Below are 236,217 nucleotides of genomic sequence, written 5' to 3'. Positions count from 1 at the left end.
CGGCTTCTACGCCCCGCAAGATCCCTCCTCACAGCCTGCTCCATTCAGGGCCCCTCGCGCGACGGCACCCTGCGAGCCGCGTTTCCCCGCCACGCGCACACTTTTATTGTTATTTCTGTCCGGACTACAGCCCGTTTCCCGCCTTTCTGCACGGCGTGCGCTCCAGGCGGCGTGCGCGAGCGCTCCACTAAAGCGACCGGCACAACGCACAGAGGCAGCAGCAACCGCAAAGCAATGGCAGAAAGGCAGCGTTGAGATGAATATGTGGGAAGCGCCGCCTCAGAAAAGGCCCTCTGCCCCCTGCACAGCCGTGCACCTCCCACGGCAGAGGGCCAAGGGGGGCGGCGGCTAAGGAGCAGCGGAAGGGGATTTGGGGGCAAGTTTTGAAGGGGGGGACACTTAAGCGCAAGACAAACAAAACAAAATGTTTTTTTTTCACAAAATGGGGCATTAACTTACGGGACTGGTTACTACAAGATATGGTGATGGTCACTAGCATAGGAGGTTGTTAACCATATCAATTAGAACCTCCATGTTCAGCAGCAGTAATCCTGATTATGGATGTGAAAGTTGGACGACGAAGAAACAAGGCAGAAAGAGAATTGATGTATTCGAGCTGTGGTGTTGGAGAAGGCTCCTGCGCTTTCCTTGGACAGCTAAGATAACAAGCAAGTACTGGAACATATAAACCCAGATATGTCATTGGATGGAAAAATCATGAAACTGAAATTGACTTATTTTGGCCATGTTATGCGGAGGAACTCACTAGAAAAAGCAATTATGCTCAGATTTGTTGTTGTTGTTCAGTCGTTCAGTCGTGCCCGACTCTTCGTGACCCCATGGACCATAGCACGCTAGGCCTCCCTGTCCTGGTGCTCTCTCCCGGAGTGTGCTCAATTTATTTATTTATTTATTCATTTCATTTCTATACCGCCCAATAGCCGAAGCTCTCTGGGCGGTTCACAAAAACTAAAACCAAACAACACACAATAAAACAATTTAAAATATATAGAACATTAAAACCACAATATAACAATACAACCACAATAAAACCTAGCAGCAGTACAGGAGTTTAAAATACAGATTTAAAACAGCAAAGATAAAAATTTAGAAAGCTAAAATGCCTGGGAAAATAAAAAGGTCTTCACCTGGCGCCGAAAGGAGTACAATGTAGGCGCCAGGCGAACCTCACTAGGGAGCTCATTCCAGAGCCGGGGTGCCACAGCAGAAAAAGCCCTCCTCCTAGTAGCCACCCGCCTCACTTCCTTTGGCAGGGCTCACGGAGAAGGGCCACTGATGATGATCTTAAGGTCAGGGCAGGCACATATGGGAGGAGGTGATCCTTCAGGTAACCTTCAAGTTCATATTCATTGCATCGGTGATGCTATCTAGCCATCTCATCCTCTGTCGTCCCCTTCTCCTTTTGCCTTCAGTCTTTCCCAGCATCAGGGTCTTTTCCAGAGAGTTTTCTCTTCGCATTAGGTGGCCAAAATATTTGAGCTTCAGTATCTGTCCTTCCAATGAGCAGTCAGGGTTGATTTCCTTTAGGATGGACTGATTTGACCTCCTTGCAGTCCAGGGGACTCGTAAGAGTCTTCTCCAGCACCACAGTTCGAAAGCATCAATTCTTCGGCGCTCAGCCTTCCTTATAGTCCAGCTCTCACAGCCATACATTACTACTGGGAAAACCATAGCTTTGATTAGACGGACCTTTGTCGGCAAGGTGATGTCTCTGCTTCTTACTATGCTGTCTAGGTTGGCCATAGCTTTCCTCCCAAGGAGCAAGCGTCTTTTAATTTCATGGCTACAGTCACTGTCTGCGGTGATCTTGGAGCCCAAGAAAGTAAAATCTGTCACTGCTTCCCCTTCTATATGCCAGGAAGTGATGGGGCCAGATGCCATGATCTTTGTTTTTTTAATGTTGAGTTTCAAACCAGCTTTTGCACTCTCCTCTTTCACCCTCAACAAGAGGCTCTTGAGATCCTCTTCGCTTTCTGCCATTAGGGTGGTATCGTCTGCATATCGGAGGTTGTTGATAATTCTCCCAGCAATCTTAATTCCGACCTCTGATTCATCCAACCCGGCGTTTCTCATGATGTACTCTGCATATAAGTTAAATAAGCAGGGTGACAATATGCAGCCTTGTCGTACTCCTTTCCCAATTTTGAACCACTCGGTTGTTCCATGTCTGGTTCTTACTCTTGCTTCTTGACCCTCGTACAGGTTTCTCAGGAGACAGGTAAGGTGGTCTGGTACTCCCATCACTTTAAGAATTTGCCACAGTTTGTTGTGATCCACACAATCAAAGGCTTTAGTGTAGTCAATGAAGCAGAAATAGACGTTTTTCTGGAATTCTCTTGCTTTCTCCATGATCCAGCGAATGTTGGCGATTTGATCTCTAGTTCCTCTGCCTCTTCGAAACCCAGCTTGTACTTCTGGTTGTTCTCGGTTCGCATACTGCTGAAGCCTAGCTTGTAGGATTTTGAGCATCACCTTGCTGGCATGTGAAATGAGCGCAATTGTGTGGTAGTTTGAACACTCTTTGGCGTTGCCCTTCTTTGGAATTGGAATGTAAACTGACCTTTTCCAGTCTTGTGGCCACTGTTGAGTGTTCCAGATTTGTTGGCATATTGAGTGCAGCACTTTAACAGCATCATCTTTTAGGATTTTAAATAGCTCAGCTGGAATACTGTCATCTCCACTAGCTTTGTTGTTAGTAATGCTTCCTAAGGCCCACTTGACTTCACTCTCGAGGATGTCCGGCTCAAGTTCAGTGACCACTATCATGGCTATCAGGGACATTCAGATCTTTCCTGTATAGTTCTTCTGTGTCTTCTTGCCACCTCTTCTTAATCTCATCTGCTTCTGTTAGGTCCCTGCCTTCTTTGTCCTTTATCATGCCCGTCTTTGCACAAAACGTTCCCTTGAGATCTCCAATGTTCTTGAAGAGATCTCTAGTCTTTCCCATTCTGTTGTTTTCCTCGATTTCTTTGCATTGTTCATTTAAGAAGGCCTTCTTGTCTCTCCTTGCTATTCTCTGGAACTCTGCTTTCAGTTGGATATATCTTCCCCTTTCTCCCTTGCTTTTCGCTTCCATTCTTTCCTCAGCTACTTGTAAAGCCTCATCAGACAGCCACTTTGCTTTTTTGCATTTCTTTTTCTTTGGGATGGATTTTGTTGCTGCCTCCTGAACAATGTTACGGACCTCTGTCCATAGTTCCTCAGGCACTCTGTCTATCAGGTCTAATCCCTGAAATCTATTCGTCACCTCCACTGTATATTCATAAGGGATATGATTTAGGTCATACCTGAATGGTTTAGTGGTTTTCCCTACGTTCTTCAATTTAAGCTGAAATTTTGCAACAAGAAGCTCATGATCTGAGCCACAGTCAGCTCCAGGTCTTGTTTTTACTGACTGTATAGAGCTTCTCCATCTTTGGCTGCAAAGGACATGATCAATCTGATTTCGATATTGACCATCTGGTGATGTCCATGTGTAGAGTCGCCTCTTGTGCTGTTGGAAAAGAGTGTTTGCTATGTTCAGCGTGTTCTCTTGGCAAAACTCTATTAGCTTTTGTCCTGCTTCATTTTGTACACCAAGGCCATGCTTGCCTGTTATCCCGGTTATTTCTTGACTTCCTACTTTAGCATTCCAATCCCCTATGATGAAGAGGACATCTTTTTTTGGTGTTGGTTCTAGAAGGTGTTGTAGGTCTTCATAGAACCGCTCAACCTCAGCTTCTTCGGCATCAGTGGTTGGGGCATAGATCTGAATTACTGTGATGTTGAATGGTTTGCCTTGGATTCGTACTGAGATCATTCTATCATTTTTAAGATTGTACCCCAGTACTGCTTTTCCCACCCTTTTGTTGACTATGAGTGCTACTCCATTTCTTCTAAGGGATTCTTGACCACAGTAGTAGATATGATGGTCACCTGAATTAAATTCGCCCATGCCTGTCCATTTTAGTTCACTGATTCCCAAGATGTCGATGTTCAATCTTGCCATCTCATATTTGACCACCTCCAGTTTACCTTGATTCATTGATCTTACATTCCAGGTTCCTAAACAATATTGTTCTTTACAGCATCGGATTTTCTTTTCACCACCAGACACATCCACAGCTGAGTGTCCTTTCGGCTTTGGCCCAGCCGCTTCACTCTTTCTGGCGCTACTTGGAAATACCCTCTGCTCTTCCCCAGTAGTATATTGGACACCTTCCGACCTGAGGGTCTCATCTTCCGGCGTCATATCTTTTAGCCTTGTGATACGTTCCATGGGGTTTTCTTGGCAAGAATACTGGAGTGGGTTGCCATTTCCTTCTCCAGTGGACCACATTTTGTCAGAACTCTCTACCATGACCTGTCCATCTTGGGTGGCCCTGCATGGCATAGCTTACGGCTTCACTGAGTTACGCAAGCCCCTTCGCCACAACAAGGCAGTGATCCATGAAGGGGTATGCTCAGATTGGTTAACAGCAAAAGGAAACCTGGCCGTCAAAGAACAAGATGGCTAGATCCCATCAAAATTGATATCAACCAGAGCACGGAACAGCTCAAAGAAATAGTACAAGATTGGGATACGTGGAGAGAGATGATCCACAGAATCACCAAAAGTCGGACACAACTGGATAATATATCATATCAAGGGCAAACAACAGGGGATGGCCAAAACCATTATGTCCTGCAGTAGTAAAAATGTATGTGGAACAACCTAAGAACATAAGAGCAATTCTGGATCAGACCAAAGGCCCATCTAGTCCAACATTCTGTTCACAGAATGCCAATCAGCTGCCCACAGGAAGCCCACAAGCAAGATGTGAATGCAACATCACCCTCCCGCCCATGTTCCCCAGCAACTGGTATATATAGGCATACTGCCTCTGATACTGGAGGCACCATATAGCCATCAGGACTAACAGCCATTGATGGCTTTATCCTCCATGGACAACAGCTTCTGTCAAAACGAACAGGGAAGCCCATACGGTACCACGTGTGCATATGGAACTGACCATGGTTTTTATTATTCAAGGTAAATGACAAACTACATAATCTGATTCAACTTCATTAAATGTTCAGTAAAAATAAAAAAAGAAGAGACCTGCCAGCTGTATTTGATATAATTCATGAAAGTCTTTGGCTCCCCTTCATTAAGATTCTACATAGTTTAGGGTTTTTAAAAAGCATTTAATCCTTGAGTGGCCATTAGTGAAGATAATTTATCTTTCTGTTCAATAACTTTATAATTTAAGCTGCTACAAAAACATTTTTTAATAGTCTCATCTCGTGAATATTCCAGGAACAGTGCCTGTCCACATAGACTTCTGTTCTGTTGAAATGAACTGCCTGCATCAAGTCCCTGTGTACCTCTCAATGAAGATTCATTTTCTATTAAGTTGTAAAGAATAGGCTATGGCATCATTGTATTTCTATAGCCTTATAGTTTTTCCACCTAATATATATATATTTTTTCATTGGCAAACCTATAGGGAAAACCAGTTCCACTTGGCAGATTTGCATAAATATTATGTAGCTTTTCCAGCATGGCTATTCTTAGCTACAGTTCCTTATTCTAGTTTGTGTTGAGACAGCAGTAATCAAACTTCAGCTTTTTAATATTTTTCCTTCTAAAGCACCTCAAATATTTGTATAGCTGGCAGCAGTGTTTTCAATCCTACAGAGAATACAGGAACAAACAAAACAGTAACAAAAGCTTACAAAAAAGAAATCCTAAACCCATAAAATAATGACTCTGACATTGACTTAGATTGCATACTCAGGATCACTTAATATCAGTGAGTTACCCCTTAGGACATTTATTGATTAATTTATTCAAAACATAGTACCAAAGGAGTTTGTACTACACAAAGGTTAAACAGACAAGAAGCAAGAATACATTCTACCAGTCTCCAACTTACCATTTTCCAAATGTCACTTGTACATTCCAACCCCTGCCAAGATATGCTATCAGAGAATCACAAGGCTTGTTTACTTGATCACTGCAGCATCAAGTGATGACCATTGATAGAACTTTCATATCCCGTTCATTGCTTTCCAGTGGAGTCAGTTCACACATTCATGTTTTTAGACACTGTTTTTAAATGTTTTTATGGTATCAACTAAGCTGCCACGGGGGAAAAACCCTTTTGTGTTAAAGGCAGCATATAAATAACTAAATAAATAAATATTCAACCATAAGTCATCAATCATTGGGAAATCAGATGATGTACAACTATGTGCAAGCCAACCAAGAACTGGAAGGAACTAAAAGCCCATCCAATTCAACTGCTTGCTGTGGGGCAAGACCAACCAGCCTCCCACAGACCAATCTACGGATGGCATTTAGACCACTGAGTGCTACAATCATAAGGTAAGTACTCCACAGAAAAATGCTTACAAAGCAAATAGCTCATATTACGCCAATACTTTTCCAGCTGCACTGGCTGCCAGTCCATTTCCGGGCCCGATTCAAAGTGCTGGTGTTAACATTCAAAGCCCTTAACGGCTTGGGGCCAGGTTACCTGAAGGATCGCCTCCTCCCATATGTGCCTGCCCGGACCTTAAGATCATCATCAGCGGCCCTTCTCCGTGAGCCCCTGCCAAAGGAAGTGAGGCAGGTGGCTACTAGGAGGAGGGCTTTTTCTGTTGTGGCACCCCGGCTCTGGAATGAGCTCCCTAGTGAGGTTCGCCTGGCACCTACATTGTATTCCTTTCGGCGCCAGGTGAAGACCTTTTTATTTTCCCAGGCATTTTAGCTTTCTAAATTTTTATCTTTGCTGTTTTAAATCTGTATTTTAAACTCCTGTACTGCTGCTAGGTTTTATTGTGGTTGTATTGTTATATTGTGGTTTTAATGTTCTATATATTTTAAATTGTTTTATTGTGTGTTGTTTGGTTTTAGTTTTTGTGAACCGCCCAGAGAGCTTCGGCTATTGGGCGGTATAGAAATGAAATAAATAAATAAATAAATAGATTGAAATAACTCATTCTGGGTTGCAAATTCAAATGCTGCAAAAGAGTGAGTGTGGAGATAAACAGCCAAACTCCTCAACTCCAGACACAGGCCCGAATCCAATGAGCCGTGCACCTAAGCTGCATTGTGTTTTTAAATAGCAGTTCCTCATGCCATTTTGCAAGTCTTGTTTGAAACACAAAGTTTCATAAGCCATTTGGTATTAGGGTCTGTTGTTCAATAAGCCATTTGGCATTAGGGTCTGTTGGGGAGTCAGAATTCTCACTGGGCATGTGAGGACACCTAAAACAGCTCTATGGAACCCATCCATGGTGATTAGACAGGTCCAGAGCATGAGCAAGACTAAATTTCCTCCCTGTACCCAAATGTAAATGTGACTACGTATACTATTGTTCTGTCTCTGATTTGACAATTCCTCATACTAAGAGGGCCTTTTCTGTTGTGGTATCCCAGTTGCGGAATGACTGAGCTTCCAAGAGAGGCTCGTCTGACGCCTATGTTGTACTCTTTCTGGTGCTGGGTGAAGACCTTATTTTCCCTGGCATTTTAGTCTTTCAGTTTCTGTTTTAAATCTGTTACTGTATTTTAAATCCTTGCATTGCTGCCAGGTGTTATTTTTTTATTCTTATTTTATACTATAGTTTTGAACATTTAGGGTTTTAATCCTATCAAGATAGGCGGCCGCCTCCAAACTCGGAGGCGACAGCCTATCCAAAGCAAGGCAGGAGAGGCATGGGGGAGAATCGTTCCCTGTGTGCCTCTCCTGCCCTGCTGTTTTCGGCTGTCTAGCCACAGGGGGGCCGACCGGGAGAGGAGGCTGTGTGTACGACACATTGGATATGTCATACATGCAGCTCTGCTCTCCCCACCTCGGAACGCCCCCAGCCCTTTTCAGTCGCTCTGCGCTCCTCTTCCGATCATGGAGGATGGTGCTTCTCCGCGCTGCCTCAGAGGCAGCACAGACGTAGAGGGAGTTCAGTTTTCTGGGAACCAACCTTGGAGATTGGGCTCCGAGGTCAGTTCCCGGAAAAGAGCATATCCTATGGCCCTCTAGACAGTGTCTAGTGGCCATAGGCTTGCTCCCTCCAACTTTTATATTATGTTATCATGTTGTATTTTATGGTTTTAATTGTCCAAAGTTTCAGCTATTGGGTGGTATAGAAATTTAATAAATAAATAATACATCTGAGGGAAAACTACAAGATTATATGCAGGGGAGGGGGAGCAGGAACCCATTTGGGATATACGAATTCATTACCAAGATTTTTTTGCTCGTCTTAACAAAACATCGGATGATTCACCCAAGCAGGAGCCTCCAGGTTTTCTTCAAAAGTTGACACTGGACCAAATTTGGTGGCTCTTACTACAACCCTTCCTGATCTTGGTGGGCTACAGCTGAAGAATACATCAATTTTGTTAACTGTCCATAGAGTCATGTGCACATCCCATCCATTTCACTGGCACACGCTGGCAATTCCGCCCTTCTCTTGCAAAACAAAATGAAAAGGTGCTTAAGCACATTATGCACATTATTACAGAAAACATTCAGTATGAAAGGTATAGATTGGGCAACATTAACAATTTTACTCAACCTCCCTCCATCGGCTTCAGGGGCTGTGTAATTGTTTTTGCCAACCTATAAATTTTTGAGTAACAACAAAATTATTGTGATTTTTCTTACTAAATTATTCATACATTACAAAGCATGTATGTAACAAGGCCCATGAATCACAAGGCATATAATGACCATATCTTAATGTCATTTCTTCAAAGAAGAATTCAAATAGATTTATGTATTCAGGTTAACTAAGGCACATTGATTTTATAGTGTTCATAACTCTACTTGCTCCCACCCTCCAAAAAGAAACTCCATACATTATTTTCTTTAAAGTGCTACATGTTAAAAATTTGAATGTTAAAATTCAAAGCTTTTCTTTGGGGAGAAAAAACAGGGTTTTGTGTTAGCAACTGCTTTAGATCGCATTTTGCAGTTCCGTTAATAGTATCATTGAAATAATTGTTTTGTAATGAACTAGCCCAAAGCTCATAAACTGTGTTTATCATTAAAAGAAGTATTAGCTAAGTGTGTTCTACCTTGCTTTTTAAAAAAAGTTTGTGGTATCATTCCTCACTTTACTTTTTACACATGTGACAATACACATATGTACTAAAATCAAAAATACTTCTCATTTGAACTTCACTTAAATGCACATTGGCAGTCAAACATTGTTGTTGTTCAGTCGTGTCCGACTCTTCGTGACCCCATGGACCATAGCACGCCAGGCCTTCCTGTCCTGCGCTGTCTCCCGGAGCGTGCTCAAGTCCATATTCATTGCATTGGTGATGCTATCTAGCCATCTCATCCTCTGTCGTCCCCTTCTCCTTTTGCCTTCAATCTTTCCCAGCATCAGGGTCTTTTCCAGGGAGTTTTCTCTTCGCATTAGGTGGCCAAAATATTTGAGCTTCAGCTTCAGTATCTGTCCTTCCAATAAGCAGTCAGGGTTGATTTCCTTTAGGATTGACGGATTTGACCTCCTTGCAGTCCAGGGGACTTGTAAGAGTCTTCTACAGCACCACAATTTGAAAGCATTGATTCTTCGGCGCTCAGCCTTCCTTATAGTCCAGCTCTCACAGCCATACGTTGCTACTGGGAAAACTATAGCTTTGATTATATGAACCTTTGTCAGCAAGGTGATGTCTGTGCTTGTTACTATGCTGTCTAGCTTTGCCATAGCTTTCCTCCCAAGGAGCAAGCGTCTTCTAATTTCATGGCTACAGTCACCGTCTGCAGTGATCTTGCAGCCCAAGAAAATAAAATCTGTCACTGCTTCCATTTCTTTCCCTTCTATATGCCAGGAAGTGATGGGGCCAGATGCCATGATCTTAGTTTTTGTAATGCTGAGTTTCAAACCAGCTTTTGCACTCTCCACTTTCACCCTCAACAAGAGGCTCTTGAGATCCTCTTCGCTTTCTGCCATTAGGGTGGTATCGTCTGCATATCGGAGGTTGTTGATAATTCTCCCAGCAATCTTAATTCCGACCTCTGATTCATCCAACCCGGCGTTTCTCATGATGTACTCTGCATATAAGTTAAATAAGCAGGGTGACAATATGCAGCCTTGTCGTACTCCTTTCCCAATTTTGAACCACTCGGTTGTTCCATGTCTGGTTCTTACTGTGGCTTCTTGACCCTCGTACAGGTTTCTCAGGAGACAGGTAAGGTGGTCTGGTACTCCCATCTCTTTAAGAATTTGCCAGTTTGTTGTGATCCACACAATCAAAGGCTTTAGTGTAGTCAATGAAGCAGAAATAGACGTTTTTCTGGAATTCTCTTGCTTTCTCCATGATCCAGCGAATGTTGGCGATTTGATCTCTAGTTCCTCTGCCTCTTTGAAACCCAGCTTGTACTTCCGGTAGTTCTTGGTTCACATACTGCTGAAGCCTAGTTTGTAGGATTTTGAGCATAACCTTGCTGGCATGTGAAATGAGCGCAATTGTGTGGTAGTTTGAACACTCTTTGGCATTGCCCTTCTTTGGAACTGGAATGTAAACTGACCTTTTCCAGTCTTGTGGCCACTGTTGAGTGTTCCAAATTTGTTGGCATATTGAGTGCAGCACTTTAACAGCATCATCTTTTAGGACCTTAAATAGCTCAGCTGGAATACTGTCATCTCCGCTAGCTTTGTTGTTAGTAATGCTTCCAAAGGCCCACTTGACTTCACTCTCGAGGATGTCCGGCTCAAGTTCAGTGACCGCACTATCATGGCTATCAGGGACATTAAGATCTTTCCTGTATAGTTCTTCTGTGTATTCTTTCCACCTCTTCTTAATCTCATCTGCTTCTGTTAGGTCCCTGCCTTCTTTGCTCTTTATCATGCCTGTCTTTGCACAAAATGTTCCCTTGAGATCTCCAATTTTCTTGAAGAGATCTCTAGTCTTTCCCATTCTGTTGTTTTCCTCGATTTCTTTGCATTGTTCATTTAAGAAGGCCTTCTTGTCTCTCCTTGCTATTCTCTGGAAATCTGCATTCAGTTGAGCATATCTTCCCCTTTCTCCCTTGCTTTTCGCTTCCCTTCTTACCTCGGCTACTTGTAAAGCCTCATCAGACAGCCACTTGGCTTTCTTGCATTTCTTTTTCTTTGGGATGGATTTTGTTGCTGCCTCCTGAACAATGTTACGGACCTTCATCCATAGTTCCTCAGGCACTCTGTCTATCAGGTCTAATCCCTGAAATCTATTTGTCACCTCTACTGTATATTCGTAAGGGATATGATTTAGGTCGAATGGTTTAGTGGTTTTCCCTACATTCTTCAATTTAAGCCAAAATTTTGCAACAAGCAGCTCATGATCTGAGCCACAGTCAGCTCCAGGTCTTGTTTTTACTGACTGTATAGAGCTTCTCCATCTTTGGCTGCAAAGGACATAATCAATCTGATTTCGATATTGACCATCTGGTCATGTCCATGTAGAGTCGCCTCTTGTGCCGTTGGAAAAGAGTGTTTGCTATGATCAGCGTGTTCTCGTGGCAAAACTCTATTAGCCTTTGTCCTGCTTCGTTTTGTACACCAGGGCCATTCTTGCCTGTTATCCTGGTTATTTCTTGACTTCCTACTTTAGCATTCCAATCCCCTATGATGAAGAGGACATCTTTTTTTGGTGTTGGTTCTAGAAGGTGTTGTAGGTCTTCATAGAACTGATCAACCTAAGCTTGTTCGGCATCAGTGGTTGGGGCATAGACTTGATCAGTCAAACATGCATGTACTCAAATGTGTCAAGTGTTCCTGACCTGTTAAATATTCTTCAAGAGATACTTAATAGCAGTTGGACATAAATAAGTCCTGTATTATCATGATTTCATTGTGTTATAAAATATAGCACATTTACTATAACATTATAATGTACTCATGTAAATAAATAAGATACACAAAAGTAGCATAAGCATATGTCTCTGATAAATTATCCTGGCTAATTTACACTATTAGGGGCGCAATCCTAACTAGATAGGCAGCCGCTTCCGACCTTGTAGGCGACTGTCTATCCAAAGCAAGGCAGGAGAGGCACGGGGGGATTGCAGATTCCCTCTGTGCCTCTCCTGCCTTGCTATTTTTCACTAGATAGCCGTTTTCGGCTGTCTAGTGGTGGGGAGGCCGACCAGGAGAGGAGGCTGCATGTACGACACATTGCCTCCGAGGCAGCGCAGAGGAAGGAGGTGGTCAGTTTTCCAGGAACTGAGTGTGGGCTCCAAGGTCAGTTCCCAGAAATGAGCATATCCTATGGCCCTTTAGACAGTGTCTAGCGGCCATAGGATTGCTCTCTCCATTTTTGTTTGGTGATTGAGTTACATGCACATTGACTTCAACAAGTTTTTGGATGGTCTTCTGGACTGTTTATGTCAGTAAAGTTTTGCAATAGCAGTTCTGCCAGATCAATAAATGACAGATACTTAGAATGGCCAGTTTATGATGAATGAAAATAAACAAGTTTTTACTTTCTGTATATAATTTGATTTTTTTTTAATGGAGAATCTAAGATGCTATTTCACAAGGCCATTCAGAAACTATTATGTCATTGGATTTCTTTCTACTAGGTGCTATTTTTGTATGTTTGAACTAACCCTTAAACATCTACATGAATAGATTTATTAGCCTACATCTTGGTTTCATTTAGGTTCTAATTTTTTTAAAACCTTACCAAAACAAATGGGTTTCCAATTCACTGGTGTGCCAAAATGAAACTACCAAATTCAAGTGCTAGTTTGGTCCAAGTGCCAATGTATCCAAGTGCTAGTTTTGCTTTGTCAGTGCCCCTAATTTAAAACATACTGGTTAAAGCTTAGTTTTGGAATTAAAAGAAATTCCCATGAGATCCCAGAAACTGATCTTTATACAAACATAGATACTTAAGACCATTGCATATTGGCATTAGTAGGCATTAATGCAAGCAGGACATTTCCATTAACACAAATACACAAAACATTCAACAAATCCCAGCCATTTGAATTAGCAAACAATACTCCATGGAACAAGGTTTCCGTTAATAATGTTTCTTATTGTTGGGAAATCTCTAGTGGACCAAATTTGTCAAACACACAAAAGGTCTAAAAGTGAAAAATAGTAATTAAGACTCTCACTTTATTGATTGGGCTGCTTAAGTAATTTTTCATTACTAACATAAGATTTAATACATAAAAGTAGTTAAAGATTCTGCCTTGGCACTAGCCATTAGCATGTAATTGAACTAGTAAAAAAGATCAGTTTAACCTATGTTGATTACCACCTTATCTTTGAAAGGCAATTAAGGACCTCAATCATCGCAACAAGATTTGATTGTGTGGCCTTTATTGGACATTGATCTTTCAGCAAAGCGCAGTTACATTTTCCATTAATTTACAGTAACACAGTTTAACTCCGATACCTTAGACCATTGACCTGGGTAAGATGTCAGGCTAAGCACTTGTTTAGGTTAAGATGCTCCCACTAGTCATTACTGTTTAAAAGGGGACACTGAAAAATGCAGATACCTATCAAGTAAGTTTAGTCTAAGGTTTCAGTTATCGGCATTTGTTTCATCGCACTTAACAACAAAGTTCCCAGTCTTTATGTCATCCCCTAGCTCTTTTAAACATCATCCTTGTATAGAGTGAAAGAGATAATTAAAGCAAGAGGTACAAGGCCACTCCTATTGTGTTTCAAAGGAGAATAGAGCAGATCACATTTCCTGAAAGTTGAAGGGTCATTATGTCTTCCAGTCATCTTAAATATACCACACAAATACATTTCAGAAGTGTGTATAAAATGTATGTCAACTGTTAAGTATGGTCAATCAGACAGGATGGCCAAGAATTAGAGTGGGATTTGAACTCCCTTCAGATCCAAAAGCATGGCGGGGCCAGCGGGAGTTAATATTTCAAAGGAAAAAAACAAGCTTGAAGTCCTTGACTGGGAACTGCTCTGGGTCAACTGTTTAATCCGTGTTTATCAGCTAGCTAGCAAATGCTTTCACACACCACAAAGTTGCAGCAAAGTTGCTTATAACTGTGGTTACTAATTTAAGCTGATTTTATACGAGATGGAAATGACCTTTATCTTCACAGTTTCTAGTTTTTCTCATCTCCTACAAAGGAGACAGATAAGATTGTATAAGAAAGCATTGTGGGTTCTTCTTTGGGACTGAGACAGCCTATGTAGGAAACATGTATGGGATCTCTTGGTTCACTGTGTGTGACCTTAGACCGGTGCTTCTCAAACATGGGACCATCTATAAACTTACTCAACTTTTCAGGACCCACTTGTAAACGAACTTTCCCTTTTAAGCCCTATTTCCCCTCCCCTCCATCACACAGTAGAAAAATAGACGAATATTGCATCAGTAGTTTGTTTTATTTCTCATCTTTAATGTTAATGTAGGCATATACAGTCAGGGCCAGAAATATTGGAACAAGGATAACTGTTCTGGCAGTTGGCCTCTGTATACCACCACACTGAAATTGAAAGGAAACCCACCAGATGGGAGTGAGGTCAGAACTTTCAGCTGTAATGCAAGGGGTTTGGCAAAAGTGGGGCACTAACCATTCAGGAAGTACAGCCAGTGGCATACACACACACCCATCGTTGGTGGCTCATAAGTAATGGAACGAATGGCTGACAAGCAGCTGCATGGCCAGGTGTGGCCTGTTTCCTGGGTGCCCCATGACCAATCAAGCAGATAAAAGGCCTGGGGCTGGTTCTGAGTGTTACATTTGCATTTGGTAGCTGTTCACTGGAACTCCCAACATGAGGTCCAAAGAGGTGTCCATGCGAGTGAAGGAGGCCATCATTAGGCTGAGGAAACAACATAAACCCATCAGAGAGATAGCAAAAACATTGGGAGTGACCAACACAACCGTTTGGAACATCCTGAAAAAGAAGGAATTAACTGGCAAGCTCAGCAACAGCAAAAAGCCTGGAAGACCATGGAAGACAACTAAAGTGGATGACCGCAGAATTCTGCTCATGGTGAAGAGGAACCCTTTCACAACATCTAGCCAGGTCAAGAACGCTCTTGAGGAGGTAGGCATGTCATTGTCAACATCTACAGTCAAGAGATGGCTTTATGAATGTAAATACAGAGGCTTCACAACAAGGTGCAAACCACTGGTACCGCTCAAGAACAGAAAGACCAGATTAGCCTTTGCCAGCAAACACCTAAAAAAGCTTGCCCAGTTCTGGAATAAGATTCTTTGGACTGATGAAACCAAGATTAACTTGTACCAGAATGATGGGAAGAGAAAAGTATGGCGAAGGAAAGGAACAGCTCATGATCCAAAGCATACCACATCATCTGTCAAACATGGTGGAGGCAGTGTTATGGCATGGGCATGTATGGCCGCCAACGGAACTGGATCACTGGTGTTTATTGATGACCTGACCGCTGATAAAAGCAGCAGGATGAATTCTGAAGTGTATAGGGCTATACTTTCTGCTCAGATCCAGCCGAATGGTGCCAAACTGATAGGACGCCACTTCATATTGCAGATGGATAATGACCCAAAACATACAGCAAAAGCTACCCAGGAGTTTCTCAAGGCAAAGAAGTGGGATGTTCTTCAATGGCCAAGGCAGTCACCTGATCTCAACACAATAGAGCATGCTTTTCACTTACTGAAGACAAGACTGAAGGCAGAAAGACCCACAAACAAGCAGCAGCTGAAGGCAGCTGCAGTAAAGGCCTGGCAAAGCATCTTGAGGGAGGAAACTCAGCATTTGGTCATGTCCATGGGTTCCAGACTTCAGGCAGTCATTGACTGCAAAGGATTTTCATCCCGGTATTAAAGGCGATCCTTAAGTTTGAAATGATGTTGGTTTGTTCCATTACTTATGAGCCACCAGTGATGGGTGTGTGCGCATGCCACTGGCTGTACTTCCTGAATGGTTAGTGCCCCACTTCTGTCAAACCCCTTGCATTACAGCTGAAAGTCATTTTAGCATGACATATAGGCAGAGGGCTTGTCTCTAAAAGGGGCTGAGCATCTTTTACCAGCTTCAGTCTTTCCTGGATAGGGATAGCCTTGTCAACATAATTCATGCTCTGGTAACATCCAGGTTGGATTGCTGCAATGCATTATATGTGAGGCTGCCCTTGAAGACAGTTCAAAATCTGCAACTTGTGCAAAATTCAGTAACCAGAATTCTAACTAGTTCATCTTAACTGAGTCATATCACACTTATTACATTGGCTCCCTATTTGCTCCCAAGCCCAATTCAAGGTACTGGTTATCACCTTTAAAGCCCTAAATAACTTAAGGCCCAAATACCTGAAGTAGCTTATATTCCCATATTATCCTACCTATGCACTGAGCTTTTGAGAGGAGGTCCTTTTCCAAATACCATCAGTGAGAGAAATATGCTATGAATTTACAAACCAGAGGGCCTTTTCTGTGGTGGCACTCTGACTTTGGACTGCCCTCCCAAAGGAGAGACATTTGGCACCAACTTTGTTTTCAATGCCACTGGCACTACAATATTTTAAAAACTTTTAACGTATTAAAATTTTAAATGTTTTATAACGTTATTTTATTCTATTTATAAATTAATCATGTTTTTGTTGGTTAATTGTTGGAAGGGTTTTATTTTCTCTTAATTTGCAACGGTATGTTTCTTATATGGATGATATTCTGGAGGTGACAGACTCGACCTTGGGGGAGCTGGGGGTGGCGATGGCCAACAGGAAGCTCTGGCATGGGCTGGTCCATGAAGTCACGAAGAGTCGGCAGCGACTGACCGAATAAACAACATGTTTCTTATATTGAACTGCTTTTTAAAATGTTGTGTACACCTCCCTCAGATCTGTTGTGGATGAAGGACAGTTTATAAATTTATAAGATTAAATAAAATAAAGAAAAATAAAGCTGTCAACCTGGTAAAACAGAAAAGGCTCCTGGAAATGAAAATGAGACCACCTCATTGTGCAACTCAACCAAGAATACACTGAAATCTTCCAGAGAGTCATGATCTACAATTTGAGAAGCTCTGTCTTAGACTATTCATGGCTGATTACTTGCCCTAAAGTTAAAGCAATTGCCTTAAGTTAAAATATCATTTATATTCACATAGGAAAAAATGGGCAGAATGTTTGATGGAGTTCATTATAATTGATAAAAGCCAGTGCTAACTGGAGGTCTACACTTCATGTTACTAGGATGCAGGAACATCCTTTTCCAAATTACATATTCACACATCCTCTGCTACACATGTCTTTATGAGAAACAGGAATTCTAAGAATGCCACTGCAAAAAAGCAATTCTCCACGAAATGGACAAACTCTCATTTATAGAAGGTAAGCCTTGCGCTTTATGAATAGCATACATTCCCTTTAAATACATCAACAGGTCACACACACATCCTAATGAATGCAGCAAGAGATATTATTATATTTGAACTCTGCCCTCAGCCATCTTCCAAGTTCATCCTTCACCATGATCAACTCCAAAAGTGCAAGAGGTCCATTGATTTTCATGTAATAAAAGAAAATATTACATTTGCTTAATTGTTACACAGAGCATCAAGCAAGAAATCAAGTTTCTATTAATGCTGCAAGCAGTTTTGAATTGTACTGGATCAATAGAGTAGTTTGTCAAAGAGGTTCTCCAAGGAGGGTTGCCCATCACTGTATGGACAAGGAGTCATGTTGCCGTCACTTATCGAAAAACAGGTAAGCAAAATCAGCAGTCTCCATTATCAGAAATCAAATAAGCTGCAGCTAGTGGAAGGGCCACTCCAAGGAAAAGCTGTATTTATAGTGTGGTAATTAAAAAACATTTTATCAGTCTTGTGCTGAGACCAAATCTTCACAGTGGAATATTGACAAAATCAGGAGCAATGAATGAGCAGTATTTGACTTTAAACTTATGAGCTGTGCTTATTTAATTTTGCCCGTTACTGGGAAAATCAGTTCTAGCCAATCTAGCAAAATGCTAATAGTCACTTTTATTATTAATGAAGCTTAATGTAACACACGAGCTACTCCACTGTGTAAACTATTTATTTAACTTGCATTAGAAATATTCTTTGGTACCAGCTATACTGGGGTGTTTCTTTGCTTGCCAATTTATTTAGAGTTGCTTTTAAATAAAGCAAATATATTACTTCTCTACTGTATGGAACCCTTTCACAATTCAAATCTGATGTTAAGTTATTTTAAGAGATATACTTCTGCATAATTTCATTGTAGCCCTATGCTGAAAAAATAAATTACAGTATTTATTTTCAATACAGCAAATGTCACTTCCCAAGAAACATAATTTGATAAAATACTAATTTTAAAGCAAACAAATCTCTCCATACACTCTTAGATCTGCCAACCAAACTTCAGACAATATGTTGTTCATTATCAATTAAGCACTGACAGTAGATGGAAGGAGTTCCAAAGCAAACTGGAGTGCTCATTTGGGCTGGGGAATACAAACAATTGCATGCATTATCTACACATAAGCTCTAAAGTATGGGCATGAGCCAACCAATAATTACTTTTAAGTTCCATTGAGTTCCATGGGAGAGTAAAGTACATTCTTAAATCACTAAAATCAGTGAGCCTAAAAAGAGCTCAGTTTTGGCTGGATCATACCCAACCTCATACTGAACCAGACATAAGCACCGTAAACCATTTATTAGCAATGCCCATATTGAACATGAAAAAAAATGAAATAAAGAACTTCTCAGAAATAAAGAAAAATCTGACTTCTAAATTTTTCCTCAAAGCACTTGTTTAATTATATGTGATTGAAACACTGTTTTGCAAATCAGTTTTGTTTAGAAAAAATCAAAGTTAACTCATTATGGAGAATGTAGTCAATTACATAAAATGCTGGTCAACAATCTCATATACAAGAAAAAACACACACATTACGCAATCAGTAGATAAGCAGAAAAAAATCCCAACAAGATATATTTTCATTATTCACAATTAGAATCAGTTTTTGAGGACAGAGTACACTTCATATGGAAAAACAAAATGCTGCCAAAGGAAAAATAGGGACATGTTTTGAAACCTTTACATATTATATAAGAATAAACTGCAAAGAACAATCCACCCCCTATGCCTCTGTTTTGAAGTGGCACAGCCCATTAAAATTAACTTTGCCGCAATAAGCAACAACAGTATCAGTTCTTGAAAGCTATTTAGTACATGGCACCTTCATCTTCTTTATTCAGAAAGTAAATAGTGACTGGGCCACTGCGTGTATGAACCGTCTCTGTGACAGTGACAAGGAACCAGGAGCCAATTCCATATAATAAAGTTGGGATACCTATCAAGAAAAACAACAACAGGCACAGATCAAAGAGTCAAAACCTTATATGGTTTCCAGTGCAGGTCTACTTAGAAGTAGGCCTCATTGACCTGGTTTGCATGACATGGCAGGTTATCATGGGTTAAATAATCCACGATGAGCTGCAGTGTGTTCAGCTGCAGTTTTGAATATGCGACCCCCAACTGGGAGTTGTGCCGTACCACGCGAACCCAGCCACTGTGGGTCATTCGAGGGTTAAACAACCCTCACATAACCCTAGTACTAATCAAGGATTATGTGAGAGTTGTTTAACCCTCAGATAACCCATGGTGGCCAGGTTCCCATGACATGGTGCAACCCCCAATTGGGGGTTGAATATCCAAAATGGCAGCTGCATGCACCGCAGCTCATCATGGGTTAAATAACCCACAATAGCATAGCCATGTCGTGCAAACCAGCCCTGTGAGTTCAATGGGTCTTACTCCCAGGAAAGTGTGCATAGGATTGCACCCTAAGAATATTAGCCATATTAGTTTGTAGCAGCAAAAAGAAGTAACTAAATCTATAGTGAAAAGAAGCATAGAGACTTAGAGAAATGAATGAATATCCTTAAGACTGAAAGTTGTCATAGTGCATTACTCCCATAGGAAAATGTACCACAGTGACTGCTAGTTTCCGCCTCTTTTTCTTGGGGTTATTGTAAGTAGGGAGGGAGCACACATAGCTGCCATAGTATTGCACTGGAAAGGTTCCTCCTGTGCAAGCAGCGAGTCATTGCTGACTCCTAGAGGGCTGCCGCTTTCGCTGGCGTTTTCATGGCAGACTATAGCGGGGTGGTTTGCCATTGCCTTTCCCAGTCATGACTACCTTTACCCCAGCAAGCTGGGTATTCATTTTACCAACCTCAGAAGGATGGAAGGCTGAGTCGACCTGAGCTGGCTACCTGGGACCCAGCTTCCGCAGAGATCGAACTCAGGTCTTGGGGAGAGTTTCAGCTGCAATACTGCAGGTTGTCTGAAATAATTCAGATTGGATGTCTGAATTAAAAGACATTATTTTACCACACTTTAGAACCATCCTGTTCCTTGTAAACAAACATAGTTAAAGCATGTTACGGTATAATCTATGATCTGCACTAACAGGTCTTTAGATTGCTCCCCAGAGATTACTTATCCAGCAGTCCCTTGACTGACCACATATGCTTCTCCAGTTCACAAGATACAGACAAAAGCCTTGGGGAATATATTTTGCTCTCTTGAGAGCGTAGGCTGCATTGATATGAAAAAGACTCCTGGCATATTTGTAGGAATAGGAATAAATATTCCTGATTTTGGCACACATTCAGTGTGATGATACCCTAGTGTTATCCATTGCTGTGGACAATCTGCCTCTATGGATTTAGAAAGATAAATTCCAGGATATCATCAAATATCCTCACTCTATAGCACACGCAAGCACACTGGGATGGCATGGGGCTTGTCTTGTGTTTATGTTAGATGAACCAGTAGTTCAAGAGTACGGACAAATACACTTGAAAAAAGTCCATATTCCGGCCCCTTCTTAGGTTAAAATCCTTTCCCCATGAGAAACGTCATTAAAGGTATTTTAAGGTATAAGGTATTTTATAAGGTATAAGGTTCAAGGTATTTTAAACCAGAGTAACAACAACATTCTAGTACCACCTTGAACCCTTGTCGCGTGTACCATTTCGGTAATGGGCAGTATGTTGCAAGGCGACACTCACCAAAGTTTATTAATTTAAGCGTCGTAAAGAAACAGTTCTGCATGGCCAGGTCTTGGCAGGGTGCCCGGGAGCAGTGGTACTTAATGAAGGGAAAGCAGCCAGTCCGCAGGATGTGGTAGTTCGCCCCTCTCACCTCCCAGTTGAAGCTGGAGAGCCCAAACTGGTCGTTGCGCACCGAGCTATACTTGACACAGAAAGACGTCCAGGGGGGCAGCCCCCGCTGCAGGAGGTGCTGGCTCAGCACTTCGGAGGCCCTGGGCTTCGGGGCGCCCCGCGCGGGCGGGCGGGCCAGCCTGAGGAGCCCCTCGCGCAGCTTCCTCAGGAGGGCCACGCCTGCCCGGGCGGGCTGGGCAGCACCGCGGCCCGCCGGCTTCCTCACGAGCAGCTCCCCCTCCGCCACAACAGCCTTCGGGGTCTCCCGTCTCCCACAGCGTCCCTCAGCACGGGGGAGAGGGAGGGGCTCCTTCCTCGAGACCCTCCCCCTCAAGCTACTTGCTGACACACACGCACCGCGGTCAGGCCCCACTGTCGACGAGCCTTTCCCCCCGCGGCTGCCTTCTCAGTTGCTCAGGGGGAGGCCCCGCCAGCATCTGAAGGAAGGCTCCCCCCTGCTCAAAATCCCTCCTGTTAATTACTCGGGGGGGGGCTCCTCCTTCTCTTCGCTCCTCACACAACGGCCTCCCCCAACCTGAAGGACAGGAGGCAGCCCCGCCCCTCCTCCTCTTCTACGGCCCCGCCGCAGCGCCCGCCCCTCCAGCGTTCGGCGCCTGCGCAGCAACTGTCCTGCCATCGCTCTGCGACTGCGCAAGAGGCGGGCTCGCGCGCGCGCGCGCGCCCCGGCACGGCTTCTCGCGCGCGCGGCAAAGAGATCGGCCGCTAAGCTCGCGGGCGGGGGAGCGCCTGAGAGGCCCTTCGCTGAGGGGAACGGCGGGGCGGGGCCCCTTCCAGATAAATTAGGCCCTCACGGCCCGAGCGCGACGGCCGCTCCCCGAACAGGTCGTTGAATGAGGCCGTTTGGGCCAGAAATCTACCGCAACTCACAAACAAACCAACCCCCAGAGCCCCGGGTGTGGTGATTTATCCGAGGGGAACGCGTGGTTTTGAACGGTTAAGCGTCGTCTGCGAGGGGGCGGGGTGAGAAGAGCTGAACGGAAGAGCAAATTGAGGGGTGGGAGCAGTGCCCCCCCTTGGGTGATTGTGAACAACATTTCAAACTCCGCAATCTCAGACCAGTGAGCTGGAGCGCAAGACTGTGCTAATTAATCAGTTACTACACAACAACATACCCTGTTTATGTAGTAGAATGCAGTGCAAGCCACTAATTGTTAATCATCGCCAGTAACAAATTGTGACTCAACGTTACCTTTTGATAATTAATAGAGCATGGAGAGCTTTAATATAATTCTTAATTAGCTGAAACCGTATGTACATATGTATGTATGTGGGTGGGAGAGGCAAGCAAGACCAAAAGGCCTCAAAGTGGGTGCTCCGTTGAAATGCTGGCTTAGAATGAGGGGTGACTCTGTAGCCACCTGTTGGTTGCCACTGCATTTCATGGGCAGCCAGTATTAATCTTGAAGCCCAAATAACTTGCCTGGGGTGAAATTGCATTGATGGAGAAATGCGTGGAGGACGAACTAAGCATCTGATTAATAGTCAACATTTAATCTATCCTTTCTTCGTGGAGTAGATAAGCTTTTGAGTTACACATACCTCTTAAACATAATGGGAGGCTAGCTCATTCTTACTATATATAGGCCTGGAGACCCAGCTGCTCCAACTGGCTGGGAACACTACATGACATGCTGTCTTGAGTTCTGGCACACTAGAAAGGTGGAGTTCAGTGCAATTAAATAAGGGCACTTGCCTAGGAGTAAGCCCCTTTGAACAGTGTGGAACTTATTTGCAAGTACATATGCATAGGATGCCCCTTCATGGATCACTGCCTTGTCGTGGCGAAGGGGCTTGCGTAACTCAGTGAAGCCATAAGCTATGCTGTGCAGGGCCACCCAAGACGGACAGGTCATGGCAGAGGGTTCTGACAAAATGTCCACTGGAGAAGGAAATGGCAAGCCACTCCAGTATTCTTGCCAAGAAAACTCCATGGAACGTATCACAAGGCTAAAAGATATGACACCGGAAGATGAGCCCCTCAGGTCGGAAGGTGTCCAATATACTACTGGGGAAGAGCAGAGGGAAGTTCCAAGTAGCGCCAGAAAGAGTGAAGCGGCTGGGCCAAAGCCGAAAGGACACTCAGCTGTGGATGTGTCTGGTGGTGAAAAGAAAGTCCGATGCTGTAAAGAACAATATTGTTTAGGAACCTGGAATGTCAGATCAATGAATCAAGGTAAGCTAGAGGTGGTCAAACATGAGATGGCAAGACTGAACATCGACATCTTGGGAATCGGCGAACTAAAATGGACAGGCATGGGCAAATTTAATTCAGGTGACCATCATATCTACTACTGTGGGTAAGAATCCCTTAGAAGAAATGGAGTAGCACTCATAGTCAACAAAAGGGTGGGAAAAGCAGTACTGGGGTACAATCTCAAAAACGATAGAATGATCTCAGTACGAATCCAAAGCAAACCATTCAACATCACAGTAATTCAAGTCTATGCCCCAACCACTGAGGCCGAAGAAGCTGAGGGTGATCTGTTCTATGAAAACCTACAACAGCTTCTAGAACTAACACCAAAAAAGGTGTCCTTTTCATCATAGGAGATTGGAATGCTAAAGTAGGAAGTCAAGAAATAACCGAGATAACAGGCAAGCATGGCCTTGGTGTACAAAATGAAGCAGGACAAAGGCTAATAGAGTTTTGTCAAGAGAACACGCTGATCATAGCAAACACTCTTTTCCAACAGCACAAGAGGCGACTCTACACATGGACATCACCAGATGGTCAATATCGAAATCAGATTGATTATGTACTTCGCAGCCAAAGTTGGAGAATTTCTATACAGTCAGTAAAAACAAGACCTGGAGCTGACTGTGGCTCAGATCATGAGCTGCTTCTTGCAAAATTTTGGCTTAAATTGAAGAACATAGGGAAAACCACTAAACCATTCAGGTATGACCTAAATCATATCCCTTATGAATATACAGTGGAGGTGACAAATAGATTTCAGGGATTAGACCTGATAGACAGAGTGCCTGAGGAACTATGGACGGAGGTCCGTAACATTGTTCAGGAGGCAGCAACAAAATCCATCCCAAAGAAAAAGAAATGCAAGAAAGCCAAGTGGCTGTCTGAGGAGGCTTTACAAGTAGCTGAGGAAAGAAGGGAAGCGAAAAGCAAGGGAGAAAGGGGAAGATATGCTCAACTGAATGCAGATTTCCAGAGAATAGCAAGGAGGGACAAGACGGCCTTCTTAAATGAACAATGCAAAGAAATCGAAGAAAACAATAGAATGGGAAAGACTAGAGATCTCTTCAAGAAAACTGGAGATCTCAAGGGAACGTTTTGTGCAAAGACGGGCATGATAAAGGACAAAGAAGGCAGGGACCTAACAGAAGCAGATGAGATTAAGAAGAGGTGGCAAGAAGACACAGAAGAACTATACAGGAAAGGTCTTAATGTCCCTGATAGCCATGAGAGTGCGGTCACTGAACTTCAGCTGGACATCCTAGAGAGTGAAGTCAAGTGGGCCTTAGGAACCATTACTAACAACAAAGCTAGCAGAGATGACAGTATTCCAGCTGAGCTATTTAAGGTCCTAAAAGATGATGCTGTTAAAGTGCTGCACTCAATATGCCAACAAATTTGGAACACTCAACAGTGGCCACAAGACTGGAAAAGGTCAGTTTACATTCCAATTCCAAAGAAGGGCAATGTCAAAAAGTGTTCAAACTACCATACAACTGCGCTCATTTCACATGCCAGCAAGGTTATGCTCAGAATCCTACAAGCTAGGCTTCAACAGTATGTGAACTGAGAACTACCGGAAGTACAAGCTGGGTTTCGAAGAGGCAGAGGAACTAGAGATCAAATCGCCAACATTCGCTGGATCATGGAGAAAGCAAGAGAATTCCAGAAAAACGTCTCTTTCTGCTTCATTGACTACACTAAAGCCTTTGATTGTGTGGATCACAACAAACTGTGGCAAATTCTTAAAGAGATGGGAGTACCAGATCACCTTACCTGTCTCCTGAGAAACCTGTACGAGGGCCAAGAAGCAACAGTAAGAACCAGACATAGAACAGCCGATTGGTTCAAAATTGGGAAAGGAGTACGACAAGGCTGCATATTGTCGCCCTGCTTATTTAACGTATATATAGAGTACATCATGAGAAACGCTGGGTTGAATGAATCACAGCTCGGAATTAAGATTGCTGGGAGAATGATCAACAACCTCAGATACGCAGACGATACCACCCTAATGGCAGAAAGCAAAGAGGATCTCAAGAGCCTCTTGTTGAGGGTGAAAGTGGAGAGTGCAAAAGCTGGTTTGAAACTTAACATTACAAAAACTAAGATCATGGCATCTGGCCCCATCACTTCCTGGCATATAGAAGGGGAAGAAATTGAAGCAGTGACAGATTTTATTTTCTTGAGCTGCAAGATCACTGCAGACGGTGACTGTAGCCATGAAATTAAAAGATGCTTGCTCCTTGGGAGGAAAGCTATGGCAAAGCTAGACAGCATAGTAACAAGCACAGACATCACCTTGCTGACAAAGGTCCATCTAATCAAAGCTCTGGTTTTCCCAGTAGCAACGTATGGCTGTGAGAGCTGGACTATAAGGAAGGCTGAGTGCCGAAGAATTGATGCTTTCGAACTGTGGTGCTGGAGAAGACTCTTACAAGTCCCCTGGACTGCAAGGAGGTCAGATCAGTCAATCCTAAAGGAAATCAACCCAGAGTGCTCATTGGAAGGACAAATACTGAAGCTGAAGCTATTTTGGCCACCTAATGCGAAGAGAAAACTCCTTGGAAAAGACCCTGATGCTGGGAAAGATTGAAGGCAAAAGGAGAAGGGGACGGCAGAGGATGAGATGGCTAGATAGCATCACCGATGCAATGAATGTGAACTTGAGCACACTCCGGGAGAGAGCGGAGGACAGGAAGGCCTGGCGTGCTATGGTCCATGGGGTCACGAAGAATCAGACACGACTTAACAACTGAACAACAACAAAGATGTTGTTGGACTGCAACTGCCTTCAGCTCCATCTAGCCTAGCCAGTGATGAGGGCTAATGGGAGTTACAGACCAAGATATCTAGAAGACCTCAAGTTGCCCACCCCCAGTTTAGATTATAAGCATGTGTGGGCAGGGGCTGATTTATTTTTAATCTGTGCATAGTGCTTAGTACATTTTTGTTACTTTATAAACAGGAATAACAACAGGGTTTAATTAGCACAGCCGCTCAGCTCCAGAACCCTATTTTCCCCTTCAGTTACAGATCTCAACCTCAGAAGAACTTGCGAAGTGAAATATGAATACATTTGCAATGTGATTTGTTACGGATGAGCCCATCCATTGGTTCTGTTTCCATACAATCCTACTTCAGCTCTTAATGAATATCCAATTTATTCTATATGCAGCCGGGAAATCATGTTTATACAATATACACCTGGGAGTGTGCCTCAATGAACTCAATAGGACTTACTTCTGAGTAGATATACCTAGGACTGCACTGTTGCTCCCCAAAAGAAAGAAAAAAAGTGCTGCCTGCATTTCTAGGCTTGCCTCAGAGCAGGTGAGCTTCCTAGGTGCATTCCTTAGTTCACTGGAAAAAGCTTGGACGTAGTAATATACCCACATCAAAAAATTATAGGACCCCCAAAAGGAAACTTAGAGAGCAATCCTATGGCCCGCTAGACACTGTCTAGCGGGCCATAGGATATGATACGCTCATTTCTGGGAACCGACTGTGCTCTGAGGTCAGTTCCCAGAAAACCGACTGCCCCTCTCGTCTGCGCTGCCTTGGAGGCAGCGCGGAGAAGCCCTGTCCTCTGCGCTCGCAAGAGGAGCGTGGAGCAACTGAAAAGGGGTGGGGCTGGGGGGTGTTCCGGGACAGGGAGAGTGGAGCTGCTTGTACAACACATCCAATGTGTAGTACAGCAGCTTCCTCTCCCGGTCAGGCCCCCAGCCGCTGCACAGCCGAAAACGGCTGTCTAGTGAAAAACAGCAAGGCAGGAGAGGCGAGGAGGGAATGATCCCCCTGTGCCTCTCCTGCCTTGCTTTGGGTAGGCGGTCACCTCCGAGGTCGGAGGCAGCCGCCTATCTAGTTAGGATTGCACCCTTAAAAAACTAAAGTAGTTTAAAAAACACATTACATCTTGTTGGAAGAATAAATCAATATTCATTTAAGCCACATAAAAGAAATTGCATCTGTTACAATTCCTATTGAGAACATTTCTGTGAGTCTGGGACTCACTACTGACATCTGTATATCTTCAGCTGTGTTTTCAAAAATCCAAAACATAGTTGTAGGTACAATATTTACTGCAGCGCAGATGCAGCGTACTTGAACACTGACAACTTGATGAAGAATTTGAAGATGTACAGTGAGAATCACATGATGGCACATGGAATAGAGTTTAACCTATAGGAAGAAATAAATTGTAACTTAACAAGATCATCTTCAAGGTTTTTTTAAAAGTACATTCTTTCTGCATTCAATGCTATCCTGCCCTAAAGACAGGATTAGAAAGAGACTTGCTAGTAACTAATATTTTACTACAGTTTATTTCTAAAATACTTGAATTATGAGACTCTAAAACAGTTCTATTAAATATGAAAGTTTGCCTACAACCAAAGAGCTTGTGTGGAAGTAAAGTAATACGTCTCCCTCCACAGTTTGTGCTTAAGATATTTTTTTCTTCTCCTAAATTTTAAAACCTCAGGCTCAGCACAGCCCTAAAAGAAGCTTTGACCATTGTGCACCACTCATAGCTAGAAAATGAAGAAAAACATTACCAGAAGCCAGATAAACAACCCTGACCAATTAGAAGAGAGCCTCACACTGGCAGAGCTGGTAAGCTTCTAGTTTGAGCATAATATGACTGAAAGGGTATCTGAAAGTGAATGTTGTATTTCCCCCTGGCATGAAGAAAAAGGTGAAGGAAGAAGACTTAATGTTTACTAACTATTTTGTGGAAGCTTGTGCTTTGGAGGCCTGCTGGTCCTCTTCAAATTTCAACTTGTTTTGTTCTGTAACTCCCAAAATTTTTTCAATATCTTGGACTGCTCCCTATAACAAAGTCAAACAGCCAAATGGTGGAACAGTTGTTTATGCTACAAGATGTCTCTCCCATTCTCACCACTGGACTAGAGAAAGGAGCCCACACTGACTCTTTTCAGGACTGGCCCTCCAAATGTGGCAGGTGGTTTGTTTTAACTAGTAGTTAAGGTCTATGTTAACACAGAGCTAAAGCAACAGAATCAAACATTCAGGGTAAGGCTGAAGGAAGCAGGAGCTGCAAGAAGGTATTAAGGCTCAAGTACTCAGGAACCAAGATAACAATTCCACCAGAACTGTTCCACTAGTAGCAGTTTAATTGCTACTGTTTCAAATACCAATGAACTTCCTTGACTCTCTGAAGAACCATGATTTTTAAAGGCACAAGGCCCAAACAATCATTTCTCATTTTAGCATTGCTACGGAGCTTCGAGCTGGATCCTTTTGTAGCATGTGCATAGTGCTTCTCTCGGAGGTTGGAGTGCCTGAAGCCTCTAGGTGCAACATAACCTACTAGAATCTAAATCTGAATTTTAGATTGAGGTCATGTTCATCTTCCCCTAGTGAGACAGTTTGTTTCCCTTGATAACTGAAGAGGTTCTGGGTACCAGGTACTATCTATGTTGCTGTTGCTATTATTAAGGATTCTCAGTCTGGGTGTGTGAGATCCTCCTCACAGTAGATACCAGGGCCAGTGCTGAGCTTGAGTGGGCTCTCTGCATGGTATTGCTGATGGACCCCCCTGGCACTGACCCTTGGCCCCTACCCCATCAGGCTCCCACTCAGAATTGCTGCTGGTACCCAGCACCATTTGGATCTCCCAGCAGCACTGCAGCCACCAGTCACTCCCCCTCTTCCCTGGATGGGCTTACTTAGCAGCAGTGGTACTTTTGGGACAAGCATAAAAATGAGGCACCTGCTCCTACAAGCAGCTTCCAAAATGCAATGCCTAATGTTGGGGTTGGGCATTGCATTTTGGGAAATAAAATATAGCAGCCATCCAGTGCTGATTGGAGTCGAGCAGGCTGCTCCATTCCTAAAATGCCAGCACTGCTGAGTAAGCCCATCCTTGGGGGGAGGACAGTGAGTGCCAGCTCTGCAGCTGTAGTACCACCCAGAGCCCCAAGTTGTGGTGGGTGCTAGCAGCAATGCCGGGCAGGGGACTGATGGCGAGACACCCACATAGGGTAGGCATCAGCTTTATTAGACCTTGCCAAGATCCCTTGTCTGGTCTGGGAGTACTTGGAGTAAGGCTCTGTCCTGCACCATGGTTTGAGACCTACAGTACCCAAGAGAGGGGATGCGGGTGCAGCCTCTGGGTTTACGAGATGTAGCCTATAAATGGATATCAGAAAATAATCAAGCTTGTTTATTTGTTACTTCTTATTGTATGTGTTTTAATATCTCAACAGTTTCCTTTTATAAGTCAATGAGCACGCTTTAGGGAGGAGAGCATGAAGACTGTTTTGCCTCTCCAATTAGCAACTCCAGGAATGGATAAATCTGAGATGAAAACCAAATTCCCCTTGAAGCTAGCAGTATTGCTAGAGTGAGGACTTCCTTTCAAATAAACCTGTGGCTCCCAGCTCAAGCAAATCTCTGTTTTCACATCTAAAACTCTTAAATTTAACTAACAGATTCACTGGGAATCTCACAATATTGACCTGCATGCTGTAAAATATGTACTGCTAAGAACAGAACCCAGGATGGTTTAGCACTTGTTTATAATACAGCATGAGGTGTTTTCTGTCCTTGAACAGAAATTTAACTGGAATCGTTAGTTAATTAACACCTCACCTTAAAATTGGTCTCGGCATGCATATTAGGTGCTGATAATTCTTGATAGATGATGAAGAGATGCTGAGCAAAGGTCATGAGGACCCCCTGGAGATGTTCTCCAATTGTTCTGTTAATGATATCCAAACAAATGACTTTGCCAATGATTCCATTCGCATGCTTAAAAACAATCGCCCTCTCATTTGGGCTTGTCAGACGGTGGAATTTAATGAGTATTTTCAATCTCGTAAGGTGGCAATCTTCAGGGAGATATGAAAGATGAGGCTCCATTTTAACTTGTCAGTAAAAAGGATTTGTGTAATAAATAATTTTTATTAATCAAGTAGCAGAGGAGAGCAAGAGGTTTAGCCATTCCACGCAAAAGACTGCTCCCTTTTCAAAACCACGTTGGGCTTCAAATACGTGACCAGATACTACTGACAGTATGAGATACCACTGTAGTACTAATACTAGAGCATTCTGCTGGAAACTTGTCCTTTCTAAGTCCCACTGCAGCAAATGGCAATCAAACAGTTTCAATGGGGCTTGGGCAAAATAGGGCCTGCTGCTTGCTGTGTACTGAACGAGAGCACAAGAAACATTTCACAAGTGCTACCTATCTGACCTATCTATCCCTCTGTCTGTCTATCTCTGACTTGGTGCCCCTTGAACCATTTTGCACCCAAGGCCATGTGTGTCTGTGAAAGAGCTACTCTCTCAGGAGTAACAACAACTAAGAGTCTTGTGGCACCTTAAATACTAACAAATTTATTGTGGCATAAATTTTATGCCACAAGACTCTTCCTTGTTTTTGCCGCAACAAGCTAGTACAGCTACCCCTCTCAGGAGTGTTTGGGTACGGAAGACTAAACCTCAGCAGGGAGGAGGGGTGTTAAACTAGAGGGTTTTCAAAATGTTTCCAGTCTTACAGTTATCTCCTGCAAACTTACAGCATTCCAAATTTCTGTCTCTTCTGATCTTCAAACATTAGAAAAATTGTGCCTTCTTTTAGCTGTTGAGAATGGGGAAAGGTGTTAGAATTTGCATACTAACTACCTAGAAATTATAACAATAGGTTATATATAAAACTGCCTAGAAATTAATTACAAAATAAGATGCTAGACCATTTTTTGTGGGGATAATTAAAATTAAAGAAGGCCAGTTCATTTAAGACCAGGAGTGAGAAATTTTCACTTCCAGGCTGATATCAAAATTCAGCTGTCAGCAATCTAAAAAGAGATGTGCCTAGACTGAAGACTGCCTGTAAACCACGCTCACTGATCTGTAAGCCCCTACCTCTTAACCCCACATGTGTAGGAGGTGTCTGTAGTTACTCTGTGGCACAGCACCTGCTCCTACAAGCAGCATCACATGTTTCAAATCACAGACCTGAATTAAAATTAGTTTTCCAGGGTCTGAATTTTGGATAGTGACAGACGATCATATGTGATAGAATCACAGAGCTTGTAGAGAGATTCATATGAATCAGGGGCCAAAAATGTGGAGGTACTAACTTTCCTGTCGTCAGTCTAGAAAAGATTTGCATGCTGTTCCTCTTCCCAAACTGTTTTATTTGGTAGCGTTTTTAATTCTGTTTAGTTTTTACATTACATTTTATTATGTCTGTAATAATGTGAACCTTTATTTTGTGAACTACCCAGAGAACATCAGCTACTGAGAGGTTGTTGTTGCTGTTCAGTCGTTAAGTCGTGTACGACTCTTCGTGACCCCATGGACCATAGCACGCCAGGCCTTCCTGTCCTTATTGAGTGGTACAGAAACGTAAATAAAATAAAAATTTCCCCATCTTTTCCTAGTTTTATATCTCTGTTTCATTTAAATGTAAAGCACACAGCCTTCTCACCTGGACATCATATCCAATCCCATGAGCCTTGCACATCTGAAGGAAAACATTATAGTAGATGAGGGAAAGGTTGACATGCATAATCGAACTGCTCATGACAACAGAGCGGCTGACAATGGAAGCCTGGCAAAAAAGGAAAAGCAAAAAAACAAAGTTTAATTTTATGAAACACTAACAGATTCCTGCTTCAACGCAAAGCACATTTATACATTAGTGGCTAAACCCAATGCCCTATATTATTTTGCTTCCTAAAAGAAACACATCTCAACCTTTGTAATTGTTAACATCATAGTCACATGAACAAAGATAAGCAATGTTTGATAACACAATAATTCAAGAGGGCATTGCCTTACCTAAGTACTATTCACACACTACATATAAGTTTATGTCCCCCTAGCACAAATCACTCTACAGTCATGTGATCTGGCCCTCAGTGACAACAATGGGGGAATTTGAGGGCATTATGTAGTTAAACTGTAATAACTGACTGTGCGCACATGGCTTGAAACAGAAAGCATTGAGCCATTGGGGTGGCAAAGAGAAATTTGAAAATGTGTTACATATGACCTGAAAGCTCTGAACCCACAAGACAAATATAAATGACTCAATTTTTTAAAAACCTTCAATGGTTTTGAAGTAAACCAAGTTCTTCTGAGCAATTTGTATGCTGTTCGAAAATCCCAATGATATCCAACTCCACAAACTTTGAAAGTTATGCTGGTTTAGATTTCTGCTTGGAGGAGGGATCAAAGGGTAGATGTGCCCTAATATTACATTTGTATTCCACCCCTCTCCAAGAAATTCAGGGCAGCATACATGGATCTCTCCCTCCATGTTTTCCCCTCACAACAACCCTGACAGGTAGTTGAGTTTGTGACACAATGACTGATTGGTCCAAGGTCACCCAATGAACTTCATGGGTCAGTGGAGACCCTGTGGAGATTCACAGACCCTGTCTCCATGACAACGGAGCCCCCCAGGCTCCCTAAGGAAAGTGCGAAGTAGTTATTTCCCCTTGTGTGCCTTTGTAAAACAAGTCTCCCAACAAGCCCCCTTTGTAGCCCATTGCTGCGCTTGCTCAAGGTAACGGAGGGGCGAGCCCCCCCCCCCCCCCGCCCAGTGTGTGCATTTGTAAGGCAAGCCTCCCAAGGAGCGAACGAGCCAGCTTTGTAGCCCACTGCTGCACTTGATCCCAGTAACAGAGGGGCAAAAGAAACACTCCCAATGTGTGCATTTGTAAGACAAGCCTCACTGAACACAATGGGTGTTACTCCTGGGTAGACACACATATGCTTGTGCTGGGAAAGAAGGGAGGGAGAATACAGGGATGGGAAACCAGCCTACTTTCTAACCAAATCGATACTGCCCAGGATCTCTATATGGAAGCTGTGAAGTAGTTACTTTCTAAGGCAATAAACCAAACAACGAAGAATCAGAGCCTCAAGATTGTGTTTTAGAGCATTTAAAGAATGTGCTTTAAACTGTGCCATTTCAATTGAGGGGGATCTCTGCAAATTCTGATGTGGGCATTCCCAGGAGAAGCCTCACTGAGCACAATGGGAGTTACTTCTGAGTAAACACTAACTAGTATGTGCAGGGAGAGGACACACACAGGAAACACCTCTTTACCAGGGTCACGTTGAAAGGCACCCCCCTGGGCAGGGCTAGAATACCTGAGGTAAATGCGGGGGTTGGGGAACACAACACCTATACTGCTGAGAACCTGACTTGAAGAAAAGAATCGGACTTTAAGCAGTTTCAGGAAATGCAGTTTTTCCTTGATAAGCTCCGGGGTGGCTGTTGGATGGCCACAACATCATGTATCCCTAATGACCTCATCACGCAGCCAACTCGGAGTAAATGGCTGGTGGAGACATCCCTCAAGTCTCTGCTGGTCCAGGTTCAATACCACACCATATTGATCCTCATGTTGAAATTATAATAAAATATGATAAATATAATATAAATGCTAATGTGCTAATATAAATATAATAAAAAATGCTCTAGCTGGTTTAGGGGCTATAAAAGCAAGCAAGCTCCCAGACAGCGAGCAAACCGGGAGAGCAAACAGGAGTTCCGCAGGGGAGGTCCCTAACAATTTTTAAAAATTTCTTTTTCTTGTAACACATACTTCCATACCAGTGGGATTCTCTTGTTAACTTCCAGTGAATAGAGGAAAAAGCACAGGCTATCCCAGTAGAATCAGAAAGCTAGAAACATAAAGGGAATAGAGACTACGGAAGGAAAAGACTCTCCAGTGGTGGTGACCTGCAAGGTCTGTGCAATGTTTGTTTTCTTGCCTGAGATCAACGTGGCCTACCTGTGCAACAAGTGCAAGAAGATTACGCTGTTGGAAGAAAAAATAAGAGGACTGGAGCAGTGAGTGTCGACCCTCAAGGGAATAAGAGAAGATGAAGAGTTTTTAGAACGGTGGAGCTACAGCAGCAAAGTTAAGTACAGAAGCTAGAAGAGCAACAGCAAGCTGAAGCAGAAGAGGAAAATGCTGAGGCGAGGAAAATGAAGTAGAGGATACTCCTTGGAAAAGGCAAAAGTTAGGAGAAGAAAAACTAGAAGCCACTCTGCACCAGTGGAAGCAGTGGAGCTATGGAACCATTTTCAGGTTCTTGAGGATGAGACTGGAGGGCAGCCTGCAGAGGAAGAATTACAGGGGAACCTGCATGAGTGAGCAAGAGGCTGAAAGTCAGTCAAGCAGAGGCAAGAAACCAAGCCTACAACAAGAAGAGAGGAGTAGCAGCAGCAGCAGCAGCAGTGGGAGACTCCTTGCTGCGTGGGATTGAGACCCAAGTATGTCGCGAAGACCCGTGGACTCGCCAGGTATGCTGTCTCCCAGGAGGACGGATTAGAGACATGACTGAAGAGTTGCCTGCACTCATAAAGCCCACTGACAGGTATCCCTTTCTTCTCATCCATGTGGGAACAAATGATACCGCCAAGCAGAGCTACGAAGAAGTCACATCAGACTTTGAAGCTTTGGGAAGGAAACTCAAGAACTTTGGGGCCCAGATAGTTTTCTCATCCATCCTTCCAGTAGTTAGAAGAGGGATAAAAAGGGAACAAAAAATACTCTGGGTGAATGACTTGCTATGAATGTGGTGCCAACACGAGAGATTTGGATTCTGGGACCACAGTCTATACTTTCTGGAAGATGGACTGCTGGCAGGGGATGGGTTGCACCTCACAAGGGCTGGGGAGAATGTGTTTAGCCACAGCACAAAGAACTTCATCAGGAGGGATTTAAATTGACTCCTACAGGTGAGGGAGACGTAAAGCTGGGGGTAACAATGGACAAAGGCTCATGCACCGCAATGGAGAAAACAGCTCTAATAGTGCCAAATAATAGTCTTCAGAAACATGTAGGAAGAAAGCCAGACTATAAAGCACATGGTTTTTGATGTCTATATACTAATGCCCAGAGTATGGAAAACAAACAGAACGAACTTGAACTCTTAATACGGAAGGGAAATTATGACTTGATAAGCATAATTGAAAGTTGGTGGGATGACTCCCATGACTGGAGTACAGCAATTGAAAGATACAACTTGTTCAAAAAGAACAGAAGGAACAGAAAGGGAGGTGGGGTTGCACTGTATGTGAAAAAGACATATCTCTGCACAGAAATACAGGAGGATGAGCTTGGTAGCCCCATTGAGAGCACCTGGGTTAAAATAAATGGAGCAAAGAATAAAAGGAACATGGTGGTTGGAGTCTACTACCAGCCACCCAATCAAGGAGAAGACGAGGATGAAACTTTTGAGGAGTAAACTGCCAACGTTTCAAGGAAACATGATGTTGTAGTAATGGGGGACTTCAATTTCCCCAATATTTGTTGGGAGACAAATTCTGCAAAACATGGCCCCTCCAAGAAACTCCTGACTTCTGTAGCTGATAACTTCCTCCTACAGAAAGTAGAGAAAGGAACTAGAGAATCAGCTATCCTTGATTTCATCCTAACCAACAGAGGTGACTTAGTGGATAAAGTAGCAGTTACAGGAACTCTGGGGGCAAGTGACTAGGTTATGCTTGAGTTCTTGGTTCTAAAGGAAGCAAACGCCAAGTGTAGCAAAACACGTACCCTGGATTTTAGGAAAGCCAATTTTCATAAACTCAGAACAATGATAAGTAAGGTCCCATGGCAAGCGACTCTAATGAGAAAAGGAGTCCAAGGTGGGTGGGAGTTTTTAAAAAAGGAAATTCTCAAGGCACAATTATAAACAATTCCAACAAGAGAGAAAGGTGGAAGACAACAGAAGAAGCCAATGTGGCTTCACAAAAAGCTTAGAGATGACCTGAAAACAAAAAAGGACACACATAGAAAATGGAAGGAAGGCCAAGCTATAAAGGAAGGGTACTTGGCCTTGGCTACTGTTGTCCTTGTCTTCAAAAAGGGCAAAAAGGAGGAACCCAGGAACTACAGACCAGTCAGTCTGACTTCAGTCCTGGGAAAATTCTGCAGCAGATTATATAGTGATCAATCTATATGCACCTTGAAAACAATGCAATGATTACTCGAAGCCAACATGCTTCAAGAACAAATCCTGCCAGACGAATCTGATCTCATTTTTTGATCGGGTAACCTCCCTTGTGGACTGTGGGAATGCTGTGGACATAATATATCTTGACTTCAGCAAAGCTTTTGACAAAGTGCCCCACGATATCCTGATTAGCAAACAAGCTCAAAGTGGGCTAGACAAAACAACGATCAGGTAGATCCACAGTTGGCTACAGAATCGGACTCAAAGAGTGCTTATCAATGGGACCTTCTCAAACTGGGGAGAGGTAACGAGTGGGGTACCGCAGGGCTCAGTCCTGGGCTCAGTGCTCTTCAACATTTTTATTAATGACTTGGAGGAGAAGGTGCAGGGAAGGCTGATCAAATCTGTAGATGACACAAAATTGGGCGGGATAGCTAATACCTTGGAAGACAGAAACCAAATTCAAAGTGTTCTTGATAGGCTGGAGCACTGGGCAGAAAACAACAGAATGACATTTAATAGGGATAATGCCAAGTTCTGCACCTAGGAAAAAGAAACAAAATGCACAGTTACAAGATGGGGGATACGGGGCTCAACAACACTACAAGCGAGAAGGATCTTGGAATTGTTGTAGCTCACAAGCTGAATATGAGCCAACAATGTGATGTGGCTACAAAAAAGGCAAATGCTATTTTGGGCTGCATTAATAGCAGTATAGCTTCAAAATCACGTGAATTATTAGTTCCCCTCTACTCAGCAATGATTAAGCCTCATCTTGAGTACTGTGTCCAGTTCTGGGCACCACATTTTAAGAAGGCTGCAGACAAACTGGAGAGGGTTCAGAGGAGGGCAACGAAGACTGAAAACAAAGCCCTATGAAGAGAGACTGAAAGATGACTTCTCGATCCTCCCAGAATGCCGGACATGGAATAATGGGCTCCAGTTACAGGAAGCCAGATTCTGGCTGGACATCAGGAAAAACCTCCTGACTGTTGGAGCAATATGACAATGGAACCAATTACCCAGGGAGGCGGTGGGCTCTCCCACACTGGAGGCATTCAAGACGAGGCTGGACAGCCACCTGTCAGGGATGCTCTGACTTGGACTCCTGCATTGAGCAGGGGGTGGGACTCGATGGCCTTGTAGGCCCCTTCCAGCCCTACTATTCCGTGATTCTATGAACTTTCTTCATGATTTTGCTTTTGACTAGGGCTTCTTTTGATGCAACATTTGGCACTTCTTAAAGTGGTGCCCGGAGTGTATAAACATGGCATTACATAAATGGTTATTCATTTACATTTTCTGGGATATATCTTAAAAGCATGATCTTCAGAACTCGTTAAACTGTTGGTTCCTTAGCAGTGTGCTACTAGCAAGAATTTTAGCCAAAGATGTATTTTCTCACCTTTTATTTCTTAGAAAAGTGCTATAGATTGAACAGCTTCAATAAAGAGGTAAATAATAATGCGTAAGCAACACTATGTTCCATTTCCGGCAGAACCTGGTTGCAGAAGAGCCAAGGACTTCCAACCAATGTGTTTGATATTCATCAAGTAGTTTCAGAGGCTTCCACCAAACAGCTGAATTTCAATGGACAGCACACAGATCCCAAATGTGCAGTCCACATCAGAGCAATTTGGAAAGGTGAGTAGAATCTGAGTGTATGTTCTAGCCTTTCTTGATATCTTGCAGAAACCTATTTTGGTTACATTCACATGTTAATTTTTAAGAGTTTAGAGAGATCCCAGAAGTTGTTTAGTCTTACCCTCAGACCTAAGGCAAGAGGGCTGTGAGGGCGGGCCAGCCTCCCTCCCCAATCTGCCACGCTGCAGGCTGCAAGTGCTATTCACAGTGGCCCTCAGCACCCTAGTCCCGTTTGGCATGGTTCTGTAGGTTACTAGGCATGAAGACTTGTGCTCCTGCGTGCAGTATTATAGCGCTGGCAGCCGCTGTGAGCAGCAGGACCCACAGTTTGGCTGGGGTCCTGCCCTAAAGCTTATTTAGCATATGGGGTAATCTAGCCTTGGTTGAGAATAGTGAGTCAGAGGACTAAGAGTATACATTATCAAATCAGGTATCAAAGCTTTCAGTAATTTGTTTTTGGCAACAGAGGACCACAAATAAAATAAATGAATGCTTGATAAAATAATCCAAGTAGCAGTTTAACAAGCGTAAACTTGAATGTAGCGGCAATAACACAGAACTATTGTTTAAGCGCAAGCATCAGTTTGATGAGGTGCTTATTTCAGCTACAAAGCAGGCAAACACATGCATAATGAACTGCCGGATGAATTATTAATGTCTTGCTTATTTAGCCTCATCTGTCTCTAAGATAATGTATCCTAAGTATAATGAGTGATTGGTTTTGTACATAATTACAGTAGCAGCAGTATCTAGGAAATTTGCTCTTGCAAAGGAGTTTTCTAAAAATAAAAACCATCACTCGCACTCGGTCACCGCTCCATTTTATCAAAATCAAAGCAAGCAGCCTGGTGAATGTGTAATAAATTCGCGGGGACAGAAGCATTATTAACATCATAATTTCACATAAAGTGTTTTTACTTAATCATTCATTACAGATCATGCGCTGTAAAAAGATTTGTCTGCTGTTTATTTCTTTCAGTTCTTTAAAATATAACTCTGACACGCTGATGCTCTTTTTGGGGCCATTGACTGCTAAGCAAACAAGATGGGAAAGAATTAAAAGAATGTGGGGTGGTTGGGTGAGGGGGTTATAGGCCGGGAGTGACTAATTTACGTTAATCCTGACAGAATTTTAATTAAAAAGTTGCTACTTGATTACTTTTCATTTCTAAAACATGTACTACTGGGACTAATCATATCTAATTTACTCCACTCCAACTCAAAGTAGTAGTCTGACAAGAACAATAGATCAGAAGCTCATTAACCTCTAAATGACAAAGCTCTGGCACTTTTTGGAATGACACAACATCTCTATCTGCAGATGGACAGGAGCAGGTTTCTGGACCTTTCTGACCATGCATGAAAATGGGAGTTGTTTTGCAGGCAACAGCAGGTCTTTTAAGGGATCTCTGAGTTAATTTTTCTAGGGATAGCAAGTTACTGCTTCTGCCTTTGGAGTTAAGCACTGGTTAAAGCAAAGCTGTCCCCACTGTGGTAAGTGAGAAGAGCAATGGAATCTAAGGAGGTGTTCACAGTGGTCACTCCTGAACTTCAAAATGGTCTCCCACCAGAGATCAGACAAAGCCACCTGCGTACCAAGTGCCTTTCAGAAGAAAAGTAGGACATTTCAAGTGATCAGGCATTTGGTAGTCAAAGATGAGCTAGGAGAGCCCGAGTTTGAAGATTAGGCAAATCAATATTGAACTAAATATCAAGGTGACGTACAAGGTGGATATCAAACCAGGCTGGAAGACATCCTCATTTGCAAGTATTTCTGGCCACTGTTTTCTTGTAAATGTGGGACAGTGTCACTCCAGGCTTGTGACAAACAAATATTCTAAAATAACAAGTTTGGCTTCAGATTTAATAAGATTTCAAAATACCCATCATCAGTGTGACATTTTCAGGACCAGCTCAAGACATTTTGGTGCCTGAAGGGAAACACCTCAAGGGCCCCCGCTTCCACTAATAAGCATGGGGCATTGTCCACAAGACCTTCTCTTGTGTGAACCTCATGGACAGGAATGCACAAGAGCATGAACAGGAATTGCACAAGAGCACAGCTTTGGTAAAGTACTGGTAATATCCAAATGTATTTAAATTTACTTGTTTAATAAGTTCAAGTAGATGATTAATGAACATCAGAATTCAAATTGGTTGACTAACTGGCATTCACTGGTTCTGTGAAAATTCAGTCCTTTCTGGATGCTGCCTAGGTGAGTCGTTCCTAGTTTCACTTGCCTGTGCTATGTTGTTGGCGTCCTAATTCATTGCCACATTAGACATCTGCATCCTGGGGGAAGGGCAGGTAAGGTGATAGTGGCTGCTCCCAACATAGTAACACACCTTACTGCACTGGCAGAATGTCCCAAGGTGGCTCAGGATGCCAGTGCAACAACAAGTGGGGCAGCCAACACTTTCTTGCTGACATACTGGGTTGCAGGATGGGGTTATTTGTTTAATAATGTAAACAGAACATCACTTACAGCTTGGGGCTGTTCTTTCTGGGGATGGCGACCTTTTGGTTTCTTTGGAATGAGTTGCACTTCAAAGTGGCTTAACTTGCAATCCAGCGTCCCATTAGTTACGTAAAGCAAGACCTGTGTCAAAGCCAGATGATCACTATAGCGCAGATCCAGGTCTATTGCCCACACCTAATTACAGCACAGAAAGAAAAGTAAGATAAGTTTTCATGGCAATACTCATGTAAAGGAACAGGCATTTTCCCTTTGCTATTTAACTGTACAATAATAGCTCCTCTTCTAAGCTGAGGAACAGACATCTCACTGTATTGAACTTAAAATGGCCATACTTTACATGACAGCAGCAAACGCAAGTAAGTCACCAATAGTGGACCAATTGCTCTGAAACTGCACAACTGTTTGTAAACATGTCTCATATCAGTATTTTTAGAATCTGCACATAACCTAATATGTAACTTGCTTCTTCTTTGGTAAGTTTCTTAAGGATGTAATCATACTTTTAATCACTTGAAAGTCATTTGCAAACAAAGCATAAATGAACTATGTGACCATCTCACTTTAAAAATAAGCTACAGAAAGCAACAAAATTCAGGTCTCAGCAGTGAAATACACAGATGTGTGCCTATTAATAGGCAACACCAACATGTACCTTAACGTATGTCTGAAGATGCATATTGCCAGTCAACAAACACAACATGCTACAAGCCCAGAGAATGGTTCTGATGGGAGACCACTTAAGCAGACTGTGGGACCTGCGGAAGTTAGAATCGGCACCCACAGATCCATGCATCTGTGCAAAATGATGGCAGTGAAGTGAAAAATAAACTACCCAATGGCACACAACTACTGTTTTGAGATAGTTTGGGGTATATTTAAGCAGTTGAAATGCAATTCCTATACAAATGTGCCCGAAGAGGCAAAATCAATGCATTACTGTTGTTAAAATAAAATGAATACTAAACAAGCTTTCCTACTTAGGAGTACATATGCAATCAACTCCACTGGCAAGAATCTTTCAGCGTAACTGTGAAAAGCATCAGGCAATAACAGCAAAACATTTGCAGCCTTGGTAGCTAGACTGTAAAACATATTTACAGTTGCATTTTAGGAGTTCTGAAGCTAACTTCCCCAGAGACAGCTTTGGGATACGAGCCATATCTCAGTTCTACCATCAAATAGGATTATATGACACAGGTAGGTTGAAGGTAGCTCAGGATCTACTGGTGAATCTCTGGGTGATCTGCAGTAGATCAGCAAAGCTTTCTGACTCCTAATTGTTTAACAGCAGGCACAACAAAAAGACATGGAAGGAAGGAAGGCTGAGAAAGGAAAGCTTGAGGAAAACCAGGAGTTGATTTTTGTATGAAAGGACTGAAATTAAACTCCTAGGCTGAACATGTGCTGAGACAGAGGCACCATGTTCCTTCATTGTAAGTGTATGTCTGCAGCCCGCTCTTCCAGGCCACTACTGTACACCTGGCTCTGGTTGGTGGACCTCAATGTTCAGAGATGAGAGTGGGCTTTCCCTTGTGAGGCTGCAGGGGGTGGGGGGAATGGTGCGGGGCTTCCTACAGCTGTGATCTCCTATCAGTGACCACTTGGCAGCTATTGCACCAAGTCCATGAAATTAAATGTTAACAAAGGAATCCTGGCATCAGTGCCCATGAGGTCTGACATCTGGTGGGTACTGATGCTGGGCCTGATGAGGGGCAGGGGGACAAAGGAGAGGGAAGAGTCACAGAAGACCAAGATTTCACACCTGATCAGGGGGATGGATGGTGACATCAGTGGAAAAGAAGAGTGACCAGTGAAAAAGGAGAGGCCAAGACCGGTCTTCTTATCTTTCTGCCTGAGCCCTCCTCAGACTTACTGAACTTGAGACAGCAAGGAAGTATCCCAATGGAAATACCAGAGAGGAGGCTGAAGATGTGGGATTGGTGTGAAGATGCAAGTTCTGGGGTAGCGGGGTAGAGCTGGGTGACATAAGCACAGAGGCGGTACTGTAAGCCATGGGATCTACCTAGATAACATATAGAGAGAAGGCCAAGTATGGAGCCCTTAGGGATGCCGATGGAGAGAGGAATGCAGAGGAAGAGCTTCTCCCTACGGGAACATTGAAAGAGTGATTAGACAGGTAGGAAGAGAAGCTGAGGACAGAATCATGGAGACCTAGAGCATAAAGGGAATCAGGCAGGTGAGAGTGGCTGTATCAAGGAGGATACTTCCCGAGGATGGAAGCAGAGGATACACAGCAAGAGTAAGCAGTACACTCTAGGAGTCTGGAGATAAAAGGAAATTGGGAGTAGCTGAAGAGGGAGGATGGGTCCAGGGTCTTGGTTTATTTCTTTTTGAGAATAGGGGAAACAGTGGCATGTTTGAATGATGAAGAAAAAGAGACAGACAGGTTGATAATGTGGCGGAGAGGATGGATAATGGCAGGGGAAATGACAACTAGAAGTAGGGAGGGGACAGGATCAAGGGGACACATAGTGGGGTTAGACAAGGATAATAATGTAGTCAACTCATCAAATGTGACAGGAGAAAGAAGAAAGGGTTGAAGGAAGTACTGGAGGAGGAAGAGCTGGAAGAAGGATGAAAGAGAGAATCAGAGAAGTCAGAATGGATGGATTCAATGTTAGCATTCAAGAAGGAGGCAAAAACTTGAGTGGAGAGCAAGGAGAGGGGAAGGGGGAGGCCATAGCAGAGCACCAAAGGTAGGGAAGAGGTGGTTGGGATTCCTAGAATTGATACAGATCAGATTGTCCTGTCCTGCCTCAGCTAGACTGTAGGCTGTGGTTACAATGCCTCATAGCCAGATGGCACAGCATCTGATAAGGTAGTGGCATGTTTGCTGATATCTGGTTTCAGCAGGGAAAATGAAGATAGGCTTGGACAAAATGAAGTCTTGCTTAGAAAAATCCAGCCTCAGCTAGTAGAGCAAGATTAGACCAGAACTAGGCAGAACTGATGAGGACCTTGGGCAGAGGTTGGCTGAGGTTTTCTAACTTATAGCAAGGGAAGTTGTTGTTTCAGCAGGGTGCAAAGAACTTCTGAGATAAGGGCTGGCCGGCCTAATAGTGCTGTTGGCTTCACCCCTGCTCAGAAGCTGGCTAGGATCTTAAAGTGCTGTTGCCCTATTCAGTAGTCACTGGTTCTTACGAAGAGGGGGTGCCAGACTGCACAGGAGAGTCCTCTAAATCCAATGAGTCTGGTAAAGCTGTAGCATCTAGTCAGAAAGGACCCAGTAGGGAGGATGGAGACTCCTTGTCCAGGTCAGTCTCTGAACGTGAGGAGGGGTGTTGAGGCTGAACATGACACAGAGCGGTGAATTAGGCTTGTTTAGCCAGATAGATGGCAAAAGAGAAGAAACAGAATATTCAGCAGAATTAAGTGTCTGCCAGAACTGTCACTTGAGGCACAGGTGACCTCAGTGGCACGGAGCACTTTTTATCAGCTTAGGCTGGTATACCAACTACGCCCTTATCTGGACAGAGAGAGCCTAGCTACAGTTATCCGTGCTCTGATAACTTCTCGTCTGGATTACTGCAATGCGTTGTACGTGGGTCTGCCTTTGAAAACGGTCCGGAAACTTCAGCTGGTCCAAAATAGGGCAGCAAGATTGTTAACAGGGACTGGCCTGCGAACTATTACACCAGTACTTTTCCAGCTGCACTGGCTGCCAGTCCATTTCCGGGCCCGATTCAAAGTGCTGGTGTTAACATTCAAAGCCCTTAACGGCTTGGGGCCAGGTTACCTGAAGGATCGCCTCCTCCCATATGTGCCTGCCCGGACCTTAAGAACATCATCAGCGGCCCTTCTCTGTGAGCCCCTGCCAAAGGAAGTGAGGCGGGTGGCTACTAGGAGGAGGGCTTTTTCTGCTGTGGCACCCCGGCTCTGGAATGAGCTCCCTAGTGAGGTTCGCCTGGCGCCTACATTGTATTCCTTTCGGTGCCAGGTGAAGACCTTTTTATTTTCCCAGGCATTTTAGTACGTTAGCTTTTCTAAATTTTTATCTTTGCTGTTTTAAATCTGTATTTTAAACTCCTGTACTGCTGCTAGGTTTTATTGTGGTTGTATTGTTATATTGTGGTTTTAATGTTCTATATATTTTAAATTGTTTTACTGTGTGTTGTTTAGTTTTAATTTTTGTGAACTGCCCAGAGACCTTCGGCTATTGGGCAGTATATAAATAAATAAATAAATAAATAAATAAATAAGCAGAGTTGACAAAGTCAGTCAACTCTTGGTTTCCCCCAGGGGCGTTCAGCTGTGCAAGAAGATGAATGAAGATATCAAACAGAGTGAGTGAGCTGGGGCTGGAGATGAGAGCGAGTGGGACAAATTGGCAACTGGGACAAATGTGTCAAGAGTGGAGGACAAGAATGACTTGAAGGTGCAAACTGCAGAGTCCAACAAGCAGAAAGAAACCACAGAGGGGATTGGACGTCACAGAAGGAAAAGGAAGCAGAAATGGCAAGAGTGGAGGGAGCACAGCAGTTCTTGGTGAAGACAAGATCAAGAATGTGCCCAAAACACTGTGTGGGGGTCTCCTACAACTTGAGGGAGGAGGATAGGGAGAGGAAATGTAAAGCAGAGAGATGATCAGAATGAATGTGGAAATCACCAAGGAGCAAAGCGGGGGGATTATCAGAGAGGAAGGTGTGCCAAGCATCCAGGACTGAAATGAAGGTCAAGAGGGAGACAGGTGAGCAATACAGGACAGCAGTATCGTGATGCAAAGGGCAGTAGAGTCTAACATAGGGAATTCCAAAGGTAGAGAAGCAGAGGTAAAGGAAACGGCCAGCACCATCATGACCTTCAGTCAGAGAATGAGAGGGGGAGAGCAGCAACAGTAGCAGTATCAAAGGGTTGAAGCCACGTTTCAGCGAGGGTAAACAGCTGGAGGGACTGAGAAAGAAAAATGTAGTGGACTGTGACTATGTTCTGGATGAGGAAGCAGCAATTCCAGAGGAAATGGGGAAAAGGAAATGGGGAGGGCAGGCAACAAATAGGAATGAGAGAGGGCAGGTGGGCACCATGATGTGAAGAACAGGTGCCCAAGGCAGTTGCATGAGTTCAAGCAGTCCTCTTCCACTTAGGCAACCACAGGGTCTTCAGGGGGCTCTGACAGTTGTTGGATTTTAGGTGGTGGTGTCAAGGTGTGGCACATGCTACTCTGTCCTCCAACACCTTGCCACTGTTTCCCACCCCAATCTCACTCTGCCTAATGGTAGGGCCAGACCTCTGTCATGATGCAATGGAATGTTCCAAAGTATTCTTTCTAACTAGAGTGAAGATGTCAACAATAGAATGTTAGTAAACCGTCTAGCTTCTGTAAGGAAAGTGAAAGATCACTCCGATGGGGGGAAAGCATCACAAGTAGGGCTTTGTGTATTTGGCAAAGCACGAATATCAGGCAAAGAAACTGAGGGAGCCATAGTATGGGCCAGGTGGCAGCTGTCAGGACTCCCTTTGCTCCCACTGATCTTCAAACGCTGAACCAAACACAGACAAGAGGCTTCAATCTACAGCTTTTAATTTCATTACCACAAAGGGTCATACAGATGCAAATTCTCAGTGACTCTCAGTCTGCAAGGAAATGCCTTCAGGGGGTTCAAAAGGTAGCTACGAAAGTTGCCCACCATTTGAAATAAAGGCGGGCTCCCTAGTCTAACTTAAGGGGTGGGAGGAGGTCTCATGAGGCTTCTAAGCGCTGCTGTTCACACAGGGCCCATCAGATAGACCTTCTAAGTTCTGCCCTGGCCATCTCCCTCTTGGCTCTGCATCTGCACCTTGCATCTATTAATTCGGACTCGCCAAACACCGCCTCTCCCTGTTCGCTGTCTCTCACGGGGCGGGTGAAGAGGGACCTTCCTCCTGCAGCTGGACCTTTGAAACCTGAGAAGTCTGCCTAGCCATGTCTGGACTAGCCTGGGAATATACCTCCCCCATGTCTGGCGGTTCTTCTTCAGAATCGGAACTACTTTGCCACTCCCTGCGCTCAGAAGCACTCCTGACATCAGCAAGAGCAAAGGGATGACAGGCAATTTGGACTAACCATCCAACTCTTTGGCTCCTTGTTTCTGAGGATCACAAAGTACTCTTCCAGAAATCAAAGTCTTTTTTTCAGCTAGGCCTGTATGGGCAAAATGTGGATACTTGGGGGCAAATGGTAGAAGACGAATGTGAGAGAAGGTCTGCAAAGGGGGCTGGAAAAAAGGTAGCTCCATACACCTGCCTTTTCCTAACTCCTAGATAATTGAGGCCCTGGGAATGTATCTACCCCCAGAGTTCTCCCCCCTGTGAGCCATCCACACACCAGTCTGATCTGTGAACATCAGTCCTTTAAAACAAATCTTGCACAAACTGACTTGAATAAGCCACTGAATGGTAAATGGCATCATTATAAGGCTATTAAGAGGTCAGGCAGTCAAGGCCTCTTGCTAAACTGGAGCTAATTTCTGAATCATATTCACAAAATAATGCCCTTTTTATAACAGCAAATAAATCACATCAGTAACAGTTGTTAATAACGAACTGCCAAGTATCTGTTGCGCTGTTAAATATCCTATTTGTCAACTTAAATATTTCCCACTGCATGGAGGAAAATGTAAATTGGATGCTGATTGCCAGCTTCCTTTGGTACAATTCTAGGGGAAGATTTGCCAATTACAATTCTTTATTTCCTTCCCCCCCCCCCCCAAATTTGCTTTGTGAAGAGGCAAAGGCCCTTCCCTGGACTGGGCTTAGCATGGTGCAGAAGCTTAAATGAGCTTCCTAGGTCTGCTTGCTTTTGGACATAAGAAGAGCCATGCTGGATCAGACCAAAGGCTTGTCTAGGCCAGCATTCTGTTCACACAGTGGCCAACCAGCTGCCCCAATGGGAAGCCCACAAGCAGGACAGGAGCACAAGAGCGCCCCCCTGGCTGTGTTCCTTAGCAAGAGCTGCTGTTTTCTCGACAGCTGCCTGCGCCCCCTTCCTGCTTTCATGTGTTTTCTAGTCTGGATAGTGAAGAGGCCAAAAAAGTATCTGCTCACTGCCGATTCCCATGCACCTGTTTGGGCTCTAGGTCGTTCAACTGGAAATGGGGGAAACGCCCCAAGTAGAGCAAAGTAAGTTTTTTGTCCCCTCTTAGGATGCCAGATGTGTGTCCAACATGCCCCGCCCCCGACCAAAGCAGAGATTAATTCACACTGAAGCATCTCTAGTCCCCACAGTCAGCACTGTGCAGATCTGCTCTTACTTCAGAGCTACATGCATTCTCCACAACCTTAATAATGCCGATGTGATGCCTAATGCAGAGTACAGAATAATCTCAGCTTTCATTTTGTTCAAATCTGTGGGCAATCTTGGAAGCCAGAGCAGGGCTGAACAGGGCTTCCACACTCTTTGCTCCTTCTGCCCAGACCATTCCACCTTAAGGAATTCACTGAGATTGATGCTAGAGATTGATGTGACAACCACACTAAAGCCCACACGACTTTAAAAAGCTACTACCACAGAGCTGATAAGTTGTGGCTACCTTTTGGAATCAGGTTTTAGGGGCAATTTCTAAAGTTGTTTATTTTCCCTGCAGCCTAAAGTGGTTCTCTTAATTATATATGGGGAAGAATATGAAGTAGTTGCACACAAAATTTCATTGCCTTCTTATTAGTTGCAGCACGGAAACTGCACAACATTGGAAGTCTTCGGATCCTGATTTCTACAGAACTGGTTCTGCGGGTTTTGGTATTTTGGCCTTTTAGGGGAATTAACCCATCAAGCTAGATTATGGTGACCTCTTTTTCAGTGTGTGGTTTCCATTTATTTCCTGTATTAACAAGAATCCATGCTTGGCTCATAATTTTGTAAATACTATCTTACTTAATGTATAAAATTGTCTAAATTGTTTATTTTGATGTACTAATGTCTAGCTTTTGCCACAGGTTTATCAAAGGCTATGAGAAATGAGATCTAAAAATAGAATCTCTGGGTTCAGAGGCAATCTGCTTCTGATTATAATAGGGCGATTATGGTAAGAAATGGCTCTCTTACCCTGCATCACGCCGTGCTTTCCTGGTGCAACCAGCTGGCCGCTGATCTGATCCAGCAAGGGCAATTCTTAGTAAAAGCAGAATAAACGGCAAATTGAACAAATATAGCCAAATCTGTTCAGTTTGCACAGGTTGCAGAATGTAAGTTGTCAATGCAGGTATTATCCAGCTTCGCCATTGCTACTCTTACAGAGATAATAAAAACAGAACAGTTTCCCCTCCATTGTGAGAAGCGACAAAGCCAGGTGATCTACAATTCCAGCTTCTAGCTGTTGCTACTTTGTCTAAAACTAGAGGTACAGCATAACTGCTGGGGAAAACTTAACAGCAAGCCACTTTCCTGGAAAAAAAGGGAGAACCTTTCCTGTATCTTTGAGCCACAGCCTGGAGTAATAATCACAACTGCTTAGCATTACAACACATTGATGCCTAATGCCCTTGATGACTTTCATAAATCCAAACTGTTTCCACTTGTTTGACATATAGGTAGGTCTGCTTTTGTGACAGTATGTTGAGAGCTCAGGAAAGGTACGTCTTTTACATAAAGGGGGAGTTGAGAACAGGTGTAAATAGAATCCTATTAGCCTCTTGGTTAATGGAGACATTTTATTTTCCCAGGGGGAGGAAAATCCAGTGAAGGGTTTTGCTGTTGACTCCAGTGCAGCCAGGTATTGATCTTAGAATGCCTCGAGCAGAGTGCTTCTGCTAAAATCATATTTCTCTCCCATTGCTATGATCCCATAACTCTTCGCTTAAGTCTCTGCACCAGAATCCGTCATAGCTTGCATCAGCTTCAGGCTCCTAATCACTATGTTTTAAGACTCTCTCTGCCCCAATTATATTCCCACCCTCTCTTTCCTTTCTAATGCCACCCATCCATCCATCTTTCAGTTCTTCTTTCAGGCATTTCCCTATGCCTGGAGCTAATAAAGCCCTCCTGCAAAGTCTTCCCCAGGCCACCATATATACTCAGCTATTCTCTATTGTCTGGTGCCAGTTTAACTTGTCCTGTTTTGCTGCATCTTTGCATAGCCTTGGCAGGGATTGTGTTTCTTCTCTTATATATCAAGTAGGGTCAAATAGGAGTTAAATAAATGGTGGTGATATCAAGTAAACATTTGCTATCCACCTCCAAGCTTTGTCTGATTTCACTGGATCAGATCAGAGTCCAGTGGGTTGTGGCCTGTTCTGTTCTGCAGGGAAAATGCCAGGGTCTTAGGGATTGTTTGAAGAATGTGCTCTGCTGCCTCACTGTAAAGCAGAAGGAATGAGAAACTCTGAAATGTGCCTCCTCCTTCCAATCTGGAGGTAATGTGTAGACTTAAAAGCATCCACATTTTCCTTCCAACAGACACCAAGGCATGACATTTTGCCACCTCTGCCCCCAAAGCCTGGCCTGAGAGTTGTGTGTCAGCACCCTCTGCTCCACTGCAGGGGATCCAGGGTGACTGGTGCCCGTTCAGTATTGCCCTCCAAGCAACTGCTTGGCTTGCTTATGCAGGACAGTCACGGCTGGTGAGGGACAAGGCCTCCAGCTCTTCCCCACTTCTCTTGCCTTCTTGTGGGCTTTGGGTGTGATCAATGAGCATGTGACTGGCTGTCTTGAAATTTCCACATGAGTGATTTAAAGGGGGGGGTATGGGGTGGGCAGCATCTTAGCTACAGTAGATGGATCCACAGCAAAACAACAAGTCATTTGCTTTCAGCTCCTGAAGCCAACGGCCCTAGAGGCTGCCTTGCAAAATATAGATGTTGCGAGTGAATTAAGTCACAGGGTGTCATTCTTTACAGCAGCCATAAAAATGTTTCAGCTTTAAAACTTGGGAAGGGCAGAGAAGCATACATTCTTAAACAGTTACTAAATTATCGCTTTTCTTCCCTCAGTTTAATTGTTTCTCTCTGCTTCCAGTATTGACTTCTACATTATTATAAGGAGTACACCTGCTTTTTTAAAAGAAGAGGTTGGATGACACTGTAAAAATGCCAATTAGTAAAATATTAATGCAAGTCAGTTCTCAGAAGAGAGCACTCTTTATTATGGTTAAAATTCACAATGGGACTGAATATTTTAGCTGGGGATGGAAGAGAGTTATCTAGTTTCGCTGCCATCTAGTGGCAACTGCAAGGATACTTCAAACATGCAAAGCATGTTCAAGCCAAAAACACAGTACAGGTGGGGTTCACGGATTTGCTCTGAAAGGCTACATATGAAGACACATGGTTCACTAATGAGGCTATGGCCACATCCAAATAAGGATATCCTCCCTACAGAAATATGACTGGCACTGACACCTGGCATTTCGATGCCAGGCCAGAACTTTTTTATTTGCCCAAAATCCATATTAGCGTAATACCTTTATTATGCCAACTCAACGGTCACAAAAATGTGCAAGCTTTCAAGATCTCCAGACCTCTTTATCAGGCAAGATGTTACAAAAAGCATCCCCCCCCTTGCTTTTAGTAACATTTTGTTTGATGAAGAGATCTGGAGATCTTGAAAGCTTCCACATTTTTGTGACTGTTGAGTTGGCATAATAAAGGTATTACATTAATATGGATTTGGAATTTTTCTTAGGGCCCAACATGGCTACTTTTGTTTTTTATTTGCTAAGGCATCTTAAGATCGGTTATATGACTAGTCTGCTCTACTATTAACCGCCTCTAAATTGTTTATTGTATATTTTGTTTATTGCTTTTTTGTATTTTATCTTGGCATGATTAGTTTTAGTTGTGCTCTTTCTACAGCACCTGGTATGGATGAAAGGTGGATAAAAAAAGTACACACACACACACACACACACGAACCGTTCACAAGACCAGTCCAACATGCACAAGTCCACTGGTCTACACACATGTTGACTTGCATATGTGAAAAAAGGCCAGGTGAGTGTGCTTTTAGTTATTTTTATCAATGGAAAAAATGCAGCCAAGTGACCACTTGCTTCCTTTCCCAGTGAGACATTTATTAATAGCATCAGTCCTAGAATGTAACCTTTGGGAAGAATCCTCTTTGGATCATGTTATGTTGAAAATTGACTGTTTAGTCTCACTCTTTGCTGTCTCTCAGCCATTTCCCTGTCTCTGAAGTACTCTATCTCTCACCCTGTGACTCTTTTTGTTGCCTTGCAAGAGACTTAGTTAAAGGCAGTTTGAAAGTTCAAATAAATTACGTCAACTACTTCTCCCTTTTCCAGTTTTCTAGGGCAATGTTCAAAGAATTCTAAGATTGGAGGGAAAAAAGATAAAAAAAACAGCTTGGTTTCATTTCACAGGAGCCATATGGGCTTGCTCTTTTCCTCTCATGTTCAACGAGGTGTTTATAGAGTTCTATATTTTCACTCTGCAGGCTGTGCAATTCATAACTTTCTGACATGGGAGATCAATGCAGCTATTCTACAGGACAGTGATAGGTTTCTGAAGCTAGACTTCTTGGCAGCTGTTTTTGAAAGGTGGCAATTCAGATTTCCTGAGATAAAGACTAAACACTGTCCAGGTGACATCTGGAATGAGTTAATGCTGCTCCAAAATTGACAAACAGCAGAAATGAAGATGAATACAGAGGTTCCAACAAACTCCATTAAATATTCTAGAAATTCTGGCTGCCTTACTGAAATTCACAATGCTTTGCTGGGCATTTTGTGCATGTTCATCCTAGTATTTCAGTACCTCCCCAACCAAAAAACCCCAGGCCGTTTGCACTTCATGCTAAAAAGAAAACAAACATTATGTGCTGAGAAAATTCGAATTCTGTACCGGGAAAAGCTGGATTTCGCAACTTAAACGAATTTGCAATTTCTCTTATTTTGCATAATTCAATCCAGTTTTTCTACTCATGGGGAGGGGCAATACAGGGCACTGAGGTACAACGTTCAACCACTAGAAATCTTATTCTGATGCTTGTGAGATTTTAGCAGGCACTGTTCACATTCTCTGCACCATACATTTGCATCTGTAAGTGCTGGAAAAGCATAATTCAAAAACACATACACACACCAAAAATGGAAAGCTGAGATTGTCAGGAAGCTGAATTCTGTCCTCCATGCCACATTCTGCCCTCTCCCTGTGCTACCATGGAATTACACAGCCACAGGTTTTTCCCATACTTGGGACATGCTGGAGGAGGTGGGACCTGACAGCCCTGCCACCAACATCCCAATGCATGTAGGCTCCTCTTCAGACTTTCACTTATTCAGCAAAAAGTTCAGTTGAATGTGCTTAGAAATTTCCCTGCAATCGGGAACCCTGCCTTATCAGACTTCTACATACATTCAGCCGAAAGTGCATAGAAGTGCATGATGGTCTGAAGAGGAAGCCACATGTGCAGATGTTGAGGGTAGTGCTTGTGTGTGTGTATGCCCCTCTCCCTCCTCACTTCAAGCCTCCCGTGTTCAGGCAAACGCTTGGATATGGCTCCAATCTGTACAGTTACGATACCTGAATTCTCACAGTATTTTCTTTAAAACTTACAATTTCAACCCATCTTTGTCATCTTAAGGATGTTCTCCAGTTCAAGCCCTTCTCACCTGAATGGAAGTGCACATCCATGCTCTTAGCACAGTCTCCTTTCACTGCAGTGACATCTGCTCAGAAGAGGTTCCTTCTGGATTGTGCCCAGCCCACTGCCCTTAATTGACTTTAAAACAGTGGAGGCTGGTGGCTCCGATTTCGGTGGGGCTGTGATTCCATTCTAGGTTTTAATCAGAACCAGCCAGAACTCTAAAGGAGCTATTTAACGTGCTGAATCCTAGCCTCCAAATGGGCTCAGCACCTTAGTTAGCTCCTTTAGAGTTCTGGCTGGTTCTAACTGAAGACCCGGATGGAATCACAGCCCCACTGAAATCAGAGCCACCAGCCTTCACTGCTTTAAAACTAAGAGAGCTCTCTGTAGGTTATATTGGAAATGACAGGACAAGCTCCAGCAGGAATTGCTCTGTGTTGCTAAGCCATAGTGTCCCTGGGTCTTTCAATTATATACAGCTAAAGTCACCTATGATATTTTGAGGCATTCCTTTGGAGCAGGCTACATCCCACTGGAGATATGTATATAATGAAGGTTTATATGTTTTACAAAATGTTCTGTTTTCACCAATAACTTTCATTACACTGTTTATCTCTCAGTAGACCCAGCTTCCACCTTTATAGCACTTGTGAAAAACAAAGTGCTTATAAAACCAAGGCTTGAGAATATAGATCTTGACAAGCAAGCAAAAACAGCATTTAAAGGCCACTTGCCTCCCTGATAAGGTTTCCATTCCCTTTCTCAAAGTATTATGTGCTGCTTTCATTTAAGATGTTGATTTGCTTCCTTTTGCTTTAGGGTTGTTGTTTGGTGCATTAAAACCTTTCAAATTCCTTTAATCATTGCAATGACATGCACAAAAAGCTTCATATTTACCAGCTCAGCTCCTCTCAGCCAATTACATTATCCCTTTCAACAGATTATTTCGGTAGTTTCTAGGCTTGTTTGCTAAACTAATTAAAAGACATTTTCCTCCATTATCTGTCTAGCATTTGATCAATGAAATAGGAGATTCAAGCAGGTATTTACTTTGTTCCAATAAAACATTAGGCAGTATCCAACACTGCTGGTCCACTTATGCTATTGTTGTACTGCTAGTGCAAGCAACCTCTAGCGGTATGCCAACAGCATAAGCTGGTACAATGGGTGTTGGATGCTGCCCATTGTGGTTTGCCATTTCTCTCAGCTAAATGATCATAGATCCTTTGTTTGGAAAATCTTAAAACACATTGCACAAATAAAGAGATGTAAACTTCCAAAGCTGGATGCAGAGCCTCAAATATGCACTAGTGAGCTCACAGAGCTTCAGTACATGAGGGCTGCCATTCACTGCAAGGGCTGAGCGCCAGGCATATAATGCGACAGGCACATGAAGTTGCTCTCTCTATTGCACTTAAAGGGGAAGTCCCTCAGGGAAGAGAATCTCCAGGTGTGAATTAGCGCACTCTGAGCTGCTCTTTATTTCTGACCAGATTGACAATGCCTAATAATTCAGTGGTTTCCTTTAATGATACTTTCAGTATACATTCACTGACAACCATATTTGTTTTCTGCAAACTGTTGTTTTTCCTTGTCACCACCCGTAAACCTGTGGCTGAAAGGAATGACAGACTATCTCACCACAGAAATTAAAGAGCAACATTTCCTGCACTGCTCTTCAAGCAGAAATGCCATTATTCTTTTGTAACCTGTCCATCATCTCCTTCCCTCCCTCTTTTGAAACCTGGATACCCAATTCAGCAAGAAGGATGCAGTGCTGAAGTGGGTTCTCTCTCTTTCACCTTCTCATCTGGACAACCCCTACAAAGGAGGTGTGCCATTCCTGCCAGGAGGCTGAACGCTAGAATGCAGAATCTAGTCTCCTCAGTGTTTTGTGACATTCCTCAGAGAGAGACTCATTTGAGGCAAACACATTTCGCATCTGAATGTCAATTTTGCAACAGCTGAATTCTCCTTGATACTATGAAATTATAAGTCATCCCTACCTGATACATGAACATCACAGTGCTTGGGATGTGACTAGTCAATGGAGTAGATTTTAACTGCTGGAAAGTGCAAGGAGAGTGCACAGCATGTTGATCTGGGCCATCAAGGCCTCCAAGTTGGCCATTAATCCCCAGGGAACACCCAGTGCCTGGACCTTTGTTGCTTGCATAATTGTTCTTTGGGATTTTTAAAATGGATCCTGTGATCCATCAGTGAAAGAAGTTGGATGTAAACAGTTTCATTGCTGCTCTTCAGAAAAGAAAAAAGGAAAAAGGGGGGGGGGAGTTTATACCTTCTCGGAAGGCTCAGAGGCACATAGCTTGGTTCCTGCAAACTTTCCTGCCTTACTTTCCATAGAAAGAGGAATCAAGGGGATTACTGAGTGGGTGTGTAAAGAACTGCAGCAACAGGATCAAGCAAGAGACCAGCAAGTTGCTATAATTTGACCAGGCTAGATCCCCATCATTGGGGTGGATCCACTCAAGGGAACATCCAGCCCATGTCCTATGTGAATTGACCCTCAGTTCAGACTGAATGTGCACACAGTAATGTCTGTTCAAATTCAGTGGGGGCAGCTCCCTGGTCTAAGCCACCAGGAGTCCTGGCTTCATTTTAACATCCTGCCCCCCCCCCCATGGGTTTCAGCAGTACTTGCATAATAAATCAGAATTAGTGGGATGCTCAAACGATGCAGCACGCCGTGGTGAGGGTGCCCTTGAACTGGGTCTGAGCAGCTGGGGTCGGTGTCCTTCCCGCTATACCACAAGCCTTGCTGGCTAATCTTTGTACTGCAGGGGCTGTAGTGCCAGTCCTGCCGCCTGATGGAGCACATACTCAGCTGATGCCATGACCCCAGGGGATGAGGCCAGTGGACTGGAGGTAGTGTCAGAGTGGGAGAGGGAACTGCCCTCAGGACCAGAGCTGGGCATCCGCAATGTCCCAGAAGCTCCAGCACAAGAGGAGCCTGTTTTGCAGGACCTCTGAAGGAACTGAAGAGGCTGCATTGTCATCCTTGGACTCTGAGGGTCCCACCTATAAGCCCCAGTGGAACCACGTGCCACGACTTCCCCACATCATCAGGGGTCAATGGCTGTTGAAGCAGGCAGGGCCTCTTTAATCAAAGAGGCTTCTCTCACCAGAGTTGGTGCCAGCCAGCCAGATGGATCTGCAGCTCTGTTTAAGGCTAAGCGAGTTTGCCTGTCGTTGAAGCAACATCATTTGAGTGGCCCACTTGCATGACTCTTCTGCCTGAGCTTTCCATGGAGCTATATGAGGAGAGGTCCTCCTAGGGATCAGGAACTGGTTAAAGAACAGAAAGCAGAGAGCAGGAATACATGGTAAATTCTCCCAATGGAGGGAAGTAAATAGTGGGGTCCCACAAGGATCTGTATTAGGACCAGTGCTTTTCAATTTATTCATAATTGATCTGGAGTTAGAAGTGAGCAGTGAAGTGGCCACGTTTGCCGATGACACCAAATTATTTAGGGTGGTCAAAACAAAAGGGACTGTGAGAGCTCCAAACGGATCTCTCCAAACAGGGAGAATGGGCATCCAAATGGCAAATGTGGTTCAATGTAAGCAAGTGTGAAGCGATGCACGTTGGGGCAAAAAATCTCAAATTGATGGGATCTAAGCTAGAGGCGACTGACCAAGAAAGAGATCTGGAGGTTTTGGTGGACAGCTCAATGAAGATGTCACCCAGTGTGGAGCCGCTGTAAAAAAGGCAAACTCCATGTTAGGCATAGTTAGGAAGGGAATTGAGAATAAAACTGCCAATATCATACTGCCCTTACATAAATCTATGGTGCGACCACACTGAGAATACTGTGTACAGTTCTGGTCAACGCACCTAAAAAAACCTAATATTGTAGAGCTGGAAAAAGCTCAGAAGAGAGCAACTAAAATGATCAAGGGGCTGGAGCAACTCTCCTATGAGGGAAGGTTACAACAGCTGGGATTGTTTAGCTTGGAAAAATGGTGAGTAAAGGGAGACATGATGGAACTGTACAAAATTATGCATGGTGTGGAGAATGTGGATAGGGAAACATTTTTCTCCCTCTCTCACAATAGTAGAACCCATTGGGGTCATCCCATAAAGCTGATTGGTGGGAGATTAAGGCCAGATAAAAGGAAGGGCTTCTTTGCACAGCATATTGCTAAACTATGAAATTCACTACCACAAAATGTAATGATGGGCACTAGTTTGGATGGCTTTAAAAGGGGTAAATTCCTGGAGGATAAGGCTATCACTGGCTATCCTGGTGGCTCTATGCTACCTGCGTTATCAAGGGTACTTATGTACACCAGTTGCTGGGGAACATGAGCAGGAGGTACTGATGCACTTGTGTCCTGCTTGCAGGTTCCCAGTCAACAGCTGGCTGGCCACTGTGTGAAGAGAATACTGGACTAGATGGACCTTGGTCTGATCCAACATGGCTCGCCTTATGTTCTGATTCAGTGTACTGCTTGCTTTGCATTTCCAGCACCTAACCTTGGACTTGCTTGACTTTGCTGTGCTTCCCTTGCCACAAACTCCTCTCTGCTTGGGCTGAGACCAGTGCCTGGAACAGAACACGTGGCCCCAAGGACTAGCAGGCCCTATAAAGCCCCAGCCTCAGAGCAACTTATTTCCCTAGAGAAGACCCTGCCTGGCTAAATGCCTATTCCCTTTTGCCACACTGCTGCCTGTTTTGAATTTGACCTCTTTCTTGCCTGTCTTCAATATTATTTGCCTCTGGTCCTCCTGCTTTTCACCTGATACCTTTGGAATGTGGTCTCTTGCCTACCCTGGACATCAACTACTTCTAGCCCTTCTAACCCTCTGGCGATTGTTTCTAGAATGTGACCCCTTCCTGTCCTGGAGTGTGCCACTTGCCGCTGGCCTCATTAGACTGACAGCCAATAATCCTGTGGGCCAGGCACCCGCTCCGCCCCCTCAAACTCTGACGGACAGCCACTTCACAGTGTGCGGATTCAGTCTGAGCTAAGGGCCAATTCATATGAAGCAGAGGCTGGATTTACATGTTCTCTTGAGTGGATCCACCCCAACCATGTGGATGGAGGTTAAACATGAGAGGTGTGGGACTAACTGGGAGGTAGCAACAACCACACTGCCCAAAGTAATGTGTAAACCAAGTCATACTTGTGGCAAAAAGCTTAAGGGCTGGTGTCAGCAGCTTTGTGTTGGCTGTACTGAGGAATTGCCATCACAACCACTTGAACACATGTACAATTCTACTTGGCTCACATTTCCAGTGTGCCATTTTGAACCTTTTCATTGGCCTCCATTCTCTCTCTCTCTCCCCCCTGACACGCACAGACAGTGCAACCAGTCAATTTACAAACCAAAGATACTGTGCTGCCCTAGGCAGCTACCTTACACTGGAAGGTAGATATCCTGATGTTCTACCAATATGAGGGTTGTAGGTGCAGCTTTCAGTTCCCACATGGCTGCTTCCTAACTAGCTCCTGGGGATGGTAAGGGAGGGCAGTTGCTGTGGCTCTGAGAGTGACAGGAGCCAACCAAGGAGGTCAAAGGAAGTTATTCCTGGACACTGGTGTCCTAGAAAATGATAACACTGTCTTTGGTTATACCACAGAGGGTGGAGGGTAAAGAGAATGTGGCATATGGCTTGGCTTTCTTGTATGAGTCACCTGGGCTCTGGGGTGCTCTCTTAATTTGTGTCCCCCCACCTTCACTCTTTGCTGTTCAAGGAAACTCATGGATGGTTCTTATCAGGAGGTCCCTGAAAACCTGAAGCCACCCCTGAGCTGCTTCACTGGTGGTGCCTCTAATAATATCAACACCCCAAACAAGCATTTGCACAATCAAGCCAGGCCAGCTGGAGATGCTGTCATTTTTCATCTACACCAAAATTGCTCAAAATCGTGAGCACCCAGTAAAAATGTGACCATTTTATGTTGCCTAAACATCTGTGTTTATGCAAAAGATTCATATCACTATGACAATTTTTTGGATTTTAAGATATTTAACTACTGCTTGACTGTACTGGTAACAGATGTTTAATGATATATTTAATTTTTAGGTTTAGCAAAACAAGCATAGATCATTGGTTATTTTCTGTAAAGTATAACTCCGGAAGGATGCCTAAGTGTACAGTAGTTCTGGAGAATTTATTTGAGCCTTTGAGCTACTGATCTAAAATGGGAACTGGGAAATTAGTGTGAGAGTGTTCGAACAAGTCTAATAGGATTTCTAGTTTGCCAAAAAAATAATGCTTTCAGAAGCACAATCTTTGGTGTAATCTCTCTCCCTCACAACAAGACAGATGGCATCATTAATTGCCTCTATATCTAATTAAGTTGGGGGGAAAACTCATCTTAAGTAATGCTAAAGTTGTGGCACAAGCTGAGAAACGTAGGAAACTGCAAGGTAGAACAACTGGGCAAAAAAGGAAAAAAGAGGAGCTGATGTGCGTAATAAAAGTACTGAGAAAGTGAGATCTTTGCTGTAGATCTGTCATAACTATTGTGGGAAGAATACGAGAAAGGTTAAGGGACTCTTGAGCTGGGGCCACTGCAGCCAGAAGGTGTGGAATGTTTGCCTCCCCTAGAATGTTGGGTCCAAGGCCTAACAAGATGAACATCAAGTTACACTTGTGAACCTCAGGGTCACAGCCAGGATATCATTAGCTAGGGTAGTTCTGCTCCAAAGGTCTGCACCCCAAATTCTGCAATCTGAGATAATCTTACCTTGTCTTGTCTCCAAATATTTTCACTTTTCCAAGAATTTGGAACTGTATGGCTAAGTCTGGGGGTGGAGAGGCTAAGAAGAAAAAGGTACTGAGGTACATTCTAGTGTAAATTCAGCCCAATCCTTCTGGTTTAAAAAAAAAAGATTTCACCTACACTGAATTCAGCTATGGTTTGTATGCCTGAAAGCTGTTACACTGGGGCTTACTCCTGAGAAGACATGCATAAAACTGAACTTTGCTTTGACCCTGCCCACTGCTGGAATGCAGCCCCCGAGACCCTTCCCAAAAAGGTTCCCCATCCCTGACCTACACGTTTTCAACCTTTTCTTTGCAATCCTAAGGACAAGAAAACTGGTTTTTAAACATGGTAGCTTTCAAGGCAATGTTCTGTGGATGTCCTGCCTGAGAAAGAGGGCGTGCAAGCAGAGTGTGACATTGCCACTTTCCCCAGACGGTCTTATTTCAACATGCCAACTTTTCCTGTCTGGTCTTCACCTATCTGATTCCAATGGACCTAGAGAAGAACCACCCTAAAGCAGATGACCATCTATTCTGTATTCTCAGTATGGCATATTTCCTAAAGATCAATGTTAACTAGCGTACTTATCTAGATTGTGAGCACAGGAGGAGGACAGAAAACTATTTCCTCCCCAGATTGCCTTTAAATCTTAATCACATTTCATGGTATTTGTAAGAGTGACACAGGAATTTAAGAATCTTCTTCACTGGCTCACCTGCTGCCCCATTGTTTGGGGGTGAATGAATGTCGCAAAATCAATGGAGAAGTATCCAACCACTCCCCTGGATTTGCAGGCCTCTCCAATCTTAAAACACAGCAGGTTAAGGACCTGTGGTTCAACAGAACACTGAGGAAGGGTGGTTCCCGAAGACCGCAAAGGACCATCGGCATGGAACTGGTCTCCACAGGAAACCATTGTGATCTCTCCCGTTGGGTCTATTAGCATATCCACTGTGAGATTCGTGATGCTGTCTGAGGGTGGGAAGGCTTCTATGATTCCTCCTGGTGAGAGGGGAAAAGTCACTGTCAAGCTGAGAGCATACAGCCCATCTGCTGTATGAATGAAGCACCTGTGCTCTAGATGCACAATGCTATTTCTAGTATTTTCAATCACTATTATTCCAACACCTGAGAAAGGAATCAGCTTCCAAAAATAAATAACTTCCAACCCTATCAGTACTGTGGAAAGTCCTACTTTAAAAGACCTACAGACCTCAACTTCAATTAGTGTTTCAATTGGTAATTATGGTTACAGGGAGAGTCATTTGCTAGCCTTTGATGTAACTTGGAAGGGCATATTCATTATTATAGATATATTATTTGGAAAGTTATAGGTTTGTGCATGAAATAGTCATCACTAGATCAAGATACCCAGAAGATAGGATGGAATGGCACAGCCACAACCCAAGCTTCTTAGAGAGGGGTGGCATAAACATACAATAAATAAATAAATAAATGAGTGAGCGAGCTGCGTTTGGCATGAGAAGAGCCATGCTGGATCAGACTGAAAACCTATCTAGTCCAGCATGCTGTTTTCACAGTGGCCCACAAGCAGACATGCTGCAATAGCACCCTCCCGTTCATGTTTCCCAGCAACTGGCATTGGGCAACATGCTGTTTCTGACACTGGAGGTAATACATAGCCATCAGGACTAATAATCATTGATAGCCTCGCTCTCCATGAATTTGTCTAATCCCCTTTTAAAGCTGTCGAAGTTGGTGGTCATCACTACACCTTATGGAAGTGAATTCTCGTCAGGAGCGCCCTAGCTGACTCTTTCAGTCCCCTCCAATAGCCAACTCAGGACACAGACGACGAGGAATTCTTTCCGAGGCTTTATTCCTTTATTACTTTATGACTCTTTCAGAATACTAGTTGCTAGTGCCAAAGCAAGGAACAGTGCTGGGAAAAGATAGCTGAGTAGCCTAAGCTCCAGGTAAGGCAGTTGGTCCCTGTTTGAAGGGGAACCATGGGAAGACCCTGAACTTATGGGATAGGGAGAGATCCTCCCTCTTTCCCTTGGGTCCTCGGGATGCAACCGTTGTTTGAGCGCCAAACAAGCGCTACGCCTCCTTTCTGCGCCCTCCATCTGTCGTCGCTCCCTGCGTCTGTGCCGAGCGTCCAGCAAGCCCCCCTCCAGCGCTCTCTCACTGCCAGGGTCACTATCTCTCCCAGGAATGCTGGCAGGAGCAATCTCTGCCAGCTGCTGTGCTTGTGAGAGATGAGCGAGCTCCTCTCCCACAGATTACTGTTCCTCCTCAGAATCAGAACTGCTCTGGGGCTCTATGGGCTCAGTTTCCACCCTGGCAATTCTATAGTTAAGTTATATGCTGTGTGGAGAAGTACCTGCTCTTATATATCCTGAATCTCCCATCAGTTTCATGAGGGTTCTAGTATTCTAGTAGAGGGTTCCAGTATTACGAGAGAGGGAAACAAACTTCTCCCTATCCATGTTCTAACCATGTAGCATGCATCATTTTATGCACTTTGGTCAGGTCTCCTTTTTACGGAGCTAAAGAACCCCAAACACTGCAACCTTTCCTCACTGGGGAGTTGCTTCAGCCCCTTATCATTTCGATAGCCCTTTTCTACACTTTTCCCAGCTCTTCTGTGATTTCATGTGCCAGCACGGAACTTGATAGCTTGAGAAGTTCAGCTTCAAGTTCCTATCCTTATGGAGGCAAAGTTATGCTTGAAAATGTCTGATTAAATCTTCAGAAGCCAGAGGAAGGGGCTAAACAGAATTTCTAGTAGTCAGGGCATGAGGCTTCAATTATCTGCATAGCTCCTTGCCCCTACCCCATCAGAATAGCCAAACCTGAATTGCTAATGAAAGGACAGAAAATATTGAAAAATGAAGGGATATATTGAGAGAGATTTGCATAATGTGTTCACCAGCTTGCACAATTCCACTGTGCAGAATTTTACCAGATTTGGACATATGTTTATTGCAAGAATGTGCATTTCCCTGGGAAAAGCCACAAAACGTGCAATCATCACCACTACCACTTTCTACCGGCTTGAAGTCACACAGTTACCGGAAGCCCTTGGAAAGCCTCTTTTGCTCAACGCTTCTCCAGAACAGCTTTGCCTCCCTTACAAACTCTAGCCATGTGTTTGTTTCCCAACGATATCTAAATTGGGGAGGGGGGGATTTAACTGCTCTGATATCTTCGGATGAAAGGTGGCCTGAAAATAATTTAAATAAATGAATAAATACCCTTTTAAGCAACCAGGCAAAGCCTGCCCAGACTTGGCAAGATCGAAGATGGCTGCCTGTATTTCATTCTTAAACAGTTAAAAACTGTAATGAGTAAATGAAAGGAGGTGGAGAAATATCCCAGTGAATGAGAACAAAGTGCCGGTGATATAATTATCCCTCATAGCACTTAGCAGGAACTTAGCAGTCTTATTTACCTTGACTCACGAACATTTGGAGGAATTTTCCCCATGTAGGAAATCGTTTCTCATTGACAGCCTGAGCGTGCTGTGCTAAAAGGCCCGGCAGCTCCTGGGAGATCTTCGCCAAAGCTGGTTCCTGCAGAAACAAATTAAATAGAACCACAAGCAATTTTACTGCAGAAATGAAAACTGCTTGTGGGGTGATTAAAAACCAGGCCTCCAACAGGCAGTGTGGTTACTGTTTAACCACAGCCAGAAAGTCTTTTTTAAATGTTTCCCTTATCTTTTTTCTCCCGCTTCTTTCATGTATCTGAGTATGTTTTCCCCTGAAAGATGTCTTTCAACCATTTCTTCCATTATTCACTTTTTAAAGCAAAAAGTTGAATTTCTTTAAAAGGGAAGGTGACAGATTAGAACCATTTGTATTGGTCTACCATGAGTAACAATAACTCTAGTAGTCCTTTTTAAAAAGCCCTTAATTAGGCCTTTATCCAGAGGCATTTCCCCACTCTATCCTGAGGGCTTGCAATGGATCTCTGTTTGGCTACTGACTATGCTTTTGACCTTAGTCCCTGGCTTGGCTACTGTACCTCTTTAAAGAACTAATCTGGCTCTGACTTAACCTCCTTGGCTGCGATCCTACACAGGCCACCGTTCTGGCCTCTACTGTGTACTTGACCATGGATCAGGTAATAAAATGATCATATTAAGTCAATGAGCATTAAGGAGAATCTAAGGGTAATGCCACATGGGTAGGTACATGTAAGATGAGTAGGACAAACCGCCTAAAACAGCCACAGATTTGCACAATATTGCAAACAAAAAAATCCCATCTTAACACCATAGCCTCTACTATGCCAAAAAGTCTGAGAGCTGAGCAAGCACGCAGAGCATAGGGACTCTGCATATTAAACTCCAGGTTGCTCTTCTCTTGCTACTTCATGATCACTTCATCATTTCCCTTGGGCCTCTTTCCTTCTGCTTCATGACCCCTTGAAATTGGAAATGTCCCATGCTCCAAAAGAGGACCAATTGCCCACTGCACACAACAATCCTGGAATTCTATTCTTGCTCCTCTTGACTGGGAGTGGACTGGTGAAGCATCACACTCATTTCTTCTCCTTGGTAAATAGAGGTTTCTTTTCATTTTAAAGGCTTTGTGCTGGGATATAGTGTATCTAATAAGCTTTTTCACACCAGGTTGTTAATCAATCTGCTGTATCTCCATTCGGTTTCCTCACAGAATTGAGATCCAAACTCTAAACAAAAACCTTTTCGTTTCCTGCTTTTCTGCTACATAACCTGTAGGTGGTGCTGTGGTATAGCAGAATGCAATTACAGAAGTGTGGAATGTGTTTTGTTTCACTTTCACATTTCCCCTGCTCTAAAATAACCCACAAAAGTGTTCTTAAAAAACAGAAGCAAAACTGTAGGGTCATGATGTCATCTAAAGAACCTGTAAACAATTGTGAGTGAGGAATGATGAGCACACAATAAATGCCTTATGTAGAAAGCTCTCTAAAGCTTGTGTAGAAAAGCTCTCTAAAGTTGCAGCATATTTTCAAAACAACACACTGCAAAGTAAAACTGCTCTGTTGTGTTTGTCAAATGCCAGTTTGTGAATTCTGAACATAAATGAACATCGTTGATCCTCAGTCTGGGAACAAACTACTTTTCCCTGCAGCATGTGGCTTGGCTCACTTATTTGGGGCTTCCAATGGTTGTGTTTTTTTTTAAGTCTCTGAGATGGTGGCGGAGGGAGCGCTCCACGAAGTTACAGAGCATTCGGTCTACCTTTCATGCCAGGTAAACTAGTAGAAAGCATGAGTAATACTAACATTGTTAGATATATAGAAGAACAAGCCTTGCTGATGAAAAATCAGCACAGCTTCTGCAAAGGGAAGTCTTGCCTCATCAACTTTTTGGCATTCTTTGAGGGTGTCAACTTGCCTGTTGATATGGGTGATCCAGTAGATACTGTAGGATTCTGAAAGGCTTTGAAAAATGTATGGTTGAAACATTACATTCTTAACAAGGGATCATGCGTACAGAAAGCCTACCTGTATCTGTAAAGGCTACTGGTGCCAGCAGTTACTATTGGCAACTATGCAGTGCTATCTGTACACTGAGGTAGAATTCACTAATAGGATATAGATTCCAACACCAATGCAGTAGCATTGAACTGGCCGAAAAGTACCATATAGACAAGAGAAGGATGAATGAATGGCTTGTGCTTTTCTTTCATGTATAACTAATTTGAGAACTAGTGAGAACTAATGATTTCCCATATGGGGGGAGGGAAGGATTGCCTGGTCCACAGAAATTTTCTTTTCATTGATTAATGCTAGTGAGATGCTCTATTTACAAATCAATATGCACCATTCAGTTGCTTTGGTCGTATTTTCATCGAACTAGATATGACCATTCCATCTAGTCACTCTGGGCTGGATCCCAATGCATACATTTGTTTCTAATCAGAAAAAAAAACACAGATTCTTGCAATATATAGTGTTGCATGTTGGCTACCAACGTTGTTTTTGCACCACAGTTAGTTGCAGTATCATGAATCAGTCCTGATGTCCCTTCCTGTGAGACAAACTAATTTATTCAAGACAGTAGAGTGGAAACAATATTGGACTTGGACCAGGGAGATCTGGGTTCAAATCCCCACTCTGCCATGATGGCATTGAAGAAATCACTAGCTCTCACTCAACCTACCTTACAGGGTTATTGTGGGGATATAAAGGGATAGCCCCATGTACACTGCCCTGAGGTCCTTGAAAAGTGGTGTTCATGTGCTGAACAAATAAAATGAAAATGTATCCTGACTATTCATAGGCAAAGACTCTTCCATTGGAAGCACAAAGTGGAGAGAGGTGGGGGTGGCTGTACATTTTCGCTTCCCAGTTTCTGAGTCCCTGTCACTGCTTAAGAAACCCAAGAAGTAAAAAAGTACTTCATTTAAAAAACAACAACCCCAAAATCAAAAGTAGAGTTCCTCACAGTTTCAGCCACCACATTTAAGAAAACGCTCACTAAACTTGTGAGGCAGACTAAAATGCAAATGCTGGTGGGTTCCCCCCCACCATATGCATACACACACACACACACACACACCCCCGCCATCCAATGCTTAGCAAGTACTTCAGACTTTGTTTCGTTGTTTTTGTTGTTGTTTTTGTTACCCTCTGGAGCTGCAAACTATTCAAAAGAACAAAGATGCAGGAAATATTTTTGGAAGCAATCAATCGCCTGACACACTTACTTAGAATTCAAATGCTGCTTTTAGGGCTGAATGCTTGAGCGTGCTACTGCAAATTTTAAAATTAAAAAAGTCCCGATTTTGCCATTCATGAGAGACATTCTTTTGGAAGGTAACATCATGTAAAACAGCTGCCATTACCAAGTCACGCAAATGGTTTTTGTATGTAAAATGGCTTTGTAAAATATTTGCTCCATCTGCTGAAAGTAGCAAAAGACAATTTTCCTCGATACCTAATGGCCCATTTCAGCTGGATGGCAAGCGATTCGCCAGGGTAGCGCCTTGCATTATGTTGAATGGCAAGAACACTCCACAGAATTCTCCGCTTATGCGGTATTATCTCCTCTCTGCTTCTTGAGAGGCCTGTCCCTCATTACCAGGGCCCTTCGCTCTGGATCAGTGCACAGGCCGAGGGCTGCTTTGGGATGAAGAGGGCCTTTGTCAAACAGAGACACATATGTTGCGCTTCAATAGCGGACCACGAAACACACACTTGCCTCGACTATTAGAACAAGGAGGTTAGCCCTCTTTCAACTTTCCACCACTTAAACTGCTGTTCCTGTTTTTCCACACCACATGGGTCATGCTATTCTCTTCTGGCTCACTGTGCTTGCTGAGGATTTCAGTATGCACAGATTAATCAATCCTTTTTCTTTCTGAATCTGGCCACACACACGAAGCCAAGGGAACATTGTTCTAGCCCCAAACAATCCCCCACAGCTCCAAACTTCATTGTGGAACTCAGTGCTTATGATCTCTCCATTTAAAAGAACATGTTTGCCTTGTGCCCTGAACCACATCAACATCTGTTAACAGGCCAATAAAAACAAACAAACTAGGACGGTGGGAAAGAATGTTCCCCTCTCCCCATCCAAGCCCATTGAATAAGCCATAGAGGGACCAGAGGAGCATCTTTGGGGGGAAGGGTAAATTTCACAAAATCTGGAGTCAACCCAATTTTTTTAATGCTATATGCTGAAAAATCATCCATACCTACAACACAGGGGACAACTTTGTAGCAATCCAAAGTAATGACATATATTTATATTCAGTAGCAGGTTAATCTAATTGAGCTAATAACAATATTATCAAGTCATTTTGCTGTTAGTTTTTATTTTATAATTTGTCTGGACAATATATATTTGCCATTGTGCTTAAAATTAAGACATAATTGCTTGCAGAGCTGGTTGGACTCTATTTCCTTAATGGTGTCTTAAAAAGCATTTTTCTTTAACCAGCAAGTGTTGCTTCAGGGAAAACTATCTTGTTCTTAATATGCATTTGCAGGAAAACAAAATACTCGTTCATACTCAAAAGCTATTGTGCATGTATATGTATATTAACTTTTCCACGGATGTCCTAGAATGTATATTTGTTAAAGAAGCAGAAGATGGCAAGGTCTTTATGTATGGACATACATACCCTTGCAAACTTCCCTATTTACTTCAGTGGGGCTTGCACAAATGAGCCCAGTGGGTTCAGCCTTATCTTGCCACTGAAGCCCAAAGCAGGACCAAAAGCAAAAGCGAAATCTTATGTCAGGCTTCTAGAATGAAGATTTCCCCAGTGCTTTCATTTTTATAGCACATTTTTATTTCTTTCATGTCGCTGCGCTCCATGTTTTTTCTTTACTCCTGTAAGGCAAAGAAGTCCACAAATGCTAAAACACAATTACAATAATCAACCAATCAAAAGTCTACAGAAATTCAAAGGAACCCCATATTAATTGTTGAATGATTTACCAAAAAAAGGAAAAAACAACAACAACACCCTATGTAGCAATACACAGTTAAATCTGAATTCATTTTTAGCCTCTCTCTGCTTCCTTACATTTAGCAAAATAAACATTTTAATATAATCTACAGAGGCATTTTATGGCATGTGATAACACTAACGAATTCCAGATTTTCTTTCGTGATCTTGTTTTTATCCTCTTCATCTCCACACGGTTATTGCTAAAAACTGGCAGTTAAATTCAATTGATTCAAAATATTCTGAATCCATATGGCCTAAAACCCTGAAGCTTGAAGCTCTGATATTGCCTCGCTGCTGTTTTGTAGCATTTGCAAAGACTTCAGTCCCCAGATGGTGGAAGTAACATTTAAACCTCCTTTTCTCTGCTTTGTACAATAGACCTTGGCACCATTTCAACTGTTTACTCCGGTAATTAACAGCACTGATACCACAACAATTACAACTCCTACAATCTTAACACAATAATGCTATGAATTAGTGAGAGCTAATGGCTGGAAGGTATAGTGGTTCCAGACTGCGAGATCCGTGCATTTTCACGGAATAAAATAAAAGGTACCAAACAGCACGGCTCGCGGTAGACAATGATTACCTAGTAATTAGTTTACACAAAGCTTCCTATTTAATGGCAAAACGCTGTAATTAACGCGTGACAGAAAATCAAAGGGTGCTTTGTAAGCATATGAAAAATTAACACCGCAGGCCCATAGCTTTATGTACTGATTAGAAGAATATTAAATCAATAGGACATGCAAACCAACAGCTTGCATATCTGATTATTGTAGGTCCTAGGAATTTAACCAAGGGACATAATTGTTGTGCCTTGTTATTTTATTAAGGAATCAGGGAATCACCTGAAACCGGAACACCAGTAGCCACATTAAATATAATACCCAACTGAGCAACAGCATCACAGCTTGTTCTCTGATGTAATAGGTAAACACAACATGATATCCCGTTGACAGCTATATAGTTTAGAGACTAGTGGGGACCTCTTCTGTTAGCCAATATAATTTTACCATCCACTATTAAGCTACATGACATTCAGAAGTAGCTATCAAAATACTACTGCGGCAATGATGTTTGTTTATTTCAGACCACAATCTGGCTAGAAGATTTCCTGTGTAACAATTATACAGAAACCCTATAATAATAATTAGTCATCTCTGTCACACAGCCTCTCATGAAATGTAAGTTCTGACAATGGCTGGAACTGAAGACACATTGCCTCCCTTTCCAAGTGCCAGCTCTTGGGCCAGGCATCCACACCCAATTCAGAAACTGACCTTATGAAATGGAGTGGGGGGAGTAAGCCAGCGCTTCCTGAAGTCAATTCAGCACTAAGTTAAAGCTGCCTCTTCTCTCAGGCATTTGGCAGCGTATAATAACTTTTTCTGATCAGGTCCTGTATTGTCTCTGGCTGTTTAAAATTGTTTCAGATATATGTTGTTGTGTATGCTATCTGTTATGTCCTTGCATGAATGGTTTTTATACATTATATAATATATTTTAATAGCTTTTAATTTTTGTGAACCGCCCAGAGAGCTTCAGCTATGGGGCAGTATAAACAAATAATAAATGAATGAAATGAATGAATTAATTTCTGAGTTGGCAGAGGAGCCACCTTGGTGAAGGGTCTTCCAACATGCCCCTGTTCTACTGCTGCACATGGCTCTGAGCAGTGCTCAGCATGGTTGACAGGCTGCATAGTTGAGGTGCACCCTTATTCACCATCAGTAATGCTAAGGAGCATTGGGAGTTGGGTAGGACCACAAAATAGTTTGCTTTCTACATTGAAACGAATGTGCTCACCCCCTGTTGGCAAAGGAGCTCCACATGAGCACTGAAACTTCTATAGTCATGAGAAATTGCTGGATGAAGGTGGGGCCCGATAATGAAATAATGAACATTTTGACTTTTGTATCATAAGAGTGTAGCAACTGCTTTGCTGGATCAGACCAAGGGTCCATCTGGTCTATCGTTCTGTTTCCAGCAGTGGCCAGCCAGATGCCTCTGGAAAGCTCATAAAGCAGGGATGAAAGTGATGCCTGTCCCCTGTTGCTTGATTCAAGCATCTGCTACTGGGACTCCAATTCCTACTGCTCTGAGTTCTCCCAAAGACAGCTCATCTTCCACAAAGAAATCCTACAGCTTTCCATACACTTCATTGTTTTCTAGAGACGGGATGACCTTCCTTGTCTCTCATTTCAAGGTGTTTTGTTCCCGACTGTGTCTCATTTTATCCCAATAAGGGTTGAGAAGTACATTTCACCCAAAATTAGTCAATCAGTGGTTCCGAAGAAAACTGTCAGTGTGTTCTCTCTACATTGTTTGAAGGTTTATTGTTTTAAATTGTTGTACACTGCGCCTTGATGGCTTTTTAGCAGATAAGGTGGTATATAAGTAATAAACAAACAAACAAAATGTAAACCTTGAGAATAGCTGGCATCTGTGCTAGCTGTTGGGGGCACAAACACCAGGGAGTGAATACAGTTGGCTTGAAATTGAAATTGCCATACAGCTTCTTGGACCACAGAAAGTTTCAGATGGCAAAGCCAAGAAAGCAAGATAATTGCATGCCCTAGATAGGATGGTCAACATCCTGTCTGGAAGATCCAACAATTGGACTCCATTTTTTAAATGGAATAGAGACACTCAGTATGAACTCCTGTAAACTGCATTATGTTTAATCGGTTGCCCTACTACATACCAATGAAGGAAAAACCTTGGGATCATGTCATAAACTGCTATGCAAATGATGCTATTTGTAAGTATTAACATAATTTAGTGCTTAGAGTCATATTCTCGTTTCTAATAACTCTACTGGAATGGAGAGTCTTTTGCCATGGACTCCTAGCCTGCAGGATAGTCTTTCATCATGAAGCTGAATTTTTTAATAACCTGCCAGCATATGTTTGGTACGTGGCAGCTTAAGTCGATGACACAATGTCTTCATTATCGAAAGAAGCAGGTCTCCATACTGTAATAGGACATTAAAGCATGCCTGTGCTCATAAACTAATGCTTTGATGTCTAAATGCAGAAGCATTACAAGAGCATTCAGTAACAAAGGAAGATTTTAATCCTCTGCACTCAGTGGCAATACTCAATGGAGACTGCAATTAATTTCTAAACAAAAAAAAATTGGTGCTATTAGAAAACAGAACCGAAATGTAATGGTGAGAAATAGCCAGATATTTTCTGAAAGGGGAAAAAAGATGCTCTCAAGTTGTTTTATTGCATTTTTTGTGCTCTTTCTCCCAGTTTTATTTATTTATTATTAGATGTATATCCCACCTTTTTTCCTCTTGCAAGGAACCCAAGGTGGCTTACACGGTCCTCCTCCTCCTCTCCATTTTATGCTTGCAACAACCCTGTAAGGTAGGCTAGCCTGAGAGTCAGTTACTGGCCCAAAGTCACCCAATGAGCTTCACTCTAACCACTGCACCACACTGGCTCCCTGCTCTGTGTATGGTACTACCCCTATGTACAGAACACCAGTGGGTCTCATGCAGTGAAATTATTGCATTCACTCTGGAGATGCAGTGCAAAATGAGTGGGCCATATCACTCTGGTCCTTGGTCTAAGCCTTCCGCAGTGCTGGCACTGATTAAAGGGATGGATATATTTCTCAGTAAGATGTAAACATTGACCCAATTCCCTGTGGGTCACCTGACCAGCTTACTCCTGCAAGGCTCTGGCTGGCTCTTCCCTACGTCTCCCATTGCAAATTAGGTCCACAGAGACTCACTGGGAAATGAGTCAGCTAGGAGGAAGGATACCAGCACCAACATGGACAAGATATGGAATAGTCCCTCCCAGAAAATAACTGAGTAACTTTGTTTTCAAAGTTAGACCTACCATTCAACTTCCATGGCATACTTGCAGTTTAAGTCAATGGGTGTGTTCGGACGAGCACGGAGATAAAAGAAGCTGTCATGGCTTCTCCCCCACTGCCCCCACACGTGGCTTCATACCCTCCCTCCAACCCCTACTGCATGTCATGGGTTGCAGAGTGGGTACAAAGCCATCCCTGCCATGCTGCGCATCAGGTTCGGACAACACAGTAACCCGTGCTGCAGTGTGGGTAATTATGTAAATTACAGGCAGGGGGGAGAGGCCATGGTGGTTTCTTTTTTACCCCCGTGATCATCCGAACCTGGACAATGACTCTAGGCAAGCAGCTTCTTAGCCTTGTGGGTGGGCAGCGGGTGTGTTCTTAGGCGAGTCCTACTAAATTAGGGGCTCTCAAGCTCCGGCATGCTTGAGCCTGTTCAATGTCAGGAAACAAAACCACGTTTGTGTTCCCGCACCCGTCCAGAGACAAGGCGGTGGGAGCGACTCACTCTTGTACTAGGCAAGGGGGTGGGGGGATCAGCAGAAGCAGGAGGAGGCCATGCCACGTGACTCCAAAGTTTCCAGTGGGAAGGACACATAACAAGCCAACGATCCCAGGAAAAAATAAAATGTATAGCTCCACTGGCCACCAGCACCATCAGCCGATACAAAGGTGTGGGGAGGGCACCTCATCTGAGTCCAGCTGCCTGGGGCACAGGCAACGAGAGGGCAAGCCGGTCCTGTTCTTCCGGATCCAGTTCAACATCAGCACCAGTTCTGAGTACTGGAGGGGAACTTCAGAGAGGAGGAGGCACGTCCTTTCCAAGGTGTAAGGAGCTGCCCACACCTACACTGGAGGCCCATCTCACAGTTTGAAACGCCTGGCACAGGGCAGTTTAAATTTAGTCATATGGTCCCACAAATGGTTCCTCCCTCCTGCTGTGTCCCACCCTGCAATTCCCTTTCCTTGCAGCCCCAGCTCCACCTTCCCTGTGAGAGTCCTGCTCCTTTTGCCTCATGCCCGTTCAGTCACGCCAAAGGGCTAACCAGCTTGCTTCCCCCATTTCACTAACTTGGGGTGTACTCAAATAACCCCTCCCACTAGGGGGGTCTATTTTGTCTGCAAAGTATTCTCCAGTAGGGGCAGTTTAGGGGCATTCTTGATTGCCATGAATATAAGGCATCTCTCAAGCAATCCCAGGCCTTAAGATCTACCTCTTTAGTTTTCAAATGACCAAAGGTTTCTACTGATGGGTGCAATCCAACATATACTATGCTTTTATATACAATGTAAAATAAAATCAAACAAGTGTTAGCACATTCCACCGAATCTGACTGGATTAAAAAAGAAATTGTAGTTCAAATTTGCTGATTTTAATGTTTTATTCCCACATTTGCCCTTATAATTATTTTGCTGATTTCTACAAAGCTACTGGGAGGATATGTCATGACTCTGGCTTTATTAAATGTCAATTTAGCATGGAATGAATACTGATGAATACTGTCAAACATTTAAAGACCAGCAGTTGTTAAAACTACAGATCCCTTTCTTTTTTATCTGAATTAACATTATTGGTACATCTAGTTTGGATATATCCATCTGTGAGTCAACAGAAATCACACTCAAAACTTCAAGACTATCATGGAAACGTCACTTGAACATTTTTCTGTCCACTGTTTTTTCTGGCCTACTATATTTTCTGCATGTTTAACCTGTCAAAACCTGCATACCAGTAGCTGAAGAAAGGGCATTAACACCAAGAAAATAAGGGCCTCCCAGTCCAGCATGGATTTATGGGCATGGAAGCTCACATTTACAAACCACCTCCCCTGCATACAACAATGTCCTGTTTGTTCTAATGGAGGAAGCAGATCTTTTATGTACATGGATCCGATGCTTCCATTGTCGTGAATGGGGCAGTCTGTACATGCAAGAGATCCATGAGCACATCTAATCACACACAGACCAGTGGATCAAAATGACATAAGTTGTTTTCCTCTCTAACACACCCTAATGACTTTTAACTGGAGATTTTAATTTAGTGACATTTGGGGCTATGTGTTTAGCAATCTAACAAATGGCACCAAAATTTATACTAGAATGAGCTTAATTTAAATTTGCTTTTAACTGAGATTATTTTTACCCATGCAGGGCAGGTATCCAGGACAGAAAAACCTTCTAGGGCAGGCTATTAAAAGTCAAGAAGGTAAGAGTAACACTATTGAAACAATTGCAACACCCCAGTTATACACAAGGTGGGGTAAGCCTAATGAAAATACACTTCACAGAGGCAATCTGCAGTATAGCGTCAGACTCCAATCCAGAGAAAGAAAAAATTGAGATACAGCAGGGGCTATGCGATGTGGTTCATGGCTGGAACAGAATATCTTCCATATGAGAATATAAAAAAGGTTAAGATATTTCCATTAAGAGAACAGAAAGATTGGAGAATAGAGACGAGATCATGCTTGGCTTTGGTAAATGTAACAGGGATTTAGCTTTTTTCAAAGGGTAATTGTGTCAGTCTATTTGAGCAAATACAACTAAGAGTTTCATGGCATCTTAAAGACTAACATGTTTATTCTGGCATAAGCTTTTGTGGACTATAGCCCACTTTATCAGATGCATGGAGTAATGGAGAATTTCAGGTTTACATACACTACATATGATGCAGGGTGTGGGTAGTGTGGTGGTGGGGACTGTAAACAGTGAAGTTAGAAGGAAATTAAATGCAGAAATTACTGTCCATGACAATCACATTATTAACAGTGTAGCAGCAGCTGATAACACACTGGCACTAGGTAAGCCAATTAAGCCATGTAGTGTGATTAAAATTCTTTATCCCGATTCAAACCTCTTTAATTATAGAATTAAACCCTAGTCTTTCTCATTTGAAGTTCTTTGTTCCACAATGGTCACTTTAAGATCAGTGACAGATTTCTTTTCCAAGGCCTTAAGCCAGGTTACAATACATTCTAGATACAGAATTAATCTCAGCCAAGATAAATTGCAGAATAAAAAGTAAATTGTCAAGTCTTACTTTTCACCCTGAATTACCCTGTATCAAAAAGGGGACACTTGTTAAAAATTAATTATCAGCTAATTGGGGGCACAATTGAAGGTGCTGGCTTTGGATTTTAAAACCCTAACCAACTAGCCCTGGGATATCTAAAGGGGTGCTTCTCCCGGCTGGAATCATGAAGGCTGTCATGCACCAGGTGACCGAGCCTCCTGAGGCCACGTTGACCACTGCAAGAAGCAGAGACCTGCACATAGTGGCAACTTTCTTATGGAATACCCTTCCCAGAATACCACACCCATTCTGTAGAAGGCTTTTAAAAACCTTCTTGTTCTGTTAAGCATTTGGGGACAAATGTACTAGCTTTATTTTACATCCCTGCTGCTGACTGTAAACTTTTTTTTATTGCTATCTGCATTTTTTTTGTATTTTATGGCAATTTATATGTATTTATTATTTCTCTGTTGTTATAAGGATAATGTTGGTTTTATCTTGAATGGTGGGTTATTATACAAATATATAAAATAAAAATTACACACGGTATTAAAACAGGGGAAAACTGGATGTAGGTAAAAATACAAGAACCTTGAAATGACCTGTGGACTTACATGAGCCCACCTCTTCTTCCATATCTCTGGACCGTATCTATGACTCTCCTTCAGAATCCAACGGTAGCATTTGAGATGGGCGATGATGTCACAGTATGCTGTACCATTTCCCCCGAAGTCGTTGTCCACTTTGAACACCCAGCGTTTCACTTCTGTGTAATCTATTATCAGCTGACTTAGGACTTCAACCATCTGGGGACAAAAACATGAGGTTTTCGCTTAAGTTCACACAGATACCATCCAAGCCACTCTCCATCTATAACTCATCTCCTATTTTTCCATAGAGATGTCCTGCATGACGCATAGACAAAACCATGAAGGCAGACTGAGTGGGAGGGAGGTGCTATTGTATAGTGGTGTCAGACAGTATTTGAGCTTTACCATTGACCTATTTTTTAAACTAGATAGAAAGAGGCATTTTTAAAACTATCTTGTGGCTTCATTGTTAGTGGGTTTGAATGTAACCCTGCAAAAGAGATTGGTTTAGGAGGTATTTGTTACAACAGCAATCCTCTGGATTCTAAGACACTTTTTATGATTTGAACTTCAATCACAAATGGAATTATTATTTGTTTGCTCTGTGTCCTGTTATTTGTTGCTTTTGAAAGCCCAATAAATAGGTTTTCTGTTGATGACTCCCCTACAGAAATGAAATGGGTCGATAGTATTGTAAAGATTGCACCAATAGAAAGAGTTATGAGCTATCTTTAAGTGAAAATTGAACTGTGCCTTAAATTATTGTCACCTTCCTTTGATTATTTAATACCCCCCGTCAATATTTCATATGAAGCTTACAGCAGGAAACAAAAACCATCTGAAACAAATCGAAAGGAAAGCTAATGTGTAAGTAGGCTTGCAGGGTACAATTTGTAACAGTGAAGGAAGTAATATTAAAGCCAACACTTGGGCCATGTCTACACCATGATATATTACTTTCGTACAGTTGTGGTTAGCTTTGACGATGAGCTGACTTTATGCCATCTGCTTCTGCATTCTAATGGATGTTACTAGGATGGAGCCACTCTGCACCACAGTGGGTCCATGAAATTGCCAGTGCAGATGTCTTCTTTCTTCCTGAGCAATCCACATCCTTCCAATCTAGGCAAGATGCCCACCTATCATTTATGTTCCATCAAGTGAGGGTGCAAATACAGCTTCTTCAGGAACTTGGCCCTCTGAGTCTGGACAAGCTGAGCTTGATTTTCTGTACTGTGGCTTTCATCCTGGCTCCCACCTATTCTATTGCCCTGGCGTGACCCTACTTATCATTCTACCTGATCCTGCGTGCATTCATCCCTGGGCTTCATCATAAGATCAGCCCTGCCCCTAACACCTACATGCTTTCCTAGGTATTTTTTTCAGGGTATGCAACATAGTTTAGATGTGTTTTATATCTAGTTGGCTCTGATATGCAGTAAACATCTAGTGCAGACAAGACATTGCTTGTTTTCTTCTGAGCAATGATGATGTGTATTTTATCTACCATCTGGAATTTGCAATAGATTAGGTTACCTTCCGCTGTTTACAAGCCAACGGTTATGAGCACAAAAAAAAGAAAGGCAACTCTTCTGAAAGCCAACAGTATTCATAAATCCAAGAGTAATCACAACCTCCCAAAATCATTATGATTCATATCAAAAACAAGCAAAGAAACCTATTGATTCTTGCCTTTGGAAGATATAACACAGGCTGCAATTTTCAAAGTGCAACACAAACAGGTGGTGGTTTTGTTTCTAAGAAACTTCTAGTTATGTAGTCAGTTTAAAACTGGAAATGCTTCTACTCTAAGTTAACAATGTGCCAAATTATAAATGAGTACTAAAAAAAAATCCAACATAGCTACTGATATTCCAGAGTCCTTTAACACCATGAATGACTCCACATTAAAGAGCAATGGCCTGAGTCAGATATGATCCAACTTCAGCAAGTAATTTGGTACTATAATGCTCAAGAAAACTCTTTACCCCATCAGGATCTGAGTTCCCATTTTTAGTTCTTACCTTGTTAACTTGGTTTACCCTCCACAACTCTTCCATCTCATCTTTATACATATGATTTCATGTTTTTTTAAATCATAAGATGTAATCAATTTAGAATTGGAAATGCTTCCAGTCCGGGGAAAGTTTACATGTGCCAAATTAAAAAGGGAATAGGAGTGCAACATCAATCTCTGAGACTGGCAAGCAGTAGAACATCTCTGACTGGGAGCTGGACTGGTAAACTCAGAGCCTGGCCTTCTAGAATTACCTGATCAGGGTATTACCTAACCTTGACCACACTTTTGACTCCTGCTTCCAGCTCTAGACCCTTAGCCACAATATACACCCTCTATGTCTAGATAGAGCTATAGTTGCACATGGCCTCAGTATTGTTCTGGCATCTGGGAAACTCTCCTCTAAAACTGGGAAAATAGATTCAAGAGATGGGAGCCTTTTTAAATTTTGTATGCTTTAATTTTGTTGTAAGTCACCTTGAGTCTGTTTTGAGAAAGGCATCTAAGAAATCTAAACAACAACTCTGAAATCTTACAAATTGCACAAGCAAGTGCCTCACACAGCCCGTGTGCCACATGGAGCTGCCTCTATGCAGTTATGTTTGATTAGCAATCACAGTGCAGTTCATATACCTGAGCTGGGCCACAGTTCAAGAAGTATACCGTGAAGGACCCGGAAGATGTTAACTATAGGCTGGTTGCCAACATTCCCTTCCTGGGCAAGGTGCTTGAGTGGGTGGCTGCCGGCCAACTCCAAACACTCTCGAATGAAACTGATTATCTAGATCTATTTCAGTCAGGCTTCAGGCTTGGTTTTGGAATAGAAACTGCCTTGGTCACCCTATGGGATGACCTTTATCAAGAGAGGGACAGAGGGAATGTGGCTCTGTGGATGCTCTTGGACCTCTCAGTGGCTTTTGATGCCATCAACAACGGTATACTTCTGGACAGGCTACCTGGGTTGGGTATTAGAGGTACTGTGCTGAAGTAGTTCAACTCCTATTTGGATAGCCAGTTCCAGAAGGTGGTACTGGGGGATTATTGCTCTTACCCATGGCAGTTATGCTTTAGGGTGCCACAGGTCGCTATTTTGTCCCCCATGCTGTTTACCTGCTGGGGAGGTTATCTGGAGATATGGAATGAGGTGTCACCAATATGCAGATGACACCAAGCTCTCTCTCTCTCTCTCTCTCTCTCTCTCTCCTTTTCAGCAAATCCAGGCGAAGCAGCAGCTGTTCTGAATCAGTGCCCTGATGTGATAATGGACTGGATGCGGGTCAATACACTGAGGCTCAATCCAGACAAGATGGAGGTACTGTTAGTGGATGTTCTTCTACCCAGATGAGTAATATTCAGCCTGGTCTGGAGCAGGGTGCACTCCCCCTAAAGGATCAGGTTCGTGGTCTGAGGGTGCTCTTGGATCCAGCACTGTCATTGGAGGCACCGGTGGCCTTGGTGGCACAAAGCACCTTTTATCAGCTTAGGCTGATATACCAACTACGATCTTACCTGGACAGAGATAGCCTAGTTACCCATGCTGTCCCGGTTGGATTACAACAATGTGTTACAGGTGGGACTGCCTTTGACAACTTCAGCCGGTCCAAAACAGGGCAGCAAGATTGTTAATGGGGACCGGCTGATATGATCATATTATGCCAGTGCTTTATGATCTGCACTGGCTGCCAGTCCATCTTCAGGCCCAATTCAAAGTGCTGATATTAACCTACAAAGCCCTAAATGGCTTAGGGCCAGGTTACTCGAAGGAGTGTACCCTTCCATATATACTTGCCTGGACTCTAAGATCATCCTCAGAGGGCCTTCTTCAGGTGCCCCTGCCAAGTGAGGAGAGGCAGGTGGCTACTACGGAGAGGGCCTTTTCAGTGCTGGCACCCTAATTGTTGAATGCCCTCTCCGGAGAGGCTCACCTGGCACTTACATGGTGGTCTTTTTGACCCCAGGAGAAGACTGTTTTATTTTCCTAGGCTTTTTAGTCCTTCAGTTCTTTGCACTATTGTTGGCTTTTATGCTGGTTCCTACTTTGGTTTTATTTTGTTTTAAAGATATGGTTTCACATTATGTTTTACTATGCCATAATATTTTATGATTGTAAGTTTTATTTTTGTGAGCTGCCCAGAGAGCTTTGGCTAATAGGTGGTACAGAAATGTAATAAATAAATAAATAACTTGTGAGTTATTGTGCAGACTAACGCTAAAGCGAATGCTAGCAGTCAGCAACAACCACCCCAATCCTAAGCATTGTTACTTGGAAGAAGGTCCCATCCATTTCCACATAACTTATTTCCAAGCAAATGTATTCAGGATTAAAAGGTATCAGCCAGGCTGTAATTCTTGTTAAAGTCATGCATGAGAGTCAGTGTGGTGTTACAGATAGGTTGTTGGACATGGGCAAGCAAAACTCAAGTAAATCCCCGTTCAGCCATAATGCTCATTGGCAAAGGCATTAGTAATCCACTCACAGATTCAAGGGCTGAGCTCTGGCACTGAAAATGATTTCCGAGGCTCAGTCCTGGGTGAGCCCTGCCACAAGTTAAGCCCTGACCAACAAAGTAAGACCTGACTAGGGACAACCAGGCATTTGAATGATCCTTCTAACTGGAATTCCCAAATTGCCAAAACTGCAGCCGCTCTTACCTGCTGCCTGTTGTAGATGTCATATTGCCCCGGTGGCATTGGCACGCAAGCAGCAGCAAATACTCTTTTGCTTCCTGACTTGGAACTGTAGAGATGAGCCACTTCCGGGTCAGAGCCACAAATGGGCACATCTAACGCATCAGCCACTTCCAGGTCATCTTGGTTCAGAAGCCCTCCAACAATATAGGCCTCTTTACCCTGGATCAGGTTTCTGATCCGTTTGATTGTCTTGGGGCTGTACTTCAAGAAGGTAGCCAGGGACATGGGGCGGTTCTGTATGAAGATCACATTAGTCTCGTTAAGAGGTGTTCTTTCTCTTTCTTCCACAAAGCTAATTTATAATGTTGAGTGCAATAAATACATTATTAATAGCAGGCTGGGTTATGACCTATCCTGTAGCGTAGCAGTTTAAATTGATAAAAGCTGTTGGGGTGAGGCTCCATAATCGCTCACATCTTTAGTGTGTTGGAAATGGGCTCACTGGGAATAGAACTAATTACTACACATCTGTATTTATTTGATCCACGCGGAATTCTCCTTCTGTCACTCGGAAGAGAGGCTTGCGGCCTTTGGATAACGGTGATTCATCTCAACACTTCTGGCATAGTTTGATTCTACCGCATCAGGGGGAAAAATCAATTCAAAAAATGAAGAATCCCCACCCCATAGCTGGGCCTATATTTCATCTTATGGGGAGCAGCAACTTAAATGGTTCTTTCTGATCTAAACACTTTGATTTACAAAACCTCTTTTACAGGTCATATGCCACAGGATAAACATTTTCATTTAAACACTGGCCTTTATTGCAATGTTCATCCAAGTCAAATATGGGAGAATTCTGGTTATTTAGAAACATTGGAAGATATAGGTTTGGGCTGCTTCATACATTATCTTTCTAGGCGTACACCTAAAAAGTAAAGTGTGAATGTGACAAATATATGCTTGCAAACATGTGTATTGTGCTGCTGCATTCATCAGGGAGCTGTGATTGGCTGCAACTCCTTCTTAATAATATACTTAGTGGCCCACCTATATTGTCTGTCTGTCTTGTGTGAAAAAGATCTGTGTCTGCAATACAGGTGTGTCCAAAATAGGGAAGGGACAGAAAGAAAATGGATACCTAGAAATAGATTGACAAAAAGGATGACCATATGGAGTAATCTGGCAAAAGAAAGCTCAAATAAATAAGACTTTACTAAGATTTAAAAAATTTCCAGTCATGTACCTCGCTTATAGAAATCTTAATATTTAGATTAGTAAGAATCCTCTGGGAGGATCTCTTGTGCAACCTCCCTTAGAATGAATGGACGTTATGCACGAGCCCATCTCCTATTCATTTCAAAGATAAGAGATATATCTGGAAAAGATTAACAGCACTGTGCTAAAGTCTAACATTTGGAGTGGAATCTAAAAACCCATTTTCAATATGCCCAAGGGTTTGGGCATACCCAGCAGTTTTTGGGTTTTTTTACATTTTTCTTAAAATAGCAGCTCTCCTGTGTCATATCACCATCTACTTTTTAAAGTCCCTGAGATTTTAAAAGCAATTTGCCATGTGGCATCTGGGACTGCTGTTTGAGAAATCCAAGCCCAAAGCCCCTTTTGGCATGTAAAGTTTTATAGAGCCTAGCCCTGAGGCTTCAAAGAAATCTGGTTTTGGTCTGGTTATTTTGTTTCTTAATGGCTTACTTTGTAGAACTCCGTCTAGGTTTTTGCACAGATTAATTGCTAATGATATAATTCACACTGCTACTCAACTCTGCCTTACTCATTGTTAAGTACACCTGATAAAATGTGCAATTTTACAGCTTCAGTACAATGGTCTGTGGCTCTGTGGCAAGGCGTTCATGTCCTGCTTATGCAAGGTATCCAGCACTCAGCCTTCCTCCTCCAAATATATACACACACTTTTGCCTGTGATGGTGAATAACCCCACATATGCCAGCAGTACTGCTTACATCCTTAGGGCCAATGTGCACAGACATGTTCTGTAAAATTGAGGCTGATGTGAGAAACACTGTATTGGACTGAACCACTAAGTCAAGGCTTATTTGAGCTAGGTCAGTGTGAAAAGCATGGATTGGCTGAACTGAAAGAACATGCTTATAATAGGGCAAAATTTAAGAGCTGACAAATGTGCATGTTGTGATAACAGTACGTAAAGAGTTCTCATATGGTGAGGCATCATAGTTTTATAGTACAAACAATGACCTCACCAGACTCTTGCAGCGAAATATGTTTTCTATTTCAAGAAAACCTGGGCGGGACTGATTTGAGCACTGATTTGATCTGATATAGCCAAGATCACCACTTTCAGCTGAGTTTCTGTGAATTTCAAAGGACCAAAGGACCACCCCAACACTCCCTGCCATAAATGAGCTTACTGCATTGCAGCTTTGTCAAAAGCACTTTAAAAATCAAGAGTACAGTAGTTGGAGGGGCTGGATAATTTTGGGGGGAGGGTCATCCTTTTGGAGTGTGTTCCAGAGAATTAAAAATGGCTACATGGGTTCAAAACAACAGACATATCTAACACCTCTCAATTAAAGCCATTAAACAATCCAAGGGAAAAAAGAGTTCTAAATTGGATTTTGCCACAATAAAAACAAGAGTGAGTGAGTGAGGGAACAACTATCTTCACAGCTGCAAAGAAGGAAAGTTTGAGCAGGAGAAGCATTTTGAGTGTTCTGCTTTCCATCACACTATAAATCCCTTAAGTTCAGAGTTCTAGATGGGGCCCAATGTTGGGCAGGGTGCAGTGGAGAAGGGCTTAGCTCAGCTCAGCTTTCAGCCTGCAAAGCTAAACCACAGTATTTATTTCCAACGCTCTTAACTAGTCACTTAATCTGTGAAGCTCTTAAAACTTGCAATAATATTTCACTGATGGGTACCAGAGCATTGCAAGTTATAAAATTTCCAATTTAATTTTACGGCATTCCCCCCAGCTGTAGTAATTAGAAGATACAAACTCACAGGGAAGCTGTTTATGGCTTCAGGGGTGAGGATTTTGAACCTGTCCTGCAGGTCAGTAATGTCCTCGGGGTTCCCAGATCTAACGGCTGGCTGCAGACCCAAGAGTTTATTGTAATATTGCAGCATCTCCTCGCTCATTCGAAGGGGGCAAACATAGATGACGTCCACATTAGAATCTTTAAAAAAAACATGTAGAGATTCACTATTAATTATTGGTATAAAGATAACACTGTTTGTCAGGATCACTGTTTATAACCACCCTGATAGAGGGTGGTTACGTACCCTCCAAAACCCTTTACAAATCCCTTTAACTTTTTATCTCTCCCTACCACTCCATCCTGCTCGCTCTCGCTCTCTCTCTCTCTCTCTCTGGACAGAAGACAGCAAGCCAGAGGAACAGGGAATTTTTAGAATGAAATCCACAAAAAATAAGTTGGGGGACAATTGGTCTGAGAACTTCAGGGGTCTTGCACAGAGACTTAGCCAGGTGACCTGCTTTAATATTGGTAGGAATTGCTCTGAAAAGCCTGCAGAAAGAGCCATTTCGTACACTGCTTGGACTTGGTCAGACCTGTGTCTTAAGCAACTCACAGTCTGGTCATAGAGGATTCCTCATGTGTATTTCTGACAAAGGCACAACACAACACGGTGCTGTTGGGATCCCCCCTGAAGGAATTCTTGTAGGAGATGAGCATTCTGCTTGTGGCTCCAAAGGGGGCAGTCTATTTATTGGTACTTGGCATCTCAAAGATGCAGGATTCAACTCTTCCACTCCTGAGACAGGAGTGTTTATATCCTACAGCTAGTCTCTCTAGCTGGACCCAGTTTTCTTTCCCCAGGGTTCATGTTAAAGGACTCCCAGCCAAATGAGAATTTTTTTTGAAGGGCAATATATAGATTCCCAAATAAATAGCAGGGGCTATGTAGGGTATTGCACAAAGTGTCAAACGCATGACTATCTGACTGCTGGACAGAGATTGTGGTGCTGTGCTCAGTGCAATCAGGCCCTGGCTATCAGGGAACGAGTTCATTCTCTTAAGGCCAAGGCACCTGATCTGGGGGGTGTCTCCACAAGCGATTTACTGCAAGTTGGCTGCATTTGGAGGTTGTTCGGGGCACATGACATCATGGCCAGCTTGCAGCCATCCCAGAGATTTTCACAGAAAGACCCATTTTTCTGAGACTACTTTTAGTCTAATTGTTTGCCTTAATTCAGCTCATCTGTGCTTCTGTTGTGGTGTGTATCAACCCTCCGTATTTACATCGGCATGATAGTCCTGCCTAGGGGTGTGTCTTTCACCTGGCCATGACCTCACTGACCCCAGTCATGGGGTGTTCCCCCAATGTTTCCCCTTTCTGTGTTTCCCCGATGTTTCTGCCATTTTGCAGCTGGCCCTTCCCAAGTTCTGAGCTACTTCATGGTATTTACTTCATCTTGCCTACCACTGGTGGCCACCCCCCTGAAAGTATAGGTGTGCTCTGCTTAGCAGCTTCTCATTAAAAAAAAAATCCCCTTAAAAACGCAATGTCGAAATAGCGCATTGCCACTCCATCGTGAACCTACAGTAAGCACACCAGTTTCACCAACCACAGCTGCCTTGGGGTGAGTGGAGCCTGGTTTCAATCTTTAACACCCCCCCCCCATTCTGTGCATGTTTACTCAGAAGTAAGAAATAAATCTCACTGTCTTGCAGTGTAAAATCACTTCTCAGCTTGATCGCAGTAACAATCTTGCCTTCTCATTGCAGGGGGAAGGAGAAAGGGAGAAAGAGAGGGTGGTGGAAGCAGTAGGCAAAAGTAGTAGTACACACATGGGGAAAAATGGGGTGGGGAGCAGTAACTCTGCAGCAGACTGCTAGGATGCCATGAAATTGGAGTGGGGGGAGAGCTAGAAATGGGGAACATTGCAATCCTATGCATCTCTACTCAGAAGTAAGCCCTGGGTTCAATGAGGCTTCCTCCCCTATAAGTGGGTTTAGAATTGCAGCCAACATCTCCCAGAGGAGTTCTGAGAAATAAAAAGAGGAACATTTAATAACAACAACAACGAGAAGTAGAATCCCTTCCCAAATGGGCAAGCTGAAATCTGAATTTGAAGGCTGAACTCGAAGCAGATTGCTGGGATGTGGCGAAACTGGGGTGGGGGCAGGAAGCACTGGAGGACTGGGTTCACAAAGAAGTCTTTACATAACAGAGAAACTACAGAACATCAAAGAAGCACAACTTCGCAATCGTGATTTAAGAGCACAGCGAAGAAGCGAAAGAGCACTTTAGGGTGAGTTACTACAGTTAGCCTTTAACCTTTTCACTGCAGGGGAGCGAGATTTATTTCTTACTTCTGAGTAAACATGCACAGAAGGGGGGAATGTTAAAGACTGAAAGCAGGCTACCTAAGGTGAATGAGTGATTTGAGCATCCCCACTAATGGGGTAATGTGAGGGGTCGCATTTAGTCCTGTTGCTATTGTGCTATTGCGGTTTTGGAGGGTACATAAATGTTTAAAAAATAGGTGGGAGAGGGTCAGACATAGGTTGGGGAGGGTGGGGGCATTAACACACACACTGGCCAGAGAAAGCAGAAGGGGCGGAACAAGGTGAGAGTGGGAAGGAAGGAACAGGCTCTCTAAATGATGACGAGGACGAGACTCCACCCAGTAGCCACTCAAACAATTCACAGTAAACTGCGCCTGACCTGCCCAGGGCTGGCTTTGGGATAATCTGGGTTTTCGGCCCCTGTATGTCCCCAGATGGAGCTGATTCAACTCAAGTAAAAACCGCAATGAAGTAGAGAGTGAACTAAACCCGTTGCTGTGGAGATTCCCCCCAGAGAAGCTGAGAGAGGCAGCAAGGTTGGTGGATGAGGCATGTGAGGACAGGAGAGTAGCGCCCCACTCCCAAGGAGACACCTCTTCCGCTGGGTCTTGGGGAAAGAACGAAATGATCCCTTGAAAGGGACCCATGCCCTGGGGGATGAACGGGTATCATCTCATGCTGATATGCCTCCAGGAGGCAGGGAACTTGTGGCGGTAGGCAATTCTATCATTAGAGACACAGACAACTGGGTTCGTGACAGGCATGTAGGCCACATGGTGAATTGCCTCATTGGTGCAAAGGTTGTGGATACTGCGCATTATCTAGGTATGATGGGAAAGAGAAAACAAGTCTCAGGATGTAGGAAAACGAGCTTTGATTCTTCAGAGTAGCCCAACACGTTTCAGCCCTGTGGCTGTCAGGCCTCACCCAAGCGCTGTGGGCCCTACAGCTGTGGAGCAAGTGTCTGACTCAGAGTTAGGCCAGGATGATTATTCAGAGTCAAACCAGGACGGCTCAGAACCGAGTCCAGTTGTGGGAAGCTTGGAGCCGGGGAGCTCAGCTCTGCCTAGCTTCCCGCCTCATTGCAGGCTAAAGGAGGGTGATGCCGCCTTTCAGCCACAGCTGCAAGATCTGGCCTTGAGCGAGGCCTCTGATTCGCAGCCTGGGCTTGTGAGAACCGAGCAGGAGGAGGGCTCTGCAGGGAAGGGGGACTCGGGGGTGTCTCCCAGGTTACAGTGTCAACTGAAGAGAGCTGAAGCAAGATGCCTTCTTAGACTCTGTGCTCACTTATGGGTCAGGTTCAGGATAGATCATTAAAAGTGGAGCTTTAGTAGCCCGTCCTTTGAATTTAAGCAGGCACAAGAGGTTGAAGAGCCTTTGCTGGGAACCATGTCTCAATTGCTTGGAATACTTTCTTGCCCGGCCCTTTCATGTACCTTGTTGTCTGCTTTGAATTCTGTATCATTAAGACCAACTTGGAATATATTGCTGGACTTGAACTCTGACATTGTGTGGATTCTAACCTTGGAACTTTCTCTTGAACAAAGCAACACGCCAATAGCCTCTGCTTGGGCTATCTGATTTACTGGGGGTCCAGATATGCTGTAAGCTTTGCTGCGAGCTCTGCAAAGCTGGTCTGTGTAACCTGATCTGTTGCAATAAAGAATTTCGCTGTTATTTGTGTCCTGTGTTGGGTTGCCAGAATGTGTCAGAAAGGCAAGCCTGACACTGACATATATTTCTGGGCCTTCTTCAGGGGTTAAAATTTGTAAATAGCTTGCAGAGATCCCTGAAAAGATGTCTCCAAGAATAAATCCTGTGACTGGATTTATCCCTTGAAGAAGGCCTGGAAATATATGCCACAGGCCAAAACACATTTGGCTACTTTGAAGAATAAAACTTTATTGTCCTACATCCTGAAACATGTCCTTTCTTTTCCACTGGGTTATTTTGGATGTTCTCCAATCTTGTCAGACTCTACATTGTCTTGATAGCCTGAAAGCGCTGAGGTGGAATCAGGAGTCATGGTGCACGTCAGCATCAATGACGTGGGGAAATATATTCGTGAAGTCCTGGAAGCCAAATTTAGGTTGCTAGGTAGGAGGCTGAAAGCCAGAACCTCCAAGTTAAAGTTATTTGAAATGCTACCTCTTCCACACACAGGGCCAGCTAGACAGATGAAGGTGAGGGGTCTTAATGCGTGGGTGAGATGGTGCTGTAGGGAGGTGGGGTTTCAATCTGTTAGGCACTAGGAATATTTGGGAACAACCCAAGCCTGTATAAAAGGAACAGGCTCTTTTTGAAACAGAATGGAACAAGACTGCTAGTGCTTAACTTCTAAAAGGTGGCAGTACAGCTTTTAAAACTGACCCCCTGGGGGAAAGCTGACAGGAGCTGGAGAGCTTTGGGCCTGGGATGAATCATTGCTAGGGGATTAAGATGAAAAAAGTTGATCTTCAAATGGAGACAGTGTAGAAAGAGGCCACAAGCATTCAGTAGAACATGGCAGCCAGTCAAAGAGCTCAAAGCGCTATAGGGGGAAATGCACACAACAGAGACATTTGGAGAGGGACGCCATACAGAGGTGTTTCTATACTAATGCTAGAAGGATATGAGCCAAGATGGGGGAGTTGGAGTCCTTGGTTTTAAAGGAGAACATATAGTGGGCAAAACAGAAATCTGGTGGAATGGAGAGAGCCAGTGGGATATGGTCATCTCTGGATACAAACGCTATAGGAAGGGCAAGGAAGGGTATACTGGAGGCAGTGCTGCTCTGTACATCAAAGAGGACATTGCCCTTTCCTCCATCATCTCCACCATGCTGAATTATAGATTGTAAGCTCCTCAGGGCAGGGATCTTTCCTCTTGTACACTGTAAAGCACCCTCCACATCATTGGTGCTATATGAAGAATGAAAATAATAAATAACAGTGCTGCAGGCTGCTGTGTTACTACTTTGCAACTATTCTCTGTCAACATGCAGGTCCATTCTGGAGGCCTAGTCTGAATGCATCAGCAAACCAAGTGGCTGCTCGACGAGGTAATATTTTAATACTTCCTAGGAGGTTGCTTGGAGAAAGATGGGATACAGATATAACAAACAAATGAAGGGTGGGGAAGATTTTTAATACAAGAAACTGCAAACCTTCCAAGCGGAAGTGTGTGGTTACATGCTGCCTCTCACTTTCTAAGTCATTCAGAAGTAACAAATCTTTCCTAAAATAAACACTACAACATAAAAGAACCGTACTGAGGACAAAACAACATTAGCGCCTTCATAATATATAAAGGCAATTAAGTGATTATTTTAGGCTCCTATAAATTTTCAGAATACATTTTTGTGCAAACTTCCTAAATGGCATTTATGAAATAATAATGATGCTGAAATATAAATGAATCATGTAAAGTATGTCATTCTAGGGAGCCAGCAAAGTTGGCCACTGGCAAATTAATATTTTTTGTTGCTCTGCTTAGGAAGGGCTGCCACAAAGAGGAAAAAACTTACCAGCTATATTTTAAAGACAGAATGGCAAAACCCTGGCAGGGGACCTGTGATGAACCAACCACCCTGCCCCGCCCCGCCCCTCCCCGCCCACTCCCCTTCTCCTGGAAAGATCTTCTACCAAAGAACATACCAAGCACCATCAGCTGGTGATAGATCCCAAACTCTGCCTTTGTATACACATTCCAGACTGATTCAGTACTCTGCTAAGTAGGCCCTGCACCTGAAGGACTGATCAGTTTGAATTCTTCCTCTCTGGGAGCTGTCCAGCCCCCACAGAAATACTGGTATTGTGAAACCTTTTCTTTGTCTTTTGGGTGGTTGGCAAAGAGTCACGGCAAAATTCTTCCACGCTCTGGATGTCCAGGGGGGATACTGCTTCCCCACACTGAACAGCTTTGGTAAATTAATCTTAGGTTCTTGGGAATTAAGGATTAGTGAGCTAGGTGGATGTTTCATTTTATTTTTAAAAGCCACTGACTATTTCTGAACTTCTCTCTGCTTGGTTCTTTAATAAATATATTTAATTGGAAAGTGGAGCTGATTTGATTGTCTTGCCTAGCCTGGAGTTGGCCTTACTCATGTGCTAGATTGCTTAGTGAACATGCTATCTTGGTTGTTAAAGAGTTTAAAGGAAGCTCTGGAAAAGAGGGCCATCCATCTCCATATATAAAACTATATGTCTGGATTCCAATGTATCCAGGTATTTAATAGTTAAATATTAATATTCAATTAGAGTTACTCATATGTGGGTGGTGGCAGCCTATTTCTGAGGAAAGTAGACAATGGGTGTCTTGCAGCCAGTCCTACCTCGCAGGGTGGAGGTGCAGACATACCAGTTTGTCACAGATTCAAAGAGCTGCTTCAGGCCCACCTAAGCACTTGGGTACCTCTAGATCTTTGAACTGCAAGTCCCACCCACAATGCTCTATCGCAAACTGCTTTTAGAATAACCCTCATTCATTGATTCATTGCATTTCTATACTGCCCAATAGCCAAAGCTCTCTGGGCAGTCCACAACATGATAAAACATACTTTAAACCTTTAACATTCAAAATTTTAAAACAGTTAAAATAAGTTAAAAACAACTGACAATAAAACTACGACGACATGATCAAAAACGAAAACGCCTCATCATATGCTGTCCATTGCCTGGGAGTAGAGGAAAGCCTTAACTTGATGCCCCAAAGATGGCAATGTTGGCCCAGACAGACCTCTCTGAGGATAGCATTTCACAGTCGGGGGGGGGGGGGGCACCACTAGGAAGGCCCTCTCCCTTGTTGCCATCCTCTGAACCTCTTGGAGGCACTTGGAGGAAGGGTGCAGAAGCTGATCATAGTGTGCAGTACTGGTACAGGCACTCCATCAGGTCCTGTGGTTTCAAAACTGCAATGCCTGTTGGAGCACCTCTGCGGCAAAAGCTGCTTGGTTTGTGCTGCAGCAGGCTGCCTGGGCCGAATATCTGTTGGCTGCATGAAGCTATTGTGTCGTTTTTTGAGCCCTGAGAGCGCTGCAGAACCTTTCTACCAGAGAAAGAGACTTGGGGCAAGATAGAAAAGCAGAATGAACTGCACCTACATGGAATCCTGCCACAAGGTTCCTCCAGCTGATTAGGCAGGGAAGGTGTCCAAAAGCTGGCTCCTCCATTCTCTTAGGACACAAATGACCAAGGAGTGACAAACAGTGTGTGGGCATGTAGGCTACTGAAACACTGTTTGCAGGCTGCACATTTTTCTGATTTGCTGAGGGAATTACAGTGCAATCCTATGCATGTTTACTTGGAAATAAGTCCCACTCATGAGAGACAATCATGAAACCTTTAGCAGGAAAGTGTCAACTTGTTGTGGATTCTTGTGGGAATTGAGAGGTTAAAAAGTGTTTAGGGGCAATCTATTGAAACATGGATTTTTCAAAAAACAAGAAGACCGTATGGTAGGTAGGAGCATGTCTGTACCTTGTATTTCACATAGCCGTCCAATCTGCAATCCCTGATGAATAGCGAAATCAGAAGTTGCATCACGAATATGCTGAGGATACCCTGAAAGAAGCCATCACAATACATTAGTATGAGTACGAATTCCTTTCCTGTGAATTACAGCAAATTGTACTTCTATTAAACAGTGAAAGCAAGAACCTAGTTTGTTTGTTTTTTTTAATGTTAGTGGAAACACTACAGCTTTTTAAAGAATCTTTAAGTGCCAAAAATACCCACATATCTCTGCAATATTGTTCAGAAGTAGGTGAAATGAGGCATCCCCAGGTCCAAACATAGCATTCCTAATGTAAGATTTTAATTGTCTGGTTTGCTATCAATTCTCCAAGAGCAAGCAACGATAAGAACTGGAAGATTGCATAATGGAAGACAATGAATAGAACTAGATTTTTAAAATGATTTTTTTGTGAGTATACCACATACAAATATGACCAGATTGTTTGTTAAAGAGGACTTTGATGTTAAATCCACACAGAATTAATTCTGCATCCCAAACACATACGTATTTGTATTAAAATATAAAAGCTAATTACATTATAAAAGCAAAGATCTTTTCTTGATAGAGCAAATCATAACTAAAAGATCATTTTCCTTTTTAGTGACATGACTTGAAATTTCACACCCACATTCCCTCTCTATTAAAAGGATTTTAAATTTACAGTTGCGGTAACATTGGATCACTTTGCACCTAGCCCACCAAGGGCTTCTGCTGGGCCCTTTCCATTCATTAAAATAAAAGCTTGCCTGGGGTTCCCACGTGCATACTGCTTGGTGGATGGCAAACCCCTTTTTACAGGACTGAAATAAGCTATCAAAGCTAGAGTGGTTACTTGAAACCGATTACATGATAATCTTTAAAATGGTTTTTATATAACACATCATTGGCAGTTCCCATTCCCACTTAAAAGGATTTGGAAACTTGGCTAATTCCAAATTTGCCGGCCTAAAAATTGAACTGCTGTAAAAAACAAAAACAAGATCAATTGATAGCAGGAAGAGTTGTCATGAAATCAATAGCAAGTGCTGCTTAACAACTGGAGGTTTGATGTGTGTTCTTGAAATGTCTATTAACAAGATTAAAGCAATGAATTGTCTATATAATTGCACATGACTAACACCCCCAGAATCTTGGGGAATGGGGCTAAATTCTTGTAGAAATACTACAACATGGAAAAGTTGTACTCAAGACACCACATTTTGGAAAAACAGGGGTAGCAGATATTTTAAGCATATGGTTATATGCCTGGCTTTGGGGGAGGAGCTGTAGAATGAGATTTTGATCACTGAGAATTAATTATAGAACATATGAATTGCCTTGCTATCTACAGCATAGCATTTCCAGCAGTGACCAGCCAGATGCTTTGGGAAAGCTTACAAGCAGCACTTGAAGACAACAGCCACCCACCTGAAATTCAAAGATATACAGCCTCTAAACACAGACGTTCCATTTATATTATGGGTGATTTATATCATGGCTGTTATAGAAGAAGATATCTGAAAGTAATCAATTCAATCGCCTTAACTAAATTAGAATCCTTTATATATCATAACCCTGTGAGATTCTGTTCCTAAACACATTTCTTTGGGGGGGAAATCCCATTTGGGTAGTGGAATATATCCAGGTAAAGGCACTTAAGATGGCAACCTGACATATCATTCAGATGGTCTAGATTATCTGAAAGGAACAGACCAGGATGCAACTTGCCAGCAGAGCAAGGAGAAAGTTTAGTAAAACATTTCCAGATGCTTATACAAGCAAACCAAAATACAAACCACAACAGTAGGTGAAAGGTTACTCAGTGGTTTCCCCTGGGGGAAAATTCCTTCTGCTATAAGATCCTGAGTGGAAAAGCAAAATCTGCCAAAATGTACCAAGAAAAAAAATTGGCTTTAAAACCAATCCTAAAAGCTAGCCTGGATGAAGATTCTAATAGCAGTGCAACATGCATAATTTGTGGCATTGTACTAGTGCTAGGGCCTGGCATCCCAAAACTGGGGCACAGTAGTTATAGGCTGACCTTCCCATAGCATCCCCTCCCCCTGATTCTAGTTATCTGGAACCTTAGGGGAAATGGTGGAGGCAGGAAAATCTTAAGGCAAAACTTGTTATGAGTAGGAAACTAAAGTCTTGGTGTGGTATCACTGTATTGCTATCAGCAGGAAGAGTGTACAGGAAACTGTGGTTCTGAGATATTCCAGGGGGCAGAAAGACCCGGCTTTAAATGTCTCTCCAGAGCAACTGAAACAGTGGCAGACTGGTTTCCGACAGCCGCATTTACCACTGTAGTGGATGTCAGGTTTTATCCTCAAAACCCAGAATCATGCTCAGATACCATGCAGAGTGAGCATATTTCACTCTCAGCCTTCTGGGAATTGCAGGATACAGTGCCTGGCTGGGCTCCATGCATTATGAAGCGGTCTTTGCAACCCTCATAGCTCTGCAAGTGTGTAGCAAAACTGAGCAGTAGCCAGAGACTGAACTCCCATGCAGCAGCTAAAGAAGGTTTAAGATGGGGGTTAATGGATTACATGGGAGAAGAGCATGCTTCCATAATCATACATTATATGCAGTTTCCACAGAGCTGTGCTGTGGAGCAGAACTGTTTATCTCATTCGGAAAAAAAAAAACCACAAAAGCCCAGCATGTTGACTTGGTGAGAGAATCCTTTTCCAAACAGAGATAATCCAACGGACCAGACTGTCTTATTGTCATTACAAAACCAGTATTAATTTTTAAAATTCACATATTAATTTAGGAAATTCTTAGTGGAGAATTATATCCCATTACTGCATTTGCTTAACATGCTTATGGTCTGTGTAATCAGAACATTTCCTTGAGGTTACAGCAGATAATGGAGGGGAACTGGACAATATATTAACCATAGCCTCAGATTTAGAGATTTAACATCATTTATGACTGAGACAGAAGTTTCTATAATTTAAAAACAAAACATCTAGTTGGAAGATTTTAAAACCACGAAATGTTATTCTGTAATAAATGCAGCCTACATTATTGCCCTTCAGTATTACTGCACATGAAATGGGCTGCAAACAAATAAAAATATTTCATTTCTACAAGGTTATGCTGTATATGTATGGGGGCACTCTGGCTCCATTCCTGGGTGTTTTGCCATCCAGGTAAAGATGTACAGCTGGAGAATAAGTAGCCACCTCCTCAACTAATTAAAATATTTTATTTTTCAAATCACAAGGTTTTTATTAGTAATACAGTGCACATGTAATTTTAATAGAAGTTATTTTTTAAAGCAAAAGATATTCCTTTTGTATGGCTGCAGAAAATACACTGCCTCCCCATCCCCTCAACAAGTGTCCCTTAAACTAAGGTAAATGATTAGTGTTGGTATTGATACTGTGCCTTGATGCTCAGGAATCAAATACACACTTATCAATGAAGGGCACCTTGCGTGCTTTATTTCTGGCCATTAAGCCAGCTTCATATCCAGTCTTAAAATTATACCAAGTAATTACTCTTCCAGACAGAAAGAAAATAACATGCCTTGCTTACACAAGTGGTGAAAGAACAGATGTCCTTGTTTTAGGTGTATCTTCATATATTATGAAATGCAAAATTAGCTTGCACCCGAAGCTAAAACATTTGCAAACACTGGCACTACATCCCAGACATATCAATTTAGTGCCATGTTTTTTTGGTACTTTGCTAATATTGTGGCCAATATTTTTTTCTTAAGCATTTGCTGTCATAGAAAACCTGACAACCTGATCCTAAACAAGTTTATTGGGAACAACATTCCACTCATTTGAATGGGAATTATGGGAATTTAAACAATTGCAGCCTAAGGATCAGACTGTTAACCTCATGGATAAAAATTAAAATTGGCTTATTTATACCAACACTTGCTTAGGGTTAAAAAAAAGTTGGTTTGGTCTTTTGGTTAAAAAAAAAGATTAAAAATGCAATCCTATGCATATCTACTCAGAAGTCAGTCCCATGGTACTTACTCCCAGGTATATGATTGCAGCCTTAGTAGACTTTTTCCTTGAGTATATTATAATAATGCTTAGTAGTACTGTAAATGAGAGAACCTCATATATAAGTGAAAGTGTCAGTAAAAAGGCAAAAAGCCCTTGCCTTAGTCTGATATCCTAAACACACTTCTATAGAATTGGGCTGCACATAATTTCCATACAAAGCCATGTTGGTTCCTGGGAATCAGAGAGGGGCCTCCACAGACCAAAATGTCAATTCAGAAACTTAAGAGGTGTTTTGAAGCGGCAGGTACTCCAAAGAAGCTTGGTTCTACCCCTTTAGTTGTAACTCCCTCTTTTTTGGGGGGGTCAAATGTCCTCAAAAAGAGGAACAAATAATGCCTTTATAACAGTCTTTGAGACATTTACATAATTTCCAACAACATTTGTATGTTTTGCTAGAGGTAATGGAAAGTAAAAGGATATATAGAATATTAATGCATTTCACTTGCAGAAAGATCTATTTTTATTATATCAAAGAATTAGAAAGGACTTCTAAAAGCATTTAGCATGTGGTAATATTGCTGACATCTGATTTTAAAGATCTAAAAACGTCTGTCTGCCATAAATTCTTGCCCCACTCCACCTAGTATTTGCGTCAAAAGCAGTAGAAAGTTTTAAAAATAATAATACATTAAGGTGAAAAAGGGAGTTTTGCTGCATGCTGCAAGCCAGTGCAACTAGTCACGTGAGGCTTTGAAAAAGAAAGTATAAAGAAGAACGATAGTTTGCAAATGAAGTTTGTATAGTCTGCCAGCACATGCGTGGTTGCCTGTTCACACCATTTGTATCGGCAGGGCCTGTGTAGACCAAGTTGCTCCTAGGCGAGCCCTTCATGCTTCAACTGCAAGTAAGAGCAAAGATGCATGCATTAAAGAGAAGTGTCTCATACCTCCTACCTAGTTTTCACCCCTTCAAATTAAGCCACCCACATTTCATGAAATTAATTGTATTTTAAATCTGAGACCACAGCTTATGTTTTCAGCAGTTTCCTAGAAAGGGAATTTCTGCCCTTTTGAAAAACACCTATGTTTCCTCACCACTTTCTAGGACAATGGTTTTTAAGCCCCCCAATTCATAAATGTAATTAAATAATTACATTAGTGCTAATTAACATGAAACTGCAGATTATTTAAGCACAAAAAACCCCCACTATTCAACTTCTTAATTATTCTTGTGCACACAGCATTTCCTTTTGCTCAGGCGCCCAAGGTGCAAATAAAGCATCCCATCTGCTCGTAATTAGAACTAAATAATTTCAGGGAATGCAGCTTATCATTTTGACTGCACATTTGATTAAAAACAGGGCGCAAGTAACATCTCAGCTTATTGGTGTAATAGCAACGAAGCAGGCAAGCCCATGTTCCCCCGTCATTAAAGGCGACTGGAAACATTATCTGTTATTTTAAGGGGAGGGGAGAGAGGGGAGGGGGGAGGAATACAACTTTTTAGTTCATTTCATACAGATGAAAGCGAATTACAGCAAATCACCTCTCCACTGAATAGCGGCCTCTACATAATGACTTTATTTGCTTAATCCCCAAATTAAACGCTGTTTCAAGCGAAGGCCCTGCGTTATTACTCTCATCATGTCGACAACATTTTCCTGCCGAGACCAATTTGAATAAAACAAGGGCCTTCCTTGAACTCAATCAAGGAGTCATAATGTGGTGGGTAATAGAGGTTGCTGATAGATCCACAGACAAAAGCGTTATACCTAATGATGGGATATGGATAATGGTCCTCCTAGAGGTCCTGATGCGATTCCAGTTGGCGGCCAGATGCTAAAAATCAAGGGAAGGCATTGATCAGTGACAGGGGGAAGCTGCAACAGATACAATCCAGTCAAACTTCAGCTGTTTCCCTCCCCCCCTCGCTTTTCCCACTGTACAGTTAAGCCAGGCATAAATTATATTAATTGATTTAATCACATACTTAAAACATCTTCCCCAATTAATTTAATTAGATGGCTACATGAAGCTACTGGCAGGGGAAGATTAGAGGCTGATCACTTAATTAACAGAATATGAATGAAAAAAAAGGAAGCAAACATAAATGAAATGGTGAGCACTAATTAAAAGCCTGTCTGCAAACTTAAGTACTTTCTGACAAAGTAGTGACTGCCACAGAGGCAAGTGAGATTATTTTCCTACAACAAATCAAGTGCACGATATAGGTGTAAAGGGAAGGGGAAGGACAGACAGAGAATATAAACACGAAAGGAGCCAAGAGTAGAACTAGATGTGAAGACAAACATGGTTTGCTGCCAAAAATGGCAGCACTGTACCAAGTTCCCCCTCCTCTCCCCTATACTATGTACTTATGGAAACGCAATGTTGGCCCCATCACAGTGTACTTTCCCCCACTCTGCCAGCAGCCAATAGCATGATGTGGGGGGAAAGACAAATATATGGCCTAATAGCGACATACCACACATTTCCGCATCTACACATAATGGGGGAGAGGAGGGGGGAACCTGATAGGGTCGCCATTTTCAGCAGCAACACCATGTTCATTGCAGTGTTCCTCCTCCCTCCCAATCCCTTTTCTTTTTGTGCTGTGTCTTTTTGATTGTAAGCCTGAGGGCAAGGGCCGACATTACTGATTTCTGTAAACCACTCTGTCTTTTTTCAGTTGAAGAGTGGAGTAAAAACACAAAAAATAGTTCCAACCCTACTATTCTATGACTCTATGATTTCTATGAAAAATACTGCTGAGGAGGAGGGAAACAACAGTAACCTAGTCACAGCCGCTGTGATGCATTTAAAACACTGGGTATTTTTTTTCTAACAAGACCAACCCACGTCAAAGGGAAAGGAGGAAAAATCCAATTTTATGTAGAGTGACAAAAACCAGCAGTAGTTTGGGGGGGGGGTGTAGAAAGGGGGGAGGGATTGTAGCCACAAAGGCTGCACATTTAATGAAGCATGAAATATGCTCAGACAAGTGTATAGTTAAATGGGAAAAAATAGAAACACTTTATTGCAAGCGCTCAAGCAGGTGATGTTTAGAAAAGACGCCTTGCCAAAACAGCTGGTAGCTTTGCGCACCTTGGCCCTGATGTAGAAATTCTCCAGGTGTCTCTGTCGCGATTCCTTCAGGGTCTTTCTGACACGCCTCATGTGAACATGCACAAGCCAAGAGATGGCAATCACGCCTGAGGCCCACTGCTGCTGCCTGAATGTGATATAGGCTTTTCTGAGTTGGTAACACCTCCATGTTGCCTGGATCTTGATGGCTGCTACTTCAGTACCATTTTGGCCTTTGTATCTCTGGCCAGGCTGACTTAAGAGCTTCCTGACCATTGCCTCATTCTTTATCACTGAGAGAAGATCCTCCCTGGTTGGCCTCTGGTTTAGTTCAAAATCTGGAATGATCTCCATCACCTTCTTCCCCTTGATGATGGCGGAGGGCACAGCATAATCCTTCAGAAGATTTGCAATTTGTTCCAAGAAGGAAAGGACACTTCCCCAGAATAAGCAGCAGTGCTGTTTAAACGCAAGGAGATCTGAAGCTGCATGGTCTATGGCACCTTTACGAACAGGTATGTCAAATTCCAAAAACAGGTTCTGGAATGCCTGAGCTGGTGTCACTTCTGGGGTCTATGGAAAGAGAGAATGAGAAGGGAAGGAGCCCTTCATAATAAAATGAGCAGTGGAGACATGCACTCCTATTATTACTTAGGGTGAGAATTTTGGATCTAGATCAGGGGTGGGGAACCTGTGGGTCTGCAGATGTTACTGGACTCCAACTCCCATCATCCATGGCCATCAGCCATGCTGACTGTGTCTGATGGGGGTTGGAGTCCAACAACATCTGGAGGCCACAGAGTCCCCATCCCTGTTCTAAGGTTCTATCAATTTAACATGCAAATTTTGTCAATACAAAGCTGTTTTGATCTTGCCATAAAACCTATTAACAGAAAAACCTTAACTTCTGTGTCGACTCAAGAAAATTAGCAGTTGCTTAAATGTATACTGAAATGGCTGTCATGGGTAGGAGCTTAGGGCCAACATGACCAGGCCAAGATATAACTTCACTCATCATGTGAAAGATGTGTGTGTCAGAAGTCCCTGGTGCTAGAACCAGGAACCTTAAGCTCTCTATTCAGATGCTCTGTAAGGTGAGCTATCAGAACTGCAGCTTAGAACATCTTCCTAGCAGTGAAGAATTCTCAGGTTCTGGACAGGCCCCATCTACCCATGCTTGCCATTGGCCCCTCCTGGACAGGAAGGGCTATAAAACACTTCCTTTTGGGGCCAAGACTTTGCCTGAACAATGAATTCTTCTTGGGTCTGGTGTGTTCTTTGGCTCTGATTCCTGTCCCTCAGCTCTGTCTCCTGGGCTCCACATTCAGCACATCCCTGACAGCTGCTTATAGCTCTGTCCTCACGCTATGTCCCAATCCACACACAGAGCTCACCAGTCTGTGAGAGCTTCCCCATTCGTTTCATTGGAGAAGAGAGCTCCATGCTCATGGAAGCTCACTTGCATACAGGGATCTGGATTAGGCATAGTCAAGTTACTAAATCATCTGTCTTGAACCATGGTGCTATGTAGCTCAGTAGCTGGATACAGGAATCAAATAAATACCCAACATTTTCAGGATGGAAACTCGTTCTTTATTATGCTGTCATACCTTTGGCAGCCAGACAGAAGAAGTGGCTGACTCCCGCGTTTGAACTGCCTGAATTAACTGCTGCTTTAATTTCTTGGGTGGAACAACAGAGATGCAGGATGGGGGTGGAGCAATGCTGCCTTTGCTTCCTTTTCTTCCCTTGCCTGTGTAAGTGGGTGTGCGTGGGGGCTTTTGATAAGGACGAGGGCGCGTTTCCACCTTCTTGCTCCCCACACCGCCATCTATAGAATCAATGAAATGCTTTTAAAAGGCTTCTATTAAAAATAAATGTCAGACCTTCAAACCTCAGATCTCAAAATATAACCAAGGCAATGACCAAAGCCACAAGGAATCAAGGCCAGGTCTGTTTTGTTGTCCACAATGGTTCCAACAAAAGCTACAGCTATACAGATCCATTATAATCAACTATGAGGTCAGAGTTTTGACACAAGTAGTATTGCATTGGTAATGCAGTTTTTGCTATACAGTGGGCAGTAGGATAGATGCTTCTTGTACCCAAACCTATCCGAAGGAAAACAGAAGCTGTTGTTGCAGTTTAAGTTGCTGAAGAGTACCAGGTCATGCCGGGAGGTCCAGCTTAGGCAAAGTGGATTGGCTGGTAGTCCTGACCACTGTCATGGCAGGATAACAATGGTTAGAAGCACTGGCCAGCTCAAGAATGCCCTTAAAACTAAAGCTGAAGGAAGGAATGAGCAAGCTTGGCAGGTAGCATAGGGCAGGAAAAAAGACTGCTCTGGCAAACTACCAAAAAAAGCCTCCACCCACCCTATGGATTTGTTTGCAGCTGCAACCATCCACCCTTAGAAGCTGTCACCATCACTGCCAAAATGTGGAATATAGGCACCACTGGACATACAATGGTGAAAGTTTTTATTGGCATTATCAGCGGCATCTCTTTGTCCCTACCTACAGCTGGTTTCTTGTACTTTGTGTGAAATTCATGAAGAAAAACAGTTTTGGGTAGAACAAGTGGCTTCTCTAGAGTAATCCTAGCAGCACGTGGGATCAGACCCCTTTCAATTAGACTCAGGATACCTAGATAAAAACAGCAAGGTTCAACCAGTTATTTCAGATGCGGTTTGGTCTGGGGGGTGCAAATTGCCTGATCCTAAACCCATCCCACCAACGTCAGTGGACTCTTTTGCCAAGTAATGTTTTTAAGACCAGCCTTTTTGTCTTTGCTGCTGGTGAAAGGGAAGGAGAAGGATGGGTGGGGATGAGAATTCTCTTGATCTCTCTCCTCTTATCCTTTTGGTTGAAAAGGAAATAAGGGGCAGGGAAGGGAGGGGGAAGAGTCAGAGGTGCATACAAATGGGAGCGCTCTTTTTCTCCTTCACCTCCTTTCTCAGTCTCCTGCAGCTGGAACATGGTTTGGGCAGGGCAGCAAATGACCTCTGTGACAGAAGGCACAGATTCCTTCTCTTTCAACTCCCCCTTACACTTTTCTCCCTCCCTCCCCTAACCCGATTTCACACCACGCAAAGAAGAGGGAACAGAAGGATGAAGGAGTGATTAGACTTTCTGGCAGGCTACTCAGAAGTTGGCATGGAGATTTAGCCCACTCACCCCTATTTAAAGTGGCTCACCAGTAAAACCAATTACCCAACAGCGATCTAGGTGAAAAGTTATGTATGCCCAGCATAATATGCATGCCTCAGCAATAATAACGGAACAAACCCCAACAGAATGGGCAGGAGGCTGTAACTGACCTTTCTCTGCATCCATTTCAGACACAGGCAAAACAGTGCAAACATTATTCAAATGGAAGGAAGGTGGAGCTACCAAGAGGTTGCCAACTGTAACACCTTTTGCTACCTTCTGAGCTGGTGCCTAAGGAGAGATGAGAGCAAACTTCTTCATTCAGCTGCAAACCTTTTCAATATTACAGAGCTCTTCACTCACGCATGGCTAAATAATAAATACTACTTCCGCTATGAATAGTTTCATTAAGGTTAATAACAAAAACAGTACGAGCTCAGATTTTACTGCTTAGGAACATGCAACACAATTGTTGACTGTCAGCAGTTAATGTGATTTAAAGGAGAGTTAATTAAAATCTAATCAATGTCTTGTGCTGTCTGCTATGCAATAAATAATCAAATATTATTTTAAAACCACCCTTGGCCCTTTGCAAGAAGCTGGTTATGTTTCAGTGACTATAGCTTGTTAATGTAAGGTTAGTACATATGAACCAATCACCATAGAAAGGCCACTTAAAATTGCTCTCTGCAGTAGTTCATCATACAGTTCAGACAAGTTTCATTCTTCCACTACAAGCCTTTCATTGGGGATAGTTGTAGTGGCCACGTGAAAACCACTCAATACCCTGGCAAAGTGGCACATGTGAATAGCTTATCACCATACTCAACAGCTGCAACATTTGATGCTTATTCACTACTTCATGTCAAGCAGGTGAGCTACAAAACATGCACTGGGCTGTCAATTTACACCTTTGTTTCAGCACAGAACAGGAAAAAAATACAGGTGTTGGGCTTGACCATCAAAGGCTGTTCAATTATCTTCACAAATGAAATATCTTTCATCAGAAGTGAAGCAAAGGCCACAGCAAAGAGCTGTCAGGAGAAGAGAGCTGGAGAATAACATACCATAAGGAAAGCAGGAGGGAACAGAAAGTGCTTTGCTCATTGTCTGCTCAATACAACAATGAATGATTCCTGGAAATAGCTCTGTACTTATCTAGAAAGTGGGGTGTGGCACAGATGGATTGCACTTATTTGTCAACAGTGACAGAGTAGTCTTCTTAGTAAGAGAATTAGGGGGGAGGTTGGGAGGCCAAGAGGATAAGACACTTTCAGCTTATGTGAAAGTTCTCAAAGACGTGCCATTTGCAGGTTGTTGCTGCGGGCCAAAGATTGTGGGATTTACCTTAAAAGGACAGCAATACTTTAAAAGCTAGCAGAGGAATTTCGTCTAAAATCAACTAGGTCCTTCTGGATTTTTGAATCAGAGAAACAGCATGTTGTCATTTCCACTATCCAAATAAGTAACCAAATACACCAAACACCAAACTACTGTCAATCAAGAGTGAGCCCTACAACTGCAGGGACATGTCTGCCAGTCATTCCAACATTAAACTAGCAATTCGTTGCCAGTCTGAATGCACAGTTGTAGAGCCTCTTCCAACATGATGCTTGTTTGGAGATTATTTCCACAGAAGCTTGAGCATGAGGAACCTCTCTTTGGAACTGGCTGGATGTGTCGAGTGGTCTGCGATGACCCCATTGAGCAGGAAGAAACCTTCCTGAACAATTCAAGCAAATGACTCATTCCAGCACAATGAATTTGACATGTCTAATTTCATGAAAACATTCTGGTGGAGAGAAACATTACATCAGAACACAATTTTCAAAGGTTAGAACAGAGATCTTAATTTGGGTTGCCGGCAAACATTTACTCTGCATAATATCCCTTGAACGTGCTGCAGAAGTATTTTCCCCTTATCTCAAGCAATTCTGTGTATAATTAACTTGAGGCATGAGACAAAACCATTCTATTAGTCTTTTTGAAGTGCATTTCTCTTGTGGGTAAAAACATCCCACTCAATTTGGCTATTTTCCTATGCGTCAATTTAAGTTGAGCACTTTTTTAAAAGGGATTTTCTGTTTTACTCGTTGTTTTTCTTTTGTTATTAACAAAACAGTGCTGAGGCAAAACAGCTTTATGGAGGGGGAAGACTCCATAAATGCATACTGCAGAAAAGGAAATGGACACTGGATGTTGCACACATAAGACCATTTCAATGTCCACACTTTACTTTCACAGCTGAGCAGCTGACAGACAAGTTTTCTCAGATTCTCGATTCTGATGACGGGTCACAAGCAGAATATTTGGCTCCAGATTTATGGCTGGTTCAGTTGCTACCCTTTAGTGACACTGATAAATTAGTTGGATAATGATTTCATATTACCAGTGGCCCATGGAAATGATTCTATGATTCTATGGACACATGGAAAATATATAGTCCATGCAAAAAAATGAACACTTTCCATCTGTGATCTCATATTTGATGTCCTTCTGAGATAAACACACACGCACACACACCAGATTGTGTTATTTCCTATGAAAATGCTTCTGACTGTGGGCAAAAGGAAGCATTAGATATAAAAGGAATATAAATTATATGCATACACAGATGCTTTTAAAAGCCTTAATCAAGAACACCGCAAAAGAATCTATTCTTAGTGATTTCCTTCTGCTCATCTTAAACATGTGGGCCTTTTCCCTAGGAGCTTAGTGGTTCATGTACATGGCAGTCATCCTTCCAACCGCCTTATACAGTAAGGCAATATTAGGGGAGGGGCACTAAAGCAGCTCAAGGCCACCCTGTGAATTCATGGCTTATGTGACATTTGAGCTAGAGACTTCACAGCTCACAAGTTATTTTGTTAGCCACTGGGCGAAATCTGCAGGTTCTCCACTATCTCACTGTGCCAGTGTAATTCACCTCTCCCTCTGTGTGTGTGTGTGTGTGTGTGTGTGTGTGTCAGGGGCGAGGACTCCATCTTTAAAATGACAGGAAAGCCTTCTTAACTTGAAAGCCTACCGTAAGTTTCCCCCCTAATCTACCAGTCACAAAACTCTGCTATATCAGGTGTGCGTGCAAGAATAGATGCACAACTCCAGTCAACACCACATGTGTTTTTAAAAAAAAAAGGAACAGAAGCAGCACAGAAGGAAGTGAGCGAGATCATTGCTGGCTCGAACTGCCACACATTTTACTTGTGGGCAGTGGGCCAGCTTGCACCAGGCAGAATCGGCCAGCCCTGCTTATTGGAATTCCAGGCTGGGCCTCCATTCTTGTCCGGCGACAGCTGTAAGCCAGCAGCCCATAGCATCTCAATCAGGCGCCGTGTTCCATCAAAGAATGCTGATATGGACGGAAGCTGCTTCAACTGCACTCCGCCTTGCAGAATGACAGTCAATCTTAAATTCCAGATGACAAGAACTGGATAAAAAATGTAAAACAAATGGTGACCTTTCCAAAGATTAATTTGTTTACCAACAAAAAGCTCTCCGTTTGTCATCCAGGATAGAGGTGACCTTCACTTTCCCATTTCTAGGTTGAGAGGAGGCTGAATGTAGTCATCTGTTCACTTAACTCTGTCTCACCAATTATTCCCTTTCTTGTTTTTGGTGAGAGGGACAGTTTATTAATTCATTGTTGTCTCTTGTTATGTTTTATAAATGCAGCAAACGTATTCCAAATTACTGCAGTGGAACATCAATTTGTTTAAGTCTAATTCTGCTACTGATGCCAAAACTATGGGTTTCTTTGTCATCGCAGCAAGGTTTGAATGTGCACGTGCTTTTTTCAGATCTTAAACCTCTCCTGTCCACTCTGCTGTTCATTTGGAATGAAAGAAAATGGTTTATTGCTGTTATTTCAAAAATGTATGCATGCTTCCCATAGGAGATTAATTCATATACATGTGTGTCTTGCACAAACACACATACAGAGTAAAAGCAGGAAGAGGGAAAAGGAGCAATTGGAGTAACTTAGTTAAACGGGCAGCAGAAGACAGCAACTCGTAAAAACTCGAGATCACCACAGCATTAAATTCTTCCTCATGAATAAATGAAAAGGTTCTAAGTTTACACTACATTATTTATTTATTTAGAGATTGGGACCAAAGTGCCAGTATAAGTCTGTGGCCATGCAACGTTATGGAAAGGAGAACGATAGAAAGCCCCTTCCAGGTCACAGCAATTATTTAGAATTATCTTTGTGACAATTTCAATGGGTATTTTGCTTGTTGTATGTTCTGTGAACATGGTGGGCAACTCATTAGGCCATGTCAGAAATCACTGGAGAAGGAAGCGTTAGAGGGCTGCAGCTAATTTGCATTTCTATGATGAACACAATTAACATAATTTGCATACCATTTAAATTAACACTGTTAATCTGCATATTTAGTCACATGTAATTAACATAATTTTGTGTATTCACAAACACTGCTAATCTATACATTTTAACTGCTTGCAATTAACATAATTTGCATGCAATTTTAATTAACAGCGATAATTTGGATATTTTCATGCCTGTAATTAACATAATTTCTCATTTTCACAAAGACTGCTAACTTGTATATCATAGTTATATGTAATTAATATAATTTGTAGATAATTTTTCACAAACACTGCTAACTTGTACATTCAAGTTGCTTGTAATTAATATAATTGACAGTGCTGATTTGCATATTTTGATTTCAAATAGAGGTGGAAAAGATAGTCCCCTAAAATCCAACCCTGGTGCAAAAGATCCATGATTAATTCTAAGAGTTACCTAAACATGACTGGATGCAGTGACGGATTGGATGTGAGCAAACAAGTTGAAGCTTAAGTGCCTTTTCCCAGCCTCGGCCAGTGCACCTGGCACCCCCCTTCCTGGAAAAGCTGGATCTGGCCACAGTGATAGATGCCTTGGTCATCTCCTGACTAGTTCATTTCAGTGCAGTCTATGTGGGTCTGCCCTTAAAGATTTTCAGAAACTGCAGCTGATGCAAAATGCAGCACAGCCAGATTGCTCTCTGGTATATGCTCTTTACACTATCTTCTGTGAACTGAACTGGCTTCTGATTAGTTTCTGGGCCCAATTCAAGGTGCAGGTGTTTACCTATAAAGTCCTAAACAGCTTAGAGCCAGGATATCTGAGAGATCACCTCCCATATGAATCTGCCCATAGCTTGAGGTCACCTCTAGAGGCCTTGTTATATGTTTCACCGCCAAAAGAAGTTTGATTGGTGGGAACACAAGACAAGGCCTTTTCTATGGTAGCACCCTGATTATGGAATTCCCTTCCAAAGGAGGTGAGAGTATGACCTGATTCGCACAATCACCACTGCACACTGCGGCTTATTTATGGTTTGTCGTGTTGTCTGAACTGAGGTGGCAGGGGTTGTTTATTCCTGATGGCATTGAGATGGGCAGTGAAAACATTCTTATTCCACTTGGCTTTTAGTAGTTTTTAAACTGAAGGTTTTAACTTTGTTCTTTTTAATTTTAAGGCTTTAGTTTTAATTTGTTATTTGATGATGTTTTGTTCTTTTATGTAAACTGCTTTGAGCCTGGGGATCTCAATGAGAGATATAAGGCTAGTTCTTATATGCAAGGTAATCACCAGATTACTGCAACATCTAGTGGTGTCTTATATATATGAATGGACTATCATAGATACAATACAACAGAAAGAACTGTCATTCTACCTCCCATTGCCTCACACATGAAGCTTTCCAATGGGAATTTGTTCACACATTCCGCTTCTGGTCATCAAGGGTATGGTAATCAAGTGTAAAGAAATCAAGCCGTGTACATGCATATGTGAACTAGCCCTCAGGAACCCAACAATGGTTTTTATTGGTGCAAAGTGCTGCTCTGGTGCTGAACGTCTTGAACTAGAGAACCTTCTGGGCTGGTTCCTTTGCTAAAAAAAAAAAAGCTGCTGGGAATGCAAAACTGTCTGGATTGTTCCAAGGAAGGACTTTCAACACGTTCCATTTTGCAATAAATAAACTGTTAAAACACATCATGGTTACTTACAGGAGCTGTTTTCCTCCGATTAATTAATGGCAAACTGACTCCATAGTTCTGATTTAGAACACTTCGGTGGCGGGCATTTTCTGGATCATACATAATCTTCACCATCATTGAAAGCTTGTGCTGTAAGAAATGCTGATATTTTGCACATGCAATTTGAATGCATGTATAGCATTCTAGGGCATTGCTAAGGGTATGCCTGCATGGGGGTTTCTTGGGCATTTGGCTTAGTGCACTGATGTACAGCCACCAGTGCAAAGAGCAAATAAAAGGGCTAAATAGAAAAAGCAAGCACCTTATTGTCTACAACAAAAGCATGCCTCCTGTGTGGATGAGGGAGGACAGCAGGAGGAGGAAGACTAGGGTGGAGCACTATAGTGATACAGGCGAAGGACTGAACTCCGGTTTTTGCCCTTCTGTCACCAAACAGGAGGCTAACCGTTTGGCCATTACCTTCTTCATCTCCCAGGTGTCTGCAGCAAGGGCTGTACTTATTTCTGCAGCCTTTTGTGGGAGGTACGGCTTTTGCCTCGTTTCAATCAGAGAACTCTGGGCTTTGGTGCTGGTAGCATCACTTGGATCCTGCTATACTTTTGTTGCAGAGCCTATGTCTTCTGGATTGCTTGCCCCTCCCTTCAAACGAGAGTTTGTCTACACGGGCCAGGGGCATGTCTACCTCTTCACCAGTGCCTGACACCACAGGAAGCTTGAGCAGCTCTTTTGTAGTCATGGTGTAGCTAGGTAATTTCAGACACTGGACTTACTGGTCTGATGCCTCCCTCCCATGTTTAAATGGTCATATGTGTATTACTTCAACTGTAAAGCATGCAACTAACGTTGCTCTTCTCCCCCCACCACCATTTCATGCTTTACAACTGCATCTGTATTCCTGATAAGTTAAAGCAAAAACACAAAACAAAACTGTTTGCCAGTCCTGATTTTTTTAAAAAGGAATACTCTGAGCACGTGCAGTTTCACATTTTAAACTTACTTAAATAATAGCACCATCATGACTACAAGAATAAAATGGATTTTCTGGGGTGGAGAACTGTTTTTCTATTAAGTGCTACATTACCTTCAGGGTAATGTTTTTGGGGAAGCATATTAGCAGAGGATAGAGTAAGAGCCATCCTACACACACTGGGCTGGTTTGCATGATCAAGCAGCCCACCACAGCTTATTTAAGCCACGGTGGGCTGTGGCGTGTATGAGAAGCCATTTTGCTAAGTACTCTCATCAGTAGCTGCATTTGTGGCCCTGCCCAAGTTGCTGTAGTTTGTTTTTTAAAATCAGGGATTACTGGCTCCGTGAACCAAAACAGCTTCTTCCAGTTCAGCTTCAGTTTACTGAGTCCATGCAGGTAAAGAATTTGGCTGGGAAGTAATTGACAAATAAGTAATTTAAGAAATGGGAATTCAAAACCTGAAGGGAGTGATGTTTTGGTTTTTTCTGGGTGGAACAGATTCAGCTGTTTTGCTTGAAAAAATGACTGTGGCAGGAAATCCTAGAGCAAAGCGGGGGGAAGGAGGGGCAACATTTCTTTAATAAGCTCTTCTCTGGCTTAACTAATATAATGCCTTCTGTTTTATGGATATGGATATAAAAATAGAAGCCTCAGAAGTTAATACACTGAGTAAAATTATCGCTGTGTGAAGGCACTTGCATATCATATACAATACAATATACAGCCTGTGTTTTAATTGTGCTGAAGGAGAAGCAACAGAACATTTGGACCTGTATCAAGAGCAATAATACCTCCCTGTAGTTTCCCCAAAAACATGGCATTGAAAATGATCACAGGTTTATTCCCCAGCTGATGGATGAAGAACAAGCATGGCTGCACCCGCTTAGAGCTCTGCTGAATTTGCTAGAGCTGAGAGTACCAAGTTATTGAGGCTGAAGATTTGGCACAAAAAAGGATTCAACATTTCTATTCTAACAAAGCCCAGATCTTCAACATAGTGAAAAATTACACAGATTTGCCAAAATGTGTCTCATTTGAATTTTATTTATTTTGAAGATTTCTATGCCATTTTTAAGTTTTGGGTTTTCACTGAATTTAGAAAATACAATCCACTCATGTACATTTCTAACATGCCGAGAAGCAAAGGGTAGGTAACAGGCATCAGTTTCTTAGCTGGATTTCACAATTATTTAATAATAAAAAGCCATTCTGCCAATGTGCCCTTCACAGAGAACAGCTGGCAAAACAGTGTGCATTTATTTTCTGAAGGAAATTATTAGGGCTCTCTTATGTGTCAGCAGATGTCATAGTGATGTGATGTGAAAGGACAATGGGGCTCTGGCCCCACAAGGTAAACCATGGGTAGGCCAGAATGCATGCCCCTCTTTAAATTAAGATCAACCATGCACACTGAAGTGGAGACTTTCACTGGGGCAGAGGGTTCCTTTCTTAGTTTGCTGTCTCCAAGTTCAACTGTGGGGCTGGCCAACCTGCCCCCGATCTCCTGTCCTGGGGCCTCCATCTGTTCTGTGCACTTGCTGTTTATCATAGCACCATATTTCCTTATGAAATGCTGTACTCACATTCGTCAAAAGAAAATATGCCACTCTGAGTACCTCGATTTTTGAGATGAGGCTCATGTTTTGTAGTGACAATGTTATACCAGTATTAAAAGCAGGGGGAATCCTTATCCTGTAGACTTGCCACACCTTTCTCCAGCCACATCAGACTCATGCAAGGCCTCACATGTTATAGCTACATCCATGTCATTGGTGGGGCAATGACACTAGAACCGGTTTTGATATCCACTTTTTGCCATGCACAGCAGAACACTGCACTGACCCTGAGGACTCAAAAGACCTGGTTCACATGATGAAAGAACCAATGGTTTGTTAACCATGGGTTGTCTGGGAGTGCACAGCAGCAAGTGAGCATGCGGGCTCCCAACTGCTCACCTGCTTCTGGTGCAAATCCAGAACTCTGGGTTGCTGTGGGAGAAACAACCCAGAATTACAACCCATGGTTTGTCCTTGGGTTATAAGATTTGAGGGAGAAACAACCGAGCATTCTGGATTCACACATCACAGATAATATCCCAGGAATGGGGCATCCCTGAGTTGTTTTGCACACTGGAAGCGGGCGAGCGGTTGGGAGCCAGCACATTCAGTCCCTTCTGCATGCTCCCAAACAGCCCACGGTTAACAAACTGTGGCTTGTTTCATCATGCGAATCAGGTCAGAAGTTTTTTTGGGAGAGCACTTGGGGAAGGGGGAGCAGTCAGAAGCAAAACCATTGGAAGGGTTATGGAGTAAATGTTGCTTCACACCTTTGAACCTGAAGACATTTGCAGTGATGACCCGCCATGCTGAGTGTCAACTGCAGACATCTCTGGGAAAATTATTTCTTTCTGAGAAGTCTCCAAGGGGATCCCCCTGAGTTAGAGATTGAAAGAGAGAATGACATAATAAAGAGTTGCAAGGTTTGGTTCAGTTTCAGGGTTTTTTTTCTACACCTAGAAGAGCTAAAACTTCTGCAGTTTAGGTGAACTATGGGAAATCACAGCAGTCGTTGTCCTTAACTCTATAAAACAGAGGTTTTGGTGCAGCAGTTTTTTGGAGGTCATTTGTAAAAACACCCTCTGAACAGTATGAATAACCAAATACTGCAGTTATTCATATATTCTAGTTTTCAAAATACACAAATAACATCTCATTTGTTAAATATACAACAAACCAAGTGTTCTTACCATCTGGAAATCTGTCTTGAACTCAGGTCCACATTATCAGTTGATGAAATAGTTAACACAGATCTGTTCACAGCATTCAAATACTTCTCAGCATGTTTCTGTTTAGGGGTAGCAGTAAAGAAAAAAAGCAGGCTATTAGGGTATTGTCAGAGATAGCTGAGCTATCTGGCCAAATTTGGCCTTTGATAATGAAGTGAGAAACGTAACAGGTTCTGCATTTCTGAGAGATTATACCATGTCTAAGGCAAGAAGCCAGCCACATGCTGACCACCCAAAAACTGCAGCCACAGCTCTGCACTACCATATTTGGCACATCTAACTCTTTCTTACAAATAGGAAGGTTGGCCCCATCAACTGAGAAGGAAATATTGATTCAAACTTCACTGGGGGCCAGTTTTCCCTTTTCCACTGGAAAAATCGCAATCCATTTACCCTCAGTCCACTCTCTGTCCTTTCAATAGCAGCTTCAAGGCTCTGAGCATCCACTGCTTCCCGGTCATGGCTAACATCTCGTAGTTTCTCCTTCAGCTGTTGAAGATCTTCTTGAACCTAGAAAATTAGTAGAAGCTTGCAATGTACACATCCATCACCATAAAATATTAACATGTTTCACTGAGACTGAAAGCAAAACAGATTTCTTAAACACAGCACACAAAGACACTTCTGGGAACCCTGCAATTTAATGGAACACAGAAAGGAGAAGAGCAGGCTGAAAGTTAGCAAAGCTAGCTTTTGAAGTGACAGGTGGGATGGGGCAAAACACCACGGCATATGTAAAACAATCCCTCAAAAGGCAATCAAAAGAAGAAGCTTGTAACTATTATTGGTAAGTATTATTGGTAAATTATACGCCAGGCACCTATATAGGAAGCTCAACGACTGGCTGGAACAGGATATGATATTGGCGGAGGAGCAGGCAGGCTTCAGGGAGGGTCACTCTACCATAGATCAATATTTGGTGCTACAGCATCTCATTGAGAAATACATCTCAAACGAAGTCACCTCGCTCTATGTAGCCTCTATAGACCTTAAGGCAGCTTTTGACTCTATCTCAAGGGTCAAACTATGGAAGAAATTAGAGGTCTCTAACATTGAGAGACACCTGCTCCTACTCATTCAGACTCTATATAGAGACACCTCCCTTAAGGTCAGATGTAGTGCTCATGGCCACCTTACAAAGGCTGTTCCAACACAAAAAGGGGTCAAGCAAGGCTTCATTCTCACCCCACTTTTGTTTAATTTTTACATCCATTCAATGGTAGACCAGCTAAACCATTTTAAAAGCGATTTTCATCCCCCCAAAATTGCGGGGAGGCATATAACTACTTTACTATACGCAGATGATGCAGCTATTATCTCAAGGACTCCAACTGGGCTTACAAGAGCATTGCGGAAGTTGACGGAATACTGCGAGGAAGAAGATCTGATGATCAATTATCAAAAAAAAAATTATGATCTTTGCAGAAAGACCAAAAATCAGATCATGGATGATAAATCAACGCAAGATTAAGCAGGTCTCCCAATTCAAATATTTAGGTGTAGTCCTCCAAGCAAACGGTTCCAGGAAGGCTCACAGCAAATATGTGGCGTTAAACGCACAGAGAAGCTCGTCAGCAATAGCACAGTTTATGAGAACGAAAGGCAGCCACTATATCCCTTTAGCCCTCCAATTATACCAAGCAAAAGTACTAGCTGAATTATTGTACAGCTCTCAATTGGGGCCTTTCCCGAATACTCAAATATTAGAACGTGTACAATCAAAATTTTTGAGGACAATATTGGGTGTTCCTAGGGATGTCTCCAATGCAAAGATAAGATTAGAGACTGGCCAGGTCAAAATTGAAGCTAAGGTTTGGGTGGCTATCCTTGTGTACTGGCTTAGATTGTCATATTTTCCAACTGGCCCTGCCCCACTAATTTTGCAAGATGATTTTAAATCCAATTGGATTCAGTTATTTGAACAGAAAATAACTCTCTTGGGTCTTCCCTTGCGGACTTTATTAAATATGGGTTTTGAACAGGCAATGGAAACTATCAAGCAGCGCACTGCAGACATTGAGAGACAAAGTGACCTCAATAGTGCCCCAGAATTCTATCTTAGGGAGGATTACAGATACATCATAATAGCTGCACCCTATCTTGAACAACTGGAGCTGTACAAACATAGAAGAGCATTACCTTGGCCTGTCTCAATGGACTCCCCTCGGCAGTTTTGGAGGGACGGTACAAAAAGATCCCCTGGGCAGGGCACCTTTGCCCCTGTGGCATGCAACAGATAGAAACTACAGAGCACGTTTTGTTGTGGTGTATATTTTATAGAGACATTTGTGCTGCACTCATCTCCCCATTGATAAATTGTTTTCCGGGTCATACAGGACAACGATATACCTATATATTGTTGTCTGACACTAATTTGATATTTACATATAGCGTTGCCAAATTCTTTGTGGCTGCGATAGGTGTTCGAAGAAGGATGCTGTGGGAGCTCGGATTTACCTAGCTGGATGAAAGATAAAGTCTGGGGAGTAATGCCATCCACCCAATATGTCTGATTTGCATTACATTATTACTACACTGTGTTGAAGTGTTTATTAATTTGACTGGGGATATATGACAGGTAATTTTAATGTACTTCTTTTTTAAATTCATCTATCTATTTTGGGCTGGTCTTTGTCCACAATAAAAGTTTTATCTATCTGTCTAGCTGGTAACTATTTACTTAACTGATGGAGGGTGCTATCCTATATATATTTGGACAAAATAAGTCCTACAATGCCCAGCATTTCCCAGCCAGTATGGCTGGCTGGAGAATGCAGGGGGTTGTAGGACTTTTTTCTTTCTAAACATGCATAGGACTGCACCCTTAGGCAGCAATCTGAAACGCACTTCCTAGGAAGTACACTCACTGAATGCAAAGGGACTTGGGGCACAATCCTATGGCTGCTAGACAGTGGCCACAGGACTGTTCGGTTTTCAGGAGCCGACCCTGGAGCCTGCACTGCAAGGCTGGTTCTCGGAAAACCGTCTCCCTGCCCCTCCCCTGTCGCCTCGTAGGCAGCGTGGATCGTACCCAGGCTCCGCGCTTGAGAGAGCAGCACAGAGCGGGGCAAAAGGGGGTGTTCCGGGGGGGGGGGAAGTGCTTATATGACGCTTCCTATGCGTCATCTGGCCTCCCCTTCCCCCACTCTGAAGTCCTGCGTCTAGACAGCTGAAATGGGCCGTCTAGCCGGGCTGCTGGAGCACAGAGAAGATCCCCTCCACACTCCGCCCACCCTGCATTGGATAGACGGTTGCCTCTGAGTTCAGAGGCGCCTGCCTATCCCAATAGGATTGCTCCCTTACTTGAATAAACCTGCATAGGATTGGCCTGAATGACTGCAATCCTATGCACACTTATCTGCGAGTAAATCCTATTGGATTGAATGGAACTTGCTTTTGAGTAAACATGCTTAAGACAGTACCGTCAGAGTTCTAATCCACAACCATCCAAAGTGCTTGGGGCAAGTAATCATAGTAAATCTATAGTCAAAACAGGTTAAAATGTCCATTAAATATGAAATAAAGTGTCAAATTAAAATTAACTCCTTGGAGCTTGAACTAAATAAGAAAGGCTCACAATACTTCAAGCATGAACTTTGCCAAATCTGTAGGGGAAGAGGTCAGCCACCAAGAATATCATTCCATACACCCTTAGCAAATGAGTGTTCTATTATAACAACGAAGAGGGTGATCTCAGCAAACTGCCAAGGTGACAATGTGTCACAGGAAAGGAAGTGATTTCTCAAGTACACAGGGGCCAAGGTATTTAGGACTGTATAGGCTAACATGAGCATCTCAAATTGGATCTGGAAACAAGAGATGCCTGGGTACCTGATGGAATATGCATCCAGCAACCTCCCCCATTAGCTCGTTCTGCACCTGGTAGATGACAATAGCTAGCAGTCTCTTACTTTCAAGCTGTACTATGGCAGTATGAACAACGGTGTCTTCTACCAGTGGGTAGCTACCTGGAAGGTAGCATCCATCAAAGAAAGAATGGTGCAAAGGTTCATGGGAATTAGGCCCAAGAGAAAAAGAGCACAAAATAATGGAAAAGGAAGCTAGTCTCACGTGAGAGAGCATATTATAAAGCAGGGGTGGGCAACTTGTAGCCCTCCAGATGTTGTGCAGTGCATCAACGAGCATAGCCAATGATGATGATGCAGTCCAATTACATATGGAGGGCCACAAGCTGTCCATCTATTATAAAGGCTCATGAGAGTTGTCATGAGAGACAAAGAAAACCTTTCCTCAGGGGTGAGCAACTTGTGGCCCTCCAGATATTTTGGCCTACAACAGCCATCAGCCCTAGCCCACATAGTCAATGGTATGGGATCATGGGAGTTATAGGCCAAAACCTCCGGTGGGCCACAAGTTGCCCACCCCTGCACCTACATCCTCTGCAATCCGGAGTCACCTGATTTTAATGCTGATCTTCCTCTTGATTTGAAACATGATCTCTCAGCACTGCCTTCCTTCTGGTCAATTTCAAATTCATGGATTCCATTTCCTAAACAGTGTTACTGGCAATTAAAAGTAACCTTTCCAAGATTAAAGCAAGGCCAGCTCAATTGTAGACTAATCAGATGTGCTGTCCAATCCTAAACATTTTTACTCAGAAGTATTGTATTTAATTGTGTTTTAATGTACTGGTTTATTATTGTTTTAATCAAGTATCACCTTGAGGGCCATTTTTCTTGGTAGAAAGGCAGAGTACAAATCAAATAAATAATAAATAAAATAGTGGAGTTTCTTCCATTGAATAATATGGATGTAAGTAAGCATGAGATTGTATCCTCAGCTAGTATGGAAAAGCTCCATCATACGTTAACAGTAAACACTGCTAAACCTGATCTTTCTCTGCCGGAAAGCTAAGCTTACATGTGCAAAAAGAGAGGAAAAATAAAATTAAAACCTGAAGGATCATCAAGTTATTTTAAAGGTGCAGGGGAAACCATTTATCAAGCCCATGCTGACTTGTGCAATGCAGAAAGGGCTCTCTGAAAAGATGAAGGGCATGAAGGTAAAGACTCACAGGTGTCACGTGAAATCTGCAATCCAAAAGCAGGGTGGGAAGTAGGCCAAGAAGCAATGCCGGCAGTGATTACATTTTTTTAATGCACTTTTCCTCCAAAATGCCCAGGCCTAAGCACACCCACCCCCCACCACACACACACACGCACAGACACACTTTATTCTCACAACATTCCTATGAATTAGGTTCAGGGGAGGAAGCGAGGGAGCCGAGTTTTCATGAAGGTGGTTAATCTGTGTGCCTGCGATGGACCACTTCAGACCGCAAGTGGTTGATCGACCTCTTTTTTATTCTATTAAATTTATATGCCATTCAGTGGATAAGAAATATCTGAGCAGCGAACAGAACCAGATCCAATATAAATTAACGCAGCACAGATAAGGCAACACTAAAGCACGCTCCCCCGTGCACAAAGCAAGAGGGCTCCCTCCACGCGGAGATAAAGCACACCAGGCTCAACCCCACCTCCACGGGACGCCAGCGGCCTGCGCGGACGAGAGGCCAGGGCGGCACCGGGGTTGCCCGCCCCAGAGAGCATCAGGCCGGGCCCCAGGGGAGCCTCCCGCGCGGGGCGGCCGCCGCTCGCCAGCTCCCCCACAGGGGACGCGGGAACAAGTGCACCAGAGCGAGGCGTCCTGGGGGGCTCGGCGCGCGCGTGCGGAAGCAAAGGCTCGTGGGAGTTTGGCCAAGCGCCCCTCGGCCCACGAGGCCCCCCGACCCACCTGGACCAAAACGCGCCCTATCTCCGCCCCCGGCCCGGCCGCCTCAGCCATGGCTCCTCCCGCCGGGGCCCCCCCACAGGAGCGGGCTGCCGCGCGGCGCGCCACGTGACCGCGGCCTTAGCAACGGGACGCGCGGCCCGGGCGGGACCACTCGCGCCGATCCGAGGGGGGGAGGGAGGGGGCCCGGGGGCGGGGGGGAGCGCCTCGCCCCCTCCTCCCGCAGCGGGACGGGGCTCCGCGTGACCTCTCGCTTCCCCGCCGCACGAGGCTGAAGGGAGCCGCAGGCTGCGCCGCCACCCTGCCTGCGGCGCTGCAATGGTGCGCCCCAAACGGGCGGAAGGGGTGGGGCGTACGCCGGAAGGGGAAGCGCAGGGCCGCGTCCCCGGACCAGGAGGCGCCATGGCCGTCCCTTGCGCCTTGATCGCGAGCTGCGCGGCGGAGTTCCCCGGGGAGGAGCTGGTGAAACGTGAGTCGACTGAAGCCCCCCGGCTCTGCCTCGCTTGCCACGCCCGCCGTGGCGTCACCTCCCGGCGCCGTCGGGATCGCGCGCCCCGTAACGCCGGCGTCCCCCCTCTACGGTTTGTAAGATAACGGAGAGCCCCTGAGCATGTGCGGAGTGCCGCCAACAGAGGAAGGCTCGGTGAAGGCCACTCTTCTCGGTGCAGGGGCAGAAATGCCTCATGTGTGGGGGGGGGAGGAGACCGTCTCTGCAGGGGTGCACTGAGTGCTTTCTCCAAAGCGGGAGGAAGCGTGTATAAAGCGGGCTGCGTTTAGGCGCGCAGAGGTCTGAGCCTTGGAGTTCACGTCTTGAGACGTGCCAAGTAATACACAATGCCTGGGAGCGTCTTGCGTAGAAGGGCTTGTACTTGCGTCCACGGTGGCTGGGGACAGCCCTCGCACGTGCAGGGGAAAGGCATCGGCGTTCCCAGAGCCACAGAGTTGGCAGGTACCTGGGCGGGCATCTAGTGCAGCCCCCTGCTCAAAGCAGGATGTGCGATGCAGGAAGCCGTTAGGCGTCCCTGGAAGAGGCCCACCCCGCCTCTGCTTAAATGCTTACAATGAAAGGGAGCCCACCACCTCGCAGGGCAATCTGCTTCCCTGTCAAACAGCTGGTGTCAGCAGGAGGTTTCTACTGACGTTTTGCTGGAATCTGCTTCCCTGCAATTTCTACCCATTGGGTCTAGTCCTGTCCTATGGAGCAACAGAACACAACTCACTCCCGTTGATTTTCTCTTATTCAGGCTAAACATACCCAGCTGTTTCTATCATTCTTTATAGGAAATGGTTTCCAGGCGGCTCAGTGTCCTTCTAAAAACTTGTTGCCAAGTACTCCAGGTGCAATTTGACTTGCACAGAATAGAGAACTATTAGTTTTCATAATCTAGTCGCTATGTTTTATTAAGATTGGATTAGCTGACTCATGTTCGGCTTGTGATCAATTGAACTGAAGATAATTTTCACTTTTGTCTTTGCTTTTTTGTATGTAAATGCAGGACTTAAGACTGAATTTTAGCTTGTTCATTTTTCACACACACACGCACCCCACCCCCAGTGCTAAAGCCTGTCAAGATTATTTTGAATCTTGATTCTGTCTTCTGTAGTATTTGCTAACCACCCTTGCTATCATTTGCAGATCTTATAAGTATACCCTCTACACCTTTATCCAAGTAATTTATTAAAACTTTGAGCAGCACAGGGCCAATGACGGAGCCTTGAGGGACTCCATTTGGCTCAGTCATTAATGAGTACTCACCAGATGAGGGGGTTCAACCTGCTGTGGATCCATCTAACAGTTTTGTTAGGTGGATCCACAGGTTTTATCATGTCAACTATGATAATAGGAGACTTCCTCAAATCCTTTGCTCAAATCAAGGTAGACTATGCCCATAATCCACCAAATTAGCAACTATAAAAAGAGAGAGAAGATTTGTCTGGTATGACTTATTCTGGATAAACCTGTGCTGGCTCCTAATAATCAGTGTGTTCTTTTCCAGATACTTGCAAACTGGCTGCTTAATAGTCTGTTCTAGAATTCTTCTCAGTAGCAACACCAGGCTGGCCCATCTGTAGTTGCACAGATCAGCCTCCCCCCACTCCCTTTTGAAGACAGGTCAAGATTTGTCCATCTCCAGTCTTCTGGCACCTCACCTGTTCTCCCAAAATTCTCAGAGATTAGATAGCAAGCTTCTTCAATATCCTGGGATATAATTCACCTGGCCATGTAGACCTGAACTCATTTAAAGTAGCCAGGTGTTCTCTGACGATTTCCTCACCTTTAAAGGCGTCCAAGTTGGTGAGCTTTCTCCAGGGGAAATTCACCATTCCCTTTCTGGCCTTCTCTGTGAATAATTTCCATGTTTTCCTTTCCCTGTCATCTGTGTAGAATGCTTTCCATTAATTTGTTTTATTTGCTAATAACATTTCTATTCCATTTTCTTATCATATGCTCAAAATGTTGTGTGATAAAACAATGAAAACACAAGCCCAAGTCTGGTAAGACAATAGTTAAACAGATGGCAACAGTCTAACAACCTCCCCTGCCCACCCAGCAAATCCTCAACATCCGTTTGTGCAGTGGATCGTTGTCACTCCCCTTGTACAGGGAGGGGGTCAAAGCTGTTAGTATGTTGCTTGTCTAAGGATACAATCCTTTGCATGTTTAGACAGAAAAAAGTCCTGCTTTCCCCAGCCATGGCTGAGGGATGTTGGGAGATGTAGGGCTACCCTAAACATGCATAGGATTGTGCCCTAAGTTGCTTATATGAACAGGCAGGCTGTTTTCACAGTCTATGTGCAGGGTATATTTACCTTAACTTCTCTGCCTTATATCCCCAAATTCCTTCCAAACTTCTCTGCTCCTAAAATAGTAGATTTTGCTACTCCTTTCTTGGTGAGAACAGGATTAAAAAAAAACATTGGGAAGACAACAGTCCTGAAAGAGAGCTAAGAAATATGTAAATAAGCATTTATTAAAGTAAAGTTGGTCCCAGTTTGCTGGACCAGATTGGGGGAAGAACATTGGAAGTAAAGAAAGGATCAAAAACCTGCCTTGGAGACTTGCGTTGCTCTCTTCCACTCCCCCCCCCCCATGTTTAAAATATCCAGAAACTTCAAAGCCATGGTAACAACTGCTTCTTATCTCCCTGACTGCTCCTGAAAAATGTTTGATTTCTGGGAAACATTGAAATGTATGCAGTGCTTTCTTTATTTAAGAACATGCATAATGTATAACTTAGTAAGTAAAATTGTACCATTTGGAATATTTTTGGAATTTAAAAGTATGAGGGTGCAATCCTTTCCATGTTTAGACAGAAAAAATTCCCACAACTCCCAGTAACCCCTGGGAGTTACAGGACTTTTCTGTCTAAACATGCATAGGATTGCAGCTTAAATGCCTTAATTTCATTCAAACAACAATTTCAGTATGCCTAGTAATAGGCTACATGATGTTGCAGCGGTACCACTTGGAAAAATAGGAATACAATAAAATAGGAAAATAGAAACTGTCAATGTTGATAATTCTTATTTAATACAATCTTGGAGTAAACAAAAATAAGGTTTTATGTGGCCTTCAAAAGGGGCCTGGATCTAAAGAACCATCAACTCAGTTTTGTATGCTCAAGGAGGCTTTGGGCTTGTGTTTCTCAAATGATCCCTTGCTTCATGGAAATCCTCTTTTGAAACTGAAGAGGGTTTTAACAATCGTTGGCAATATGGCATTAATGTCTGCCATTCAAAAGATGGGGTAGGGAAATAAAAAATCCCACTAGACATACTCATACTCTGGGCATGTGTAACATTCCTCTTAGGATCCTGGCTGGTGCATAGACTTCTGTGTCATCCTACAGAAACAGAAGAAACATGTTAATTTATTTATTGGTTATGTTTATCTCCTGCTTTTTCTCCCAAGAAGCCCAAGGCGGTGTACATACTTCTCCTCCTCTCCATTTTATCCTCACAACAACCCTGTGAGGTAGGTTAGGCTGAGAGTCAGTGGGCCAGTTCACATGACAGTCGGCTTTTTAACCCATGATGAGCTGCGGCATGTATGGCTACCATTTTGAATATGTAACCCCCGGTCAGGGCAATAGGGGGTTGCTCCATGTTGTGTGAACCGAGCCATTGTGGGTTATTTGAGGGTTAAACGACCTCATATAACCCTACTACTAATTGAGGGTTATATGAGGGTTGTTTAACCCTCATAACTCACAATAGCTGGGTTTGCATGACAAGGCGCAACCCCCAGTCAAAGGTTGCATATTCAAAACAGTGGCCGCACACACTGTGGCTCATCATGGGTTAAATAACCCACAATGAGCTGGCTGTTTCATGCGAACCAGGTCTGTGAGTGGCCCAAAGTCACCCAGTGAGCTTCATAGCCAAGTGGGGACTAGAGCCCGGATCTCCCAAGTCCTAGTCCAACACTCTAACCACTACATCACACTGCCTCTTTGAAAATAAACAGCCATATAATATAATTAAGGAGTAACAGTAAACTTGGCTATTTGGTTAAACTTCATAGTAGTACACACTGAACTCAGTGGGACTTGATTCTGAGTAAATAATACATAAGATCGGGTTTCATAGTGTCATAATAACTGTAGACAACATCCTGAACCCATGTTTATTTATTTTTGTATCTATATACTACTCTGTCCCAATAAATAATGTATCCTTGAAAATACTAGCACAACTTGGTCTTCTCTAATTGGAATCCATGTCTGAAAGATCCAGAGCTTCTGATTCTGAACTTCCACTTTGAGCTTCATGGACTTAGAAAATGGAAGGTTTGCATGAACTGAAACAAGCTTCTCAACTGTTCACATGTTAGTTTGTACCTGGATTTTCTGTGGTCATCTTCAAATATTTGGCAGTTTATTTCAGTTATTGCAGAAGATGGAAAAACGGAGGCAAGTGAGAAGCAAGAGCTCTCAGAGGCTGTGCTGTACAAAGCCCTCCCTCCCTTTCCCAACATGTTGCAGGTGTAAGCAGTCCTTGACGAAATACCTAAAGGGGTTCTGTATTCTGTGGTGTTTAAAAGTAATTTCCCAGCATCAAGTCCTGTTGCTCATTCAGTAATTCTTTCAATCACAACGGTGCTATAATCACTAACATTAGTTTTTAATTTGGGGTCTAACATTTGCAGTAGGATGAATGGGCTGCAGCAATATTATTTTAAAACACTGCTCCCCAACTGATGGGGGATTACTGGTATTTCTTTTAAAAACTGGATGTTCTACTTTGGAGAAACTCTTATGTCTCATCCTAAAAGATGCACAATAAAGCATCCATGATAATGGTTTCACATAAGGCATCTGTAGAATTAACTGCTGCAGTTACACAGGAAATTAAACAATTAACATTACAATGAAATTATAAACCAGTTGTATCTGTATAACAGAAATTATTTTTGGAAGCAACCAGAATTATACCAGCAAACATACATTTCTGTGCTGTCTGTATAGAACAGGAAAAGATGCTACTTGAATTACAAGTTTTGTCTTACCAAGAGGGTTGTGTTTTGGTTTTTTTGCTTGAATCTCTTAAAACAGTCCCTGCAAAGGCTTCCGGATGCACATACTTCCTTGCAGTTGTATGGGAGGATTTCTGAGGTTCATTCCACCAGGTGGCTCTCCAGACACACGAAGGAGTCGCTCTCTTTGCACGCTCCCCCCAAAAGAGGAAAATAAATGGGATCACTTTAAAAGCACTTGAGGGAATTAAACTGCTTACACTATAAAGCAAGCTGAAGACCAGTTGGGAGCACTGTCAAAAGTTAGGCGAGAAAGAATTTGCAGGGGTGGTTTTGGAGCTTTAATAGTTCAGCTGGTTGTACTATATCCAGAATAGCATTTTTAATGTTCTGGATTGGAGTCAAGACAACAACTAGCTATTAACTTGATGTGGAAAGCCAGCATTCTACTTCTGCCTGGTCTCTTCTTGTTTTGCTGCTTTAGCACCATTGTACAAAGCCTGGAGCACAGAACCCGTTCCACAAAAAGGTGTGATATGGCAGTGTGATATTTTATACATAAATGTTATGTCTTTTAGGTAAAACAGCTGTTTGCTTTTAATGGGGTTGGAAATGGGGAGGCTGCACTGGAATCTGTGGCATGTGTGTATATATATGTAGCATGGCAAACAAAACACAAACATAGATAAGAGAGCATATAATAAATATGAACAAAGTCATAGCCCCAAAAGCTTAAGGTAGATTTCAGTGTGAAATCTGGTAAGTCAGATGAATTGTATCTTTCCAAAAAGCTAAATGAGATTATGGAGGAAGAATCCCTGACACCGCTTCATGGATGTAGGAGATGAAAAATGAGTCTGGTTTAGTTGTGTCTGTGACCATATGTTGTACACCCCAAAGGTGCCACAGCTGAAGCTTCTGGCCTGGGCCCTGCCTCTAATCCCAAGTGAGAGAAGGAAGGGGGTCTGTTGATGCTGTTCTGAGGGAAAGGCCTTGTGTACAGGACTGCCACAGTTGTTGAATCCTCTTGATTTCACTCACTCTAGGCCATGTTCTTGCATTCAGAATGGGTTCTCTGGTTCAGATAGTAGCCTGCATCTACTCATGTTCTCTGTAGTTCACTTTGCAAAAACTTGGGCAGATGCATGCCTGCAACAGGTTTGTAGGAGCAGAGTAAGATAGTGTCAAAGAGCTGGCTTCTGTTCTGTGAAAACACACACCTCAGAGTTTGGCCCTTGAGGCATGCCGCAGTTGTGTGGCCATCAAGTGCATCAGCTAAAAATGTTTTCAAGACTCTTTGGATGTGAAACCACAGGCCCTCCCAGTGGTTAGGAAGATCAGAAATGAAAAGTGAGCAATTCTCTTAAGACACGGTTGTTTCCAAACCCATGTACTTTTGCCATTATAGCAGTTTTCTGGGAAGACTTTGGGGACCAAAAGCAAGTGTGGACTTGAAAGCTTATCCTAAAATGGCTATGTTTACTATAGCTAGATATAGAAAGGTGTCATTACCGTGGGAGGGCTGTATGATATTTGCATTAAAATGGACAATGTTTGGGGGGAATTTCTGAAACTCAGTGATTTCAGAACCCACAGGTTCTGAAAGACTTGTGGGTGTTCTTATACGCTAGTGTATGGGATATAAGTTCGAGCTATTTAATCCAAAATGGCTGGCAGATGGATCAGCCCTAACAACTAGACTAGCAACTAGTATTATGGGTTGGCCACTTTGAAGAAAGGGTGGATGGTGACAGGCCACAATTCCCCCCAAATCGCAAAATGGACTGCCAGTAAACCCCATGACTCTGCACAATTTTTGTTGCCTCTGCACTAGCAACTGGAGGAGGAAAGTTGGGGACTGGCCCTCAGTGACTGCCTTCTTCCTAAGCCTGTCCAAAGCCTGTGCTTATCATCAGAGACCCTCCTCTGCCCCCTCACTACCTGAGGTTGGGTGAGGTGGAGTGACCAGCAAGAGGGATTTCCCTGTTGTGATGTACCTGGAATAACCTCCCCAGAGAAGCTCACCTGACATCAGCATTGATGTCTTTTTAAAATTTCCCTAGGCATTTCACCATGTTTTATTAACTGGGTTTAGTCTTATGTGAGTTTATTGTATCTGTTACTATATTAGTTGTACGACACTGCCCTGGGACTCTCATACTGGAGGGCAGCTCATAAATACACTAATAGTGTGGGCTGGTCATCCCTAGATGAGATGGTAACTGCATAGGACTGCACTATGCATGTTTACTCAAAAGTAACCCCAGTGTGTTCAGCGGGGTAAGTGTGAGTAAGAGAGCAGCCTAAGTTTGACAGAGTGGCCCCTTGGCGCAGCATCTTTTTCCTCTGGCCGTGGTACTCACTGGGTGACCCCAGCCTGGAGCTCCTTGGAGGAAAGGCTAGATATAAATGTAGCATGAGAGCCAAACGAAAAGGAACAGCAGTATTCAACATCCACTGAAGTGGAGACCATACTGCAGAAGTGACACATTTGACTGTAGTAACAGTATGGTCCTCCCTTAACTTGTGCTTTAGAAAGCATGTGCAAGGGCACTCTGTGGAAGGCATCCCTTTTCTCTCCCCTTGGCTCACTTTTCAGCCAGGGCTTTCCAAGGAGAAAAGTGAGTATTGGCCTATCTCCAGGCGGCTTTTGTTCCTCTTGCAGGTATCACTGGGAAAGAAGAGCTGCCAGAGGATGTTTCCACAGGGAGTGGAGCCCGGTTTTACCCCTGGACAATAGACAATAAGTACTACTCGGCTGCCATCCATCTCTGTGTTGTGACAAATAAGTTTCTTGTGACCGCTGAAATTGTGGAGTCCGTGCAAGCCTTCTTGGTTTATTTTGACAGCACGACGGTGAGTACTTCTGGACATGAATACTGCCTGTCTTATTTAAAGTTGATCCCTGTAACTCTGTACATGGAAATTGCAAAAGCTGGTAATAGAAGTGACTCCAATCTAGTTATTACTACATAAATTTCTCAAGATAATTCTTGGGTTGGTTATCCAAATACCACGGTAATTTAGCGCTTGTAACAGCAAGAGAGCACTCATTTGTACTCCTTTATTTATTGTTTGTTCATAAAACTGCTGTTTGGCTGCCTTTCTGCCCAGACTGGCCCTCCCCAGCCCTTGAGGAACAGCAGCATGTGCATTGATAATTCTAGTGTCAATGTCCACGGTTGCTTCGCGTTTCTTCATTGAGCACATGGGGGGGCCACGTGGCCCTCCGCGTGCTGCTGTAGTGCACTTCCAATCGGCCCTGGCCAGTGTAGCTAGTGATGAGGGATGATGGAAGTTGCAGTCCAGCAACATCAGGGGGGGCCACAGGTTCCCCATCCCTGCTTCAGTATCACCTCTGTAGCTCTCTGCTTTCAAAGCAATACCCTCCCAACTTTGGGAAGGTGGCTGCAGGGAAATTCCAACACAGCAGTGTTGTTTCCATTTGTGGAAATGTTTGTCATTATGTTCTATGCATAATGCTCCCAGAAATGATTTTACTGATAACTTGTTATACCGATAACTTGTTATACAGTCATATACAGTTATGTGAAAAAGAAAGTACCCCCTCTTTGAGTTCTGTGGTTTTATGTATCAGGACATAATAAAAATCATCTGGTCCTTAGCAGGTCTTAAACTTAGGTAAATACAACCTCAGATGAACAACAACACATGACATATTACATGTTTGCTGGTCTCGAGCATTTGGGGGGGGGGTGTTAACACAATGCCAACGAGTAAAGACATCAGCAATGATCTTAGAGAAGCAATTGCTGCTGCCCATCAATCTGGGAAGGGTTATAAGGCCATTTCCAAACAATTTAAAGTCCATCATTCTGCAGTGAGGAAGATTATTCACAAGTGGAAAACATTCAAGACAGTTGCCAATCTTCCCAGGAGTGGACGTCCCAGCAAATTCACCCCAAGGGCAGACCGTGCTATGCTCAGAGAAATTGCAAAACATCCAAGAGTTACATCTCAGACTCTACAGGCCTCAGTTAGCATGTTAAATGTTAAAGTTCATGACAGTACAATTAGAAAAAGACTGAACAAGTATGGTTTGCTTGGAAGGGTTGCCAGGAGAAAGCCTCTTCTCTCTAAAAAAAAACATGGCAGCACGGCTTAGGTTTGCAAAGTTGCATCTCAACAAATCACAAGGCTTCTGGAACAATGTCCTTTGGACAGACGAGACCAAAGTGGAGATGTTTGGCCATAATGCGCAGTGCCACGTTTGGCGAAACCCAAACACAGCATATCAGCACAAACATCTCATACCAACTGTCAAGCACGGTGGTGGAGGGGTAATGATTTGGGCTTGTTTTGCAGCCACAGGACCTGGGCACCTTGCAGTCATTGAATCGACCATGACCTCCTCTGTATACCAAAATATTCTAGAGTCAAATGTGAGGCCATCTGTCTGACAGCTAAAGCTTGGCCGAAAATGGGCCATGCAACAGGACAATGATCCCAAGCACACCAGCAAATCTACAAAAGAATGGCTGAAAAAAGAATCAAGGTGTTGCAAAGGCCCAGTCAAAGTCCAGACCTCAACCCGATTGAAATGCTGTGGCGGGACCTTAACAGAGCTGTGCATAAACAAATACCCGCAAACCTCAATGAACTGAAGCAATGTTGTAAAGAAGAGTGGGCCAAAATTCCTCTCACATCCTCCAGATGTGAGAGACTGATAAAGTCATACAGAAAATGATTACTTCAAGTTATTGCTGCTAAAGGCGGTTCTACAAGCTATTGAATCATAAGGTGTACCTAAGTTTTTCACACATGGCTTCTCCATTTTGGCTTTATTTCTGTAAAATAAATAATGACACGGTGTAATATGTCATGTGTTGTTGTTCATCTGAGGTTGTATTTACCTAAGTTTAAGACCTGCTAAGGACCAGATGATTTTTATTATGTCCTGATACGTAAAACCATAGAACTCAAAGAGGGGGTACTTGTTTTTTCACATGACTGTAGCTTCTGTCCAGTCAGGATGACTTTGTTACCTATGGTATTATGAGATTTGTTCTGGCTATATGAGTTTTGAGTTTTGTTGCTGCTTTAACAGAGGCTTATATTACTTTTGCGTTTTATTTCATTTTTTGTAACAACTATGTTGGTTAAACAATAATTTGAAATACAAATATGTATGTTTAATCTGGATTTTAGAAATGCAATCCAGAACTCTTGAGTTGCTCTTCCTGCTCTGTCCACTAGGAGGCAGGCTCTTTCCAGAAGAAAGACTTGGCTGGGATGGGCTAGGAAGCACCTCCCACTACCCCTCTAGAGCCAGCCTTTTAATCAAATAGCCACAGGACGCTCTATTGACAAATTCCTCTTCTAGAGACACGGAGTGACTGTGCATTGTGGTGGAGGAACTCTTCTTCCTGCCCTTTGCATTGTACTAGTTATATTGGGTGTCTGCCATTTCTAGCATTCACATTGCTAGCTGAACTGTTGTTGCTTCAGTGAGCCATGACTCCTTCCAAGTTGTGAAGGTTTGAGGCCTACAGAGACAAGGAAAAAGATCCATCCTAAAGGCCTGTTTTTTTCTGTTGGGAGGGGGTATCCCTGAGAGGAGTAGTTCATTTCCCCAATTAAGTTTCAATTTCATTTCCCTGGTTAAGTTTCATTTCTTCAGGTTTGAAGCAGTACTTTTAGTTTTGAGGGAGGAGGGTCTATAAAGAGAGCAAGAGAGTCAGTAAGAGGAGTCAGGGAGACCAAAGCCTGAAGCAAGAAGCAGCAGCCTAGAGAAACCTAAGTGCAGCTAGGGTAAAGGACTTGCATTTTGCAGCTTTTCCTTTCTCCTAATGCCTTTTGTATCACTCAGCTCTATTCTGTAAATACCTTTAGTTGTAATTTGCTGGCTTTAATTTACCAGTAAACTGTTGTGGTTAAACCCCATGTCTAGAGTGTCAATCACCCCATGCCTACTGCTTAAACCCTCCATGTTATTGGAAAGGGGAAGGTAAAAGAAGGAAGCTTGGACTCTTAAGGAGGCAAGAGATCCTTAAGGAGTTGCTCAGGGGGTCCAGGTCATAAGGAAAACCTTGACACAAGGTGAGCCATGACTCCTTCCAAAGAGACCCCAAGCAAGCATTTAGCTGCAGTGGAGTCTGCCATATGGGTCCCTCTCTTAACCACAGAAACTCTTGAGATGAATAGTGCAGGAGCCCTTTGTGGTGCTTGCAAGCTTTCCTTCCTGGAAAGACGAGGTGGTTGAAACTGAGGGCTGCAACTAGCTGAACTCCTGCTCAGACCTGCCCTCTTCTCCCCGTTTCATTCACCTCAACAAGGCAGGAGTTTCCAGCCTAATGGGAGATGTTTGATTGTTGCTAAGTGGTGGCAATTAAAGAACAGGAGGAAGTCAAGTGTGGAGTAATTGAACAATGTTCTCAAAAGCAATGAAAGCAATCTTGGAACCCAAATCTTTCCTTTTTCTCCCCATAGAAAGCCAGAGCTTACCAACTAGGGTTAGGCGTCTGTTCCAAATCCCGCTGAGTAAATGTCCTTGCACAAGTTGCTCTTTCACACATTAATTCCCTGTCAAAATACAATGATAAATGGCTTGTCTTCCATTGCTGTTCAGTACACCAGGCAGAAATGTATATACTGAGCACAAAATGGGTTAACCAGAGAAACTGGATTTAAATGGTCTGTGCATGTTGACTCACATGCCGGTCCACTGCATCCTGCTTTTGTCCCTTAGTTAGCAGCATAGGAAGCCACCTTATACTGAGTCAGACTGTGGATCCATCTAGCCCAGTATTGTCAACACTGATTGGCAGCAGCTCTCCAGAGTTTCAGGCAGGATTCTTTCCTAACCTTAGCTGGAGATGCCAGGGATCGAACCTGGGACCTTCTGCATGCCAAGCGTGTGCTCCACTGAGCTACGGCCCCTCATAGTTGGCAACAGGGACCAGAGAACACCCCTTAGGGTGATGGGTTTGACCCAGGGGGGCTCCAGTAGTTGACCCCTATCTGCAGGAAAGACATCTCACTTTTTTAAAATACAACATCCTAGGATTTGTGTTTTGCTTTTTTACACGTTTCTTTTCTTCTGGAAGTAATCTCTCTTCTCTTCAAGCCTCTTCGACTCTCAGCTTTGCTTTCTTATCAGAACTATCATAGTACTTAATACATTTTCACTTGCAGTACTGTAAAAATTACCTAGAGAGGAAGCCAGCAACTCTTAGGGTCTCTTCACAGATATCTGGGCTGGACAGCATCTCTACGTGGCTTCCTCTTGTAGAAGAGTGGCTTCCAGAAGTGATGATTTTGGTCTGTGACAGAGTCTCTGAAAATGGTAAGGCCAAACTTTTGGGTGGGTGAGCAGCTTGGTTCAACTAAGGGTGGGCAGCAATGTGTCCAGTTTGGGGCAAGTCTGAGCCCAAGAGGTTGCCTGTTGATGTGTCACTTTCAGGGACAGATGGATTCTATGGGCTATTTCCCAGGACACATTTTGTCAATATCAGTGTTAGGGCCACTTTAGGGCCCTGATATCTTAGGGCCACTTTAGATGGTAACTTTCCTGTAATCATATCTTACAGTTGCACATGGAGCATTTATTCAGGAATGACACTGGCACAGATTGTAAGATTTAAGGGGGTTGAGGGTATATGCGTGTGTGGACACACAGTGTAAAGTGAGAAGCCACTCTTGGTGGTGTGCAGTGCTGAGCAGGAGCCAGATTACGCACAATTACTCTCCAACAGTGCACTTTCACCATTTGTGATATTGTTCTGAATGCTGACCCTTTATGTACTTATTTAGAACACCTATATCCTGCCTTTCTTCCCTCATGGAACACAAGGTTGCAATTGACATTATGCATGAGCTGCAGCTGTTTGACTGCTGAAAATCCCAGCTTCTGTTTTTAGGTTTCTAGTCCTTATGATTGCAGAAATTAGTTGATGCATGATGATGCAATGCTTAAAGGGCTTCTGTCATGGTGGGTTTTTGTGGTGAGCAACTTGTGCACATATAGCTGCCACCAAGACAAACCATGTGTTGGCACCAATGTATCCCATCTGAGGAATTCTCTGTACTAGAGTTCTAACACAGATGCAAAAGGGGGTGTAGCCCTTTCTGGAAAACCAAATTCTGTCTACTTGTTTTAGGCATCAGTCGCCAGAAAGCCCAAGAATGGTGCATCAAGCACAGTTTTGAATTGGTGGAACTCAGCCCGGAGGAGCTGCCTGATGAGGATGGTAAATCCCAGCCTCTTCTCCCCCCCACCCCCCGAACACAATGCCAGGCATTGGCTTCCATTGAGTTAACTTCATGGGTTGTCTCCTTTGGTTTCAAGCAGTTTCTCACTTCTGAGCATGTTTCTTTTCTGATTTCCTCCAGGCTCTCATTGTTTTTTCCCCTCCTGCAGCTGTGCCTTCTATTGTAGAAAGCACAGGTGCCATCAGAATGACCAGCAGGCTGTCTTCCGTGTCAGTCATGTCAGAGCTCCATGTTGCCCACCATTGCTTTAGGATGCCATATCCTCACCATCCTCTCTTTTCAGAGTTTTGGGTTTAAAAATTATTTATACTTTATTTGAGAGGACGGCAGGGGGCCAGAATTCAAGTGAGCCAGCTAAATTGTTCCAAGCCTTTCTTCAATAGCACTCCCATTTCTGTAGCTTGTTTTGAGTCAGTGCTGGAGAAAATCCATCCCCATGATTTTCTTTGTTTATGGTCCTCATTCCATCTTCTTGGGGCCAAGCAACATGTGACATTAGTCACCTGTTAGCCTTTGAGTGCATGGCTTCTCTTCCATGGGTGGTAGGGGGGCTTTCACACTCCACCCCCCCATTGTGGTCTGGATTGGGTCCCCATGCCTGCGAATTGTATTGGCTTCAATGGGAGTTTCCCCACCATGCAAATAGCTGGCACAAAGGGCCCAATCCAGATTGGGATTGTAGCTGGAGGCAAATTGTGAAAGCCCCACTATCCCCTCCGCACCACACACACACACACACATTGGGTCTCAATCTGGATCAGCGCCCATGCCCCCCCCCCCATTTGTGAAAGAAAAATCCTGCACTTGGTTGCAAACCACACAACAACACGTTTTTTCGTCTTGTTTGCATCCTACTCTATCCCAAATGTTCAGGATGAATAACACTAGTTTTGTATTTAATTGGAAAATAAGAATGTGATATTATTCACTGCAGAAAAACAAGTTTTGTGCTGATCTCAGGAATTTGAATGAATAATCTGGATTGATGTTTATCTGCAGACTACCAGAACGAGTTTCCCAGCATTTACAGAGAGGCTTTAAAAAACAAACTGTTCTCAGAGAGGCCTCCCTGTATGTTTAAATTAATGCACACATAACTTAAGAGTAAAATCCAGACCTTTTATATCCTCCTTCCCAGGCTTCTGAACTCACATTAATCTGTTTCTGATGGAGCCTTTTTACAAAGTACATTGCCGCCCCCCCCCTCCCCTGTTTAGATGACTTTCCAGAATCTACAGGAGTCAAGCGAATCATTCAAGCCTTGAATGCCAACGTCTGGTCAAACGTGGTGATGAAAAATGGTATGTTGTTTTTAGTCTGCTCCTAAGAATCAGTGTGACTTTTTGGCGTGTATGCAGAGCAATTTTAAGCATATTTACTCAGAAGTAAGCCCCACTGTGTTCAGTGGGATTTACTTCCCAGTAAGTGAGGGAATGATATTAAAGGCAAAACTGAAGTACTTTGCCAAATAATGAGAAGACAGGATACCCTGGAGAAGATGCTGATGCCAGGGAAAGTGGAAGGCAAAAGGGAGAGTGGCCGACCAAGGGCAAGATAGATGGATGATATTCTGGAGGTGACGGACTCGACCTTGGGGGAGCTGGGGGTGGCGACGGCCGACAGGAAGCTCTGGCGTGGGCTGGTCCATGAAGTCACAACGAGTCGGAAGCAACTGAATGAATAAACAACAAAACAGTGTGCCAAGGATTGGCATCTTAAGTACCATAATATAACTTTCAGCTGTACATTGACTGGTCACCCAGTTTCTCTGCAAAGTAAGCACTTAGGCTAACAATGTACTACAAGCCAGAGTTTCTTGGGAAATAGGCCGGCAATACTTCATACAGTCTCCTTGCTGTAAGAGGCAAATCCCAAGGGGACCCTTACATTGTGCCCTGCCAATATCTTCCGATGCTTCCTGCGTTCCGTCACTGCTTTGGTGAGTCTCCTCTTTGTACTTGTCTGTGCCAGAATTGGCACTTGAGGCTTATGAGAAATTAAAGCTCATTCAAGCAGAGCTCCGGCAGCCCAGCTACCAGCCTCAGGTCGGCTCTAGCCCCTAAAATTAGTATTGACGCTCCCTCTGGCGCTCTGCACTTCGTGACCACATTGACCGCCTTGCATCCCATCACAGAGCATATCTCTAAAACAGGCTCTGAAGTGACGTGGCTTGTGGGGAACACCTGGCTGGGCTGATTCTCTGGCTGCTTGGAATGGACTGCCTCTTCATAGTGAAGAGAAGTAAAACGTGCCTGGATTGGTCAGATAACACGACCAGTTTAGCCACTTATGATGTGGGAGTTACGACTGATGCTAACAGAAAGTAGCCTTGGTTCCTTTGACTGTCTTGTACTGTATTCCTTCCCTTCCTCCTTTTGTTTACCCTTGTGGTTCGAGGAGTGCGGGTGGAGATGGGCACAGACCCTTTCTGTGTGTCTGGCAAACAAGCAGAATGCAGTTAAGGTGTAAATGCAACCATGGAAACTTGGTGTTTGAATACTTTGTGCTTGTTAGTCCCATGACACCAGAATGTGATTTCAGAGGTTGCTAAGCTCATCTGTTTAGCTGGTGATACGTGGGAAATCAGCCATCTTGTGGCCTCAAGGTGGCAAATAAAAAACCCAGGAAGTCTAAAGAATACTTAACCCGCAGTCACAGATGTATCACACACCCGGGAGTCAAACATTGTCACCTGCTGGATTCTTTGGGGAGAGCGAGGAGGGAAATTCCCCACTCATCATATAGATGGTTGAGAGAACTCAAAGGCCTTCTGCACCCAATTTCAACCATTCCAGAGTGGCACCATTTCAGCAAACAGCAGAGGAAGTGAGCTCCCTTGTGGCTCAATGGGCTTGCTTGGGGAAACCTGCATCCTGCATCTTGCTAAGAATAAAACATTGTTCATCAAGGGAAGCCACAACATGACAGCCAGTGTGGCGTAGCGGTCAGACTGTTGGTCTGGGACTTGGGAGTTCTGGGTTCTAGTCCCTGCTGGGCCATAAAGCTTACTGGGTGACTTTGGGCCAGTCAGTGTCTCTCAGCCTAACCTACCTTACAAGATTGTTGAGAGGATAAAATGGAGAGGAGGAAGAGGACTGGGTAAGCTGCTTTGGGTTCCTTGCAAAAGGGGAAAAGGTGGGATATAAATGTAATAATAAAATAAAAAATACATACTATTCTTGGGCAGCACATTTTGCTTTTCAGGTATAGGCAACTGGTGGCCCTCCAGGTGTTTTGACCTACAACTCCCATCAGCCCAAGTGAGCATAGTCAATGGTGAGGGATGATGGAACTTATAGGTCAAAACATCTGGTGGCCTACAAGTTGCCCACCCCTGCTTTAAATTCTCTGGAAATTTTGGTCATTCTGGCCCAGAAGATGCAGAATAATAATTATGAAGGGCTGCTTTAAATGTGAATTGTGATCAAAACCTCAGTATGCCCAAGTCTCATATCTTGAAGGAAAGGGAGAAAGAGAAGTGGAGGAAGGAAAGGGAGAAAGAGGAGGAATAACATTTATTTATACACACACACACACACACACACACACTTTTATCTGTCTAACCTCCAAGGAGCCCTATGTTCTCCCTCACTATTTTACCTTAAAACAGCAACCCTGTGAGGTAGGTTAGGTTGAGAATGACCGGCCCAGGGCCACCCAGTGAGCATGGCTGAGTGGGGGGTTTGAACCCAGCTCTTCCCAGTGCTAGTTCAACACTCTAGCCTTTCCAAATATGTTGGACTGCAATTCCTATCATCCCCAGCTACCATGGCTGATGTAGGCCTAAGACATCTGTGGGCACCAGGTTGTGGACAGCGGCTCTAACCATGGCAGCACCCTGGGCAGGTGGCCACTGAGCTGGCTGAGAAGGAGGCTGGGCCCTCTCCGGGCGCGGGTCTTGGCCTCCTCCAGGAATGGTTCTCCCCCTCCGCCGCCTGCCCAAGCCTAATGGCCTTTACTGGGCATCTGGGGGAAATAATTCCGCCCCACCTGTGAATTCCATGTAACGGCACAATCTATCTAAAGGTTCCCCCCTCCCCCCCACGCTTGGCTTCTACTTGTTCTCTGCTCACGAGGTCGTTGGGCCATTTTACGGACCTGCTGCGCTCATGTTAGACTGACCGGCTGCCCCATGGCTGTCCTGAACCAGGGCAGGGCCAGGCACTGGCTGATGGCCCACACCCCAGCCGACCATCTGGCACAAAGGAGCCGCCCCCGCTGCGCCAGGGCCACCCCACGCTGCTTGCTGTGCTGGGGTGGAGGGGTGTCTCTCCCTCCCTCTCGGGCTGCAGGGCAGCTCTTCTGGCCCCTCCGGCCGCAGCTCAGCTGCCTCTCCTCCCCTCTTTCCGCCTTGGAGGGATTTGGCCCTGCTCTTTGGGGGCTGGGCTGGACTGGAGGCTTGTGTGTATAAGCTATTGTTGCCTGCCCCAGGCCTTTAACACCGGGGGCAGGGGAGCGAGTGTAGCTGAAATAACTCTGCCTGATCAGGGGGACTCAGCCGGGCAGAGAGACCGGCGGAATGGGGGCCTTCCTTCCTGCAAAGTGGGGGCTTTGCCATGTGTGCTGCAGCTCCATTTGGATAGACCTTCCCCTTCGTGGAAAGCCTTGTGCAGGCGGCCTCCTGAGCCTGTTTCACTTGGCGTAAAGGGAACCAGAACGGCCTCGCATGTCCGCCCGAGGACATCCTCGTGCCGCTTCAGGGGGCTCCTGTTTGATTTGTCTCTGCTTGGAGGCTGAGTTATGTGTTGCTGCCTCTCGCAGGTGGGAGGGAAGCCTCCTCCTGCTATGCTTTTGGCGGCGTCCGCGTCCACAGCAGTGCACACCTCTGGAGCGTGCCTGCTGCCTAGCTTAGCAGTGGACCGGCTTTCCTGTGCTAATGGCTAGAGCGACTCCTCGGGCTGCCTGCTCTTCCCTCTGCGGATGGCCCCTCCTGGCAGCCCCATCTCTGGCAGCCTCCTCAGAAACTCTGATTTTTCCAGCCCAGGAGGTCTTCAGTGCCCTGGTGATCTCCGTAGTCACGACGGACCCCCCCCTTCCAAGGCAGCTCTGAAGCCAAGAGCCTAGTTACTGCCCAGACATCTCTCTCCTGGTCTGGTGGCTCCAGCCAAGCCAGAGCTGGGCCTGTTTCTAGCCCTTTTAATATCCCTTGTCCAGCCATGCCCCTCAGTCACATGATGCTTCTGAAGATCAGCTGACTATCTGTGGAGCCGCCGGATGACCCTGGAGCTCAGCTGCCCGGATTCCTGTATCAGCCCAACTCCCCCCACCCCCGCCACTAGCTTGGCTTCAGGAAGGCCCTCGGGTTAAACTAACAGCTCTTTCTTTTCAGATGTGAGTCGGGGCTTTGGCTTTCTTCCTGCCTTAGTGGGTGCTAATCGCAGCATTCGGTCAGAAGAGAATGACGCTCCAGAAGTAAACAGTAACTTTTAATTCCTTTTTGTATATTTGTTTTTTCCTGCTGGTTCAGCTTCCTCATCTCTGGTGGCTCAGCCTTTGGCAAACTCCTGCCTCCTTGATGGCAGCAGGCCTCGCTGGGCTTCCACTGTCGGTGCCCCTTGGCGGGCCAGCTGGCAAATCCTCCCTCTGACTTTTTTAACTTCACCACACAGTATCCATAACTCTTCCTCAAGCTCTTCATCACAGCCATAAGGGCTGTAAACTTAACTTGTTCTTTACAGTGACTTAAAACAATCAGATTCCAGGGATTCTTTGTCCATTACCAGATTCCGCTCTTGGCCACAATTGCCCAACGTGTGGAACGTGCCCAGCCCTGCCTGGATTTGGGGGAGAATGTCCTTATGAACAGGTTTGGGACATGTTGCCCTCACAGCCTGTGAAAGCCCTGGGGATGGCTCACCACAGCTCAACCTGGAGTTCTACACTTCCCTTTGTTTACGTTGTTGTATCTCCTTCTGTTTTTCCATCTCTCCCAGCCCAACCCCTTGCCAGCCGAGACAGCGGAGTCTACTGTAGACCCAGGACAAGATGCAGCTGATGCAAATGGCTTGCAGGCTGACCCCACTGCTGGTGAGAGATGTCTGTCTTTAGTAGGAAATGGCGAGGGAGGCAGAACTTTTCCTTGGACCCATGAGGGCCCTTTTCCTCAGTAAGCATCCCGCAGACCACGTCCACCCACCCCGACTCTGTGCCAAGAAGGACCATCAGGCCCCTGAATGTCTCTGAATTGTGGGTGTCCTTGGATCTGAGCCCCCTTGCTGCACAAAAGCATCTGATTTAGATCTACTTTTGTGCTTCTTGTAGATCCCATGCTGGATATGGACATTCAAGAGCTTGCTAGTCTCACTGCAGGAGAAGGAGATCTAGAGAACTTTGAGCGGCTGTTCTCCAAGTTGAAGGAAATGAAAGGTACTCTCTTGAACTGTTTTCCAGAACTGTTTTCTAACAGCCTGGTTTTATTCCAAGCCTGTTTGTCGTCGTCCCCCCGCCCCCGAGATGACATTGAGAGAGCAGCAGTTTGTCTTCTTTGCTGCTTCAGAAGGGAGGGTGTCTCTCCTTCCCCGACACCTGGTGCACTGCCTCAGCAATGTGCCAGGCAGGAGGAATTCCGGGAAATGTAGTTATTCCCAATGCTACTCACATATAAGTGACATAGAGAAAAATGCATTGCCTGGTACTCTTTATGTCCTGGTATGCTGCCATAGCAACATTCCAGGCATGTGGGAGGGAGAAGCCTGCCCCCTCCCCTTGTTTCCCCTGCCCTCACAGCAGCAAGCAAAGGTGAGAGGGTGAAGAGGGAGCAGGGATGGAGGATAAAGCCATCTTCTGCTTGCATTAAAAGCTGAGCCAGGGAAGGACTTTTGAGCCTATAATGCTATCCTTCCTTTTGAGTCGAACATTACAAGCCACCCAGATTCTTCTGAGACAAGAAATACAAATTTTGGATTCATCAGTGGTTTCAACCTGTATTGAGCCATATGGATTTGATGTAAAACAGCTGTAGTACTAACTGGAACCAATGACTAGACCAGGTGTGGAAGGCCTAAGAAACATGACTAGAAGACATTGTGGTCCCATTCAGCCTCTGAGTGTTTCTTGCTCACAAGTATTTAGACCAGGCATGGCCAAACTCTGGCTTGGAAGCAGCATGCACCTCTCTGACAGTTTGCTTGCATCTCCATGAGCCAGCAAAGGTATCCACGCATTTTGTGGCTCCCAGCATCCTCCCTGAGATGCCAAAGAACCAGGCAGGCTCTTTCCTCTGCACCTGCTTGGGCTGCGGGTGCCTCTGAGGGCAAAGGGGATGCTTCTGGACTGCCTGAGGGAGCGGGAGGAGGCGGTTGCTTGAAGCAGGGAGTGTGGGAGGAGCTGGAAGCAGCTGCCTAAAGAGGTGTGGAAAGGAGAAAGATGCTTGAAAAGGTGAACTATGTGGAGAGGAGAGAGAGCAGACATGGACATGCAGAAAACTGGGGCAGAGAGAGAGAGAGAGAAGAGGTGGGTACTAAGGCTTGGAGAAGCGCAAGAGGTCACTGTTGCCCCCTTTTTGGTGACTTTGCAAGGAGTTCGGCCCAGGCCATGAGACCCTCCATCCACTTCCACCTGCACTGTGTAGGCCTCACCTGAGAAAAATACACAGGGAGAATGAGAGAGAATGTGAGCCTATTTCCTGCCCTAGAACTTTCAGAACATTGTTTTTGATTTCTCCCCCACATGAAAACATCTGCAGGTTAAAAAACAACAACAGTAGGGTGTGTGTGTGTGTGTGGGGGGTGTCTAATCCAGCCTGCTCCATGCTATAATGCTTTTCTACTTGCACGTGGTTTTCACACAGGTGAGCCATCAAAAACACGATTACCACTTGCGGTCAGCAAAGGCACAGCCTTTTCTACCACTTCTGCACGCTACCACCCCATTCTGCCACTTGTGTCATGCAGGCCTGGCCTGCATGTGTAGACCACATGTAGACTGAGGGCACGAGGAAGAGAGAAACCAGCTGAGCCATCAGACCCATTGAGAAAGCTCTATTTGAGCCTTGTTTTCTCCAGGTCTGCAAGCTTGGCCTCAAGGGAAGGAACTTGTTCCCAGAGAGCCAGGAGCTCGTTGCATTGAGCTCATGCACACAACAGATGGTTGGAGAGGAGTGCAACACCCAGGACAGGCACTGCTGCTGTTGACAGGGAACCTGCCCCGGCCCCCCAGCCCTGCTGCTACACTTGCCAAACAGCTCAACTTCTGGTTGCCCTCCCGTTTTGTCATTGGGGCAGAGGTGCGTCGGCCACGCTTCCCCTCCTGCTCATAGGGTTGGACTCCTTCACTGGGTGGCCCGCCCCCCTCCCCCCCCCATTTGCTGCTCCTGGGACTAGCGGGCGCCTTCTGAGATGTGTAGCTGCCCCCAGCTAGCTCAGGGACTCGCCTCAAGCAGCAGGAGCCACTCCCACCAGAACCATGTGCCAGAGCACATGGCAGCAGCTTCAAAGAAGAAACAGAAAGCAAACAGAACCAAAGCAGTTCCCAACACACTGAGCAGCCTCAAGCAAAAGGCCACGCCCTCGCCCCTCTTGGCCCCTTCCGCCACTCCTGCATGAAACGCCGTTTGTTCCTGGTTGCTCACGCTAGACTTCTGTAGGTGGGACCTGATAGCACTGCGGCAGAAATGCAGTTGTTGCCGTTTGCCGCCCAGCTGCTGTTCCCTCCGGGCAGTTGCCATTCGCTGCTGGCAAGTGGCAAACAGCTAGGCTGATAAAGCAGCCACACGCTGCGCATCTCTGGAAGGCTGTGCTGCAAGCCAGCGCATGGAAAAGGCGAGTGCGCACACTTCTCCCCAGCTGCTCTACTAAGGTGCAGTTCTCTAAGCCCAATGGGATTGGATGCGCATTTGGTGTATAACGTTTCCGTACCAGTTGCGGGAGCAGTTTCCACTAGGGCTCTGGTTCTTGAACAATGACATCTATGATGGCTGCAGCACTCAGTTTCTATGTTATGTTTTTGCTTCTTTTTGTGTACCTTTCTCTGGCTTTGGCCTCTTCCCCATATCTGTCTAACTAGAGAAATGGCCGTCTGCTCTAGCTAGGCACCTTTGGCAAATTCGGAAGGTAACTTTTCTTTCCCTTTCATCCTTGCAGAAAAGGCAGCAACACTGCCTCATGAACAGAGAAAACTGCATGCAGAAAAGGTGAGGGTCCATCCAGAAAGGCTGGAAATCCCTTAAGTGTCATTCCTATCCAACCTTTCTATTCGAAGTAGCGATTTCACTGCACTCTGGGGTGGGGCAGGGAGGCTAAATCACCAACCATTTTGAGAAATTATCTCTGGTCCAAAAGTAGTTAATTAGCATATTCCCAACTAAAGTCAAGTGGCTCTCCCCATTAGCAAAACCAGGATGGCTTGTGCAAGGCAAGAGAACTTGTTCAACCTTATGCAGGTTACAGAATTTGGTTTAAGTGTGGAGTCCAAGCAGCGGTATCCTTGTTATGTCTAAAGACCTAATGTGGCATAAACGTGTCTGGCAGGGGTGGGGTTGGTAGATCATGTTTTGTATCTGCTGCAGGTGTGGCGTCAAGATCTCCAGGGCTTTAGCTTGTCTTCTGAACTCTTGATTTATAGGTTGCCAAAGCGTTCTGGATGGCCATTGGAGGAGACAGAGATGAGATCGAAGGGCTGTCTTCTGACGAAGACAACTAAAGCCTACAGGATGGTGTGTTGCGGAGCGGATGGAGATTATTGTGTTGCAAGTACCAGCAGTTGTTGGTTGCCATAATTTTTCTTTGACAAAGGCCTGGTTTTTTGCAGTTGGTGCAGAGACTCAAAAGGCTATTCCTTGCTTATTTCATGTGCCACCACAATGAAAAGTAGACGGCTCAGTTTTGTTTCCTTGCCTGGATTTGGCGATGGGAACATAAGCGATCTAGGCAACAAAGCAGCAGATGTGTTCTGATGATCCTGTTGCATCTCTGACCATATAATGGCTCAGAGCAAACACAAAGAGCTGCATAGCACCTCCTTGCAACGGTCTCCTTTGTGTGCCATGCCCCCCCCCCCCCGTTCATTTGTCTTCATTTCAAAGCAGAGACCAAGATCTGAGTTGGGGGCAGGGGGAAGAGGAGTCTTGATCTCTCTGGAATTACTTACACAGGAAGGAGAAGCCCTGTGCCAGAGTGGTAACTTGCATAGGCTAAAACATATTTTGGATTTTATTTTGAATATTTATCAACTTATTGTCATGGCAGGTGTGAAAAAGACATGGTTTTGAGTGGGCCCTGTCTTCCCCCTCCTCCGGCAGCTGAAAAATACATGGCAATAGCAGGCAGGAAGGAAAAAATCATGCATCGCTCTAATCATACGTTTTGACATGCCTAGTTGGCTTTCAAGTAATTTGCCCCTGTGACTATGGGCATTGGCTACCAGCTCTCTGTAACTTGTACAAGTTAAGTGAGAAAATATACTTTAGAGGTTGAATGTGGAGAGTTGCAATTCTCACCTTGATTTAAAGAATGACACAGAGGGCAGTTACTTGTGCAATTCTTGTGTTCGCAAATGGAGCATTTTACTACTCAAAACGGGTAGGGGTGGGGGGAGGCTCTCTGAGAGGAGGCTAAAAGACCACCACTAATCTGTCTTGGCTCTCGATGTGCGTGAGTGTGATGTTCACACCTCAAATCTCTACCAGCCTAGAGAGAGTAGGATTAGAGTGCTGCTGCTGCACTCAATGGTTCTTATGCATAAGCAGGTTTAGCCAGATTGCAGTCTTGAGTAGTTGTTTGGGGCAAAATGCTATGTATACATCCCCCAAGAGGGGTACTTTATCTCTGACCAATCAATGTCTGAACATAATGATCCATTATACTGGAACAAAGGAATCTTACTGCTCTTGGTATAAGCATCTTTCCAATCAGTTGAAGCACTTTAAACCTTAAAGAATCCAGTTAAAATTTAAGTGTGGGTGGAAACTGCATCCAGTTCAGTTTGTAAAAATGGTGGTTTTCTTTTCTCCTTTTGAAGTAGATTCAGGCCACAATCCACTGGGAAATGTCCCTGCAAAAGGAAGAACACAGTTCTTGCATAGCTTCAGTTCATCACAGAGGCTTACATAGAAGAGCTTTGCCATAGTTGATGGCCTAGGCAGTCATGGACAAACGCAGCAAAAGCCTGCTGTACCCTTTTTTCTCTTGTGTACTATAAATGGGCCAAATATAGTCTGCTTAAAATACAGCCTCCTGCATGGTACTTTTCCATCATTATCTCTCCCTTTGAAGTCTCAGGATGTAGCCTGGGCTTGGAGCAGCACAACTAAAACCTGACCCACTTGCAAGCTTTGCCAGTATGGTGTAGGGGTTAAGAGTGTTGGACTGGGACTTCGGCGACCCGGGTTCTAGTCTGCGCTCAGTGATGTAGCTCACTGGGTCACTTTGGGCCAGTCACGGACTCTCAGGCTCTCAGGTTGTTATGAGGATAAAAATGGAGAGGAGGATCATATAAGCTACCTTGGGTTCCTTGCAAGAGGAAAATAAGGCAGGATATAAATTAAATACGTATCTTTATTTCATTTCTATACCGCCCAATAGCTGAAGCTCTCTGGGGGGGTTCACAAAAATTAATAGCGAAGGAGAAATTGAGGGAGAACGAGCAAGGCGATTGCAGCCCAGGGAAGACTTTGACTGTCAGCCTACAGCTCCCATCAGCTCCAGCTAGCAAAGCCAATGGTGAGGGATGATGGGAGCTATAGGGCAAAACAACTGGAGAGACCCAGGTTGTGCGAGGCTGGTCTAAAGCAAAGGGGTGGGGTTAGAAGACAAGGAGAGGAGTATAATGTAGGCGTATATAATTATGAATGAATACATGGTACAAAGAACCTTCTACCCACTCATATAACTCACTGAGTTGAGTAGTGATAGGTTTGGGACTGACAAAAGGTGGCAGTACACACAGTGCATAGTGAGGTAGGGATTCTAAAGATGCAGAGCAGGGATGGAGAATCTCCACAGATTCCTCCAGGGGTTCCCTGGAAGAATCCCCACTGTTCTCTCGGATGGAAAATCACAGTGGGGTGTAGGCGCACGCGAAACCAGGGATGTGGTTGTTGGCCGAGCCTTCTTTGGTGTGCCTCTCACGCCCTGGGTAGAGGTGGCAAGAAGCACACACAGCAGGTGCCCAGCGTGGCTGGTGTGCGCTGGCTTCGTCTGTGGACAGGCCCCTCGTGGTTCCCACTGGGGATGGCGCTAGCGTGGAGAAAGGGACTCCATCAAGAGAGGCTGCTTTCTGTGCTTCGCTCCACACAGAGGACGGCAGAACGGGTGGCGTAGGGGTCATGTCAGGAGGCCTGGCTGTACCACAGCATCCAACCTACAGGGGACAAGTTGGCCCCCCACCCTTGATGCAGAAAGGTCTCTTAGGTTCCGTGGCTTTAAAAAGGATCAGACACGTTCATAAAGGATCAATTGTCAATGGCTGTAAGCTATTGCAGCTTAACCAGACTTCCCTGTATTGACATGATGCACCTGCCTGCTGGATGGCTAGGAACAACGTGTGATGGCCTCCCCACCGTGCCTTGCTTATGGACTTCAGCTGACAGACACAGAAAGCTAGATTTGACAGAACATGACCTAATATTTACTTTTAGTGCAACGTTTGTTTTTTGGCAAAAGAATCCAGGTACAGCCGGATATGGTTGTGGGCCTTTAGGGGAGTGAGTCTCCTTTCCTGGAGAATAATTCAGGACCATAAAATAAACTAGCTAGAAATGTGTCTGTCTAGAAAAAAAAATCATTCATGCTCCATTCATAATTTAAATGTACATTTTAGAAATCAAGCTTCATATTAGCCACTTTCTTAATACTGCTGTGCCCTGTTCCTGTCCTCCCTGTCTTTCTCCCTGACAGGCTAGAGAAAGGCCAAAGTGGAGTTTGGTTTGGTTTTGACTCTAGCTGGACTGGTGCCGTAAGCCCTGCATCCCCAGCACGAGTGGTCAGCAGGGTTGTGGAGAGAGGCCCTTCCGGAGTAGCCAAGGCTGGTGGAGCCTGTGGCGGCCACCAGAGGGGAAGAGTCAGTTCCCAAAGCAAGTTTGGAATGCCCCCCCAGCATCAAGGAGAACAGGAATACATGGTAAACCATCTCCTTTTTAGTTAAAATTGTCTTTGTCATCATCTGCAAAGAGTAGTATGGGCTTGTTCTCCAGTTTCTTGCATTTATTTTGAGCACAATTTGTCCTAAAACTACCTTGGTGGTACAAGTTGCTCTAACTTCTAAAAAAAACAAAGCGGAAGGTCTGACCATGTGTTTAGTCCAGCCATTAGGAAGGTCTCACTTGAATTACCTGAACAATCGAGGCAGGCTGTGTTCACACAAGGGATTAACAATTCGCATTTCACAGCTAACCAACCTGCATTTCAGCAGGAGCAGGTCTCCAGCTCAGCCCTCTTTTCAACCTGGCCTCTCCTGGCTGAAGCTGCTGCCCCATTATGGGCCTAGGTGTCACTTTAATTCAAAAGCTCTTCTAAGGAGTAGAGGGATCATTAGAAGTTTATTAGGATGACAAAAACAGAACTTACAAGTTTCACATAAGAAATATGAGGGCAAGGATGTTACAGGCTTTTGATTAAAAAAAAAAAAAAAAAGCTTAAGCTAAAGACCCCTAGATGACAGACAAAGGTTCATTAATACACAGTCTCAGGTATAAAATAAGTAGAAAATAAACACTGGATGCAAACCATTTCACATGAGCTAGAGATAAACTGTTTCTCCTCAAGATCTCAACTACCTTTGTCTAAAGATGACATATATGCGGACCTTGAAGAACACTGCAGCTTCCTACAATGAGTCACTACTAATTGCAGGGGAATGGATGGGAAAAGGTGAACCAAACCATTTACTCAGATCGTGTTTGATTGCTAAACAAACGGTCTCAAATACTCAGAATCCTTGGAGTATGGCGAGTAATGGCTCATCTACATGAAGATGTTAACTACAAAGCAAGACAATGCGTAGAAGACTGTTATGACCCAACCATTATTCATTTCAATTAGGTTAGCACAGAATCTATTCAACCATCCTGATAATAGAGGAGACATAATAGCAGCACTTGGTGTATTGTACCAAGAATAAGTAATTTATCAAATGTTTCAGACTGGGGTGAGGGCACAATCCAACCCAGGTTAACTACTTTTCCATTGATGTGGTTGGAATATGCACATGTTTAACTCTCCCGTTTCTGTCAATGAGATGTAAAAGTGCTTAACTATAACTGGATTGTGCCATTTGTCTCTTCTGTTCTTGAGTTCTGCTGTTAGTTACTGTCCAAATACAGCTCCATCAGTAGGTTTTTTTTTTAATACTCCCCCAAATTAAGTCTTCAAATCTTCAACCTCAAGACGTTACGTTTAGAAAAAAAATTAAATATCTGATCCAATCTGACTACTGAAAGAAGTTACATAAATAAGGAAATATATAAAGCTATATTAAACATAAGCACACAGCTCAAAATTGACTACTCTATAAAAAGGGCTAATAATTTCTCACTCTACCCTAGAAAAGTTCTAAGTTCTGACACTATCTGCCCCTTTCTGACCCTGTGTGCCTCTTGAAGATCTAGGAGTGAGAACAACCATCATGCTGTTGATGTCCCTATCACAACTGCGCCTGCATCCTGCCTGTTTAGTCCAATCGTAAACTGACATCAGATGGTGGCAGATATGAATGTTGTTTGGCTTGTCGCAAGCCTTTGCTGGAGAGCTCACGCGCGCCTGCTCCAGACCACTTCTCCAACTGCCACATTTATTCAGCCACGGGCCTGTTTCCAACTCCTGCAAGTTATTGCTGCTAATTTAAATTCTACAGCACAGGCCTTAACTCTACAGCAAGCTAAATGCCAAAAATACACACTGCAAGTTGGTTCAATACGTTAATTAAAAAACAAAACAAAAAAATAATAGTTTCACCACAGTCACTAAAAAAGAAAAAGTCAAGACTATCTGGGTATGCCTGCCAGCAGCCGTATAAAGACAAGGACAAGTGGGAGAGTCAAAGGGCCAGCTAATGACTCGATAACCGGTAACAAAAGACCAAGGGCTCCTTGTAGGGTAGCCAAGGAGCACAGCCGAAAGGCGGAGATTCCAGTATGGACACACACACAATCTGGTAGCATACCCTGGTGCTACATATCCAAGACCTGTACAAGTTAACACTTTAAAAGCCACATTGACAACACCCCGTCACCCTTTTAGCGTGAGGGCAGAGCTTCATTTCAGCCAGGGCCCTGCCCCAGGACATAACTTAAAAGCCAAGAGCACACACAGTCATTGCTAACAGGCCCCTGAACATGTGTGCGGTTCATTTCACGAAGCCACCGGGGTTAGCACGCGTGCCTCTCATTTTACGGGCTAAATGTGGCACATGGACGTTACAGACTACAATAAGCAAGGCCCAAGTGCTTACGATTTCCTCCCAATTAGTGTCAAACAGGCATATTTAAGACAAAAGTAGGGTACTGCATTTCAAGGGAAGCAGAAATTTATCCTATGCAGCAGCCACATGAAAAGCACACCATGCAGTCACCCTATTTCAGTGCTTTCAATGAGCCCCCACTTGATCACAGGTCTCCCCTACTGCCATACGGCACCCCACTCATTTCAGATGAGGAAGCAGCACTACATTCCATTGACATAAACTGAAAGGGCAAGCAAAGAAAAGGAGGGGCTACCACAAGACTCAAGGCAGTACCTCAGAGTTTATCATTTGGGAAGTACTGAACAATGTCTCTTGTACTCACTTTATGTGGATGTCTGATCAAACTATCACTTAGGCTGGACAAAGCTTTTCCACACAAAAGTGTGCTCTCCCTTTTTTTAAAAGCACCTTTGTGCCACTCTAGACCTATCAGAATTATGGAATAATTAAGTCTCTAAAGTGCAGTTCCAGCCCAGACAAGGCAGTTGCAAGCTTCTGTATTCTGTGCAGCTTTTACATGGCATGTGCTTGTTTTGCAACCCCCATCTTAATTATTTCAGGCAGCAAGCATGGGATCTGAAGAATTCTGCATGTGGCACTTAAGCTTGCATTTTTTTAATCTGCGGAATAAAATCTGCACGTCCTGCACTGATCTGAAAGGGGCCGCGTGGTCTTCTGCAGAAGAGGGAGGCCCTTTCATTTGCTGGTGCAGGGGAAGGGGTCTCCTGACATGGCACCTATCTCTCCAACATATCCACAACTGCAAGAGAGGAGGAAACCTCTTCCTACTCTGCTACTTCCCTGTGCCCAGTGCCCACCCACCCTTCATGGGAGTTGTGTTCTAGCAGGTGGGCACCAAGACCAGGGAAACAGCATGGGAGGGGAAGCCACAGTTGAGTCTCCTTTTCAGGCATCATTTCCAGGTTGCTATCTGGCAACCACTAGCAAGGCACACGGAGCTCCTGGACTGGATGCAATTCTGGATGCAAGGATGCAATTCAGAGAAAGTTAAGTGCACTTGAGTAAATTTTGCTAGATTGCACCCTGTATGTGGAAACTAAAATCTCATTATTTTTCTTTAAAAGCGACTAAAAAAAGATCAACTTAGGATGTTTATATATAACCCCCTCCCCACAGCAGGATTTAGTGTAGGTTTTTTAACGGCACAAAAGGCTCACGGAAGATCCCCTGAAAAAAGCTTATCCCCATCAATAGGCCAGATGAGGGCAAAAGTTATACTGAAAGGATCTGAGCCTTTAAAACCCGTTTAGGTACTTTTGAGAATCTCACTAAACATTTGAGTTCTTTTAGTTGGATGTGAAGAGTATCAGCCACATCTATTAAAACCACAACAACTTTTTCATGGAAGTTGTGGTTGTGCTGCATACCCTGCTGTGGTAAAGGACCACTTGCATTCTGAGGAAATGGGAGATTTGCCTCCCTGCCCTTTTTAGGGGCACTTCCCATAAGATAAAAGTTTCCTAGAGGAACAGCACTGATACAGGAAACTGCACACATCCTACCTGACCACGCATCTCTTTTGCTAGATGTACAGACTGTGGGAAGCCTTCATTGGCTGTGAGTGGGTTCACATGGGGTGAGAGAGACACACGTAGGTTAATGACAAATAATTGTGTACATGTGATTTCCTACACAGACAGAAGGGATATCCATGAAGGAGATCTGGCTCATGTGAAGTGTTCCTGAGAAGCTGCTCAGTTACATACATGCAGGCTGGAAAGAGAAGGCCTCTATGACAGTTCTTGAATGTTGAAGGTTTCTTCTATTACTGATTCCTGCAGACTGTAATGGGAGCCTGTTTACCCAATCCCTTGGGAAATGAATATAGTATCAAAGGCAGAATAAGATACATAAGACAGATCCATGAAGACCACACCATCCAGTTATGAATGGCTATATCTACCAGATGCTACAACTATAGCACATAGGTTTATTAAAACGAGTAGTCCCACTGCGTTTAGTGGCATTGTAGTGTCTCAGGTAAAGAACAGATGATAAAAGAAATGGAATTCCCTGATCCAGAAGTTTTGTTTCCATTATGACATACCTGCCTGTTCTAAAAGTATCCAAGGGTCCATGCTCCGACAAGCCCACTGGAGCCTAGAGTGGCTATTCTACTCAATTTGTACAGCAGCTCAAGCTAAAATATTTCAACATGGGCAAATACAAGATCTGCATGACTCAACTGAGCGTCATTTTGAAAAAGCGGGCAAAGCATGTCTTTAGATTGACTACTCTCCGTAGCCACAAATGTTACAACAGAATACTGTAGAAATGTTTCCTCTCCCTGAATTAGCCAAACCGTCTCTGGAAAACAGCCTTCTCTCTGAACATTCAAAGACTCTGCTGTATGATTTCTCATCACAAGGCCTGTAAGAAGTGGCCAAATTCTATACTGCCCTCTTGATTTTTTTTTTAGGCACACATGCAGGTGAACCTTTTAGGGTAATGTTCTATAACTCTATAGTCTTAAGACTGCTGTTGCATTCCCATGTTTGCCAAAGGAAACCACCTATCTGGCAATTATTTTTTTTGTAGCAAAAGCAGCTGGGTTTAAAATATTTCTCAAGGCCCCCATTTCTGCTACTGCATACAATCCAAATAGGAACCTCTTCTGTGCAAAGTCCTCCCATTACTTAACTGGATTCTTGCAAATTCCCATTCCCAACAGTGAAGTCTTGTGAAGGGCAGGTTTGCAGTGGATTACAGATGGTGGGGAGCAATTTCTGTTTCAGCAGGGTGAGAGGCAGACATTTGACTTAATTCAATATGTAAAAACATTAAACTATAACTGAAATGGTATCTATCATATTGCATAGGCACATAATTCATTTAACACATTTTAAAACAGCTCCTTGAGTCATTGTGCAGTGGCCACAAGGTGTTTCTCAGCGGCAGTGTTCAAGAGATTGGCTGCTCTGGGCTTGGGGGGCGGGGGGAGAAATCTCCGAGAAATCTTGAAAATCTCCTAGAAATGTGATTTAAGAGCCTGCACATTCTCGAGCCTATTGCAGGTCCTGGCTGGGCAATGACAATCTCCTTTCTGGATTAGATCAAGAAAGTCACCACACTGTTTTTGTCCTCACAATCAAGAATACTGGCCACCGTGCACACACAAACCTGCCATTCTAACAGGGCAGTAAGAGTGAATCTGTTGACAGCTCATAAATCACTGAGAACCAATAATGTATTGTCAGGTAATCTTGGAATCGCATGGTGGTCAGACATGCATTTCTTACCAAGGACTGACATCACCTGTCCTAGGCAGAGGAAAAGAAACGTTTTCGTGGGAGAGTCCAGTGACCAAGGGAATACAAGGCCATCGCAATGGCTGCACAATGTCCCACCCTTGGCTGAACTTGTCGTTAACCTCCCTTGTCCCAGCTCTTCTCCCTTCTAGCTCAGCCTTTGATGGTCAGCCCCTTAAAGCAGGACTGGTTAGCTCCCTTCCTGGAGGTCTCTGCTACTGAATCCTCAGAACCCTTAAAGCAATCTTTAAAAGTTAAGATGGCACATCAGGAGGACAACACAGGAGATATGCAAAGTTAATGCAAAATGCATCCCCCCAGGTTTGGCAAGTGCCAAACGTCTCCACAGGAAGTGGCAAGATCTCACCGTGATAAGTAACTCTAAGCGAAAGAAAAAAGCAACAAGAAAACATGGTCTGATGTGAGATGAGGTGGTGGTCTGTGTGCTTTACAGTTAATCCCCCCTCTGAGACCACTGCGACAACAGTACAGTTCATGCTTTCCATGCTGCTGGAAGTAAGAGATTCCTCCTCTTGGGGCAATGCTTCTTCATTTAATTCCAACTCTGTTCCCTCCCCCACCTGTCGCTACAGATTTCAATCCAAAATGCCTTCCTCACCTCCTGCAAATGGTCTAGCAGAGATGCGCCCAGCAGGGGGAAATGCAGGCACAGAAGCAAACACTTAAAAAGGAATGCTGGAAGCGGCCTCGGTCCTTCCTGAGCTGCACCACCTGGGACCAGGTGGATCGTCTCTAACAAAGTGGGGGTGGGGGGAGAGAAGAAGACCCCTTCCTTGCTCTTTCCCACCCTGAGAACTGCTGTTAAGAGCAATTACGTACACACAGAGCCCCAACACATGTTGCAGAGCCTTGGCAGGGAGAGTCACCCCAAACAGGCCTTGCGCCACTAAACTGGAAATCTGAGTTGGTGGTGCATCAACATGCCTTCTATAATGGTCCAAAGTATTACTACGATTGAAGTGCCAACAATTTGGACCAGATCTGTCAAACGCTGCTACTGCATTCATTTCAACGGTGCCGGAACGTCTTTCACTAGGCAGGATTGGGCCTTGGAAGATGTATGGCCCCAAGCCCAAATGCTCGTTTTCAATGTTACCAGTTATTCAGACAGACAGGTAAATTCTTAGGTAAGGGACTGACTTATTTTGTTCTTTGCCAGAAGTTAAACAGATTCTACTTTAAAGGCTTGGCTTTTGCCTCAGCCTCTTTATGACACGCTGGAGCAGCGGATGCTTGGAGAGCCCATTTGCGTAAGAACCTTGTCCAGCCATTGCAATGGGCCATTCAGATGAAGCTCAATCCAGCAGGGAGTACTTGTGACCGTCTGCCGCCTAGAAAGCACAAGAAGGAAGAGAATTACTAACATAACAATGTATTTCCCACAATAAAAGGGGAGGGGGGAGGAGAAGGCTTCTAAGTGCTGTGTCAAGAAAAAGAAGTCCTGCAGCCTTATAAATGATGCCAATTCAGTAAAGTTGCCTGTCCAGAGGTGAACATCACTTGCTCTGTGTTAATCCGTGGGTTAGCGACGGCCCCTGACAAGCCAAGCCCAAGGAGCCCTCTGGCTGCATATTGTGACCTGCCAAGCAGTTGGTGACCCTCATCAGAAACAGGAGGTTTATCGCGCCCTTGGGGAGCGGCTGGCTGGCAGGCAGGCTCTGTGCAGCTGGGGGGGGGGTGTCACAAATTGTGCAAACCTGGCAAAGAGGTACATTAGGTCTCTGCACTCAGGCCTGACATTTCACAAGGCTTCGTCACATACATAGAAGTCTCTTTCTGTAGCCTTGAGGACTAGTAGCATGCTTTAAAAACATTTTTCTAAATAAAGAGGGAAAGGGAAGATTCTCAGGATGCCGGTTTCTGTAGCTCCACCTTTGGAGTCCATGTGTTCCATCTGCACTGCTCTAAACCCGCCCGGCAAGCTTTGCAGGTTCTAAGGAGCCTCCCTCCTAGCTCTTAGCCGTGCTGTCAAAAAGTCTCTGCGAGCACCAGCCAAACCCATGTTGGCTACCCTATAATCTTCAAAGAGAGCCACCACACCCATTCCCGGACTGGGAGGGGCTGGCCACAGTCCATGGCCTGCCACAGTCGAGGGTAGCCTGGCCAGCTTATCTTGAGCATCTCCATGGCTCCGAAAGCACCTCTTTTGCACATCACAGTGTCTCCAAAGCCAGGAGACAGCAAAAGTCGCTCAGCTGACTGGTTCGGGAAGGGAGGCTTCGTACTGGGATGGAGACCATTGGAACCCCCCACCCCCTACCCCCCAGTAACACCTACAAAGACTTGCAGGAGGGCGGCAGATGCCTTACACCCAGCACAAGCCCTGCTCTGGACTGCACTACAATAGTCGGGCCAGGGCCAGTCCCTCCCCACCCCATGCAATTTGCTCATCTGGATCTCATTAAGACCTGTGGCCCTCAGCCAAGACGACACAGCGGCCTGGGCAGGGAGTAAGCCCATTTCCAAACAAAATGGACTCCAGACATCTGGAGAAACTGCAAGAGGTAACCCGAGAGGCCCCCAGCTCAGACTCCAGCGTCAGCCGCTCAGCAGGAAGGAGGGACTGCAGCGCTGTGGCCGAAAGCCGCTCCCAGCAGCTCGCTGAGCCCTCTGAACCAGAGCATGGATTTCAGGGAGCAATTTCGCAGGACACCCTTTGGGGAGCTTCTTGGGTTCGTACTACCCGCAGTGTTTCTTTAGGATTCCTCCAATCCCCCCTGCCCCGCACTGTATAACCAGAAACATTCACTTGATTTCCACAGTTCCACCCTCAGCTTGCAGACGGCCTTATCCAGCTCCTCCCTGCCTTTCTCATATGGTGTGGCCATTGCTCATGTAGAAAAGTTACTCATTGCCCTGCTTGCAGAAGATCCTCCCTCCCTCCCCAATTCCCTGGACCCTCACCATGATCTATAAAACAAAAAAATCAAACCCTGACTGTTTGAGCCTCCAGGAGGCAAAGCACTAGGAGGCCCCCCTGTGCGCACCCCCCCCCCCGCAGTGTCACAACCAGGAGACTTTGGCCACCCTCCTCTCTCCACACTTTGGCCTTGCAGAACCTCCTGCCTACTGGGGTGCAGCCCTCCACCCTCGTTCTCAACACACTCTGCCAACTCTGGGCAGAACAGGTATGTCCTGCCCTTTCTTTGCGCAGTGGGATGGAAGGAAAGAAGCAGCAGCCCACTGGGGACCCGGAAGCGAGAAATTTGAGGAACACTCCCTCTTCTCACCCCCCTCCCAGCCTTCTGGACAAAGGCCCTGACCTGTATTCCGCACCCCAACCCTTGACGAAGCTCATTCGGATGGTGCACATTCTCGTCAGCTGATACACCGCCTCGAAGCCCTGGTTCACAGACTGAGCCAGAAGGGCAGCAAATTCCTGGTTGTTAAAAATCTTCAAGTTGCATCCTGTTGAGGATAGAGAACACAACACCAGGGCAAACATTAGCATATGATCAGTGAAGTACACAGTCCTTTTTACTACAGGAGCTTCACTCTGCACCACTGTGTTGCAATAGATGACAGACAATAGATGCCATCCTGACAAGACCGAGGTACTTTTGGTGGGAGACAAGAGGAGGCTGGGGGATGTTGACCTGGTGTTGAATGGGGTACGGCTACCCTTCAAAGACCAGGTCCGCAGCCTGGGGGTCATTTTGGACTCCCAGCTGTCCATGGAGGCTCAGGTGTCAGCTGTGAGCCGGACAGCGCTGTATCAACTCCATCTGATACGGCGGCTGCGCCCCTTCCTTCCCGACCATCTGCTCCCATCGGTAGTACATGCCCTGGTCTCCTCTCGTTTAGACTACTGTAATGCGCTCTACGTGGGGTTACCCTTGAAGACGATTCGGAAGCTGCAGCTGGTACAGAACGCGGCGGCTCGCCTGATTAAAGGCAGCCGCCGGCGAGATCACATCACTCCAGTGCTGAAGGAGTTGTACTGGTTACCAGTTGTTTTCTGGGCCAAATTCAAGGTGTTGGTTTTGACCTTTAAAACCCTATATGGTTCCGGCCCAGCCTATCTTAAGGAGCGCCTCCAGCAACACCAGACAGGCCGCTTAACAAGATCAGCCTCAGATGGCCTTCTCTCTGTCCCATCAGCCAGGACAGCTAGACTGGTGGGGACGAGGGAGAGGGCCTTCTCTGTGGTGGCCCCCACTCTGTGGAACTCCCTCCCTAGGGAACTCCGTCATGCCCCCTCTTTAATGAGCTTCCGTCGTGCATTAAAAACGTGGTTGTTCAGGCAGGCATTTGGGGTGGGTTAGGGTATTTAAAAAAAAAAAATTATGGTAAAATTTTATTGTTTTAAATTGTTTTATGGGGGTTGTACATCGCCCGGAGTGGCTGGGTGACCAGTCAGATGGGCGATTAATAAATTTAATAAATAAATAAATAAATAAATAAATTTACTAGCTGGACAAACATTTATACTGCTAAGTACTGGAAATCGGATATTGTAATGATATTCTAATGTTTTACCATTAAAGGCAGACAAAAAAAGAATTTTAAATAAATAAAAAAGCTGAGTATCTTAAGATTTGGGAGATGGCCTAGTTAATAAAATTAGCTTATTTTACAAAAAGCCGTCTTGGGCATCAAACAGATACATTTCCTGAGAGATGGTGGTCATTTGGTAACTTTTGGAATAACAAGGAGGACAAAGTGAAACCATACATTCCTCCCCCACCCCCACGCCCCACCAGACCATTTATCTCTTGATAAATCAATAATTTACTGATGTTAGCTCTGATACATCTCCTGAAACTTTTCTTATTTTTGTAAATGAACTGTTAAACTATATATACAATAGGCCAAGCTAAAGGCCAAGCTACAAATGAAGAGTGCAGGCAGGTAGCACAGAACTGCAGGGATGGCATCAGGAAGGCTAAAGCTGAGAACAAGCTGAGGTTAGCGAGGGAGGCTAAAAGCAACAAAAAGGCTTTCTTCAGCTACGTGCATAGTAAAAGACAGAGGAAAGAAATGATGGTTCAGCTATTAAATAAGGATGGCAAAATGATAACAGATGACCAAGAAAAGGCAGAAGTGCTCAATTCCTACTTTGGCTCAGTCTTCTCCCAAAAGAGGGTCTATGACCTCCCTGGCAAAGGTGAAGTACAGACTGAAGGGGCAGGATTGCAGTTTGAGATTGATAGGCATATGGTCAAGGAACACCGAATTACTTTGAAGGAGTTCAAATCTCCAGGGCCAGATGAACTGCATCCTAGAGTAATAAAGGAACTGGCAGAAGAACTCTCAGAACCACTGTCTATTCTCTTTGAGAAATCATGAAGGACGGGTGACGTGCCAGATGACTGGAGGAGGGCTAATGTGGTCCCTATCTTCAAAAAGGGTAAGAAGGAGGAACCTGGGAACTACAGACCAGTCAGTCCGACATCAATCCCTGGGAAAATTCTGGAGCAGATTATAAAGCAATCCATCTGGAAGCACCTTGAAAACAATGCAGTGATTACTCGAAGCGAACATAGATTTGTCAAGAACAAATCCTGCCAGAGTGACGATGAAACAACTATCAGGTGGATCCACAGTTGGCTACAGAATCGGACTCAAACGGTGCTTATCAATGGGACCTTCTCAAACTGGGGAGAGGTAATGGGCAGGGTGCTACAGACCTCAGTCCTGGGCCCAGTGCTCTTCAACATTTTTTATTAATGACTTGGAGGAGGTGTGCAGGGAATGCTGATCAAATTTGCAGATGACAGAAGATTGGGCAGGATAGCTAATACCCTGGAAGACAGAAACAGAATTCAAAGTGATCTTGATAGGCTGGAGTGCTGGGCGGAAAACAACAGAATGAGATTTAATAGGGAGAAATGCCAAGTTCTGCACCTAGGAAAAAGAAACCAAATACAGCTACAAGATGGGGGATACTTGGCTCAACAACACTACAAGTGAGAAGGATCTCGGAATTGTTGTCGATCACAAGCTGAATATGAGCCAACAATGTGATGTGGCTGCAAAAACGGCAAATGCTCTTTTGGGCTGCATTCATAGAAGCATAGCTTCCAAATCCCGGGAAGTACTAGTTCCCCTCTACTCAGCACTGGTAGGCCTCATCTGGAGTACTGTGTCCAGTTCTGGGCACCACACTTTAAGAAGGAGGCAGACAAACTGGAGAGGGTTCAGAGGAGGGCAACAAAGATGATCAGGGGACTGGAAAAAAGGCCCTATGAGACTGAAAGAACTGGGCATGTTTAGCCTTGAGAAGACTGAGAGGAGATATAATAGCGCTCTTCAAGTACTTGAAAGGTTGTCACAGAGAGGAAGGCCAGGATCTCTTTTCGATCAACCTAGACTGCAGGACACGGAATAATGGGCTCAAGTTACAGGAAGCCAAACCCGGCTGAACATCAGGAAAAACTTCCTGAATGTCAGCGCAATACGACAATGGAACCAATTCCCTAGGGAGGTGTTGGGCTCTCCCACGCTGGAGGCATTCAAGATGAGGCTGGACAGCCATCTATCAGGGATGCTCTGACTTGGATTCCTGCACTGAGCAGGGGGTTGGACTTGATGGTCTTATAGGTCCCTTCCAACCCTACTATTCTGTGATTACAAACAAAAGGCAGGCAAGCCAAGAAAATGTGCAACAGCCTCTCTGCAGGGAGTTCCAAAGAACCTGAGCCATTACCATAACCATACTTGCAGTACTTCAGTACTTCCACAACATAATTTTGAGGGATCTGCAGGGCTGTAGCTGTCAAAATGCATTCCAGGGAGCCTTTAGAAGCTTATCAGGCGGTCCTCACTGAGAAAATCAGTAGAGGAGCACAAGACTCTCTGAAATGGCAGCTGATTCACCACTACCGATCTTCCTCCCTTGCATTGTGAGGTCTGAGGAGAGTTCTATTCTAGGGCAGCCTTTCAGTTCATGCAGAGCAATGGCAACACCCGAGAGGCCTAATCAGTGCCCAGAATCCTTTGCAACAAGCTGTGTTTCCTGGTAGAGGTACAGAGGTTTTTCAGCAAAGACAAGCTGATGCCAAAACGGTTTCCTGGAGGGAGAAAACGTAAAAGGGGAAGGGAAGGCGTGCCACAGCTGTGGGGCAGCCACCAAGATCTCCAGATACCCACCATCAGCAAACACTAGGTAATGCTGCAAATCAAAACCAAGGTCTCTCCCCAGGGATCAACCTCACCCAACTCCCATCTCCAAGTGGAGACTCAGGGTGGCTGGGATAAGAGGAGCTCTCATAACATCAGGCAGGAGGTGGATGAAACCAACACAGAGTTCTGGTGGCAAACCTCTCTGCAGAACGTCTTCAGTTCTAACCCCCTATTCATTCCCGTCACCCGCTCAACCCACTCACTTGAACTCCTCCCTTCAAGCCCAAGTTTGCCATGCATGGGCCCAGCTGCAAGCTAAAAAGCTTTTTAAAAATATCACAGCAGCTCTGGAGTGCAGGAAGGTAGGGAAAAAACAATCCCCGCCCCCGGCTGTCAAACATATGACAGTGCGGGCATGCTGCTCTCAAACTCTTCAACCCCAACCAGATGAACTCTGAAACTTGACCACCGAGGAGCTGCTGATCTAGACATGAGCCCAGGGTCACACCTGGAAAAAAAAAATCTATCTATCTATCTATCTTTTCTGATAGAAATGTTAGAAGGAAATAGAAAAGAGAAGCTAAATTCCTAGGTTTAAAAAGGTATCCCCCTGCACATGTGAATATGTTCAAGAATTCTGGACATCTGTTTTCAATTATATATCACAGATCACACAACAAACAAAACACAATATAACACTGTTGGTCCTTTATCTATTTTTGATGTCTCACAGAAACAGTTATTGCATAAGGACCTAATTTTGTTGCTATTAGTGGCGGCAAGGATGAAAATAGCTCAGTATTGGAAAGCAAGTCAAAGATATCCAATGAGTGGATGCTTTTAATAATCTGGACAGCAATTTTAGCTGAAAAGTTAACATAGCATAATAGATTGATCAGAGGAACAATGAAAAAGGACACGTCCATGGACATGTGGCTTCCCTTTGTAACTTGTGTCAATACAAGCTCCACAGACCAGCTTCCACCAAATCCTCCATCATATTTCTCAAAGGAAGACTAGAAGCTGAAACAGGAATGTTACTGGTAGGAGCAGAAGGTGAAGCGTATGTTACAATCATAGATCTCATCTTAAAGTCTCCCGCACCTACTAGAATATCTGACAAACAATATAAGGCAAACTCTGTGTACTGTTGATGTTTGGGTTATATGTTAAAATCTATATGCCCCTTAGAACAAAAATGAAATAAAACATATCCCCCTGCCAGTTCTTGGGGCTTTGTGATTAAGGTTCAGCGGCCCAGTGCAGAAGGGCTGCCCCTGCCATACGCAAACTGCACAATTTAGGGTGCAATCCTGTGCATGCTTAGACAGAAAAAAGCCCTACAACTCCCAGCATGGCTGGCTGAGGAGTGCTGGGAGTTCTAGGACATGTTTCTGCCTAAGCATGCATAGGGTTGCGCCCCTAGTCTACCAGAGTTATTGATGCTAACTATTCTGACTTATTTCTTCTGCTAACCCTGATGCAGGTAAAAAGCTATGCAGAGAACTGACGTCTTTCCCTGGTCCTCCTGGAAATACTATTCTGCCACCTTTCTGGCAGTTGAGATTTCGCCAGACATTATTCACACGCTTTCAATTATATCTTCAGTCATAATGACTAGAAACCATTTTATTAATATGTAAGCTGAGGTGTGTGTTTTTCCCCTAAATGCATAATTAAAGGTTTTCATTATCTATAGTAATAACTAATAGATACAAAAGGAAAAGAACTATAATTAAAGTTGGAACAAAAACTTAAAGGTGAATATTTTGTCCTTTTGGGTAGTACATAACTATCAGAAAGAAAAGAGGATTCTGAAAATTCAATTTATGTTCCTGTTGTTATAGTCTTGGGCCTCTCTGAAACTGCTGAATATCCAGCCTTCTGCTTCTTTATTTGTGGACCAAAAAGGAACAAGAGAGAGGAAAAGGGAAACTGGAGGTGTGAAGGAGGAGATGGGGGTGGGGTAAATTTGTGTGTGTCGGCTGGGCAAGCGGTCAGATCACCATGTCACAGCAATTACAGTTGTAAAGGGATGATATGGTTGTAGTCAAAGCACTTTGGGCATCCCATGTGCCATTAAATTTGTGCAAGGTACGACTTCATATAAATCTCTTGAGATGCCTGTTCTAGGGGTTCAGCTGACCTGTCCTCTCTCAGGTGGAGAGCAGGATTTTGAGGCTGGCAGTCACCTAGCAACTCGTGCAACACGTCGAATCCCAGCTGCATGTGTCTTATTCAGGGTCCACTAGGCCAGATGTAACCAAGCACAGAGTGAACGAGTGGGAATCCACAGTCTGTGCCTCGTGGGAGGTTGATCCTCCACTTGGCATCTTTCCAAAAACCACAAAAAACATTTCAGTTCCAAACATGTGCCCAAGAGTAGCCTCTCACTCTCCACATCTCCAGCAAGCATTGCTGTCTGAGTAGTTTAGTCTGACCAGTAGGGAGGGGAGCGGTGGAAATTCTTTTGAAGGAGTGGATAGTGCTTCCGAAGCAGAGTTCTTGGGAAGCTGAATCCTGACCCGATCCCACAATTCGGCCTTGTGCAGAATCATGGCATCCACCAAGCCCTTCTGTGTACGCTTGGTTCTTCCCTGGAAAGTTCACTGCAGCAGCTTCCATCCAGTGAGTTGTTTCTCACCTGCAGATTCAGCAAATTGCACCAGCCGATTCTCCCAGGCCACTCCTTGGGCCTTCGCTAGGACAGAGGAAACGATGACAGACAAGCAGCAATGAACAGAAGGGAAGCCACGCCAAGTTACCTGGTGGGATCTTGCACACGGTGGCCGGATGCCAACCGTAGCGCTGGTTACAGTTGGGAGACTGGACAAAAATGGCGCTGTCGCTAAGGCACTCGGCAAAGACCTCCCCTCCAATGTAATATAACCGCACTCCTCTCCCTGGGAAAACACAGGGCAGCAGCGTCAGGGCAACCAGTCAAAGGCAGCAAAGCAGCATGCAGAACTCCTCCCTCCCAACCCACCCCTCCAATGGCTGGAATAACGTCCTTGAGGCTTCCATCGATCCACTGTAGACACAGTACATTTCTCATTTTATTTTTAATCTGCCCTTCCTCCAGTGAGCAAGATACACGGTTACCCTTAATTTATCTTCACAGCCACCCTGTGAAGTAGGCTAGGCTGAGGGTGTGACTGGACCAGGGTCCCTGAATGAGCTTCATGGCTGGAGAGGAGTTGGACCCGAGTCTCTCTAGCCAAAATCCAACACTTTCGCCACTGCATCACACTGGCTGTCTTGTGCTATGAACTGCTCTCCAAAGAGCAAGTAACCTTTTTTTAAGCCACCAGGCGTAGAAATTGAGAGACATTCAATTGTCTGAAGAATCCTTAAGTGATGAAACCTGCTCCCTGTGACTGCAGCAAAGCACATTTTCTAGCTTGTCCCAAACATGGCAGTCATGAGGTCAATCTTGTGTTGGACTCCTCCTAACAACACTGACCTCACAGGTCATTGTCTCCAAAAAGTAATTTGCTTGTTGGGGGAAAACTGGTTGTCTGAATTTGGCCTATCTTAGCATAATTCGGATGCAGCTCCACATAAAGCTTTAATTCTTTCAGAATTGGTAGGAGATTTGACAGGTAGACTCATAAAGTAATTTGCAGTCTTCCAGTTGAGCTTTTGAGCAGATCCAATGGAAGAGAGTCAGGCATTCAGCCTCCGTTTGCGAGAGAGAACCTGCTCTAATAACTGGAGGTAACTGAGTTAGACAGCGAACCAGCTTGAGGATTACAGAAATGTCATGAGAGCCAGTGTGGGGTAGTGGTTAGGGGTGACTGGAACTTGGGAGATCTGGGTTCTTCTAGTTCCTACTCAGCTATGAAGCTCACTGGGTGACTGAGCCAGTCAGTGACTCTCAGGCTAACCTGCTTCACGGTGTTGTTGCGAGGATAAAATGGAGAGGAGGATCATGTATGCTGCCTCGGGCTCCTTGGAGGAAAGGCAGGATAGAAATGTAACAAGTAAATGTGTTCAAAATGTTAAATTTCTACATACTATATACACAACGTAAGTAATAATACCAGACCATTTTGCATAATTAAAATGGCACTGAATAACTAAAGGTAAGCAAAAGAGCCACAAAGCACTCCCAAAGACAGGCGATTTGCCCCTGTCCTGCCGCAGTGCATCAAAGGGGAGCCCACTGCCAAACGCAATCCCAGCTCAACAGGACAACAGACACTACCAATGTGCCGTCTGGTGAGTTCCACTGCTGCATTGCGGTTTACATTTGATAGCAAACCAAGGCAGAAGCGTTCCGAGTTGGAAGGGTCGGTGAAGCCATCCACAGTCATAGAGGGCTGAGAAGCATGGAATGTCTCCCCAACTCGCTGGTTGAGCTCATAGTAGGAAATGGAACACCAGAATGCTGGCTCACAGTAAGTGACAGGTTGTAGATCTGCAGGAGAGAAAGAAGAGGAAAACAGTAAGATCCATCTACAAGACATCCCCTCATCGGCACCATTTGCTGCCCATTTTAAATATGTATTCAGAAGCTGAAAGTTCTTGAAATATGTAAAGTGAGCTCCCAGTAGTAAGTAGTGTTATGAGTCTCCCCTGCCTGCTCAAACAGTTCCTTTCATCCTTCAGGCATCCCTAAAGGCGGCTGCAAACTCTCCGGGTGCTTCCAGAGAGAGGGATCCCAGTGCTTGCCAACCATTGCTCTTCTGCTATAAGCTACAAGCACAACAGCAACTGACCATCCAGACCTCAGGCACCTAGTTGTGTGTGCATCTTGCTATGTTCTATCCACAAGGTGGGCATGACGTAGCTGTGTGGGCAGGATTTCCCCTTCCCTCTCCCCCTTTACCTAGGATTTTGAAACAGGCACTTGTCAGCACCATTTCAGCACCCTGTTTTGCGTCTTTACAGGTATTTGTGCAGCACAAATTGCAATATTAAAAAAGCTTGCAAGGGAGTGCCTGCTGCACAGGGCAAGAAGACTGCAGTTAAGCTTACTTCTCTGTAGACATGGTTACAGATCGGGCTGTTATTCCCATCCATTTCACCTGAGAATGCCTGATCTCTAGTCTGTTTCACAACCAGATCAAACCAGACAACCCATCTAGTCAGTTTCACAACCTGATGTAGTCAGTTTCACAACCTACACATCTGTACTCAGAAGTAAATGCTGCCGATTTATTAATCTACTACTTTATTTATTTATTTATTTATTGCATTTATACCCCGCCTTTCTCCCTCTCGCAAGGAACTCAAGGCGGCTTACATTATCCTCCTCCTCACCGTTGTATCCTCACAACAACAACCCTGTGAGGTAGGTTGGGCTGAGAGTCTGTGACTGGCCCAAAGTCACCCAGTGAGCTTCCATGGCCAAGTGGGGACTAGAACCCGGATCTCCCGGCTCCCAGTCCGTCACTCTCACCACTACACTACACTGGCTATTCACTTGAATAGCTAATTGAAGCCTGTGGGTTGAAGAAACCTCATTCCAGGAAGCAAATATTTAAGGGAAAAGACTGGGGGTGCAGGTCGTGAAATGGCTCTGAAACAAAAAATGTATGGCAAGCCATAGAGAAAGGAGGAGGCATGACCACCCACCTTCCCCAGGGACAATTCCTGCCAGTGTGCCTCAACTGTGCTTTTTTTTTTTTTATCCACACCCACCAAGAGATTGTGCTACTATGCTGTTGTTTCCCTCCTTAATGTATTTTCTGTAGCATGAAAAAAGATGTAAAGGTGTTGGGAAGACACAAGAAGATTACAATTGGCATACAATGTCATTTGGACTCACTGCAAAATTGTGTGAAGGAGGCATGATAACTGCACATTAAAACCTCATCTGGAAAGACCTCTGCCTGGGGCCAGGGAGGGCGGCTGCCGCTCAGTAGGCATAAGAACCTAAGAAGAGCAGTGCTGGATCAGACCAAAGGCCTCTCTCCAAAGTCCAGCACTCTTTTCCTACAGTGGACAGCCAAATGCTTACAGGAAGCCCACAAGCTGAACATCAATGCAGCAGTATCCTCTCACTCGTGTTCCCTAGCAACTGAAAGTGAGAGGCATATTGCCTCTGGTTCTGGAGAGAATATAGACCTACTGATAGCCAAATCGCAAGAATTTATCTAATCGCCTTTTAAAGCTCTCCACATTAGTGGCCATCACAACACCTTCCAGTAGAGAATTCCACAGTTTAACTATGTGCTGTGTGAAGAAGAACTTCCTTCTGTCTGCCCTGAATCTCCCACAATTCAGCTTCACTGGATGACCTAATAATGTGCTAGATGAACAAAGAGTCTGACCTGCCACCAGACAGCTTCCTATGCTCGCCAGGAATACATCCCACATTTGGGCTGGGAACTGTAGAGCACATGGTTTGTGGTAGAGCGCATGGTCTGTGGATCAGGCGCAACCCCCAGCACCTCCAGATAAGGCTGGGAAGGGCCTCTGCCAGTCAGGACAGACCGGCCCTTCCCAACCCGGTACCCTACAGGTGTGCTGGCCAGCAACGCCCATCACTCTCAACCAGTCATGCTGGCTGGGAAAGATGGGGGTCAGGGTCTGAGGCCTCTGGAGGCCATCAAGGTAGGGGAGGCTGGCACAGACAACACTGAGCAAAATGGGCCACAGTCGGCCGCAGTGTCAGCCACCTTGTATGCTCCTAAGTCACAGCAGCCAGATTGGCCATTTATGCCCCGCTCCTCTCCCAGGAGCCAGACCGTTCGGGAGGGAAGTCCCACTGGCTCTGCATTCCACTCCTCAGCAGCTGCAGCAGTTGTGAACATCCGGGACATCTGAGCAGAGCAGCCAACCCATGCCAGTGGTTTCGCCACTGCTCTGGGCACTGCGATGCAGAGGCCTCCTGGAGGCCTCCCCCATGCCACGTCCGTGTGTGGACTCCAGGGTTTAAGCCGGGGGTGGGGGACCTGCGGCCTGGGTTCCAACCCAGCCTGCCCAGGGTTCCCCGATGGCTCCACCCCCTTTCTCCTGGCCACTGATCATTCAGCGGTGTCTTGGCTTTTGTGCAGTTCTCCCCTGTTCTCTCCTGAGGCTATGTTACTGGCTAATTTAGGGAAGAGAATTTACTTTCTGGTGCAATCAAAAACCAATCCTGACTGCTCATGAGCATTGCAGTTTGTTCACGGGGTCGCTTACATACCCTAGGTAAGAGCATCTCTGGAATTCCAACTTACTCACCATTTCCAGAAGGGTAGCAGCAGTGCTGGTCTGCAGCAGCTGCAAAAACAACCAAGAGACTTGTGGCACCTTAAGGAACTAGCAAATGTATTTCGGCATAAACTTTCATGGACTAGAGTTGCATCTGACAAAGTGGACTCCAGTCCATGAAAGCGTATGCCATAATAAATGTGTTCGTTTTTAAAGTGGCACAAACCTCTTTGTTGTTTTAGTTACCCACATGGCATTCAACAACTGCCCTGTTGCCACACACTTGTCCTCTTAGTGTGGGGACAGAAAATGTTTTAAGAGAACTCAAAATGATCTCAGGGTGGCACTGCTTTTGTCCCACAGTCAAACCGGTGTAGTGGCATTCTGAAACAATAAAAAACCTGAAAAGTCCTTTTCCTGGAGCAAATCTGGAATGGGCATACACGTTACAAACAGCAGTTCCTCTGTATCAAACCCAGTGTTAGGCTAGTTAATGGTTAAAACAAGTAACGTTTTCGAAGTATCCACATGCATTTCTAAGACATCTCCATGAACGTGCCTTACCCACCTCTGCTTTGCATACTAACTGCCAATTAGGCCATTACTGATGCATCATCACACAGAACCCACCATACACATTTCAAAAGAGCCCCAAACTGTACCATCCTTACCCAGATTATTGTGTGCAGGAGACATTGGATTTGGAGACAAGTTTGGAGAACCTGGGGAAAGAAAAAGACAATTCTACTAAGCTACTATCTGCTAAAAGAGAGACTGTGACATGCTATATTACTTTTAGAAGACAGATCCTATTCATCTCCACAACAATCCCTTAAGGAAGTTCATTGTTTCCGCTGAGGGGCAGTAACTTCCCCAAATATGTGCCAAGCGTTCTCAAACACGATTGGGTCAAGCTTTCATCATAGCATGCGTCAACATACCTGCTGCACATCAGTTACACATCTACATCCCATTTTCCACTCCCCTTATGCATTTTTATTTTGCACTTTATTATATTATAAACATTTTTTATTTTAAAAAAGGGTTGGGAATCCCTGGAGTTAAAGAAGTGCCAGAAAGAATGGATATATGTTTCACAAATAGATTGGGCACCCACAGGGTATATTCAGAGCCAATAGCAATGCAAGTAATTATACCCCCAAAGACCCCATATACATTTCAGACATAGACCACATGACCAATAATTATACATGCCAAAAATGTATTGCCGCACAGGCCATGCAAGAGACCTACCCAAAATCCCATGCCTGCCTCTTTCTACCTGTATCATTATGCTGAAGGGCGATAAATGTGGCATTCCCCCTTTTAGAATCCCACATGCATTCTTCAACCCAAGCCATGCATGGGGAGATGGCAAACTCAATACGCCATTTGCATTGGGTTAATTTGTTCTATTCTCCCTCCAAACTCTCCTGTCCTTGGCTTTGCTTTTAGCCCCAGCTGTTCCTTTCCTGTTCAGCTTCAATGGAAAGAAGAGGTACGTGGAGCAGAAGAGGAGGAAGGATCGAAGCCAGGTGGAAAAAAGGCAGAATATGGAGTGCAAGAGCCAGGAGTGGGGAAGAGGAGAGAGCATACCCAATGAGTTTCCAAGCTCTGGGGTGGCAGTAAATCTACTAAGACGAAAAGAGGGATGAACACAATTCCATCAATGCCACAAAGTCATTTTCAGTGTGATCTACCTGCATCCATACTGTGATTCATCTGAGGGTCACTAGTTTCTCCATCCTCACTCAGATAGCCAGGTGGGGGTGTCTCTGAAGGAAAAAAAAAAAATCCAGGGGAACAGCTATCACAAAACCCAAGCAAAATCCAGGGGTTTATACATATGAACACTTATTTATGAACAACTTTGATCAAAATGCAAGGGTCAGGACTTTTTTTCCTTGTAAGTCTCAAAAAGGGGTTTTATAATGCAATTGTTCCTTATAACAACACTGCAAGGTCAAGAGCTACAGATTCCCATTTTACAGAATACAACTGAGGCATGCCCAAGGACCATGATTTGACAGGAGAGCCTTGTCCTGTGGGTATCACCGTCTCTCTCTGTCCATAGAAAGATTCTGGAGCTTTGGAGTAAGGCGCCACCAATATGCTTATGACACCCAGCTGTGTTGCTCTTTGTCACCTAACAGCAAGGAAGCAGTTGAATCCCTTGAACATTGCCTGGGCTAGGTGAGGGTGAAGAAGTTGAGGTTAAACCCAGATAAGAAGGAGGTGTTGTTGGTCAGCAGGAAGCCTGACTCAGGGACTGGGATTCAGCCTGTTCTGGAAGGGGCTGTGCTCCCCTGGAAGGATCAGGTCCGTAGCTTGGGGGTGCTCCTTGATCCTACGAGGCCCCTGGATCTTCAGGTGGCAAGGAGTACGTTTGCACATTTATTTAGATATATATTTATTTTAGAAGATGTATATACCACTTCCCATTTTAAAGATCCCAAAGTGGTTTACAACAGATTATAACATCATTCTAACATCATTTTAGAACATCATTCTAAAAGCACAACAACATTCACAGACAAGTTCATGGTTGGGAAAAGCCAGGGTAAACAAGTAAGTTTTTAACAATTGTCGAAAGCACATGATTGTTCCTGATATATCGCAGATCATTCCAGAGGGAGGCCCCCGCCACAGAAAAGGCCCGTTGCTGTGTTGCTGCCCGATGGGACTCTGCAGGATGTGGTACGGACAACAAGGCCTCCCCTGAAGATCACAGTGGTCTAACGGGTCTCTATAGGGGGAGACAATCTTTCAATGTTGTTGTTGTTCAGTCGTTTAGTCGTGTCCGACTCTTCGTGACCCCATGGACCATAGAACGCCAGGCCTTCCTGTCCTGCGCTCTCTCCCGGAGCGTGCTCAAGTTCATATTCATTGCATCAGTGATGCTATCTAGCCATCTCATCCTCTGCCGTCCCCTTCTCCTTTTGCCTTCAGTCTTTCCCAGCATCAGGGTCTTTTCCAGAGAGTTTTCTCTTCGCATTAGGTGGCCAAAATATTGGAGCTTCAGCTTCAGGATCTGTCCTTCCAATGAGCACTCGGGGTTGATTTCCTTTAGGATTGATTGATTTGACCTCCTTGCAGTCCAGGGGACTCGTAAGAGTCTTCTCCAGCACCACAGTTCGAAAGCATCAATTCTTCGGCGCTCAGCCTTCCTTATAGTCCAGCTCTCACAGCCATACATTACTACTGGGAAAACCATAGCTTTGATTAGACGGACCTTTGTCGGCAAGGTGATGTCTCTGCTTCTTACTATGCTGTCTAGGTTTGCCATAGCTTTCCTCCCAAGGAGCAAGCATCTTTTAATTTCATGGCTACAGTCACCGTCTGCGGTGATCTTGGAGCCCAAGAAAGTAAAATCTGTCACTGCTTCCATTTCTTCCCCTTCTATATGCCAGGAAGTGATGGGGCCAGATGCCATGATCTTAGTTTTTTGAATGTTGAGTTTCAAACCAGCTTTTGCACTCTCCTCTTTCACCCTCAACAAGAGGCTCTTGAGATCCTCTTCGCTTTCTGCCATTAGGGTGGTATCGTCTGCATATCGGAGGTTGTTGATAATTCTCCCAGCAATCTTAATTCCGACCTCTGATTCATCCAACCCCGCATTTCTCATGATGTACTCTGCATATAAGTTAAATAAGCAGGGTGACAATATGCAGCCTTGTCGTACTCCTTTCCCAATTTTGAACCACTCGGTTGTTCCATGTCTGGTTCTTACTGTTGCTTCTTGACCCTTGTACAGGTTTCTCAGGAGACGGGTAAGGTGGTCTGGTACTCCCATCACTTTAAGAATTTGCCACAGTTTGTTGTGATCCACACAATCAAAGGCTTTAGCGTAGTCAATGAAGCAGAAATAGACGTTTTTCTGGAATTCTCTTGCTTTCTCCATGATGCAGCGAAAGTTGGCGATTTGATCTCTAGTTCCTCTGCCTCTTCGAAACCCAGCTTGTACTTCCGGTAGTTCTCGGTTCGCATACTGCTGAAGCCTAGCTTGTAGGATTTTGAGCATCACCTTGCTGGCATGTGAAATGAGCGCAATTGTGCAGTAGTTTGAACACTCTTTGGCGTTGCCCTTCTTTGGAATTGGAATGTAAACTGATCTTTTCCAGTCTTGCGGCCATTGTTGAGTGTTCCAAATTTGTTGGCATATTGAATGCAGCACTTTAACAGCATCATCTTTTAAGATTTTAATCTTTCAATAGCCTGGTCCTAAGCTGTTTAGGGCTTTATATGTCAATAACAATACCTTGAACTTGGCTCGGTACAATTATGCTTGGACTGCTGGCTACCTTACTGAGTTGGTCTGACTTGGCAATAGTTATCCATACTTTGGTTACATCATGCTTAGACTACTGCAATGCGCCCTGCACGGAGCTTCAATTGGTGTAAAATGTAGCAGCTAGGCTTCTAACTGGTATGCGGTATCGAGACCATATCACACCTGTCTTGAAAGACCTGCACTGGTTGCCGATTGCTATCCGGGCTCAATTCAAAGTGTTGGTGAAAGCCCTAAATGGCTTAGGATGCCGTTATCTCTTGATGTGACCCTACCTGGCTATTGAGATCTTCAGAAGAGGCCCTCTTAAGGGCACAATTTCCCAGAGAGGCCCATTTGCTGGGCATGCACGAAAGGGTTGCTCCCAGACTTTGGAATATACTCCCTCAAGAACTACGATTGGTCCCCACTCTCTTGGCTGCTAGAAAGGGTATGAAGGCACAACTTTTTAATTTAGCCATTTAAATTATATAGTTGTTTTAATGCTTTAATGTTTTACTGTTTTAATGTTCTTTTTTATTTTTTTAAGGTTTTGTTTCATATTGTTGTCCACCACTTCGATGGGTTTTTTTTTTAGCAAATAAGGCAGTATATAGCAGTTAAAAATAAATTGGGGTATCTGTATATTTTTCAAAAGGCATCCTTCACCATGCTCCTTTATTCAGTGTGAAAGACAAATGAGATAGACAGAGAGCCTACTTTTCTTCTTTGCATGGCAGCAAACCAAGGAGGAAACACTGAATGCCCACCCCAAATGACCCATATAAAAATTCCAGAAATGACATCCTTCCCTTACACCCAATGCCCTCCAGATCTGTTGGGCTATAACTCCCATCATCCCAACAGCCATGCTGGTTGGCAACAATAGGAGCTTTAGCCCAACACATCTGGAGGTCACCAGGTTGGGGCATGCTGCATTAGTGCTACTGTTAACACAGCTGTACTTGCTGCTGTTTGAAAAGGTTGACTGGAGGGCACCTGGAAACAGCAATGTTAAAGCGTTCTAGCATTTAGTCGACAGAGAACCTAATCCATCCACAGATACACACACACTGCAAAGAAAAAGGTCTCCATATCACTCCTTTCTGGAGAAGTCATACGATACCTGGAATGTAGTTGCTCTGAGGTTCTATGCCTGCTGGGAAGTTAGTGTTCTCTGGAATGGAATGGCTGTAATCATCCAGTGGGGGGAACTCAGCTGGAATATCTGCATGTCTTGGTACCAATACTGGAGGTAATACTGACGAGACAAGACAATCAAGGGCAGCATCAGCAACAAGCCTATCATCTGAACACCCGGCACAAGTCCAGCCTGCCCCTCCATCCTTTGGGCTTCTGATTTCCCAGCCATGAGCCTCCTCTACCCTAAGGCCTCCTGGGGGCCCGCAGTACCTGGTGTTTCCACTCTTTGATAGTGATATGGATTCACACAGACTTCATCCTTCTTCATGTTAAACGCATATTCACACATCTCCATGGCACGTAGTTCGTGATGGCTGTGAAGATCCGGCCACCGCCACAGCCGGCAATAGATGACGTGGGGGAGACCCTTCCGGTGGGACACCTGCAGCCGGCCATCCAGCGATCTGAATTTTGGAAACACAAGATAATAATGAAGAGGAAAACCTTGAGTGCTTTGGTTTGGAGTTTCTCCACTTTTATGGCAATTAGAGGGAAAGTGACCCCCTGAGACAAGTCAGCTAGTCAATCACATATCTGTGGAAATATCCCAAACTAGTTCACAAGAAAGGTTTGTTCTCTGATCTTCTTAAAAACCAACAAACAGCCCACTTCACCAAGATCCAGCCCACAACATAGCTGATAGAGGTTTACTTTGAGTAGGGCATGTACCAGAAAAAGAAGGGGAAAGAAACAAGACACTGCCTCTCCACACAAAAAAAGCTATAGAGCTTTTGTATTCTTATTCTCTACTCACATACTTAATTCTCACACACTTCCACCCACAAATAAATTCAGGGGGGTTTCCCTCTCTGGACAGCAGAACAGATAAACTCAGCCTTGTAAATAAGACCATGAAAGTCACTAGCCTGCAGAAAGTGTTATTTGCCTGCTGGCAGCTAGCGGAGGAGGGAGGGAGGGAGAGCCAGGGCTGGCATCAGTACCCAGCATTCTTGGGCAACTGCCAGGGCCCTGATGTATGCCTGAGGGCCCGCTTTCATTTTTTCCCCTAGCTGTTCCAGGTGGTTGGGTCTAACTACCATTTTAGTTTGCCACCATGCCCCCAGGACCATCCCTCTGGGGCATAGTGAGGAATTAAAATTGTGGACCCCAGCCCCCTGGCTTGCTGCTGCTGCCTGCCACTGCTACCTGGTAAGCCCACCAAGGCATGTTGACAGAGGAGGGGACCCATCAAAGAGCAGTTTGGCCAGCTCCCACTCAAACCTGGAGCCAGCCCTGTGGTGGGCTCCATCCCTCCAGCAGCAGCCCACTCTATTTCTACAATGACTGCGAAAGAGGGGGCCTCCATCCCCTGGCAGCCTGTTTTGTTTCTGTTTTGGACACAGAAGTGGGAGAGAGTGCTATGTCCCTTTTCTGCCAGCCTCGCTCACTCCCCTGCATGCAGTTCCTGTTCACCTACGGCTACCAAGCCAGTACTTACATACAGGGCTGGACTAACGAAAGGCGTTAAAACCCACACCAAAAGGGGCCACACTAATTTTGAATGCAACAATAGCAAAATGCAAGCAAGCAAGCAACATATAAAATTAAAACCAGCTCAAGTGATTACTGTAGGGGGGTATGGCTCCTCTTGCCTTTGTGTGTCTCCCTGCCCTGGATTGTGGTGCATACAGAGGTGATACATAGTGTGCGTCTTCCTGGCCCGCTCTGCTTGGGTCTTCCTCTGTATGAATGTGTTGGGGTTTGGAGGAAAAGTCCTAAGTCCCCAGCAAGTGGAGAGACAACCCAAGGAATTGAAGAGCAGAAGAAGTGGCAGAGTCCTTGTTCCACCCTCTCCCTGCCTCCGCCCCTTCTCTTTCGAGGCTCCCTCTGTCTCCTCCATGCTGTCCAGTCCGTGCTCCATCCGTCCCCTTCTTCTGATCCTCCCCCACAAACCTGCCTGTTCCTTCTTTCCTTCCAGCCTTCCTTCTACTTTCCCTCCTAGCCTTCTTTCCTCTGCCGCCCCAATTCTCACCGTCACCCAGTATTTTGACACCACCACCCCTAGAACTGTGCACCACTTCATTTCATTTTGAATCTAATTTATGGAGGTAATGATGGTTGATGAATGGGGTAATTAATTGAAGGGGAATTTATAAAATTTTGAAGCAGGATCTGGATGGGAATTGGGAAATTAACTGGGGGTGACCTCCTGAACGGCTCTTGGCTTGCTTTTGGGTTAGCATTCTGTCAAATTTTTGAAACTCCATCGTGGTACAAAGGTCGTCATTTTTAGGTGTGCGTGTATGTAATGGGGAGACTCATGAAAATCCCTATCGCTCACTCTCCTTTTCGTATTTTTTCCACACCACTGCAAATTAATTTTAATTGAAGAGGAGCTACTGATTTGGGACTATCTGGGGCAGGGTGCAAATTAATTGAATAATTTATTTTATTTGACGTGATTTGGATGAGAAATTAATTGGCTTTGGAGGTTTGCATCCTATGGGTCTGGGCCCTAAATCTTTTAACTATTACAAAATGTTCTGCCTATCAGTCCCCTGCCTGTAACAAAAGGCACCTTTTGCAGAACATTTTGTAATAGTTTTCGTTTTAAGAAGTGCAACATGATTGACAGTAATTACAGAGGGCTTCTCTGAGTTTAAAGCAGAGCAGAGACATGAAGAATACAGGAAGAGAATTTCAGGAGTGGAGAGCAGCCAAAAAGAATAACTTTGAGTGCCCACATTGCACTCAAAGATGCATATCCCAAGAGACTGCAATCGGACCTTGGTGAGGAAGGAGTTTCTAAGGAGGACAGGCTACTACAGCAGGTTCAAGCAAGGAAGACCACTTCTGTTAGACCTGCTTTTCCCTTGTGTGTTAGGATTAAACTGACCAAAGCCATATTCTGAGTGGCTTTACAAACCATCAGCCTTCAAGAAATACACTGTCAACTTCAAGTGAACACAGCGGCCTGACTACGCCCTGCTTTTCTGTTCCCTTGCCTACTATTTAAGCAGCCTCTCTGGCTTGCCAGCATCATATTTGGGATGGAACTGATGCCAGCTGGGATGCTTTCCCACACCCATGGCTGACTGGCAACATCCCTGTTTCAGTGTCCAAGCTTCTCATGGAAGGTTGCAACATTGGCCACTTGCTGTCCAGCATCAGCAGTGCCATTTCCTGTGGCAGGAAGTTGTGTTCGCTCCCATACGCTGAAACTGAACCCAGCCAAATGTCCCGAATGTCCCCTCCCTGCGTGTTGTGTCCAGGCAAAAGGAGATGTGGACAAACAAGGCTCTCCTGCAATGCACTGGGGAAGGTGGAGCCCTACGTGGTTACTCCGGACTGCTCCCCAAGTGGCATAGCCTGGATTATGAAGCGTAGCTAGATCTTCATTTAGACAGAGGGAGGATGGGGGGAGTGAAGGGGGCAGACCGTGGAGTAACGAGGACCCAGCCCGCCAGAATGCACAATCATGGGCTCCAAGAGAGAGGCTTGCAAGAGACACGGGGTCACCACCAACTGTCAGCTTCTTCTGCGTAATCCCAGGTCCCTGGCTTCCATGATTCCATGTGCTCACATTGCAAAAGTGCTGAAATCGCTATTGGATGCAGAATTCAACGTTCCAAGAGCCTCTGCTTTCACCCCTTTTTCTTCTTTTTGTAAAAGCAAACTTTTGGCCTCTAAGGCTTGACAATGTGCAGGCAACACCAGAAGGGATTCGAGCAGGATCTACAGTGGTCAGAAGGTGGAGCGTCGGTGCCTTCCTTAAATCTTGAGCCCCACTCATAATTTACAGAAGCAGAGTAAGATCACGCAGAAGAATCAGAAGAGACTATTTGCATTGCTTGCCTGATTTATAGAGCTGTACTTGGTGCAGAAGCCGAATTGTGTTTTTAGCATGGAGGGTGGATGCCTCTGACAAGAAGCCATAGATCAGTGGTAGAGCACATGCTTTACATGTGTAGAAGGTCCCCAATTCATCCTCCATCATCCCCACTGAACAGGAGCCCTGGGTACTGCCTGAGACCTTGAAGAGCTTCTGCTAGTCAGAGCAGACTGTACAGTGGGTGCGTTTGGACCCAACAGGAAGACGGAATCATGGAGGATCCTGGCACACTATGAATGAGCCGCCCACTGGTGCACACAGCCCATTCACTCACGCTTGGCTCCTTCCTCCAGCAGAGACAGCTAAACTAAAAAAGGGGCCCATAATTATGCTCCACTGCCAGCCCTTAATTGCCAGGTTGTTGTGACGTTGTTGCTGTAGCTGTTTAACTTCAGCAGAGAAAGGGCCAGGATGTGACTCGACAGAGAGAAAAGATCTTTTCCCATCTCAAGTACATTTTGGTGAGGAAGGCAAAGCTCATCACAATGCACAGCAGTCATGGGTCTAAGACTGCTGGTCAAGCACTCTTGGATATATGAAGGACCCAGTCTGACCTCTGCAATGTCTCCTTTTCTCCAAATTTCTAGAAGGTAACAGAGTCAGTCTATTGCAGCAGAAGCAACAAAGAGTCTTGTGGCACCTTAAATACAAATACATTTATTCTGGTATAAACCTCTGTGGAATATAATCCACTTCATCAGAATGAATGAATCAGGTGAACCTGATGAAATGGACTATACTCCACAAAAGCTTGTGCGGGAATAAATGTTAGACTTTAAGGTGCCACAAAACTCTTGGTTGTTGTTTTTCAGAAGAGGCTCCAGGCATGCCAATTCACTTATGTCTCAACTCTGTACATGATCCAAGGGGGAGTTTCACCAGAGCAAGAAGAGAGTGGAATGTCAAGGAGATTAAGACTCTCTTGCATAAACATGGAATTGCTTAAAGAAAGGGCAGCCAACTCTGGCCTGAGGATCAGGAGACTGAGCTCATCACCTGAACTTGCACACTGGCTATGCCCAATTGCAGGAATATAGTCTTAAGAGAGCAAGTGCAAGCAAAGCTCTGCTTTTCCAGGGGTATTCTTCTTACAGAGGACTGCTACCAACCCCCAAACTCAAAGAGAGAGAGAAAGGAAGAGGGACAGCTAAACAACCACCCAACTCCTTTAAGAAATGATGAGGCTTTTGTATTTTTAAGTTTTGAAAGTGGTACAGCTTTCTGCATCCAATGAATAATCCAGACCCACTACTTCCTTCCTGAAAGTATGACTAGATTAGCCCATTTTTGCCCATCTTAAATGAGAGAGCGGGTGGTGGGGCGGGGGGAGAGCAAGTAGAGAAGCACTCCTGGGATTGGGGAAAATCTGCCATGTAGTCATGAAACCCCACTGGCCCTCTACTCAACCAGTCTCTGCTTTCGAGGTGGGGAGGAGGGAGCACACACGCATGCGTTGAGAGGAGGCCAGGAGGAAGCTTCTGAGTTGCTCTCTGTCATTCCAGCCCTGTGGCTGGGGGCAAAGAATAGAGATGATGCTCCTCCCAGTACAGAGGTGATCCCTCTTAGTCCAGGAGCCCCAGCTGCAGTCTACATGAGGGGTATCTAGAGGCACTCAGCTGGTCTCTTATGGTGGCCAGGTAGGGAAGGTGGGTTTATTTAGGCAACTGATGTGCCACAAACGTCAGACAGAGGCATGTGTGAGCAGGCAGGCTAGTAAGTATTGTGAGCAGATTTTCAAGGATGGCCTACATGTCTGTGTTTCATTAGCCCTGGAACTAGTTTTATTCCAAAACGTGCTACACTATATTTTGCCAAAACATTTCCAGGGCTAATTAAAAGCACACGGATAAGCCACCCCAAGACATAGCAAAACACGTACAACAACGCTCCATCTCCTCAATAAAACTAGGACTTATTGCGGCACTAAACCAACTTCTTTTCCTTTTGTCCAGCCTCCAGTTTTCTCTGACCTCGATCAAGTTGCTAACGAGCGAGTGCAGGATGAATCATTTCCTGCACATCGACCGCATGCTTCATCACAGGAGAGGCTCTCACAGACTTTCCCCAAGGGTCAAATGCACCTGATGGCAAAAAGACTTGCTTTTCACTCATCAAAACAACCCCCCAAGTTTCCACAAGAAGAGAAGGAGAAGAGAAAGAGCTTATGCTTCTTGGGAGGAACAGACTGCTTTTGGGAGGGAAGAAAGGTGAAAAGGACAGCAAAGAGACAACTGAGTTAGTTTTATAGCTCTGACTTCCTTAATGATGACTCAACATCCATAGAGAAAGAAAACCCAGTTCCATAAACAGATACAGAATGCATGCCAAACAGTGTGGGAAGGATAAAGGGCTTGATAAGGCATTTGAAAAGTTAATTGTTGCACAACACATAGATATCAAAGATTACTTGCAAACCTTAGTAGTTCCATTTTTCTAGAAATGCAGGATTTTTAAAAGCAATCTTAGTTTCAACACCACGTGTCTAAAAATTAACACAGAAGTACCTGGGCCACTCTGCTTCTTTCAAAGCACAGGTCAGAAGCACTGTGGTCAAGTCATGGGCAAAACCAGACAGGAGAATTTAGGTAAAAAAAAGCCAAAAGGCACCCACCTCCTTCCACACCGACCCAGACTAGATGTTATGTTTATCACATGATTGTGTCTCCCAGACTATTTAGATTTCATTCACTCCTCATTTTAAGTAAACCAACCCGATCCACACTTGCCAGACTAAAATGCAGACTGGAATGTAGCTATCCTTTGATTTTGCACTTCTCCAAAAGTTGTAATGCAGTTCTTGGCTCAAAATGCATGCAAAAATCCATATTTTAGGATAAAAGACATACAAAAATAACGCAAATTGTCTGTATGCTGGCTGATGGATGACGGGGGTTTAGTCCAACATATGTGGAGGGCACATAGTTGGGGAAGGCTGCTTTTCATCACTGCACTGATAAGATTAGCATCAAGAGTCTGCTAGGTACTTCTAACACTAGGAGAACTGGACATATTATTTGTAAACTAAGTAATCCTTAGAGCAAAGATTTCATAATCCACATTGCAGTATCCAAATGACATCACACACACAGACATGAGGAGGAAGAAACACACAGCCAGGATTTAGCTTATCAGATCCAATTTTTGAAAAGAGAGAACATTCTTCCAGAAGGGACCACTACTGGCATAAGGAACAGCTTCTCAATAGGATACAAAGACACCAAATGAAAACGCCAAGTTCTCCATGAAAAATCCCAGTATCACAGCAACAGACATCTACTGCATTAGTACAAATACCAGAGGAGTCTTTAAACAGAATGTTGTTGCTTATTAAACAAACAAAATGGGGAGGGGAAGGGATACACACTAGATTAAATTTTGCAAGATGCAGTGGAAAGAGCCACAGCAAATCTACCCACAAGTAGCCCTCTTCCCAATCTTCAGCAATTCCTCCATGGCATTTATTAGCATCTACTCAAACACAGGGACAAGTACAAAGTCATCCATCCATCCTACCAATAGCCTTTGTGGAATGTAACCATTGCTTTTCCCAATAGAGAAAGTGCACCTATAATTTTAGTATAACGGAAGCCTGACCATGCAGCAGAATTAGATGGCAGAGAGGCCACTTGAGACAGCAGATGGGTAATAATGTTTCTTGAAAACTCCCTGCCATTAAAAAGCTCCAACTGGCAGAAAACCAGCACTTCAGGAAGAAGTGCTAGTTTCTTATTTGTGGGGATTAAAATTTTGGGAGGGGTAACGTAAGGATGCATTCCCCCCCCCCATCCATAGTCTGAAGTGGTACAGTTAATTCTATCTCCTTTCAATGCATGAGTAGACCAGAAAAGGCATGCTCATCTCTAACATCTTCAACTTTGGAAGAATAGTTATGTGCATCTACATCACTGGATTACTGTAGGCTTGATGAGCGGCAGCTGAATGCTGTGAAGCAGTGCCCTGGAGGCGATCTCAGGCAGTAGTAAAGGGTACTCTACCTGTGGTGACAGATCTGTGGTGGCCCGTTCACACATGCACTTCATCATTTGATGCTGCAGTCATCAGGTGACACAAATGCATGTGTAAACCAGTCCAGAGATTTCAACATGATGCACTTTCAAATGTAGCTTTCATTCACTATGCTAGGCCAGAGACCAGACTGTGTTTTTCTGTATTACACCAAATATGGTGGGAAGCAAGAAGTGGACATGCACAACTGTTGTTTGGGGGCGGTGATGGAGTAAAGGCAAATACAACTCTTCTTCCAAACCTCACATTTTCCCGTGACTAAGGGCTTTGCTTTGCACACCCACTCGGCCCTCTGAAAGAAACACACACACACACCTCAGCTAAACCAACTGGCTTGCCCATATGGACAGCCAATCACACCCCCTCACCACAGCAGTAAGTCTGTGTACTGAGAGTCAGCACCACTGAATGTCTGCTTCGTGAGAAAAATCATCCAAATTCTCTCTCTTTTTTAAAAATCACAAAACTAAAACAAAAACACACAATGTGTTCCAGAAACAGTCCAAAGCTCTTGCTGTTATTTTCTTTATTCAAATGCCCTAACTTCTGCTATTCGCAGACCATTCTGTTCTTGGCTTTGCAGTGGGGTTTGTTTCAAGCTCATCAGGCATTTTATCCCCTCTTCATACAGCACCAAGGACGCTACTGGCAAACAGTTCAATTAACCAGCCGCTGAGCAGCAATTAGAGATGAGCGCTTTACATGCACCCCTTCCAGCATGTAGAAAGATAAAATGGTTTCGGTTTAGAATTGGCACTGTATGCTACAAAACAACATAGCCAAATCAAGCACCTGTCAACTCTCCAGCTCTCCACAAAACCAGCGTTGCTAGTGTTAAGTGACATGGCTATAAAGGCGAACAAGTCTATTAAAGGTAGGAGCCTACATATATTTACATTAGACATTCATGCCTTCAGAGAAAGGAACAGCCAACTTCTATAACACTTTTTGGCTAGCCTTTTTGGCCACCTGGAGCCAACTAGTGAATGAAAGCTACATTTGAAACTGCATCATGTTGAAATCTCTGAACTGGTTTACACATGCATTTGTGTCACCTGATGACGAGGGAGAGGGCCTTTTCTGTGGTGGCCCCCACTCTGTGGAACTCCCTCCCTAGGGAACTCCGCCATGCCCCCTCTTTAATGAGCTTCCGCCATGCATTAAAAACGTGGTTGTTCAGGCAGGCATTTGGGGTGGGTTAGGGTATTTTAGAAAATGTCTTTATTGTAGAATTTTATTGTTTAAACTGTTTTATTATATGCTTTGTACATCGCCCAGAGTGGTTGGGTGACCAGCCAGATGGGCGATTAATAAATTTAATAAATGAATGAATGAATGAATGAATGAAAAACTAGGCAATAAGATTAGTACCAGTTTCATGAAGTGTGTAGATTTACTGAATAAATCTTCTGGAACTGGAGCATACCTGAGGCAAGATAAGATGTGGACAATACCTGTTCCTGATGGCTCAACATAGGGCAGAATATGCCCAAATGGACTGGTACAGGCAGACCCTACAGCCTGAACATGCTAAGCTGAAATAGATCACTCTCTGTCTTTGCTGGCACAAGTTCCATACTCAGTGGTATCACCAGAGCCTTGGATACTGTTCATTCCATCGCAGCCCCAAGCACGAGTGTTGAGATTGGACATCATTCCTAAGATTTCTCTTTCTAAACTCAGTAATTAGGATGCAAGTTGAAAAGAGACAGCTACCTGCAAAAGTGCATTTTTATGATCAATTGCCAAAGTCAGCATAAACTTCCACATTTTTCATCGCTTCCATCACAATGTTCATTGTGCTCTAGTGGCTAAAGAAAAGATTATATTAGTTGGCTTAGCAGTTTCTCTCAACATTGGCTGAATAGACTTCATCCTTATTTTTCAGAACAAAGTACTAAATTATATTTCTATTAACATTATGATGTTTTGCTGAAAAATGTTGCACTGGCACTGCACTACTAGCTTCAACTCAGACATCAGCAAAAATTCTTATATGAAGCAGAAAGAAAGAAGGAAAGAGAGAGAGAGAGAGAGAGAGAGTGTGAGTGAGAGAGAGAGAAGACAGACCTGCTGCTTACCTAATATACTGTTACTAAGTTTTCTGTCATCCTACTAAAAGTGTAAGAACCATAACTGCAGATAAAGTGCATGGCTGTGGGTCATGCAGCACATCTCAGTTCATTTGTTACATGTTCCAAATAACTTGAATGAGTTCAAATCTCCAGGGCCAGATGAACTGCACCCTAGAGTAATAAAGGAACTGGCAGAAGAACTCTCAGAACCACCATCTATTATCTTTGAGAAATCCTGGAGGATGGGTGAAGTGCCAGATGACTGGAGGAGGGCTAACGTTGTCCCTATCTTCAAAAAGGGTAAAAAGGAGGAACCTGGGAACTACAGACCAGTCAGTCTGACATCAATCAATTCCTGGGAAAATTCTGGAGCAGATGATAAAGCAGTTCATCTGTAAGCACCTTGAAAACAATGCAGAGATTACTCAAAGCCAACATGGATACTCAAAGCCAACATGGGCATGTTTAGCCTTGAGAAGAGAAAGTGTTTAGTCTTGAGAAAAGAAAGGGGAGATAGGATAGCGCTCTTCAAGTACTTGAAAAGTTGTCACAGAGAGGAAGGCCAGGATCTCTTTTCAATCAACCCAGAATGCAGGACACGGAATAATGGGCTCAAGTTACAGGAAGCCAGATTCTGGCTGAACATCAGGAAAAACCTCCTGACTGTTCAAACTGCTGGAAAAAAACTTTCTCCAAAGATCTTAATTACCAATCACAATGGAATTAAAAACACACAACTTCCAGTACTCTGCACTCCCAAGTCGCAAAAATGCTGTGCCATGCAGCTCATATAACTAAAATAGTGTATCTGAAGCTGTCTTATAGTCAACCTATCTAGCCCAGTACTAGACTGGCTGGAGAGAGTATTAGAAAACAGCCAGCAGATAGAGGTCTTTTCACAGCTTTGCTAGCTTTTAACTAGAGATGGATAGGGCTGAACCCAGAAACTTCTGCATGCAAAGAAGCATGTACGCTATCACCACCACTACTGAACATGGACCTTTATCCTACGAGTGTGTGCCTTTGTCTTCCCATAACTTCAAGCACCATAAAAATAAAGATGATTTTAAAAACCTGTAATTCAAAGCAACTTTTCTTTAATGGCTCTAATTTAAAACCCGTTAAAAGATTAATTGGGGCTCTTATCAAACATTATTTTTTTTTATAACAGCAAAACAGTACTGTGTCTTTTTAACTATAGTGGGAATCGTTTTTAAATTCTTTTTCCTCCAGCTGCCAGGGACAATTTTATCGGTCAACAGAGGCCCAGTGCAAGACACATTCTAAGTTTAAAGACATTTCCAGAGCTCCAGGTCTGAGGTAGTGATTTTTGCAAAAGGGCAACGAACAAGTGCCTGTTGTGATGATGTCCTTAGAATCAGCAATGGTTGCTCAACCACCAAAAATAAAATGCTCAAGAATTGTTAGATTTCAGAGCCGATTTCTCTCTTCTATAAATGACACATTACTCTTCTGAGACAGAACTTTCATTGTTTAGGGAATCTGACGTTGGACAAATACTGAGCAATTAAACTGAACCTTAAGGCCAACATTTTGATTTCCACTTTTCCCTGCTGTGAATAAATCAATATAATGCAAGCAAGATTAATTTGGTTTTGGGATAAGCTTCCTTCTTACTAATATCCTTACTGATAAGCTAACCCACTGAAAATGACTGCCAGTACATTCAGAGCAAACTAAAAGAAGGATTGTGTTGTGCAAAATAATTAGCTTGGAATTCCCTGCCACAAGATATGGACGATGGTGTTAGTTCTGATGAGCTAAAAAAGGGATTAGACAAATGCACGGAGGGTAAACACCCCACTCCCATGTACAGAAGCACCATACCGCAGAATATATCAAATGCTGGGGGCAAGCAACTTGGGAAGGGGCCACAACTTTCATGTTCCGCTTGAGGGCTTCCACAGGTATCTGGCTGAATGCTACTGGAAACCAAATGCTGGACTAGATGTAACCTTGGTCTGATTCAACAAGGCAGTTCTTATGTTCTTATCAGACACTGAGAACGTTCCCAGGAATTCTCCCTGAAAGGAGTCAACATTCAGTCAACAGACAGATATAGTTTCCTTCCTCCACTACTCTACCACCCCCATCCCTCATTGACAACATGGAGGAAGCTTTCTCCAGCACTTCTAAGGCTTGACGAAGTACTCTGGAATAGTTTCCGAGGTTATAATATCAGGCAATGCTCCCTGGTCCATGCCTTTGTGGCTCAGGAAACTTCACTGTGGTTTCCCAAGTGTTATGCTTGCATAGGAGGCTCGGAGGGAAATGAGATCACCAGCCCTTTCTACTTGACCAACTGAGTAGAAACAGCTGCTGTCAGGCACGCTATTTTTTTTCTTTTGTGCACGCTTTAACGTTCAGTAGCACCTTAAAGCTCCAGGACCTACTACAATGTTTACTAAAGTCATGTAAATAGATTCCAGTGTAACAGTACTTCCAGACGGAGGGCTCCTAGTACTATCAATCAGAAGGCCTTGTGCAGCTACTCTGCCTTTTCTTATTGGATTCTCTGCCGACAGAAAAAAGACAGAAGAAGTGATGGGAAAACACAGGAGGACTGCGAGTGGACAACGCCATCGTTTTGATGCCCTGTAAAATTCCATGAATGAGGCAGGGTAATGGCATGATAAAAACCTTATCTGGAAGCACCCTAAACCTCCAAACCGTGATATACATTCATCCCAAGTACAGCCAATAGAACACAAGCTGACTTTAATCAGACACAACTATTTGTTTTTCAATTTCTGGCCACAGTATGATGGCAGTTTTGGTTTTCACCTCATTGTTCAGCAAAAAGAAGAAAGATATAGCCTGACCAACTGACCAGACATCACTGACTCTGGAGCATCTGGACCACATCTGACCCTAAATCAATTTCATCCAACAAAGAGGGCCTTAGTGGAGTAGCAGAGCACATGGTTTGCAAGCAGAAACTCCCAGATTTTTTCCTTGGGCTGCCTTTCTCTCCCGTCTTTTAATCATGTCCCATGCTAAGTTGCCAAGATGAAAATCTAGGCAGGTCCCAATCTTACAGATACTGAAAGACTATAAAGGACAGTTTTCTTCCAGGTAAGACACGCGACAACAGTAGGATACAACAAGCCATTTAAATTCTGCTGCTTATAGGCGGGGGGCTGAGAGAGAAAAGTTTGTCCAATCTCTGAGGAGACAGAAATAGGGGTTCCAGTCTCCAGCTAACAAAAGAAGAATTTCCCACAGCCATGTGGGCTGGACCATCTGGCCATCTATACACATTCCTAACACCTTGATGGGAGCAGTTTGACAGATAGAAAGGAAGGGACTCTCCCACTCTCTCTTTCTCTGAGAAAACTCTCTATTCAGGGTTTCTGGGGCCATATATGCTGTCTAGGCAATATGCCAGCTAGCTTCTCATGGCACCACAAAGGCAACAATCTCAATGCAGCTAAAGAGCCAACATTTGGAGTTAGTAAATAAGGTTTTTTTAATACCTTAAAAGAGAGCTTTTCTCCATACTGACATGTTTGGAATCCAGAACCATTCTTTGCAGGAGAGAGAGAAATCATAGAATCATAGAATAGTAGGGTTGGAAGGGGTCTACAAGGTCATCGAGTCCAACCCCCTGCTCAAGGCAGGAATCCAAGTCAGAGCATCCCTGACAAATCCAGCCTCGTCTTGAAGGCCTCCAGTGTGGGAGAGCCCACCACCTCCCCAGGTAATTGGTTCCATTGTCGTATTGCTCTTACAGTCAGGACGTTTTTCCTGATGTTCAGCCGGAATCTGGCTTCCTGTAACTTGAGCCCATTATTCCATGTCCTGCACTCTGGGATGATCAAGAAGAGATCCTGGCCTTCTTCTCTGTGACAACCTTTCAAGTACTTGAAGAGTGCTATCATATCTCCCCTCAGTCTTCTCTTCTCAAGGCTAAACATGTCCAGTTCTTTCAGTCTCTCTTCATAGGGCTTTGTTTCCAGTCCCCTGATCATCTTTGTTGCCCTCCTCTGAACCCTCTCCAGTTTGTCTGCATCCTTCTTAAAGTGTGGTGCCCAGAACTGGACACAGTACTCCAGATGAGGCCTAACCAGTGCTGAGTAGAGGGGAACTAATACTTCCCGGGATTTGGAAGCTATGCTTCTATGAATGCAGCCCCAAATAGTATTTGCCTTTTTTGCAGCCACATCACATTGTTGGCTCATATTCAGCTTGTGATCGACAACAATTCCAAGATCCTTCTCGCTTGTAGTGTGGTTGAGCTACATATCACCCATCTTGTAACTGTGCATTTGGTTTCTTTTTCCTAGATGCAGAACTTGGCATTTATCCCTATTAAATGTCATTCTGTTGTTTTCTGCCCAGCGCTCCAGTCTATCCAGATCACTTTGAATTTGGTTTCTGTCTTCCAAAGTATTAGCTATCCCGCCCCGTTTTGTGTCATCTGCAAATTTGATCAGCATTCCCTGCACCTCCTCCTCCAAGTCATTAATACAAATGTTGAAGAGCACTGGGCCCAGGACTGAGCCCTGCGGTACCCCACTCGTTACCTCTCCCCAGTTTGAGAAGGTCCCATTGATAAGCACTCTTTGAGTCCGATTGTAGCCAACTGTGGATCCACCGGATCGTTGTTTCATCTAGCCCACTTTGAGCTAGTTTGCTACTCAGGATATCATGGGGCACTTTGTCGAAAGCTTTGCTGAAGTCGAGGTATATGATGTCTACAGCATTGCCACGGTCTACAAGGGAGGTTACTTGATCAAAAAATGAGATCAGATTTGTCTGGCAGGACTTGTTTTTGACAATTTTTGACAAATGCTTTGAATTTGTAAAGAAATATAATATGTTGACAATGAACACTTGAAATCTGTGCTCAAAGTTGGTACATTCTAAGCCAGCCTTGTAAATACATATACATACAACACACACACACACACACACACACAGTCAGTAGCCCATAGAAAAGTGTTACTAGTCTGCCTGCTTGCCCACACATAGTTATTTGCACCCTTGAAAGGGGAAGCTTTTACCAGTTTCCCTTCCGGATTGCCTAGAAAAAATTCTTTGCCACAGGTGATCAAGTGAGTTGCTATTTAGAATCCTATTCTAAGCCAAACATGTAGGGCAGAATCCTGAAATGTTATGCAGCTAAGTGGCCACTCCCTCCCCAACACTATGGCCCTAAGGGAGACGGCCCATGGCTCTGAAGTAGAGCCTGTGCTTGCATGCAAATGGCCCCAGGCTCAATCCAAGGCAGGGCTGGGATGGACAGGGCTGGGAAAGATTCCTGCCTGAAATCTTGGGAAATCACTGCCAGTCAACATGGATAGACAATCCTGAGCCAGATAGACCCATGGATGGACTCGGTATAAAAAAGCCTTCCCACAACTGCTTTGAACACTTTTCCTGTGTTGTGGTAAGCATGGTTGAGGTACAAGCCGAGCACATGGTAAATCCACTGCAAAAAGCTCTTCACAGCATGTAAACTTCACACTGACACACTCCCTCAACCATGGCAGACTGACTGTATGAATTGTCCCCAATTTCATTCTCCCCCAGACCCCAAATAGAATAACCTGGTTCACAAATAACCCATGGGCTATTGAATTCTGGGTTGTCATGATGTTCAAACCCAGCCATGCTAACAACCGTGGTTTGTTAATCACGCACAACCTAGAAAGAATATCCATGGATTGTTGTTGGGTTGTGAGTTGTTTAAACCATGGGTTGTCATTACATATGAATCCAAAATCATGGGTTGTTCATGGGATGTTTTACCAGGCTACAGATAGGCGGGCAAGAGTGGTAAAAAAACCCAGTCGCCCTACATGCCAGTACTACAGCACTGCAAAGGCATTTGGGACACAGAGAGGGAGTGGGCAAAAGAGGAGGGTAACAAACAACCCAGGGATTGAGAAAACAAACCACAGTTTGACTGTCTGCCAGACAAACCCTGGGTAGGGCAACAAACCCTGGGTTAACCATGGATTAAATAAATTATGGGCTAGCATTATGCGTGAGCGAGCCAGGTCAATGCCTAGAGTTTAATTAATCCACAACCCCGCAGAAAGCATCCCCAGTTTCAGAATGCTCAAAAACCTTTCTCTAAAAAGCTGACAGCAATCTGTTGAAAGCCGTTTCCAGATCAATATTAACAACAAACATTTGGAATCTGTTCCTACATTACACAATAGACAAAATGTTAATTTCTCCCTAATCGCTGAAGACTTAGTCTTTGCTTTCTGTCACACAAGTAAATCATTCTTGTTTGTGCTAAGGTAAGGGCCCTGCTTTACATATGTAAAACTCTTCTGAAATAGTCAGGGCCAGAAATATTGGAACAAGGATAACTGTTTTGGCAGTTGGCCTCTGTACACCACCACATTGAAGTTGAAAGGAAACACACCCAGATGGGAGCGAAGTCAGGACTTCCAGCTGTAATGCAAGGGGTTTGACAAAAGTGGGGCACTAACCATTCAGGAAGTACAGCCAGTGGCATGCACACATCCCCATCGTTGGTGGCTCGTAAGTAATGGAACAAACCAACATCATTTCAAACTTAAGGATCGCCTTTAATACCTGGATGAAAATCCTTTGCAGTCAATGACTGCCTGAAGTCTGGAACCCATGGACATGACCAAATGCTGAGTTTCCTCCCTCAAAATGCTTTGCCAGGCCTTTACTGCAGCTGCCTTCAGCTGCTGCTTGTTTGTGGGTCTTTCTGCCTTCAGTCTTGTCTTCAGTAAGTGAAAAGCATGCTCTGTTGGGTTGAGATCAGGTGACTGCTTTGGCCATTGAAGAACATCCCACTTCTTTGCCTTTAGAAACTCTTCGGTAGCTTTTGCTCTATGTTTGGGGTCATTATCCATCTGCAATATGAAGCAGCGTCCTATCAGTTTGGCAGCATACGGCTGAATCTGAGCAGAAAGTACAGCCCTATACACTTCAGAATTCATCCTGCTGCTTTTATCAGCAGTCAGGTCATCAATAAACACCAGTGACCCAGTTCCATTGGCAGCCATACATGCCCAGGCCATAACACTGCCTCCACCATGGTTGACAGATGATGTGGTATGCTTTGGATCATGAGCTGTTCCTTTCCTTCGCCATACTTTTCTCTTCCCATCATTCTGGTACAAGTTAATCCTGGTTTCGTCAGTCCAAAGAATCTTATTCCAGAACGGTGTTTGCTGGCAAAGGCTAATCTGGCCTTTCTGCTCTTGAGTGTTACCAGTGGTTTGCACCTTGTTGTGAAGCCTCTGTATTTACATTCATAAAGTCGTCGCTTGACTGTAGATGTTGACAATGACATGCCCACCTCCACAAGAGTGTTCTTGACCTGGCTAGATGTTGTGAAAGGGTTCCTCTTCACCATGAGCAGAATTCTGTGGTCATCCACTTTAGTTGTCTTCCGTGGTCTTCCAGGCTTTTTGCTGTTGCTGAGTTTGCCAGTTCATTCCTTCTTTTTCAGGATGTTCCACACTGTTGTATTGGCCACTCCCACTGTGTTTGCTATCTCTCTGATGGGTTTATTTTGTTTCCTCAGCTTAATGATGAGCCTAATGATGAGCCTAATAAATGGCCTCCTTCACTCGCATGGACACCTCTTTAGACCTCATGTTGGAAGTTCCAGTGAACAGCTACCAAATGCAAATGTAACACTCAGAACCAGCTCCAGGCCTTTTATCTGCTTGATTGGTCATGGGGTACCCAGGAAACAGGCCACACCTGGCCATGCAGCTGCTTGTCAGCCATTCGTTCCATTACTTATGGGCCACCAACAATGGGTGTGTGTGTATGCCGCTGTCTGTACTTCCTGAATGGTTAGTGCCCCACTTTTGTCAAACCCCTTGCATTACAGCTGGAAGTCCTGACTTCACTCCCATCTGGGTGTGTTTCCTTTCAACTTCAATGTGATAGTGTACAGAGGCCAACTGCCAAAACAGTTATCCTTGTTCCGATATTTCTGCCCCTGACTGTACGATCTGCAATCCTTTACAAGAGTTGAGAGAAAAAACCTGCCATTTAATATAGACAACACAGGGCTGATCTCAACAGGTGTTCATTACATCCCTCTTTCTCTCCCCACATAAATTATTGAGGGACTGTTCAAAAGCCCACCCACTTTGGAAAGCAGTGCAAGGGGAAGAGAGGGAACCAAAGGACCATACGTTGGGCCAATGGCATTTCTCCAGCTTGTCCTTCCACCCTTCTCCGCCGCTCCTTCAGCGGGTGCTGTCAGACATGATGGTATCCATGTATAACTGTGCACCTGCAAAGTATCGTATGAAAACATGGCTGGCAGCACTGGAGCACTGACAGCCACTGCAAACAGGAAGCATCCAGGACAGGAAACAGCCTTGTCAGCAGCCCACAATTTAACTGTGATATAATCTATTATTGTAGTGCATCCCACTCTCCCCCGCCTCATTGCTCCAGCCCCTTGCATTATCCTTTGAACAAAAAAGTGAGTCCAATGAAATGCCAAATCTTATTTTTATTTTATTAAGTATTTATTAATAAATGTATATTCCATCCTTCAAATAAGATTTTCCAGGGTGGTTTCTTTCATTCTTTCTTTCTTCCCCCTACATCAGCATGAGTATTTCCATAGGCAAACCAGGATGAGACCAGGAGGGGGCTGTCGTGTAACCCCTGCACAGATTTGAGCACCTCAGGGGACTGCATGTGAACTCTTCCCTCAGTCAGGAACTTGACACCCTTTTGTGAGGATCGGGATTTTAAGACACCAGCAGATTAGAAAGGTCTGACACCTGCTGCCTATGAAAGATCGGTTGAACTGAGACCTCTGAGCAGCAACAAGCATGCATTTTTGCATACACACACACACGCATGTGCACGCATGCACACACACGCACAGGGCTAGTGGCAACTGTAAACTTACACATCCAAATACACACAGGAAACAAGAAATGAACATTATCTTTCAATTTGGCTGCTTTCCTAAATCCACAAAATTTCACAGTATGAGCATTAAAATCTCTTTCTTCGGGATTAAAAACAAAAAAACCCAAGCACAGTCCAGAGCATATTTAGAAGGTCACATCTAAAGCTGGCAACAACACCTACTGACACCTATTTCACTAGCATTTATAATCCTGACTGATTATATTACACATTAGAACCTCAGGGATTTAAAAATATGCAAAAGCCACAAGGTTCTTCCCTCTCTTCTCAACAGCTGTCAAAGTCAAAATAACATTGCATCCTGTGATTCACAGTTTACGCAAATTAAAACTTCGAATGTGATGGGAACAGGCGGAGAGAGTCATTCCAAGGCCAGATTTTTAACTTTCACTCTTCCCAGAGCACCCAATAATCCTGCAAGCAACTTCACTTATTCCAGCAGAACTACTTACTGGGCAGTAGATCCCTTAGAAGCCAATGTTTCCAAAGAGCATTAAAGCAGCTTTATATTTAAGCGCTAGCCTGATAGCCATTGGCGACCAGGAATTCCACTGCAGGCGAGTGAGCAAGCTGGTGAATAAAGGATGAACCATTCTGTCCCTCCTCTGCATCCACCATAAAAACTAAGCAGGCTGCTACATGAGGGAAGCTCCCTCCTCCACACCTAGCATAGAAATCCAGCTCTATTCAGCCAGTTCGCAGCCGGCTAGCAAACATTTTTGCGGGCTACTAACTTTTGGAGGCTTATTAACAAAGCTGCATCAAAGAAGACAGCCAATGTTAGGAGTCATTAAAGGAGCCTCCCTTTTGGAGAGGGGGTCTATACAGATGAATGTCTTCACTGAACTACCTTCTTAGCTTTTTCCATTTAACTTGATTTAAGCATCTCTGATTTTTAGGCACAGATTGAGGTATCTTTGCCTAAAAGATATGCCAGGCCCTTAGTAAAATTTAACAGTATGCAATATGGCATCTTTAGTTTAATATAAAACACTATGCTTGCCTGAGTTTATAAATAACAGAAGCAAAAGAAGTGGGATATAGTGCACTAGCCAGAGAGTGTGAGTTGGGCGAAAGCACATCCATACACAACTGTTGCAGAAATTACATTAGTTTCTTGAAAAGGAGGCCCCGCTAATACAAATGGGGCTGAGATGAGAAAGAGAAAACCATAGAACTAATGTGCAGAAGCTATAGTGGATTTGGAACTTGGAGTACTGCAGGAATACACACACACCACTAGACCTCCACCATGCAATCATCATACTTTTTCCACCACTGGCCCCATGTAAGTACGTAGCAAAACCAACTACCATTTCTAAAACAAATAAATCTTGCTTTTAAAAAAGCCCTGTAAGTGCAAGCCTCTCAAGAATCATGGGCAGCAATCCCTCCCGTCACAGATGGTGTTCCTGGTTACACAGAAACCCTACTACATTGCTTTTCACTCCCCCTCAAACCACCAACTATTGCCCATGTCCGTTCTAGTAAATCAGCTTGACTCCCACCTAGCAATGATTTAAGTCGGCCTTCCCCAACCTGGTGCCCTCCAGATGTGTTGGACTACATCACACATCATCCTCAGTCAGTCTGGCCATACTGGCTGGGCACAATTGGAGTTGTAGGCCAACTCATCTGGAAGACACCAGTTTGGGGAAGCCTGATCTCAGGGCAGTCCTGGCTGGCCATCTGGGGCTCTTATGGCAATGCTACCAGGCATGCAAGCATATTTCCAAATAGTGACAGCCCTTTTTGTTTCCTCTAGAACAAGCTGTTCCATTATATTTTCCACATCTGTGGCTGAGCATGCACATGTTCCAGACCTGCCTACACATCTTTTGACATACCAAGCCAAACACATCCCATTTTGATGGGCCTTCTGTTTTTGCAGTACTTGGCAAGCAGCAAAGATAAGAGAGCTTGAGGCAAGAGACCTGGTGGGGGCCATAAAACTCTCCCTGGGGGCCTCATGCAGCCCATGGGCCATGTGTTGCCCACTTGTGTGGCAGAAGAATACAATAAATAAATAAATCTGCCCTAGAGAAAAGTGTGTGCACTCCATACACACACACTTTTTCCTTTTCCCTTTAAGTGTGCCCACACAGCATGAAAAATCACATGACTGCAAAGACAACTCAACCATACAGAGGTACTCCTCAGTGGCTACAGCTCCTTGGCAAGTGAATGCCTGGTGAGAAACCTGGGGTTGCCACCACGTAATGTGAGAAACACACCTGCTCTCCAAACTACCCTGCTTCAGATATCCGTAGCAATTTGCTCAGACAAGAAAACTTGGATCAAAAATAAGTAAGTAACTAAGTAATAGAAAGTCTGCTGCATTTACTGTTCTCCCTTGTGGAGCATCTCTTTATGTTAAACTTCAATGACCAGCCTGTTCATGGCACAACAGGGCCTCAACTCCAAAAAAAGCAGATGAAACAGAGGCATGTCAAGCCAGATTTTCCGACTGGTCAGGCCTTGTTCCCAGCAGCCTGCCTTTAGAGAGCTGAAAGAAGGGGCGATGGAAGGGGGGCTGATCCTGGGGGGGGGCTGCACCCCCCGCCATCCTGCGCTCCTCTCCATGCACCCCCTCCCCTCCCAAGGGACTCCATATGGCTGGTCTCGAGGAGGGGCTGGCTTTTATTACCCTCCTCCGGTCACATGACAAGGGTGAAGGTTACTAAAGGTTAAGTCTCTGGCCCAAGAGAGAGAGTCCAGGCACAGCCAGTTGCCATGGTTACAGCATCTCTCCCATGGCCATAGTAGGCTTCCCAAGGCTGGTTGCTAGGGAAGGCCCAGACTTTGCCCCCAGGCCTAATTTTTTGTACACATCTGGCTAAGCCAGAAATTGTTGGCTCAATGCCTCAGTCCCCATCCAAGTCCCAGTAAAAAAGGAATCCCTTAATTATGTTCTTCCATTGCGATGATTAACATTTTAAATAGCTGTTTAGCTTCATTTATTAAATTTATATCCCTCCTTTCTATTAGTTTGCTCAAGGCAGCTGACAAAATCAGAAGTGGCATACATGAATTACTAAACCCATATAAAAAATAGAAAATTAAAGACAGACCAGCCCCGCCCTCCATTGCTGGCAACTGGTGACGTTGGGTGGCCACAGAAGGGCTGGCAAACCCTTTGGCCCACTCCTCTGCTGTGGTAGTTCATGTTCCCTGGGCCAGCAGCAGTGATGGCAAGAAGTATGAAAAAGCCTCTCCATATTTCAGGAAAGAACGCTTGCAGTCTGAACGGGGGAGGCTTTGCGTACTGTTCGCCCTAAAAGGAACCACACAGGGAAATGTCAGAGTTAGCCTGCTTTACGGATGGTAACAGTAAGGCCTTCGTCTGAAGGAGCCAATAAAACTCCAAGTGGACAATAAAAGCACAGAAGTTGGGCAGCTGATCCTGAATTACTTTAAAACCAACAAGAGGGTTATAAACCTGACTTGGTTGACTGGAAGAACAGCAGACTGAACGAGGTCTCTTAAAGCCACAACGCACCCCTTTCCTTCTTTCCCAGTGCCCAATGTAAGACATGAGACTCACTTTGAATACTTCCATCTTGCTTATTATTTTGTCTCTACCATCTTCCTCCCCCTCCCTTACCCCATTTAACCTCTCCCTATCCCCCTTGCCAAAAGGTGGTTGTGGCACAACTGGTGCAACCCACTTTAGTAGGCACATCACAAGCATAGATCTGTCTTCTAAACCATCTTCAGCTCTGAAAAAACCTGCCTCCAGCCTCATGGAAGATTTTATTTATTTTAAAACATTATTCCCCTGCTTTTCTAACTCATGTGGGCCACACACAGAGCAGCTTACAATTTAAGTGTTAAAAGTGCACATTTAAAAATACACAGAACATTTAGAATTCAGGTGTAGGTTATGATCCACCAGATGAAGGGTGCTGCTTTGGAAAACTAACACTTCAAGCACTTTGCCAAAAGGAGTGGGGGCTGTCTTGTCCTCCATTTCCAGCAAGACCGCCTGCCACATGTCTAATGTTAATAAATCGTAGGGAATCACAAACCAGGAGCTGATGCTCTTGCTAGCAAATACAGTTCCAAAAGACAGACACAGAGGATGAAAAGCTTTGCCTTATCCCCCTCCCTCCGAAGAAGGCACAGTGGGGGGCACAGGTCACTGGGAACATCCTCAGTAGGACATTTCCACTCTGGCTCTCCATATATGGTACAGCCTGGAGCATATAAATTGCTAGATAATTGTAACTGGGTGCCAAAGTAGAGCTCACTTACACTTCTTGCAGACGTCATCTGTTTATTACCTTCGTGCTGCAGACTCTCTTGTGGTATACTGACTTAAAGTGATTAAATCAGTGTTTAAAGTTGAGTTAAAGTCCACATCGTGTTCATCCTTACTGTTAAGGCCGAGAGACAGCAGCTTGCCCAAGACCACACAGGGCGTACACAACTGAGCAAGGATTAGAATCCAGGATTTCAAGGAACACATCCACTACTCTGCCCATCAGACTGCTTTGGCAGATTCTACAAATACGTAATAGTTCAGGCCGACCCTTTGCCAGGAGTGAATGATTAAGGAACTGTCTGCATGAGACGCTTGGCCAGAATTTAAACTATGATCTAATACGGGACTTCCATTCCAGACTCTGTAGTATTAACTGTCCCTTGCCTGTATATAAACTACTCTTATCTCATATCGGTTAAATACACATTTAGCCTCATCAGACACAGTTTAGATTATTTTAATTCACCACAAACAACCGATTGTTTAGATGTACTGAACAATTAATCCAGGTTTGGAAAGATCCTGTGTGACAAACCTCACATGTCCACCCCTTCTCCAGTGTAGAAGGGAGCACAGACAACCCCGGGTAGGTTCCCCCACTGCCGTTCCCCTCTGGTTCTCTCCACCTACCAGCCAATACAGGCTTTGGGGGGGGGAGTAGGAAATTAGTGGTGAAACTCAGAAATGTGTGTGCAGGTTCCTGCGTTTGTGTGTGTGTGTGTGGGGGGGGCTTTTCTAGCCCCTCCCAACAACAAGCACAAGCAAAATAAATTACGCAAAGAAGCAGATACATGCCAATTTCCCTATAAACATAGCTTACAGAACTCGCCTACTGTTAGTACAGAATTTTGCTTTTTAAAATTTGAACACAAAGTACAATGGCCATGCTGGCTAGGGATGATGGGAGTTGTAGTCCAATACATCTGGACTATATGGAAGTTGTAGTCCAATACGTACCAGGAAGGCTTGTATAGAAACTGCATATTTAGCACCAATTCTGCCCAGCAGGAAGGCACAATGAGAACCAGCGGCTGAAAACTGAAGCTTAAATTAGAAAGAGGAAGTGTGATTTTTTTAAAAAACATGCAACACAAACACGCACACAGGCGCACGCACACCCACACACACCCCAACAGGGGTTTTTCATAAGGTCAAGCTGTACAAATCTCACAGAGAAAAAATTCTGAAAATACATGTAAAGTGAAGCAACAGTTACAGCATAGTGACTTTTTGAAGGGATCCCAGCAAAAGGTGAGTGACTACTGCCTCAGGTAACTTGCCTAGAAGGTTCCGAGATCCCTATTTTGCTCACAGAAGTCACCACAAGAAAACACTCCCCGTTTGCATGCATTCAATAAGGGGCCAGTATCAGAAGCCCCTTTCAGACCTACTCATGAATGAATGCAAGAAGGAGGAAACATGACCACGCCTCTCGTTCTGACCCCAACAGCACCACGCCCCACCACCCCTGCCCCCAACTTCCACGTAGGGCAGATGATCTGAATAGGGGCACTGATGCACTCTACGCAATCAGCATCCCCAATATTTCTGATTGTGTAGAGCATCTACACTCATAGGTGGCCCTCTCCAGTGCACGGAAGCTGGTGTAGAGCTGAAACATTTAAGGCACAGTCCTAGAACTCCCAGTCAGGACTTTTTTCTGTTTAAACATGCATAGGATTGCCCCCTTAGTCTATGCAACGTAAGAACGTAAGAGCCCTGCTGGGTCAGGCCAAGGCTCCATCCAGTCCAGCATTCTGTTCACACAGTGGCCAACCAGCTGTCAGCCGGGAACCCACATGCAGGGCAAGAGCGCAACAGCACCCTGCCGCCCATGTTCCCCAGCAACCGGTGCAGACAGGCTTACTGCCTCTTCTGAAGGGTGCTTTGATCATCTATAGCTGTACCTCAAGCGTACCTCTGGATTCATCCCTGCAGCTTCTCAAGTAACAAATGTAAGAAATCCAATGTACTCACAGATAAAAACAACTAAAAGTCTTACAGCTAAATAGTACTACAAACAGCAGATTCCTCACAAGAGGGTTCCAGCCTCTTGTGAGGCAACCAGGCTCTGTTCTGGGCAAGATCATATCCCTGCCCCCATGGCAGCAACCCTGCTATTAGGGAGCAGTGAGCTTGTGAGCCGCTCTTTAAAAGGACTGCTGCCATCAGAGTTGTTTCTCCAACCCCTGCAGCAGATAAGCCGAGCAGGGGTAAGTCAGCAAGGTCATAGTCAACCAGCTGGCAGCTCAAGGGCTGGATGAAAAGATCCCACAGGCTGAATGTGGGCCATGGCCTGTAGTTTGCCCACCCCTACAAGGGACAGCAGTGGATATTATGCAGAAGAGAAATAAGTCTAATTAAATGAATGTAAGTTCCAATCAGTGTGGCTGTGACCCACTCCCAACTAGCAGCCACAGGTGACAGAGGGGGCATAACAAGATCAATAGTGCAGACAAATACTTTGACAAGTCATTCCTTTCTGGAGAAAGCTAGCCATTCCCAGTCTCTACTGAGTCCAAGTTCCACAGTGTCAGATTTGATAATGGATTCCAACATGGCAGCTTTGCCCTGGAGTCTCCTTTTAAAACTGATTTGCTGGGGTACAGAGCGCTTGAGCTTTTCTCTTGGGATACTGTAAAACTCTACACTGGTTTCAAATGCTTTCAAATGTCTAACATGCACTCTTTTATCCCAGGTATAGGGAACGTGGGACCCTCTAGATGTCATTGGACTACAACTCCCACTGTCCCTATTGGCTGTGCTGGCAAAGGCTGATGGGACCTGGAGTCCAACAACATCTGAAGGGCTGCTGGTTCCCCACCCCTGCTTTAAACTCTTGTGTAAACCTGTTTGGTTTATGTAAATGGCAGAAAGGCATTGTTGGCAAATGGTGGCATACACAACGGTAATACTACCAGCAATAACTTACTGGCAATGTGGAGTACTAGATTGTGACTTTAAAAATGGAAAACAAAAGACTTGGATATACTGAGAACCAGCCAACAAGTATTGCAACGTGTACAGTTTGGATCTCTATTATTTTTATTTTTTGTGTCCTATTACTAATATTTCCTTGATTTTATTTATATATATATATATAGAGAGAGAGAGAGACTCAAAATGTCCTAAAATTAAAAATATTTTCAGCAGCAACCTCTCTTTCCTCAATTTATAGAGGAAGTGTCTACAAAGAAGGCCTGTAAAACTGTCTTTAATGTGAAACACATCTTCTTGTTTCAAAATGCACTGCTCTAAAAAAACCAAAAGGATATCCATCCCAGTGGAAAACATATTTTACCACATCTCCTCCTTCAGGGAAAAAGAGTTATAGTGGGTACATCTGCAGAGAACATACACCTCCTTTCCTGATAGTTTTTTCAGCTTCAGGGATAGGGCTCCTACCACTAAGAATCAAAAGGCATTTGGCAGCTATTCTGTCTTTTCCTCCTTAAACTATTTTGCCCTGGTAAAAGAATAAGACAGAAGAAGCAGTGGGAAAACATGGCAGGACTACAAAGGGAACGCAAAAGCATATGGAACCGCCCCCCTGGTAAAATTCTGTGAATGAGGCAGGGTGATTGCACGACAAAAGCCTTGTCTGGAAGCGCACCAGCGAAAGCAGCACAGATTCAAACTGATAACTTTCATGCAGCTAGCATTCCCTTTCCCCATCTAGTACGTGGACTGGGATCAGCTGAGTTCAAACTGAGCTCAGTATGCTTCTGTGCACAAAAACATCTGATGTTATTTTAACACTATCTTCGCCGTTTTAAATGTCCTTTGAATATCTTTGTGTTACTAGCACTGATACAGCATGCCCAAGAACATCCTTCCTGGAGACGCTGCTCTGCCTCAGAATTCCTCCTTAGCAGCCACCTTTTCAGTGAAACTAAAGACTGGGGAGACCCAGGTTCAGTTTCCCTCTTCTACCCTTGTGCTCACTGGGTGACCATGAGCAGTCTCTCTCTCTCTCTCTCTCTCTCTCTGCCTAACCTAGCTCACAGGGTAGTTCTGAGGATAACATGGACACCACCTTGAGCTCCTTAGAGAAAAAGTAAGATATAAATGTAATGCGCAAACTCACTCACATATGCCTCATCCCAGGCCAAAACAAAGCTCATGTCTGGGTAATTTCATTTGCTTGCAATCTTCTGTTGCTGCCTGTGTTTCTCCTAAGCCCTCCCCACTGCCTCACTTTAGGTGGTAAGATCAGGGCAGGAGCCTGTCCTTTTCTTTTTATTTTACTCTGTTAGAAGCACCATGTGTAAATAAAGGTACTGCGTGAACCACAAATAAAACCCATTCCTCTCAGAGCAGCGCTATCCCTGACACTCTTCAATAGTTTGTTAAAGATATCATCAAATTAAACATTTCGCTTCGGGGCAAGGAGTCCAGCAATTTATAAATGCCACACAGCACAGACACACAATTCTGGCTTAAAACCTTGTGGGGTTTTTAGCAACAAAAACCCTATGAGTGACTTCTTCTTTAAAGCTATTAGGCTAAAATTCATGAGACAGACACGAGAAACCGCTCTTGCTCACTTGCCATTTAGGGCATGTGTCTAAAGTAGCTATTATTTAAACGGGGTGGGGGGAGCTCGTCAAACGCGCACGCACACGCACACGCACTCACTCATGCATCATCCAATCCACACCAAGGAGCTGCAAACTAAACAAACGCCCACACAGCCAAGCTGAAACAAGCCTTTGCATTCCCAGCCCTGAAGAAACAGGAGACTTTTGAATGGATTATGCTTTTCTTCTCTGCTTCTTGCTGACCTTGTGGAGAGAGCAATTTTGGGACAGCAGCACCTGACAGCTTCCATAAGCAAAAAAAACAAAGCAAACCACCACCACCTTTTTCTCATAAAAGCCTTCTACAAAAAACAAAGCAAAAAACAGGGAGGTTGCTTGTTTGTTGGGAGCATTCTGACAGAGATGTAAACCCATCACCTCCATTTCTTTAGCCATAATGGTGGGGGAAAAGAAGCAAGGCGGTCCCTGCATTGCTCATAAACCATCTGGAGTTGGGAAGTACAGGTTTTATATAAAGGGGGGGGGGGTGCAAAGAGCTCCAAAACGACCTTCCCAAATAGGATGAATGGGCAATAAAAAAAGCAAATGCGGTTCAATTTGACAAAGTGATTCGCACTGGGGCAAAAAATCCTTCTCTCTCTTCCTCTCTCTCACACACTCTTGATGGGGCATGAACTGGCAGTGACGAATCAGGAAAAAGATCTTGAGGTTGTGGTGGATAATTCAATTAAAATGTCAAGCCAGTAACTGACATTTTAACTGTGAAAAGGGCAAATGCCATGCTAGTGGTTACTAAAAAAGTGATCAAAAGTTTAAAAATTTTGATATTGTAATGCCCTTATACAGATCTGTGGTGCAGACACATTTCTAATACTGTGTACAGTTCTGTTTGCCACATCTTACAAAGGACACTGTAGTGCTGGAAACTTTTTCATGTATTTCTTGAACAATGGTGCAGATCTGACCACTAAACTTTGTTAATTTACAACTAAATAGAGTATTATTTACACTGCTTCATTCTTACAAGCAGACTTTGCATCTCTTTGTCTCAATGTATATATTTTGCATTCTATCCTTTTTACCTATAGAGGGAATGTCTTTAAAATATTCTCATATAGGGTCTTTCTTATGACCATGACAGTTTAAGGTTAACAGCGCAATTCTGTAAATGTCACTTCAAAAATAAGTCCACTGAGTTTAATGGGGTTTACTTCCAGCTAAGTGAGTATAGGATTTCACCTTTAGTATGAGAATACATGAAGATGCACACTCGACAATTTTTGTCTTCCCTTTTTCTTTCTAGTGTTGTTCCTTTCTGCTTCACTAGTCTAGGCCCAGCTTTGCCCTCACAAAAAACAGAGCAGTAAACAAAAATGAAATGCCTATGGGTCAAAGCAAGGTTTGATAGTTACTGGGCTGAAAAAATCCAATGTTATTCTTTTTTTAAACTAATTTTTGGACGTATTTTAAACATCAATTTTTTTTATCCACCTTGCTATATTCTTTCTGTCTTAACTAACTCTCTGCCTTGCTTGGGCCAACCGCAACACCACACAAACACTGAACAACAATCCTATCTAGTCTGTGACTTTGTACATGTGACTTTAGTCAGATAAACTGAAGGCCCAGCATTTTCAAGAAGCAAGACCTGGTAGTTAGGCTGGACAGAGCTATTTGCATGAGATGAAAAACTGAAATTAATGCCCATGTTTTATTGGCAGATGACTTTTTTATGAGACTAAGACTGGATTCTAGGGATGGACGAAAGGGACTTACCTTGTCCCGCAGCTTGCTTCGCGGTGGGGGGGAGGCGCTTCGCTTCTCCCCCCGAAGTTCAGGCGAGGGGGGAAGGCGCCCCGCCTCGCCCGGCCGAAATTCAGGCCGAGGGGGAGGCGCCCCATCCCTCGCCGCCGAAATTCAGGCCAGGGAGGAGCGCCCCGTCTACCCGGCCGCGAAAAAAAAAAGTAAAGTAATGTAAAATAAAACACACACACACCCGTGATAGGCTACGTAACGATTTATGTAGCCTATCACGGCTAGATTTCCAAAGTCAGCCGTGATAGGCTATGTAAATCGTCACGTAGCCTATCACGGGTGACTTTGAAAAAAAAAAGTGCGTACGCAACTGGCGGCGCCCATGGGGCACCACCATTTGCGTTCCTTAGTTTGGCACGTCTAGTCTACGTAAAGATTTACGTAGACTACGGCGAAAGTAAGGGCAATGCAAATAGTGTTCCCTTATTTTCGCCATAGTCTACGTAAATCTTTATGTAGACTAGACGTGCCAAACTAAGGAACGCAAATGGCGGCACCCCATGGGCGCTGCCATTTGCATACGCACTTTTTTTTTTTCCCAAAGTCACCCGTGATAGGCTACGTGACGATTTACATAGCCTATCACGGCTGACTTTGGAAATCTAGCCGTGATAGGCTACGTAAATCGTTACGTACCCTATCATGGGTGTGTTGTGTTTTTTTTTTACTTTACTTTTTTATTTTGCAATGGCGGCAGCCGCAGCCGGTCAGAAGACCAGCCGCCGCCCCCCCCCGAAACGCCGCTGAAACGCCGCCAGGACCCGCTGCCGAGAGGGACATTCGCACGCGGTAAGTCCCATCCCGGGGGGGGGGGCAGGGGGCCGGCGGAGAATTTCACCACCAATTTCGGGGGGCCGAATGCATTGGCATTCGGCCTCCCAGAGATTCGGGGAGAAATTCTCCGCCGTCCCTACTGGATTCTCATAAAAATTCTGGGGTTGTCGCATTGTGTGAACCCAGTGTGGGTTATGTGAGGGTTAAGCAACAACCCTAAAACAGACCATGGGTTATGCGATGGATGTTTAACCCTCACATAACCCACACTCACCAGGTTCACACAACATGACAACTCCCAAGCGGGGGTTGCATATGCAACAACACGAATCCGCGTGTCATCCTTGCGCAGGGGCCATGCTAACCTTCTCTGTATCGTTCCAATTTTAGTATATGTGCTGCCAAAGCGAGCACAGCTGTATATTCAAAATGGTGGCCACACACGCTGCAGCCTCACCGTGGGTTAAATAACCTACAGTGGGCTGTTATGTCATGTGAAGAGCCCCTAAGTGTAGAGCTAGAATGTTTATGATGAGATTTGATTGCAACTATATTATTTTTAAGTTAGAGAGAAATTTAGTATTTTAAGAAATTGATTTAATTTTTTTAATCCAATTTAAAATTTTAAAAATTGGTTAAAAAAAATATTGATTTTTATCCACCCTGGTTACAATGCATGTGTGCACACTTTAGGGTAGAAGACATTAAAATGCTTATTTTTAAAAAAATACATTAAAATAATGCAAATTGTTGTGTGTGTTTTAAAGAAAACATTCACAGATCGATGCAGAAATGGGACAGAGTGGCCCCATGAATAAAGACATGTGAAATGGACATGGACTGAAAATAGACAGATCTGTCCATCCCTATCGTAAGCCACTTTGAGGATCTGATAGTCCAAATTCAGAATATAAAAGCAAACACACACACACACACACACACACACACACACTGCAGTTAAAGTGGGAACCCTGAAATCAAACTCACCCTTCCATGGCCAAACTTGATGATCCCATGGCCATTAATAAGGCAGTGAAATGGGGCCACCCACAGACAAAGCCAGGGCGTTTGTTGCATACATGGGGGGATGCTATGCAGAAAAAATATATGATTTTGTTGTTCTTTTAAAAAGAAGGGAAAACCCCTCTTGATGAACACACATCACATTAGAAAAACAGTGAAAGTCACTGACAGTGATAAATGGAATTGGAGGGAGAAACCAGTCCCAGAGGAGTTCACTTCCCTGCCCATTTGACAAGGAAAAAATAATTTTCCAGACAGTGCGGGGAGGAAGAGGAGAAGAGGGGGATAACCCCCTCTCCTGCTGTCCTGCTCCAACTTTCCTCCCTCTCACAGTTGCTTCAGGGGAGAAGGGAGGCAAAACACCCCCTTCCCCAATTTGTTTCCTCCGATAGTAAAGTGGGTTGTCTAGCGCTGATGAATAGGGCAGCACTATGGGGCCACTCACAGACCAGGGGGATCCCCAGGTATGCAGAAAGGTAGTTGCCTAGACATTTAAAAGATCCAGAGCAACACATGCACATTTCTGTCCTTCAGCCATAAGCCAGGCAGCACATGGGCAGAGCATTTCCATGTACTAGGGGGCCATTAGGTTGAATAGAAGCAAGTCCTGGGAGGAAGGATAACTGGGGCTAGGGGCTACTTATCCTAACCATGTTTAGACGATGAGCATGCCACAGGCTTGGGCAGCACTCTGTCCTCCTCTTCTAGCCCTCTGAATAACCTTGGACCAGTAATGACTGTGGCAAAACTAACCTGACTCACTCATTACTGAGGTGTAGAATCCCAGTTAATACCCTGATGCAAAACTTCAAACAGCAATCCCTGTTAGCATTAACCATGGTTAGAGCCAAGGCAGAGGTAATGTTGTGGTATGGTTAAATCAAATGATGGAATAAAGGGGAGACATTTGTGCAAGAGAGAAGTAGGAGATGCACAAGGCCACAGCACTTCTAACCACAGATGGGATATTGGGAACATTTCATCGGCATCAGACCAGAAGAGCAACTCCACTTTGCCTTTGGCATTTGCCCTTATTTAAGAAGGGTGCCTCTCCATTTACAAAATGAACACGCTATGTAATGCACTGGTCATCTACAACCCGTATGCCTCTGTTCAGCAGGGATGGGGCTTCATGCAGCACAAGCTCAAGATGGCTCCTTTCACGAAGGCAGCATGCTGTGCCGACCTGGGCCAGAGGAAAACTTCGGTCTGAATCAACAGGCTGCTGAGTGAACACTGCAGCCAGCACACGTGGGAGGGGGGCTGGGGGAGGGGAGAGGCACCACATTTCTTGAGCACAGCGCACCCCGAGCCAGGCCTCTCCCTCACCCCCCTCCCAAAGAAAAGAGCCCTGGCTGCCGGAGTTTAAACACTGCTCTCGGGAGGAGGCACAGACAGCTGCAGAGGAGCGAATGTGGAGAAGGAGCCTGGATAAAGAACACCCTCTCCTGTGAGCAGGAAGATTAAAAGTGAACAGCTGCAACATCCTCCCAAGGCACAGTGAGGTATAGCCGATGTTGGGGTTGAACCCACTGGTTTTTTTTTTTTAATTGCTTGTTGTATTTATACCCTTCTTTTTAGCCAAGATCGTTGCAAACCATTTTGTATGTGATTTAAAACAACTATCACAAAGTATACTATTTTAGGAATTTGCAGTTCATTATTCTAGCTGCATTTCCCTGCTGTCTTGCACATTTTGCATTGTTTTATCCATAGCCTGCTTGGATAGGTGGTGGTTAAAGCCAATGTCAGAACCTTCATAAGATACACAATCAGTATTCTAATGATGTAGCATGATGTAGTAGTAATGGGGGACTTCAATTTCCCTGATATTTGTTGGGAGACAAATTCTGCAAGACATGGCCCCTCCAGGAAATTCCTGACTTGTGTGGCGGATAACTTCCTCCTACAGAAAGTAGAGGAAGGAACTAGAGGATCGGCTATCCTTACCTTGATCCTAACCAACTGAGATGACTTAGTGGGTAAAGTAGCAGTTACAGGAACTCTGGGGGAATGCAACCATGTTGTACTTCGAGTTCTTGGTTCTAAGGGAAGCAAAAGCCGAGTGTAGTCAAACGCGTACCCTGGATTTTAGGAAAGCTGATTTTAATAAACTCAGAACAATGATCAGTAAGTTCCCATGGCAAGCGACACTAACAAGAAAAGGAGTCCAAGATGGGTGGGAGCTTTTAAAAAAGGAAATTCTCAAGGCACAATTACAAACAATTCCAACAAGAAGAAAAGATGGAAGACAACAGAAGAAGCCAATGTGGCTTCACAAAAAGCTGAGAGATGACCTGAAAACAAAAAAGGACACATAGGAAGGGGAAGGAAGGACAAGCAACAAAGGAAGAGTAGCACAGGCAGGTAGCACAGAATTGCAGGGATGGCGTCAGGAAGGCTAAAGCTGAGAACAAGCTGAGGTTAGCGAGGGATGCTAAAAGCAACAAAAAGGCTTTCTTCAGCTACGTGCATAGTAAAAGACAGAGGAAAGAAATGGTTGTTCAGGTATTAAATAAGGATGGCAAAATAACAGATGACAAAGAAAAGGCAGAGGTGCTCAATTCCTACTTTGGCTCAGTCTTCTCCCTGAAGTGCAGGCTGAAGGGGCAGGACTGCAGCTTGAGATCGATAGGCATATAGCCAAGGAACACCTAATTACTTTGAATTAGTTCAAATCTCCACGGCCAGATAAACTGCATCCTAGAGTCATAAAGGAACTGGCAGAAGAACTCTCAGAACCGCTGTCTATTGTCTTTGAGCAATCATGGAGGACGGGTGACGTGCCAGATGACTGGAGGAGGGCTAATGTTGTCCCTATCTTCAAAAAGGGTAAAAAGGAGGGACCTGGGAACTACAGACCAGTCAGTCTGACATCAATCCCTGGGAAAATTCTGGAGCAGATGATAAAGCAATCCATCTGTAAGCACCTTGAAAACAATGCCGTGATTACTCGAAGCCAACATGGATTTGTCAAGAACAAATCCTGCCAGGCAAATCTGATCTCATCTTTTGATCAAGCCACCTCCCTTGTGGACCATGGGAATGCTGTAGACATCATATACCTCGACTTCAGCAAAGCTTTCAACCAAGTGTCCCATGATACCCTGATGAGCAAACTAGCTCAAAGTGGGCTAGATGAAACAACGATCCGGTGGATCCACAGTTGGCTACAGAATTGGACTCAAACGGTGCTTATCAATGGGACCTTCTCAAACTGGGGAGAGGTAACGAGTGCGGTACTGCAGGGCTCAGTCCTGGGCCCAGTGCTCTTCAACATGTTTATTAATGACTTGGAGGAGGAGGTGCAGGGAATGCTGATCAAATTTGCAGATGACACAAAACGGGGCGGGATAGCTAATACTTTGGAAGACAGAAACCAAATTCAAAGTGATCTTGATAGACTGGAACGCTCGGCAGAAAACAAAAGAACGACATTTAATAGGGACAAATGCCAAGTTCTGCACCTAGGAAAAAGAAACCAAATGCACGGTTACAAGATGGGGGATATGTGGCTCAACAACACTACAAGCAAGAAGGATCTTGGAATTGTTGTCGATCACAAGCTGAATATGAGCCAACAATGGGATGTGGCTGCAAAAAAGGCAAATGCCATTTTGGGCTGCATAGCATAGCTTCCAAATCCTGGGAAGTACTAGTTCCCCTCTACTCAGCACTGGTTAGGCCTCATCTGGAGTACTGTGTCCAGTTCTGGGCACCACACTTTAAGAAGGATGCAGACAAACTGGAGAGGGTCCAGAGGAGGGCAACAAAAATGATCAGGGGACTGGAAACAAAGCCCCATGAGGAGAGACTGAAAGAATTGGGCATGTTTAGCCTTGAGAAGAGAAGACTGAGGGGAGATATGATAGTGCTCTTCAAGTATTTGAAAGGTTGTCCCAGAGAGGAAGGCCAGGATCTCTTCTCGATCATCCTAGAGTGCAGGACACAGAATAATGGGCTCAAGTGACAGGAAGCCAGATTCCGGCTGAACATCAGGAAAAACCTCCTGACTGTTAGAGCAATATGACAATGGAGCCAATGACCTAGGGAGGCAGTGGGCTCTCCCACACTGGAGGAATTCAAGACGAGGCTGGACAGCCATCTGTCAGGGATGCTGTGACTTGGATTCCTGCATTGAGCAGGGGGTTGGACTCGATGGCCTTGTAGGCCCCTTCCAACCCTACTATTTTATGATTCTATGACTCCAGAGAGATATAAAGCCCCACATTTCTTTCTCTCTACACACACACTTCACCAAAAACTGCCGCATTTGTTAGGGCCTGGAGGAACGCTGAGAAACTGGCACAGTCAGAGGGTTCAGTTTCACCTCTGTCCACCCTCTCACTGCCAGTGCCTTCTTGCTGCTGGCCTCTATGGAGTCCCTGCCCAATAAGGGCCTCCCTCCTAGAAATGCACACCAAAATAACAATAGTGAGCCGTAGTTATTCACTCAATATCTCTTCTGAGAGATTAAGACACAATCGCCCCAGAGTACCTTGTAGGACTTCTAAATGGCTTTGCCATCATCCACCGTGCTGTGACGCATTACAAAACAGTGTGTGTGTGTGTGTGTGTGTGTGTTTTAAAAAGGAAGCTTAAAAGACAAACCCCCAAACCCCACTTGCAATAGAGCCACTATATAACTTCCATGGAATGGAACCCTCACGTATAAAGGCAACATACCTCTAAATACGAGATACTGGGGGCAAACAGTAAGGGAAAACAAGCACTTCTATGCCCTGCTCCCAAGCGTTCAGAGGCGTCTGCCTATGGCAAATGAAAGAGGAATGCGGGATAAGATGAACCCTTAGTCTAATCAAGTGGGGCAGCCTTCCCCACCCTGGTGCACTTAAGATGTTTTGAACTTCAACTCCCATCAGCCCCAGCTAAATGGCCAATTCTCAGGAATTCTAGGAGTTGTAGTCCAACATATCTGGAGTGCAACAGACTGAGGAAGCCCGCAGTAAAGCAATTCTCATTTTGGAAGGAAGAAGTTTGAACACACACAGCACATGATTAGCCCTTATACAGAGTCTTGGACTGCACCATTTCTGTTGGTGCAAGAGGACGCATTACTGGCCCTAGACAGAACGGGGGGCAGGAAACATCAGCATACAGCAGCAACAATGGTGACAAAAGTTTGAGGCCCCAGGGCTGGTGCAAGGAAATCCTTGAACAGTGTCATGAGTTACGGGACCAGGCAGAGGTGGATCAAGAACTGTCACTGCATTTGGGGAACCCGGTGTAAAACCCCAGCTTAGCCATGACCATGCTGGATGGGCCTTGGACCTGCCATGATCCATGTCGCTTCCCATCCACAACACAAGAAGACCAATGGCCTCCCTCCTGGAGGGGTTTTGAGGAACAAAGAAAGTTTATAAAACCATTCCAGCATATTCACACTTCTGTACTCCGAACAACAAACCAAGTTCTGCAAATAGAGTCAGCTGCTGGGATATTTAAACGTCCAGACCTGCCATCTCCTAGCAAATCCACCACAGCAAAAGCCACCAGCTAGAGAAGTTTCACTGGCAGAATCACAAGATACTTAATACTGTCAATAGTATAAATGAATGTTCTAATCCACTCACAGCACCCTGGCCTCAATTTCTTGAGTTTTATGCACACCAATCTGGAAATGAAAGTATAAGCTACATTTATGCAATTATATGATATTTTTATTTTTAAAAACCAAAAGAAGAAGGAACTGTACTGGATATGGAATGTGATCTTAACTTGAGTAGATTTGCTCCCCCATAACTGACTAGAGCAGCCTTCCCCAACCTGGGGAACCTTCCTCCAGATATATTGGACTACAATCCCTTCATCCCCAGTGAACTGGAGTTGTAGTCCAACACATCTGAAGGACACCAAGTTGGGGAAGGCTGCCCTAGACTAAGAAGGGATCCCACAGAAGGAGGGGGAGCGAAAGCTAAGTAACGGGTCTCTCTAAATTACCATTTTTAAGCCAGTTTCAAGGCTGTGGTGTTTGAGATGCCTGACTACCAACCAATGAAGCTTGGGAACAACTGTAGTCCTCTGAAGCAACACAGCTCATAGCACCCTCACAAAACTACAGTTCCCAGGATTTGGGGGAGAAAACAGTGACAGTTAAACCACTGAAAACAGTTTTGTGCAGCAAATGTACATGTTTACTTAGAAGTCCCACTGTGTGTAATGGGGCTGACTCCTAAGCAAGTGCACACAGGATTACAACCTAAGCCTAGTTTAAACTAGCAACACAGAAGAGGCAAGCCCATGCCAGTTCTGGCTCTGTCCATACTGCCGTAATCACACCGTAGAATATTTGACAGATATCTCCTCCACTGCTGGTTCCGAGCATGGTGGCGACATCCACCATGGGTGGATGCAAGATTGGGGTGGAGCTAGATTGGGGATCTCCCTGTGGAGGTCTTATGTTGGACTCATCAACACATTATGAGAGGAACATTCAAACAACACACACATTCAGTGAACATGAGAAGGGGCAGCAGGAACACACCCATGGCCACCCCCCAGCAGGTGCACATTCGGTGTTAGAGAGAAAGGGGCTGCACGTCTGTGGGGCTCCTCCACCAGGACCGGAAACCCTGGCTGGCCAGGGTTCCTATGAGAGGAGGGGCTGTATATGTGTATGGGCCCTTTCTTACTAAAGACCACAGGTGTGGCTGTTGGGAGCATGGCCGGCAGGCAAGAGGCATGGCCAGAAGGCATATTCCTGCTACCACCACATGTATTCATTGGAACACGCCTTACGTAAGGAAGAGGAGCTGTGCTGAACTAGACAATGGTGGCTCCAATTAGTTCAGCATTCCATTTCCAGCAGCAGTCTCTTTGTGTTTTCGCCCCCACCATCTGCTTTTTAGATGTCTCCTGCCTCTGATTACGGAGGCCCTACTTAGCTATCACAGTCAATAGACCATTCTTCCATGAATTTGTTTACTCACAGTAGCAGGGCCAGCATCAAGGGGAGGCATGGTCAGGCACCTGCTAAGAGCCCATGCCAAAGCAGGGGCCACTGACAAGAGCCCCCTGGACATACTCCACCTCTTCGTCATTGCCACCTGCTTGTTCACCTGCCTCTCGCTCTGGCACAGGCCATGGTGGTGGGGAGAAGGAGGAGCAAGAGATGCCACTGGCTCTCCAAGTGGTAGCGACGATGAGAAAAAGGATGAGGAGCAATAGCAGCTGGTGACAATGGAGGTGAGAACATAAAACTCACCGAGGGATTGGGTCTGTTGAGGGTGCCAGGCACGGTAGCCAGGCACACCATGGGTTGCTAGTTTTAAGCTCTCCTGTTTCATAAATATACTCAGAAATGTCCTGCTTTTTTTTAAACAGCAAAGATGTTCACTAACATTCAACAAACAGACACATGCATCCAAAGAGAGAAGTACTTCATCCTCAAGACTGCCATTACAAACACTTGTTTAGTATTTGCAAAGCATTTCCCCTTCAAAGCCATCACAAGGATGGACGGAGCAATGAACACATAGTGATCCATGTGCGGCATGAACGAACCCAATGTTTATGCTCAACAGCCAACTGTCTTTATAGATTTTAAGGAGGGCGGAATTAAACTCCAGGACGGCTTGTGCATCCAAGTATATTGTTGCAAGAATAGTGTAAGACACAAACCCCAAGTTGATCAGACACAGAACCAACAATGCTAAGATTTCACAAACAACGTAATTTGTGGTAAAACAAAGAGCAAAGCAGCCAATTCAGGATGATGATTCCTCCACCATGGAGATATGAGTTTATGAAAGAAACCCTTGCGAGTTGTGTTAAATTTCTGTTGTGACTTCACATTTTGTGTTACAAAGAGAGTGAAACAGCGACATACTGACCTCTCAGCGACTTATTCATTTTGCTGTTGCTTGCACATGTTGAAAGAGGCAGAAGAGACTTTATTATTCTTGCTCCGGAATGAACGGTAGCTGCTTTCATGCTATGCGCAAAGCATATGTCTGTCTCAGGTGCCTGGATCGCATCCTACGGTGGCCTTTCTTCTGTATTTCCCTGGAACAGGGCAAGCAAGGACAAGAAACTTGCTTCCATCTGGTGCAGTGTTAGTCAGGGATCTTTAGCCTCTGTGCTTCATGCACAAATCCAGGATCTACTTCAAGTAAAACTCAGTGGTGCAGCCTGAATAAGTTATGCAAAGCATGAACTGTGCAATGCATATTGGCATATATTAGCCTAATTTGCATTAAGCAGTTCTGTGAGCCATCAGGAGACCAGGTGATTCAAATCAGTATTACTTATTATTGTTGATAATTATTATTGCTGTTATTAACTTATAAAGTGCCTAACATCTTCTATGCAATGTACAGAGGTTAGAGGTCCCTGCCTATAGATACAGAAAATAATATACAGGATACAAAAGAAATGAGGAGGGGAGAGGAATACAAGCAAATTCGGGCACCAATTGCGACCAGACCCAGAATATCAAGATGAGACACACGTCTTTGGGTTAACCGGGGTCACCACTTTCTTTAATTCTCACGTAACGGTATCTGCAACCATGAGAACACTCTGTGGGTACTACCACCACCAGTGAAGGAGTCACCATGCAGCTGTCCCTGCCTTGAATTAGGGTGAGCCATACCTGGCCATGGGTTGGAGGTAATGTATTAACTACCTGAGCAGGGGGTTGGACTCGATGGTCTTGTAGGCCCCTTCCAACCCTACCATGCTATGATTCTACCCTCCCCCCTCCACTGGCTATACCTCTTCAGGTGTTAAGGGGCTCCCTCCTGAATCACTCTCCACCCCTGCCCTGCAACCCTAGATGGGTGAGACAAGTTGGTCCCAAAAGGGTTCTGCAACCTGCCACACTGGTCCTACAACCCACACAACAGGTTTTGGGAGACCCCCATCCTCCTGAAGGTGCCTCAGTGCTCTTACCCGGATGTGTCACCCACCTGAACCAGAATGGAACCAGACCGCCGGTGCTCAACATACAAAAGGCGGCATGCAGCTTTCAAACTGAACACCGGAGGGAAGCTGACAGGTGTTGGGAAGCATCCAGTTCAGGCTGAATCGCCTCTACGATATGAAAGTGAAAACGTTTCCGATTGCCCAAATGGGGATGGGAAGCAAACAGGCCATGAGCATACGGTGAAACATGATGGCCAGTCAAAGAGTCCTAAGGGCCATAGCAGAAAATGCACATGCCAGAGACATCTGGGGAGGGATACTGTGTATAGGTGTTTCTGTGCTAATGCTAGAAGCCTCCAAGCCAAGATGGGAGAGTTGGAGTGCCTGGTTTTAAAGAACCTAGATATAGTGGGCATTGCAGAAACCTGGTGAAATGGAGAGAACCAGTGTGATACCGTCATCTCTGAATATGAACTCTATAGGGAGGAAAGGGAAGGGCGTTGCTCTGTATGTCAAAGAAAATGTCAAGCAGACTAGAAAACCTAAAAGGGGCAGACTCCTCCACAGAAGCACTGTGGGTGACAATACCAGGCTCCAAAACAAATTTAGTGCTAGGGGCATGCTGTCGTCCCTCAGATCAGAATGCTCAGGGTGATCTTGAGATGGAAAATGAAATCAGAGAGGCATCCAAATGAGGAAGTGTTGTAATACTGGGTGACTTCAATTACCCCCACATTGATTGGATAAATGCATGTTCCAGTCATGACAAAGAGGTTAAATTTCTCGTTGCCCTAAACGACTGTGCCCTGGAACAGTCGTTCATGAAACCAACCAGAGGGGAGGTGACACTGGATTTAATCCGAAGTGGTACTGCCCAGGAGCTAGTGCGAGATGTGAGTGTCATCAAACCAATCAGAAAAAATGACCACAGTGCTATCAGATTTAACATACATTTAAGTGGGAAATCACCCAGAAAGTCCAATACAGTCACATTTAACTTCAAAAGAGGAAACTCCTCTAAAATGCGGGAACTGGTAAAAAGGAAGCTGAAAGGGGGAATCAAGATGGTTAAATCCCTTCAAAATGCTCGGAGGTTACTCAAAACCACAATAATAGAAGCTCAGTTAAAATGTATACCACAGATTAGGAAAGGTAGCACCAAGTCCACAAGGTCACCAACATAGTCAATGAGCAGCGTCAAGGAAGCTATTAGACAAAAGAGGGCTTCCTTCAGAAAATGGAAATCTTGCCCAAATGAGGAAAACCAAAGGGAGCACAAGCTTACACAAAGGAGATGCAAGCAGACAATAAGAGATGTAAAAAAAAAGTATTTTGAGGAGCATATCGCTAACAACAACAACAAATAATTCTTTAAATATATCAGAAGCAGGAAACCAGCTTGGAGGCAGTTGGACCACTGGATGACAATGGAGCTAAAGGAGTACTAAAGGAGGACAAGGAGATTGCAGAGAAGCTGAATGAATTCTTCTCATCCATCTTCACTGAGGAAGATATAGGACCGATGCCTGTGCCTGAACTGAAGTTTTCAGGAAGGGAGTCTGAGGAACGGAGTGAGAGAAGATGAAGTTCTACGTTATTGACAAACAGAAAGTTAATAAATCACCAGACCCAGATGGTATCCATCCTAGAGTTCTTAAATAACTCAAATGCATAATTGCTGCTCTTTTAACAAAAATATGTAACATGTCCCTGAGATCAGCCTCTGTACCAGAGTACTGGAAGATGGCCAATGTAGCACCAATTTTTAAAAAGGGATCCGGGGGGATCTGGGATATTACAGGCCAGTTAGCTTAATGTCTGCTCTGCGTAAATTGGTTGAAAGCATTATTACAGATAAAATGAGTAAGCATATAGAAGGACAAGCCCTGCTGAAAAGGGATCAACACAGCTTCTGCAAAGGTAAGTCCTGTCTCACTAACCTTTTAGAGTTCTTTGAAAGTGTCAATAAACATGTAGACAGGGTGAAGACATTGTCTACTTGGAATTCCAAAAGGCGTTTGACAAAGTCCCTCAACAAAGACTCCTGAGCAAACGTAGCAGTCATGGAATCAGAGGACAGGTCCTCTTATGGATCAGAAACTGGTTAAAGAACAGAAAGCAGAGAGTAGGAATAAATGGTAAATTCTCCAGTGGAGGGATGTAAACAGTGGGGTCCCACAATTGAATGATCTAGATTTAGTAGTGAGCAGTGAAGTGGCTACGTTTGCTGATGACATCAAATTATTTAGGGTGACTAAAAGCTTAGAAAAGGCGAGCAACGGGAGACATGAAAAAGGTGTACAAAATTATGCACGATGTGGAAAAAGTGGATAGGGAGACATTTTTCTCCCTCTCTCATAGTACTAGAACCCAATGGGGTCATCCCATGAAGCTCATTGGCAGGAGATTCAGGACAGATAAAAGGAAGGACTTCTTCACACAGCACATAGTTAAACTATGGAATTAACTTCCACAAGATGTAGAGATGGACACCAATTTGGATGGCTTTAAAAGAGGATTGAACAAATTCCTGGAGGAAAAGGCTATCAATGGCTGCTAGTCCTGATGGCTATGTGCTATCTCCAGTACCAGAGTTGCTGGGGAACATGGGTGGGAGGATGTTGTTGCACTCATGTCCTGCTTGTGGGTTTCCCATGGGGAGCTGGTTGGCTACTGTGTGAAGACAATACCGGACTAGATGGACCCTTGGTCTGATCCAGCATGGCTCTTATGTTCTTATGTATTACTTTCCTGCAAAGCCCTGCTGTTGTGACCAAACGACTTGCCTAAATGATTTAGGCAACTGTTGGGGGCTAACTTCCACAACCCCATCAGGCATACAGTAGGCAAAAATCTGGTTAACAGGCAAAATTATGGTTAGCAGGCACTAAATTCCTATTCACCCACTTCAGTGGGCCAACTAATCCCACACTGTAACCCTAGGATGGTTGGGAGAGACGCCAAGGCCACAGCAAAGGAGGGCTAGCTAAGGGCAGAATGAACTTAAGTAGTCCTCTTTGGCTCCAGGACAGAACAGGCATTCACACGATGCACCAGGTATGAGCCCTGCCCCAATTCAGGCTGGCCGCAAAGCCACCCCAGCCTGAACCCCTTTGGGTTGGGCAGTAAGGGCAGGCTTCTTGAAGTGCCAGCATCTCAGCAGGATTGTCTGACCTGGAGCGGGGTGGGTGGGGGGGAGGTTCTCCCTGCCTTTAAGGAGACATGCACACACAACCCCATGGCCCTTAGCCCACTGGTCTATGGATGGGGCCAGAGTGTTCTTTCTTTACCTCTGCAACCCCAGGGCAACAGATATGGCCCAGATCTAAAATAGCCTTCTGCAACCTGGGGCCCTCCAGATGTGTTGGCTGGGGATAATGGGATTTCTAGTCCAACACACCAGGTTTGGGGCACCAGGTTTGGGAAGGCTGGCTTAGATGCACAGGCCTCTCGACTGCAACAGGATTTTTTAAAGTGTTAGCTTTGTTAAGCGCCTGTAAAGTGTACTTCAAATAATTATAAAGTCTTCCATTATGTTATTATGTTGTGCACTGCGTAAGCTAAAAGCAAAGCTCTGTGAAGTAAAACCCCCAGAGCTATTGAAAATGATTACACAGTACACAAAGCTTGCTTGGGCAAGTTGGTGTCTTCAGGGTAGGAATCTTAGCAATCACTTGAAAAAGACAAAATACGCTTCTGCCTTAAATTTACCTAGGAAAGGAATACTTAAGACACCCCACCCCCGCCTCTCCACTCCTATTATCCACAAACCCATGCAAAAAATGAAAAGAAGTTTTGCTTTTCCTTATTCATTTAAGAGTTGCTGCCTACTCATCACAAGGCAAGGCCATGAGCAGGCAGGATGGTGCTGGATGCCAGCTGTACTTCTTTTTCACAAGCCCCGAATTATGTAGCCTTGGCACGGTGGGAGAATAGATGTGGGCAAGCCAACTGAAGTTGAATCCTTACAAGTTGGCCAGAAGTCCTGGGGCTCCCATCACAAAAGGACAGGATACAAAAAGGGATTTGACTTTGTGCTCTGGGCCGATCACCATGTCTAGCTGGCTATCACAGCTCTATCTGGTCCTTTCTCCAAAGAACCTAGGAGGGCAGGCATGAGATCCATTCCCTGCCCACCCCGCTTTATCCTCAGAATCCTGGGAGACAGGTTGAGATAAGAGACAGCAACTGATCCAAGGGTTCAGTAGGAATCATCCCAAAATAGAGTCCAACATGCCAGCCACTCTTAGGTTCCTTCCATATACACTTTCTCTGACACTGACCTGCAGTGTTTGTTTATTCAAATTTCTTATCCAATCCTATCCAGAAGGCTCAGGGTACTTTACACTAGCATGTAAAAAGTTCAGAAACAAAACTATTAGATAATGACCTAAAGAATATCACAATAAAATCCTGCCACAGGATGGAAACCCACCCAAGAGGCAGCAAAGGAACGCCACAGGGCTTTACTGCAGCATGCGGCACAGCACGTTCCAAAGGTCCTTTGTCAACTGGACTTGCATTTCACAGCAAGAGCTCATCCAAAGCTCAGAAGGGTTCTGATCAATCAGTGAGCTGAGCTGTGACTCAAAAGCCTGAATACTCAGCAAAACGCAGCAACTGACTCAGCCCTTAGAAACACTTCCCACATCGCTGATGGGAAGTTCTCCGAGATATTAAAAAGTGAATCACTTAACAACAAACAAATGCTAGAGGGCCCTTTAAGTTGCAAAGCCGGGCGGGCCTTTTCCAGATCTAGAAGGCTTACAAAGTATGGCTGATTTAACAAAGGCAAGCCCTAGCTAGGGGCGAGGTGTTTTTCCTACCCGAGACCACACCTAAGTGCTGCTTGTAACTTCAGGAGTGTGTGTGGGAAATATGACACACCCACGTAATCATTCCTTCTTACAAACAGCAATGTGGACAGTGAGCAGGAAAGGGATATCGGCACAAGGTTCAGCGTGGGTCCAGAGCAGCAGGAGAACAGGAGGAAAGGCGAACCATAAACTGGAGAATCGATTCATGAATACGATGGCTATGTGTGGAACTCCCTCACGGAACACGTTTGTGGCAACCTCTCTCTCCACCACTTTCCATCCCTCCTCAAAACTCACCCCTTTCTGTGTAGCCTTCAACTTAACCCCATAATCCTCATTCCCAACCGTAACCAAGTTTCAAGTGTGTATCAAACTGCACTGCACGGCCATTCTTCCATCACCTAGTCTCTTCCTCCATCCCCCACTGCCGTCCCCTTTGCCTATTTTAGACTGTAAGCTCCTTCAGAAAACTTTGTACATAAAATTCTGTGAAGTGCCATGTATGCCAGTGGCCTGTACAATCAATACATGGCAAGACCATCCAAAGTTATAAATTCTCCCATTTCAAACAGGTATTTGCAATGATCTCAGAGATGCATAAAAACATACTTAATTTGACTGGGCCACTGCAAAAGTATATTTTTGTTCATCTTCTCTCCAAAATGAAACTTAAAGGAGATTGTTCTATGCATGTTTGCATAATACCGATTCGCTGGAACCTATGATTTAAAAAAACTACCACCACCCCTTAGAACCATTTCCCCACAACAACTTTAAAATTGATTGTGCTTTAAAAAAAAAAAAAAGCATAAGGAGCACATGTATATTTAATTGGATAAGTGTATATACATAAACAAAAGTGCATATGCAGCACAACTGAATCAGTATTCAAATTGCTAATAAGTATGTTGCATGTATTGCAAAGGTACAGAGAAGCCACACTCAGCTGGGGGTGGGGGGTTGTGTACAGAATACCATGTGACCTGTTTACATGGGACGTTCTATGTAGTCCTAGTTCTTAGCTATTAGATTGTCCAATAATCCCCCATTTTATGCACTGTAATAGCTGAATTATCACCCCTGCATCCGCTCTACTTAAATACAGAAAAAGAATAAATTAAGTTACAGTAACAGAAAGCAAACCAAAAACAGTGTGCCTGACACTGTGCATATGTATGCATGCATATATGAAAACTGTTTCTAACTTTAAAGGCGATATAGCCAATAATAATTTAATCAAAGCCATTTTCTTTAATAGAAAATAAAATCCACAGTATTCTGGGATTCTATTTTGATCCCTGTTTTGCAGCACCCATCACAACCAGGGTTTTTAAAACAAGGATGTGGACAGCAAGAAGTTATAAATTCACAATTCAAACAATTAACTTCCGAATTCCTGGCTTGACAATCTGACATGTAAGACTGGCAACCCAGAATAGCAAGGCACATGAAGAGGGAGAGAGAGGGGGAGGAGGAGAGAGTATACATTAAAAAAAGAAAGAAAGAAATAAGGAATTCAGGCAAGTGGGCAGGAACTTACTGGAAACGGGATACCTTTTGCCCAGAAAATTCATTAAGGGTGAGGGGAAGGGGGAGAAAGAGAGGAGTGAAGTTTCGTCCTTCTTGGCTTCACATCATGTTCCACATGTGCAACAGCTGCACTCCTCTGGAGAGAAATATTCACTGTATGTAATAAGCACAAGCCACTGCTTGCAAGTTAAGAAGCATGGAACAGCAGGAACATAACCAGCACGTTAAAGCAAGGGTTTAAGCCATCTGGGGGGAACGCTATGCACCACGACACATCTATGAGAGAAGCCCTACGTGCTGCAGAAGACTCTGGAACACATCTTACAGCACACCTCTGGTCCACACACAGAAGGCTTCCACCACTCTGCTTGCCACAGCCCATGTGGCGCCACGCTCCTTCAAGTGTGGCAAGCACCAGCTTTTAGCCCAACTTTGCAGCTGCAGAGGTGGATGGGCACTGCTGCGACAGCTGGGCAGCAATCCCCCACCCACTCCCAGCCGACTGGAAGTCTGGGGGTTATTTGGCGGCTGGGTAGCCAATAAGCCCCTGTAGAGTGCCTAGGCCACACATGGCCAAGCAGCCTACCCTGCTGCGGGATTTGCTTGGGCGTCACTGCACAGAGGTTGGCAGGGCACCTTCATCACGCAGCAGTGCCCAAGGCAGAATGCTCCCCGCCAGTGGGGGGCATGCTGGGAGAGAGGGCTAACGACAGGTCTTGGATGGCACAGCATAGGCCAGCCCAAGATGGTAGACGGCCCCCGACGCAGCGCACGGACAAGGCCTGCTGGACGTCGCTGCTGCCCTGTGCGAACACGCCACCTGCCCCTCCACATGTCCAGCCCCCGGGAGCGTTCAGGGCTGCCTTTCAGGGAAGCAGAGGACAAGAGCAGCCTGCCCCACCTGGATGGCCTCCAGATGTACGGGACTCCGGCTTCCATCAGTTCCAGCCAGCATGGCCAATGGTCAGGCATGCTGGGAGCTGCCGTCCAGAACTGGAGTGAGGCGCCAATCTCCTCTCAGCCATGAAGCTCAGGGGGCGACGCCAGGGCAGTCGGTCTTCCCGACCCCTTCTTCTACCTTGCAGTTGGGGAAGGGTGTCTACACTTTCTCCCAGATTAAGCGCCTCTCGATCCACAGAGACCACAATGGCGTGATGTATACGCAATCCACTAGCATACCGTGTGTCTCTGGGTGTGCAAACACTGGCACAGAAAGATGAATGCTGAAGGACTATGGAGACTGGTCACGGTTAACCACGAAGCATCCGTGGAATGTTAAGGTGTGCCGGGAGGTGGCACATACCTAACTATAAAAAGGATGTTTTCAACTAAAATCCAAGGTCAGCCGACTTACCACCATTTAAAGACTCTTAAAAAGCTGTGCCTGGAAACAGAATAATCAATATTAGGGCCAATTTGGAAGGCTCCTGATATTTGATCCAAGCATAATATGGGCTCATCTTGTTTCCTTTTTATACGGTTTCAATGCAGCCTTCCCCAACCTGGTGCCCTTCAGATGTTTTGGACTTCTATCAGTCCCAGGTAGCCAATGAACAGGACTGCTAGGAGTTGTAATTCAAAATGTCTGAAAGGCACTAGGTTGGGGAAGAGTGGTTTTAATGCATTACTGGACATTGCCAGTCATTTACAATGGCCTAGTTCGGACAATCATACCTCAGCATTAAGCCTCCTGGTCACGAAAGGAGCCCCCTCATGCAAGGTGAAATTAAACTAGGAAGTCTCTAATTAAGCATAGTTTCCCATTTTATCTGACCCAGCAAACTATGGTTATCAGCTTTGGAACAAGCCAGGATCTTAAACCACAGTTTAAGTTGGTTTAAGATCCTGGCCTGTTCCAAAGCTGATAACCACAGTTCGCTGGGTTGGAAGAAATGGGAAACTGTGGTTAGAGACTCCTGGTTTAATGGCATATCGTCAAAGGGATGAGCAAAGGAGCTGTACTGTAGGCAAAAGGTTCATGCATAGTTCATCTTAATAAGTCAAGCCATGATCATCCAAACAGAGCCAGTCACACTGTCTTAGCCTTACAACAAACCTCGCTGCCCTATGAGGAATTGTGCCAGATGCTCTATTTTATGGATCAGAGACTTGATTTGAGAGATCACAAGGCTCCAGTGCAAGTCCATAGCCAAACAGGTGCCTGGAGTCAATGTACTCAACCTCTGGAGTATAAAGACCATGAGTAATCCTTGGACCAGGGGTATATAAGCCACGGCCACACCTAGTGCAGCCCACAGATGAGAGAAAAGATTTTCCCTTGTTAGCAGCAGTGCTGGCCTAGGCACAAACACTAACAAGGGAACTCCTGCCTGGCAAGGGAAACCCATGTCTGGGGCCGGGTGGGAGTGTGCATGCACATGTCTGTGTGCATAAGGGGGAAGAGTGTGTATGCGCTATGCACATATGCAGTCCCCAGCCTTAGACAATGTATTCTGCTTATCTTTAGTATCCTGTACGTGCATACAACAAAAGATGATTTAGAACAGATTTAGTCATACTTAGAGCAGCCCCAATGAAATCAATAGGACTTCAGTTGTCACGCTTAATGTACTGTTTCTATGAGTCTTCTCTAAGCATGACTAAATCTGGATTCAACCCAAATATTATAGATTAAGGGCAGCATGTCCACTGGGTTAAGTGCGACATCTTCTCAGTTCATGAAAATGGATATGCAGATTTTGCTAGTGAGCTCTGGCCCCTGGCCTCATAGTAGCCCCATCCTCCATGCCACCCACATAGGATGGAGCTCTGATCATTTTGCCAAATGCTTTTGGAAGTTATCTCGAAAGAGCCATTTATTACAAAAGTTCACATAGTTGGGATGTGTTAGTACAGAATGTTTGTTGTTGTTGTACAGTCATTAAGTTGTGTCCGACTCTTCGTGACCCCATGGACCACAGCACACCAGGCCTTCCTGTCCTCTGAAAAATTCCGCTCCTGTTGTATTTCAAGTCTTACCTCTGTCATGAACTGACTAGATGCGGCCTTCGACAAGCCGCTATCCTCTCACCTACTCCCTCCCCAATTTGCGAAGGATAGTCGCCTACTTTATAGGGCTGTTTTAAGGACTATTGAGAGTGTTTGCAAAGACCTTCCATGGTATTTCAGCACAAGGAAAAAAACTCACAAAAATTATCTTTAATATAGCGTATGAAAGTCACATTACACCAGCAAATTGTAACCTGAAAATAAATATTGTGAGTTTATCAGTCCTCCCTGCCCCTCTTCCCACCATACGGTACCTTGACAATGACAATCTTAAGAGCTGCACATAATACCTTTTCGAGCCCTATCACTTGCATGCCTCCTTGCTTCATCACCACATGGGTCGCTAGGAGTAAGCAGCCTTGGAGCAGAAGAATGTCACAGCATCTCCTGGGAGAAGCAACACAGGCTCCACTGTAATAGTATTGCACTGCTCTTCCTACCTTGGGGCTCCCTGGTTTGCCATTTCCCAAACTACCCAGGCAGTCATAACCCAGTGGCAGAGCACATAATGCTTTGCATGCGGAAGGTGCCAGGTTCTGCCTACACCTCTCCAGTTAAAAGGATCATGAACCAAAAATGTCCAGGTTCAGAAGCAGCATGCCTCTGAACTACCGGTTGCTGGGGAACACCAGTGGGAGAAGGCCATTACTCCCATGTCCTGCTTGTGGCCTTTCCCAGAGGGTGATCCAGTGGTTGGCCACTGTGGCAAGCAGGATGCTAAACAAGATGGGCTCTTCTTATGTTCTGATGTCCCAGCTATGCCTGAGATCCTGGGGAGCAGACAGTACCGGACTCAATCAATCAGTGATCCAACTCCGTAAAAGGAGGCTTTGTAGGTTCCTATGACCTCACCATACACAGACAAGTGGCTCAATCTGCCTTCCCCAATGTGGCAGCCATGAACACCTCCCTTGGTGCCCACAGGCCCTCTGTCCAAACTGATTCTACCGCACAATTGCGCTCATTTCCCATGCCAGCAAGGTGACGCTCAAAATCCTACAAGCTAGGCTTCAGCAGTATGCGAACCGAGAACTACCGGAAGTACAAGCTGGGTTTCGAAGAGGCAGAGGAACTAGAGATCAAATCGCCAACTTTCGCTGCATCATGGAGAAAGCAAGAGAATTCCAGGAAAACGTCTATTTCTGCTTCATTGACTACGCTAAAGCCTTTGATTGTGTGGATCACAACAAACTGTGGCAAATTCTTAAAGTGATGGCCTTTGATTGTGTGGATCACAACAAACTGTGGCAAATTCTTAAAGTGATGGGAGTACCAGACCACCTTACCTCTCTCCTGAGAAACCTGTACGAGGGTCAAGAAGCAACAGTAAGAACCAGACATGGAACAACCGATTGGTTCAAAATTGGGAAAGGAGTACGGCAAGGCTGCATATTGTCACCCTGCTTATTTAACTTATATGCAGAATACATCATGAGAAATGCGGGGTTGGATGAATCAGAGGTCGGAATTAAGATTGCTGGGAGAATTATCAACAACCTCCGATATGCAGACGATACCACCCTAATGGCAGAAAGTGAAGAGGATCTCAAGAGCCTCTTGTTGAGGGTGAAAGAGGAGAGTGCAAAAGCTGGGTTGAAACTCAACATTACAAAAACTAAGATCATGGCATCTGGCCCTATCACTTCCTGGCATATAGAAGGGGAAGAAATGGAAGCAGTGACAGATGTTACTTTCTTGGGCTCCAAGATCACCGCAGACGGTGACTGTAGCCATGAAATTAAAAGACGCTTGCTCCTGGGGAGGAAAGCTATGGCACACCTAGACAGCATAGTAAGAAGCACAAACATCACCTTGCCGACAAGGGTCTGTATAATCAAAGCTATGGTTTTCCCAGTAGCAAAGTATGGCTGTGAGAGCTGGACTATAAGGAAGGCTGAGTGCCGAAGAATCGATGCTTTCGAACTGTGGTGCTGGAGAAGACTCTTACGAGTCCCCTGGACTGCAAGGAGGTCAAATCAGTCCATACTAAAGGAAATCAACCCTGAGTGCTCATTAGAAGGACAGATACTGAAGCTGAAGCTCCAATATTTTGGCCACCTAATGCGAAGAGAAAACTCTCTGGAAAAGACCCTGATGCTGGGAAAGACTGAAGGCAAAAGGAGAAGGGGACGACAGAGGATGAGATGGCTAGATAGCATCACCAATGCAATGAATGTGAACTTGAGCACACTCCGGGAGAGAGCGGAGGACAAGAAGGCCTGGCGTGCTATGGTCCATGGGGTCACGAAGAGTCCGACACGACTGAACAACAAAGGAGATCAAATGCATGGTTCAGTACCTGTGGCTCAAACCCAACCTATGCCTTTCCTCAGTTTCTTGGGCAAGTTACTTGCCTTTTGTGACTAGCCACTGCCCCTGCAGCAGCCATTTTGTGGTGGTACCCATGACAGTTTCTCAAATTTCCAAGTGCACCCACAGGCCCAAAATGGCTGGGGACCCTTGGGCTAACTACGCCCTTGCTAATCCTTCTCACCTCTGTTAGGTACAAAAATTCTATTTTTTGGAATTTGCAGCCAAGGTTCACACAAACAAAAGCCCAATTAAAGCAACTATTTGCTAAAATTCATGGAGACGAGCCTTGTACAATTTGGATGTCTGGACAACTGCTACTGTGGTTACTCGCCGTCTGCTACCTTCATTGCCAATGAATACAAACGGCTTTGAACTGGAATTTTCCCTCCTTTTAATCCAACACATCAAAGCAAGCAAGGATGAAATATTTATTTGGACAATTCAAAAGTCCTGCAAAAATATGGGATTGCTGCTACTGCAGACTTTGTGCACAATCCACAAGGGAAATGCTGCATGTCCCACCAAAAAAGAGAGGTGCATGAGCCCAAGTATGTTGTTCTTACACATCTCCCATCCATTTTATCAGGGTTTGCATCTGAGAGTTCCTAGCAGTTATGTCACTGAATGTACTTTGGGGGATTTTAGGGTTCCTCCAAGGGAGTGTTTTGGCCCCAGAGGCCTGGCCTGCCTTGCATGTGAATTGACTCTGCCTCAAATCTTCCACAATGCACCAGAGGAGTTCCATGGCAGACAATTCAATACAGAACTAGTTCTTTGAGGTGAAAAAGTTTGAGTTGCACTGCTCTAAGGGTTTCCCAGCCCTGTTTGTTTAGTAGGAACACACACACACACACACACACAGAGCACATTCTTGCTGGAAATATTCCAAACTTTTAACAATTCACTAGAAACAAAGTCATTCTGCCAAGCTGCTTTCTAACAGTACAAATGTAATTGCTGTTAGCCTGTATTTACAATCGCTGTAATTCTTATAAAGAACTCACAAGTTTCACTTTTAACACAGACAGCAAGCATTTCAGAGACTTCATTACCCCTGCATTGTTATTATACATTATTCCACTTTAATTACTTAACCACAGAAGTCAATAGAATTACTCTGAGCACCCAAAAGGAAGCAAAAGAGCACTCCAGTCAATACACCCAGATCTTTGGAGAACATTTGTCTGTTAAACAAAAAAGTCTAGTCACTGCAATACATAAGATTTGTTTCAGTGCAGGCATCCTCTCCTCTCCACCAAAGCCAAGATCATCATGATGAAGTTTCAAAACCCGTGCAAGCTGCCCCATCCCCCAGATTCTGTTTCTTGCTCACAACAGCTCAAAAGCTGCATGCTGCAGGCTAGCTGTAGATTTCTAATTTATTACAGTAGAAACTAGTATCCAGCAATACATTCAGCAACATTTATTGTCATTATGGAGGGAGCAATCCTATGGCCAGTAGACGCTGCCTAGAGAGCCACAGGATTGTTTGGTTTCTGGGAGCCGAGGTCAGAGCAGAAACCGCGCTCCCCTCCCCCCCGTAGCTAGCGTGGTTCTCTCCATGCTCAAAAACGGAGTGCGGGGACAGGGAAAGGGGGCAGGGCGGGAAGGAGACGGGGGAAGCTGCTTTATGCTCCAGGCCCCTTCCCTCCCCCTCCCTGAAGCTGCACCTAGACCTAGACGGGAAAGATCGCCTAGACAGGCAAGATTTGCCATCTAGGCAAAAACTGCGCCCTTGCTGTATTTCTAGATCACCTTTCCGAAGCCAACCAAGGCAGTTTGCAAAAAGTTCTGAAAATAAAAACCATAAATAATACAGCAAAACATTAAAAACAACCTTGAAAACCATTACAATTTAAAAAGCCAGCTTAAAAAAGATGCATCTTGACTCCCTTTCTGCATGCAGAGAGAGGGGAGACCAGTTGTAGTTCCAGAGTTTGGGAGCAACACAGGAGAAAGCCCTTTCCCGCATGCCAAACAAGTGGCCCTCCAGAAGCAAAGGTGTCTTCCCAAGGGCTTCTCCTGCTGGTCTTAATAACCGGGCATATTCATAAGGAGAGAGGTAGCCAGGCACTATGCCGTTTGAAGGTTACGACCAACGCCTTGAATTGAGCCCCGAAAACAACTGGCAGCCAGTGCAGATCTTTCAGTACCAGGCTGATGAGATTATGATAACATGCACTGGCTAGCAGCCTAGCGGCCTCATTTTACACCAGTTGAGGCTTCTGGATGCTCTTCAAGAGGACCCCCACGTACATTTCACAGGGCTTGAATGGGGTGGTGGTTCTCACTGTAAAGGGGAAACTATCACCCATCCGGCCCAACAACAAGTGTGTTCAAAGGCTTTAATGCTCCAGGAAATGTACTGGACATTTCCAATGCCAGCTTTGACAGTGTGTTTTTTCGTGTTTCTCTAAAATGTAGTCCTCCTCTGGTTCATCTGGAGTATCCCACACTGTACCTCAACCAGCATGCATAGATGCCCCCAACCTTACCCATTCATATTTTACAGCCATGAGACGTACCCCATGGAGGTGTGTGCCATGTAATAATTAACAAGCCTCTAAGGCAGCCTTCCGCAACCTGGTGCCCTCCAGATGTTTTGGACTACAAGTCCCAGAACTACTGACCACTAGCCATGCTGGGTGGGGCTGATGGGAGTCGGGGTGCAAAACATCTGGAAGAAACTAGGTTGGGGGAGGCTTTGCAGACGAAACACAGCAACCCCCCCCCCACTACAGAATTGTTGCAGACAACAATTCAGAGGGAATTAGCTCAACAGGAGGCTGGGAGGAGGGACAGAAAGACAGGGACAGAACGTGAAGTGGCAAGACGGACAGACACAGTGACCCATGAAAAGCGGGTCCCATGAGGCGTATTGGGGGTTGAGCTGGGTCTCCGCGTGAAAAGGGGGGCAACTGCGGCTCTATATGGTCTTCCTTATTCCAAGGTAGCGAGTGCTGACAGCACAGCACGCCATGTCCCAACGGGGCTAGGGTGGGAAGCTGAGAGACAGAGTTGTAAAAAAGGGGGGGGGCAACACTGAGACACTTCCCGGGATTAGCCACTTGGCACAGCCGTGGCCACTACACAGAGGACCATTAAGGAAGCTGTGTTGGAGGCCCATCAAAGGTGTGCGTCCACACAGCTTGCATTAGCAGGAGTTTTCCTTTCCTGGGAAGCAAAAGGTTCTAACACACACCACAGTCTCTCCTCGGCTATTCACACAGGCATTCTCGAAAGTGTAAGCCTAGCACAAGTAACTCCACCCCAAACCCACACAGTAAAGTGGTGTTGTGAATGGTCCCCTCATGTGGCACAATTATAGGACTGAGGAGGGACCGTTGCTTTGGGCAGAGCACCTGCCCTACACGCGTAAGTCCCCAAGATCCGTAGCCAGCATCTCCTGCTGAAAGATCGCAAGTGGCAGAGGTAGGAAAGGCTCCAGCATGGGGCCTTGGAGCCCTGCTCCCGGTCAGGGCGCATCATCCCATGCTAGGCAGACCAATGGTCTGGCTCAGGAACTTTCAGATTGTATACATGCACACCATGACAAAAATGAAAAAGCACAAGCATTTTTCAGAAGGTGGCAACTTATGCAATGCAAACGAGCCCCGCGATTCATCACAGGAGGCGTTCTAGTCCAAGCCTCTGCTCAGCTCCCCTCCAATCCATCTTTATTATCTAGGCTCCAGAGCAATGTATGCCGAGCAAATGCCTCCAGTCCTCAAGAAAGAGAGCCTGTCGACACAGTGCTGAGGAACACACACACACCAGGGCCATGGGGCAGTCTAATCGGGGCGGGGGGAGGCATTCCTGAGAAGGAATTTGAGATTCCTTCTCAGCCACAAATACAGTGAGCAGGCCACAAATCCTGACCTTGAGCAAAACCCATTCTTGGAGGGCGTTTTCCACCCAGTTATGCATAGAGTAGAGACCAGAGACCCATCTCTCACTGTTTCCAAAGTTTAGCAGCATACACAACATCAAACTAGTTCAAAATGATGGGTACATCGGAAGTTGTCTTTTAAAAGAGAAATATTTCAGTGCTACACGATCCCCTTAAACCATGCATCTTCTTAGCTGGCCAGCCCAACAGATGCCTCTTTGTGTGAGCCAGCCATTCCACACTAAATCATTCTGACAGCCAAGACACACATTTAGGGAACGTTAGGAAAGCAAGAGGCAAGGACAAAAACAGACAGGGAGAGAGCACCATTTCACAGCTTTCTGGGCTGTATGGCATGAACTTTAGCCTTCTTTAAAAAAAGAAAAGAGAAGCAACTTCGAGGGGAGAACTAGATTTCAAACAGCTCCATTTTCTAGATCAGCAAAACTTCCAAATAGAATGCCAAGCAAAGCTCCCACCCCTCAAAACAATTATGGAACAGCTATGGGAGTTTATGCGCTCCCAGCTCATGTGTGTGAACACGAGTTGCATGAGTGATCATACTCAACCACAAAAACACACACCATGTAAAAAATGAATGGTGAAAAGAATGATGATGATCTCCTTGGCCCATAATACAATCCCAGCCTGTTCAGTCTAGGCCTACTATAATCCTAGTTAGAAAGGGCAACACAAGCCACTTGGGCCCACAAAGAGTTCTACAAAAGATGGTCCTGTTTGTTTTAATAAGGCTGATTTGCATGCAAGCTTTTTGTGCAGACAGGGATGAGGGAGAAACACAGGACAATGGGAATAAAGCAAGAGACCCAAATTATTATTTCCAATACAAGAAGAAATTAATCAAGATGCATTTACACCACCACCACATTTGGAGAATCCCACATTCACACATGCCTCTTCTGGGCACCAATTCTAGAAATGTAGGTTTGACAAGAGCATCTTCTTGAGTATATGACCTTCCTGCTTAATTATAAGTGGACCAGTATCTCTATTAGCTGTAAGGGAAAATAAACAAGAAGGGTGGGAAACATGTTCCCCTCCAGATGTTGAACTACATTTTCCACCACTGGCTGATGGGAGTTACAGTCTAACATCTGAAGGGCCACAACTTTTCCAGCCCACATGACATACACAGTCATGGTCAGATCACTACCTGGTGGGGTTGGACTTCTTGGTTCCACAACCCCTCCGCAGGGGTGGATGACCCATTAAGATGGTCCACCCCAGGCGTCTTATGGATCCGAATGGATTCCTGATTGCACTTGGGGATTCTTTGGAGCACGCAAATGGCCGCTTGGTCAAGACCCTGGTGGATGGCTGGAATGCTGCCATCACCGGGGCATTAGACTGTGTGGCTCCGAGACGCCCTCTCCCCTGAACAGAGCTCAGACTGCACCACGGTTCACCCCACGGTTGCGAGCTCTGAAGCGGGAGGTGAGACAGCTAGAGTGCCGGTTGCGGAAATCTTGCTCTGAAGACAATCAGACAAGGGTTAGAGCTGTAGTTTCAGCCTACCACGTGGCGATAAGAGCAGCAAAAAAGAATTTCTATGCTGCCTCTATTGCGTCCACAGAGTGCTGTCATAGGAGGCTGATCCAAGTGGTCAGTTGTTCCGGAACCAATGGGGCATTCTAAGACCTCCTGTGATGTGTTTGCAAAGCACTTTGCAGATAAAATTGACCAGATCAGGAGTGCTATTCTGTGCGCTGTGGATATAGTTAATGAACAAGGGCCAGCCAGTGGTAGACCGGTTGCGTGGGATCGGTTCCAGCTTCTTCCGAGGAAGTGGACAAGGTGCTTTCTCCTTTAAGGCCAACCACCTGCTTACTCAATCCTTGCCCACCTTGGCTCATTATGAGCTGCAGGGAGACTAGGGAGGGGATCAAGGCGGTGGTGAATGCCTCCCTCAAGGAGGGAGTGATGCCATTAGCCTTCAAGGAGGCGGTGATAAGACCACTGTTAAAGAAGCCCTCCTTGGATCCCCAAGACCTAAACAACTTTCAGCTGTTCTCGAATCTACCATTTTGGGGCAAAGTGATTGAGCGGGTGGTGGCGTTGCAGTTACACTTGGAAGAAGCCAATTACCTGGATCCATTTCAACTGGGCTTCAGGCCTGGGCATGGGACAGAAATGGGCTTGGTGGATGATATGGGGAGGGCTCTGGATAGGGGCGAATGCTCCTTCCTTTTTCTCCTCGATCTCTCCGTGGCTTTTGATACCATTGACCACAGTATCCTCCTGGACCGCCTGGAGGGGTTGGGCATAGGGGACACCGTATTACGGTGGTTCCATTCCTTCCTCTCTGGCAGGTACCAGAGGGTAGCTCTGGGGGAGGAGACTTCAGACCCTTGGCTGCTCACTTGCGGGGTGCCACAGGGTTCTATTCTCTCCTCGATGTTATTTAACATCTATGTGACACCCCTGGGGTCTGTCATCAGGAGGTTTGGGGTGCAGTGTCACCAATATGTTGGTGACACACAACTCTAAATCTCATTTAAATCCTCGCCAAGGTTAGCTATAGAAACCCTGTCCAGGTGTCTGGAGTCAGTGAGTGGCTGGATGGGAAGGACTCGGCTGAAACTGAACCTCGCCAAAACGGAAGTACTTTTGGTGGGAGACAAGGTGAGGTTGGGGGAGGTTGACCTGGTGTTCAGTGGGGTGTGGCTGCCCCTGAAGGACCGGGTCTGCAGTATAGGGGTCATTTTAGACTCCCAGCTGTCCACGGAGGCTCAGGTGTCAGCTGTGAGCTAGGCGGCGCTGTATCAACTCGATCTGATATGGTGGCTGCACCCTACCTCCCTAATCATCTGCCTCCATCAGTAGTTCATGCCCTGGTTTCCTCTCGCCTAGACTACTGTAATGCGCTCTATGTGGGGTTACCCTTGAAGATGGTTCGGAAGTTGCTGCTGGTGCAGAATGCGGCGGCCCGCCTGATTAAAGGCAGCTGTTGGCGAGACCGCATCACTCCAGTGCTGAAGGAGTTGCACTGGTTATCAGTTGTTTTCCGGGCCAAATTCAAGGTGTTGGCACTGACCTTTCAAACCCTACATGGTTCCAGCCCAGTCTATCCTAAGGAGCACCTCCAACAACATGAGATCGGCCTCAGAAGGCCTTCTCGCTGTCCCATCAGCCAGGACAGCTAGGCTGGGGAGGACTAGGGAGAAGGCCTTTTCTGTGGTGGGCCCCACTCTGTGGAATTCCCACCCTAGTGACCTCTGCCATGCCCCCTATTTGATGAGCTTCCACCAGGCTTTGAAAACCTGACTGCTCAGGTGGACATTTGAGGTAGGTTAGGGTTTTTTACAGCAAACTTGTTTTGTTGAGTTGATTATGTAAATTTGTTGTATTTTGTGTTATTTGTATTGTACGCTGTCTAGAGTGGCTGGGTAGCCGGCCAGATGGGCAGCTAACAAATCTAAGAAAGAAAGAAATATGTCGACCTAAACATTCAATGCTCAGAGGTGATTCTACCTGTGAACATGTTGGCTCTATTTAGTTATCAGATCAAGAATCTGAACAGATCTTCATGAGTCTAACTTCCGGGGGCGTGTGTGAGTGCCATGTTTCCTGCATGTGAGTGTGCCAGCTGGGTGAGGTGTTTCTAGCTGCCTGTCTGTCTAGATTTATCTGGCAGTGAGACCCGCTGAAACTGCTTCTGAGCAGGGTGTACCTCTGTCTCTTGCCACACTAACGCCTGAACAGGTACCAGATACTTCCACGGGAGCTTTTAAAGCACCCATCTCCCTAGACCAGCCTTTCTCAACCTGTAGTTTTCAACTACAGCTCTCAGCATTCCTGACTGCTGCCCATGATGGCTGGGCTGAAGGGAGATGAAGTCCAAAACATCTGGAAGGCACCAGATTGGGGAAGCCTTGTCTACACAGTGGGCACTGAATGGACAAGGATGCAGATACAGCTGTGGCAGGTCAGTCATAGCACCTTCCAGGAGGCCTTGGACAAAACACTCACTCACTCTCAAGCCCCTAGTCAGTCTTCACGTTCAGACAACACTCCACGGTTCATCATGGGTTATTTCACCCACAACAAGCCACGGTGCAACCCCCGCTTGGGGGCTTGTCATCTCATGCAATCCTGGCAAGCGTGGGTTATCCGAGGGTTAAACAACCTTTGCATAACCCTAAAACACACCGTGAGTTATGTGAGGGTTGCTTAACTCTCGGATAGCCCACGCTCGCTGGGTTCACATGACACAACCCCCAAGCAGGGGTTGCATATTCAAAATGGCAGCTACACACACCTTCCACGTGCCACATTATCACCATGTGTTAAATGACCCACGGTGGGCTGCTGTGTCGTGTGAACAGCCCCAGTATGTCCAAATGGAACTGGTAGGGTTGTTGCAAGGCCTGTGTGTGTTAAGACAAAAGATCCACCTGCTATTCTACTGAGCAAGAGGCAGATCTTGTGCAGAGTACTGAATCCCTAGGGTTCTTGCCTTTTACTGTATTTTATGACTTTTTTTCTTTGCCCCCTTGAAGTGTATAAGGAAAGGCAGTGGGGCCAGAAGTTTATGGTCTTTATTGCCATAAACTTAAACTTAATTTATTTTATTTATTTAAAATAAGTAAAATAAAATAAAATAAAGTGGATGTGATGAAGACCATAAAACATTTCAGTATATATAGAACTTAATTTTAACGTTTTGATATGGCTTTTACAATTTTGCACTGTTTCCAAATATACTGTGAACCATCCCCGATGGTTCTTGTGAGATTTTAAACATTCAAAAATGAATAATAGTAGTAACAGGTTAAAAAAGTGTTTTAGAAAATGCATGTTGCGTATGTGTATATATTCATCCGAAATGAAAAGTTAACACTGATGTGTCCCCCGCCCCCCCCGGGGGGGGGCTTTCCAGCTCCTTAGGCTGCAATCCTAAACCCCCTTAACTGGGAGTAAACCTTATTAAACTCAATGGAACGCAATCCATGTATAGGATTGTGCCATTAGACACGTATGGTAAACGCTCCTCGGTGTGGAAAGACTGTGCTGAAGAGCCGTATGCAAGTCGAGATGTTTGCAAGAGCCCATGCAGTTTTCTGACTGGATACAGGAAATCCCACGCCTCTACACTTGGGACAGGATTAGCACCTGGTTATTCTGCGCTCACGATCATTAACACCGTGCACGATCCTCCCAACAGTCCGGAAATTTCAAAGATAACAAACCGCGTTGGGAAGTAGCAGGGCGGGGGAGAAGCCCAGCCTTTTCCGCCTCCTTCACGGGCACCCCACTTGGAAGCACAAATGCACGGCGAGGCGAGCGCGACCGGAGGTCCCCCGCGCGCCCCCTTTGGCCACGGCGCTCCACACACAGCCCGGGGGCTCTCCCGGCTTCGCACGGAGGAGGGATGCGGCCGACCCCGCGCGCCACCGGCGGCGCAACGGAGGAGCGGGGAGCGGGCGCGACCCGGGGGCCCGCGCGCCCGCCGCCCGCCGGGCTGTCCCCGGGCCCTCGCACGTGCCCAGAGGCTCCGCCATACCTGGGGATGGTGATGCACTTGGTGCTGGCGCTCTGCGTGGTGATGGCCTTCTCCAGCTCGTCCAGCTGCCCCGTCTTCTTGAGCTTCTTCACCAGGCTCTTGACCGCCTTCTCGCACCACTTTTCCTCCTGCCCGTTCTGCTCGCCCTTCTTCCAGCCCAGCAGCCGCTTGACGATGGGCGGCGTGAAGGGCAGGATGGACGACATGGCCGGCCGAGCGAGCCCGGCCCCCGGCCGGGCGCCGCGAGGCAGGAAGAAGCCCGCCGGCCGGCGCCCCGCCGCCCGGGACTTCGCGGCGGCGGCGCCCGCGCGGCTGCCCCAGCCGACCCGGGGCGGCGAGGAGCAGGGGGCGCGCCGGCGGCGGCGGCGGCGGCCGGGCTCGGCCCGCGGACAAAGCGGAGGACGCGGCTTCCTCCCGCGCCAAACTTCGCCCCGACTTCCCCGAAGGCGCCTCCGGCGGCGGCGCTGCGCTGCTGCGCCCACGAGCTCCTCCTCCTCGGCGCTCTCGGGCGCGCAGAGGCGCGCTCCGCGGCCCGGCTGAGTCGCATGCAAATGCGCGGGCGCCCCCGCCCGCCGCAAGCCGGCGCACCGGCGCGGGCCGGGCGGGGGCCGGGCGGGGGCGGCGGCGCCGGAGGCCGCCGCCTCGCCTGCGCGCCCGCCTCGCGCCTCGGCTGCCCCCCTCGGGCCCCGCTCCCCGCGCCGCTGACGGCCGAGCGCCCGGCCAGCCGCCGTGCAGGAATCCCGCCAGCCGGGCCGAAGCTTCCCCGCCGTTTGATCTCCGCGACGGCGGGCAGCGCGGCGCCTGGACGGGCAGCAGAGGAGGGCCGGGGAAGGGAGTCGGCGCTCCGGCTCAGGGCCCCCCGCGGGACCGGCGCTCCGGCCCGGCGTGCGCGGGAGGACACAAGGCGGCGCCCCGGCGCAGGGCAGCCGGCGGGCCAACTGTGACAGCCACGTGGGTCGAGAAGAAAAAACGCCGCTGAATCCATGGGGTTTCCTGCCCCCTGCTCTTTGGAGGACGCAGAAGGGGGACCCAACGCGAGAAATATGCTCACTACTCATCATTCGTTACGTTGGCAAAGTACTTGACAACCTGCTCTCACCACAAGCTGGTGAAGTGCGGCGATTCTTTCAGTCTGAGTGGATGAGAGGTTGAGAGAGAGAGAGAGAGGACCAAGGCCACACAGTAAGAACTAGCCTGGAGCCTCCTAGTCACACCTAACTCTGCGCTGCGGTAACCAGCCACTCACGTTTAACTGCAACATTTATCCCACCCACCGACTCACTCCTACAGGAGAAGAAGCAGGCGACACGCATGCAAAAGAGGCTTTGGGAGAGCCCCCCTTTTACTTTCCTCTCCTGCTCACTCTGGTTTCTCTGTGTCTTGGATTGTGCAGGTGAATGAACAAAGTGTGTAATGAGGAGGAGGGTTATGCCAAAGCCTCCCTTGCTGTCTATAGTGCAGGAGAGGCAGAAAAGGAGCCTTTTGCCTGTGGCTCAACTTGGGAGGAAGTGGCCAAGGCACATAATGTATTTTGGGCATTCATAGGCACATCAAAACCAAGTAGCGGGCACATTCCAGCATATTTGTGAAAACAAAGGTGGTGCCAGGTGAACCACCCTGTTCGAGATGTGAGGTGCCACAACTGAAAAGGCCCCGTTTCCAGTCCCTACCCACTTTACTTCAGATGGGGCCAGGACTCAGAACAAGGCCTCAGAGGCTGATCTTAATGGTCAGGCAGGTTCATACAAGAAAAGGCGGCTCTTCAGGTATCATAGTCCCAAGCCATTGAGGGCTTTATGGATTGAAACCACTACTTTCAATTGTACTCAGAAACGGAGAGAAAGGCATTTTGGCTGGTTCAGATTTGGTGAGTTATGTTCCATATGGATATGTAGTCCCACTTAATAAACTTGCTGCAGCTTTTTGCAGTAACTGTAGTTTCTAAACAATCCTCAAAGGCAACTCCACATACAGCAGATTGCAACAAGATGTCACACTGCGTGGATTAACTCTGGCAACACTATCTCTGACCTGGTTTGCAAGATCATGGTGTACTTAACAAACCATGGTGGTGTGTTAACTCCACCACATGTGCCAGTTCCATGCCAGCTGGATTTCCCTAATTACCCTTGCTAGTGCGTCTTGCTGTGTCATCCAGACCCGGGCAGCATGCCTTGTTTGCCAGGGCAGCGACCTTCAAATAACCCATGGGCTGTTGTTGGGTTATTTGAAGGTGGTTGCGCCCCCCAAACAAGCCATGCCGCCCAGGGTCAGAGGAGATGGCAAGCCATGCCAGTGAGGGTACTTAAGGACATCCAGCTGGCACCTGACTGGCACGTTCAGCAGGGGAAATAAGCCACCGTGGCTTATTTCCCTCGCTGCGACCATGCAAACCGGCCCACTGTCCAGAGAAGACTGTAGCGAGGGCATCAGCGTTAGCTGGAAGGTAGCCCATGTGACAGAAGCCACTCAGGCCTCTAAGGATCGGGCTGGATCGAAAAACATGCCCAGTCTGTGAACCTGATCTTTAAGAAGACCCAGAACAGGCTGAACACTGAACACCACCTCCTGGCCCAGATGAACCAGCCACCCACGGCTCCTCCAGCTTGTCTTGACTGAGCTTCATTTGGTTGGCCCACATCCAATCCATTATCAGTTCAGCATTTTTACAGCTTCACCTGAAATGGATGAAAAACAGAAAAGGGATGGGGTGTCATCAGCATCTGATGAAGCCTTGCTTCAGATTCCTGGACCATAGTGTGTGTGTGTGTGTGTGTGAGAGAGAGAGAGAGAACACGAGGGTCCCTGGGATCAGACCCTATTCTAAAAGGGAGATGGAAAGCCTGGGTAATCAGATTTGGCCTCCTGAGCTTCCAGCTGCCTAGCCCTATTCTACAGCTGATGGTTAAGACTGATTCCCATCGTGACGCCATTTTGATCTTGTTTTTAATCATTCACTTTGGTCTGACCCAGCGGAGGCTGGTGACTCTGACGCCAGTGGGGCAGTGGAACTGCTCCGAGTTTCAGTCAGGACCCTAGAGGAACTCTCCAAGGTGCTTCCACACTTTGGATAGCTCTTATAGAGTTCTGACTTATTCTGGCTGAAACCAGGAACGGGTTCACCACCCCGCTGATATTGGAGCCAGCAGCCTCCCTGGCCCTGACCAGAACTTTCCTCACAGTCCGTTAAAAATGACAGAATTCTGTTCTGGGCGGTTATGGGAGTGCCAGAATGATTACAGGGCTACCTGTGAAGCCACAAAGCTGCTTCCAAAGCCCATAGACAGAGTGGCTTTCTTGCAAAGAGTTTTGGACGTTCTCATAATGGAAAAATTAACAAAAAGGAAAAGGACAGAGGCGTCCTAATTTTACACGGTCTGGATCCTTTTTCTGGCTTAATAAAAGTCTGGTGCCTTACACTCCCTCCAGGAATAATGTACCCTTTAAAAGTATGTGGATGGATTTTCAGCACCTCCATAAGACACTGGTAGCAGGGCTCTAACCCAGAGATTTTATTTTCTGTTAAATATTAATATGGGTAATTGCCTGTGATCTTGAGAGTGAGACGAAAGTGCTCCATTCTCCATGGTTTATGTATTGGAAAAGCACTTAAAATAAAAATAATATTTTCATGGATAACATGCGCCACTCAGTCCCATAATAGCAAAACCTCGAGATCCTAGTAAATGTTTTTATGTGTCTAGCTAATTTTTAAAGTCTGTTAGGGCACAATCCTATGCATGTTTAGACAGAAAAAAGTCCTACAATTCCCAGCATCCCTCCAACCAGCCATGCTGGCTAGGGCATACTGGGAATTGTAGGACTTTTTTCTGTGTAAACATGCATAGGATTGCGCCCTTACAGTACAATCCTATGTATATCTACTCAGAAGTAAGTCCCATTGAATACAATGGGGCTTACTCCCAAGTAAGTGAGTGCAGGACTGCAACCTCAATAAATTAGGTTTATTGTGGAGTAGAAAGTGGAGTAAAAACTTTCCCTAGGAACACTGGTTCTCATATCAATTAACCAGTAAATTATAATCACAGAGGTGCGTAGTATATTTTACAAAAAATATTTCAAAAGGCTGTTAAAGAAGAGGGACCTGTGGGCTTCTCTGCTGCTTGCTCACCTCAAGACCTTCAAGATGGATTGCAAAGGTTTATAACAAGAGTAAAGCTGGAACAACCAGCCACTGTGGCCGCACTCAGTGTAAGAAGCCCTTAACATGTTTTAAACGCCTGCTGTGTTCTCGCTGAAGTCTATTTCGCACATGCATCTCCCATCACTTGGTGACTACAACACTGAGGCATGACTCCAAAGATGGACTTTTTGTATTACCTCCCAGCATGTGCTTCCAGACAAGGCTTTTATGGTCCCACTGCCCCGCCCCATTTACACTTTAAGGGTGCGTCCAGACAATACGCTTTTCTGCACAAGGCTTTTGGTTTCATTGCAGAATTGAGATCTGAGCACTACCTGAGCATTTCCTTTCCTCTAGGTGGCACTGTGGTATAGTGGAATAGCACAAATACACCAAGGGAAGTTGCGCGTTCTTTCGCTTTCACAATTAAATGCTGCATTGTCCCTGCTCTAAAAAAACTTGCTGAAAGTGCTGGTTAGACAAGGAAGTGAAACCAGAGGGTCACATCATTGTCTAAAAAACCTGTAAACAACCGTGAGTAGAGAATGATGAGCACATGATGTAAAATGCCTTGTGTAAAAAAGCCCCCATCTTCCACTTGTAACCTCCCCCCCCCCGTGTTTTCCCCACTGCTGCTTCTTTCCATGAAAAACCCATTAAGGAAGAAAAGACGGAATAGCTGCAATTGCCTTTGGATTTGGAGCCCTCCATCTGGAAGCACCCACTCCAGCCCCAAAGGCAGCATTTTCACACAATCAGCCCCCAGTCATCAAGTGTCTAGTATTGATACAGGGAAACCCAGGGCACATGTGCAGCTCTGACCCAGTCCTCCCCCAGGGAAAAAGTGGGCGAGGCACCTTCAAGCTGTACAACTCTCTTGTGTTTTTTTTGCTCTGGAAGGCGAGAAAAAGGAAGGAGGCCACTACTCAGAACGGAATTTTGGGGTGGATGGGCCTTCGGTCTGATCCAGTGGATCACTGGGAATGCTTTTACATGGAGGTAGTGTAGCTGGAAGGGCTGTGAGTGGGAGAGGCAGTGTGTGCCCAGAGAGGGGGGGAAGGGGGTGCATTCAGGCTGGGGCGAGGATGTTCACTCAGTCCCCTCCTTCCTTCCTTCCCCCACCAGCCATTACGTATCGCCCTCAAGCCAATCCCGCACACAAGTGTCTGTTCCTCCTGTATAATTTCAATGTTTGTCTTCGCCGCCTTGCCAGAACACATCTGCTTAAATCTTCATTTTCCTTCTTGGACTGGCCATTCCATATCCGAGTCAGGTTTTTTTAATCCACCCCAAAGCCTTTAACAAGTAAATATTTTTTTATATTTTTATGAATGGGGCCCTGTTTTCCTGAATCTGCTCTGTAATGACTCTTTGTTCCCTGTCTGCTGGACACCGATAAAAGAATATTCCTACTCCAGGAACATATTTGCATTTGCATTTTACTGGGTGGGAGAAGAGGGGAGGGATTACTCCCTCAGTAAATACCTAAGTCACAAAAATGTGAGGTTTTAGAGGGTCGGTAACTTTGCTCTCCAAAATCCTGATTCCCGCTTGAGGCGTGGACACTGGAGTGCTTTCTCCCACGGCTCATACCGTTCAGTTTCTGTGACTGTTTAGATAGCCCCTGCTGCATCATTAGTCACCAAATATTCCTTCCATTGCTACTTATAATGAGGGCCTAGGTCCTTTAAAAAAATCTTGTGTCCATACTGGCCAGTTCCCCTTCAGGAAGAAGTGATGAAACGGGGCACAAACCAGGGTCATATATCCACACTACAAATTATAAATCACATATATCTCACTTTAATTATCATGGCTGTCCTGAAAGAATTCTGAGAAAAATGCCTTGGTGAGAGTGCTCAGAATTATCTGCTGGAGATCTGAGAAACTCTCTACAAACATGAATTCCCAAGATTCTCTCAACCAAGAAAACTGGTATTAAACCAGTTGAAGCGTAACCAGATCTACATTTCATCTAAAAAATTTTTAAAAATTATCTGATTACCATGGCCTATCAAAATCCATTGTAAATAGCTTTGTTTAGAAA

General features: G+C 44.8%; 4 protein-coding genes, 1 long non-coding RNA gene and 1 other non-coding gene across 19 annotated transcripts; 2 read left to right on the top strand and 4 right to left on the bottom strand.

Annotated features, from left to right (window-relative positions):
• Positions 1-17,270: 17,270 nt before the first annotated feature.
• Positions 17,271-21,772, bottom strand: C11H15orf61 (chromosome 11 C15orf61 homolog). Its single transcript, XM_084816383.1, has 3 exons — positions 21,712-21,772; positions 20,983-21,537; positions 17,271-19,256 (listed from the first exon to the last, which is right to left on the bottom strand). Exons 1-3 carry the CDS (start codon positions 21,770-21,772, stop codon positions 19,129-19,131), a joined length of 744 nt encoding a protein of 247 aa, XP_084672509.1. The 3' UTR covers positions 17,271-19,128.
• A 1-nt stretch (position 21,773) lies between these two features.
• LOC146337306 (uncharacterized) lies at positions 21,774-31,759 on the top strand. Its single transcript, XR_014785427.1, has 3 exons — positions 21,774-21,978; positions 27,834-27,964; positions 31,606-31,759. It is a non-coding gene; the product is annotated as an uncharacterized LOC146337306 (long non-coding RNA).
• On the bottom strand, positions 27,272-116,817 carry IQCH (IQ motif containing H). Of its 4 annotated transcripts, XR_014785426.1 has the most exons (23): positions 116,715-116,817; positions 111,351-111,467; positions 110,919-111,016; positions 110,499-110,604; positions 107,212-107,331; positions 101,364-101,484; positions 100,561-100,689; positions 99,655-99,875; positions 98,066-98,617; positions 96,733-96,799; positions 90,969-91,052; positions 83,201-83,376; positions 80,228-80,500; positions 75,583-75,774; positions 63,120-63,240; positions 60,417-60,703; positions 40,432-40,599; positions 36,743-36,844; positions 31,809-31,931; positions 30,895-30,956; positions 29,966-30,074; positions 28,077-28,180; positions 27,272-27,532 (listed from the first exon to the last, which is right to left on the bottom strand). XR_014785426.1 is itself a non-coding variant. In XM_084817507.1 (22 exons), coding segments are annotated over exons 1-22 (3,282 nt in total). In that variant the 5' UTR covers positions 116,766-116,817; the 3' UTR covers positions 27,272-27,531. The 4 variants fall into 4 exon arrangements, 3 of the variants coding, with proteins under 3 accessions (XP_084673633.1, XP_084673635.1, XP_084673634.1); XM_084817507.1 differs by lacking the exon at positions 36,743-36,844; XM_084817509.1 differs by lacking the exons at positions 36,743-36,844; positions 100,561-100,689.
• A 260-nt stretch (positions 116,818-117,077) lies between these two features.
• On the top strand, positions 117,078-147,786 carry AAGAB (alpha and gamma adaptin binding protein). 11 transcript variants are annotated; one of them, XM_084817519.1, is made up of 11 exons: positions 117,078-117,180; positions 124,853-125,043; positions 129,397-129,493; positions 130,308-130,397; positions 131,637-131,720; positions 135,749-135,831; positions 136,353-136,446; positions 136,681-136,785; positions 139,500-139,549; positions 139,981-140,071; positions 147,473-147,786. In XM_084817519.1, the coding sequence occupies exons 1-10, from the start codon at positions 117,114-117,116 to the stop codon at positions 140,056-140,058; spliced, it is 939 nt and encodes a 312-aa protein (XP_084673645.1). In that variant the 5' UTR covers positions 117,078-117,113; the 3' UTR covers positions 140,059-140,071; positions 147,473-147,786. The 11 variants fall into 11 exon arrangements, with proteins under 11 accessions (XP_084673645.1, XP_084673641.1, XP_084673643.1 ...); XM_084817515.1 differs by having other exon boundaries at positions 129,343-129,493; positions 147,473-147,491; XM_084817517.1 differs by lacking the exon at positions 147,473-147,786 and adding an exon at positions 141,379-141,583.
• SMAD3 (SMAD family member 3) lies at positions 143,877-230,644 on the bottom strand. The gene is made up of 9 exons (XM_084817510.1): positions 230,027-230,644; positions 168,994-169,187; positions 168,707-168,841; positions 165,014-165,088; positions 163,985-164,035; positions 160,378-160,590; positions 158,936-159,073; positions 152,369-152,513; positions 143,877-150,436 (listed from the first exon to the last, which is right to left on the bottom strand). Exons 1-9 carry the CDS (start codon positions 230,230-230,232, stop codon positions 150,313-150,315), a joined length of 1,281 nt encoding a protein of 426 aa, XP_084673636.1. The 5' UTR covers positions 230,233-230,644; the 3' UTR covers positions 143,877-150,312.
• Positions 199,345-199,449, bottom strand: LOC146337303 (U6 spliceosomal RNA). Its single transcript, XR_014785461.1, has one exon. It is a non-coding gene; the product is annotated as a U6 spliceosomal RNA (small nuclear RNA).
• Positions 230,645-236,217: the final 5,573 nt, after the last annotated feature.

Source organism: Heloderma suspectum, chromosome 11, assembly GCF_057233095.1.
Source record: "Heloderma suspectum isolate Gila_16-S chromosome 11, 16-S_ref, whole genome shotgun sequence".
Taxonomy (NCBI): domain Eukaryota; kingdom Metazoa; phylum Chordata; class Lepidosauria; order Squamata; family Helodermatidae; genus Heloderma; species Heloderma suspectum.
The sequence above is the reverse complement of the archived record's forward strand: the minus strand, read 5'-3'. Positions and strand labels throughout refer to the sequence as shown.

Coding starts and splice junctions, on each gene's coding strand:
- C11H15orf61 (XM_084816383.1), bottom strand. CDS start 21,772: ATGGCAGGACAGTTGCTGCGCAGGCGCCGAACGCTGGAGGGGCGGGCG. Junction 21,538..21,711: donor GCGGGCGCTGCGGCGGGGCC/GTAGAAGAGGAG, acceptor GCAACTGAGAAG/GCAGCCGCGGGGGGAAAGGC. Junction 19,257..20,982: donor GCTTAAATTAATAAACTTTG/GTGAGTGTCGCC, acceptor TTTTCTTGATAG/GTATCCCAACTTTATTATAT.
- SMAD3 (XM_084817510.1), bottom strand. CDS start 230,232: ATGTCGTCCATCCTGCCCTTCACGCCGCCCATCGTCAAGCGGCTGCTG. Junction 168,842..168,993: donor TCAAAGAGTGGAAACACCAG/GTACTGCGGGCC, acceptor TTGTCTCGTCAG/TATTACCTCCAGTATTGGTA. Junction 165,089..168,706: donor TCAGAGCAACTACATTCCAG/GTATCGTATGAC, acceptor TTTTTCCTTCAG/AGACACCCCCACCTGGCTAT.
- IQCH (XM_084817507.1), bottom strand. CDS start 116,765: ATGGCTGAGGCGGCCGGGCCGGGGGCGGAGATAGGGCGCGTTTTGGTC. Junction 100,690..101,363: donor TGAAATGGATGCAGAGAAAG/GTCAGTTACAGC, acceptor GTTTTTATCTAG/GTATCCTGAGTCTAATTGAA. Junction 96,800..98,065: donor ATTTCTACATCAGGGCCAAG/GTGCGCAAAGCT, acceptor CTTGATTTTTAG/CATCTGGCCGCCAACTGGAA.
- AAGAB (XM_084817515.1), top strand. CDS start 117,114: ATGGCCGTCCCTTGCGCCTTGATCGCGAGCTGCGCGGCGGAGTTCCCC. Junction 125,044..129,342: donor TTTATTTTGACAGCACGACG/GTGAGTACTTCT, acceptor TTTCACTTGCAG/TACTGTAAAAATTACCTAGA. Junction 130,398..131,636: donor GGAGCTGCCTGATGAGGATG/GTAAATCCCAGC, acceptor TCCCCTGTTTAG/ATGACTTTCCAGAATCTACA.